We start from the raw sequence: 288358 nt of genomic DNA on the forward strand, positions 1-288358 counted from the left end.
GGTGGCAGAGAGGAACCAAAGGAGGTGAGCAAGAAGCGCTCAAATAATATCGGTACATGATAAAAGTTTGCCAGTATATTTTGTGGATTACACAGCAGGGTGGCGACAAAGTTAACATGGAAGCCATGAAAACAACCCAAAATTCTGCCTGACACAGCTCGTTTGATAAGGGGACCATGTATGCTTACAGTTCATGCCAGTCGCTGCACTGGCTGCCAGTCTCCTTTCGAATACAGTTTAAAATAATAATAACCCTCATCCATAAAGCTCTGTATAATGCTGCACCCCCCTACCTCTCCTCTCTTATCTCAGTCTATCGCCCAACCCGTGCTCTTAGATCCGCCAGTGATCTTAGATTAACCTCTACCCTAGTGCGGACCTCCCACTCGCGTCTCCAAGACTTCTCTAGAGCTGCACCAATTCTATGGAATGCTCTGCCCCGGACTATCAGACTAATACCTAACCTCCAAAGTTTCAAACGTGCTCTTAAAACCCATTTCTTTAGGCAAGCCTATAACACTCATTAACTGCATGAAGTTTTAACTCTTCTACTAACCCGTCCTGTGTCGTCCTCCCATCTGTTATCCAGCAACCAACAGGCACCAGACTTCTCTGCAGTCCCATTCACCCTGGACCTGGTATATAAGATGACGGCTGAGTGGTTCAAGCGACAGCAATTCCATTTATTATATTTTGTTCTATTCCCTAAGAAGAATGGCTTGACCATTAAATATTCTTTTACCTCGTGTTACCCCATCATCTTCATAAACCGTAAGCTCTGGCGAGCAGGGACCTCACTCCTGTTGTTCCATACAAATGTTGTGCTCTGTTACATTACATTTGTATTTGTTTCCTATGATTTGTAAAGCGCTACAGAATATGATGACGCTATATAAATAAAGATTATTATTATTATTATTATGGAGGCAGTGAACTAGTAGTAGATTAAAGGTGCTGCAACTATGTTAGTTGGATCTTGGGATGGAGCTGGCGCTCTGCAGCCAGGCGAGCTTTCGCCAATCCAAGCCCCTGTCTCTAGGCTACTCCCGAAACAGCACTTCTAAGAACCTTTTGTATAAGATCAAGTGTAGTAGCGTTCTTATAAGTTTAGGATATGGCGGGTGAGGGGAATGTAAACAGATGCGCAAGAAGCTCTGAAATAATATCCCTAAATGGTAAAAGTTTGCAAGTATATTTTGTGGATTACACAGCAGGGTGGCGACAAATTTAACAACTTTGATGTGGAATGCCCTGTAATAGCTCTTGGGCGGTGTGCCTTTTATCGCCTAGGCTCAGCAGTTTCAGCACCGCCTGCTGTCGCTTAGCGACGGCACTGCTGCTGTGCTTAGAGCTACCGACTGATGGCGCCATGCCCACGGATGGTAATTCGGAGGAGGAGGAGGTGGAGGAGGGGTGGGAGGAGGTATAGTAGGCCTTTGAGACCTGGACCGAGGTAGGCCCCGCAATTCTCTGCGTCGGCAGTATATGACCAGCCCCAGGGTCAGACTCGGTCCCAGCCTGCACCAAGTTAAGTGTAGTAGCGTTCTTATAAGTTTGGGATATGGCGGGTGAGGGGAATGTAAACAGATGCGCAAGAAGCGCATGATGCGCATGGAGCTGGCGCTCCGCTGCCAGGCGAGCTTTCGCCAATCCAAGCCCCTGTCTCTAGGCTACTCCCCAAACAGCACTTCTAAGAACCTTTTGTATAAGATCAAGTGTAGTAGCGTTCTTATAAGTTTAGGATATGCCGGGTGAGGGGAATGTAAACAGATGCGCAAGAAGCGCTGAAATAATATCCCTAAATGGTAAAAGTTTGCCAGTATATTTTGTGGATAACACAGCAGGGTGGCGACAAAGTTAACAACTTTGATGTGGAATCCATGAAAACAACCCAAATTTCTGCCTGACACACCTCGTTTGATAAAGGGACGATGTATGGAGGCAGCTATATGGACGACTTTTGGAGGTAGCAATGGAGACAACGTGTGGAGGCTGCTATGGAGACAATTTAATTTGGATAGTGCCTGTACGTGGCAGTCCCAAACATTTTTCAAACCAGAGGAGCAGGTAGGTGGCCCTCCAGTAAAATGGAATAGATTGAGTGCCTGTATGTGGCAGTCCCAAAAATGTTTCAAACCAGAGGAGCAGGTAGGTGGCCCTGCAGTAAAATGGAATAGATTGAGTGCCTGTATGTGGCAGTCCCAAAAATTTTTCAAACCAGAGGAGCAGGTAGGTGGCCCTCCAGTAAAATGGAATAGATTGAGTGCCTGTATGTGGCAGTCCCAAAAATGTTTCAAACCAGAGGAGCAGGTAGGTGGCCCTGCAGTAAAATGGAATAGATTGAGTGCCTGTATGTGGCAGTCCCAAAAATTTTTCAAACCAGAGGAGCAGGTAGGTGGCCCTCCAGTAAAATGGAATAGATTGAGTGCCTGTATGTGGCACTCACAAAAATTGTTTCAAACAGAGGACCGGGTAGGTGGCCCTCCAGAAAAATTAAATGCATGAAGTACTATAGCAAGAGCCAGTGGGCCCTGTCAAAAAATAGCCATTTTCCTCTGCTTTACTGTACAAAGAGGAGGAGAAGGAGGAAAATGAGGAGGAGGAGGAGTGGATCAATTATTCAGGTTGAGCTTCCTTCACCTGGTGGAGATTGGAAATTCTGAGAAATCCAGCCTTTATTCATTTTAATAAGCGTCAGCCTGTCAGCGCTGTCAGTCGACAGGCGTGTACGCTTATCGGTGATGATGCCACCAGCTGCACTGAAAACCCGCTCGGACAAGACGCTAGCGGCAGGGCAGGCAAGAACCTCCAAGGCGTACAGCGCCAGTTCGTGCCACATGTCCAGCTTTGAAACCCAGTAGTTGTAGGGAGCTGTGTGATCATTTAGGACGATGGTATGGTCAGCTACGTACTCCCTCACCATCTTTCTGTAAAGATCAGCCCTACTCTGCCGAGACTGGGGACAGGTGACAGTGTCTTGCTGGGGTGACATAAAGCTGGCAAAAGCCTTGTAAAGCGTACCCTTGCCAGTGCTGGACAAGCTGCCTGCTCGCCTACTCTCCCTCGCTACTTGTCCCGCAGAACTACGCACTCTGCCGCTAGCGCTGTCAGAAGGGAAATACTGTTTCAGCTTGTGCACCAGGGCCTGCTGGTATTCATGCATTCTCACACTCCTTTCCTCTGCAGGGATGAGAGTGGGAAGATTTTGCTTGTACCGTGGGTCCAGGAGAGTGAACACCCAGTAATCGGTGCTGGAATAAATTCTTTGAACGCGAGGGTCATGGGATAGGCAGCCTAGCATGAAATCTGCCATATGCGCCAGAGTACCAACGCGTAAGAATTCACTCCCCTCACTGGCCTGACTGTCCATTTCCTCCTCCTCCAACTCCTCCAACTCCTCTTCTTCTGCCCATACACGCTGAACAGTGAAGGACTCAACAATGGTCCCCTCTTGTGTCTCGCCAACATTCTCCTCCTCTTCCTCCTCCACCTCCACCTCCTCCGATATGCGCTGAGAAACAGACCTAAGGGTGCTTTGGCTATCAACAAGGGAATATTCTTCCCCTGTCTCTTGTGACGAGCGCAAAGCTTCCGACTTCATGCTGACCAGAGAGTTTTTCAACAGGCCAAGCAGCGGGATGGTGAGGCTGATGATGGCGGCATCGCCACTGACCATCTGTGTTGACTCCTCAAAGTTACTCAGCACCTGACAGATATCAGACATCCACGTCCACTCCTCATTGTAGACTTGAGGAAGCTGACTGACCTGACTACCAGTTCTGGTGGAAGTTGACATCTGGCAGTCTACAATCGCTCTGCGCTGCTGGTAAACTCTGGATAACATGGTCAGTGTTGAATTCCACCTCGTGGGCACGTCGCACAACAGTCGGTGAGCGGGCAGTTGGAGGCGGCGCTGCGCTGCCCTGAGAGTGGCAGCATCTGGGCTGGACTTCCTGAAATGCGCACAGATGCGGCGCACCTTCGTGAGCAAATCAGACAGATTGGGGTATGTCTTGAGGAAACGCTGAACTATCAGATTTAACACATGGGCCAGGCATGGCACATGTGTCAGTCTGCCGAGTTGCAGAGCCGCCACCAGGTTACGGCCGTTGTCACACACAACCATTCCCGGCTTGAGGTTCAGCGGTGCCAGCCACAGATCAGTCTGCGCCGTGATGCCCTGTAATAGCTCTTGGGCGGTGTGCCTTTTGTCGCCTAGGCTCAGCAGTTTGAGCACCGCCTGCTGTCGCTTAGCGACGGCACTGCTGCTGTGCCTAGAGCTACCGACTGATGGCGCCGTGCCCACGGATGGTAGTTCGGAGGAGGAGGTGGAGGAGGGGTGGGAGGAGGAGGAGGCATAGTAGGCCTGAAACACCTGGACCGAGGTAGGCCCCGCAATCCTCGGCGTCGGCAGTATATGAGCAGCCCCAGGGTCAGACTCGGTCCCAGCCTCCACCAAGTTAACCCAATGTGCCGTCAGCGATATATAGTGGCCCTGCCCGGCAGCACTCGTCCACGTGTCCGTGGTCAGGTGGACCTTGTCAGAAACGGCGTTGGTCAGGGCACGGATGATGTTGTCTGACACGTGCTGGTGCAGGGCTGGGACGGCACATCGGGAAAAGTAGTGGCGGCTGGGGACCGAATACCGAGGGGCGGCCGCCGCCATGAGGTTGCGAAAGGCCTCGGTCTCTACTAGCCTATAGGGCAGCATCTCCAGGCTAAGCAATCTGGAGATGTGCACATTAAGGGCTTGGGCGTGCGGGTGGGTTGCACTATATTTGCGTTTCCGCTCCAGCGTCTGGGGTATGGAGAGCTGAACGCTGGTGGATGCTGTGGAGGATCGTGGAGGCGACGATGGGGTTTTTGTGGCAGGGTCCTGGGCAGGGGGCTGACTAGCAGCTGACACAGGGGAAGGAGCAGTGGTGTGCACGGCCGGAGGTGAACGGGCTTGTTGCCACTGAGTGGGGTGTTTAGCATTCATATGCCTGCGCATACTGGTGGTAGTTAAGCTAGTAGTGGTGGAACCCCTGCTGAGCCTGGTTTGGCAAATGTTGCACACCACAGTCCGTCGGTCATCCGGTGTTTCCTTAAAGAACCTCCAGACTTCTGAAGATCTAGCCCTCGCCGCAAGAGCCCTCGCCACGGGAGCTTCACTAGTTGACACATTTGGCGCTGATGCACCAGCTCTGGCCCTGCCTCTCCGTCTGGCCCCACCACTGCCTCTTCCAACCTGTTCTGGTCGAGGACTCTCCTCCGTCTCAGAAGCACTGTGTTCACCCGGCCTCTCAACCCAGCTTGGGTCTGTCACCTCATCATCCTCCGATCCCTCAGTCTGCTCCCCCCTCGGACTTCCTGCCCTGACAACAACTTCCCCACTGTCTGACAACCGTGTCTCCTCATCGTCGGACACCTCTTTACACACTTCCACTACGTCAAGAAGGTCATCATCACCCACAGACTGTGACTGGTGGAAAACCTGGGCATCGGAAAATTGCTCAGCAGCAACCGGACAAGTGGTTTGTGACTGTGGGAAGGGTCCAGAAAACAGTTCCTCAGAGTATGCCGGTTCAAATGCCAAATTTTGCTGGGAGGGGGCAGACTGGGGGGGAGGAGGCTGAGGTGCAGGAGCTGGAGGAGTGGCGATTTCGGTGACATGGGTGGACTGCGTGGAAGACTGACTGGTGGTGGACAAATTGCTCGAAGCATTGTCAGCAATCCACGACATCACCTGTTCGCACTGTTCTGGCCTCAACAGTGCTCTACCACGAGTCCCAGTAACTTCAGACATGAACCTAGGGAGTGTAGCTCTGCGGCGTTCCCCTGCTCCCTCATCAGCAGGTGGTGTCTCACCCCGCCCAGGACCACGGCCTCTGACCCCTGCAGTAGTTGGACGCCCACGTCCCCGCCCTCGTCCTCTACCCCTAGCCCTCGGGTTAAACATTTTTAAAATGAGAGTTATAACTTTATTTTTTTTTTAACTTTTTTTTGTTTTTTTTTGTGTTTTTTGTTTTTTTTTGTGTTTTTTGTTTTTTTTTTAGTTTTTAAAACCAAACAATGCTATCCTATTGCTATGGCTATTTTCTAGCCAAGTATCAAAGCACACTACTATGCCAGATGAGATGACACTGAGTTAGTGCCTAATTGAAATCCAACCCCTACTAAATTTTCCCACTTCGGTCTTTGCTATGGATATGTGCGTCACTAAGCGCAGAACACAGCGGTCGCAAGTCTCACTACAAATTGCTCAGAATTGGCTAGTACATGCACTGCAGAAAGTACAGCCACCAGCAGATCAACCAGAAATCAAATATATAGAACGCTACTGTAGGCGTAAGTAAGCTCTTTGTATTCTCCTATGGCTATTTTCTAGCCAAGTATCAAAGCACACTACTATGCCAGATGAGATGACACTGAGTTAGTGCCTAATTGAAATCCAACCCCTACTAAATTTTCCCACTTCGGTCTTTACTATGGATATGTGCGTCACTAAGCGCAGAACACAGCGGTCGCAAGTCTCACTACAAATTGCTCAGAATTGGCTAGTACATGCACTGCAGAAAGTACAGCCACCAGCAGATCAACCAGAAATCAAATATATAGAACGCTACTGTAGGCGTAAGTAAGCTCTTTGTATTCTCCTATGGCTATTTTCTAGCCAAGTATCAAAGCACACTACTATGCCAGATGAGATGACACTGAGTTAGTGCCTAATTGAAATCCAACCCCTACTAAATTTTCCCACTTCGGTCTTTGCTATGGATATGTGCGTCACTAAGCGCAGAACACAGCGGTCGCAAGTCTCACTACAAATTGCTCAGAATTGGCTAGTACATGCACTGCAGAAAGTACAGCCACCAGCAGATCAACCAGAAATCAAATATATAGAACGCTACTGTAGGCGTAAGTAAGCTCTTTGTATTCTCCTATGGCTATTTTCTAGCCAAGTATCAAAGCACACTACTATGCCAGATGAGATGACACTGAGTTAGTGCCTAATTGAAATCCAACCCCTACTAAATTTTCCCACTTCGGTCTTTGCTATGGATATGTGCGTCACTAAGCGCAGAACACAGCGGTCGCAAGTCTCACTACAAATTGCTCAGAATTGGCTAGTACATGCACTGCAGAAAGTACAGCCACCAGCAGATCAACCAGAAATCAAATATATAGAACGCTACTGTAGGCGTAAGTAAGCTCTTTGTATTCTCCTATGGCTATTTTCTAGCCAAGTATCAAAGCACACTACTATGCCAGATGAGATGACACTGAGTTAGTGCCTAATTGAAATCCAACCCCTACTAAATTTTCCCACTTCGGTCTTTGCTATGGATATGTGTGCCACTAAGAGCTAAACACAACGGTAGCAAGTCCCCCTGCTAATTCCTCACAAAATGGTACTAGATGCAAATTAAAATAAAAAAAGTAGAACGTTATTGTAGCCCTAAGAAGGGCTGTTGGGTTCTTTGAGAATCACTCCTGCATAACAGTAAGCTAATAGAACACCCTAACGCTTTCCCTGACCAGCAGCAGCTCTCTCCCTAGCGGCATCCAGACACAGAATGATCCGAGCAGCGCGGGCAGCGGCTAGTCTATCCCAGGGTCACCTGATCTGGCCAGCCAACCACTGCTATCGACGTGTAAGGGTACCACGTCATGCTGGGTGGAGTGCAGAGTCTCCTGGCTTGTGATTGGCTCTGTTTCTGGCCGCCAAAAAGCAAAACGGCGGGAGCTGCCATTTTCTCGAGCGGGCGAAGTATTCGTCCGAGCAACGAGCAGTTTCGAGTACCCTAATGCTCGACCGAGCATCAAGCTCGGACGAGCATGTTCGCTCATCTCTAATAGGTATACATCTGAACCTGCCTGCTTTGCTTTTCACATTAGTCATTTAACTGTTTTTGCAGCTGATTCTTTCCCATAAATTTGGGGATATCCTGGAGATTATGTCTGATGGTCAAATTCCCATGTCGTGCCAAATCTTTTAAACTCTTCTGATGTAAATTGAGCAGCATTGTCAGAGAACACAGTCTCAGGAATGCCATACCTGGAAAAATCGGCCTTGAGTTTTTTAATCACTGTGTTTACCCTTGTATCCTACAGATAGTCCACTTCCCAGAAGCTGTAGAAATAGTGTACTGTATTCTTTGTCATTCCATGTGAAGAGGTCCGTGCCTATCTTTGACCATGGCCTTACATGTGGTTGCAATGTCTTCTTCAGTTGATGCACATACTGCACATTGTGCTATGTAATTTTTAATGTGGTCATTTATACCTGTCCAATAGACAGATTCTATGCACGTAGAGTGCAAGTTTTTTAATATGTCTCTTCTGAGAGATTCAGGTATCGCAGCTCTATCTCCCTTAAAGATGATTCCTTGATGTACTGAAAGCTCATCTCTGGTGTGAAAGAATGGGGAGACTTCCTTTGGAGCATGCTGCTTCCTTTGGCCAGCCTTGAACAATGACGTTTTGAGTATCTGGACTGTTTTATCTTTCTCTGTAAATGTCTGAATTTGTTTCAGTTTTTCCTTTGATACTGCTAGGTAGTCAGCCATATTGATGCTTTCCATTTCTTTTTCTTCATCCTTTGTCATAGGTAGGTACCTGCAATCAGTAAGTCTTTCCCAGGACAGAAGCAAATGTCAAAGTCATATTTTTGAAGTCGTAAGAGCATGCGCTGCAGTCTCTTTGGGTATTTAGTAACGTTTTCTTGGTAATACTCTCCAAAGGCTTGTGATTAGACTGCACGTCGACCATAAGCATACTGGTGGAACCTCTCCAGCCCAAATACCATGGCCAGTAATTCCTTTGCAATCTGTACATAACCCTATTCAGTTGGTGTTAGTGCCCTGCTTGCAAATGTAACTGGCTATTGAGCCTGTATCAATGTTACTCCCAGGCCTTTTTCTGAAGCATAACATTGTACCACCACCTCTTGATCTAGCTCAAAATACCTTAAGATTGTTGCATCTGCAATCGCCTTCTTCGCTGCCTGGAAAGCACTTTCCTGGGATTTTGTCCATTGCTAGAGCACATCTTTGTGTGTTAGCTGTCTCAGTGTCTCACACATGTCTGCTAGATTCTTGCAAAACTTTGATAGGTAGGCATGTCTTGTACTGCCCTTGCCTTTTCCGGGTCAAGTTTTACACCATTTGAGGTAAGAAAATGTCCAATATATGAGACTTCTGTAATTTTCAGTTTCAATTTCTCCTTGTTTAGCTTTATTTGCTTGACTCTACATCTCTACAGAAATTGTATCATTTTCTGGCCATGATCCTTGATGTCAGATTCCATGTCTTCCCCTTCTCCCACTATAAGTATATCATCTGCTATTGTTTTGACTCCAGGCAGTCCTTCCAAGGCATGCATCAATTTCTGCTGGAACACCTCTGGAGCAGGAATTAGTCCTTTGGGCATTCTTAGCCATTTTGGTTTTGGATTTTGTATATTCTGGGACACTTCAACAGCCATAATGTTAAGGGTCTGCATCTTTATTAAGTTCATAGCCTGAAGTGCTTTTACACTCAGTAATGGTATATGATCACAACCAGGCAGCACTGTAAATTCCACTTTGTAACTCTTTTTGTTAGATGGGTTCCTTAATTTAAGGTTGCAGGTCCTCATAGGTTTCAAAACACTTTTGTTGTACATCACCAGTCCATGGGCTCAATGGAAACCTGTTTTTTCAGCAGAGCACATGGAATTACATCGCAGCTTGCTCCGCAATCCAGCTGAAATCTAATGGGCTGCTCATCCAACAAAAAAGTTGCAAAATACTGCTTCACCTCATTTGCTCCTGGCTGCTTGACCACATGGACATTCTCTGTTTCAGGCTGCAGCTGTAGCCATGTAATGGCTCCTCTTCCCACATGTCCTGCAGGTCTCACCATATGCAGTAAACTTCTCTTTGTCTCTCTCATGTCTTTCTCCACAATATCTGCACTGGGTGGTGCTTTCAGTGAGCCTGGGCCTTGTTTTTGCTCTCCCCTATACAGCATGTACTGCCTCATCACAGGTGCCTTCCATCCTTTAGGCCAGTGATGGGCAACCTTTTAAGCTTGGTGTGTCAAAATTCGCCAAAAAAACAAGCATAACTCGGGTGCTGTGTCACCTTTAGGAAAAACCTAATTTTGTAATAACATGTCCAGCAGCGGCCTCCCCTTATTAATAACATGTCCAGCAGCGGCCTCCCCTTATTAATAACATGTCCAGCAGCGGCCTCCCCTTATTAATAACATGTCCAGTAGCGGCCTCCCTTTACTACTAAAATACCCCTAGCGGCCTCCCTTTACTACTAAAATACCCCTAGCGCCCTCCCTTTACTACTAAAATACCCCTAGCAGCCTCCCTTTACTACTAAAATACCCCTAGCGGCTTCCCTTTACTACTAAAATACCCCTAGCGGCCTCCCTTTACTACTAAAATACCCCTAGCGCCCTCCCTTTACTACTAAAATACCCCTAGCAGCCTCCCTTTACTACTAAAATACCCCTAGCAGCCTCCCTTTACTACTAAAATACCCCTAGCGGCCTCCCTTTACTATTAAAATACCCCTAGCGGCCTCCCTTTACTACTAAAATACCCCTAGCGGCCTCCCTTTACTACTAAAATACCCCTAGCGCCCTCCCTTTACTACAAAAATACCCCTAGCGGCCTCCCTTTACTACTAAAATACCCCTAGCGGCCTCCCTTTACTACTAAAATACCCCTAGCGGCCTCCCTTTACTACTAAAATACCCCTAGCGCCCTCCCTTTACTACTAAAATACCCCTAGCGGCCTCCCTTTACTACTAAAATACCCCTAGCACCCTCCCTTTACTACTAAATTACCCCTAGCACCCTCCCTTTACTACTAAAATACCCCTAGCGCCCTCCCTTTAAATATAATATAATAATAAACTTACATACTTACCCAGTGATGTCTTCTTCCCTGTAGCTTTACTGCAGGCGGCTCGGCTCCTAGAGGTTGCACCGCGCGCCTCGGGTCACGTGACTGACGTGACCTGACGTCAGGTTGCCTCAGTCACGTGACGAGCAGTGCGCATTGCAGCCTGGAGGAGCCGGAGGAGTTGCAGAAGGTGGGCGGACCAACGCGGCGCCGGACAGGTAAGCAGGGGGCAGAAACACAGGGACGGGGGCGGGACATTACCACAGGGGCAGCACATTACACAGGGACATTAACACAGGGGGAGCACATTGCACAGGGATAGAAACACAAGGACAGGGGCGGGACATTAACATAGGGGTAGCACATTACACTGGGGCAGCACATTACACAGGGAGGGGGGCGGACAGCAGGCGCGTGTCAGCAAAAATGACTACGCGTGTCAGTGCTGACACGCATGTCATAGGTTCGCCATCACTGCTTTAGGCTGTCCTTTGTCAGCTCAGCAGCCCTGCAGATCTGCAGGCATCTCACTAAGGTCAGCTCTTCCTCCCTCAGTAGTCTTTCTCTGAGGTGAGAGTCTCTGATGCCACACACTATCCTGTCTCTGAGGTGAGAGTCTCCGATGCCACACACCATCCTGTGGCTGATGAGAGAGTCTCTTATTTCTCTAAAGCCACATGTTGCAGCCAGTCTCCTCAGCTCTGTCACATATCTGTCCACATTCTCACCAACCTCCTGATCCCTTGAGAAGAACTTGTATCTCATTACAGTCTCATTATTTTTGGGAACACAGTGTTTGTCAAATGCCCACACAATATCCTCTTGCACAAAACTGTCAGAGATTTCTGGGATTAGGGTCTTGGCTATTTCTCTCCCATTTTCGCCAATAAGGTAATAAAAGAGCTTTACTTTCCTTTTCTCATCACTTCGGGCCACTGTCATATCCACATACAGGGTGAACTCTTCCTTCCAGTCCTGTGTTTCACACAAGATCTCAGGAGATGCTCACTTGTCCAGCTCCCACCATGTTCTGTTAGTTGTCTCTCCTGTATTGGCTCCACACGCAGAGGTCGGTCTCAGGCTCTATATTCACCAAGCTGCCATTACACATGTCACATTCCTAGTGTCCATCTACCAACGAGTTGCTACGTACTTTACTGTGTTCACACAGAAGTAGTGAGACCCCTACAGGCAGGACAACATATAACATATTGCCACACTCTCCATCAGTGGTTTCTGAGGTAAAAATGTTCTAGTTGCCCTTGGAAACCAATCAGATCTCAGCTTTTATTCTTATAAACAGCTGTGGGAAAATGAAAGCTGAGCTTTAATTGGTTGCCATGAGTAACTAGAACATTTCTGTTCCCAGACACTTCTGATAGATCTATATGCTGTATGCGTGTGTATATGATGTATGTTTGTTTATGTTGTGTATATGCTGTATGTATTTGTATATGTACTGCTGCATGTGGGTGTATATGTTGCATGAGTGTTCATATGAGTGTAGAATTGTTTAAAATAACTATATACTTTTTAAGGGGAAGGGGGGGGGGGCTTATGCAGAAGTCTTGTATGGGGTCCAGCCTCTCCTATTTATGCCATTGCTGCAAAGCACTGTCCTTTTAATAACCTTGTAGCCAATATTAGCCTTATACTATGGCTACTAATCCCTACACTTCCTTTTGGAGAAAAGTTCCTTGAGTTGGGTAATAGGGGTCAAATGTCACACACATTACTGGAGCTTTTTCCTGTTCTCATTAAAAAGGTAAAATTTTCACAACAAGACACATGCTGTTAGAATAAAAGCATATGTGCTGCAGGCATACATTTTTGTACGTTCATCGCTATATGGATCTAGTATATGCACATTTGTGACACATTTCATGTCCACTTAAATCTTATAAAAGCTCTGTACTTAATAAATAGTTTGTTACCTCTTCCTGGAATAAGCTATACTGCTGTGCTTCCATTGACAGGAAAACCATCAACTTGAAACACTTTGAAAAACCATCAACTTTGAACAAATTGGAAAAATCTCACATAAAATGATTAACAAGTTATGTGCTTGGGAGCTACAGTCACCCCTAGCATGGGATCAGAGTTATCTCCAGATCAGCAGTGGCTTCTCTCCCCACCAACAGAAAGGCGCCTGCAAGGTGATAAGCACCACAGTCAACAAGCCAGTACTTACAACCTTGTTATAGTATGTAAGTGTGTTGAGGAATTTACTATTTTATTTTAATCTAGCATCTTCTCATCATCAGCCAAATATTGCAATAATGAGTTTTGGTTGCTGGTAAATAAATAGATGACCTTCATTTTAACATTTCAGAGATACACATGCCTGAATAACTTGCTCTACAGCACTTGAACCATGACCATGTAATTTCTAGTCCAAAGATATAAAGTGTTGACCCGGTAAATTTTACAACTCCTCTGGTATTCATTGAAGTCTTCACCTCTTCTAGTGGTTTTTAAAGGAGATCCACCATCAAAATCAAACATGATAAACCAGGGACACTTAGTCATAGATCCAGGCACTGTGACTGTGGTAATCTTCTTATATTCATTATACATGGCCTCCTTCCCTCTAAAATGTGCTGCAGATTCACAGGGTGTTACAATGCGCAGAATATGTCTCACCCAACCCCTTGCTCTCTCCCTCCTTTTTCTGCCTGTGTGATCTAGCAGCAGGAAGTGCTTTATAAAAGTTGATTGTAGAAAAAGAGGGCCTTGTATAACAAATATATTACCAAAGTCATGGGGTCTGGATCGGAGAGTAAGTGTCCCAGGTTTGTCATGATTGATTTTGATGGTAGATTTCCTTTAAGATGAGGGATACTGGGAGCTACCAGCCTTGATCAATCCCAGGTTTGTCATGATTGATTTTGGTGGTAGATTTCCTTTAAGATGAGGGATACTGGGAGCTACCAGCCTTGATCATTGCTGTGCCATAGTGAACATGCTACCAATTTAATACGAAAAATATGAAATGTGTGTAACTCCTCTGCCAGAAACATAAAGGTTTGGCAGCTAGAAGATGGAATAGATGTGCAACATCCCCCACCGGGGCCTAGCCCTTTGAGGTGAGGCCTGGTGACAGCCGGGGCCCGCGGTACCGGAGTGGCTGGCGGTTGCGGCCTGAGCACGCTTGTGTCACGGTGCTTGGTATGGGGAACCGGAGGGCTGTCCTACAGCCGGGCAGGTCTCCAGCAGGGTGGTGTTGGCAAGAAATGATGAGGGAGCGGCTGCTATAGCGGATCTCCCTGGGGCAACCCTTTGGTGTCTAGAGTGTAAGTCTCTGTGTGGTGGACAGGGTGCCGGTGATGATGGTAGTTGTAGTAGCAGGGACCAGACGGAGGCAGAGGTTGAACAAAACAACTTACAGTTCTTTATTGGAACCGCAGGAACTTCAGCAACATGCCGTGAACAAAGTGGTGGAGTGCTGGAGAGGTACTTGGAGGGAGCCGCAGGAGTAGAGCACCAGCCTGGATGCAGATGGCAGGCTGGGCGGTAGCTGTGTCCTAGTAGGATGCTTCAGCTTGTTCTCAGGGGCTTCAGGTATCACCCTTAAAGGTAGAATGATACCCCTTTTCCTCACTACACTAACTCATAGTTCCACTCTTCAGAGGCAGGGGCTAGGCTCTTCCTGCTCTGGTCTGGTGTGCTAAGGGTACAGACTCCTAAGAGCCTGTACTGGAGAGACTCCAGTCTCCCCCTGAGCTACAGCTCAGCTAACAACTAACTCCTCACATTCCTAAGTCCTAAGACTCAAGTCTCTAGAACATTCTGGGCCAGGGGTTTTATCGTCTCCCCTTGGTCAGATGGTGGCTGCTCCTCCAATTACCTCTCAGCTTACAGAGACAGGATGCAATACATGTGATTGGTTACTAGACTCTTACATCACACAGAACAATTAACTTCTGCCTTGCCAGGCAGGATTAACCACTGCAATGTCCCCTGTGTTACGTGATGACATGCTGTGGGGCTTATTCGCAAGCACTCCTTCGCCATTGCATCGGCGAGGGTGTTGCATACCCCGGGGGCAATTGAAAGAGCCGCCCTCGGCTCGACTATAGATGGTTTGGGGCACAGAGGGGGCTAAGGGCACTTCGGGGAAGTGCAGGCTATGTGAGGTGTAGGGACAAACCGCCCATGGTCCTGGAGACAGGCACCTGGGTTGGTGTCGGACTAAGACACATATATGTAGATGCGAAGTAAGACAGTTGGTCGCTAACGCCATTAAACCGAACTGTACAGTAGGAAAGGTGTGGTGTCATGTCCTGTAATCCACTCCTTGCACCAAGGCCTGTATATTTGTTATGTAAACACTTCTTCCCTGGCGACAATTATATAATGTGTATATATGCATTGCGTTAGCATATGCGACACGAGTACCTCCTGACTGGCATCCTTACCCATGTATGGGTGGCATCCAGGTGCTAACTCTGTAACACCCCCGGTCCCCGTAGGACCCGCAGTTTACGGACTACCCCCACGTGCAAACCTCGGTTTGAGGGATCAGGTAGCGGTCAGTGTTTTACATAAAGACGGTCCGACACAGCCACACTACAACCTGTAAAGCCTATGAAAGGGTTAGTGCAGACTACTGGCATATATGACAGTGTGCAAACAGGTGATACATTCACATTGGCTTAGGAGCCCAATGGGTACACATCTTGAACGTTACAAACGTTACATAGATAGTTAGGCTACTCAGGATAGCAGGATCAAATGTCTCTTTACCTGGAAAGGAAAAGGCATAAAAGTGCAAGCAGAATGTCCATACCTAGAAAGGAAGGCATTAAGTGCAAAATAGTAATAAATTACATGGCAACTTTTCCTCAAGATTGGCAACAGTCTCTCAGAAGGTCTCCAATAGGAAAGTCCATCTTCCGGGCACAGCCCTTGATGTGGGGAAAAGTGCAATAAAGTTGCAAAGGGTCTCCTCTATTTGGAGAGGGACAGAGTCCTTTGAAGAAATCTTCTGCTGTGGCAGAGGAAGGGGGGCTATCATAGCACATAATAGTGGAAAACCTCTTGACTGAGATAAATAAGGGTAAGAGTCTCAGGAAAGTCTCTGGCTCTATAGGGTAGGGAAAAGCAAATATACAATATGTACACTGGACAAAGTACCTGAAGAGGGCTTTCAGCCCATCAGGGGTTACTCGGCATCGCTGAGTTCAGCAAAGACAGGATTCGGCTCCAGCAGGGAATCCTGTACATCCTCAGCAGGAGTGGGTTCCGGCTGGGGACACCCGGTGGCAGTAGCGGGTACTGCAGGTGCAACAACATCCTCCTGACTTTCAGGGGGAGGAGCGCTGTCGCCCGGGGTGTCGGCTGTTCCAGCCGGGGGCTCAACTGAGCCAGGGACCACGGAGGGGTCCAGAAAGAAATAAACTGGGACCTGCGGCCGCGCCGCAGCTCCTTCCAGCTCCGGTTCTTCCGGGGCCGGGTCATCACCCCATTGGTAACCGGCAAGGGGAGATGTGGGCCTAGACGGAACCTCCGGACAAGGTTCGCTAGCCGGGATGTCTTCTCCCACAGAAGAGCCGCGGGACCTGGCAATACTCCCGGCAGGGGAGACGGTGGGGGTGGCACCCTGGATCATGCCCGGCCCATGGATGGCAATGGGACCCGTACTCACGATTACCGTGGATGGGGCATTCACGTGGGTCACCGCCCGGGGACTCGCAGCCGAGGAAGAAGAGGTGTTCGGGGATTCCGGCCACTCGTCGTCCTCATACCAGTCGTCGTGCGGGAAGTAGCGGTCCTCATCGGAGTCGGGGATCCGGATCACACCAGCCGCCCAGGGTCCTCGGGGCCCCTCTTGCAGGGAGAATTCAATGCACTCGCCTGGCTTCAGGTTGTGCTGGCTCTCCGGCAGATCAGGCCTCTTGACAGACCGGCGGGGTATAAATACTTCCCGTCCGGTGTAGTCCTGGGTGGCGAAGCCATAGCCACGTTGCTTATCGAAGAACCGGACCATGCCGGTGGTGCGGTTCTTTTCCACCCAGGCTCCAGCTGTAGACCGGCCGGCCATGTAGCGTTGGGCCTCCTTCTCACGGCGTCGCTGCTCCGAGACAGCGTCCCGGAGTCGCTGGCGGGCGGCCTCACCTCGGCCTCGAGGCTGCGGAGGTGCTGGTGCTGGGGCTCGTGGTTCCGGTGCAGGCTCGGATCTCCGTGATGGTCGTGCAGGTGCCGGAACAGGAGCAGGAGCAGCCGGAGGATCAGGAACCGTCACAGCAGGGCTAGTAGGCCGAACAGCAGGGACAGTAGGCCTTGGAGCAGGTGGCACAGCAGCAGTAGGCCCAGGCGCTGGCTCGACAGGAGTCGGGGCCTCCCCACGTGGCGCCTCCACGTGGGCCTGCGGTACCGGTATGGTAACCGGGAGAGGCACGAGGAACCGCCCGGGATGTAGTGGGTACTCCGTCACCGTCTGGACATACCTCCGGGTGACGAATGCTCGGGTCAGTCCTCGATGCAGCCGGTGCCCAGCAAAGGGCCTCCGGACCGGCTGCGCAGAGACCACCACCATGGTCTCCAGTACTTCATAGAACTCAGGACGCTCCACAGGAGGGAAGGGCGGAGGACCCCACATGATGCTGTCCTCACTGTCCAAAATCCACTCGAGTTCTGGCGTTTCTCTGAGGCGGGGCAGGAAGTCCGCCTCTAGCCAGTAGGAGGAGTCCAAGTCCTTCCCGCCAAGAGCTGTGGCGGGCTCTAATTTTTCCTGCGCCACAGGAGGCGGGGTTCGCGCCCTTCGCGCGTGGGTGGAGCTTGGTGTGTCGTCTGGGTTTCCCGCCAGTGAAGATTTTGGCGGGCTGGAATTACTTGCTGCGCCACAGTTTCTGAGGTAAAATCTTTAGGCGCGGCAGCGCCGGATGTAGCAGAGCTGGTACAGTTCTTGCAGGGATTAACCTCTTAAGTGCTGGAGCGGCGCTCGACAGCACGTGGCAGCAGTATAACACAGTTCAGTCCAGAAACACACAATTACTTGGGCCTAAACCCGGATGGCAGCAGGGTTAGGCAGCACAGTCTTTTTAATAAAGGAAAGTCTTTAATGCCGTAATAAGGCACAGAAGTATCAATCCTGTTCGTGACGCCACTTGCAACATCCCCCACCGGGGCCTAGCCCTTTGAGGTGAGGCCTGGTGACAGCCGGGGCCCGCGGTACCGGAGTGGCTGGCGGTTGCGGCCTGAGCACGCTTGTGTCACGGTGCTTGGTATGGGGAACCGGAGGGCTGTCCTACAGCCGGGCAGGTCTCCAGCAGGGTGGTGTTGGCAAGAAATGATGAGGGAGCGGCTGCTATAGGGGATCTCCCTGGGGCAACCCTTTGGTGTCTAGAGTGTAAGTCTCTGTGTGGTGGACAGGGTGCCGGTGATGATGGTAGTTGTAGTAGCAGGGACCAGACGGAGGCAGAGGTTGAACAAAACAACTTACAGTTCTTTATTGGAACCGCAGGAACTTCAGCAACATGCCGTGAACAAAGTGGTGGAGTGCTGGAGAGGTACTTGGAGGGAGCCGCAGGAGTAGAGCACCAGCCTGGATGCAGATGGCAGGCTGGGCGGTAGCTGTGTCCTAGTAGGATGCTTCAGCTTGTTCTCAGGGGCTTCAGGTATCACCCTTAAAGGTAGAATGATACCCCTTTTCCTCACTACACTAACTCCTAGTTCCACTCTTCAGAGGCAGGGGCTAGGCTCTTCCTGCTCTGGTCTGGTGTGCTAAGGGTACAGACTCCTAAGAGCCTGTACTGGAGAGACTCCAGTCTCCCCCTGAGCTACAGCTCAGCTAACAACTAACTCCTCACATTCCTAAGTCCTAAGACTCAAGTCTCTAGAACATTCTGGGCCAGGGGTTTTATCGTCTCCCCTTGGTCAGATGGTGGCTGCTCCTCCAATTACCTCTCAACTTACAGAGACAGGATGCAATACATGTGATTGGTTACTAGACTCTTACATCACACAGAACAATTAACTTCTGCCTTGCCAGGCAGGATTAACCACTGCAATGTCCCCTGTGTTACGTGATGACATGCTGTGGGGCTTATTCGCAAGCACTCCTTCGCCATTGCATCGGCGAGGGTGTTGCAGATGTAAGATATAATTTATGCCAGGGGCAACAATGACAGCATATGCACTGTGCCCTGTGTCTTAAAGGACACCTGTCATCAGGTCTGTGTCACTAGTCTTGTCACTACTACCTGTTGGAGCAGCTCACAAGGATCCCATCCCAGCCTTTATCTAGTTATTTCATACATTATTCATTGTAAAATCATCTATTTTTTATCATGTAAATGAGGCTGGTCACATGGTCAGAGGCAGTGATGTCACCCCTGTTCCCCCTCCCCTCTCCTCCCCCTGCTCATGTCTGTGTGTAATGTATAGTAAAGCACAGTTAGTGTCTGTATCTGCTGACATGCTGCATCCTCCTAATATACAGGTGAGAGACACAGACATCAGCTACACATGAATCTGACATGTTCTGCTGTAACATGGCTGCAGCCTGGAGCTGCTGTATCTCTCCTAAACACACACATGCACACACAGGCTGCAGGGGGCGTGGCCACCAGCACCAGGAAGCACATCATTATACAGCCTCACATCATTATACAGGCTGTCAGTCAAGCACTGGGGGTGTGGCTGTGCCTCCCACTCATGAATAGAGTGGACAGCTTGAATATGCTAATGCTTCATTGGACATTTCACAGGTCATTTGCATACAGCTTTAGGACCTCATTGCTTAGGTTTACAGACATGTAGAGAGACAATGAAGGGATAGAGGCAATGCTCTCTAATGGCAGTTTATGAAAATATATTTAGTTTAGGGGGTTATTTTGCATGACGGGTTCTCTTTAAATATTGCCCTTCCTTGAATTTAATTTTACCTTTATTAGTGAGAAAGGTATCTAACTGAAAATGCAGTCAGGTTAGTACTTCTAGGTGCATGGGATTCTTAATAAGATTCTTGTCTCTTATGCAGATGATAATAATGAGTGGCATAAACTCATCCTTGTTCATGGAAAAATAAGACATCCCCTGAAAATAAGACCGCGTGCCTCTTAAGGAGTAAAAATTAATATAAGACACTGTCTTATTTCCGGTGAAACAGGGTACCTCTTTAATGGGATTTTCAATGTCTATCACTCCCATACCACATCTTCACCTCACATACTTTTTTGTTGGAATCCCTCAAGGTTCCCCTACTCCTACTCTTCACCATCTACACCTCTGACTTAGGGCAGCTAATTAAGTCCCATGGCTTTCATTATCACTCTTATGATGGCCCTGATTGTCACAGGTGTCCCTGCGATCAATGCCTCGGATAGCAGGCACACACCATGACACTCTCCGTGGTGGCACCCCCGGCCTTCACTCACCTCTCCATTCTCCTGCTCTTTTCCAGCCTAGGCCACGTGGGCCTCAGCTCCCTAGGGCGGGTCGGCACTCAAAGATTTAAAAGGCCAGCGCACCACTGTCGGCTTCCATCACCCCCCTGTCAGATCTTTGAGCTATTGTGATTAGAGAAAGCTTCCTTGTGTTGTTTCTTGCTCCTTGTTCCCGTTCCCTGTCTCTGCATTGATATCCTGTTGTGACCCTGGACCTGACCGCTTACCTCTGCATCTCTGCCGCCTGCCCGGACTGCCCGCTTTTGCCTGACTCCAAGACTGTCTGCTGAATCTGTACCTCGACCTTGGCTGCCCCCATGGACTCTGGTGAAGACTGGGTGCCACTTAGATTCCGGTCACAGGTGTCGGCTAGTACCATCTCCCACGGTGGTCCAGGGGGTCAACTGACCCCGAGCCCTGCCACTGATGACACACAGATCTATATTGTTAGTCCAGATATCACCTCTCTTCTAGCAAGAATTCCAGAGTCAACAATTCCAGCCATGTCCACTTAATAATAAATAATAATCTTTATTTATATAGCACCATCATATTCTGCAGTGCTTTACACCTCATAGGTGACATATACAAATAAGATAAAACATTACTGAGTATGAGCAGTCATATGGAACAATAGGAGTGAGGGCCCTGCTCACAAGAGCTTATAGTCTATGAAGATGAGGAGGTGACACAAGAGATTTAAGAGCTTGTATAATGGTCTAGCCATTCTTTATAAGGGAACGGAGTAAAATAATGTAATTTATAAAGATGCTGCAGCTTGAACCAGCCATTAGTTGCCATCTTATATACAGAGTCCAAGGTCAATGTGACTGCAAAAAAGCCTGGAGCGTGGCATCTATCTGGTGTTAGTTAAATAACAGACTGGATGAGGACACAGGATGGGTTAGTAATGATAGCGTTGAAATTTCATGCAGTTAACGAGTGTGAAAGGCTTGCCTAAAGAGATGGGATTTAAGAGCACTTTTGAACGTTTTGAGGTTGTGTATTAGTCTGAAAGGCCAAGATAGGCATTCCTGAGAATTGGTGCAGCTCGGAGACATGAATGAGAGATTCAGATTAACCCCTTTCCGCACCTTGACGGGATTCTACGTCAAAGGATGCGGGCGTTCCCGCACCTTGACGTAGAATCACGTCATGGCGCCTTGCAATCGCCGTGGGATCCCAGCGGTACGCGGTAGCTGGGATCCCGCAGTAACAGACTGTTTAACCCTATAGACGCCGCGGTCATAGTGACCGCGGTGTGTATGTTGCCGATCGTTACCATGGCAACCCTGAGTTCTGAACAGGACCCCAGGGCTGTCTATAGTAGCTGCCTGCAATGATCATGCACTGTGCACGATCTAACAGTGCAGCTGTCAGCCTATGCAGAATACATAGGCTGACTATGTAATATGCTGCAATACATTAGTATTGCAGCATATTATAATGAACAAGTGATCAAATGATCAATTGTTCATGTCCAACCCTGGGACAAAATAAAACAGTAAAAAAAACGTTAAAAAAAAAGGTGCAACTAAAAAAAAAATATTTAAAAAGAATAAAAGTCCCCTTAAGTCCCGTCCCATGCAGTAATCATATAAAACATAAAAAAAAGGGAAAATCACCAAAGAAACACAACATATTGGGTTTCACAATATCCGTAACAACCCGTCCAATAAAATAAAATGGTCACTGAACCCGTACAGTGAACGCCGTTAAAAAAACACACAAAAAAACCTCAAAAAATTATAAAATTTTCACATCTGACAGTAAAATGTACCCCAACATGATACCAAGAAAAAGTACAGCTTGTCCCGCAAAAAATCAGCTCTAAACCAGCGCTCTAAACAAAAAAATATAAATGTTCTGCCCATTGTTACATGGCGATACAAAAACAAGTAAATTTCTCACAAAATGAGTTCTATATTCTGCAAAACAAGTTAACCATAAAAAAGCCATATAAATGGGGTATCGCCGTAATCATGATAACCCATAGAATAAAGAGAACACATTATTTTTATGGAACGGTAAACGTCTGAGGAAAAAAATGCTAAAAACCATAAACAAGAATTAATGATTTTTTTAACCACCACCAAGAAAGAGTTAATAAAATCTGATTATTAGCTATTGAGCTCCCCTGTAAATGATGTACCTGAAAAGTGGATCTCATCCACAGAAAAATAATCTCCCATATGTCCAAATTACAAAAGAATAAACATTTTATAGCCTGTAAGATGTGACATTGCAGATCTTCTCTGAATGGGGCTGCTTCCCTTCTATGCCCGGCCATGTGCCCATACAGCAGTTTACTACCACATATGGGGCATCCTCTGACTTGGGAGATATTGGGTATCAAACTTTGTGGAGTGTTTATGTCATTAAATACTTTGTGACGGTTTAATTTTTGGCCAAAATCAATATATTATATATAAAAAAAAGACAGCTTGTAAATTATACCTCCATTTTGTTTTAACCACTTTGAAGCATCTAAAGGGTTAACATACTTCTTAAAGTTGATTTTTTACACATTGAGGGGTGTAGTTTCTAAAATGGCATAATTTATGGGGGTTTACTGCTGTTTAGGCCTCTCAAAGTCAGTTAAAGCTGAGCAGGTGCCTCTAAATAAGGGTTTTGGCGTTTTTCATAAAAATGAGAAAAATTTCTCCCAAAATTCAGAGCCGCCTAACAACCTAGAAAAGAGAGAGGATGCATAAAGCCCTATGCCGATATAAAGCAGACATTCCGGAAATGTTAGTTATAAAGTTACTTGGCTGCTATCACTATCTGTCTGAAAAGCAGAACATTTTGAACTATGAAAATGAAGAATTTTTAGAAATTTTTTTTTAAACACAGAAGATATCATCAAAATTTTAATATTACTTTGAAGTACAATGTGTGACGGTAAAACAATCTCAAAATCTCCTGGATATGTTGAAGCGTCAAAAAAATAATAACCTCCTATAATGACACAGGACAAATTTTAAAAATCAGCCCTGGTCCTAAAGGTCTAAAATGGCTTAGACACAAAGGGGTTAAGCTGGAGATTAATCTGCCTGGTTGCTGCATTAAGAATAGATTGTAGAGGAGCGAGTTTAGTGAGTGGAAGACTGAATAGTAGGGAGTTACAGTAGTCTAGGCGAGAGTGAATCAGAGTGACAGGTAGCATTTTAGAGGTTTCAATTAAAATAATAATATTTTTTTAATAACAGCATCATATTCTGTAGCGCTTTACAAATCATTGAAGACATATACAAATAAAATAAAACATGATAGACCACAAACATTCATATGAAACAAATGGAGTGAGGGCCCTGCTCGCAAGAGCTTACAGTCTATGAGGAAGAATGGGGCGACACAAGAGGTAAAAAGCTTATATAATGCTCCAGCCATTCTTCATAAGGCAATAGAACAAAATAAAATATAATATAATAAATAGAGGTGCTGCTGCTTGAGCCAAACATCATCTGTCATCTTATCAAAACATACTGGTAGGTTGTTTAGATTGTGAGCCCCATGGGGACAGGGACCAATTTGATATGCTTGTGCAGCGCTGCGTAATCTGTGTGCGCTATATAAATAAAGAATTATTATTATTATTATTATTATTATATACCAAAGTCCAAGGTGAATGGGACTGCAGAGAAGCCTGAAGCTTTGTGTCTAGTGGTTGCTGGATAGCAGATGGGAGGAGGACACTAGATGGGTTAGTAAAGAGAGTTGAAACGAGTCTGATAGGCTTGCCTAAAGAGATGGGTTTTAAGAGCATATTTGAAACTTTAGAGGTTGGGTATTAGTCTGATTAGTCAGGGAGGGACAGAGCATTCCATGGTATATGTGAAGCTCTGGAGAAGTCTTGGAGACGTGTGTGACTGTTTGAGTTAAGGTAGATATTAATCTAAGATCACTGGCAGATCAAAGATCACAGGTTGGGAGATAGATTGAGAAGAGAGAGGAGAGGTTGAAAGGTGCAGCATTATGCAGTGAATCAGAGCAATAGTTAGCATTTTACAGATTTCGATTGAGAGAAACAGGCAGGTTCTAGGGATGTTTCTGGGATTCATGTGGCAAGAGCAAGTAAGTGATTGAATATGCGATGCAAAAGAAGGGTCAGAGTCCAGCACAACCGTAAGACAGCTGGCCTGCTTCAGGGTTATGGTGGCCCCACAGACAGAGATGGAGAGGTTAAATAGTTAGTAGATGGTGAAAAGACCAGTAGTTCAGTCTTAGAAAGATACATTTTCAAAAAGAAAGAGGACATGATGGTACAGCAGAGACAATCACTAGTGTTCTGAATCTGGCCATGGGTGATGTTATGTATATAGTTGGGTATCATCAGCGTAAAGATGATAGTGGAAATCAAATCTGCTGATGGTTTGTCCAGTGGGTCAGTATAGAGGGAAAATAGAAGAATTGTAAGAAAAGGGGGGATTCTGGAGATATTTCTGAGATACAGGTGGCAAGAGCGAGCAAGCGATTGAATATACGGTGCAAAGAAGAGGTCAGAGTCCAGCACGACCCCAAGACAGAGGGGCTGCTGCCTCGGTGTCATAGTAATCCCCCAGACCAAGATGGGGAGGCCAGAATAGACTTGGTTAGTAGATGGTGGAAAGACAACAAGTTTAGTCTTAGCAAGATTAAGTGTCAAGAAGAGAGAGGACATGATGTTAGAGATGGCAAAGAGACAATCACTGGTATTCTGCAGTTAGGCAGGGGTTATGTTACGTGCATAAGTATAAAGTTATCCTATGCATAGAGATGATACTGGGAACCAAATCTGATGATGGTTTGAGAACATGATTACAATGGTTAGCAACCAGGTTTGTACAGGAGAGAGCAGAGATGGGGGACAGTGATGAGCTCATAGTTTCTGCGAGATGGTGAGTACTAATGGCACATGAGTTCAGGTAAGTGTGATAAATGAGCATATTCCATGAAGGAGAAAAACATTTTTTTAAAGTTTTTATTTTTTCAATTTTTCAAAAAGTGTTTTAAAAATAAAAGTACAATAAACAAATCTGAATAACAAGACCGCCGGCAGATTCGTAAGGGCTTTATAAGAACCCACTAGTGCTTTAAAACGGGGGCCTACAGCCAGTGTAGGCATAAGGGCCCACAAATAGGGCCATTCGACAGAGTCAGAGACCTTGCAATTATCTAAGTACAGTATGAATTCAGGATCCCTCTGTAATGCTTAAGTGCAAGCTTTTTATGTTTATGTCAGTTCCCCTTTCAGGCATAAAGCCCTGATTTGGGTAAACCAAGGACAGTATTACCTAATTGAATCTTGTGGCTAGTATTTTTGCAAATATTTTAAAGGAGAAAAACTTTGACAGTTAATGAGAGAGGGTTATGGTCTGAAAGTGGAAAGGCAGTATTAGTGAAGTTATAGACTGACCAAGACCAAAAAAGACCAAGTCAAGGATGTTTTCCTCCTGGAGAGTAGGAGAATCAGAGAGTTGTAAAAGTCCTAACGAGGTAGTTAGTGATAAGAGCTGAGAGGCAGAAGGGGAGATGGGGGTATTTATAGGAATGTTAAAGTCTTTCATAATGAGTATTGGAATATCACAGGATAGAAAGTGAGGAAGCCAAGAAGCAAAGTGGTCGAGGAACTGGTAACATGAGCTGGGAGGACGATATACTAAAGTCACTTCAACATGGACAAAACAGAATTCATAATCTTTACTTCACCTAACACATCCCTCCCACCCGACCTAACCATCACAATTCATGGCTCCACATTCTCCTAGATCCCTATATATAGCTGTCTTGCAGTAATTTTTTACTCTGCCTTAAACTCTGACATCCATGCCCTTACTACATCAATTAATGTTATTATTCACATCACAGCACATCAGGGTGAACGTGGTTTTAATAGGAACATGGTTACTTGGGAGGATTCTGAAGGGAATGAAGGTGCTCAGCTAACCACAATGGCTGGTCATAAAAGCATAGAAGAAACAAAGCACTGCACTAACTAATGTTTCTTCAAGATGTCAAATGAGGCCTCTGGCAAATGAGGTTTAATGTGGATAAATGTAAGGTTATGTACCAGGGGGCTAATAATCCAAAGGCAAAATATGTCCTTGGGGGAGTAAATCTAGGAGAGTCCCTTGTTGAGAAGGACCTGGGGGTACTAGTTGATCATTAATTAAATAACAGCATGCAATGTCAATCAGCTGCCTCTAAAGCCAGTGGGATCTTGTCATGTATCAAAAGTGGTATGGACTCTCGTGATCATGATGTAATATTACCACTGTACTAGGCATTGGTTCGGCCTCACCTGGAATATGCTGTTCAGTTCTGGGCACCAGTCCATAAAAAGGATGCACTGGAGCTGTAGAGGGTTCAACGTAGAGCCACAAAAATGATAAGGGGTATGGAGGGTCTCAGTTATGAGGAAAGATTAAAACAACTAGATTTATTTAGTCTGGAAAAGAGACAACTACGAGGGGACATGATTAATCTATTTAAATATACGAATGGTCCATACAAAAAATATGGTGTAAGTTGCTTTAGATTAAATCAAATCAAAAGACGAGAGGGCACTGTCTCAGTTTGGAGAAATCAAGGTTTAATCACCAGAGGCGACAGGGCTTTTTACTATGAGAACTGTCAATCTGTGGAATAGCCTGCCTCAGGCTCTGGTCACAGCAGGGACAGCAGAGAGGTTCAAGAAGGGTCTAGATGCCTTTTTACACCTAAATAACATTGATGGCTATGTTATATAGAATTGTATCCCCTAAATCCCTTCCTCATCAAATCCCTTCCTTGGTTGAACTTGATGGACAATTGTCTTTTTTCAACTGTATAAACTATAAACTATGAAACTTTGTCTATAGTGAAAAGGTAAAGAGTAGAGATGGGTGAAATCAGAAGTTTACGGTGATTTGTGGGAACAAAGTTTTTGTTTTCTCCTTTATTACCAAAATGGGTGCAAGCACAACATGTTACATGGGGCAGAGAACTCTGTGCAGACTTGTAAGCCAATCAACGACCAGCAGGCTTATGTGATGTCACACAGCACTATAAAAACAGGCAGCCATTTCCAATCGCAGCATTTCACACTGCATGTGCTGTCTCCAGCATCTAGCTGCTTGTACTGTACTGTGCTGTAGCGATTTCTGCTCCAATCCCAGGGTGTCCATTTTGGGGGATCTGTATACCCCAAATAGCAATTCTTTTTTGTTGATAAAGTGAATAGGAAGAAATCTGTGTAAAATCCACATAGTTTCTGGAGTGATTTCTGCTCCTATTTCAGGGTGTCAGTTCTTGTGCTTCTGTATACCCCAAGTCTACATAGTTGATTAACCAATATGTAAGACAGGCAGGCACAGGTTGCAGCACAGCAAGGGGACGTCGTGGCAGGGGTGACTCTGTGAGGCCAGAATTGCCGGTGTCATCTAGCGGCAGTGTTTTGATAAACAACCCAAAGGTTGTCGATTGGTTGACTAGGTCATCTACTTCCTCCAAAATGACATCGGACAACCCCAGCCAAGAGTCCGTGGGTTCGTCAGATACAACCCTCAGTTGGCATGGCCCAGGAGCAGGTCAGCGGCGCTCACCTGTACTCAACCTGCCTCTGTCCTGTTCATTTCCCTCAGCCAGAGATCTACTAGGTGGTCTGGGCTCAGCGCCATTATACAGCAAGGATGAATTCTTTGAGGACAGTTGGCAGTGAAGAGGTGGGGCAGAAAGAAGAGATGTGGAGAGTGGCACTGGAGGTTATGTTGCACTTGCAAGTAGTCAGGGTGTGCATACTGAGACCGTTGAGGAGGATAACAGTGACAGGGAAACACAAATCGATGATGATGTAGCCGATTGCACTTGCGAGATGGGTGAAGCCAGGGCTTCATCATCATCATCGGGAGAAGAGGCTGGCAGCTTGCGTGTCAGGCAGCGAAGCAGGCAGCAAGTCACTACTGTGGCCGTGAGTCAGCAGGGTGGCAGCAGTGCGAGGATGGGAACCAAACAGCCACGGGGTACAGACCCCACTTTGCAGGTCCAAGTAAGCAGTGGCACAGGGGCTCAGCGAGGCAGCGGCGTTAGTAGTCACTCAGTGCAGAGTGTTGGAAGTAAAGTCACCACCTCAACGTTGTGGTAGTTTTTTGTTAAGACACCAGAGGAGCCGAGCTTGTGTATATGTAGAAAGTGCAGCATGGCCATGGAGCTAACGGCACTACGGCCCTGCGTCAACACATGCAGCGTCACCATCCAATGGCCTGGGAGAAACGTGGCACAGATGTGGAGGTCCATCTTGCCAGAAGGTGACAAGAGAGGAGGAGCAGGAAGAGGCAGAAGACGAGGCAGATGACCCAGACCCACCGTGGCAGTATACAGTGGAGATGGAGGCCGAAAGTCCCGCAGAGTCACTTGCGCAGATGGCCCGCAGCATGCTGCTTTGCCTAACTAGTGACAGCCAAATAGTGAATTCTACACCCTCTTGGACCCTCCCTACCAGTCAAAAATAGGTGACTTATTTCCAGCTTCCAAGAGGGAGGAAAAACTGGCGTAATATAGAGAAAAGTTGGCCACTGAGGGGGTAGGAGCAGTAGCAGCTCCATCAGCAGCAGCTTAAGTCTGGAGTCCTTAATGAGCAACTGCCTTCACCCACCTAGTGAGGAGGGTAGCCGCCACCAGCAGCAGCAGGACATGGACCAGACCCTGCCCCAGCAGGTGGTGGCCTACTGGGACAGCACTTTACCACCTAACGTAGAGGATCCCCTGGACTACTTGGCACCTAACCTTGCGTGGCCGCAACTTGCAGAGTTTGCAGTAGAGAAGCTGTCCTGCCCAGCCAGTAGTGTGGCATCAGAGCGGGTATTCAGTGCGGTGGGGGCCATCGTTACCCCAAGGAGAACCCGCTAGTCCACACGTAATGTGGAGACACTGATCTTTGTCAAGATGAATCAGGCTTGGATCGGCCAGGATTTCAACACACCAATGCCTTATGCATCAGATTAGATCAGTCATGACGCCTCAACCAAATGTTGAGAAATGAGTCTGCATTCTAACTACCTTCTTCAGCCACTATTCTGATGCTGCCACTCACCTGATGCCACACAATTGCTGCCAGTTGCTGCATCTGCCTCCCACCATCTTTACCAGGGACTGGATTCTCACCCACCTCCACACTCTGTCATTGCGCGACTCTGTGGCCTACTATGTTCCTGCCACCTAAGGAATTTGTCATCGTGCCACTCACTAACCTCATGCTGCTGCTTTCACCTCCATGCCTTGTCATTGTGCCACTCTGTGGCCTACCAGGTTTCTTCCACCTCCACACTCTGTCATTGTGCCACACTGTGAGCCCCTGCTGCCCCCACCTCCACACTTTATCATTGTGCCACTCTGTGGCTTACCAAGTTGCTGCCACCTCCACACTCTGTCATTGTGCCACTCTGTGGCCTCCTGCTTCTGCCGCCACCTCCACACTTTTGTCATTGTGCCACTCTGCGGCCTACTCATGCTGCTACCAACTGACTGCTGTCTCCCTGGAACACCTTGTGATTTTCATAATGGTGTTTTCACCCTCCACCACTCTATAATTTTGCCACTATGTTTGGTTTTCCCATTCATTTCATCTGTCGGGATGATAGCCAAAAGCGGGAGTGGATACATAACACAGAGGACAAGCAAATATCCCATTTACTGGTCATCTCTATTTTGGATCCACTCCTGTTTGTATTTGGCTTTAACAATACTGATGGATTATTGACCGATTGAAAGCGGGCACTGACGGATGAAATAAAGGGCAAAATGATCAGTGATGTCAATACAAAATTATTGCCGACACCTTCTCCACTCTTTTGGGGGGGTTGTACATGTATCCATGTTTAACAGAACAGGTTCTGTCGTATTCTATGGTATCATCTGATGTCAGTGTAAAAAGAGTGAACTCTTTGATGTTATAGTGGGATCTTGGCCCTCAGCTCACTCCTTTCGAGCTGGCACAGATGTTACTTTGTCAGGCTGAGTTCCCGCTTGACTTATTTGGTGAAGTTGGCCTCTGTAAGTGCCCATGGAAATAAAACACATACTAAAACACAGCATTGTTTTAAGACCAAACCATGTTCCCTATGCATATTTGCGTATGGCACAACGTTCTACAACACCCTCTCTGCAGCCAGGAAGTACCTGTATTTTAACGTGATTCGTCATGATTTGATTCGGGTCGAATCCAAGTTTTGTCGAAAAATTTGGCGAATCCGAACTGTATATATTGGCGAATATAATTTTGCCAATATATTCGCCCATCTCTGGTAAAAAGTAACTGGATGCAAAGCAGTTGATACCATGGGTTGTACTTGAAGCCTGTAGGCTCTATGCTTGTTGGTGTCCTGTTGGTGTTATTTAAGCTTTAAGACACAACGGTAAGTGTTGTGCTTCGTTTCTCCCATACAGAAGGAATTTCAGTTGCCTTTAAATCCGGGAAACAGCAAATTTATTCTTCTTTTTACAAATGCAATGTAACTTCTGAAGTCACATTTAGGCTAAAAACACATCATGAACTGTGCAATTGCTGGATTCCATTGACCAAATTGTGTCTCAAAGGATGAGAGACAGAATCATATTGATACATCATGATTTCAGGTCATCCCTGCTGTTTAACAGGAAATAAGGGACTCCTTATATCATATACACTGTACACTTTGAGTACAAGCAACACATTGCACTGGGCACCTTGACCCATGGTGTAGATTTTGGGTATAGTACCTATATCTACAGGAGCAAATCACAAAAAGGCCATAATATTAAATAAGTGGTGTTGCATAAGTACCACACACTGATTAACTCATATGAGGAGGGGTGGATGCCTTAATAAGATATTATTTACACTGCTCTGTGGATCGTGCTAGCTAGCAACCTATCCTGAACATCACAAGGCAAGTCTGCATCTTACAAAGAGGTAAACAAAAAATATTGGCCCACATTTATTTAAGCGTTTGTGCCAGTTTTCTGTCTGACTTTTCACTAGAAAGAATATCTTTGCACCTTGCACGTGTATTTGCATGTGTCTGCACCAGTTAAGTGTTACAGTTGCATTGTGTCCAAAAGGACAAATAAAATGTGCACCTAAAGGGGCGTGTAAGTGCTTAGTCAGAGTTTGTGCCACATTAATTACTGACGTGTGCCACAATACCGCAGCATGAAGTAAGTGAACCACAAAATTGTGCACACTTCCAGAGCAGGGGCACCAGATTAATGAATAACGGACACCAGTTTTTAATGATTTAGTGTTTAAACTGCCACATTCTGCACACTCCACAGGCAAACTGCACATCTTACAGACTGCACTAGTTTTGATAAATGGGGGCCATTGTGATAAATTTGGTATTCTTTACAGGGATTTATTTTACATTTTGGTGCAGCGACTCTTAAGAACATGGAGACCCTTGACGTGGGGGGCATGCTTTCATATTTCGGTCAATGTATCAATCTATAATACTAGTTAATCTTTGTATTAAAATACAACAGAAAATATACAAAGGAGATGGAAACCAAAATGTTCAAGACAAAACTGCAAGATGTTAGCTAATTCTTCTTCAGTCTCCAGGGGAGGATCTGCTTTAAATTATCACTGAGCATATGTATTTATTATGAGTTTCTACCATATGGGCTTAGAACAGTTATCTATCTGGATGCTTTCATATGTCCTTACCATGAGGAATCAACATAAAAAGAAAAACTGCATGCGGATAAAGCACATGCCTGGCGGATTTTTACTGCCTTATAGAGAATGTGCAGTTCCAAAACAAGAAAGGTGTTGTAGAGGTACTCAGCTCAGTAACGCTCGATTTTTGTTGTGTTGCACTTTGGCTGTCAATATACATTACACTTGAAATGAGCCAGATAATCTATCTCTTCCTTCTTAAAGCAATTGGCCAAAGCGCCCTCAGGGCAAACTATTTTACATATGCCAGATTGCCTATATGTCCCTGTAATGCATGATGCTTGAGAGATATAGAGCAATTTCCTTAATTTGCTTCCTGATTGCTTTTCAAAATGAAGAAATCCAAATTTTCTCATTCATAGTATAAACACAACAAATGTCTTGTGTGCTTATCATTTGCTCTATTATCAGCAGGTGGCACTGCTCAGTTTCCAATGTCTTCAGTGGGTGTCTTGATTTAACAGGCAGCACGTGCACGGAGAGGAGCATGGTTTAAAAAGCTGGCATCTTTCTTTTCTTCACAGTTTTCTCAGCAGAATCACTAACCTCACGCTCGCCAGAGGAAAAGGTCGCCTGGAAATCAGAAGGTGATGGATAGGGTAGAGTGGACAACAAACAAATGTTAGCCAACCAGTGGATTCTGGATTCATCTATCTACCTGCTTCAAGTTGGTAAGCCTAAGAATATACTGAGATAATTCTGTATACTTTGCCGAATAGTAAAATGCATGGTATATAGAATATATAGTAACCATATGATGACAGCTGTATTATACATTACTTCTAGTAAAAGGGTATGTATTATCCCTAGTGTAGTCTTATTGAACCAAAAACTTTATGACTTTAATGATTGCTTCTTGTTTTATTTCTGTGTTTTTTGTAGAAAAGGAAGATCATTTTCACAAGAATCTCGGGAGTGATACTGTATTTTAAGGTGCCATATACTCCTTATAGACAGGAAGTATTTGCCCACATCCAGTTTTTCAATGTTAACATCCAAAATGTTCGGTTCCAAACCGGGTCAGTCTGACCATAAACTATCATCGGTGGTTCCCATCAAAGAGACTGTCCCAGAAAAGAAAGATGTCGAACTGATTCTTGTCAAAGAACAGAATGGAGTCCAATACACGAATAACACCATCATTGCCCCTGACACCTCTCTGAAATATGAGACTCCTGTCCAGGAAGAGCAAGAACGAGAGCACTGGGGCAAGAAAATAGACTTTCTTCTATCAGTAGTTGGGTTTTCTGTGGATCTGGCAAATGTCTGGAGATTCCCCTACCTTTGCTATAAAAATGGAGGAGGTAAGAGTGAGACTTTTTGTTGTATTTTACACTTTTATTGAAAAGGAGATGAAATATACAAATATTGTAAATACTATTACTGTACATAAAAATATATAAGTCTGCAAAGAAATATTCATTCACTTGTTACCATCTTTGTTATTATGTGCTATTCCGCCTAATGAAAATACAATATATAAAACACAATATAGATTATTTATCAGATTTCTTGGAACATGACATAATCATTACAATACAAATTTATATACCTGTATTGGAGGTGAAATTTACCAGTTATGTTTATTCACCAGGTCGCTCACAGTTCCGATAAATCAAACATAAATTATAATAACTCAGTATAGGTCCCCACATCTGAATCATGTAAATGTTCAGGAATCTATATCTCTAGAGACTATGAATATTATGTAATATCAACTGGATAATTTTGTGCTCACTGTGATATTAGTATTTTTTGTACATAAGCTTGTGTATTGTATCATGACCACCAATGCATCTGAATGTAGCTCTGCTATAAGTTTATCACCAGAAATTCCTTCTCTACTGTTTGTCACAGCAGATGCTTCAGATCTGCTTCTAGTTCTGTCCCCTGGTATTTGGAAACCTCTAGTCACAAAACTAAAATCTGAAAATATTTCTTTCCTAGCAACCTACTGTACATTTATAAAAAAATCACTCAAGAAATATTTGACTTCCACTTCACATACTTGGCATAGTATATTCTAATCCAGAGGTCACACTCTATTTTGCTTCAGCAAAGGAATCCATTGTAGGGCTTCATGCACACTAATGTCTCTCGATGGTCCTTATCCATCACTGTTTTCTAACCTGTGGCTCTCCAGCTGTTACAAAACTAGTACTCCCTGCATCTGCTGAAAGCGACATATTTCCAGTACATGGCAATATTTAAGATTCACCATATTTTGATGTTTGTAGATGACAATCTTATTAATGTATTTCTACACATGGATACATTTAGGAGTATGAGAACTCATATACGTGTAACCAAACTGTTTTCATTCTTAAAATGTTTATGGCTGGGTCAATTTCTTTTTCTTTACTACATATTTTGCATTCTATTTTTTTGTAATTGTGGTAAAAACATGACTAAAGCAAAAAATAACCACATCATAGAAATCATACAAAATTACTCCTTAAACAACCAAACAAAATACATTGAGAATTTAATTTCTAAGATAATTTTATAAAAGAGTTTTTCTGTGGCTTCCTCCATTAGCGATTATGTACATGCCAACAGTGACAAATGGGGAGATTTATCAAACTGTCTGAGACAAAGTTCTGCCCCAAAAGACTATTTGAAATGCATTGCCCATTTATCAAGGGTTTTAGACTTTTTGTAAAAAAAGGTCTGTAACAAAAATTCTGCAAATACGCCAAAGTTGTGGCAAAGTTTTTTGGCGTAAACCCACTAATAGATGGTGCAAAGCATGACTCCACAGTCTTAAACTACACCTGATTTATCATCCAGGATGAGACTGTCTGGTCTTTGCACTGCTTTCCATTTCAACACATTTGATAATCTCCCCCAAAGACTGTATAATTGCTTCAATACACATTATCCTACCGGACCTAAAAATAAGATCTAGGCCCTAGTTTGGATACCCCAATACACCTGCAATATAGGCTTCTCAAAGTGACCCATGGAGGAAATTCAAGTAACTTTATGATTATGTGCCTAGTTTATCTCCGTAAGGTGTAACATGCATACTGTTACTCAATAGAGTTGAAGACTTTGGGGGGCATTTATTATTTTTTATTGTGGCCGTTTCTTAATGTATTTGTTGCATCAAAAGATGAACAATTGAGCTTCAGAAATGAAGGGGTTAAGAAGTTGGTATAATTGTTTTTCATAGGTTTTATTTTGAGCCAAAAATAGTGCCAAAAAAGTGCCGGGAAATTACAGGAAAAGTGTATTCAAAAGTATTTAAAAGTTTGTCATTGAGTGACAAAAAAAAAAAAAGATGTGAGTGTCAGAAAATAAGCTAATTTGTGACACCTATTTATAAAAAATATGTTGTACATTGGGCAGCAAAAAAGAAAATAAAACGGCCACAAAAAACTGGTGCAAAGCCTATAATAAATGCCTCCCTTTGTTTTCCCAAAACTCAGCTAGCAATGGATCCTATCATACCACATTGACCCATTATGGGCTAGCTTTCTCTTTTACACAATGTAATTGCTCACAATGTTTAATGGTCTTATTTACTAAGATTTTGCAGAGAATAGAAAACACAGACAATAAACTTTATGTTTTATAACTATAGCTAAATATGAAGACAAAATGTAGAAGAAAGGATAATGACAAGGTTGCACTTTTTCAGAGCATTGATGAATAGAGGGAACATCCAAGTCAGAACATCCGTGTTTTGTAAATCCAGGTTCACATCTGTGTTCACATTTCCGTATTTCTGTTCTGTAATAGAAACAGAAAACTGAAAATGAGGGCTATGTTGGACCACATAGCTCCAATGGCACACAACAGAAGCCACTGACTTATAATGGAGTCCATTACTTTCCTGTCATGGTGTTTGTCATAGACTTGCATGTTTTTTTTCCAGCTTTTATGGTGGAATCCTAAAGGAACCTCAAATGCAGTCATGAAATTAGCTTAAAAGGGATCGACTTATAATACGCTGGTTAGAGTAGTGAAATAGCTGGGAATTGGAACATAACCTTATGAAGGGTAAAAGAGTGTGAATAGAAAAGTCAAGAAAAGACAAGATGGAACATTAAACAGTGTAAAACTTGTGTGTAGTATTTTAGTATTTTTTTGGGAACACATGGATGGATATTAAATAAAGTAAGGTATTAACTCTCGCCTTAGGGGGTTTTGTTGTTCGTATATTGCTATGAAGCGCTTAGAATGAATGGAATAGGGAGTAAAAACAGAAGGGAAAGGATATCTGAAAATGAACCCAATGGTTTGTACAAGAATTGACAAGTAATGCCACCGTAAGATCACCAGATGAAATGATTTTGAATAAAAGGCATCATTTTCTCTACTGTTTAGCTGTACAAAGCTTTGGCTTGGAACCCAAGCCTTCTTCAACTACGATTCTGGAGGACACCTGATGAAGGCTTGAGTTGGAAGCCAAAACATGTATTATAGACAAATAAAGAAAATTATGCTTTTTATTCTAATTATCTTATTTGATTAAAGGTACCCATAAGACCTTAGAAGCGGAATGGGTGCCCATTAGAACCTTATACTGCTGTTCAGTAGATATACCTAGCATTGATAAACTGTTCTGAAAAAAGGTAGCCAGAAAATGAATCATAGAATATTCGTTATTGACTATTTCTTTGGCAAAAATTGGCAGCAACTGCGACAAGTAAATTGTAACTGTATAGGTAACTTTAGTTTAGTATAGTTCACTCTTTTCAAGGGGATGCCAGAAAATCTTGTTTATTCCAGTAGGATATACCTTGATGGTGAAATCTTCGATCATAATTTATCATATATTATATTTATCTGAAGGAAAAGGAAGAGGGTCCATTTCTGAAGATGCTAGAGGGCACAGGCTATTGATTCTGGGTAGAGCTGTCCCCCAGCACCACCAAGGACATATCATCGTACTTACCAACTCATTGTTTTTGGGCTAGTAAAGTATTATTACTATTGTTAAAATTATCAATAATACTAAAAAATACTTGAAAACAGGGGCATAACTTGAGGGGGTGCATAGATTGCGGTCACACCAGGGCCCATTAACATAATTGCTGAAGATTATGAAAAAAACAACAGCCTCATTTTGAAGAACACCTTCAAATTGGATATCCATGACTTTCACATAACCCTGCAAGGGATAAAAAGAGTAAAGTTAAAGGGGTATTCCAGGATTTAGCATAATTCATATACAAATGGGTACTCAAAATATAAGCTAATGTGTAATTAGTTGTTATTTAAAATTTTGCTCCATTTAGCAGAAAAATGCTGCTGGCATAGACTGTAATGAAGAATTAAAATGCTACTGGCCCTTTATTCAGTCTGTCAATTTCCTCTGCGGGGTCCGTTGCGGAGCAGACACAGGACAGAAGATGGCCGCTGGTCACATGTCCACATCAAATGTCCTGCACCTGTCTGGGCAAGTCATGTGACCACCACTAAGTTTGGCTGTAGTCGGTTGGCTGCAGTGCATCCTGTATAGCCAGTCTTGTGGTGATGGCAGTTACACATCATTACTATGGTAACAGAGCAAGAAAGTCTGTTAGATCATCACTGGGGGAAGAGCATAAGAGCTAGGAGGAGTTACTAAGAACTAAAGGATCTTGGGACTTGTAGTTTCCAGTGGCGCCCATCTTATTGATAAATCCACCTACTTAAGAGAGGCCATACATTTTATAAATCATAAAATCAAACTATTTATGCTCCGTTTTGTGACTAATGACATTGAGTATTGTTGTATTCATTTATTTATATCATCATGGGTTTTTGTGTAAGACTTTCATATTCCCGGAATACCCCTTTAAATACTTCCTAAGCCTATATATAATTTCTTATTGCTATCCTGTAGTACTAAACACCTTATCATTTTACTGCTGAAACAGAATAAGAAGACTATGATGATACTCTGAAATGTTTCACCACTGGTTGTGGATGCCCTTTGACCAATGGAAAGGTTATGAACTAAAATAGTAGGAAGACTGTAATTCAAACTGATGGAAAATGGAAGAAATATGAAGTAGATTTGGCAAAAAAAGAATAGGTGCAACAAGTAGGAATGAAGGAAATAGCTGAAATCACAAATGAAAAGCTTTGGATAGATTGTTATGACAACTAACAGACTCAGAGCAAGCATACACTAACCCTAATGTCCCTAAGGCTTAATAGTTCATAAGCAGCAAACTAGGAAGATTTAGAGAGAGCAAGTAAATAGTGACATGAGACTCAAAGTGATCCAAGAGCCCTCTGGAGATTACCATCATTCATACAGAATTGCTTAATTTTCATGTGCATAAATTATATAATTTATACATATATCTTGTTTGTAGTACCTGTAGCCCTATTAGTGACATCAGATGTAATACTAGTAATCCTTGCTCCTACTGGAGAATAGAATATATAATTAATAAGGGAACATAACTCATTTACGAATGAACACATACACAATTTCCCAAAAGTGCACTTTTTGGGATTACCCAAGATGATTTTGGTTGGCCAACATGGATTCAAACTCCTTATATTTCTTCTGTCTGATTTGTAGTTTATGCTTATTTGTTATAATTATTAATTAGATATAGAAACCACAGTTTAAAATAAGATAATCAGTTCTGTATCTTGCTTGTTACATACCTGCATGCCTGACCATTTCTTACATGGAATCTACAGATCCCAAAATAAAAGACTCAGATTCACCCACAGATGAACAGGTGAATTCGCTGGTGGACTCTTGAGCCGGGCCTTAAAGGGGTTGTCCACTTTCAGCAAATCATTGATATTGTTTGTGTATTGAGAAGGTGTACACATTTCCAATACACTTTCTGTATCATTTCCTCATGGTTTCCAAGATCTCTGCTTACTGTCCTTGCTGTAGAAAGCTTTTGTGTTTACTTCCAGTGCATAGAAATCTGTCCATGGTCTTGTGATGGACATGCAGGTGCATGAGCCGTTACTGTCATAGAAAGCAATTAGAGCCATGTTAAAATTACAGTTTGTGCCCCTACCTGTCCACGGCAAGACCATTGACAGATTTCTATCCACTGGAAGTAAACATAGAAGCTTTCTATAGAACGACAGCAAGCAGAGATATAGAAAACCATAATGAATTTACACAGAAACTATACTGGAAACTTGTATAAGGTTTCCAGCCTGCTGCTGTTTGAGCATGTATTCTTGGCTCTCAGAAATAAAAGGACAGACATTCAAAGCAAGAGTAAGTCAGAAGGTTGTAAGGAATTTGTGAATAGGTGCCATATAATATTTGCATGTAGCTGTGTGGTTGAAGGCCCCAATAATGGAATGTACAGGCGGTCCCCTACTTAAGAACACTCGACTTACATACGACCCCTAGTTACAAACGGACCTCTGGATACTGGTAATTTATTGTACTTTAGTCCTAGGCTACAATAAACAGCTGTAACAGTTATCAAATGTGTCTATAATGAAGCTTTAGTGTTAATGCTGGTTCTTATGACAACCCAAAATTTTTTAAATCCAATTGTCACAGATACTAAAAAGGTTCTGGCTGGCATTACAATGATAAAATATACAGTTCCGACTTACATACAAATTCAACTTAAGAACAAACTTACAGACCCTATCTTGTATGTAACCCGGGGACTGCCTTTATAGGTGAGCTTTAGGTATCACAGTCCAAAACTTCAAATGTTCCCACTAGTTTAAATAGCATTGTGTATCAGATATCTTTACTGTTTCCCTGCAATTTATCTGTATATACCCAGGGAGTGGCCATGCCTTCAAATGGACCTAGTTTCTTTGTTGTACGTATACCATATAATTGCTCTATGAGGTTGGACGGCATTTGTAGATTTGAAGTTCATTTGTAGATATATATTTATAAAAAAAACTTGAAAATCACAGTTTTGTCTGGCAACAGGAAAGGTATGCCTGGTACCATAAACAATGACGTCTTTACATGCAGGGCAATTCGTAGCTTGTAAACTCACTTAATACCTTAGCAAATGCGAAAATACCATATGAAGTATACCATATGTATGCCAAATTCCTTTAGCAAGTGAGAAGCAGAAAATTCTCATAAGAGAGAAGAATGCAGTTATGCTGAAAATATAGTACCTTGTAAATGACAGTTTATATGGAAAGTTCATAGAGAAAATCAATCAAAGAATACAGCATGTAAAAAAATGTATACACATAAAAATGCAATGTTCAGCTAGTTTTATGCTACACATTAAAGGGGGGTTCCATATTTATAGGGATCTAATTGTGTTATGACTACAACCCTTCTCCATCTTCTCTATTAGAATGTACAGACATCATAGAGGAGGGTCCCCTCTGATGTGTTTTGGGTGTTTCATATTCACCTATTCAGTGCTAAAGAGAAAAAGCAGGAAATATTTTTTGATCCAACCTCTTCACAGTTGTGCAACCATACCATGCAGCCTATGGACATCCTCCATAGACTGTGTTACACTACACAGCTTGTTGTCAACTGCAAAAATAGACACAGTGCTATTAATTCCTACCTCTATATCATTACAAAATATATTAAATAATAGTGGGCCAAGCACAGAACCCTGGGGTACACCACTCATAACAGGTGGCCATTCTGAGTAGCAATCATTGACCCCAACTCTCTGGATTCGATCCTTCAGCCAGTTTTCAATAAAATTGCAAATGATTCCTGCCAAACCAATAGACTGTAAGATAGGTGATTTACATAACACAGAATTCGGGAATTGTATGGTGAGGATCCTCTTCCTGGTCAGTAATTTCAAAGAACCTACTTTGATGTTTTTTTCAGTAGGATGTTCTCTGCCAGATTCAAAATTGAATCTGGCAAAGAACAGGGACCAACAAGCTTGATGAGGATTCAGATTATGTGTGGATCAATATACATCACCAGGGTAATGAGTTTATTTAAGAAGGTTGGCACACACAAAGTTCATCTTTGACACCAGAAGCTAGACCTTTTATCTCACATACTTTCTCTATTTGCCACATATATTGCCAACGAGCAGCTGCTCCCTGTTCCCTTTGGAGGTCATGTAATTGTGCTCTCTGTGTTTAGCTAGCCTTATGCCTGCAGCTCTGTAGATGAAGAAGTCCCCATTCCCTATCAGTTCTTCCATCCCAGCCTGTCATTCTGCAGAACTTTCCCTATCTCTCTCTGCACCGACACTGGGTAACATTTAATTACCCGTCCCTAGCGATCCCCGATCCGGAATATCCAACGATAATGAACTCCTCTGCATTTCACTTAGAAAGTGCACCTGATTTCCTGCATGTGTTGCATCCCCGCTAAGGTCCGCCTGAGTTCACCTTCTTCTTCCCGGTGTATGTAAGTGCATGTCTTGCGATACAATTTCATAGTTTAATCCCGCGTTCAGTCTGAATCCTTCGGGTCGTCTGACGGCCCACCCCCTGATTTCTGACACGCCAAAATCCATTCGCGTGCGACACACTCTCCTTTTAAATACCTCGACCAGCCTTGCAAAACCTTGAAAACGTCAGAATATCTGACGAACGTGCTGTAGGCGGACCCTTACTAAATAAGCCCCACTATCTTCACAGCAGGGAAGCTTTTAACCCTTAGTGCTCACACAGCACAAACTATACCCTTCATGAAATCATTAAACTCCTGGCTCTTACTACTTTTTCCATGCTCATCCATTTGATTAAAACTGCCAGTATAGTTAATATTTAGTCCTGTATTAACACACTATGCAAAGCTCAGTGGATTAACTTGTTGAAATCTCAATGTATTTGCTGCTAAGTTATTTTTATAAGAGAACACAGAGCATTATGAGAAGTGAGGGCAGCTTATAATTGATTCAACTTTAGGGCAAAGACAGGAAGAGGTTAGTCTCCATTTACTTTGCTGTTGATGAGGAAGATTTCTGACAGAGAAATGCAATAACTCTGGAATATGAGCATCTCTCTGTTTGTTTTGAAAGGGGGAATCACATAAAACAATTGGTAAAAATCACGAAATTGTAATTGTACTTTTATTGTCGCTCTCTGTTTCACAGATTCTGGTTGTATATTTCTCTATAGTCCCTACTGTTTCTAAGTAATCAATTTGATTATTTTCAGATTGCCAGATGGTAGGTCTCGGACTGAAGAAGACAGTCTGCTGTGCCAATCTTACAGTATATATACAAAAAAAAATAAATGGGTTGATTGCTCAGGAACAGTGTAAGCTAAAGAGAAAATTCCAAGTATACCAGGGTCAGCGGAAGAATGGCTATGAAAGGATTTAAACAGTTTCTTATATTGTTCTATAGAAGATTTGGCACACTCTTCTGATTTGTTAATGTGCAGCTTTCCTAGGGTCCTGCCACAACATTTGGCTTGAATGTTGGACTTTTGCTGGACCAGTGCAACCAAATTATTTTCTATGTCAAAAATGTACTGGTGTGCTTTAGCATGAAAGAAGTTTATGGTTTACTCATGACCTGCGGCTGAAAAAAAAAGCCCAATTCATCACCCCGCCACCACTATGTTTGAAGTTGGCTTGATGGGTTTGTGCTTTTGTTTTGGATATGACCATACATGTCAAATTAGTCTAGTCTGTCCACATGATAAACAAAAGGTGCCACCAAGAAACTGGCAAGAAAGATTTCTAGAATGTTTTCAACTTTGGGGATATTTATGACTAATAAAATAGGATTGTGCCTTTGAGAGGAATTTATTGGGGAAAACCAGTATAAAGAATAATTTACAATTCATATGTCCCCAAAGGTCTATTGTAATAATAATAATACACACTTCTAAAACCCATTACCTTTTTTTCTATACTCCTAACAGCTACCTTTCACTAAATCAGGAGAAAACAGTTTCTGCCTTTGGTGAGACTTAAATCCATGGCCCCACTTTTGCAAAGTCCAAATAAATGAACTAATTCATAGACTTGACCTTTTATAAAATAGAATGCTAGAAATATTTAAGTCAGGAAAATTTGAAACTGTGTGAAAACAGAATACCCCGCTGTGCTCTGGAACATGAAAGATTTAAACAAACAAAATGGTCTATTTGGAATGTTATACTGGAAATGTAAACTCCTACAGGGGCAATATACCGTGCATTCAGAAATCTTTAGTCTGTTTCCTTTTTGTTCCTGTTTTATTATGACACGGTCTTGTGCTAATATTAAAAAAATACAAGTGCTTCTGAATAAATTAGCATATCAGCAAAAAGTAACACTTTTTTAAGTGTTTATGTTAATGTTGATGATTATGGCTTAAAGCCAAGGAAAACCCAAATGTCATTATAACTGAAAATTAGAATATCATATGACCAACTGTAAAAAGTTTTTAAAACACAGAACGGTTGGCCAAATGAAAAGTGTCTACAGCAGTGGTTCTCAACCTTTGTAATGCTGTGACCCCGCAATACAGTTACTCATGTTGCGGTGACCCCAAACCATGCGATTTGCAGTAAAAACACAATAAAATCACAGCTCCGAAGGCTTTAGGCGACCCCTGTGTTTTGGTCATTCGACCCCTGCTGGGGTCACGACCCACAGGTTGAGAACCACTGGTCTACAGTAAATGCACTATGTCATTTGCATGAATGACTGCATCAATGGGGCGTGGCATGGAAGCGATCAGCTGATGGCACTGCAGAGGTGTTATGGAAGCACAGGTTGATAGCAGCCTTCAGTTCATCTGCAATGTTGGAGCTGGTGTCTCTCATCTTCCTCTTGACTATACCCCAAATATTCTCTATGGGGTTCAGGTCAGTTTGCTGTCCAATCAAGCACAGTGATACGGTGCCAAAAGCCAAAAGTACCAATACCTGGTTAATGACCAGTGTTTACAGGTGCAAAGTCCTGCTGGAAAATTAAAATGCCATCTCCAAAAAGCTTGTCGGCAGAGGGAAGCCTGAAGTGCTCTAAAATTTCCTTGTAGATGGTTGTGCTGACTTTGATCTTGTTAAAATACAGTGGACCTACACCAGCAGATGACAAGGCTCCCCAAACCATCACTGATTGTGGAACTCCACACTAGATCTCACATAGCTTGGATTGTGCCCCTCCACTCCCTCCAGACTCTGGAACCTTGATTTGTAAATGAAATGTAAAATTTACTTTCATCTGAAAACAAGACCTTGGACCACTGAGCAACAGTCCAGTTCTTTTTCTCCTTGGTTATACCTATTGCTTATACACCTTTTTATACCACACTTTTTCCTTTCACTCAACTTTCTATTAATATACTTTAATACAACACTCTGAACATCCAAGTTTTTTAGCAATTACTTTTTGTGGCTTAGCCTCCTTGTTGTGTATGCCAATGACTGCCTTCTCGACATCTGTCAAGTCAGCAGTCTTCCACATGATTTGGTAACTACTGAACCAGACTAAAGGAACTTTTTATGAAACTATTCAAATTTTCTGAGGCTTTTCAGGTTTTATTGGCTATAAGCATATCGAGGTCCTGGAGTAGACTAGCCAGTCTGAAGGTGGGAACCGAATTGAAAATCTTTGGATGGAGCTTAAACTCTGTTTCTTATTAAAAAAAAACTGAAACCTGAAAGATCTGGACAAGATCTGTATGGAAAAGTGGGCCAAAATCCCTCCTCAGTGTGCAAACTTCAGGAACTGGTTACAGAACTACAGGAAATGTCTTAACTGCAAATTAATAACTTAAAAATCATTAAATGTGATTTTCTGAGTTTTTTAGATTCTGTTCCTGCCTATGATAAAAATGACAGACCTCTCCACTCTTTGTAGGTGGGAAATCTTATACATATTTTCCCCACCATCTAAGATGATAATTACATTTTACATTACAATTTTTATCTATGAACTTAGAAATTACCAAAATATTGGTTAACCCCTTCACGACTGATATATTCATCCTAATAACCTACCTATATTGCCTGCAGATGTGTGTAGATGTCATAGCAGGGGACACACTTCAAACATCAATGTCTTCGGAAAACAGGAAAATCTACCTTTAACCCCTTAAGGACGCAGCCATTTTACAGCTTAAGGCTCAGCCCGATTTTTTGGATTCTGACTTGCGTCTCTTTATACGGTTATAACTTTTGAACACTGTTACTTATCAAAGCGATTCTGAGATTGTTTTTTCCCCACATGTTGTACTTCATTTTAGTGGTAAATTTTGGCTGATAAGTTTTGCGTTTATTTACAAAAAAAAAGAAAATATGATAAATTTTTTGAAAAATTTGCCATTTTCGAAATTCTAAATCATTGCGTTTTCAGGCAGATAGATTTACCACCTAAATAAGTTGCTGAATAACATTTCCCATTTGTCTACTTTACATTTTCATAATTTTTGAAATGTTTGGATAATTTATTTTGATGTCACGCGGCTTACAAATAGAATATCGCTTTTCCGGATTTTCAGAATTGACTATTTTGGGGATAAATACAGTTTTGAATGAAATTTTACATATTTAGCATCAAAACCCCCTATATAATCTACCCATTTTCAAATCTGCACCCCTCAAACTATCAGAAACAGCTTTTACGAAGATTGTTAACCCCTTGAGATCTTCATAGTAATTGAATCAAAATGGAGGTGAAATTTAGAATGGTCATATTGTTCCCTTATACGTTCATTTAGCACTAAAATTTACACATTTCCAAAATATAAAAAGAGAAAACCCACCATACAATTTGTTCTGCAATTTCTCCTGAGTACAAAGACCCCCCACATGTGGCTGTGACTTGTGTTATGGGGGCACAGCGAGGTGCAGAAGGGAAGGAGGGCGCTGCAGCTGCCAGGATTTTAGTTTCCTCATTGGCCCCTTTTGAAGGCTATAAAATTTTCGCTTTTTCGTTATTGGGGCCATGTGATGCCATTTTTTTTGCGGGACGAGATGCTTTTTCCAGTGTTACCATTTTGGGGTTGGTATCACCTATTGTTGAAAATTTAGGAACTTTTTTTGAGGGCAGGAGTAGAAAAGCATCAATTCTGTACTGGATTTTTTACTTTTTTTTTTTTTGGTGTTCACCGTATAGACTAATAATCATGTTATCTTTATTCTATGGGTTGATACGATTACGGGGATACCAGACATGAATATATTTTCTTACGTTTTACTAAATTTGTCAAACAAAACCCTAATGTGGGGAAAAATCTATCATTTATGTATTGCCGTCTTCCAAGTGGCATAACATTGTTACTTTTTTGGCTACGGAGCTGGTTGATGGCTTGTTTTTTGCGGGACATGTTGTACTTTGCACCAGTATCATGTCTGAGTACATATGGTTTTTTGATCGCATTTTATAGCATTTTTTGTGGGATTGAAAAGGTAAAAATCATAATTTTTGGAAGGTTTATAGCAGTTTTTTTTTACGGCGTTTATCGTGGGGGTTCAATAATGATTTACTTTTATTCTACGGGTTGTTACGGACGCGGTGATACTATATATGTGGGGTTTGTGTTATGATTTAGACTTTTTTTTGAGTTATATGTCTCTTTATATGTTTTGGGGGTTTGGGGCATTTTTAGTGATTTATGACTTTATTTTTTTATTGAATAACTTTTTTTTTTTAACTTTTTCACTTTTATACCATGGGACATGAAGAAGCAATCATCTGATTGCTTCTTCATGATAATATTCTGCAATACTCATGTATTGCAGAGTATTATCAGTGTCAGCCTATGCACTTGCATAGGCTGGCACTGTGCCAGTAAGATGACGTCACAGACGCCATCTTACTGGCAGTTCTTGCAGGTAACTCTGGGGTCCAGATCGGACCCCAGAGTTACTATAGCAACGATCGGCGCCCCCCGAAAACGGTTCGGGGGGGCCGATCGTGGGGGAAAGATCCCCCAGATGCCTGTTAGATGCCGCGGTCGCGCTGACCGCGGCATTTAACGGGTTAAGCACCCGCGATCGGAGACAACTCCGATCGCGGGTGTTACACTGGGGTGCCGGCTATTAGTTACAGCCGGCACCCCGTTTCTCCCGATGCCGGCTCGGCTCTGATCCAGAGCCGAGCCGGCATAAGCGCCGTGGCGGATATATCCGCCACTGAGCGCTAAGTCACTGCGCTCCGTGGCGGATATATCCGCCACGGAGCGTGAAGGGGTTAATACTGCACTTGAATTATGTTTGCAGTTGCCACAGAACCTGAGATTTCCACCAAAGTTACAATCAGCAGTGCAATATACACAGCTCCCAGTTTACATCTACAAACACAATCCTGGTGCTAAAATAGCAATATTATTAAATAGACTTTGTATAAGATTGTCGGTTGGATTCAATAGCTTTATTGAATTGTAAAAGGTGTTTCAGATCAAGTGCAAGTAAATAATGTCTATATTAAAAGGGAAAATTCTCCTCTTTAAAATGAAACTGAAATTGTGTGCCATGGTTTAGAAGTTATAGCTGCCCCTCTAGCATGTGATCTGAAGGCAGCATGGGGAAAGGCAGAGATGATCACTGCAGGAAAGACAGAACTGACAGTTTGCTGAAGTACAGGCAGTCCCCGGTTATGTACAAAATAGGTTCTGCAGGTTTGTTCTTAAGTTGAATTTGTATGTAAGTCGGAACTGTATATTTTATTATTGGAAAGGCGAAGAGGGAGATACCAAAAAGCGCTCATAGAGTAGTAGTTTGTACAACAATGGACAAATTCAGATGGGGGAGGGAAGAATGAGGCTCACCAGATAGAGTTGTGCAAGTTCCAGGCACAACACTAGTGGAAGGCTTGAGCTGAGTACCACTCAGGTGCTGCCTGTTGACGGGATCATCAGAGCGCAGTAGCCACACCGGTCTGGATCAGATGCATGGGATGATGGGGTGCTTGTCACTATGGCGCACACTGGTAGTCAAAAGTGATTCGGAGAGTACTTCATAACAAAACTGTTTATTGGTGTCTCGGTAACACAACGCGTTTCGGAATCAGCGGCGATTCCTTTTTCAAGTGAGGAGAGACTAAAAAAATATATAGGTACAATGTGTGTCGATAAAGGACAAGAAATTAAAAATAAAAAAACGTACATAACAAGTATTAATAGGTAAGCCAACATAAAATTGCATAAAAAGCATCAACTAAGTTTGATACAGAGTCCAATACAATGGATTAAGCATATATTGAAATTGAGCAGAAATATAAATAAATATAGATATAAAATAAATAAATATGAATGTAAATATAACTATAGATTCAAATAAATAAATGTGAATATAGATACAACAATAGATATATCAATGAATATATAAAAATGAATATATACAAATGACAGGATAAAAAGAATGTGGAAAGTGGAGTGTCCATGATGAATCCCAATAAAGAAGTGGGCAGATAACAAAGGAATACTTATAGCTCATGGAATTTGGTGGTCATATAGACAAAAAGTAAATGATGTAATGCAGAGAAACATGAGGCAAATAGATAAATGAGGGACTGGGGTTCTTACCTAGAAGCTCAGGTCTTAGGTTTCTTCCCAGAGCTGTAAAGGTGTGGTGGGAGTGTGGTCACTTTAAACAGACTGATGGGGGAGTGGCTAGCGCCAAAAATGGGGGTGTGGCTTACTAGATTTTTTTTTTTTTTTTCCCCTCCTTCCCCCTTTTCCTTTTATTCTAAAAATTACTTTCTAAGGACTCATTGAGACCATTCGGGACCAGACAATTAATTTTAAAGATCCAAAACATTTCTCTCTGGCGGAGTATATTAAGTCGTTCGCTCCCCTCAGGGATTGCTTCTACTGGGGTTATTGAAAAAGCTAGAAAGTCTTTTTGGTGATGCGTGAGAGCGTGTCTGGAAACACTATGCTTAGTGAAACCATTGGTAGTGTTGCTGCGATGGTTGTTTATACGGGTTCTTAGGTGCTGTGATGTTCGACCTATGTATTGGAGACCGCATGTGCATTCCATAAGGTAGATCACGAATTCAGAGGAACAGTTCATAAATGATTTGATGTGAAATACCTCATTTGTGGTGTTGCTTCTAAAGGTCTTGACTTTGTTTGAGATGTTGAGGCAACATTTGCAGCTGGTTTGGCCGCATCTGTAGCTCCCGGTCAATTTGGGGAGTAAAGAATTTCTTGTGCTTTGGGGGACTTTGCTTCGTAGTTTACTGGGGGCCAGACTGTTTTTTAGAGTTTTGGCTCTTCTGTAGATGATTCCTGGTTTTTTAGGGAGGTCATTGGACAGGAACGGGTCGTTGAGTAGGATTGGCCAATGTTTGCCGAGGATCTCGTGGATCTGGCGGTGTTCGCTATTGTAGGTGGTTATGAAGTTTACCTTCATAGACTTCTTTTCTGCCAGAGTTTCATTTGCCCTGGGTTTCAGACAGTCGGATTGTTCCAGTTGCATAGACCGTTCATAAGCTGAGTTGACAAGTGATTTCGGAAAGCCTTTGTTTAAAAACCTCTTCTTTAGGATTTGGCTTTGTTCCATGAAAGTGGTGGTTTCGGAACAGTTTTTTCTTATCCGGCGGAACTGGCTGAATGGTATGTTTTCTTTCCATTTTTTGTGGTGATTGCTTTTGAAATGTAGAAAACTGTTTGTGTCGACTTTTTTGAAAAATGTTTTTGTCGTGATCGTACCTTTATCTGCCTGGAGGTGAAGGTCGAGAAATTCTATTTCCGTGGTCGAGGAACTGAGGGTAAATTTTAGACCCCAATCATTAGAGTTGATGGAAGATACAAAGGTGGGGATTAGATTTTCAGGGCCGTCCCAGATGATAAGGAGATCATCTATGTATCTCTTATAAAAGATGATGTTGTTGCGCCAATCAGGGTTGGTTTGAATAAACTGTCTCTCAAACTCGCCCATATAAATATTGGCGAAACTCGGGGCAAATTTCGTCCCCATGGCTGTGCCCCGGGTTTGTTTGTAAATAGTGTTCTGAAATGTGAACACATTGTGTGTTAGGATGAATTTGATGGCTTTAAGGATAAAGATTTTCTGTTTGAGGGGCATCAGGTTGTCACGGCTGAGACACAGGTCGATCATACTGATGCCCCTATCATGGGGAATATTTGAATATAGGGCTGAGACATCTAGGGTGACCCAATGGTACGTTGGTTTCCAGATGATGTCTTTAAGAGCTATGAGTACACTTGTAGAGTCTCTAAGATATGAATCAAGTTTGACGACATATCTTTGGAGGTGAATATCCACATAATGAGATAAATTACATGAGATGGAGGAAATGCCTGAAATTATCGGTCGTCCGGGGGGATTTTGCAGATCTTTATGTACCTTTGGAAGGTGGTAGAAGATGGGAGTGTTCGGGGTTTTTACCCATATATAATCTCTCTCGGTCTTGGTGATGGTTTTGTTATTGAATGCTTCTGTGAGCAGATCCTTAAGTTCCTGTGTATGAGTTGGAAGTGGGTTTTTGGGTAGAACTTCATAGTATGTTTTATCGGATAAGATATTGAGCGCTTCTGTGATATAGACTGATCTATCTTGGATGACGATTCCGCCTCCTTTGTCGGCGTTCCTTATAACTATGTCCTGGTTGTTCATCAGGGTTTTGATGGCCTCTCTCTCGAATCTGGAGAGGTTATGTGAAAGGTATAGATCCCGGTTGATGGATCTGAAATCTTTTTCGACTAATGTCATAAAGGTCTCTATATTGCTACCTCTGTGGTGGAGTGGATAAAAGGAGGATTTAGGTTTGAGACCACTGTTTATGATTGGGGGTTCTGATGGGGTGGCATCCGTATGCTCAGACGGAAAGGGTGGTAGGGTCAGACTATTCATTGTGGCCGTAGTCAAACTTGTCGCATCTGTCCTGGTGTCCTTTTTTGGCAGATTGAAGTGGCGTGTCAGGGTTAGTTTGCGGATGAAGGACTGTAAATCAGCAAAAAGCTGGAATTCATTGAATTTAGATGTAGGGCAGTACGATAGCCCTTTATTTAGTAGACCCATTTCGTGTTTCTGAAGTGGGTAGGAGGATAAATTGAATATTTTTACATCATTTTCTTGTTTTTCTTGGGATGTTGAAGGAGTATCAGTGGCTCCAGGGGAATGTGTTGGTGGGTCACAGTTTCTATTTCTGTTCCTTTTGTTGGTACCGCCTCTGGTGCCTCGTCGAGGTTTTTTCTTTTTTGGCTCTTGATGGAGCCCCATTGAAAAAAACTTTGCTTCTTAGTAGTGGTTTTTGAGATAGATAGAGGTGGGGGGGCCGCAATTGAACCAGCTCCAAAACCTCATACACCTGCTAAAGTGGCCCCCCCACCTCTATCTATCTCAAAAACCACTACTAAGAAGCAAAGTTTTTTTCAATGGGGCTCCATCAAGAGCCAAAAAAGAAAAAACCTCGACGAGGCACCACAGGCGGTACCAACAAAAGGAACAGAAATAGAAACTGTGACCCACCAACACATTCCCCTGGAGCCACTGATACTCCTTCAACATCCCAAGAAAAACAAGAAAATGATGTAAAAATATTCAATTTATCCTCCTACCCACTTCAGAAACACGAAATGGGTCTACTAAATAAAGGGCTATCGTACTACCCTACATCTAAATTCAATGAATTCCAGCTTTTTGCTGATTTACAGTCCTTCATCCGCAAACTAATCCTGACACGCCACTTCAATCTGCCAAAAAAGGACACCAGGACAGATGCGACAAGTTTGACTACGGCCACAATGAATAGTCTGACCCTACCACCCTTTCCGTCTGAGCATACGGATGCCACCCCATCAGAACCCCCAATCATAAACAGTGGTCTCAAACCTAAATCCTCCTTTTATCCACTCCACCACAGAGGTAGCAATATAGAGACCTTTATGACATTAGTCGAAAAAGATTTCAGATCCATCTACCCGGGATCTACACCTTTCACATAACCTCTCCAGATTCGAGAGAGAGGCCATCAAAACCCTGATGAACAACCAGGACATAGTTATAAGGAACGCCGACAAAGGAGGCGGAATCGTCATCCAAGATAGATCAGTCTATATCACAGAAGCGCTCAATATCTTATCCGATAAAACATACTATGAAGTTCTACCCAAAAACCCACTTCCAACTCATACACAGGAACTTAAGGATCTGCTCACAGAAGCATTCAATAACAAAACCATCACCAAGACCGAGAGAGATTATATATGGGTAAAAACCCCGAACACTCCCATCTTCTACCACCTTCCAAAGGTACATAAAGATCTGCAAAATCCCCCCGGACGACCGATAATTTCAGGCATTTCCTCCATCTCATGTAATTTATCTCATTATGTGGATATTCACCTCCAAAGATATGTCGTCAAACTTGATTCATATCTTAGAGACTCTACAAGTGTACTCATAGCTCTTAAAGACATCATCTGGAAACCAACGTACCATTGGGTCACCCTAGATGTCTCAGCCCTATATTCAAATATTCCCCATGATAGGGGCATCAGTATGATCGACCTGTGTCTCAGCCGTGACAACCTGATGCCCCTCAAACAGAAAATCTTTATCCTTAAAGCCATCAAATTCATCCTAACACACAATGTGTTCACATTTCAGAACACTATTTACAAACAAACCCGGGGCACAGCCATGGGGACGAAATTTGCCCCGAGTTTCGCCAATATTTATATGGGCGAGTTTGAGAGACAGTTTATTCAAACCAACCCTGATTGGCGCAACAACATCATCTTTTATAAGAGATACATAGATGATCTCCTTATCATCTGGGACGGCCCTGAAAATCTAATCCCCACCTTTGTATCTTCCATCAACTCTAATGATTGGGGTCTAAAATTTACCCTCAGTTCCTCGACCACGGAAATAGAATTTCTCGACCTTCACCTCCAGGCAGATAAAGGTACGATCAAGACAAAAACATTTTTCAAAAAAGTCGACACAAACAGTTTTCTACATTTCAAAAGCAATCACCACAAAAAATGGAAAGAAAACATACCATTCAGCCAGTTCCGCCGGATAAGAAAAAACTGTTCCGAAACCACCACTTTCATGGAACAAAGCCAAATCCTAAAGAAGAGGTTTTTAAACAAAGGCTTTCCGAAATCACTTGTCAACTCAGCTTATGAACGGTCTATGCAACTGGAACAATCCGACTGTCTGAAACCCAGGGCAAATGAAACTCTGGCAGAAAAGAAGTCTATGAAGGTAAACTTCATAACCACCTACAATAGCGGACACCGCCAGATCCACGAGATCCTCGGCAAACATTGGCCAATCCTACTCAACGACCCGTTCCTGTCCAATGACCTCCCTAAAAAACCAGGAATCATCTACAGAAGAGCCAAAACTCTAAAAAACAGTCTGGCCCCCAGTAAACTACGAAGCAAAGTCCCCCAAAGCACAAGAAATTCTTTACTCCCCAAATTGACCGGGAGCTACAGATGCGGCCAAACCAGCTGCAAATGTTGCCTCAACATCTCAAACAAAGTCAAGACCTTTAGAAGCAACACCACAAATGAGGTATTTCACATCAAATCATTTATGAACTGTTCCTCTGAATTCGTGATCTACCTTATGGAATGCACATGCGGTCTCCAATACATAGGTCGAACATCACAGCACCTAAGAACCCGTATAAACAACCATCGCAGCAACACTACCAATGGTTTCACTAAGCATAGTGTTTCCAGACACGCTCTCACGCATCACCAAAAAGACTTTCTAGCTTTTTCAATAACCCCAGTAGAAGCAATCCCTGAGGGGAGCGAACGACTTAATATACTCCACCAGAGAGAAATGTTTTGGATCTTTAAAATTAATTGTCTGGTCCCGAATGGTCTCAATGAGTCCTTAGAAAGTAATTTTTAGAATAAAAGGAAAAGGGGGAAGGAGGGGAAAAAAAAAAAGAAAAAAAAAAAAAAAAAAAAATCTAGTAAGCCACACCCCCATTTTTGGCGCTAGCCACTCCCCCATCAGTCTGTTTAAAGTGACCACACTCCCACCACACCTTTACAGCTCTGGGAAGAAACCTAAGACCTGAGCTTCTAGGTAAGAACCCCAGTCCCTCATTTATCTATTTGCCTCATGTTTCTCTGCATTGCATCATTTACTTTTTGTCTATATGACCACCAAATTCCATGAGCTATAAGTATTCCTTTGTTATCTGCCCACTTCTTTATTGGGATTCATCATGGACACTCCACTTTCCACATTCTTTTTATCCTGTCATTTGTATATATTCATTGATATATCTATTGTTGTATCTATATTCACATTTATTTATTTGAATCTATAGTTATATTTACATTCATATTTATTTATTTTATATCTATATTTATTTATATTTCTGCTCAATTTCAATATATGCTTAATCCATTGTATTGGACTCTGTATCAAACTTAGTTGATGCTTTTTATGCAATTTTATGTTGGCTTACCTATTAATACTTGTTATGTACGTTTTTTGTCAGTTTATACCATGCTATGATATCATGCAATGTTGTATCTACATCGCCCTAACACTCTATGGGCATTTTTATAAGGATTGCTTTTATTTTTTATTTTTAATTTCTTGTCCTTTATCGACACACATTGTACCTATATATTTTTTTTAGTCTCTCCTCACTTGAAAAAGGAATCGCCGCTGATTCCGAAACGCGTTGTGTTACCGAGACACCAATAAACAGTTTTGTTATGAAGTACTCTCCGAATCACTTTTGACTACCAGTGTGCGCCATAGTGACAATCACCCCATCATCCCATATATTTTATTATTGTAAGCCCTGCCAAATTTTTTTTGGTCTCTGTGACAATTGGATTTTTAAAATGTTGGGTTGTCATCAGTACCAGGATTAACAATAAAGCTTCATTGCAGACACCTGTGATAACTGTTATCACAGTTTTTTGTAGCTTAAGGCTGAAGTACAGTAAATTACCAACATCCACACGTTCATTTGTAACTAGAGCTTGTCTGTAAGTCAGGTGACTGCCTGTACATGCACTCTCTGCATCAATAGCTGAAACTGGGGAATTGTGCGGACTGATAATGTACATATTTTTAACATAGTTTGGTAAAAGGTTTTTCAACTTCACTGATTTTTTAAAAATGTAAATAAAAATTTAATTTTTAGTAATTTGTAAATACAAAACATATTTAAACATTAAACATTCATTAAAACATAATTAATACAACTATCCCATGAAGTTAACGTCTCACCTGTAATGAATAAGACAAAGTAAAAATGTTATATCGTAATTTAATGAACAGCATAAGAGAACAGCAAAATACGACCTAGCAGTCTGGTGTCAACGACCCTTGGTCTTGAAAGGAGTCCTTTGGTTAATTTTCTCCATACACAACAGCACATTAGAAATTCATACCAATTTGCTTAAAAGGAAAAACTAAAATTCCACATTTGAAATTAGATCCCTTGGTATGAAACTTTAACTCAGAGGACGTCTTATTTCCCTTGATCATCTCTGAGATGTTTCTACACCTTGATTGCAGTTCACTTGTAAATTGGGTTGATTGGGCCTCTATTTTACCTTCTGTCAAGACAATTAACCTAAGCAAGCAGTTGAGACAACAAAGGGGTATTGTGAATGTTCTTGATTGGTGCAGTTGAAGCATTGATCTCAATTGAGCATCTCTGGAGAGACATGTAAATGGATTTTCATCAACTTTGCCCATGCAACCTGACAGCACAGAACAGGACAGATCTGCAAAGAAGAATAAAGGAAATTCCCTAAATCCAGGTAATGCAAGCCTGGTGCCATCGTGCACCAATATTGAATGGAAAGGGCTGAATACTTAAGCCAATGCAATATTTAGATATTTCAAGAAATTTGCAAACATTTCTGCTATTGCTTTCTCATTACGGGGTATTAAGTGTAGATTCATAGGGGGAAAATCTGCTGTAGGTACTGCAAAGAAACACTCCATGTACAAGCAACAACTTCAAGGCATGTATAAAACCAAATTTCTATGAGAAGATAATAAATATTTCTGAGGCTGTAAAACTTTAGCAGAATATTACTAACAGCTGTTGTCTTGACAACTATTTGAACAATTTTCGTGAATGTGTCATGTATGTGCCTCATTCAGTTATGTGTGTAAAATACATTCCTACGCCTGGGAAATATAGTGAAACATGCCAGGTTTCACACAGTGATATAGTGTATGTGTATATATATATATATATATATATATATATATATATATATATATACATACTGCAATAGTTAAAGAATAACATTTTTCCAATATACATTCATTACCTTATTGCAGCAGTCTGTCTCCTAATACTCTTCTTTCTACCTGTCTCAGACCCACTCTCCTCAGCCCTGCATTATGGTTATCAAGAAAAATACTTAGAGTTAAACAGGAAGCAACAGGAGGTGCAGGCTATAGTTTGTAGGGTGAGTGGGAGGTGAAAGAGCTGGGTTATGCACTGTGCTCACTCTCGTCTCTGCTGAGTAAATACAGGAAGCAGCTTCTTCATGTCTGCACTCTCCTGTCTATAATCTATCCCAGGGGCGTAACAACAGGGGTAGCAGCCATAGCAATTGCTATGGGGCCTGCCGTGTCAGGGGGACCAGCATCCAAAAGGCCACAATAAAGAATGGAGAATGTGCACCATTATACATATCATGTGGCACATTGGACAGCATAATATGAAATTAAACAGTTCACATCTTTCACAGCAGAGCCGGGAGCACAGAGAGACAGCAGAAAAGCAGGACTATAGATCTGTCTCTACTTCCCGATTGTGGTCTGCAGCATTGTGGGCTCTGACACACCTGGATAAGACTGCCAAACAGTGGATGTGTGTGTATATGCTGTGTATATTGTATGTATGTATATGCTGTATGGTATGTATATATTGTATGTATGCGTATATATGTGCAACATCCCCCACCGGGGCTAGCCTTTTCTCGGGGTCTGGAGTCAGCCGGGGCCCGCAGTACCTGGGCACGCTAGTGTCACGGTGCTTGGTATGGGAAACCGGAGGGCTGTCCTACAGCCTGGCAGGTCTCCAGCAGGGTGGTGTTGGCAAGAAATGATGAGGGAGAGGCTGCTATAGCGGATCTCCCTGGGGCAACCCTTTGGTGTCTAGAGTATGGGTCTCTGTGTGATGGACAGGGTGCCCGTGATGGTGACAGCCGTAGTAGCAGGGACCAGACGGAGGCAGACGTTGAACAAAAACAACTTACAGTTCTTTATTGGAACCGACAGGAAACGCAGCAACGTGCCTTAACAGAATGGTAGATTGCTGAGATGCAGTTGGAGGGAGCCACAGGATGTAGATCATCAGCCTGGATGCAAAGGCAGGCTGGGAGGTAGCTGTGTCCTAGAAGGATGCTTCAGCTTGTCCTGGGTTGCTTCAGATATCACCCTTGAAGGTAGGATGATATCCCTTTCCTAACTAACTGTCTCACTACAGTCTTCAGCAGGGAGCTGGGCTCACCTGCTCTGGTCTGATGTGCAAACTGCACTGACTCCTCAGAGTCTCTAATCTGAGAGTGTGAACTCTCTCCTCACACTGCACTCTCTTCTTCAGACTCCTGGGTCTGACTGAACTCTAGAAGTTTCCTGACCAGGGTTTTGTTACTCCCACTGGTCAGGTGGTGGCTACTCCTCCAATTACATCTCAGCTCACAGACATACAGTATAACACATGTGATTGGTTGCTGGAATTACATCACATAAAACAATTAACTCCTGCCTTACCAGGCAGGCTCTACCTCTGCAGTGCTCATTTGTGTTATGTAGTGACTATGTAGTGACATGCTGTGGGGCTGATCAGACCCTACACAGGCTTCAAGCTACATGGTGGGACGTATTCACAACAACCACTCTGCCTTGCATCTGCGAGGGTGTTGCATATGTATGTATTTTGTCTATATTTTGTACATATGTGTATATATTCTATATCTATTTATATTCAGTGTTTATATACGTATAGTGTGTATATACTGTATGTGTATAAATTTATGAGAATATAAATGTATATATGAGTGTATGAATTTATGTGATTGTTTTAATATTTGTGTACAAATTGTAAGGACCCAGTGAACCATCGCGGATGATGACATAAGCTGACACCTAGGAGCGGAGTCTAAGTGGTACCTCGTTTTCACCAGAGCCCACAGCAAAGTGGGTTGGACTTGCTGCGGCTTGGTACCACCAGGTCGCTCCACAGGCACCACTTTGTCCGCGGTGGTGGCCAAGGGGAGGTGCAGAATCGTGAGGCAGAGATGGAGTCGGGGACAGGCAGGAGGTTGAGACAGGCAGCACAGGATCAGAGTCAGGGACATAGCGGAATGTCAGAAAAGGCAGCACAGGAGCGAAGTCAGGAATCTAAGGCAGATTTATCTAAGGCATGAGGCTCAAAGATCTGGTGGGGCATGAGGGAAGAGGCTGGCTACTTATTAGATTGGCAGGTGGCCAGCACCAATTAGCGGCATGTTGGCCCTTTAAATCCTAAGAATCCTGTGCGCGTGCGCCCTGGGAGGTGGGGACGCGCACTCTGAATCGCGGGTGACAGAGCGTGATTGCGTACAGGTGAGTGAGCCCGCCACACAGCTGAGGGGGCATACGGAGGCACATGGGTGCACCTGCCACCTGAGAGGAGGGTTGCAGGAGCACCCGTGACACAAATATGTATATAGATTTTTTTAAGGGGAAGGGGGGTCCCATGCAGAAGTCTACTATGGGGCCCAACCTCTCCGAATAATGCCACGGGTCTGCCGTCATGTTCCCCCACTGTTGTAGGAAGAGGGGATAGCAGTGATAGCAACTCCTAAATTGATGGTATCCATCTTAGCAGGTAATGTGCAAAGTAGTCATAAGGCTGTATTAGATTATAAGTCTGTGTAAAAGTGCATAGGTGTATATGTGTGTGTAATAGAGTACTGTAACTGTAATGCCTGTTAGTATGGATATTATTATGTAAAACAGACAGAAAAAAATCAATCAGGTTAGGGTCACATCTGTGTTACAGGGGTAAAAATGAGGAGCGTCTGCAGCTTGTGTCATGATTGGCTGGGCTGCTTGTGCTAGTAGATATGAAAGCACTCTCAAAAACCAGATGATTACTTAGTGACCCCATAACTGATTGTAAGTGGCATATACTATCTCACAGGTGAAAAGTCTTTTATATTGGGTACAGAACTTTATGAGGACTTCTCTTAGATATATTTTGCTGTAGAATTTAGCACAGGAATGTCTTCAGCTTTTACAGTACATCTTAGGGACCAAAATATATTTTTATTAATAACAATTAGAGAATGTAGTATTTTGTAATTTAAGAATCTTGTCTTTGTGGGAATACCCCTTTAACATCTAGTTTTCTGCATAACAAATTTTACTTCCTATTGAAGTATTTAATTTTCACTCAGAGGTTTACTGCTGGAAATAAACATCTTTATATTGATAGATAAGGACTTTTGGGACGTGGCGACACCTAACAGGTTTATGATTCTTATTGTTTATTTTTATATCAGTATGGAGCTTTGAGTTGAACTTGATTTTTTAAAAAAGTCTTTAATTTTTTTACAATACTTTTAACCTTCTAGGGTTCTTTAACCCTGGGGGTCTGATCAATCCTTCCACATACTGCTATACTACAATATAGCAGTGAAAGGCATTTTTGCACTGGATCTGTTAAAAATTTTGCAGATTTTTTTCTGACAAACATGTGGTTAATTAAAAATTTACAAATTTTGAAGGACTTTTTAAATTCACTTTTGTTTTATTTAGGTTTCATGTTACAGAAAGTAGAAAAAATGCTCATTTTGTAATGTATTCACTGAAAATGAACATTATAGATGAATTCCCTATTTATGACATAGGGATTTTTTGATATGTCATTTTGATATATAATATGTATATTCTTAGGGAAACTGGGTGATTCGAGCAACACTTTTTAGAGTCAGAAGGGGGGTGTTTAGTTGAATGTGTTATTCCAAAAATGTATTAACATTTTGTTTGTGTGTTGACTTACTTATTATGTCCCTCGTGAGGTCATAAATGACCCGTGCGGGACATTTTCACATTTAAAAATTTTTTTTCTTACAAGTTTTCCACTGTGACTGGGGCAGCTATAAGAGAAAAGACTCCCTGTGGGGCAGACATCTGGGGCAAAGCTGCAGACTCAAAATCTGCACCACCTGCCATCAAAAGATAGTGGGTGGTTGTCAGCGAGTTAATATACGGCAAGTTGCATATATAAATAACTAAGTTTTACTTCCAACTGTTGGCCCCAGCTCAAAAGCTCCAATTATCTTTGTGGTTGGCCAATATAAATCTACATTGTTATTCTGTTATGGTCAAAGACAACAAGTATTCTGCTGTATTATATAGTAGACACCTGACATTTACTGCTGCCATAAGATGGTGCTGATCAGTGGTGCACTATTTTCATTTTTCTTTCGGTGTTAGGACTATCTTCCTCCACAACCACTTAATCAGACTAAACAGAAGAGTGTCCAAAAAGAAAAAGTCGAAAAACCCTAACAAATGTGGCGCAAGACATCATTTGATGCAAATCATGCCAGAACGTTGGCAAGAATGGATTAATACATTCCCTTCCTTACGCCAGTTGCACACATAGCCCTCATGCACAAACCTATATTTGTAACTAGCTGATTCAACGCCCTGTGTACGAGCCCAGTGCCTCTCAAAAAAACTTAGAGTAGGTTCTATGCTTGGCTGTGTTTGTGGCTATGTCCTCCCATAGAGGTCTATGTGACCATGAAAAATGCCAATATAACACAGGTATCATCTGTGTGACCTCTGTATTTACAGATCAGTTTTTGTGGATCAGCAAGAATGGATGAAACATGGCCCATATGTGCAAACTTACATCTCAGAAACCATAAAAAATACTAAAGACACACAGACCACAAAAATGGACACCAGAAACGTAGTTTGAGGCCAGAGGTGAAAAATGTTTGTGTTTAGGTAGCCCTACACTGACCAAACTCTGATCAAACACAAGCGATTTTCACTGACCAAAATTGTTAAAGTGTGATTATAGTTTGGTCCTAGTGCTATCCAGCCAATGTCAGATTTTCATAGCTCTGAGATATTACTTTGAAACTCGTGCCATCCTAGTGCAGTCAGATTTTTCAAGGTAGCCATTGCCTTCAATGAGTCAGGACTAGGATCAGAGTAGTGGGTGTTACATTTTTCACTGATAGGTTCAGATCAATGGACTATCAGAAACATCTGAAGTGTACATAACGCAATAGCCCATCAATAAGTTCTGTCCAAATGCATGTGTGAAATTGGTCATAAAAGCTTTGTACACTTAAATGGTCATTCTCATTGAGGCACTGACCTTTGGTTTAATTCCCTTATACATACATTTCTTAAATTGGATGTTATTAAAGGGGTGTTCCAGGAATATGAACGTCTGATACAAAAACCCATAGATATAAATCAACATAAGAAAACTCAACGCCCTTTTTTTTTAACAAGTCCATAAGAGCCAGTGCAATCACAAATACATAAACCAACCAAAACAGAAAAATAAAGGCACCAAAAGGCTTCTCAAAGTCGTAGAAAATATAAGTAATTATCTTTATTGAAGACAGACAACAAACAATGACTCACATTTAACCCCTTCACGCTCCGTGACGGATATATCCGCCATGGAGCTGTGAAGGTTGTATGAAGAAGGCTCACGGGCTGAGCCTTCTTCATACAGAGATGGGCTTTGCTGCATATCGCAGCAAAGACCCATCGCTATCACCCGCGGTCGGTGCTTGCACCGATCGCGGGTGCTAACCTTTTCTTTGCCGCCGGCAAAGTCGCCGGCGGCACTTTAAATTTGGCGGCGCATGGGCGGCGGGGCGGCGATCGGTTTCCATGGTAGCCTCAGGTCTACGTTTGACCCGAGGATACATGGCTTCTGCACATGCATTACAATGAGCCTGTGGCTCATTGTAATGTATAGTGAGCAGAAATGCCATATACTGCTATACAGTAGTATTGCAGTATATGGCAGGAGCGATCAGACCATCTAGGGTTAATGTACCCTAGAGGGTCTAAGAAATAAAAAAAATAAAAAAAAAAAGTTTAAAAAATGTAACAAAATAATAAAATATTAAAAGTTCAAATCACCCCCCTTTCCCTAGAACTGATATAAAATATAATAAATAGTAAAAATCACAGACACATTAGGTATCGCCGCGTCCCAAAATGCCCGATATATCAAAATATAAAAACGGTTATTGACGGCGGTGACCTCCGGAACGGCAAATGGCGTCCAAATGTCCAAAACGCGACTTTTACACCTTTTTAGATGACATAAAAAATTTAATAATAAATGAACAAAATGTTACACAGTCCTCAAAATGGTAGCAATGAGAACGTCGGCTCATTTTGCAAAAAATGACACCTCACACAGCTCCATGCGCTAAAGTATGAAAAAGTTATTCGCGTCAGAAGATGGAAAAAAAAATTTTTTTGTACACATTCGTTTCATTTTTGAAAATGTATTAAAACGCAATAAAACCTGTATAAATTTGGTATCACCGCGATCGTACCGAACCAAAGAATAAAGTAGAGGTATTATTTGGAGCGCAGAGTGAAAGTCGTAAAAACTGAGCCCACAAGAACATGACGCACATGCAGTTTTTTTCAATTTTTCCACATTTGGAATTTTTTTGCGGCTTCCCACTACATGGCAGGGAATAATAAATAACATCATGGGAAAGCAAAATTTGTTACGCACAAAATAAGCCCTCACACAGCTCTATACACGGAAAAATGTAAAAGTTATGGATTTTTGAAGATGGAGAGCGAGAAATTAGCAAAAATACCCTGCATCCTTAAGGGGTTAAAAACGTTTTAAAAATGTAATATGCATAGAGTACACATGGAGACCAAGGTATAGGTCAACAATGAAAAACCTATTGTTCAATCACTTGATAATGATCGTAAACCCTCCTATAAATGTATGCCTAGAATGAGAAGCATATGAAAAGATCAAGCGATATATTTATGATCCAACACAAAATGACCAACAAGAGTAATGGACCGGCAGGAGTGATGTACTGTCAACACATAATATTGCATAATGACCAATATCAATATCAAGGGCAATACAGGAGAACTGTTATTGTCACCACAAATAGCCACTGTCTGAGTGGGTATCCAGTGTTAAATCTGTGCGTCCTATATAACTCTCCTAGCGGACCAGCATACAAGCTGGAGGGTGAACAATAACAGAGGTGGAAGGCTTTCCACGCATATCGTCGTACAAGATGACTTCCTCAGGGGTAAGTAGCCTCAATCAAACAAGACTCACCTAAAATATAGTCCCCATATAGTCCGGTATACAGGAAATAGCGGCGTCATATTGGGCATGCGCAACCCTGGCCATGGTCAATTTTTTCGGTATCTACACGACCTGGTGAGGTCACCAAGGTGGTGTGAAAGATCCGGACTAAATGCCCATAGCAGCGATAATGAGTGTACTGCTTAAATGATGGGAATTAGTACACATAAAGATATACGAGCCGCATGCGCAAATGAAGCCTCCTTAGTTGTACTAATAAGCTCATGAGGTGCTGAGCTGTTAATCAATCTAAGACCATTATCATGCCACCAGGCACCATGTGGGCGTGGAGGGTATGTGAAGGGGCATGGCCACTGGCGGAGTTTGCAGGTTTTTAGGCAAAACAACACCATGTCAGACATGACAAAGTTTTGTCCGGCAGCGCAGCATAGCCGGCATATACATGATGAGGTTTAAGCCTCATGGTGCATCTGTTGTGAAAGCAGGGGGTGAGGCTTTATCATACATATGTGCCCTGAGCTCCAGCGTATGGTAAATCTCCCCCTATGAGTTTATTACATGAGCCCCCTCTAGTAATAGTTGTGAATTACCAATGCTCTGTACCTATATAGGTTTATAGGGGATTTTTAATTAAGTATTAGAAAAACCAAGCTAAAGAATATATTAAGCTTACATCATTTGTACTCATTTAGCTTTTTAAAAATCTGTAGGATAGTATTCAAGGGTGGGAATTTCCTTTAAGAAGCGTGAGTAAGAGTGAGTAGCGCTCCTGCCTTGCAGCGCTGGGGTCCTGGGTTCGATTCCCACCCAGGTCAACATCTGTAAAGAGTTTGTATGTTCTCTCCGTGTTTGCGTAGGGTTTTCTTCATGTACTCCGGTTTCCTCCCACACTCCAAAACATACTGTTAGGTTGTTTAGATTGTGAGCCCCATGGGGTCAGGGACCAATGTGACATGCTTTGTGCAGCTCTGCATAATCTGTGTGCGCGATATAAAGAATTATTATTATTTCATTGCGAAATGTTTGCATATTTCAATTATACTGTCAGTAACACAGACATAATGGGAAGCAATATAGAGTTAAACCTGTTACGTTGTGACAATTATATTAGAAGCCATTTCGATAAGCTGCCACAGTTCATAACTATAATTTCTGATATGTTCATTACAAATATCACTTGATACAATTGAGCAGATGTGTCCAATAGATAATCCTAGGAAATGTTATAGGCATTAAAGTGTAATTGGTTTTATCACCTGTCATGTCCATGTATAAAATAACTGTAGACCAGAACCACGTCCTTCAATTCCGCTAGTGAACTTTCTAGTGAATCTGCAACTGTGGATACTTTATAAATAATGTATGTATAGAGTTTATGAGTCAGTGGGGAATGAAAAATTTCTACAAGTAACAGAAATGTTGTTATTTTATCAGAAAAGTTATGGCTATTTTATGCATGTTAATTGTGTAGCTGTGCCAAATGGTAATATGAGCTCTGAAGACAAACATGTCATGTATGCGTCATACATAGGCAACAGTCAAAGACTTTTTTCAAAGACCTCTTCCACTTTTACAATTCCTAGACACACTTTCTGTAGTTTATCAATGTATGTTAGTTTCAAACCATGAATTTCAGTCACAGTGTTGTGTATTCATTGCTCATGCGTGAGCCTCTTTTACTGCAACCCCCAATTTTTGCCAAACTTTCTCTAGCCTCGTCTTATACAGACTTTCTGTAACACCTTACAACTCCCTTTCTGTGGTCCCCATCTTGTGCTCTTCTTGCTATAGCCTCCTTCTTAGGTCTCTTTTTCTGTAGCCCTTTCCCCCACATTATGTCCTGATATAGCTGCCCATTTTACTGTAGTCTTCTCCCTTCCTGCCCCCTTCCCATTCATTTGCAGTCAAATTGGGAAAAAAAATATTGAGGCACATATACTAAGGGCTATGCGACAGTTTTCTGGCAGCTTTTGCACATTCTTTTAGGTGCAAATGCTTGCACACATATTTAAGATGTGTCTGCACCACAATTTTGTTGCACGCAACCATTTTTTGACGCAGATGCACAAGGCCTTAAAGGAAACCTACCATTTCAAATGGTAGGTTTAAGCTGTAAACACCGAGCACCAGCTCAGGGTGAGCTGGTGCCGGTGCTTAGTTTCGTTAGTGTTAAAACCGCGGTATCGCGGTTTTAACACTTTTTAAACCTTATAGCATAAACTGCTTCGGCGCTGCGTGCACACCTACATAGGAAATGCCGCAGGCGTTGCACGCGCACGGTCGCGCGCAGCGCCGAAGCGGCTTCTGCTATAAAGTTTAAAAAGTGTTAAAACCGCGATACCGCGGTTTTAGCACTAACGAAACTAAGCACCGGCACCAGCTCACCCTGAGCTGGTGCTCGGTGTTTACAGCTTAAACCTACCATTTGAAATGGTAGGTTTCCTTTAAGCGACACAAATTAGGGGGCATCAGACCGTGCGCCAGATTTATCATGCAAAGTGTGTCACAACCCCTATGTTAAAGGTGCACCACAAAAAAGTTGGTAAACTCTGTTGGGGCAGTGCAGGGAAGCGCCAGATTAATGAAGACAAGCGCCAGAAATCATGCATCTGTCACAGGCAAGCCACACTTAGTGCAGTTTGCATTCTCTCAGTAAATGTGCCCCAATGCTGACTTGTCTCTGTTCCTAAGCAGCAGAGCTTCTTTCTCTGCACTTCTCTTTCTCTGCTGTGGCTGCATATGGCTAGGAAGCAAGCAGGTAGGGTGATATAATCACATCAGGTTTGCCTCTGCCGTACACAGCAGTAGCAATGATCATTGATGTGGAATAGAGTCTATGGCTCACTTCTCCACCACTGAAGTCAACTCCCCCAGTGACTATTGTAGATGTTCACCATTGTGTTGATATCACCATTGTATTGCACAGGATCTTCCCCTCCTTGCTTCCCCTCTGCTAGCAATCTGAAATTATGCCAGGTTCAATGATTCATATCTGGTGGGAATATCCTTGCCTAAAAGGGCTTTAGGTTCAGCCATCTCCAAAGATACTGTATGCCTTCTTTCACTTGTGTAGGGATTATTATCTGCAGTTGAGAAGGGCAACATTATTGGCGGAAAGTTGTGACCTCTACAATTTACATCATGCAAATTAAGGACAAAGTGACATTTGAGTATTTGAGATAAATGGTTCTGAAGGCCATACAGGGCAGTGATCTGCCATATTTGCCTTCATTATCCTCCCCAGCTTTTTTCCCAAGGGTATTGGTTTTGATATCCATAAGGTGGTCCCCGATTTACTGACACATAACTAACAGATGACCCCTAACTGATGACCCCCTAGTTGCAGATGGACCTCTCTACCCACTGTGATCTCTGGTGAAGTCTCTGGATGCTTTCCTTTAGTCCCAGGCTGCAAAGATCACCTGTTCTGACTTACATACAAATTTAACTTACAGAATAACTGTAAAGTTATAATGAGTTTCCAAATTATTATATGTGATTCCCCCTTTGAAAACAAACAGAATGATGCCTACTTTGTGCTGCTCACCCTTTTCTTTTCGAATTTATGGCTTTTTATGTTCTGAAAGTGTTTGACAAAATTCTTTCTCAGCAAAGGCGAATTGGGCGGAGACTGATGTCTGTCTGTCTTTGCCCTCAAGCTGAGACCAATTAGCTTGCCCACAGATCTCATGATGTCTTGTGTTCTCTCTCAAAGTAATTTAGCATTAAATCCATTTAGTTCCCAAAAGTGAATTGTGTCGGGACGTGATGTATTAAATAGCTGAGAGTCCTCAGTTGTTGATACCTTTTATTGGCTTTCAGGACTATTCTGGTCTCTTCATCAGGCATGGTATAATATGTAAATGTAGGACTTTTATTTTATAAATTACCTTAGAGTTCACTTAAACACTATAACAAAATGTGAATAATGACCTTATATTTTATTGCATCTTTGAACAAAAGTAAGGTTTTATCACATTTTTACTGGGAGCACAGTGTATAGATTTCCTCATTGCAGGAGGTACCGTATTTTGCTATATTCATTGAAGGGGGCTCAGTGTATAGCTATAGTCATTACAATGGCACAGTTTATAGCTATATTCATTACAGGGGGCACGGCATATGAACAGGCAATCCCTGACTTATGCACATCTTACCTTTACTTACAGATGATTTCTAGTCAGACCTTTCTGCCAATTGTGACCTCTGTTGAAGCTCTGTGGATGCTGGTAAATTAATGAACCTAAGCCTCAGGCTGTAATGAACAACTGATTGTCATGACACTTGGAAGAGTAAGAAATAAAGTCATTCATTGTAAACTTAAGAGGTGGACATCCAATCAAAATATTGGAGTCAACAAGTCAGCTCCATCATTTCTGGCATGGCAAACACAGAACTGATGCTTTAGATCAGTGAGATAACAGACATCCATGCAAGCATTTGGTGAACCAAAACAAGGTGATGCCTCAACTTGTCATGAGAAGTGTTGGTTCAGTATGAAAAGTGCACAGTAGAGGATTGTAAACAGGTGATTGGAGCAAGGAGTTGAAAGTCAGAAGACTGGGCTGAAGGGAGAAAATTGGTCTGGAAGGGATAAGGGAACTAACAGATTGATATATTAATGGAAATCTCACAATCAAAGCCATGGGATACTTAAACAGGATAGATAGTGTTCTCAATGCTGACTTGTATGTGAATATCCTACATGTGGAGCTTCTTCATACACTTGAGAACTATGGGTATGAAAAGGATGTGAATATTACCAAAGAAATGGTTAAATGGAAATGAAATACAGTTGCTGGATTGGCCCCCACAATTCCCAGCCATCCTAATCTGGGAAGGATTGCAGACAAAATTGTATTCTATAACAATGCATTTATACAACAAAATCTGTATAACTGAGCATTTGCTACATAGTTGCAAGTTAAATTAATATATATGAGAGGATTTTCTATAAATGAAAGTCATATTTAAAACATTGCTACCCTTTTTCTTGTCGCTGTATGTGTTTACTACAATGGTGTACTAATGGGACTATGAAAGGAGTTTTTCTTTAGGCAGTCTATGGTAGCATTCTTTTCTATAGGAACACTGCCCTAGCTAGCTGATTAGTAGTGGATAAGACCAGAAAGACACTCAGTTCTATACTGGACATGATGGGTGAGAAAGACCCCATAAAGGGAATCCATCCTTCCTAAATTTCCCCACCAGGTAACAAACTTTCTCAGCATTTTAGGAAAACTGCAATGCTTACTTTTGTGCAAATGAACATCATGGGGAATTAGACACATTCCTTTTGGTTTCACTGATTTCCTTTTTATTACTTTCTATGGGGGTTGTACTGGGTGGATGGGGGTGGATCTACCAAGGTAGCAGCCATAACTCTCCTGGTTATGGCGCTGTTGTGGAATTGGCATTGTAGAAAGAAAAATAAAACAAGTGCACCAGCAAGAATGACCCTGCCTATTGTGCTCTATCCTATCTTATCTTAAAATCTTATTTACACAAAAATAAAATCGAGATTTTTTTCTCAAACAATTGTTCACTGGGAAACAGGAAATGTTGTTCTTGAAAGATTATCAATAGGCATAGAAAATGTTTCTTTAGTGGTAACACTTTTTAACCTTTACCTGAATCAGGTAAATAAATCTTTGCACAGCTACAGTTTTATATTTTGCAACAAATACAATAGTTACATTTTGTAATTGATTGTTGTTGTTTTTGTGAATTATTTAGTGGTTTAGTATTTGTACCACTTTATCTACAAATTATTAATTAGGTTTTCATACCATAAATTCCATAATTGTCTTTTATGTTCCTTTGGACACTTTCCTATTTCATGACATTGACTGAACTGGACACTGATGATTTAAATTAATTTTCACAGTTGCTAAAAGCCGTGCCAAAGGACTCAATAAGCCGTGCTATGTCATGTTATTCTTATCTTAGAGCTAATTTATCTAATCAACTTCAAGTATATAATCTATAGGAATATAGTATAAAAAAGTCACCTTTAGAAATACATTTTCCTAACAGATTTTTTTTTGTAGACACAGTGATACAGATTTTTCTACCAAAACAAATAACTTTGCATACTGGGACACTTTGCAACAGTATGGAAACCCATTATTTTGTAAATCATCTCTAGTTTTGTCTGGTTAAGTAATTGTTTTTAATAATATCTTTGAGTTAAATAGAAATATACAACAAAGGTACTGTATATTTTGTTGCTTCACATAGACTCAGATTTTACAATTTTTTGTCATAACTAAATATATACAGCGTTGATACAAACATCTCCTTACACACGCATTTGTAGGTACTTTCAGGAAAAAAGGGGGAAAATACAGTATGTCTAGGATAGAATTATATATTGTGAAGGATTATATGTTAAAGCTAGATTTCTCCCAGGGAGAATTAGGGGTGAGTTTAATCCAAGGATCCCATATTTTCAAGAAAGCCTCCGCTGCCTAATGGCGAATATCTTTTTGTAAATACAGTAATAGTTAATCATCTCCTTAAGATCCTTTATGGAAGGGGCTTTCCAGTTCTTGGTATTAGTAACTTAGTGGCTAATAGTACATGGGCTGTCGGCCTACGACATTTTATGGGAACCTTCCAAATCAAGTAATAGCAAGGTCCTATATGGTTCTCTGAAATAGTGAAAATAGCAGTAAGAATACTTCATTCCAAAGGGATTTTATCCTCGTTAAGTCAATTATGTTTGAAAGGGAATGAGGGAAAACCTATGTGCATTTATACATAAAGCATGTGTTATGATAACTGAAAAGACTTCTGAAGGTACTATGATTTATATAAGACTGAGCCACCAAAGTGCAAGAGGATTCTCCAAAGGATCAGGTTAGGATTCAGTATCAGATCTTAGCAGGTCAGCAATTTGAAAGTTACTGGGTTCTATTCCCCAGGAGTTCATGGAAGGTGGGACCTAGATTCAGTTTCTCCAGAGCCCAAGTCAAACGCACCTTGGGGCAACTTTTTAGGATAAACTGTCATGTGTGATCAGAGAAATGACTCTATTTCTGGCCATTATATGACATGAGCTCCAGTTAACAGTTGTCCCTGAGCGAATGGATAGATGATGTCTCCAGTTGCTCCACAGCGTCCTAAGAGTAGTAGTAGCAACATAGAATAGAATAGAGACTTAGTACAAGGAATTTATGTAAATAAACCATTAAGATCTAAGATATCTCTGCTTGTGTATTTGGTTGTACTGTTGATTTTACACATGAGACATTTTAGATTTTTGACTAACACATTTTGAGATTTTTCAGCCAATGTCCTAAGCACTTTGGAGAAAGGCATCTTCTTACACTCTTCAAAGTCACAGAAATTCTGTGATGGACACTCATTTCAGGTTGCAGTTGCATTTTTTTGCAGATTGTTGTTTTAAAAACAATAACATTCAACTTTGGATATTGTTCAACATGTTTGGTGATGATTCTCCCATCATCCCCCACACCTATCATTAACATCATTGCCAATGCCTTAATAGTATATTAAGTGGATGTTTAGATTTGTGGAATAAATTACATTTCCAGAAAGAATCAATGAGAGAACCTTAATCTCTAAGTAGGGCATTACAGAGCAACCCTTGCAGGCAACAACATAACTAGATCAAATAATCAGTATGTAGCGCTATTACTTACGATGGCCAAACGTAACCAAAATGAAATTTATTCTGCATCTGCCAGTCCTAACTGTGTCTAATTAAATTAGATAGAGTAATGTTTTGACATTCATGCACTGGAGGAATGCATTCATTTATTCATTCTGTACTATGTCTTCCTACTGATATTTTTTTAATATAAATACTTTGAAAGTAATTTCTATGACTTTCTATGTGGTTTAGGAAGCATCTTTATGCAATGTACTCGTATTGTTTATTTGAAGTAAGTAGAATATTACTTATGTAGAGTTTCATAGAGAAAACATAAAGGCAACTTAACTTAACATCTGTAGTTATTTCTTTTTTTTCAGGAATCAATAGTGTAGGTGATAATATGCAAATTTGTAATAAACCTAATTACAGAAAAATGCTTTTTTAGTCCTATAAATTCCTTCCAATCTTCTTTGCATTGAGCAGTGTTGGAAAGCCATACTAAGCACAATAAATGAATAAGGAAAGGGAACTCCTTATGCATCCATTTCACATGGCAATTCAGCTCCGTGAGGAGATAAGCAAATCTTTTATGAGTTAAAGGAAATCTGCCATTAGAATCCATCACGATAAACAAGGGGCACTTACTCACAGGTCCATATTGTAATATTCTTATATTAGTTATCTATGGCCTCCTTCCTTCGTAAATAAACTTTTAAAATTATGTTATACCACCAGAGGGGCTCTGAGAGGGCTCTGATTTAGCTTTACATGCTGTAACACTGTGGAGGGCAATTCCATCCCCCCACTGTGTGCAGAAACTTCCTCTGCTGCTGTGAAATTAGATGTATCAGATGTATTAGACGTATGAGATGTATATAGTGGCAGAGAAATTAGATGGCCAGGGGGAAAAGCTAATAGTGTAATAATGTATGGGATTTGTTAATGAAAAAAGAGGTGAAAATGTGCTCACCGTTTTGTGTTGTGCTGTCAATAGGCATAACACCATTCAAAACATCAATATGTAGAAGTAGGATACAGGAACTAACCGAATGGTGCACAGAATGTATTGCCAGACACGCTCTGGGCTAGACCTTTTGATACCTACTACATCAGTTTGATTTTTGTACTTGAGAAAGGAGTAGAATACCCTGAAACGCGTTGTGACGTAAAGATTATATATGATAATAAAAATATTACTATAAACTTCATTCTGATTGTGCCATTTGGTTAGTTCCTGTATCCTACTTCCTATTGTGAAATTACAACAGGCAAAGGTAGGGGAAGTGCAGAGGGAGAATAGAGGAAGAGCACTAAGGGGCTCTGGTAACACCCTCAAGAAACCTTAAAGACTTATTAGCATAATTAAGTTGAAAAGAGGAAGGAGGCCAAGGATAACACATATAAAAAGATTATTAGAGTCCCCTGGTTTATCATGTTTGATTTTGATGGTAAATTTCCTTTAATACCTTGGTTATTTTGTAGTTACATTAAAGTGATTTTAATCTGAGGACATGTCTTTAATGAATGGGTGAATGAATGGATGAGAATGAATGGGTCGTGTTTAACATGGATGGGCTTTAGAAGTAGAATTAATAAGAGCAACTGCCATATTTGCAGAACCATGGGGGGAGTGTATTAAAAATGGTGATTAATATTCTCTCGGCCAGCTCAATGCACTCTAAATTTAGTCTACAGCCTCTTTGTAAATCAAACAGTCAGTGAGTGCAGCAGAAAGAAATCTCTGCCAGGTCAAAAAGTGGTGAATAGCGAAAAACGGACAAAAAAAAAATGTTGGAAAAGGTGCCTTTTACATGCAAGCATGAGAGAAAGCTGGTTGACAAGGTAAAGTAAATGTCCGTCTATGTGAGTGAATAATAAAGCACTCATGATGACTTTTGTATGGTGTTTTCAATCTTAGAATGGATGAAAAAAAAGTAATAGTTAGAGATGAGCGAGTATACTCGTCCGAGCTTGATGCTCGTTCGAGTATTAAGGTACTCGAAACGGCTCGTTGCTCGGACGAGTATTTCCCCTGCTCGAGATCGAGCATTTAATTAAACAAACACAGTGAAGAACAATGAAGAATAGAATAAAAACAGTGAACACAGTGAACACAGGATCATTTAAGTGAAGAACACAGTGAAGAATAGATTACAGATGTTCTGCACATCTGCTTACTTGTCGGAAGATACACGCGGAACGGCAGCAGGGAGACATCGCACAGCAGGGAGACATCTGGCGCAGCAGAGACACATCTGGCGCAGCAGAGACACATCTGGCGCAGCAGAGACACATCGGGCGCAGCAGGGAGACATCGCGCGCAGCAGGGAGACATCGCGCGCAGCAGGGAGACATCGCGCGCAGCAGGGAGACATCGCGCGCAGCAGGGAGACATCGCGCGCAGCAGGGAGACATCGTGCACCAGGGAGACATCGTGCACCAGGGAGACATCGGGAAGCAGGCAGACATCGGGCACCAGGGAGACATCGGGCACCAGGGAGACATCGGGGAGACTTCAGTGGAAGAAGAGGAGCGGATCCCGGGACAGCGTATCTCCTCTCCCGACAAGTAAGCAGATGTGCCGAACATCTGTAATCTATTCTTCACTGTGTTCTTCACTGTGTTTTTCACTTAAATGATCCTGTGTTCACTGTTTTTATTCTATTCTTCACTGTTCTTCACATCTGCTAACTTGTCGGGAGATAATATACGCGCGGAACAGTGAAGAATAGATTGCAGATGTTTGCATACATCTGATAACTTATCAGAAGACATTCTTTTTCAATTAAATAACACATTTTATTCCCGAACCATGGTCCCTTTGAAAAATGCTCGAGTCTCCCATTGACTTCAATGGGGCTCGTTATTCGAGACGAGCACTCGAGCATCTGGAAAAGTTTGTCTCGAATAACGAGCACCCGAGCATTTTAGTGCTCGCTCATCTCTAGTAATAGTATATAAAGTATCTGCTATGCTTTTAGAGCGAGGGCTGGATCACATCCATTGTTCTTCCTTGGTATAATGTGGAGATAGATTTGAAGAAAAAATATTTTGACACCTTAGGTCACATGTGCATAGGTTTTGTTGGACAGAGCTATAATACAGCAGCAGCGGGCTATAGGGCCCTTACCTTGGCATGAGTATCAGTTGAGTATTAAGATGTACAATGTAGTTATACATTAATTATCTTGACGAGGTACACTATGGCCTTGACAAAGACTCTTGGAGTCACAATATTGAAGTTTTTATGTCCGGGTGAATAAAGGAAACCAAATCACTTTTTGCTCCATAAACCATGGAGTGCTGTGGAGTATTTCTACGGAGTATTTCCGTGGAGTATTTCTATGCAATCCCTGGTGCCAGAATCAACAGGTGGCATGCACCTGCTCAAATAATATTTCATTACTCCTAGTTCTGTGATTTTGCTTGGATTGGATATGTGTGAGAAGACTTGTTTTTTAAAACAATAAACCATTTCAATGTTATAATCTGTAGAAGCTATGAATGATTATACATTGTTAGAATTAATTTCCTAAAATTCTTCCTGCTATATGTTAAATGCCAGGACTGTGTTTTGCCCTGTCTGTGGATTGTATCTGTGACATGGGATATTTGTTAGACTAATTGCTCATTTTGTTGTCCCAGGTGCCTTTCTAATCCCATACACACTATTCTTAATCATTGCTGGAATGCCATTATTCTATATGGAATTAGCTCTTGGACAATATAACAGAGAGGGTGCTGCCACGGTATGGAAAATCTGCCCCTGTTTCAAAGGCAAGTATTCTGCTTTATTCCTTTTTATCAATTACATTTTCTAACTAGATTAATCTTAAATTGTGCAAATGTAGCTATATTTTGATATTGTATGATTGAAACTATTGAGCTCTATGATCACTAGTGGTAGAGGCAAGTCTTTGAACCTCACATCAACTATAGATAGCAGATCTTCAGAAATGCAAACATTTTGGAGCCAAAAGTCATTGAAGTAAGTCACTCCTAAGAAGATCAGTGCCTCTTCATTCCTAGATCAAGGACCAAACAACTGAAAATATTGAATATACTTATAAACATCAAAAGTTTTCTGAAAATAGAAGTTAATTTATTCTATACTATAACATTTCAATCAGGCACACAGTACACAAAATTAATAATGGTTTCTTAACTTTTTGTAATAATAAAGTTAGAAGGGCTCCAGGTGAATATAAGATACTTTGTAATATATAGAAGAAAATGTCTCTTTTCAATCTTATCTCCTGACTACTAAACTTCTTACTTAATTGCTCAGATCTGTCTTCAGTAAGGAGAAGGGAAGTGAGGAGTGTACAGACAAAAACACAGAGGTCTTGGATCAAATAATGGTAATACATACAGTATGTATAATTATAGCATTAGTCTTCTATTTAGCTCCTCACCCTTTCCTCTGTAAAATTGACGCTTACCAAAGACAAATCAGGGAACTTAGCAGGCAGAGAAGGCAGCACAAAGATAAAAACTGGGGAAATGTTCTCCTGATGAGATATATCATAAAATTACTTATATTCACCTATGTATTAAAGTGGTTTTCCCACAAAATCAAGTTAGGCCCTATCCACAAGATCACAAAGACCCCCAAAGATCAAGAAAATGAGGGGTTGGATGGGGTCCCACGTACTTCAGTCAGACCCTACCGTCGCTCCATGAGAGCAAGTTAGGCCTTATTCTGTGGATAGGGCCTAACTTGAATTTGTGCAAAAGTCCCTTTAAGAATTGCAAGGACTTGGTCTCTGTTCACTAACCCCCCTATAGTATCACTGCATATAGACTCTTCCAAAGATATAAAATTATAAAATTACACTCAAATATAAAATAACTCATCTTTATAAAATTTTCATTAAAATGTTTTCTCGTTTTTCTCATGTATGCAATAGAATAAAGTAGAGAAAGGATCCCAAGGTGCGTAGCCAAACAAATGCTGGTTTAACAACTGAAATCTGAAAGGGAGGATGACTTCATATCTTAATGACAAAAAGTGTCTATCCATTCCAAAAATCCCTCGTCCCTTGATATATCAAACAACAATGTCAGATTATCTATATCTCATGACTGCTATAATAGCCTTAACTGACCTATGTAACATCTAACCAAAAGGACCATACTTTTATAGGGTGTTGGAAAGTAAGGGCAATTTACCCATGTTCTCACATGTGGTAGTTGAATCTCAGTTATCAGGTATTTAATGTAGAAATGTTTTACAAACACAGTGTGGAGCATTTATCAATTTGTGCACAGGGTGGCACTGGAAATGTGCTATATTTTTCAGTGGGATGTAAGTTTGTAGCACATGGGATTAATGATGTGACGGACAAACCAAAAAGTTTAGAACTGTCTCCACATTCAAGGTGAAATAGAAATCTGTAGCCTTTAGCTGCTCTAATTGTGCACCAGAAGCTCCGCCACAAAACAAGTTGGAAAAATAGAGTCGCCAGGAAAGTGATGGATTCACAGGTCGCGCCACAAATTTGCGGCGGAAACTCTGAAACCCACCAAAATTGTGGCGCCGACACTTCACAAATCAGGTACAGCAAGGGAAGAAAAAAAATTCAGACAGCTTTCGTTTGAAAGGCGATAATAAATGACCTCCCCAGGGATTTAAGTATCTATATACAGACAGGTTTATCTGTATACTGTTTATAATTATAGTAATTTCAGTCTCTGCATTGCTTCAGTATAATCCCTCAGCATAATTTAATATTTTTGATAAACTGCCATGAAGTCTGTGGCTTCTTACCTGGAGGATGTCCTGTGGAAACTTAATTTTAGGGTATGGCTATAAGAAAATCCCTCTTTTATATTTTCTATTCCTTTTGGTTTTAATCCAAAAGCTTCGGGATAAAATGCAGGAAAAAATATCTACTGCTAAAACTATATGTTTGATTTGGGTCCTGCAGCCTCAAGAATGGGACTTCCTGTGATTCAGCAGTAACAAACTCAGTTTTCAATGAAACCCTATGATGATCCAAGTTGGATGAATTTTTTGGAGGTCAAAGTATTCTGCCTAACTGATACATAGGGTACTGGTTATGCATGTTCATGTTTTTCCTGAGTTGTTAGTTGATATTTTCATCATCTGGTTTTTAATAATGAGTAACAGTACATTTTTTGTGCAACATTTTATGTATTCACATAAGTTCTAGGTCAACAAATGCATGATTTAAAGCATCAGTTTTACTTTTTAGTACATTCCAAACAGATCTTACAGATGTCCTTTTTTCCTGTCCAGGTGTGGGCTACACTGTCATATTGATAGCTCTCTATGTGGGATTCTACTACAATGTCATCATTGCATGGTCATTATATTACCTTGTATCTTCCTTCACCTCTGAGCTTCCATGGACCAAATGTGGCAACAAATGGAATACAGATAATTGTACAGACCCAAATCATCTCAACTTCTCTCTGAGTAATGGGACCACTTATGCCGAGTATAAACTAACACCAGCTGCTCAATTTTATGAGTAAGTTTCTCTTTTAAGAGTGGAGCTGTGCTTTATTTCTTTTTGGTCTATTGATGTATTATTGAACATAAAACATGCCTTCTTTTATCTCTTTAATTTTATTTTGCTTTCTTCTTTCCAAACAAGAAGAATACAACAAAAATGGACATCTTGAGATTCTTAAATGCAATAATAATGTGCTTGATATTTGTAGACACTTAAAGGGAACCTGTCACCAGAGAACTCATGACTTAGCGCTCGGCATCAATATCTGATAGCTTAACCTGTTAAATTCCGCAGTCAGCACGACCGCGGCTTCTAACATGCCTCTGGTGGGGTCTTTCCCCCATGATCAGCCCCTCCGAACCGATCAGCACCCCCGCCGATCGTTGCTGTGGCATCACTGGGGTCCGATCTGGATCCCAGTGTTGCCTGCAAGAACTGCCGGTAAGATGGCGTCTACGATGTCATCTTACTGGTACAGTGCCAGCCTATGCAAGTGCATAGGCTGACACTGCTAATACCCTGCAATACATCAGTATTGCAGAGTATTATCATGAACAAGCAAAAAAGTGAAAAAGTAAAAAAAAAAAAGTTATTTAATAAAAAGTAAAGAAAGAAATCAATAAAAATGTCCAAAAGCCCCAAAACATATAAAGAGACATATAACGGAAAAAAAGTCTTAATCATAACCCAAACCCCACATATATAGTATCACTGCGTCCGTAACAACCCGTAGAATAACAGTAAATAATTATTGAACCCGCACAATAAACATCGTAAAAAAACTGTTATAAACCCTCCAAAAATTATGATTTTTACCTATTCAATCCCACAAAAAAAATCAAAAAATGCTATAAAAAGTGACACTGACACTGGTGCAAAGTACAACATGTCCCGCAAAAAACAAGCCATCAACCAGCTCTGTAGCCAAAAAAGTAACAATGTTATGCCACTTGGAAGAAATCAATACAAAAATGATAGATTTTTCCCCACATTAGGGTTTTATTTGACAAATTTAGTAAAACGTAAGAAAAAATATTCATGTATGGTATCCTCGTAATCGTATCGACCCATAAAATAAATAACATGATTATTAGGCTAAACGTTGAACACCAAAAAAAAAAAAAGGAAAAAATCCAGTACAGAATTGATGTTTTTCTACTCCTGCCCTCAAAAAAAAGTTCCTAAATTTTCATCAATAGGGGATACCAACCCCAAAATTGTAACAATAGAGCATCTCCTCCCACAAAAGAAATGCCATCACATGGCCCCAATAACGCAAAAGCTAAAATTTTATAGCCTACAAAAGGGGAAAATGAAAAAACTAAAATCCTGGCAGCTGCAGGGTGCTCCTTCCCTTCTGCACCTCGCCGTGCCTCCATAAAACAAGTCACGACCACAGGTCACAGAGCCAATCACAATCACTCTGCACTTGGGAGAAATTGTAGAACAAATTGTATGGTGGGTTTTCTCTTTTTATGTTTTGCAAATGTGTAAGTTTTAGGGCTAAATGAATGTATAACCGGCACAATTTGACCATTCTAAATTTCACCTCTATTGGATTCAATTGCTATGAAGATCTCAAGGGGTTTACAATCTTGGTAAAAGCTGTTTCTGATTTGAGGGGAGCAGATTTGAAAATGGGTTGCTTATATAGGGTGTTTTGATGCTAAATATGTAACATTTAATTCAAAACTGTATTTATCCCCCAAATTGTCAATTCTGAAAATTCGATTTGTAATCTGCGTGACGTCAAAACAAATTATCCAGACATTTCAAAAATTATAAAAATGTAAAGTAGACAAATGGGAAATGCTATTCAGCAATTTATTAAGGTGGTAAATCTATCTGTCTGAAAACACAATGATTTCGAATTTCAAAAATGGCAAATTTTTCATAAAATTCATAGTTTTTTCTTATTTTTGTAAATAAACGCAAAACTTATCAGCCAAAATTTACCACTAAAATGAATTACAACATGTGGGGAAAAAAACTATCTCAGAATCGTTTAAGTAACAGTGTTCAAAAGTTATAACCATATAAAGCGACGCAGGTCAGAATCCAAAAAAATCAGGGTCTTAAGCTACAAAAGGGGTTAAGAGTTTTCCACACTTCAATTCTTAAATAAATGACATGTCATACTCCTGCAAGTGTTATTTTTATGAAACAGTCTATTTTAAAGAATATATAGAGAGCAACATCCAGCTCAGATGTCCCACAGGTGGATATTATTGGCCAGTAGTGCAGCCTATGAAGGGTGTTCATATTAGAATTAGTAGAGTATGGTGGACAGCAGAATGAAAATGATAGATCCAGTCCTCAAAGATGGGCACATGCCTCAAGCAGACTTGACTCCAAGCCTTGTTCAACTCCAGAAAGACACATAGAAGCAGCACTCTGGAGTAACTTCAACCGTGTATTCACCTATGATGCAATTTATCAAGTACAGGCGCAACATTTTAGTGATTTTCAAGCTAAAACATTGCACTTGCACTTCATATTTTGAACTGTGGACAAATAAACATCTGAAACTACTTGGGAGTGAGTCTTCTTCGTGTTTGTAAAGGTGTTCATTAGAGATGAGCAAACATACTCGTCCGAGCTTGATTCTCGTTCGAGCATTAGCGTACTCGAAACTGCTCGAGTATTTCGCCTACTCGAGAAAATGGCATCTCGCGGCGTTTAGATTTTTGGCGGCTAGAAACAGAGCCAATCACAAGCCAGGAGATTCTGCACTATACCAAGCATCACATGGTACACTTACATGTCGATAGCAGTGGTTGGCTGGTCTGATCAGGTGACCCTGGAATATACTAGCCCCTGCCCACACTTGGATCATTCTCTGTCTGGATGCCGTTAGGGAGAGAGCTGCTGCTGGTCAGGGATAACGTTAGGGTGATCTATTAGATTACTGTTAGGCAGGAGTGATTCTACAAGAACCCAACAGCCCTTCTTAGGGCTACCATACTGTTATATATATATATATTTTTTTACTTGCTTGTGGCTGGGCTTGCTGGCACTAGTAGTGCAGTTAGTATCATATTGTGACGAATTTGCAGGGAGACTTGCGAACGTTATATTTAGCTCTTAGTGACACACATATCCATCTCAAACACCTAAGTGGGGCAATTTATTAGGGTTTTGATTGAATTACGCACAGCACTGTGTGCTGTCAGTGTAGGTTAGAAACTAGCCATAGCAATCATCTTCTGTGGTTGCTGTATGATTTCTTCTGCATGTTTTGGTCTATAAAAAAAATTGAAACATTAAAAAATTAAAGAACAAAAAAACACAAAAAAACAAAAAAATGTACGGTTTATATTTCTGTTTTATCTATATAATAGACTTTATTTTTGAAAAAGTTGAACCAGAGGGCTAGGGTTAGAGGACGAGGGCATCCATTTACTGCAGGGGTCAGAGGCCGTAGTCCTGGGCGGGGTGAGACACCACCTGCTGATGAGCAGGGAAACGCCGCAGAGCTGCACTCCCTAGCTTCATGTCTCAAGTTACTGGGACTCATGGTAGAGCACTCTTGAGGCCAGAACAGTGCAAACAGGTGATGTTGTGGATTGTGGACAATGCTTCTAGCCATTTGTCCACCAGTCAGTCTTCAACGCAGTCCACCCATGTTACCCGAGTCTGACCCTGGGGCCGCTGATATACTGCCGACGCCGAGGATTGCGGGGCCTATCTCAGTCACGGTCTCTCAGGCCTACTATGCCTCCTCCTCCCACCCCTCCTCCACCTCATCCTCCGTATTACCATCTGTAGGCATGGCGCCATCAGTCGGTAGCTCCTTTTGGGTCACTCATTTTGATAATGGATGCAAAGCTGTATGACTGAGTGCGTGTCCCCCCCCCCCACATGCCTCCACACGTTGTCTCCATAGCAGCCTCCACACGTCGTCTCGATAGCTGCCTCCACATGTTGTCTCCATAGCAGCCTCCAGATGCCGTCTCCACAGGTGCCTCCACATGTCTTTCTGTCTTTCCCTTAGCAAACGAGCTGTGTCACGCTATAGTGTCAGGGTCAATTATTGGGTGTTTTAGATGCTATCTTGCCTCACTCGGTCACTCTATCATCGCCATGCTTTTGCACATAATTTTGGCATAATGGTGCGTTTAGGCAGTCTCAGAGGCATCCATGCATGCTGCCCCTGCTGTTTCCTGTCAATTTCCGTGGTGTTTTCATCATTTTCCGAGGTTTCCAGGTGTTTGGCCATGCTTCCCTGTGCAGACCCTTGGTCCCCTTGAAAAATGCTTGAGTCTCCCATTGACTTTAATGGGGTTTGTTATTCGAAATGAGCACTCGAGCATCGGAAAAAGTTCGACTCGAATAACGAGCACTCAAGCATTTTAGTGCTCGCTCATCTCTAGTGTTCATATGCTTGGACAGGTAGTTGCTATGGGCTCATGAGTAGACTTAATTTAGGCTTGGTCCGTATAATACACTCTTGAATGGCAAACAATATTACCATGATGCCTGGACTTAGGCTACTGAAACACGTGTCTGGGTGTCATCATCCTGAAGTCTCTTCTGTGACAGCATGCTCTTTTGTAAGATGTGTAATTCACCCATATGTATATTGTTTGTTTTAAAATACATTCAGTAGTGTATGTAATAGACTTTACTGATATTTATATCTGCCCTATATTTATTACAGTGGTAGTTGCAGCATTTCTGATGCCATTTCTGTATATTACATACTGAATTGTGCTCAGTATAGTATAGAAACTGTACTTCTTGGCCCGGGATGACTCCCATATTGTTGTCCTATCCTCAGTCAATATTCTATTATAGTGTATTTTTAAGGTGAATAATAAAGCTTTACCTTATTTATAAAACAATGTATGTGGCTAGTATTTATTTGATAGGTTTGTTTTAAAGGAAATCTACTATTTAAATAAACTAAAGAATACCTACACATAATTCACTATGCTCCTGTTGATGTTGATGCCAGCAGTGTTTTTTCCGCTAAGGAAACTTATAATTAGTAGCATGGAGCACGGGGATGAGATGTCCAGCGCCTTGTGCAGCTAATTATGCATGCCCCCACACCTCACTCTCCCAGCATGGTGGCAAGTGATGTCACGCAAGTAGCATGAATTCATGCCTCCTACGTGATAGATGCCTCCCTGTAACGTCACAAAAGTGGAGTGCATAGTTAGCACTCCTAAGCGTCAGACATCTTGTCCCCACATAAACCACCTGTCGTCTCCTTGCAAAACTCCTTACAATGCCAACATCTCTTTACAGACCAGGACTCATAATAGTCTTAAAAAATTGAATATAATATGGTAGTGTATGATAGAAATCTAAAGCATGGGGGAATCCCAAAATATGGCAGTCAGGGATATGTACATGAGTGACTCGTGTGACATTTGTGACTGCCAGCAGGTTATTTTGAGCAACCTCATTGAAGTGACTTTTGGTCCCTCTAGTGATGTGCAGATGCATTACTATAGAGAACGTCACCGTTTATAATCCATTAAATTTAAGGATAGAATTTATCCCTGATATTGGACTCCCAGTGGTCAGATTATCATTATGAGTATCCCAGCAACGACTATATTATTAATTTATATGCAGTTTTAACACGCTTCTTTGAAATGGTCTCTTTAACTCTCTGGAAGATCTATTCATCAACGAGCAACAACTAAAAATTGAAATATTTCCAAATGTTATGTTGAATTGTCTTTATATAACAGTTGACATTTTTCAGAATGGGAATATCTATGGAATATCATAAAGCAGTATAGATGAAAGTATGTGAACAAATTAATAAATCATTCTAATGAATATTCAGTACAAATCTGTGCAGAAACAATGATTTGTGTCATAGAGAAACACATGTGTATATGTTTCCTATATCTGATGTAAATACTTTTGTGTAAAAACTACATAAGTGCTTAAGGAATGATACCTTTATTGGCTAACCAGAAAAATCATATTTGGTGTAAGCTTTCAGGGCACACAGGCCCCTTCTTCAGGCATGGATACAAATGAAGCACTGAGAGAAATACACAAGATTTGAGGGATGTTACAATAAGATAATTAGTACATATGGGGTAATAAAACTGGAGGTTATGTTACACACTGAAGGCTGATGGGGAGGGGGTGGGGTGGCTAAGGATGGCAGGGGTCTGGAGTTAGTCTCTTGTGAGGATTCTTCAGGCATTTGTATCCATGCCTGAAGAAGGGGCCTGTGTGCCTTGAAAGCTTGCACAAAAAGTAATTTTTCAGGTTAGCCAATAAAGGTATCATTCCCTAAACAATTTTTATAATTTTTACACAAAAATATTTACATCAGATTTTTTATTTCACCTGGCTAACACGGGACGTCTACAATTTTCTCAACAAAGGAGATATGTCAGTAACCCTCAGGTAACAATCTACTTAAATCCTGTGTATGTGTTTCCACAGACGTGCAGTGCTGCATCTAGATGGAAGTACTGGAATCGATGACCTTGGACAACCACGTTGGCAGCTATCTATTTGCCTCTTTGCTGTACTCATAGTACTCTTTTTCAGCCTCTGGAAAGGAGTGAAGACGTCAGGCAAAGTATGTAAACAGAAAAAGATCTGCAAAGGGGTAATACTGTCACATAACAGATGCTGGGGCTGAAGTATGCTCACAGACGAGGCTGCCACTAGGAATTTCAGGGCCCCTAACTGGCAAATATTGTCGCCCCCACCATGCACTTTTATACTACTACAAAAGATCGCATACATACAGTGGAAGAGATTTATCAGGGCTTGTACACCAGTTTTCTGGCATATTAGCGCTGAAATAATTGTAATTACAGTTTGCTAAAAGCTCCCAGTTTATGAAACGCTGGTAAAATCTCCCCAGTAAGTTAAAGGCAATTACAGGCCCGTTGTTTTAAACATTTTCTGACCTGCCTAATGATCTACCAGTATTATAACAAAACTTAGAAATTATAAGATAACTAAACATTAAATCAGAAAAGTACATCGATTTAGTAACAGAACCAAGATTTATTTCTACAAAGATATGGCATCAGAATTAAGCTTAATACTTGTTGCATTATCAGAATTCTCATGGGTGTCCCTGCGATCCATGCCTCTGATTACAGGCACACCCGTGCCCCTTTCTGTGGCGACGCTGCCCCAGTCCCGAGCCCGCACTCACCTCTCCCGTCCTGGCTATGCCGTGCGTGTGTCGGCACTCGGAAATTTAAAAGGCCAGCGCACCACTGATTGACGCTGGCCACTTCCGGGTTTTCTATTTAATCCAGCGGCTCCCATCACCCGCTGGATCTTTGAGCGTAAGCTATAGAGAAAGCTACCCCGTATTGCTTTTGTGTTCCATTCCTGTTGCCTTGCCCGTTACTGTTCCTGCTGTATTTCTGTTGTGACCTCGGATCTGACTTTTTACCTCTGCATTTCTGCTGCCTGCCCTGACTGTCTCCCTGTGCCTAACCACAAGTCTGGACTCTGATTCTGTACCGCTACCTTGGCTGCAACCGCGGGCTAATCACACCTGTGGAACAACCTGGTGGCACCCGCCGCAGCAAGACCATCCCGCTTTGCGGCGGGCTCTGGTGAAGACCAGGTGCCACTTAGATTCCGGTCCCATCTGTTGGCTAGTACCATCTCCTGCAGTGGTCCAGAGGATCCACTGACCCCAAACCCTGACAGTAAAATCTGGCCATGGAGCCCGCCATGGTGTAGTGTCTGTTACTGGTTAATCTTTCCAGGGTTTTCGCCTAGAAGTCCCAATAGATTGCTTCTCAAGGAGAACTGCTTGGTGTAGATACCGCCACGCTGCAACAGCTGCTTGCCTTTACGCACCTGCATCAGGCTCCAGCAACACCTCCTGCGGCAGTTCCTGTGACTTCTCCAGTCACTCCAGCCTGTCTAACAGTGGCAGAACCAAGTCTCAGACTCTCCATGCCTGATAAGTATGATGGGGATCCCAAGCTCTACAGAGGCTTTATTACCCAGTGTTCATTGCATATTGAACTTATGCCCTCCCAGTTTGTCTCAAAGGTGGCATTCATCCTCAGCCTTCTCTCTGGGAAAGCCCTGGCCTGGGCTACCCCTTTAAGGGACAGAGGCGATCTAGTCCCGGCTACCCATACTGCATTCCTGGCTGAATTACGGTTCGTGTTGGAGGGACCCACTTGAGTCTCCTTAGCTGAAACAGCGCTGCTGAACTAACGCCAAGGGGATTCGTCCATAGGAGAGTATGCTATCAAGATCCGTACCCTGGCTTCCAAGCTCTATTGCAATGACGTGGTCCTGTCTAAAACATTTAAAAAAGGACTGTCATCTCAGGTCAAAGAAGCATTGGCTGCCCGTGACCTGCTGGCTACTCTGAGTGGTCTCATCACCCTGGCCACTCAGATAGACATGCGGCTCATGGAGTGTTCTGAAGAGCTGCATCACGAGCAACCACAGCCCTGGCTTCCACACCTACCTCGTTTGGCTCCAGTTTTCCAAGGCCCCTTAAGCCTCCATCCGCACAGTTTGCAGAGGAGCCTATGCAAGTCGACAAGGTCCGTCTCTCCTCGCCAAACATTGCAAGGAGAATCTGTGCCTGTACTGTGCCAGTCCTAAGCACTTCATTGGGGCTTGTCTTGTCTGCCCCCAGTGTCTGGGAAATGCCAGCACCTAGGATTTCAACGTCTTATGGTTCCCGTGCTCCTCAGTGTCGGTATCCGCACTCCTGTGCAAGTCTTAGCTTTCTTGGACTCTGGTTCTGCGCTGAACTTTGTGGATGCTGCTCTGGTCTCCCAGCATCACATTCCTCTCGAGAAGCCTCTATCCATTTCTTCAGTCAGTGGACAAATCTTGTCCACTCCCGCTTTGCAGTGGGCTCTGGTTAAGTGCATCTGCCACTTAGATTCCGGTCCCAGGTGACGGCTAGTACCATCTCCTGCGGTGGTCCAGAGGGTCCACTGACCCCCGAACCCTGACAAGAATGAAAATGTAACACCACATGACGTGTCATTTTCATCAGCAGAAAAATGGGAATAATGGTTAACACCTGAAACAGTATAGGTACCAGCTACAAGGTATATCCCAGTCCTTAATAAGTATACAACAACTTTTCACCAAACATTCCCAGACCATTACACATTTATTTACGCAATACACAGACCCCTATCCCTCCAAGTTATGCAGTAAAGTACCCTCCCATCCTTCAATATATGAGATAACCCCTCTCAATACAGCTACTCATTTTATAGAATCACAGTATATAGTCATCCCCTAAAGATATCTGCTCCCACAGGAGTTATTTCCACATGTAACTCTTATAGATGCACAAATTACAGTGAAAAACTTGTAAAAACAAATAAATACAACTCTCACACTAACTTTTAGGAGGTCTATGACAAATACAATAAAAACATACAATCAAACATAATTAACATATATATATATATATATATATATATATATATATATATATCATTGTGTGTATGCATATACATACAAAGTACATATTATTGTTCACACGGCAGAATATCCTATATTTGGCATTACATGTTGCACTTCACACACACACACGTTACACCTATATACACACACACACACACACACACACACTTCATGTCACACCAATATATACACCAGAATTACATGTAACTATACATAAATATACAATATATAAATAGGGGTTCAACTCAAATGATAGCCTTGAGAGAAGGCAGCAGTCTTTCAAGTGAACGAAAACAGGTGTCTTTTTTTTGGACATAAAAATAACAGGAAAAAGGGCTTGCTCCAGCCGGAAAAACAAAATGCTTAGTCCATATGATAAATCTCAGTCCATATAATTAAGCACAGTTCACATTCACAGACACAGTACCGTACTTTGCCCTCCTGGGTTAGGAGCACCTTTTCAGTCCTCAGACTTCCCCACACAGCAAGGCCCAGCTCTGGTTCTGACATCCACTGTGTTCCACTCAGCTACACACACAGGTAGGGAACCACCCACACTTTCACCTAACACCCCCTCCCGCCTTCACCTGACAAAGCTGCCTTTACATAGGGCTGTAAGCCCTGGCCTGGAACGTGGGAGCAGCCATCCCACCCAGCACTGTGACTGCTCCAGAAAAAACCCATCCGGGATCAGCTAAAAATAACAAAATTGTGTCAGCAATACTGATTCTTACTTCACTGAGGCCAGAGACCATGGTGACACGTATCTACCATCAACATCCAAGACACCTTGTGTCTCTCTATAATATATATATATATATATATATATATATATATATATATATATATATATATATATAAAAATAGAAACCGGCAGCACTCCAATTTAGTGAAAAAAAGGGTGTTTATTTCACCTCTTGCAACGTTTCAGCTGTATCCCAGCCTTTTTCAAGCCTTGAAAAAGACCTGAAAAAGGCTGGGATACAGCTGAAACGTTGCAAGAGGTGAAATAAACACCCTTTTTTTCACTAAATTGGAGTGCTGCCGGTTTCTATTTTTTACATATCTCTGGACTCTATATGGTGAGAGTGTAGGATAGCACCCTTTACAACTTCTTCGGAGGACTGTGCTGCTAAACTTTTTTATTTATATATACAGACAGTCCTATATATAGTTCTATTTGTGCAAAAATCCTAATAACAATGTAATTTTAGATTACACTGAATATATTGGTCACCTGCTATAAGCTTATTTATTTATGCAACTTGTTTGACAAAACTGAAAATTCCATTTTAATTCCTTTCTATATTTTTTTTTAGGTAGTATGGATAACGGCAACACTGCCATATGTGGTGCTATTTGTACTCCTCATACGTGGAGTAACACTGCCTGGCTCTTCCAAAGGCATTAGTTCCTACCTACATATAGACCTTGAAAAACTACAGGAGGCTACGGTGAGTGTCTTACTACACAATATGTATTTCAGCATCTTCCATGATATTTGACGAAGAATATCAAAGAATTTTGTTACAAAAAAAATCTTTTAAAAATAACTATAAGGAACAATCCAGCTAGCTATGTCTCTATTCTCTCCTTTGTGCTGATTTCTATAAAACTACATACATTTATAGAAAAACTTTAAACTTTGCAATCTATTTTAAGAAGTAAGTGCTATTTTCAGCACTTGCCCTGCCCTTCTTAGGCTGCTTCCCTTCCTAATTTTAATATGAAATAAATGTCGAGAGCAACAAATTACATCTGAAACTGCAGAGGGGAAAACAAAGATTACAAGTCACTTAAAGGGGTTATCCGGGTCTAAAAAATTTCTTATGGCCGGGCTGGGGAGGGCTATTTAAACACAATAAACATGTACTTACCTCGTCCGGCGCTGCCGATGTCCCGCGCCGCGGCCGGTCTTCTCTGTGCGCCGGTTTCATTACAAGTGCGCACAGGAAGCTTCCGGCCGGCCGGAAGCTCCCATGCGCACCATCTCCCAGCGCTTACAACGTTGAGAGATAGGGACGGATGGGAGGAGCCGTCCACATCGTGGACCGGAATCTCCCTGTGCGCGGCTTCCGTGCCCCTGTAAACAAAGAGGGGCACGGATCGAAGGGACCGCGGTGCGGGACATCAGCGGTGCCGGACGAGGTAAGTACATGTTTATTATGTTTAACTAGCCCCCCCCAGCCCGGCCATAAGAAATTTTTTAAACCCGGATAACCCCTTTAATGTCCAGTAATATAGATAATTTTTATATGTATATGCACTTTGTTCTGTTTGCTAGGGATTCTCTCAATTGATTTAGCTTCCAATTAGCTTTGTATATTTCCATGAAGAATGTAAGAGAAACGTTGAAAAGAAAATGTCCTTTAGAATTTTAAGGAAAATCAAGTACAATAGGCATTTCCAGACGGCAGAACGTTACATTGCAAACATGGTTTCAGAGTCTGTTTGTAAGTAGATAAAATATTTATTTTATGTATTTTATTTAGGTATGGATAGATGCCGCAACACAAATATTTTACTCGCTCGGAGCAGGATTTGGAGTTCTCATTGCATTTGCCAGCTATAACAAATTTGATAACAATTGTTACAGGTAGGTTCAATTGCCTTTCTTCACAATATACACATAAAGAATGTGTCTTCTTAAAAATCTAGTTTTTTTTAAGATACCCTGTTAGGAATCCTGAATTAAAAGAAAAGGGGCCTTGGAAGATAGGGAATATCATCAACATTTAGCGGCTTTCCTATTAGCTGATGAGAGAATGGCCAAAAATAGTGTGTGTGGGCCATGTCATACTTTCCAGAACTTCTTGTTCCTCTTTCTGAAGAAAATTATAGTTAACCCCTTAATGACACAAAACATAACACCTAAATCTGTTGTTAACTACCACCCTTGACACAGGGCATATTTGTACCTGTGGAGGCCCCCTGTTGCATCAACGCTGTTGATGATTGCTTACCATTAAACACTCATCACGTCATTTTTCATTATCTATTAAGCCATACCTGTTTGCAGGCCACAAACAATGGGGCAGATTTATCAAGCAGTCTGATAGAATATTTCTAGTTGCCCATGGAAACCAATCACAGCTCTCCTTTAAAATATTCATGAGCACTGGTAAAATGAAAGCTGAGCTGTGATTGGTTGCCATGGGCAACTGGAAATATTCTGACTTTCAGCCAGATTGATAAATCTGCCCCACTGAGTCCACTCACGCACCAATGACAGTAGAATAAGACTCATGCAGTCAGCTCATGCACAAGTCTATGTAATCTACAGCTGAGCATGACCCCATAGAATTAAATAGGGAAGTGTGCTAGCCAATGTAACAATGGCTCACTGCCCCAAACGACAGTCCATGAGTCATTACAGTCTGCCAATAAATAACTCTATATTCACAAACACTGGGATTGTAAAGATCCAAAGAATAAAATGTCATTTTGACTACATTATGAAATCCATTAATAAATAAGAATTATAATTCCTTTATTTATATAGCGCACACAGGTTACACAGCGCTGCACAGAGCTTGACACCTCAGAACGTGTTAAAACTAATCCCACAATTAAGTAACACAACAGCATTTTTTTCAGTTTGGCCACATTTTCCTCTTTGCCAGTATACATATTTTGAATGGTGCACCTAGAAATTACAATTTATTCTGCAGAAAACAAACATTCATAGGGTTCGGTTATGGCAAAAATAATAGAGATATGGGTTTGGAAGTAAAAACATTAATACAAGGGGGTTAATGATATTGGCTTCCTGTTTTGTTCTACTGCAGAAAAAGTTTAATTTAAAGGAAACCTACCACTTGTAGTGGCAGGTTTCCGATGGCAATATCGGGCACCAGCTCAGGGTGAGCTGGTGCCGGAGCTTATTTTAGTTAGTGTTTTAAACCGCGGTATCGCGGTTTAAAACACTTTTTAAACGTTGTAGCCGGCGCAGGCAGGTACGCGCTCGGCGCTTACCGTGCACGCGGCTACATAAGAAGTGAATGAGAGCCGCGTGCACGGTAAGCGCCGAGCGCGTACCTGCCTGCGCCGGCTACAACGTTTAAAAAGTGTTTTAAACCGCGATACCGCGGTTTAAAACACTAACTAAAATAAGCTCCGGCACCAGCTCACCCTGAGCTGGTGCCCGATATTGCCATCGGAAACCTGCCACTACAAGTGGTAGGTTTCCTTTAACACTTCTATAAACAATTTTTAAGCATTCTTACTTTGCAGCATCTGCCTTAAGCTTTTTTTTGTATGACATGTATATGTCAGGAAAATAACATGCCCTGAATTTACAGTAAATGTACAGTTTAGATGGTTGAGAAGTTCCAACGGTCACCATCAGGTTTTATCCCTCTAAGATCTGGACCTCCCTTAGCAGTGTGTATCATCACAAAACCTTCTATTTCACAAATCTCCTTTCCGGGACCTAAATTCAGCATGATATCTTGGATGCATATCAAGGAGTCAAGGTAGGACCTTGCCACCCTTTCCTAACTGCATGTTGGCAGACAAACAGTCCTTCCATGCAATTACAAGAGGAGGGGGCAGCCTTTCACTTTCTCCTCAGGCAACTGTGAGGCTGGGAGCATTTGTGACTGAATGAATTAAGCTATATCTTGTCAATTAGGACTTCAGGCAAGTAGCTACTGGGGATACAGAGGTAGCAGTCACTTCCGTGCTCTTTGCCTAAGGTTTAAAGATCACTCTACATAAGAAGACACTAGTATTATAATTGGCACATGGGAGGGGGGAGGTTGTTTTAATTTTTTTTCCTTTAAGTCACAGGAGCTTCAAGATTACATATTACAAATAGCACTTACAGATGACAAACATAATATGTAATATATACAATTTAAGAAAAAAACATTATGGGGGAGACTTATCATATGCCACCACTCCGCAGTTGGCCGTATCCTTCAATATCCCTTCTATGCCCACATGGCATGGAGTGGCATTGTTATAAAATAATCACAAATTCTTGCTGTGCGCAAGAATTTGCAATTTGTTTTACTGGAAAAACTGGAAAGCAGAAGGAATAACCACATTACCAGGTAGTTTAAGGGAAATCAACTACAACCCGTCCCCCCCCCCAAAAAAAAAACCTAAGAAATGCCCGCACTCATCTTCATCTTGATCCTCACCTACAAAAGAAAGTTATAGCTAGCAGCATGGAGTGTGGGGACAGGATGTCCGGCGATCCGGGCCTCTAGTTATGCACGCACATACCACCTCCCTCTCCTATGCTGTGATGCAAAAGGCCTGAATTCATGCTTATCGTGTGACATTACCTCCCTTTCCCAGCATGGGATCAAGGTGAAGAGGAGCGGGGGTTAGTATGTGTGGCCTTTTTTTGTTTTTTAGGTGGTTGATTTCCTTTACGAGCAAATTCTGGTCTTAGCTAACTTATGTTAGTTTTTGTAAAAGCATTACAAAAACTTTCAATATACTTTGTATATCAGTCCCTTGGGGTTTTCAGGCTCTTTATTGTTAAACCTCTGATAACTGTATGGCAGTTTTATGTTGTAATGTATCAAACCTGTGATTCTATCAAGTGATTAAGACTAGAGATGAGCGAACATACTCGTCCGAGCTTGATGCTCGATCGAGCATTAGCGTACTCGTAACTGCTCGTTGCTCGGACGAGTATTTCGCCCGCTCGAGAAAATGGCAGCTCCCGCCGTTTTGCTTTTTGGCGGCCAGAAACAGAGCCAATCACAAGCCAGGAGACTCTGCACTCCACCCAGCATGACGTGGTACCCTTACACGTCGATAGCAGTGGTTGGCTGGCCAGATCAGGTGACCCTGGGATAGACTAGCCGCTGCCCGCGCTGCTCGGATCATTCTCTGTCTGGATGCCGCTATGGAGAGAGCTGCTGCTGGTCAGGGAAAGCGTTAGGGTGTTCTATTAGCTTACTGTTAGGCAGGAGTGATTCTACAACAACCCAACAGCCCTTCTTAGGGCTACAATAACGTTATACTTTTTTTTTTTATTTGCTTGTGGCTGGGCTTGCTGGCACTAGTAGTGCAGCTAGTACCATATTGTGAGGAATTTGCAGGGGGACTTGCTACCGTTGTGTTTAGCTCTTAGTGACACACATATCCACCTCAAACACCAAAGTGGGAAAATTTATTAGGGGTTTGATTTCAATTAGGCACAGTCTGCCAGTTTCTTTTTATTTTACGTTTATTTTTTTAATAACTCAGTGTCATCTCATCTTGCATAGTAGTGTGCTTTAATACTTGGCTAGAAAATAGCCATAGGAGAATCCAAACGGCTTACTTACGCCTACAGTAGCGTTATGTATATTTGATTTCTGGTTGATCTGCTGGTGGCTGTAGTTGCTGCAGTGCATCTACTAGCAAATTGTGAGCAATTTGGAGTGAGACTTGCGACCACTGTGTTTTGCGCTTAGTGACGCACATATCCATCGCAAAGACCGAAGTGGGAAAATTTATTAGGGCCCGGGGTTGTATTTCAATTAGGCACAGTCTGCCATTTCCTTTTTTATTTTACGTTTATTTTTTTCATAACTCAGCGTCATCTCATCTGGCATAGTAGTGTGCTTTAATACTTGGCTAGAAAATAGCCATAGGAGAATCCAAACGGCTTACTTACGCCTACAGTAGCGTTATATATATTTGATTTCTGGTTGATCTGCTGGTGGCTGTAGTTGCTGCAGTGCATCTACTAGCAAATTGTGAGCAATTTGGAGTGAGACTTGCGACCACTGTGTTTTGCGCTTAGTGACGCACATATCCATCGCAAAGACCGAAGTGGGAAAATTTATTAGGGCCCGGGGTTGGATTTCAATTAGGCACAGTCTGCCATTTCCTTTTTTAATTTACGTTTATTTTTTTAATAACTCAGTGTCATCTCATCTGGCATAGCAGTGTGCTTTCATACTTGGCTAGAAAATAGCCATAGCAATAGGATAGCATCGTTTGGTTTTAAAAACTAAAAAACACACAAAAAAAAAAAAACACAAAAAAAGTTAAAAAAAAAATTAAAGTTATAACTCTCATTTTCAAAATGTTTAACCCGAGGGCTAGGGGTAGAGGACGAGGGCGGGGACGTGGGCGTCCAACTACTGCAGGGGTCAGAGGCCGTGGTCCTGGGCGGGGTGAGACACCACCTGCTGATGAGGGAGCAGGGGAACGCCGCAGAGCTACACTCCCTAGGTTCATGTCTGAAGTTACTGGGACTCGTGGTAGAGCACTGTTGAGGCCAGAACAGTGCGAACAGGTGATGTCGTGGATTGCCGACAATGCTTCGAGCAATTTGTCCACCAGTCAGTCTTCCATGCAGTCCACCCATGTCACCGAAATCGGCACTCCTCCAGCTCCTGCACCTCAGCCTCCTCCCCCCCAGTCTGCCCCCTCCCAGCAAAATTTGCCATTAGAACCGGCATACTCTGAGGAACTGTTTTCTGGACCCTTCCCACAGTCACAAACCACTTGTCCGGTTGCTGATGAGCAATTTTCCGATGCCCAGGTTTTCCACCAGTCGCAGTCTGTGGGTGATGATGACCTTGTTGACGTACTGGAAGAAGTGTGTAAAGAGGTATCCGACGATGAGGAGACACGGTTGTCAGACAGTGGGGAAGTTGTTGTCAGGGCAGGAAGTCCGAGGGGGGAGCAGACTGAGGGATCGGAGGATGATGAGGTGACAGACCCAAGCTGGGTTGAGAGGCCGGGTGAACACAGTGCTTCTGAGACGGAGGAGAGTCCTCGACCAGAACAGGTTGGAAGAGGCAGTGGTGGGGCCAGACGGAGAGGCAGGGCCAGAGCTGGTGCATCAGCGCCAAATGTGTCAACTAGTGAAGCTCCCGTGGCGAGGGCTCCTGCGGCGAGGGCTAGATTTTCAGAAGTCTGGAGTTTCTTTAAGGAAACACCGGATGACCGACGGACTGTGGTGTGCCACATTTGCCAAACCAGGATCAGCAGGGGTTCCACCACTAATAGCTTAACTACCACCAGTATGCGCAGGCATATGAATGCTAAACACCCCACTCAGTGGCAACAAGCGCGTTCACCTCCGGCCGTGCACACCACTGCTCCTTCCCCTGTGTCAGCTGATAGTCAGCCCCCTGCCCAGGACCCTGCCACAAAAACCCCATCGTCGCCTCCACGATCCTCCACAGCATCCACCAGCGTTCAGCTCTCCATACCCCAGACGCTGGAGCGGAAACGCAAATATAGTGCAACCCACCCACACGCCCAAGCCCTTAATGTGCACATCTCCAGATTGCTAAGCCTGGAGATGCTGCCCTATAGGCTAGTAGAGACCGAGGCCTTTCGCAGCCTCATGGCGGCGGCCGCCCCTCGGTATTCGGTCCCCAGCCGCCACTACTTTTCCCGATGTGCCGTCCCAGCCCTGCACCAGCACGTGTCAGACAACATAATCCGTGCCCTGACCAACGCCGTTTCTGACAAGGTCCACCTGACCACGGACACGTGGACGAGTGCTGCCGGGCAGGGCCACTATATATCGCTGACGGCACATTGGGTTAACTTGGTGGAGGCTGGGACCGAGTCTGACCCTGCGGCTGGTCATATACTGCCGACGCCGAGGATTGCGGGGCCTACCTCGGTCTAGGTGTTTCAGGCCTACTATGCCTCCTCCTCCTCCCACCCCTCCTCCACCTCCTCCTCCGAACGACCATCCGTGGGCATGGCGCCATCAGTCGGTAGCTCTAGGCACAGCAGCAGTGCCGTCGCTAAGCGACAGCAGGCGGTGCTCAAACTGCTGAGCCTAGGCGATAAAAGGCACACCGCCCAAGAACTATTACAGGGCATCACGGCGCAGACTGATCTGTGGCTGGCACCGCTGAACCTGAAGCCAGGCATGGTTGTGTGTGACAACGGCCGTAACCTGGTGGCGGCTCTGCAACTCGGCAGACTGACACATGTGCCATGCCTGGCCCATGTGTTAAATCTGATAGTTCAGCGTTTCCTCAAGACATACCCCAATCTGTCTGATTTGCTCACGAAGGTGCGCCGCATCTGTGCACATTTCAGGAAGTCCAGCACAGATGCTGCCACTCTCAGGGCAGCGCAGCGCCGCCTCCAACTGCCCGCTCACCGACTGTTGTGCGACGTGCCCACGAGGTGGAATTCAACACTGACCATGTTATCCAGAGTTTACCAGCAGCGCCGAGCGATTGTAGACTGCCAGATGTCAACTTCCACCAGAACTGGTAGTCAGGTCAGTCAGCTTCCTCAAGTCTACAATGAGGAGTGGACGTGGATGTCTGATATCTGTCAGGTGCTGAGTAACTTTGAGGAGTCAACACAGATGGTCAGTGGCGATGCCGCCATCATCAGCCTCACCATCCCGCTGCTTGGCCTGTTGAAAAACTCTCTGGTCAGCATGAAGTCGGAAGCTTTGCGCTCCTCACAAGAGACGGGGGAAGAAGATTCCCTTGTTGATAGCCAAAGCACCCTTAGGTCTGTTTCTCAGCGCATATCGGAGGAGGTGGAGGTGGAGGAGGATGAGGAGGAAGAGGAGGAGAATGTTGGCGAGACACAAGAGGGGACCATTGTTGAGTCCTTCACTGTTGAGCGTGTATGGGCAGAAGAAGAGGAGTTGGAGGAGTTGGAGGAGGAGGAAATGGACAGTCAGGCCAGTGAGGGGAGTGAATTCTTACGCGTTGGTACTCGCATGAATTTCATGCTAGGCTGCCTATCCCGTGACCCTCGCGTTCAAAGAATTTATTCCAGCACCGATTACTGGGTGTTCACTCTCCTGGACCCACGGTACAAGCAAAATCTTTCCACTCTCATCCCTGGAGAGGAAAGGAGTGTGAGAATGCATGAATACCAGCAGGCCCTGGTGCACAAGCTGAAACAGTATTTCCCTTCTGACAGCGCTAGCGGCAGAGTGCGTAGTTCTGCGGGACAAGTAGCGAGGGAGAGTAGGCGAGCAGGCAGCTTGTCCAGCACTGGCAAGGGTACGCTTTACAAGGCTTTTGCCAGCTTTATGTCACCCCAGCAAGACACTGTCACCTGTCCCCAGTCTCGGCAGAGTAGGACTGATCTTTACAGAAAGATGGTGAGGGAGTACGTAGCTGACCATACCATCGTCCTAAATGATCACACAGCTCCCTACAACTACTGGGTTTCAAAGCTGGACATGTGGCACGAACTGGCGCTGTACGCCTTGGAGGTTCTTGCCTGCCCTGCCGCTAGCGTCTTGTCCGAGCGGGTTTTCAGTGCAGCTGGTGGCAAACCTCACCGATAAGCGTACACGCCTGTCGACTGACAGCGCTGACAGGCTGACGCTTATCAAGATGAATAAAGCCTGGATTTCTCCTAATTTCCAATCTCCACCAGGTGAAGGAAGCTCAATCTGAATAATTTATCCACTCCTCCTCCTCCTCATTTTCCTCCTTCTCCTCCTCTTTGTACAGTAAAGCAGAGGAAACTGGCTATTTTTTGACAGGGCCCACTGGCTCTAGCTATAGTACTTTATGCATTTAATTTTTCTGGAGGGCCACCGACCCGGTCCTCTGTTTTAAACAATTTTTGGGAGTGCCACATACAGACACTCAATCTATTCAATTTTTCTGGAGGGCCACCTACCTGCTCCTCTGGTTTGAAAACTTTTTTGGACTGCCACATACAGGCACTCAATCTATTCCATTTTTCTGGAGGGCCACCTACCTGCTCCTCTGGTTTGAAAACTTTTTTGGACTGCCACATACAGGCACTCAATCTATTCCATTTTTATGGAGGGTCACCTACCTGCTCCTCTGGTTTGAAAACTTTTTTGGACTGCCACATACAGGCACTATCCAAATTGAATTGTCTCCATAGCAGCCTCCACACGTTGTCTCCATTGCTACCTCCAAAAGTCGTCCATATAGCTGCCTCCATACATCGTCCCTTTATCAAACGAGGTGTGTCAGGCCGAAATTTGGGTTGTTTTCATGGATTCCACATCAAAGTTGTTAACTTTGTCGCCACCCTGCTGTGTTATCCACAAAATACACTGGCAAACTTTTATCATTTACGGATATTATTTCAGCGCTTCTTGCGCAGATGTTTACATTCCCCTCACCCGCCATATCCTAAACTTATAAGAACGCTACTACACTTGATCTTATACAAAAGGTTCTTAGAAGTGCTGTTTGGGGAGTAGCCTAGAGACAGGGGCTTGGATTGGCGAAAGCTCGTCTGGCAGCGGAGCGCCAGCTCCATGCCAAGAACCAACTAACATAGTTTTAACTGCAGCACCTTTAATCTACTACTAGTTCACTGCCTCCATACATGGCCGCCTTATCAAACGTGCTGTGTCAGGCAGAATTTTGGGTTGTTTTCATGGCTTCCACAACAAACTTGTTAACTTTGTCGCCACCCTGCTGTGTAATCCTCAAAATATACTGGCAAACTTTTACCATTTACGGATATTATTTCAGCGCTTCTTGCGCATCTGTTTACATTCCCCTCACCCGCCATATTCCAAACTTATAAGAACGCTACTACACTTAACTTGGTGCAGGCTGGGACCGAGTCTGACCCTGGGGCTGGTCATATACTGCCGACGCAGAGGATTGCGGGGCCTACCTCGGTCCAGGTGTTTCAGGCCTACTATGCCTCCTCCTCCTCCCACCCCTCCTCCACCTCCTCCTCCTCCGAATTACCATCCGTGGGCATGGCGCCATCAGTCGGTAGCTCTAGGCACAGCAGCAGTGCCGTCGCTAAGCGACAGCAGGCGGTGCTCAAACTGCTGAGCCTAGGTGATAAAAGGCACACCGCCCAAGAGCTATTACAGGGCATTCCACATCAAACTTGTTAACTTTGTCGCCACCGTGCTGTGTAAGCCACAAAATATACTGGAAAACTTTTTTCATTTACGGATATTATTTCAGCGCTTCTTGCGCAGATGTTTACATTCCCCTCACCCGCCATATCCCAAACTTATAAGAACGCTACTACACTTGATCTTATACAAAAGGTTCTTAGAAGTGCTGTTTGGGGAGTAGCCTAGAGACAGGGGCTTGGATTGGCGAAAGCTCGCCTGGCAGCGGAGCGCCAGCTCCATGCCAAGATCCAACTAACATAGTTTGAACTGCAGCACCTTTAATCTACTACTAGTTCACTGCCTCCATACATGGTCCCCTTATCAAACGAGCTGTGTCAGGCAGAATTTTGGGTTGTTTTCATGGCTTCCATGTTAACTTTGTCGCCACCCTGCTGTGTAATCCACAAAATATACTGGCAAACTTTTATCATGTACCGATATTATTTGAGCGCTTCTTGCTCACCTCCTTTGGTTCCTCTCTGCCACCCATTGGTTTGAAGCCTGAGTCCATTTAGGGTATGTCGCCATGCCACTCTCTAGCCTGCCGCTGCTGCCGCTGCCTCTGAATGCCGTCCCCTATAGTGTCAGGGTCAATTATTGGATGTTTTAGATGCTATCTAGCTTCATTCTGTCACTCTGTCATGGCCATGCTGTTGCCCATAATTGTGGCATAATGGTGCGATTAAGCAGCCTCAGAGGCATCCATGCATGCTGCCCCTGCTGTTTCCTGTCCATTTCCGTGGTGTTTCCATCCTTTTCTGAGGTTCCCAGGTGTTTGGCCAAGCTTCCCTGTGCAGAGCCTTGGTCCCCTTGAAAAATGCTCGAGTCTCCCATTGACTTCAATGGGGCTCGTTACTCGAAACGAGCACTCGAGCATCGGGAAAAGTTCGTCTCGAATAACGAGTACCCGAGCATTTTAGTGCTCGCTCATCTCTAATTAAGACATATTTTTATTTATACCAGTAGCAAGCTAAAAATTCTGAAAAAAAAGGCAAATGCTGTGGCTGATAGGATTTAACTTCTTATAAAGAACAGCTGTAGACTGAAAGGTATTTGAAGTTCAGCAGGACTGTAATTGGTAATATTAAAAACGTTTGTCCACTTCATTTCTCATCTAATAGTTATTTGGATGGATTTTCTCATTGTATTCAAACCTCCTGGGGGGTATCGTGTTGCCTTTTAGTCTTTCGTCTATTTGGATACTTTAAATTCCACCTAGGAATTAGAAGAAAAGCCTCAATGTTTTAATATACAGAGAAAACCATGAAATCAGTTGTTCAAAGCAGTACTTCTAATTAGTCCAGAGGCTCAAAAGTTTCCTACGATCCCTGGACAATGTCTTCATAATGTTAGAATACCCTGTTTGTCCCTTCTCAAGCTTAAAGTCAAATGGTTTGCTAAATACAAGATAAAGGACAGAGGAATTAGATGTAAATAACGTATTAGCTGCTAATTCATAGGTTTGATTGTAAAATTCTAGATTTATAGCACACAAGTGTCTGTAAAATGCCTGCTTTAGCAAGACTTGTAGACTCATTGGGGCATATTTATTAATGATTTTGTGCCTGTTTTATTATCCCAGGGTTCATGTGCTGGTTATGACAGATTTATAGCCTGACGGCGTCACAAAACCTTTAGTTTTACAACACTCACAACTTTTTTTTTGTTGCTCAATTTGATTACAGTTTTTTAAAATGCATTTTATTGTTTTATTTTCATACAAGATAATAACATTCACAGTCACAGATAAGATTAGTAAAAACATACAATTAAATCATGAATCATTTAGCAACTTTCAAATTCTGGTTCCTCGTTAATGTTTGTGTGTTAATGTTTCTTGGCTCAATTTGCGTATCGTGTAATATTCCCATTTTCCTATCAGATCTGACTTTTCAAAGAATTGTGACCTCTCAGGCTTTACCTCTTGTCTCTCTGGTGTTGTCTCATGTGACGTATAGCCTACCCAAGGTACCTTGTACTTGGGTTAAATGCGGTTGAATTTTCTCCATTTCCGGAAAAAAGATTTGGTTCTTGTGTTCCTACTCCTTGCTGCAATATTATACATATACCATGTAATGGCACACTTTATTTTCTTAATACACGTCTGATTTACATTGACATCACACAAAGGCTTCATACAGTAGAGGAGTAGAGTAGATATAATTTCTGTCTCTATCAGTCCTTGTGTACACAATACTGTTGTGCATTTTGCAGATATAATTTGTCTCTATCAGTCCTCGTGTACACAATATTGTTGTAGTAAAGGTAGTAATTAAAAATATTAGGTACTAAGTGTCCTGAGAGGAAAAAAGAATTTAGGGATATGTATTGGGATTGTTCTGAAAGGGTGAATAACTCTTTGAAGGATGCTCATTTTGTATGCGTCAATTTTGCCAAACCATGACTGCATAGCTTTAGAGTATTTCAAAAGTTCATTATCTATACTGGTAAGAAGGGGAAGAAATTTACATTAAAATTATTTATTAGTTGGGGTGGTTAATTAAATGCCTAAGTATGTGATGAAGGTTTTCCAACTGAAAAGAGTTTTGCAACTGCTGCAATTGAGTCTTAGGGACCGCTATGGAAAGAATTCGCGATTTTATAGTAGGAAACAGATCAGTAATCTTGTTTGCTGGCGAATATTGCTAGAAGTGAGGTATTTTAGTCGGAACTCATTACTATTAGATAGTCGGCAAATAATGTGATTTTGGGCTTCTTGGAGTCTATTTTAATGCCAGAGATCAGGGGATCTGTTCTGATTAATTTGGCTAAGGGTTCTATGGATGTGGTAAAGGATATTTGGGATAAAGGACATCCATGCCTTGTGACAGAGCAAACTTATTTGAAAGTAGACTGTTAGTATAGACTCTAGCTGTAGGGTGGAAGTAGAGTGATTTGATAGCTCAAAGGATGTTACCGGAAAAGCCAAATTTGTTGAGAGCCGAGAAAGCATAGGACCAATTAATGCGGTCAAAAGCCTTCTCGGTGTCAACCGTTAGGAAGGTTAATGGAATATTGCGAAGTTCACAAATTTGCATAAGAGTGATTAACCTGTGGGTATTATCAGTGGCTGGTCATTTGGCTAATATTTTAGCAAATATTTTTACATCACAGTTAACAATCGATAATGGCCGAAACTTAATAGGAGAAGTGGAGGGTTTGCCCGGTTTAGGGATAGTGACAATAAGAGCAGACAACATGTCTTTAGGGAATTATCCCCTGGATATGGACAAGGTAAGCTTTAGATAAGGTATATAAATGTCAATTATTTTTTTTAAATAATCTGAAGGGAGACCATCAGGTCCAGTTGCTTTTCCTGAGGGTAAGGAGAAAATAGCTTCCTTAATTTCTTCTGTATTTATGGGTTGATTAAGCGGTTCCAATGGTTGCATTTATATTTTAGGGAGGTTAACTTTTTGGAGGAAAGTATTAATCATTGGCTGAGTAGGTTGCGTTATTTGTGTGTCGTTGGCAAAATTACAAAGTTTGTCATAATAGGACCTAAAGTGAGGTGAATTCTACTTTTCTGTACCCTTTGTTTGAGGGCTCACACTAACAAACCCCCAGTTTTTTGGCCTTGGGAGAATTTCATTTTAAGGAGTTTGTGATTATAGGCATGTTTTTGTAACAGTAGATAGCAAAGGCAATTCATGGTTGAGTGCTGCCAGTTATAGACAGTCTTGCTTTGAGTTCCAAGTTTATGTATCTTGTGATTAATAGAAGCTATCTCACTTTCTTTCTCTTTTGTAGACATGATATGGAGTTTGGAAAGCTTGCCCCCATAAAGGCTTTATGAGCAATTCTTATCGAGAAGGGACTCAATTTCTCGATAGTATTAAATTTAAAGTATTCAGTAAGGGCCCTTCTTAATCTCGCCTCATACTTGTCATAGGCAATATTCGGTGTCTTGGTTCTCCAAACATAATCACTATGAGAGGATAGATCATCAGATTGCACTAAAGATATGGGGGAGTGGTGGGACGACCTGATATCTCCGATATGAGTGTTAGTTACTCTATCTAGTAATGATATATGTACTAATAGGTGAACTATATGGGAGTACCTCTTGTTCCTATTTGAGAAAAAGGAGTAGTCCCTCTCATTACTGTGTTGCAGTCACCATATGTCAAATAATTTATATAATCATTTGTCACGGCAAGGACGCCGCCTCATCACGTGACGTGGGGTGCAACTGTACGGGTTAATTTAGCCTACTCAAACTTGCACTCACCTTTCTCTCAGGACTCAAGTTAAGCATAAATCACGCCTCATACAGCTCCAGCACCCCCAGACCCGCTGCCACCACTTATTGCATTTATACTGGGACCAATAAGTATCCCATTCTACATCAACTTTTCCTTCTCAGGCAGTCACCTTGTCACACCACTATACATGCATAGTCAGCTCTCTAGCAGTCACATAGCTAACCACACTTCACAAGGCTATGAGTTCGTAGAGCATACAGGGACCAAAATTAAAGTGAAAAGCTTTAATTACAAAAAGTTGGTCAGTGCATAAAAAGGATATTAAAAACAAAAGAATTACAAAATAAAATGACACACAACATGGCAAAACAGTTATAAAATAAAAAGGGAGAAAAATAGCAGAAACTTACAACTTAAAGTAAATTCCATGGAGGTGGGAGAAATAAGGAACACACTCAGCTTGTCAAGCAGACCCCAAAATGTGAACACCAATTCCTGTATTTCATATTGTTTTATTTCTTCTCAGTTTGGTTCAGGTTTCAGAACCTCCCATTCATTAATTAGTCCAGAGGGTCATTCAGGATTGGGCAAAGTGTTAATGAGGGGGAGAGTCCAGGAATATTTAAACTGTCTTTTGTTTCAAAATCCTGATGCAGACCCTTTGGGGTCTGAACAGACCAGTCTTCAGTTCAGAGGTTATCAGGCTGTAAAAGCTCCAGGATGTCATAAAAGCTGCCTTCAATAGATGCCAATTGTCATGTATTTCAACAAAGTTTGTAATTACCCTATAGTTAAACCAATCTTATACAATTACGATTAATATCTCCTTGACACCATTTAATTTAATTAATTTGCCACATGTAAACATTTCTACAATTGGATGTTATAAGAAAAATATTCCTGTGTCAAGATAATCTCTCATAAATGTAGCCATGTTGTCCCTTAGAAACCAGATAGCTTCCTTGGATATGACCACCCCACACTCTAGCAGTGGCCAGACATATACTATTCAGTACTGCCTGGCCACCTGGATTCAGCAATCATTACCACAGGATGGCTGTGGGACATGTAGTAACTCCTGGAAATTTCATGTACAAAAAACCTTTGGTTTCTTTGTGCAATCGCTCCAGCAGAAGTGGCCATATCAAAAGACACAGTCTTGTTTCTAAGGACCATATGACTACATTTATGAGACATTGGGGCAAATTTACTTACCTGGTCCTGACGCAATCCCCGATTCGTTCCGACGAGGATGAAGTCCTTTGCGAGTTCCTGCATCTGTCGCTTCCACGCCGAGGTCTGCCGGAGTTCACCATCTTCGTCCCGGTGCTTGTAAGTCCAACACAATTCTAAAATCTTGCGCATTGTCCTAACCCTCCCCACCCCCCCGGTGGCACAAAACGAAAATCGTCGGGAAAATCGCCAGGGAAAATGCGCTCTGCGGACATTTACTAAATGAGCCCCAATAGGAATTTTTCTCATATATTCTGAAAAAGTCCTGTGAGAAACACATACCTTATGGGAAAAAGCATAAGAGGAACAAGAAACAGCCAATGTGGCTAACTAGTCTTGTAAGGAAAGCAATAAGCGAGAAAGATAAGGCGTTTAAGGTGCTAAAACGTGAAGGTAGCGATGAGGCATTACAGGATTATAGAGAGAAAAATAAATCCTGTAAAAAGCAGATAAAGGCTGCAAAAATAGAGACCGAGAGAAAAATTGCCAGAGAGAGCAAAAATAATCCCAAATTATTTTTCAAGTATATAAATGATAAGAAACTAAAAACAGAGAGTGTGGGTCCCCTTAGAAATAACATGGGGGTCATGGTGGAAGGAGATGAGGAAAGGGCCAGTCTACTGAATGTCGCCTTCTCAACTGTCTTTACCCAGGAAAATCCCCTGGTGGAAGACACAATGAGGAATAATGTAAATTCTTTTTGGAATGTCAACAGTTTAACCCAGGAAGAGGTACGGCGCCACCTCGCAAGCACTAAGATAGATAAATCACCGGGGCCAGGTGGCATACACCCCCGGGTTCTGCATGAATTATGTACCGTGATAGACAGACCGTTATTTTTAATATTTGAAGATTCACTGAGGACTGGTTATGTTCCACAGGACTGGTGCATAGAAAATGTGGTACCAATATACAAAAAAGGATCAAAAAGTGATCCTGGAAACTACAGACCCGTGAGTCTAACTGCTGTGGTGGGGAAATATTTGAGGGGTTTGTCAGAGATGCTATCCTGCAGTATCTCACTGTGCAGAACCTTATAACCCAGCGTCAGCATGGGTTTATGAGAGATCGGTCCTGTCAGACTAATCTGATTGGTTTCTACAAGGAGGTAAGTTCAAGACTGGATCTGGGGGACGCTGTGGATGTTGTATATCTGGACTTTTCAAAGGCATTTGACACCGTGCCACATAAAAGGTTGGTATATAAAATGAGACTGCTGGGAATTGAAGAAAATCTGTGTATTTGGGTAAGTAATTGGCCTAGTGATAGAAAACAGAGGGTCGTCATTAATGGCACATTCTCAGATTGGGTTGAGGTTACTAGTGGAGTGCCACAGGGGTCAGTATTGGGGCCACTTCTTTTTAATATTTTTATTAATGACCTTGTAGTGGGTTTGCACAGTCAAGTTTCAATATTTGCAGATGATACTAAGCTGTGTAAAGTAATAAATACTGAGGTCGATAGTTTAGCATTACAGAGGGATTTGTGGAAGCTTGAGGAGTGGGCAGAGAAATGGTTGATGAGATTTAATGTAGATAAATGTAAAGTTATGCACTTGGGCCATGGAAACAAAAAGTATAATTATGTTCTAAACGGTCAATTACTTGGTAAAACTGGAGCTGAAAAGGACTTGGGGGTATTGGTAGATGGTAAACTTAATTTTAGTGACCAGAGCCAGGCAGCTGCTGCCAATATGGCAAGATATGGAAGTAGATGCAGTATTTAAGGAGGGGTCACAGACTGCATTAAAATCCCCTGTAATCAGAAGAGACCCTTTTTTTCCTTTATCAAAGAGTTAAAATTTTCCTCATGAAGGTCTCCTGGATAGTTGCAACGGTATACACTCACCGGCCACTTTATTAGGTACACCTGTCCAACTGCTCGTTAACACTTAATTTCTAATCAGCCAATCACATGGCGGCAACTCAGTGCATTTAGGCATGAAGACATGGTCAAGACAATCTCCTGCAGTTTAAACCGAGCATCAGTATGGGGAAGAAAGGTGATTTGAGTGCCTTTGAACGTGGCATGGTTGTTGGTGCCAGAAGGGCTGGTCTGAGTATTTCAGAAACTGCTGATCTACTGGGATTTTCATGCACAACCATCTCTAGGGTTTACAGAGAATGGTCTGAAGAAGAAAAAACATCCAGTGAGCGTCAGTTGGGCGGAAATGCCTTGTTGATGCCAGAGGTCAGAGGAGAATGGGCAGACTGGTTTGAGCTGATAGAAAGGCAACAGTGACTCAAATCGCCACCCGTTACAACCAAGGTAGGCAGAAGAGCATCTCTGAACGCACAGTACGTCGAACTTTGAGGCAGATGGGCTACAGCAGCAGAAGACCACACCGGGAGCCACTCCTTTCAAATAAGAACAGGAAACTGAGGCTACAATTTGCACAAGCTCATCGAAATTGGACAGTAGAAGATTGGAAAAACGTTGCCTGGTCTGATGGGTTTCGATTTCTGCTGCGACAATCGGATGGTAGGGTCAGAATTTGGCATCAACAACATGAAAGCATGGATCCATCCTGCCTTGTATCAACGTTTCAGGCTGGTGGTGGTGGTGTCATGGTGTGGGGAATATTTTCTTGGCACTCTTTGGGCCCCTTGGTACCAATTGAGCATCGTTGCAACGCCACAGCCTACTTGAGTATTGCTGCTGACCATGTCCATCCCTTTATGACCACAATGTACCCAACATCTGATGGCTACTTTCAGCAGGATAAGTCACCAGATCTCAAGCCAATAGAGCATCTTTGGGATGTGGTGGAACGGGAGATTCGCATCATGGATGTGCAGCCGACAAATCTGCGGCAACTGTGTGATGCCATCATGTCAATATGGACCAAAATCTCTGAGGAATGCTTCCAGCAGCTTGTTGAATCTATGCCACGAAGAATTGAGGCAGTTCTGAAGGCAAAAGGGAGTCCAACCTGTTACTAGCATGGTGTACCTAATAAAGTGGCCGGTGAGTGTAGATTACTAATTGTACATATCAAAACAATATACCGCCACTCCGGATCAATAATCTTTTTATCTATATGAACTGCTAATGAGGAGTTGAATACAAGTAGAACTCCTCACTCTTTCTTGATGAAAGAAGAGAATATAATCATGGGCTATTTGTTGTGGGATATATTCGGGAGATGCGTGCCCAACAAGTGGGTCTCTCGGTTACAGAGAATATCTGCTTTTTGTTGGCCATCGTCCTTCCCCAACATTGACCTCTTAGGACTATTAAGCTCTTTAACATTTATTGAAACCACTTTAAATTAATTCCCATTTGGAAAGTGTAAGATGCTCCGAAGTCCCCATTGGGCTCTATAGGAGTTAGATTATCACAAAAGTAAATTGATTTGAGATTGTGTGTTGGGCTACATGTGCAATCATGCATCCCCTTATTACCACAGTAACATTTAAAACAATGTATAAGAACATAACCACATTTAGAGTGACAAGTGGGTGCCACTCTGACAAAAAATAACCAGAACACTAAAGGAGCAAGAACCATTAGGTGCATTTTTAGGGAGGTAAAGTCCATATGTGGACACAGAGAGGATAACCTGCCTACAGTCTCATCTCAAAACATAAACCTGGGTAGAAATACATAACCACACAACCATCTCACTGTAAGGACTGCCAACCACTTGCCACTCCCGGTTCAGATGCTGTGGGGTCCCCTTGCTTGTTAAAGGGAACCTACCACCACGAAACTACCTATAAAGGTAGATCAGGTGGTAGGTGGATTGATAGGGCGTGAGGATAGCCCTTTTAAGGGCTAATCCTCACGTCCCACTTTTTTGGTAACTTTTATTATCCCTATATGTAAATTTTGTTATGCGGCTACTGGGGCGTGGAGTAGCCGTAGCCGGCTACTCCACACCCCTGTAGCTTCTTTACTCCTCCTACCCACACTCTTTGGCTCGCAGCTCCTTGTAGCTGCGCGCCCTCGTCCGACAAACCTGCCATCTGCGAATGCGCAGAACAGCAGGCCCGTGCCTGTGCTGCTCCGGCTTTGGAGCAGTTAGGTTTGCTGTGGTTCCCGGAGTTCCTGTACTCCGGTAGACTGGGAGGGATTCTGCTTAGAGATGGAGCACCTCTCTCATGTGGCCGTTAAGTTCCGCGGCCAGAACACGCCAACCTAGGTATTTTTTTTTAGTGTAGCCATTAATTATTTCCTGGAGTGAATCGTTTGGAACAGCCAGTGATTGCTATGATGATACTATGAAAACTGTAAGGAAATACAACGATTCATACAAACCAAGAGTAATGACCTTTTACCATTGAACCCACTGTCAGCGATATTTCTTGTACCCTCTTCTGTCCTATTATGTTAAGTTTGTGTAATTCATTACGGTAAGAGTTTTACACATAATATTGCAGTTCCAAGTGGCGTTTCTTGTGTTTTTAGCTTCTGTGTACATGTTAAAGGTGATTATTTGTAAATGGAGTAAAATAAAACATCAGTGGGATGTACTGAGAGAATGGAAACTTATTAGACGTATTTAAAGATATACATTTTGTATTAAGTAACACAAAAAGTTACAAATGTAGTTAGTTAAAGGTTAGATGGAACATGTTTGTACAGTTTCAATTCTTGAACACAAGTCTGAGTGGGGAATGCTACTCATTCTATCATAAGCCTTTGAAGATGGTTTGATTACCAAAGAGGATTATCCGGTGTTGGAAACCATTTATACACTACCCAAAGTGCCCAAGGGTACCAATCACCTGAAAGGAAGGCAGATTGTATCAGGGGTGTGTTCACTGTGTCAACACTTTGGAATAGACAAAATATTGGCCCTTTATACATTTGTTTGTACACTCCCCGTCCTATTATAGGTACACAAAAGACAGTGCTGGTTTTAGATAAAGTGGGGGCCCTGGCAAACTTAATACTGGGGCCCCAAAATAAAACTATTTTATGAACAGTCACTTTCAGTAAGAGGCTCCTTAAGCCCTGCACAATACTAACACTTTGTAGTTTACTAACAGTAGTATTGTAAGGCAATCAGTAACACAGGACTGTGAGAGAATTTTATAGGAGAGAGACAGATGATAGGTAAATTAATGATAGAAGATAAATATACAAGATGATATAGATTTATAGATTGACAATAGATAGATTAATGGAAGCATAAACTTAAATTAAATTATATGTAGATAGATAGATATCTAACAAAAATTAAAGATCAAGTGATAGGTAGATAGGTGATAGATAGGAGATAGATATGTAAATAAAACATATATAGATAAATAGATATAAAAAAGCTAGATAGATAAATGGTCAGATAGATAGATATATACATAGGAAATAAGATAGATAGATAGATAGATAGATAGATAACTAGGCAGATAGATTATATACAGGAGATACTGTATATACTATTAGCTGAGGTATCTAATTTTACCTGGGTGGCAAATGCTGTTTCTACTCTCTAATAAAATGTCCAGTAGTCTCCTCTCATGAATGATATGTCCACGGCAGCCCCTCCGGTTAATAAAATGTCCAGCAGAGTGCCCGCATTAATATAATTTTCAGCAGAGAGCCCCAATTTATGAAACTTGCAGCATGCTGCCCCCATTGATAAAACATGCAGCACAGTTCCTCCAACAATAAAGTCTGTGCCGGCAGATCACCCAAAAATGCTGACGGCCCAAATAGGTGCTGTTGGGAGAAGGGTATGCCGGGGTCAGGGCCAGAAGGTGAGTACTAAGTTTATTTTATTTAATGCTTTTTCAGCACAAAAAGTGTACTAAAAGTCTTGGTTTATACTCGAGTATATGCAGTACATGATAAGCATATTCACCCGTGCATTCAACCGAGGCATTTTAAAAGAAGAATCAATCCTCTGGCCACAAAAGTCTACATGCAGGGCACTCCTTAAGGACATAAATGCCCAGTTTGCTGCCCCCTAACGCCTTCCATGACAACATACCTGCTGAAATGGCTACATGGTCTTACAATTGGACTCAATAGTTATTCAGCCAACATAGATGTTGAGGCCTCATACTCATCCATCCACCACAATTTAGGCCTAAGCAGTAGAGCAGTAGAATCTTTTTTTAGGGACAAGAGGCACGCGGTCACCATGACTGTGACATTTATAGGGTTAAACAAATATTGCAATCCCAGCTGTTAGTGTGGGAGCCCGGCTGTAACACACAGGGCGACCGCTAAGAGTACTGTACATGTATGTTGGGATGCGGCAATAGATTGCATTTCCTGATGTACATGTACATCTTATTGCGTTATGGGGTTGGTGAACCACCACCACTAGTTTGGTTCTCCATTTTGTCATCAAGAACATGGCAAGTAAGGCATTTTAAGCCTTCCATATAGTTCCATATATTTCTAATGCCTTACTCACATTTTGAGCTGCATTTTTTATATTATTATTTAGGTAGACATGCACATTCCTCTCCCCTGATGAGTCAACAAGGGTGAAACAAGCCATACTGTCACTTCTACCTAAACATTCAGACTGGGACCACCCTTCACCAGTAGGTTGTATCAAGGTTAATTGACTTCTAGGGACAGGCTCTTGTCAGGGTGGCAGTCAGTTAGGCCTGGAGCCCTGAGTTAAGGTTACCAGAGAATTCACGGTCCACTCTGAATAGGGTTGTCCCCTGGGGTCCCTTGACTCATGCCCCAGAGTCATACTTTAACCTCATACTATTCATAACTTCACCCATTCCATCACCTTTTCCACGAGGGTAAGCACCCACCTTGCCTTATAGATTAAGAGGTTCTGTTACTGATTCAATATCTATCACTTTGTTGCAGAATCATTAATATCTGTTTTAACTGCCAGAGAGTAATCAGTCAACCTTACCATTGCAAACACAATTTTGTTTAACTATTGGTTTCAGTAAGAGTTACTTTTTATTTCACTTGATTCACCACTTGGATTTCATATAAGCATATTGAGGCGATCAGATTTGGGGGACAATTCCACCCAATCACTGTTGTACTTAATGTCTCACACAATTCTGACAAATATGCCGTAGGTATGCCACTGCCATGTGTGCAGTACTAAGTATTTGACACAGAACTTAACTTAAAATTAAAAATGTCTTCATCAAAAGTATGGCGTGAAGAGCGGACATTCATTTGCTAGGTTTCTGAAAAACAAGAGAGATACACAGATTTCCAGGACTACTATAAAACACTGTCTATAGCCTTGTGTGGTCAAAACTGCTGGCAGGCTCTCTTTATGGAGATAGTCATACGTCAATCATCTTTATATCTACTTTTATCTTTGATTTCTAGCATCTGAAAATGCTTTCTGACTTATCTTTGAAAACACAGGGTATGTTCTCCACGTAGTATCTTGAAGTCTGCACTTCATTTGGTGCTGGCACATTAGAAGTTCAAGATCTGCTTCAGGCCATGTCTTTATTAAAATGAGGCTCTTTAAGTGCATATCATAGAAAATGTAGTCAATAGGATTTGAGTGAACCCCATCTGGTGATACTCAGGTATAAAGAAATGATTTTGGTTGCTTGAGGGATGTATTGGAAATACAACATTGTATTCCAAGAAACTGATTAGATTTTATGCATCATTTTTGGTTTGAAGACTGTATTTTATTGCCTGCAGACCAGATTTGACATTATGCTTTTATTCTTCTTTATAAGTTCCATAAATGTATATGACTGTCGAACATTCACAGAATTACATCCATACACGGCGCCATCAGTACTTTGAGGAATCTCTCACTTTTTTCAATGCCTCTGGTACTACAAGTACATCAACAATCTTTTTGGTTTATGTATTATGGCCTCCTTTCCCACAGTTTTCACAGTATAAATTGATGTCTGTGTAGTTGAGTCTTTTGATGTTATTTGCAGTCATTGTTCTATATTACTCATGCCTACTACATAGTATAGTATGCTGTAACAATAGCTCAGCTACTCCTTCAAAACATGCAAACCTCGTTGCCTTCAAAGATACAACATCACTAAGGGGAAAAAGTTGTAAAATAATAAGAAAAAGTTACATTGAGTTAGATTTGCAGAGAATTTGAAATGACTATTACTTAAACTCCTAAAAATGTCAAAACCCCGGAGGTTTTAATAAGCTTGAAACTTTTGGTATGGTTCTTACAGTCTGGATATAAACCTCTATTAATTTAGAGGGTGCCAGATTCATGCAGAAAATGCACCATGAATCATAAATCTGGCACCCATTGCACTATACACAGGCTGTTTTTAGTAAATGTGGGCCAAAAAGTGTGCACCAAAAGGGGAGTGTTAGTGCTTACACAATTCTGGCCAAAGTAAGCTACTATTCTGTCCGATGTGCACCAAAATTCTACAGCATGAACAAAGTGCACCAGAAAAAAATGGTGCACACTTCCCGAGAAGTGCAGGGGGTGCCAGATTCATAAAGACCCCGCAACACATATGAATCTGGTGCACACTGCACATAGGCCAATATGTATATAATAGTCCACATCCTCCTCTGTCAGGTAGGGCGGCTGTGCCCCGTTGCTATCAGTTAAGTTACTCCCTTGAACCCAACCATGACCAGTTGTATGAAGTCTCAGTCTCCATGCCCATGGTACAACAGCTGTGACCTTGCTAGGAGTCTGACTTTTTCAACTCTTGTCAGAACACTTTGACATTCTGTCTTGCTGTTAAAGAACTTCCAATCAAGACGTCTTTTGTTCTACATGTACAAATACTGTAATATTATAATACTCCTATGGTATCAAATAATACCACGTTAATAAAGCTCACTTACAGTCAATACAGTCAATGAATATCTCTCAGTGGAGTAATATAACACCTATACATTGATTGAATAATTCCTCCATACAGAATAATACAACTATACATTGGCCAGGCAGATCAAATGAACTGCCCGCAGCCAATTTAAGCAGGATATCCAAGTACCTCCAGCTATTGATGCCAAGGGTACTAGCTGCATCAATAAGTCATATACTTGTAAAAACATGGTCCTTGAGAGTTTGTCTAGGAACCAAGTGATTAAAATTAAGATTGGTGAAATATAGAGCATAAAATAATCTTTACATATGTTTTCCTTTCTTATTTTAGGGATGCTCTGCTGACAAGCACCATCAACTGTGTGACAAGTTTCATTTCAGGTTTTGCCATCTTCTCAATCCTGGGCTATATGGCTCAAAAAAATAATGTGGATATCAAGGATGTAGCAACAGAAGGTGAGTTTTCAATAAGCCAACAGTTGTTGGGAGGAGTCCCTAGCACATGCACGCTCATGCTGAGTAAAAGCTCCTGGGAACTTCAGGACCTGCCATGATGTCATAAGCATGTGACTAATCATATGCTTCAGGACATAAAATTACATACCAGGAATAGTATGTAGCAGAGGTGTCTGTGTTTGAACGTTTGGATATAGTAAAAATGTGTATGTATGAGAGTTTGAGGGCAAAAATAATGCCATGGCTCAGGCTCCCCCTTAGTTCTAATGAATCAGATCCCACACAGTATATATACAGGGAAACCTCTTTGCACAGGAAAGTGGTGGTCTGCAGATAGGGGGCAGCTACCATAGAGTATAATGGCAGTAAAATACAAAACACACTGTGATGCTGCCGTTGCCATTTTTCCATCTTTTTATTCCTATGTAGGTTTTTTATAGCATAGGTGGACACGTTTTATGGTGTTTTCACACCTGGCAATATATATATATATATATATATATATATATATATATATATATATACACTCACCAGCCACTTTATTAGGTACACCTGTCCAACTGCTCGTTAACACTTAATTTCTAATTAGCCAATCACATGGCGGCAACTCAGTGCATTTAGGCATGTAGACATGGCCAAGACAATCTCCTGCAGTTCAAACCGAGCATCAGTATGGGGAAGAAAGGTGATTTGAGTGCCTTTGAATGTGGCATGGTTGTTGGTGCCAGAAGGGCTGGTCTGAGTATTTCAGAAACTGCTGATCTACTGGGATTTTCACGCACAACCATCTCTAGGGTTTACAGAGAATGGTCCGAAAAAGAAAAAACATCCAGTGAGCGGCAGTTCTGTGGGCGGAAATGCCTTGTTGATGCCAGAGGTCAGTGGAGAATGGGCAGACTGGTTCGAGCTGATAGAAAGGCAACAGTGACTCAAATCGCCACCCGTTACAACCAAGGTAGGCAGAAGAGCATCTCTGAACGCACAGTACGTCGAACTTTGAGGCAGATGGGCTACAGCAGCAGAAGACCACACCGGGTGCCACTCCTTTCAGCTAAGAACAGGAAACTGAGGCTACAATTTGCACAAGCTCATCAAAATTGGACAGTAGAAGATTGGAAAAATGTTGCCTGGTCTGATGGGTCTCGATTTCTCGATTGCATTCGGATGGTAGGGTCAGAATTTGGCGTCAACAACATGAAAGCATGGATCCATCCTGCCTTGTATCAACGGTTCAGGCTGGTGGTGGTGGTGTCATGGTGTGGGGAATATTTTCTTGGCACTCTTTGGGCCCCTTGGTACCAATTGAGCATCGTTGCAACGCCACAGCCTACCTGAGTATTATTGCTGACCATATCCATCCCTTTATGACCACAATGTACCCAACATCTGATGGCTACTTTCAGCAGGATAATGCGCCATGTCATAAAGCTGGAATCATCTCAGACTGGTTTCTTGAACATGACAAGGAGTTCACTGTACTCAAATGGCCTCCACAGTCACCAGATCTCAGTCCAATAGAGCATCTTTGGGATGTGGTGGAACGGGAGATTCGCATCATGGATGTGCAGCCGACAAATCTGCGGCAACTGTGTGATGCCATCATGTCAATATGGACCAAAATCTCTGAGGAATGCTTCCAGCACCTTGTTGAATCTATGCCACGAAGAATTGAGGCAGTTCTGAAGGCAAAAGCGGGTCCAACCCGTTACTAGCATGGTGTACCTAATAAAGTGGCCGGTGAGTGTATATATACATATACTGGATATCTCAGGATAGGAGAAAGCTAGAAGCATGTTACAGGTATTGCTGGAAATGTTGTCAAAGGCTCTCTCCAGCTGTGCTTAAACTATTTTTTGTCAAGTAAATTTACAGTTACTCTTTAAGTTACAGTCAGTGGAAATCAGGAATCAGTAATTTGTAGCTAGGTTTGACTGGATAGTAGTTCTTAAATATACGGTTATAAAAGAAAGCAGGTCTAGATTTTATGTTGTACAGGTAACTGTTCTTTACTGCCCTCTGGTGGCTTCAATGCAGAACTACTAATAGTGTATAGGTCAATGTATACAACTGTTGACTGCATGATGTGTTATATGATAGTGGGGTGATCCCTAGACTGCATGTTTTAATGAAGGTTTTATAAGCATTTCCTTTTTCACAACAAAAAATTATTCAGAATTTCTGCAGTGTAATAAATGTAAGGATGACCACTAGCCCCTTTATGTTGTAAGCAATGACACCTACGCTGGGCCCCACTATCCTTTCTGCTAGCTTCACCTCAGGGTGGGCAGTCTGAGAGGTAGACGTCCTTTAAATTGTTTTTTTTAAGGATTTTGTTTGTCTTTTTTAAAGGAAATCTATTTTCAACATCAAGCATTATAAACCAGTTTGTAAAGGGCAGTTCCCCCCTTCCACTATTTCTGCTGCTGGGAGATTACATCAGGAAGAGGATGGGGGGAGGCAGAGACAGTGTAACAGACTGTGAAGCTGCAGCATGAAGGGGCTCTACTAATTTCCCCAAAACCCTTCTGGTTCATAATTATAAAGGTTATTTATAGAAGGAAGGAGGCAATGGATAACAAATATAAGAATATTATCACAGTCACAGTGCCTGGATCTATCATGGTGCCTGGTTTATCATGGGGTTCATATACTATATTTGTTTAGGCATGTGAAATGAAATTTTAAAAAACATGATTTTGAAATTGTTCCCTTTTTTTACAGGACCTGGACTTGTATTTATTATATATCCAGAGGCTATTTCTACCCTCCGAGGATCAACAGTTTGGGCTATAGTATTTTTCATTATGTTAATAACACTTGGCATCGACAGTGCCGTGAGTATGTTTTTGAAACTTATTGTTCTTATATATTAATAATATAATAAGATATATAATAATAATAAGATATATTAATAATCTCGAGACTAAATAATACAATTGATGGAAATATGATGGAATGCAACTACAGTGTACAGATTTTATAAAGCAATTTTATATTTTTTGGATATGCTGAATAAACAATACTTTCCTGTATTGACAATTTTTTTGTTTTGCAGATGGGTGGGATGGAGGCGGTGATCACTGGCTTGGCAGATGACATCGCTATTTTCAAAAAACATCGGAAACTCTTTACTTTCCTGGTTGCAGTTATTACATTCCTCTTCGCTTTGCTGTGTATAACTAACGTGAGTAATAAAGCTCTTTACTAGAGATGAGCGAGTATACTCGTCCGAGTATACTGCTCGGTCGAGTATTAGCATACTCGGACCGGCTCGTTACTCGGACGAGTATCTCGCCGGCTCGAGATCGAGCAGTAAATTAATAAAATAAATTGAATAAAAGTATTTTTATTGTAAAAATAAAATATTACACATGTTTCCATATGTTTTACTTGTAAGAACACATTGAAATAACACTATTCTTTACTTTCCAGGTGTTTGCGCGTGTCTCCCGCTAATTTAGGAGATGTTCGGAACATCTGGAATGTGAAGAATAGTGTTCTTTCAATGTGTTCTGCACTTAAATGGTCCTGTATTCACTGTTTTTAATGTTTTAATTCTATTCTTCACTTTGCAGCTGTGCGCGCGTATCTCCGAACCTATCGGGAGACACGCGCGCACACCTGCAATGTGAAGAATAGAATTAAAACATTAAAAACAGTGAACACAGGAGCATTTAAGTGCAGAACACATTGAAAGAACAATATTCTTCACATTCCAGATGTTCGTGCACATCTCCTAACTTAGCGGGAGACACGCGCGAACACCTGCAAAGTGAAGAATAGTGTTATTTCAATGTGTTCTTACAAGTAAAACATCTGCAAACATCTGGAATTTTTTTTTTGCACTGTTCTTTTACTGTTTAGTTTTATAAAAAAAATGCTCGGGTCTCCCATTGACTTCAATGGGGCTCGTTATTCGAGACGAGCACTCGAGCATCTGGAAAAGTTCGTCTCGAATAACGAGCACCCGAGCATTTTAGTGCTCGCTCGCTCATCTCTACTCTTTACATTTTCATTATATAGAATAATGGAACTGAAATACAAATACCTATTGCTGTGTACTAAATGATAATACTATCCATTATAAACTCATGAAGTGGCTGGTGTGGAAAATCATGTGAATTTTCTTCTGTGAATTAAAAAACCTGAATATAGAGAGCCACTCCTCATCTGACATGATATGTTAAACTGGGTGGTAATATCTACAGTATCTACTCCACGCACTTTCATTATTTCCCTTTTTAAAGGGAACCTGTCACCAGATTTTACCCCATTCAAATACTAGTCCCCTCAAGTAGGGTAATGTCCTTAATTTCCTCTTTTATGTGAAATCGCATACTTTTACCTGTATAAATATCTTCACCAAAGTCAAGTGAATATGATTACTTGTTGAGAATGTGGAACAGAGATGTGACAAGAGGTCAAAAATTAGCAAAGTAAATAGGATTATGCTTATTAAAACTCCTGCCTTTTTAGAATGATTGGCATACAATCGCTTCATTTGGGGTCAGGGCAGTTTCTAGATAATATGTTATATATGGCAAATCTCAAAAAATGCCCCACCCGTGGCTATTAAATATATATAATGCACCCAAATATTTTAGCATAAACCCCCCCCAAACAAATTAAAAATATTTGAGTTATACATTTATGTTTGGATTATAGTGTATGCAGCATTATTCCACCATGTGAGCTTAGACATTGCTCCCCCCACATTAATTCTAACATATAAAGTATCCCCCCCTTTAATTAAAATGCACAGTTTCTTTCAAATGAGAATATAATAATAGTAATTTACATATATACTTCTTCAGAACAAAGCTTAGTAAATAAATACAGCACCAGTATGGAGTTCAATACATAATGCAGTACTAGAACCCAGCCTCGTACATCATGTATAATAGCCCTAGCACAATGCAGCCTTCCCCCCAGTATATGAGTAGCCACAGCACAATGTATGCTTCCCCAGTATGCAGGTAGTCCCAGCACAATGCAGCCTTCCCCACCCAGTATATAGGAAAGAATGCAAATAAGTTTTCCAAGGTGTTAAATGGAAATCAATACCTCCTTTTGCTACCTTGAAAGGCAGCCCCCTTAACATCAAGTATGACCTACAAGAAGTCTAAAAACATGATGTGGGATTAAGCCAAACCAGTATATCTATCCCAGAAGGAACAGACTCCCAACTGTAGACAGCACTATTTTGACCTGGTTGGGTCTCCTCAGTACAGTGTAGGGAACTGATTTGGCTATGTGAGAGGCTATTGACTAGGGTCAGACAGTAGGTGTAGGTGGAATAGATATACTAGTTTGGCTTAATCCCACATCATGTTTTTAGACTTCTTGAAGGTCATACTTGATGTTAAGGGGGCTGCCTTTCAAGGTAGCAAAAGGAGGTATTGTTTTCCACCTTGGAAAACTTATTTGCATTCTTCCCAGAATTCCCTAGTGGAGCATCTATGGCTTTAAGTCTCCACACGTCTTTAAGGTGGCCTTAATTGGCAATGTCTCCTTAAGGAGAACACCTACTGTCTGCCCTAGTCAATAGCCTCTCACATAGCCAAATCAGTTCCCTACGCTGTACTGAAGAGACCTAACCAGGTCGGAACAGTGCTGTCTACAGTTGGGAGTCTGTTCCTTATGGAATAGATATACTGGTTAAGCTTAATCCCACATCATGTTTTTAGACTTCTTGTAGGTCATACTTGATGTTAAGGGGGCTGCCTTTCAAGGTAGCAAAAGGAGGTATTGTTTTCCGTGTAACACCTTTGAAAACTTATTTGCATTCTTCCCAGAATTCCCTAGTGGAGCATCTTTGGCTTTAAATCTCCACACGCCTTTAAGGTGGCCTTAATTGGCAATATCTCCTTAAGGAGAACACCTACTGTCTGACCCCACCCAGTATATATGCAGCCCCAGTACATTGTAGTCATTGCCCTTCAGTATATAGGTATTCCCAGCACAATGCAGCCACCTTCCCCCCACAGTATATAGGTGGCCTCAGCACACTGTAGTCACCCGCCCCCAACAGTATATAGGTACTTCATTTATTATACAGCAGCGGATTGTGCACTGGAGAATGCTGAAAGCTTTGTCCCTCGGCACGCTGGATACCTCCCTCTATTCTGCCCCCTTCAAACCATGGTGAACGTCCCTACCAGAGTTTCTATATCCTTAATATGTATGTGTGTTTATAAAAAGCCAATTTTACAGAGTATAAAAAAAAATATACATGATAAGAATATTCTGTATCTGTTGTATAGTAACTATATATAAGTATATTTGTACAATTCCTTACCTTATAATTACAGGGAGGAATCTATGTAGTCACTCTGCTGGATACATTTGCTGCAGGGACATCTATTTTATTTGCTGTTTTAATAGAGGCCATTGGAGTGTCATGGTTTTACGGTATAGTATATTCTTTTATGCTTATAAAAGTAACAAATCTTCCCCAAATGTTCCCCAGTTCAAATTTAGTCTAGAGACTGATGTACATTCTATTGGTATTTTCTGCAGCAGTTCAAACATTTGCCATATTTGCTGTATTTACCATTTGATTTGATTGCATTATGAAGCAAACAAACCTTGAGAATGCTGTAGCTACACATGATGCAGGATCATATCTTGGTTAATCCCTGTGCTGAGTGGTTTTGCTTGTATTACACACAGGGCTTAGTCCAGACAGGACTAATCAACCTGAGCTGGATCACTAATACACAGCAGCTGGAGGATGGTGCAGCAATTGATTGTTCTTCCTTCAGGCACAACCCAGGGATTACGTAATCCTCTGGTGCAGTGGAATAACTAATGTTAGAGGAAAAGCATGGAGCCCAGCCACAGAAGTGAGACAGCTTCAATATCAAAATTTTATAATTGTTTTATCAGCAAAACCGCTCAGCACAAGGAATAACCAAGATATGATCCTACATCATGGTAGCTACAGCATTCTCAAGGTATGTTTGCTTCATAATGCATCAATGCATGTTAGGTTTCCTTTAGGTTATTGACCCTTAAAAATTCGAGAAACATAGATGTTTGCCCCTGCGGAACAGAGCCTTTGTGGTCAACATAATCAAATTGTTATCAGTGAAAAACTGATAATTTGACATCAGTTTCAAATTAGTTCTCTTTCAGATTTTAACACTCATTCGGGGAAATTTAACGTTAGGCGGCTCTTTGCGATAGTTCTATATTTGCCTGTGGAGCACCGCTGATTTTCAGATTTATTTTAGTGGTATTGGCCCTTTAATAAATCTTTTTGGGATTTTTAAAAAACCAATGCAAAAATAATCGCAAGTAGAGTAAAATAATCAGCACATATGCTAGGAGGGGAGTGGAGTGACTTTGCCACTGTTTTGGAATTATTTTAAAAAAATTGCAAATCATGAATCTCAATGATTGTTAGAATAGAATAGGGTTTTTTTTTTTACGCTAGTCTCTCGCAAAAGTAGAACATGCAATATTCTCACATATTGACAGTGTTCCTCGCCCAGGCATGGAATACTTTCATGTGACAAAAGCCTCATAAGTGACTAGAGTTCTCTTCCTTTTCTACATCATCTGGTCGATACCTTAATGATGAGTCCTCACTTTTCCAGCACATGCTGTACCCACTCAATAAAATTATGCCCCTGAATAGAAAAATACCTTCCAAAATGTCCTGTGAACAAACATTCAATTTCATGTGCCTATGAAGGAAAGTAAACTACTACTTTGCCTATAGTTTGGCCTAAGCCAGGATAGTAAATAACTGCTCTTTAAATCACAAACCATCAAATTCCCTTTCTTACAGGGCATTATTGTCTTTATTTGACAGTATATAAAACCTGCAGTATACACTTAAGGTCATATGAGTTATATCAGCTTCTATAACAACGTTCTATAACAAAGTGTTGTAATGGCAGTCATACTTATTCACACATAAGCTGTCTTATACTAAGAATATCCTTTATTGCCTGTAGCACCCAATCAGAGATCAGAGCTCATGTTAATGACCTGTAGCACAATAGAAGCTGAGCTGTGATGCCTCCTGAAGACTATCCAGGCTATCTGCCACAACAGCCAAGAGACAATGGCTCCTGTAGTATGGTTGTTAGGTTACTTAGCATATTTTGTGGCAAATAATTGAAATGCGTGGGGTGAAAATTTTCACTCCAAGCAGTGTTCTATGACATTCCCTGAGTCACAGGACAAAACTGTGCAAATGCAAGGGTGCGCATTCCTTTAGCACACACACATACATACACTCATACATGCATTCATACATACTCTGAGCATTATATAAGGAGGAAGAGGTGCAGGTGAACAAAAGGATCCAATGGACATGGTGTTGCTAAGAACATTATTATATTCAATAAATATTCACAACATATTTTTTCTTTGTTAAGAAGTCTTTGTCAGCTAAGTTGCAGAAATGCGTTGGACATTTTTTTACCTTGGACATGTCCATAGCAGCCTTTTCTTCACCTGCACCTCTTCCTCCATGTTCACATAGATACTTATGATGGTGTTGTGTTCCTTGCATTCAGGACATCATGGGCGACTCTGTCACACTATAATATTAAACAAGGTGAACCCCCATATGCTTTATCTAGACCTATGTATATACAGATTATATCCCACCTACACTTGAATCTTGTGCTGTTCTTTCTATCCCCTCAGCTCTACCCTTCTCTAAATAATTTAGCCTTAGACCTACAGGTTCCATCGCACTGCTCAGGCTATTATATCAGATATGGGACAGTTCTAGTCTATTGAAACACCACATTCATCTGTTCTGTTTGTAGGAAAATCATGACAAATATTATTGGATATTGTCATGATCCAATACTATACTGGATCCATTTTTGAATACATAACTATAAAGCTTGTTAGATGTAATTTTCAAATATGAATGTGGTCTGTAGATTTCCTTTTGTGTTTTTTGATGTTCAGAACATCGCTGAAGACTGTAATTTATGTTGTCAAAAATAACACAATGCCAAATGACCCTACAAGTATAAACAAAGCCATCACCATAGAATTCATTAATTTGTTTTATTGCACATTAATGTTCTTCTTCCATGGTGCTTTCCTTTAGGTGTGGATCGATTCAGTGATGACATTTACAGAATGCTTGGTTTTAAGCCTGGTCTTTACTGGAGGCTATGCTGGAAATTTGTCAGTCCTGCTTTTCTTCTGGTTAGTGAAAAAAACACATTTTAAATCAACATTATATACATACATACTTTTTAATTGTTCATATAGTCAGCACAGCTACTTAGGTTTCAATGAAGAGGGGAGGGGTGAGAAGCGCTCACTCCTCTTCCCTTTTCCCCCAGCCATGTGCATAAAGCCTTCCTATATTTTTTATTCATGGTATCTTTTTAATATTACGGTATTGGCCAATGTTTAACATAATGAGCCTGAAGGGCTCCTGGTTGTGTTACCAGAGCACCACCATACTGCAGCTTCACATGCTGTTAGATTGTCTCCCCCTCTGCCACTTCCGCTGCCTGAAGTAATCTCACTGCAGAAGAGGAAGCTTCAGCACATAGTAGGAGGGGAGATATGCTCCTTGCACACTTTAACAGCCCCTTAAGCTACAGCATGGAGGGACTCTAATAACAACACCGGAGCCCTTCAGGCTCATTAGCAATGGCGGATCTTCATATAGTGGGCCCACTTATGCCCATACCCGGGCCCTATATGAAGATCCGCCATCAGACTTAAAAAAAAATAAGTCTATACTCAACTTCCAGCTTCTTCTCCTCGAACCTGCGGCTCCATCTTCTGCTCTTCCGGCCCTGGCCCTTCACTTTGACGCGGCAGTATCGTGGCCGTGTGAAGTTATAGTTTATGCACCACGTGGGCCCTTACACTGTGACATCACGCGACTGTGATACCGCCACGTCATAGTGATGGGCCTGGGCCGGAAGACATAGAAGACAGAGCCGTGGGGCAAGAAGAAGATGAAGCTGTGGGAACGGAGAGTAGAGGCGGAAGGTGAGTATAGCTTTTTTACATTTTTTTTGAAGAGAACCAGGATGTGAACATAACAGTAATGATGGAGGGAGCATCTGGAGCGGACATTTCATTAATAGGGGGCATCTGGGGGGGGGCATTTCATTAAAGGGGCATCTGGGGTGGACATTTCATTAAAGGGGGCATCTGGAGTGGATATTTCATTAAAGGAGGCATCTGGAGTGAATAGTTAATTAAAGGGGGACACTGCTGGTGGACATTTCAGTAAAGGGGGGGGGGGGCGTGCCGGTAGACATTTCAGTAAAGGGGGACCCTGCGGGTGGACATTTCATTTAATGGGGACTCTACTGTGGACATTTCAGTAAAGGCAGGCTCTGCTGTGGACATTTCAGTAAAGGGTGGCTCTGCCGTGGACATTTCAGTAATGAGTAGTGGCTGCATTACCCTAGGGGTTGTCCTCCAGTCAATAACTTTTCCCTGTTTTTTTTTCTTTTGGGGAGGGGGCGGTAAATTTCAAAGCCTGGGTTACACGTGATTATTTAGAGTATGAGGGGGAGTTCAGCTGCAGGACGCACAGAGGTCGGGCAGCCAGGGGTAGCATGCACATCTCTGACACTGTCTGGAAGATCTGGGATGGACGGCAATAGGGGTGGAGAGTTTCATGCAGTCTGGGAATGTTCAGTATTCTAAATAGATGGGTTATAAGAGCATGATTGTAGTTCATTATTTAATTACTTTTATAAACCATACAAGATTAAGGATACAGAGTAGTACTTTAGTCCTAACATCTGGACACATGATGGTTTGGATCCTTGTCGTGTGAATAGCCTGGGCACATGGGACACTTAATCCCTAACTTCTCATTAGCATAATTTTAAAAGTTGAATTTAAAAAGAAGGAGGATATAGATAACAAATATAAAGACAATTACCACAGTCATCAGTGAGTGAGTGAGTAAGTGTCCCTGGTATATCATGCTTGATTTTGATGGTAAATTTCTTTAATATCTAATTTACTAAACAATGAAATACTCTTAAAATGTAAATTTACATGCAGAAGGCTGCTATAGATAGAATTACATGCTTAAGTTGGAATGTATTTCAAAAAATAAAGATAATCTAGATTCTTTGCAGATTCGCAGAAAATAATGGTAAAAATCTAGTAACCGTTCTAACCTCATCAGGGAATTGCCCTCAAATACTACACTAAATGGTCATCTGCCAGAACAGATTTAGCACTTGTGATATTTGAGGATTTCTTATCACTTCTTGCAGGGTAACCTTTGACATTTATTTTCATAATGCAGATATTTTGCTCCATAACAGTGCAAGGCAGAGATAGCCTAAAGCTAAATAAATATTCTACCATGAGCTCAGTATTGTAACTTTTAACCTAGTGGCCTTCCGCAAGTAATAGACATAGGTTAAAAAATATATACATATTTCATATGCTAAATATACACAAAGTTGCCACTATAGAATTTTTTCATGACATTTTGTTCCATTGGATTTGTGGTTAAGTTTTAGTCAACGGTATTTGTCTGGTTTATGTCTGTATAGTATAAATGTGGAAAGTACATAAAGCTTTGTAAACCAGTAAACAAGTAACAAGATTACTGATAATTATCCAGTTTAATTTAGATTTCTTTTCTTTTAAATATAATTTTGCCAGATAAGTGCCACTTTTGCATTGCACATGTGACATTTAAGTTGCTTACAGTTTTCAGCTTTAGCTTGTTTTCATAAAATCCAAAAAATATTCTTGTTTTAATGTAATAGCTAAAAATGTTTCAGTGGAAAGTATGTGTGTCTTCTCTACAGGGACAGAAGTCACAAAACTGATTAAAAGGCCAGTAACACTTTTTAATTCTTCATTAAAGTGTGTGACCACAACATTTTTCTGCTAAGGGGGGCAAAAATTTAAATAACAACAAATTACATATTAGCTTATATTTTAATGGCCCATTTGAACATGTAGTAGGGTTATTCCTGGAATACCTCTTTAAGCATTCAGACAAAGGCATACATTTGTTACTTATGGATATTTGGATGCTAAGGATGCTTTAACATAACCCCAGATCAGAAATGAAAATAGTTACAGCGAGTGGTGGTAACTGAGGACAGGAACACACTAAACCCAAAAGTCAGCCTGTGTCTCAGATGTACAATGCGCAATTGCTGCTCTGGTGAACAGTTCCAGAGCTTAAAGAGAAAGGACACTGGGAACGCAAACAGCATTGAAGGGACACGTGAAGATCTGACGACAATAGTGATGTCTAGATTTTTAAATGTTAGGGACGGTGCGTTGTCCTGGTTCACTAAATGCAGACCATAGTGGCTAGTATATCTAAGGGGATATGACTAGAGATGAGCGAACACACTCATAATTGCTCGTTGCTCGGACGAATACTTCGCCTGATCGAGAAAATGGCATCTCCCGCCGTTTTGATTTTTGGCGGCCAGAAACAGGGCCAATCACAAGCCAAGAGCCTCTGCACTCCACCCACCATGACGTGGTACTCTTGCACATCGATAGCAGTGGTTGGCTGGCCTGTTAGGCAGGAGTGAGTCTACAAGAACCCAACAGCTCTTCTTAGGGCTAGAATAGCGTTATATTTTATTTTTTTATTTGCTTGTGGCTGGGCTTGCTGGCACTAGTAGTGCAGCTAGTACCATATTGTGAGGAATTTGCTGGGAGACTTGGGAACGTTCTATTTAGCTCTTAGTGACACACATATCCATCTCAAACACCTAAGTGGGACAATTTATTAGGGGTTTGATTGAATTAGACACAGTCTGCGGAATTTTTTTTTACTTGAATTTTTTTTTCAAAACTAAAAGTCATCACAGGCAAAGCACAAAATCCAGTTGTGTGCTGTCAGTGTAGGTTAGAAACTACTAGCCATACAAGAATCCAACAGGCCTTCTTAAGGCTGCAATAGCGTTATATATTTTATTTTTTTTTATTTGCTTGTGGCTGGCCTTGCTGGCACTAGTAGTGCAGCTAGTACCATATTGTGACGAATTTGCAAAGAGACTTGGGAACGTTCTATTTAGCTCTTAGTGACGCACATATCCATCTCAAACACCTAAGTGGGACAATTTATCAGGGGTTTGATTGAATTAGGCACAGTCTGCCGCTTTTTTTTTTTACTTTAATTTTTTTTTTCAAAACTAAAAGTCATCACAGGCTAAGCACAAAATCCAGTTGTGTGCTGTCAGTGTAGGTTACAAACTAGCCATAGCAATCATCTTCATCTTCTTTGGTGGCTGTGTGATTTATTCTGATCGTTTTGTTAAAAAAAAAAAAAAAAACATTAAAAAAACACTAAAAAAGAAAACACAAAAAAATTTGAGAGTTTACACTTTAATTTTGAAAATGTTGAACCCGAGGGCTAGGGGTAGAGGACGAGGGCAATGCTTCTAGCCATTTGTCCACCAGTCAGTCTTCCACGCAGTCCACCCATGTCACCGAAATCAGCACTCCTCCAGCTCCTCCACCTCAGTCTCCTTCCCCCCAGTCTGCCCCCTCCCAGGAAAATTTGGCAATTGAACCGGCATACTCTGAGGAACTGTTTTCTGGACCTTTCCCAGAGTCACAAACCACTTTGCTGCTGAGCTCTTTCCCGATGCCCAGGTTTTCCACCGGTCGCAGTTTGTTGGTTATGATGACATTGTTGACGTAGTGGAAGAAGTGTGTAAAGAGGTGTCGGACGATGAGGAGACACGGTTGTCAGACAGTGGTGAAGTTGTTGTCAGGGCAGGAAGTCCGAGGGGGGAGCAGACTGAGGGATCGGAGGATGATGAGGTGACAGAACCAAGCTGGGTTGATAGGCTGGGTGAACACAGTGCTTCTGAGACGGAGGCGAGTCCTCGACGAGAACAGGTTGGAAGAGTCAGTGGTGGGGCCAGACGGAGAGGCAGGGCAAGAGCTGGTGCATCCTCGCCAAATGTTTCACATAGTCAAGCTCTCGTGGCAAGGGCTAGATTTTCAAAAGTCTGGAGGTTCTTTAAAGAAACACCAGAGGACCGACGGACTGTGGTGTGCAACCTGTGCCACATCAGGATCAGCAGGGGTTCCACCACTACCAGCTTAACCACCACCAGTATGCGCAGGCATATGAATGCTAAACACCCCACCCAATGGAACCAAGGCCGTTCACCTCCGGCCGGGCACACCACTGCTCCTTCCCCTGTGTCATCTGCTGCCTCTGCTAGTCAGCCCCCTGCCCAGGACCCCAGCCCAAACACCTCCCATGTGAAAACCACACCTTCGCCTACACAATCCTCCACAGCATCCACCAATGTCTCCATGCGCAACGTGCAGCTCTCTATACCCCAGATGCTGGAGCGCAAGAGGAAATACAGTGCAACTCACCCACACGCCCAAGCCCTCAACGTCCACATCTCCAAATTACTCAGCCTGGAGATGCTGCCCTATAGGCTGGTAGAGACTGAGGTCTTTTGCAACCTCATGGCGGCGGCCGCCCCTCGGTATTCGGTCCCCAGCCGCCACTACTTTTTCCGATGTGCCGTCCAAGCCCTGCACCAGCACGTGTCAGACAACATCATCCGTGCCCTGACCAACGCCGTTTCTGACAAGGTCCACCTGACCATGGACACGTGGACGAGTGCTGCCGGGCAGGGCCACTGTATGTCGCTGACGGCACATTGGGTTAACTTGTTGGAGGCTGGGACCCAGTCTCATCCTAGGGCTGGTCATATAGTGCCGACGCAGAGGACTGCGGGGCCTACCTTGGTCCAGGTCTCTCAGACCTACTATGCCTCCTCCACCTCCTCCTCCGAATTATCATCCGTGGGCATGGCGCCATCAGTCGGTAGCTCTAGGCACAGCAGCAGTGCCGTCGCTAAGCGACAGCAGGTGGTGCTCAAACTGCTGAGCATAGGCGATAAAAGGCACACCGCCCAAGAGCTATTACAGGGCATCACGGCACAGACTGATCTGTGCCTGGCACCGCTGAACCTGAAGTCAGGCATGGTTGTGTGTGACAACGGCCATAACCTGGTGGCGGCTCTGCAACTCGGCAGACTGACACATGTGCCATGTCTGGCCCATGTGTTAAATCTCATAGTTCAGCGGAACTATTTCAGCAGAAGAATTTATTCAAGCACCGATTACTGGGTATTCACTCTCCTGGACCCACGGTACAAGTAAAATCTTTCCACTCTCATCCCTGGAGGCTGACAGGCTGGCGCTTATCAAGATGAATAAAGCCTGGATTTCTCAGGATTTCCATTCTCCACCAGGTGAAAGAAGCTAAACCTGAATAATGTATGCACTCCTCCTCCTCATTTTCCTCCTTCTCCTCCTCTTTGTACACTAAAGCAGAGGAAACTGGCTATTTTTTGCCAGGGCCAACTGGCTCTAGCTATAGTACTCTATGTATTTAATTTTTCTGGAGGGCCACCTACCCGGTCCTCTGTTTTAAACAATTTTTGGGAGTGCCACATACAGGTACTCTATGTATTTAATTTTTCTGGAAGGCCACCCACCCGGTCCTCTGGTTTAAAAACTTTTTTGGACTGCCACATACAGGCACTATCCAAATTTAATTGTCTCCATAGCAGCCTCCACACGTCGTCTTTATAGCTGCCTCCACATGTTGTCTCCATTGCTACCTCCACACATTATCTACATAGCTGCCTCCCAAAGTCGTCCATATAGCTGCCTCCATACATCGTCCCCTTAGCAAACGAGCTGTGTCAGGCAGAATTTTGGGTTGTTTTCATGGCTTCCACATCAAACTTGTTAACTTTGTCGCCACCCTGCTGTGTTATCCACAAAATATACTGGCAAACTTTTATCATTTACCAATATTATTTCAGCGCTTCTTGCGCATTTGTTTACATTCCCCTCACCCACCATAACCAAGCCAATTACTTATAAGAACAGTACTACACTTGATCTTATACAAAAGGTTCTTAGAAGTGCTGTTTGTAGCCCCCGCCTGCTTTGAAAATGATACTTTTTTCAAAGTAAACACTTCTGACCCCCATGCCCATTTTGGGTGGGAAGGAGCAGAGAGACAGGGGCTTGGACAGGCGAAAGCTCGCCTGGCAGCGGACCGCCAGCTCCATACCAAGATTAGGCAGCCTCAGAGGCATCCATGCATACTGCCCCTGCTGTTTCCTGTCCATTTCGCCTCCACTATCCTCCACAGCGTCCACCAATGTCTCCATGCGCAACTTTAAACTGTCTATACCCCAGACTCTGGAGCACGAGAGGATAGACAGCACATCATCCCCTTATCAAACGAGCTGTGTCAGGCAGAATTTTCAGGTGTTTCACCAGATACATAATGGAACTCGGCGCATCTGTCACCGCCATGCTGGAGACCTGAAGTTGCAATCATAGCAGCGCAATATGGATGTCTCATACTGTCGCTCTTTATCATGGAAGTCGTCTCCATGGCTGCCTTCACATGTCGTCCCCTTATCAAACGAGCTGTCAGGCTCATTTTCCGGGTGTTTCACCAGATACGTTATGGAACTTGGTCATTATGTTGCCACCATGCTGTGTTATCGACTAAATATACCGTAGGAAATCATTTCAACGCTTCTTGCTCACCTCCTTTGGTTCCTCTCTGCCGCCTTAACCAGGCAAAATACTGATACATACAGTGCTACACGTTATCCTCGCCAAAAGGAATTTTTTAAATTGGTTTGAAGCCTGAGTCCATTTGGGGTATGTCGCCATGCCACTCTCTAGCCTGCCGCTGCTGCCACTACCTCTGCATGCTGTCTTCTATAGTGTCAGGGTCAATTATTGGATGTTTTAGATGCTATCTAGCCTCATTCAGTCACTCTGTCATCGCCATGCTGTTGCCCATAATTTTGGCATAATGGTGCGATTAAGCAGCCACAGAGGCATCCATGCATGCTGCCCCTGCTGTTTCCTGTCCATTTCCATGGTGTTTCCATCATTTTCTGAGGTTTCCAGGTGTTTGGCCAAGCTTCCCTGTGCAGACCCCTGGTCCCCTTGAAAAATGCTCGAGTCTCCCATTGACTTCAATGGGGTTCGTTATTCGAGACGAGCACTCGAGCATCGGGAAAAGTTTGTCTCGAATAACGAGCACCCGAGCATTTTAGTGCTCGCTCATCTCTAGATATGACTAACTCCCCTGATGAGTGACATACAAGTGATGAAATGTGTAGGGTTGAGCATGAAATACAGAGCAGTTCAGATAAGGACAGGAGTCAAAGAGGGCTTAAGAGTCAGAATTATTGTCGGGTATCACAGTCTTTACTGTTTTAAATTTCCTTACATTATATGCATGAACGCTAACCATACTGAAATTAAAGAAACATCTACTGATTAAGACACCTGGACACAAAGACATGACTAGTATAAAGTCTGTGATTACTATACAAATGTATTCCAAATTTCTGAACAACCCATGTGATAATCCTACTTCCGAGATACCCAACATTTTCCACTGCTGTTCAGGAGCACAAGAAACATGGCAGGTAGCATAGGAAGCAGTGCAACTATTAAGCTACAATCATGGCCCGAAGTTTTGAGAATGACACAAATATTATATTTTCACATGATCTGTTGCCCTCTAGTTTTTATGTGTGTTTGTCAGATGTTTTTATCACATACAGAAATACAAGTGCAATCATATTATGAGTAACATAACAGCTTTTATTGACAGTTAGAATGAGTTACTGCAGCAAGTCAATATTTGCAGTGTTGACCCTTCTTCAGGACCTCTGCAATTCTCCCTGGCAGCTCTCAATCAACTTCTGGACCAAATCCTGACTGATAGCAGTCCATTCTTGAATAATCAATGCTTGCATTTTGTCATAATTTGTTGTTTTTTGTTTGTCCACCCATCTCTTTATGATTGACCACAAGTTCTCAATGAGATTAAGATCTGGGGAGTTTCCAGGTAATGGAATGTTTTGTTCCCTGAGCCATTTAGTTATCACCTTTATGGTAAGGTGCTCTATCATGCTGGAAAAGGCATTGTTGTTCACCAAACTGCTCTTGGATGGTTGGGAGAAGTTGCTCTTGGAGGACATCCTGGTCCCATTCTTTATTCATGGATGTATTTTTAGGCAAGACTGTGAGAGACCTGATTCCCTTGGCTGAGAAGCAACCCCACACATGAATGGTTGCCGGATGCTTTACAGTTGGCATGAGACAAGACTGGTGGTATCACTCACCTCACAGTGCGTTGAGATGCACTCATACCTGCCTGCTGCCATTCCTGAGCAAGCTCTGCACTGCTCCCGAAGCTGAAGAGTCAGGGATGTAGCAGAAGGTCAGGACAGGCAGCACGGTATCAAAGTCAACAGCAGAATTGGGGTCATAACAGTATTTCAGAAGGGCAGGGCATCAAACGAGCTTCCTCTAAGGCTGTGAAGCACAAAAATCAGGGAGAGGTTGGGTTAAAAAGGATTCTGGGAATGGCTAGAACGTTGTGCTGGCCCTTTAAATCTTCATGAGCCTTGCGCCCTGGGAGACTGGGGCATGTGTGCATGACCACCAGAGCAGGAACTGGGATAGGTAAGTGAAGCTGCAGAGCCACTGGAACACGAAAAGGGGCAGGAGAGAAGCACTGCGGAGACTAGTTGGAGATGAGGACAGGAGTGTTTCTTCATTCAATGAAATCTATATCATATTATACAGTTCATGATGTTACAAGGGAATGGGCAATTTACCTTTTCTCAATAATGTATAACATTTTTTAATTAATTGATATATTATCTTTCTATTAAATACTTTACATGTGTATACAAATTAAAATGTATGTTTCCTCTCTCCTCAAAGTTTGTGGTGATTGCTAGCATTGTGAAGTACAAACCCTTGGTATATGATGATTACCCCTTTCCAGCATGGGCTAATCACACTGGATGGGCTGTTGCTCTGTCATCTATGATGTTGGTGCCTCTCTATTTTATCTACAAATTTATGACAGTGCGGGGATCTTTTAAAAAGGTAAATCTTTTAAATAAAATTGTAAATGAATTATATGTGTAGAATAAATTATTACAATCTAAAGAAGGTACTTACTAGGGCTTTGTTCACACCATGTGAGTCTAGTAATCTGAGTAAGGGGTAAGTTCTACCCATATTTCTCCATATGTTTTAATAATAAATGTAAACTTTTAACATACCAACCTAAATAGGTGTTCTGTGTAATGTTCTCTTGTTCGTCTTCTTCTATGAAATGGAAAATAAATGCTAATGGTTCAATAAACCATGCCGTAAAGGCTGAGGCCACATCCTGCTGTAACCAGTCATTACACAGTCGAATATAAATATGGGAAATGCTTGGAGAGACAGACCCTGGGAGAATCAGCTCATCAAATTAATTAGAATCCACTTCCTTACTCACATTAAGTAGGTTGGACATGATATGATGTTGTATCTGAGCATACTGAAGCCCCTTTCTCTGGCCAAAATCATATTTATCTACGCGTTCCTGCAGTGTCAACCATCTTGGTGTTGTGTCATGTAACAGATGGCACACCTGTGTTATTCTCCTTCTACGCCATTTATGGAAAAACTTATTTTCCCTACCCTGACGAAAAGTAGGAGAAGCCACAGTGGGAGATGTTTAGATATTCTGAAGGATACTTGGTACCTGTGCCAATCTGTACCTTTAATCTCCCGGGAACCATGGACAAAGATGTGTGGAGTATTGCTGCAGGGTCGTATGGATGGCAAAAGGCCGCCTCTAACCCACAATACAAATTACAACTAGATTTACATATTCAATCTAAGATGTGTTTAGATAAACATCCTAAATTATTGAGTCTAAGATTTGGGTGTCCTATACCTCCCTTTGTCTTAAATCGCTGCTCTCCTATTGAATGGTATTCATATATATTCCCCTTCCCTAAAAAGTGAGAAAAAGCTTAATTCAACCATATGCCATCATATGCCGTGCTAGAAGGGGCACAGTCTGAAGTGGATATAGCATTTTGGATAAACACATAATTTTCAGTAAATGGTTTCTCCCCAGTAAAGACAGCGGCAAGTCATGCCTTCTCTGTAAGTCATTTATTATTTTTGTTATGGTTGGAAGGGTGGGGGGATGTTAAGGCGGTATATGAACTCCTGACCCCAGGGGTAGTATTGTACTTTTCTGGATTTAAATCCCGAGAACCCCCTGAATTCAATGATATCGGTAACCACTTTTAGCAGATCTTCCTGCATATTTTCTAAGAACAGCACGATATTGTCTGTGAATAATCCTGTCCCCAATTTGATGCCTTTTAAGACCTCCCCAGATTCCAGGCCACAGGACAGCTCTGTCTCATACCATTTTGAAGCACAAATGGTTGCGATAGATGACCAGAGGTCTTGATCCTTGCCTGAGGATTAGTGTAGCCTGGATCGTCCCCTGTAAGCACATGCTCCAGCCACCCCTAGTGCAGACTATCAAAGACCTTTTCTGCATCAAGTGTGACAAGAGCAGGCCCCGTGACTGTGGCAGGTGACCCCGTTGTGGTTCCCACCGCCAACAGGACTCTTCTGACATTCGTTACTGCTGCCCTGCCTTTCACGAAGCCCACCTGGTAGGAAGCTATTGTCTGTGGCATAATAACCATCAGGCAATTTGCCATGACCTTAGAGAAGATCTTTTAATCTTGGTTAAGTAATGAAATGGGCCTAAAAGAGCTTAGGTCCATGTGGTCCCTCCCCTCCTTTAGGATTAGCATGATGTTCATCATATTGGAGTCCCTAGTAAAGTGCCCCCCCTGCAGTATTGAGTTAGATTCAACAGAAGCAGGGTATTCTGCTGATGTAAGGCCTTATAAAATTTCCCAATATAGCCACACGGGCTTGGGGCCTTCCCATTTGGCAAATTTTTTATTACCACTTATAGTTCCTCCTCCAATACCATTAAAGAGAACCCGTCATGCAAAATAACCCCCCTAAACTAAATATATTTTCATAAACTGCCATTAGAGAGCATTGCCTCTATCCCTTCATTGTCCCTCTACATGCCTGTAAACCTAAGCAATGAGGTCCTAAAGCTGTATGCAAATGGCCTGTGAAATGTCCAATGAAGCATTAGCATATTCAAGCTGTCCACCTTATTCATGAGTGGGAGGTACCGCCACACCCCCAGTGCATGACTGACAGCCTGTATAATGATGTGAGGCTGTATAATGATGTGCTTCCTGGTTCTGGTGGCCACACCCCCTGCAGCCTCTGTGTGCATGTGTGTGTGTGTGTGTGTATAGGAGAGATACAGCAGCTCCAGGCAGCCATGTTACAGCAGAACATGTGAGATTCATGTGTATCTGATGTCTGTGTCTCTCACCTGTATATTAGGAGGATGCAGCATGTCAGCAGATGCAGCACACACACTAGCCATGCTTTACTATACATTACACACAGACATGAGCAGGGGGAGGAGAGGGGAGGGGTTACAGGGGTGACATCACTGCCTCTGACCATGTGACCAGCCTCATTTACATGATAAAAAATAGATGATTTTACAATGAATAATGTATGAAATAACTAGATAAAGGCTGGGATGGGATCCTTGTGAGCTGCTCCAACAGGTAGTAGTGACAAGACTAGTGACACAGACCTGATGACAGGTGTCCTTTAAGTGGGGGCAACTGTTCCGCTGTCAAACAGGGGAGTGTTACTTTATCCAGGGGCATAATCACATTGGGTATCTGTGTACAAGTGTTTGTAACAATCTCCTAACAATTTGTTTATGAGCGACGGGTCTTTCGTAGTTTTCATATACGGACATCTAATATTACTGATATGACTTTTTGGGACCTTTTTCTTTGCCAAATTGGCCAACATATGACCAGATTTTTTTTTTACCAAATCTCATGAGTTCTCATGAGTGAATTGTTCCTTTCTATAGGCTCAGGCCTCAAATTCTGATATTGCTGCCAGCCATGCCGTTTTATAATCAGTCTGGTTAGAAAGGTATGTCGTATAGGTTGATCGTAAAACAGACACTGTCTGTGCATATTTTTTCCTGGCGTGTCGTTTCACAATTCCCGTATGTGCCATTATTTTATTCTAAACAACTGTTTTGCCCAAAACAAATTTGGGTCAGTCACGTGATCTCCATTTTATGCTAAGAGCTCCATCCAACAAACCCCGCATCAGCTCCACAAACAAAGCATCCAAACATATTCCTGATGCACATGTTTGGTGATATAACCATGTTCGCAATGGAGATGTCTTGCGGCTATGATAGCAGCATATTATTGCCTCTTTATCATGAAAGTCAAGGTGCTTTACTATGACTTGTCCAGGTCGGCTGTCTCGAGGAGCCTTACGATTTTGAATGTCCCACCCAGTGAGCCTGTTCTACCCTGCACAGGAAAGCTAAACCCAAGGCCTTGGGTAACTCCACTTCGCTGATGCGTTGCAGGTCTTATGGGGGGATGGAGTCAGCCCCATCAAATGGTGTTTTTTTTTACCCATTTTCCGTTTCCATGTTCACAGCCTCCATTTTCTGCAGGCAGTTGTGCATCTCACTATCCTGGTCTTCCACCCAATTCATTGTTCCGGCTTCATAAGCCTGGAGTCATGATTTGATTTGTCATCTTGTAGTTGTTTCAATGTAGCCTGTATTGTGGCTAATAAAGATGATGTGAGTTCTGGGACACCACTTCTGCTGCAAAGTGGCTATAATGAATGTCCTGTGAGTCAGGGAGCAGTAATTCAGCAGCGGGTTGCAGTGCATTGGTCTCCAACATGATGTTGTCTAGTTGTGGGGAACGTAATTCCTCCGTGCCAGAATCTACTGCTGGCAGCGCCATTGTCTGGCAAAGTGATTGTTTGTGCTCGCTCTGGAGCAGGTATAGTTCTATAAGCCCATATACAGCAGCTGCTCTTAGGTGAGTTCTGATGGGTTTTGGGTCAGGTATATGCTAGTCAAAGTGTCTGAGGAGAGAGGACCAGGGCACACCTCCTCACATGTAAGCGCCGGCCAGATTTATCAAGCCTCAGGATAAATCAAACTGGCCCACTTACCAAAAAAAAAAAAAAAATAGTTGCAAAGTTCCAGACTAAAGGTAAATGACTCCAATAATGTTCAGACTATATACATAAACATTATTGATATAATATACTATTACATTCTAATATACAATACAATACAATATTATATAATGTTTATATTCTAGAGACTTGCATACTGTATCACCCCAGAAAATGAATATCATCTTGTTGCCCAAGGAGACATCAGGCAATTTAAGGTAAGTTCATTTATTTTTTCTAATTTATCTCATACCCATACAATATGGGTATATTTTATTTTAAAATGTTGATCTTAAAAGAGATTTTGCTTTAGAAAAAAGCATGTATGTTAGGCCATACATGGCCCCTGTGTAAAAGTAGCAGGCCAAAGGTTGTGCCCCTGTATATTTGACTGGCTTGGTTATGATTCTTATATAGAGGGAAGGTTAGTTTTGTCAAGGTTAAAAATTTTCGATCAGCGTTTACATTGCCCTTTCTTGGAACTGATAGAGGGCAAAGGGCTGCAATTAATTATTGTTTATAAACTAAAAAGTTTACAGGTTCAACCTTGAAGCTTCTCAGAGAAATATAGAAATCTGTGTGGAATTGATACAGAAAATATTTTGAGAAAATTGTATAACTTTTCATCATACAAATAATAACATTTATTTGCTGATAACCCCTTTAACCCCTTGCCGACATGTGACGTAATAGTACATCATATGCCGGGTGCGGGTGCATAGAGAGGGCTCACAGGCTGAGCCCTCTCCATAGCCGGTAGATCTTTGCTGCATATTGTCAACAAAGCTGCCGCCGCCTTAAGAGGGGTGGTGGCGCATGGACGTCATCGGGGAGCGGCCATCCGTCGACATGACTCGATTTATCCCTTCATTACAATGTGCGATCAGCACATTGTAATGAATGATGAGTAAAGTCCACATATGCTGCCATACTGTAGTATGGCAGTATATGATAGAGTCGATCAGACAACCTAGGGTTAAAGTGCCCTAGGGAGTCTGAAAAATAGTAAAAATTTGGATAAAATTAAAAAAAAAAAATCATAATAAAAAAACCCAAAAATTCAGATCACCTCCCTAGAACTGATATAAATATAAATAAACAGTAAAAATCATATCGCCGCATCTGAAAATGCCCAATCTAACAAAATTTAATAACGGTTTTTCACTACGTTTAACCCTGTAACAGAAAATAGCGGCAAAAGTTAAAAATGGCACTTTTTTGCCATTTTAAATGTATGAAAACATTATAAAACCTATACAAATTTGGTATCCCCGTAATTGTACCAACCCAAAGAATAAATTTCATATGTCATTTGGCATATGGCGTACAGTGAAATCCATAAAACCCGAGCCAACAAAACGCAAATACGTTTTTTCACCATTTTCACTGCATTTGGAATTGTTTTCCCGCTTCCCAGTACATGGCATGGAAGAATAAATACCATCATTATGAAGTGCAATTTGTTAGGCAGAAAGCAAGCTGTCACACAGCTCTGTGCATAAACGAAAAAGGGCTGAAGCGGGAAGGGGTTTATAGTCATGTCAAATTGTATATTCGGTGACACATAGTTAGAGGTTCAGATTATTATTAAGTATATAAGTAAACTATAAATCAACTTCACAACTGTATTGAAATTTTGCTTGTTAGATAATGAAAATGAGTAAATATTGTTGATTGCATTCTATAAAATGAAAAATTAATGGGACAGAAACTTCGCAGTAAATATAAAATTGTTGTAACATAGATGAAATGCAAGAGAAATTATGTCTGTTATAGAGCAGGTAAAGTACTCTGTACAGACTAATGCTTTATACTGGTGTCACTCATATAAAATATTTGGTACATACTGCCTTTAGGCTCACTTTTAACTCTTCCAGGCTAACCTGCATTTTCTTCTTTATCATAGCTCCGACATTGGTTGACTATAGGTTAGAAAACCGAGGATGGAGAACAATGCTACTCTGGAACAACCTCCGTTTGGCTATCCAAATTTCAACCCAAACAGCCTAAGAAAAGCAGACTACTTCCCGAGTGTCTCCAATGCCAACTTTTATTACTTTTTTTATTGCAAAATGTTTCTTCAAATATTTTCAAGAGTTATATGTTACTGGTATGGTAACGTGTTTGCTGGAATGGGTGAAAAAGTGTTCTAAAATAAAATGTGCAGGTGTTTCATAACAATTCACATATAAAGACAGAAAAACTACCTCTGTGTGTTGTCTGAGTGGAAATGGTTGATGCAAGGTAGATATCCCAAAGTTCATTAAAACAATGAAATTATGAATCGGTGACTACAATAAGGATAGGTCAGGCAAAAATATTGTGCACTTTTCCTAATACCACCTAGGAAGTATTACATCCCATTTATAGATTTAAGGTGAATTCTTGTGGGAAGCATCCCTCTTCCTCTAACCAGGGACTGATGGCTATAGTAAATCTCTATATCTCCTAGTGGTCTTCTTACTACAAGTTATCTGTTTTTATTTTTAAGGGTTATTAGCAAAGCCATTTGATCAGTCTCTATCATATCATGTAGTTATATTGGGTGGCGTATTCTACTAACCGATACACTGTAATTCATTGCCTCTTTATCCACTTATATTGCTGTGTAATGGTCTCTAATAGAAGAAGTTTATTTTTATAAGTTTGGAAATAAGCTTGCAAGTGCACCAGGTGCTGGTTTATTTGCCTACAGCATGTGCCTTGGGTGTCCTGTCGAATTATTTAGTGATTGACATTTGTGTGAAGGCTGTCTAGGCACATCTGACCCTTTGAGTTTCCTTGAGACTGCTTCCTCACTTTGTGCACACAAATGTATGTTTCTGCTTCATTGCAGACCTTTTATCAGCACTGTTAGAGGTTTTGGAGACATTTTGTACCAGGCAGATTTCTTTTGAGAGGTTATCTAAGACTACAATAGTGATGGCTTTTGCTTAGGATAGGACTTCAATGTCAGATCTGACTTTTCAGCACTTTACATCCCGATTATTAGTACACAGAGTAAAGCTAGACAAGAAACTCTTTTACCATGCCAAATGGGAGATGCTAAATAGAAAATCTGTCATAGTTTAAAGAGGACCTGCCACCCAATTTATCAGCACTAGGAGCTGTTTACTAAAGTAAGCAGCTCCTAGTGCTTGATCAAACGCCGCAGTGTTAGAGTGATAGCGTTACCGGAAACCTCCGGTAACGCTATCAAACTCTGCAGCGGGGTACAATGTAATTGTCGGACAGCTCGCAAAGCTGTCCGATGTATTCATGAGGGGGCGGGGTTGGGGCGTGGCTAGGGGCATTGACTGCCGCCTAGCGCGCGGCAGTCACTGCCGGCCTATGGAGCGAGCAGGGCAGTCTGGGGAAGAGGCAGTGCCTCGGACCGCCCCCTCATGAATACATCGGACAGCTTTGCAAGCTGTCCGATGATTACACTGTACCCCGCCACAGTGTTTGATAGCCTTACCGGAGGTTTCCGGTAACGCTATCACTCTAACACTGTGGTGTTTGATCAAGCACTAGGAGCTGCTTACTTTAGTAAGGTGACAGGTCCTCTTTAAGACTGTCTAATCTAACCTTGAATCTCTAATTAATTGCCTGGGTTTGCTCACTTTGGCACAATTTTTGCCACAAGGCAGCACATTTTAGGCAATCTGCAGTGGCCACAGCTGTCTAAAGCACTTGCTACATAGATACTTAGTTTTTTTATTCAAATTATGCCAAATGCTAAATTCCTTAAAATTAAACCTACCGTGAGGAATCTACCATCATAAGTAGATCTTAAGGTAGATTCCTCTTTATTGAATCTGCCCTTATCTGCAATTTAAAAAATCCTGGAACCTAACGTAACTTCTCACAAACGTTATTTTTAGTAATATGTAAATTAACTGTAGAGACTACTGGGGCATGAAGTAGGCTAAGCTCCTAGTGCCTGGCCAGTTCAGTACATGCCTTAGTAGCGTGTACTGACCTTCTGCAGTTAATTTACATATTGGTAAAATACAGTTTTTTAACAAGTTAAGTTGGGTTCTAGGATCATTAAATTACAGATTAAGGCTACATTCCCACTGCCGTGAGCCCGCCGCACCGTTGCACGGCAGGCACACGGCAGCGCAGGGAGAGGAGGAGGAGGTGAGCGCACGTCCCCCATACTGTTGTGTGAATGCAGCCTAAGCCCCAGGGATGCAGGAGGAATCTACCATCAGGTCTACTTCTGATAGGTTCCTTTAACATGAATGGGATAAGCAGCGGTGGAGATGAAGCCCACTGATGGATAGACCATTATTATTGTAATGGAACAAAGTTAAACACATTCCATTTAATAAAAGTTTTTAAAAAATGCTTTTGATCTCCACAGTAACCAATTACAGGAAATCTTTAATTTGTCAATCACAGAAGATCAATTGAAATCAAAAGCCTGGAAGTGGAAGCCGCAACCTGAGTGGTTACTGCTGACCACTACATCAATATTTCTTTGCATCAATTTTGACATATTTGGGGGAAAATTATTATACTCCAACTCTCCTGATTGCAGCCTCCCCCCCCCCCCCCTTTCCTTGTTGCACCAAATAGACCAAGAGGCTCAGGCCAGCGGGAAAAACAAAGCCAGGTCTGACATGACGTAGTTTTGCCTAAAAACTAGCGAGCGTTTTTCAAAAGAACGCTGGTTATTCAGAGAACACAAGCATGGACTGGAAAGCCCCGTGCCCGCCCACTCCACTGGCTGCTGCAGCCCTCATGCCCATGCCACATCCAGATTTGGGATTATTTCATTACTTCTACACTTTTTAACTGCTTCTACACCAGAAAACTGGTGTAGGAGCAGTGATAAACCTCCCCCCTTGTATTGAGCACACTTTTCACACTACTTATGTCCTGCCCATTGTAGCTATATAAAGCTTTATTTGTGTAAAACTTCCTTTATGTGATTTGTTTTGTACCACATGTTGTATACAATAGTCATGCTTTCTGAACTAACATAGTACAAGCCAATGATCTATATTGCTAAATGGCAAATGTTAAATTATCTATATGTATTTAATTGGCTACTGTGGTTAAACTGTATAGCAACAACCTATTTTGAATTACCATTCAATAAGCAAAACTGAGCATTCAGTATAACTGAACACGCAATAAGATAAACATGAGAAGCTTACAAATTAAAGGACAATATTTGGCAGGTAATGTTACCTGCACACTCAATAAGGTTAGGGAGATGTAGTAAAACTAGCATAAACTAAAAGTGGAATTGTGTCAGATTGATTCTTACATTTGCCAAGGAGCCTCTGCGAAATGAGAGCTGTCATGTGATTGGATGCAACTGCTCCACTTTTCTTTTGTTTCGCTTTTCTTGAATCTCTTGAGCAATATCTTTTTTTTTACAGTTTCAAATGAAATGTTGGGCATAAACACAAGATTTCTTTAGTGCATACACCACAAAAAGGCAAATTGTGTGAACAAATCCCAAAGTGATATGTGAAATTTCGACTGAAACTGTATTTTCTACATTATGATGTGCTTGTCCAATAAATTTGTGCCTTTTTTTCTGTCATAACTTATTGGTTGAAAATATTTTAGTTTTGCCTTAATTCCACTCACCTGAAAGTGCACCTATACCATAATTTTCTATATACATTTGCTATGCAACATAACAATAATGTTCCTTTGCTGACAGCTACTAGTAAGTCTTTTGCAGGAATGATGATTACATCTGATTCCTAGCCTAAACAAAGAACAGTTTTTTAACAAATATCTTGAGTTCCCATATATTTTAGTCTTATATCTTTTTTCATACAGTAATTGTAATTGTCTGTAGCCAATTTATAAATCCTGCATTCAATAAATATGATAAACTGACATATGTTACATTGGTCCTCAGTGGATGTATTATTATGTATTTCTAATGGGCTGATAACACCTCTTCGACAGTCACTTCTCTGTACCTTACAAGTAGAATAATAATTGACTTGAAGACATCAAGGAATTCTTATGTATCAAAGTCATCATGGTTTCATAAACATCAGAGGATTCATGATACCTGAAAAGTACCTGCTGGCATCTCCACATCTGGATAAGCTGGATGGACACATTTTCCCTATATGCAAATTAATTCAGCCTATTTCTACAGATGATAATTGCTCAGCCGTCCGCGTCCCCATTCACGTCCGTTCACGAACCACTGGCACGAAGGTGGCGGATTGGGGTAAAACATCGCAAGCGCAATTATTTGAGGGCTTCTACGCCACTGATATGGTGCTGAGGCCCTGATAAATATCTCCTATGTGTGTAACAACACAATGTTATCCTGCTAGTTTGACTTTGGGCCACCATTAATCGTCTCTGTTTCTCACCCATATAAAAAGGTTTGGTCTTTGCTACAGAGAAATTCCAACGTTATTGGCTCTTATGGTGATCCCTTTAAAGACAGCAGCTGGCCCAGCAGTGAGACACTGTGGGACCAGACGATAGAATAGTCAGAAACAATACAATGTCAGCTCCAGGAGCATACAAGCAAAGTCTGTTAACATGCAAAGGGTCAAGGCAGGCAGCAGAGTATCAGAAACTAGCCAGCGTAAAACACAGAGGGGCAGATTTATCAAGCAGTCTGAATGTCAGAATATTTCCAGTTGCCCATGGCAACCAATCACAGCTCAGCTTTCATTTGACCAGTGCTCATGAATATTTTAAAGGGGAGCTGTGATTGGTTGCCATGGGCAATTGGAAATATTCTGACTTTCAGACACTTGATAAATCTGCCCCAGAGGGTTATAGATTGGGAATGTACTCAAGGGTCAATTAGTCATCAGGACTAGTAGAATTAGGAACCTTTGATCAGGTGATGGGGAACAGGGCATTCTGGGCTTTATATCCCCAGGTGAGAGTTGATAGGCTGGTACACAAATGCTAATGCACACATGGGGCAATTTACCCGGTCTGAGGAGTTCACAGAAAGTGCATTGTCCAACGATCATGCTGCGATTCACTAAGATTGTGTGCCTGATATCCTGCATGTGTCGTTTCCCCGCTCTGGTCCGACATAGTTCACCTTCTTCTTCCCGGTGTATATAAATGCATTGTCTTGCAACACAATTTTAAAGTTAAATCTCGCGCTCATTACGAATCAGTCGGATCGTCCGACAGCCCTCCCCCAATTTCTGTCGCAAGAAAGCCGGCGCAGCTGCACCACAATCTGATTGTGTTCAACACAATCCCAGCACAAATCCCTGTTTAATACCTGTCAAAGCTGCGGAATTCACAAAAACAGTGAACAAACTGACAAAAGTGTGAAACCCTTATTAAATAAGCCCCATTGGCTTTATAGAAAGCTGAGAGATGGAAACTGCACCCTATGGTAACTGTAAGAGGAGGAGTCCGACTGCAGACAAAGAAGGGGAAGTGTGAGGATGCGACAGGCAGTTGTAAAGATATTGTTGAACAAGGTTCAAGTTTCATGAACTTTAAAATACCCCCTTGTTGGCAAAAAATAATGCATCCCATTTTCTTCTTTCAATGTGGTATTTATAAGCCAACCCAAGTATAACTGAGGCACCCTAATTTTAGCCTAAAAAACTGGGAAAACCTATTGATGCAAGTATAGGCCTAGAGTGGGAAAGACATTGGTCACTGCCTCCCCCCAGCATATAGCCTACAAGCCAGCCATCCTCAAGTAGTATAAAGCCAGCCAGCCCCCAGTAATATTTAGCAAGCCCCCAGTAGTATATGGCCAACCAGCCCCAGTATATAGCCAGCCAGCCCCCTTTCCCAAGTATGCCCAGCACATAAAAATAATAAAGTCAGTACGCTCGACGTCCCCTGCAGGTCCTCTTCTTGCTTCCCTTGCGCTGCCAGCAACAGCTGCTTGTGTGCTGGATGCACAAACACATGTCACCTGCTTGCTGACATCACAGTGTGTGCGCGGCCAGCATGCACTGACCTCTCGCTGCCGGCACACAGGAAGCAAGAAGAGGATGTGCAGATACTGTGGCTTTGTTGCAAGTCAGGGGCCCTGTAATTCATAGTGGCACTGTCACATGTGTTCAAACTGTCACGGGTGGTCCCGCGATCCATATCGCGGATCGTGGGGTCACCCTTGCCTCTCGCCCCTCGCCTGTGCGCCGCAAGTACAACTTACGGGTCCCGGCTCCTGCCCCGGCCTCTTCAGTTCCGGCTGCTGCTGCTCCTTCGTCCTCAGCTGTGCGCACGCGTCCCCGGCTCCTAGGGCACGCACGCACCAACTTCTGCAGATTTAAAGGCCCAGCGCGCCACTAATTGGCGCTGGCCATTTCAGATAATCTATTTATTCCTGCCTCTTCCTGTGATCCCTGCCGGATCTTTGTGCCCTGTGCCCTAGAGAAAGCTTTGTTTATGCTGTGTGCTGTTTATGTGAATTCCCGTTGTGACCCTGGTTCTGCTTTTGACTTCGCTCCTTTGCCGCCTGCCTTGACCTATTGCTACGTCTCTGACTCCGATCCTGTGCTGCCCGTCCTGACCTCCTGCCTGTCCCCGACTACGAGATTGCCTGCCGTTTCTGTACGTCGACCTTGGCTGCCATTGCGGACAAGTCACGCCTGTGGAACGACCTGGTGGTACCACGCCGCAGCAAGACCAACCTGCTTTGCGGCGGGCTCTGTTGAAAATCGGGTACCACTTAGACTCCGGTCCCAGGTTGTGGCTTGTGTCATCATCCGCAATGGTCCAGAGGATCCACAACCTTGAAGCTTGACACAAACCTGCAGGACACAAAGCCATAGAAAAAAAAAGACATTCCCTTGCTAATATTTTACTAAATAAATTAATTTATATATTTACATTTATACATGGTGTGTACATCTAGTTTTTTTTTTACCAGTGAACAATCTTACTATAGCATTTATCATAATTTAAACAATATTTGCACCAAAAATTGCAGGTGCCTAAGTAACTTGTGTTGCCCTTTTTCACCTTAAACCACAAGTCCATTTTCTAATGCCGTGAAGTAAAGAGGAAGTAAATTCCAGCTGCTATACTACACACAGCAGTCCACACATAACGCATATTATTTCAATTCAGAAAATCTGTAGTGTAATAAAGTAGTAGTAAAGTGAATGGGATTTATCCAAAGCCCATAAACAGGCTGGGGGAAAAAAGGATAGCAAATTCATGTTCTGCAGCATGTCATTTTTCTGCAGTGGATCCTCATGTATAATTCAATCTTTGCAATATAACTGTTCAGCTCCGCCCCCCCCCCCCATTGCATTAAAATCACTGCATTCACCCTAAATAATTATTATGCATTATTATTTATTATGGACCAGCCATTAAAGGGTTTTTCCAGGAAAAAAGTATTTCATACAAAAACAAGTATGTCCTAAAAATGTATCAAAGTGGTCAGAAGGTCCAACCCCCTTTGTTGTTTAGATTGATTTCCTTTTTTTTCCAGAAAGTGCTTTACTGCGAGTAACCCCAAGTGTTGTTAAATGTTACCATGCAATGATTCTAAGTCAGGACTGGGTAAGTATACAGTATTTGGTCACTATGATATTATGCAATTTATTAATCACCTTTGTGTCACATACATACATAGGCAGTGTTAAAATAAAGGATCTGTGTGAGATTATCCACACCAGGTACAATAGGCCTTCCAGGTGTAGGGTCCACTTGACTTTTGGTAATGCGTAAATGCGTAAAACATAGCAATTGAAGATTTTTATTTAAAAGACATTTAAATTCCAATTTTGAGATTAAATTCTCTTTCAGAGCTCCAGTAAAAATGTCAGTAAGTTGTTCAACATATCTTGCTATTGACAGAATGCAAAGAACGCTATGATGGATGCAGATGCTATCCTAAGAAAACTTTAAACCAAGCAATATTTACCAATAAAGATGATCTAATCTCAACAACAAGAGAAACACAAGAAAAACTATTAGTAAGATGCAATGGTAGGTACATATTATCTATGGTGCTGTTGGTGCACCAGCGCCGGGCCCTGCAATACGGGTTATTTCAAGGGAAACCCCCACACTGGGGCACCAATAATACCAATGATCAGTGATTCGACCAACCAATGGACCGGCAGTTAAGCCTTCGTCTGGACAGAATTCTCCTGCCCGTGAATGTATAGATCTTGATGTGACGGAAATGCTAAAGTACTATTACTGGAGTGAGATGGGGCAGAAGACCAACCCCGGTGCACATCGCACTATGACCCAGGATATGAGGCGGCGGGATGACCCGTACACCACCACGCGCGCCATTTCCTGTCCAGCACCATGACAGAAGATGCGGGAGCAGAGGTGAGTACAGGCTTTTAAAAAAAAACATCTGAATAGCAGCATGAAGTGGGTGGGGGCCCAGTATATGAAATAATTGATGGGGAGGGGGAATTGTAGCATATTAAATAATTCATTGAGCAGGATACAGTATGTTTATTCATGACCTATATTAGATAGCTAATTGAGAGGGGCAAGTATATAAAATAGTTCATGGTGGGATGGGGGGAAGGGGGCAGTCTATTAAATGATTCATTGAGAAGGGCCAGTATGTAAAGAAGTTTGGGGGGGCAGTATATCAAATAGGTCATTGAGAGGGGACAATATATAAAATTGTTCAAGGAAGGGGACCATATATTAAATAATTAATTGAGATGGGCCAGTTTATAAAATAGTTCATTCAGAAGGTATAGTATATAAAGAAGTTCAAAGGGAGGGGCAGTATATTAAATAATTAGTCAGTCCCTGTCACAGCCTGTCTGTCAGTCAATCCCTGTCACAGCCTGTATGCCAGTCAGTCCCTGTCACATCCTGTGAGTTAGTCCCTGTCAAAGACTGTCTGTCAGTCAGTCCCTGTAACAGCCTGTCTCAGTCCCTGTCAGAGCCAGTCTGATAGTAAGTCCCTGCCACAGCCTGTCAGTCAGTCCCTGTCACAGCCTGTCTGTCAGTCAGACTCTGTCACAGCCAGTCCGTCAGTCCCTGTCACAGTCTGTCTGTCGGTCAGTCCCTGTCACAGCCTGTCTGCCAGTCAGTCCCTGTCACATTCTGTCTGTCAGTCAGTCCCTGTCGAAGCCTGTCTGTCAGTCATTCCCTGTCACAGCCTGTCTGTCAGTCAGTCCCTGTCACAGCCAGTCTGTCAGTCAGTCCCTGTCACAGCCTGTCTGTCTGTCAATCCCTGTCAGAACCTGTCTGTCAGTCAGTCCCTGTCATAGCCTATCAGTCCCTAGCACAGCCTCTCTGTCACTTCCTGTCACAGCCTGTCTGTAAGTTAGTCCCTGTCATAGTTAGCCTGTCTCTTTGTCTCTCTCCACATAAGCATCTTATAGTTATTGCCTATGGTAACCAATCAAAGCTTAAAGCTCATATTAATGACCTGTGGCAGAAAAGCAACCAAACACGGATCAGCTTCCAACTGTCACAGCAGCAGCAGAAGCAGCAAGAGACAATTTCAGTCTATGAGTCAAAACCGAGTCTATGACGTTCCCTGAGTCACAGAGAGCGGCTGCTATGCTCCCACACATATCACCACAGAAACCACTGCCACCAATGTATTTTATGGCATTATGCATATATGTCCCCCACCTCCACCCTTTGGCAATGAGTATGTCCACCACATTCCGTTGGCAATGAGAATGTCCCCCATCCCCCTTGGCAACAAACCCTTGTTTATGTATTTTGTTTGATTGTCTTCCAGAACCATACCTGCTGTGGACTACTTCAAATTTGATGGACTCTGTTGATGACCAGGCATTTCAATAATTTTTTTTTTTTTGCAAAGTGTGTATTTTTGTGTCACTTTGTACAATTTGCCATAGTAGTGCTGCAGGAAGAGCTGTTAACTGGGGTGGCTGCAAGGTGTTATCATAGCGCTGGAATAGACCCCTAACAGTGGGCTATATTGACTCAGTAATGGCAGGCTGCTGCTCCTGTTTTTTTGTATTGGGCTGATTTTCTTTCCATTATTTGGCCAGAAATTTTAAAAAATGATGCGGGGTACCCCCTTTTTTCAAAATCATCCTAATCTAAAAAAAAAACAGCAGCAGCCTGCCATTACTGATCTAGGATAGCCCACTGTTAGGGGGCTATTCCAACACTATAATAACAGCCTGCAGCCGCCCCAGTACCTAACCAGTACCTGACCATCTATAGATGGATACACGGGCAATGGTATCGTCGTTAGTGTGTGCCTTCTCTTTTTGGCAATTATACACTAGGCCAGCCCTTAGCAATGAGCACAACTAGACAGCACCACTACTGTGGCAAATTATACAAAGTGACACAAGAAAAACACACTTTTAAATTATTTTTTTAATTGAAATAAAAATGCAGACCTGTTAACCATTTTAATTGTAAAAAAAAAAAAATGCTGGTCCATCGAATCCAAAGTAGTCCACAGCAGGCACAGTCCAGGAATAAAGAAAAAACAAATGCACATACAGAATCAAGGGCTCGTTGTCAAGGCAGGTGGTGACATGGTCGTTGCCAATCAGATGTGGGGGACAAGCTTGTTGCCAAGGAGATGTAGAGGACATGCTTGTTGTCAAGGGAATTTGGGGGACATGCTCATTGTCATGGGATGTGGGGGACATGTTTGTTACCAATGGGGGTTGGGGGAAATATATGAATAATCCCCTAAAATACATTGGTGGCAGTGGTTTCATTGGAGGCATCCACAGCATGGTCACTCTGCACCCAGGGGCGGTTCTAGACAAAGTGAGGCCCTGGGCAAAACTAAAAATGGGGCCCCAAAATAAAACTATTTTATGACCAGTCACAGTCAGTAAGGGGCTCCCTTTAGTATGGTAACACAAACTGTAAAATGGGAGAATTTTATAAGAGATTTCAAAATGCAGAACATGTAGATGATATATACAGTAGATAGATGATACATATCTAGATAGGATATAAATGAGAAGCGTCTTCACCCGGGAATTTAACCAAAGGCTTTATTGGCCAGGGCAATTTTTACAATTTTGACACTTACAAATAAAATCGAACAAATGGAAATGAAAAAACAAGAAAGGGCCTGGCATGGAAAAGTAAACTCCTGATAAAAACTAAGTATATTGACACGCGCGGCTCCTTTTTTCGCAAGCATGGATGAGGCTACAATATAACGTCATGGATACCAAATGTAAGAAGATTACCACAGTCACTGTGCCTGCATCTATGAGTAAGTGTCCCTGGTTTATCATGATGGATTTTGAGGGTAGATTTGCTTTAGAATAGTTTTTAAATTCACCTTTTCACTACTTGTAATGTGTTGCATTGTATAGAATAATTTATATGCAGCAAAGAAAGTTGCTATTTATGTCAGCTTACTCTTATACAAATGAATCTTGTCTAACCTTTATCCCATATCTGGAACGGAGATCTCTTCTTCCTGTTCCATTCTGTACACATCATCTATTGAAGACGGCTGATCTCTGGGGGAGCTGTACGTTGGATCTCTGTTAGTCAGATATTGATTAATTATTCTATGAATATATTATTAATTTTCTTATCGTCCATTCGGAAGGACATAATGGGTAAACTCCCTTGGGTGCAAACCAGAAGAGAACAGGTTAATAAGCAGTATTCAAACAATTAAACAATTAGCCAATAGCTATCTACATCTATATAGAGGCAAGAAGGCACATACACCCTTGCATTTACATTTCTACATAGGTCTGTGTACCTATGTGGAAAGCAGTTGGCATACATTTTGCCATTTTTGTGACCAATCTGGGTTGAAATCACCCAAAGGGCCAATACAACTGCCTTGGCTCCCTTAGTTAGCATGGTGTGGTTATTTATTTGTCTGTGGGTCGCATCTTCCATCCCATGACATGTTGTAAGTTCACATAGGTCTTCTTGCAGTATGTGGCATATGGGGAGGGCAGGCCCCTGGGGGGCCTGGCGCACCTCCCAAATTCCCTGGGTAAGTGTCGATTCACATACCTTGTTGTTATACACTTATACCATATGTATTATCATACGTTTGTTGGTGTGGTTCCTGCATGTTCGACTTCGGATGTTCCGGGTATGGGTTCCGAGCATGCACAAAGTCTCAAAGTTATCGCAAGATTTCATGTCTTCAATACTCCAAGTGCTTGAGCGCCGATACCCATGGAGCATGCGTGAGGATCTTCTGATCCCTTGATAACATGCGTCTGTGGGGAAAAAGGCTTCTGGCCTTCTGAGTGTGCTCGCAAGTTCTCAGAGGTTTAAAACTAAAGGTGCAAAATCACTCACTGCCAGCTTGCCAGGCAGCAGAACTCCTCTGTGTCTTGAGGTTAGCTGCTCTCTCAGCGCTGGGGATATACCTATGGCTATTTTTTTGCATGCTGTTCTGTTGTCATGAGGCCTCCTTCAAAAGTGGAAAGAGAAAGAGGAAAGCCAAACACATATTGTGTAATAACTACAAGCAACCACAACCAGATAATGCCGTTACTAATGTGTGTGTGTCCTGCTCAGCCTCTACAGAACCTAACCCATTGAGGGCTGAGGCTCACTCCTTTATGACATGGTTAAAAGATCAAATGTCTGAGATATTTCAGAATGCTAAAAGTCAGTATAATGGAAAAAAGCTTAAAAAAAACACCTTTATTAGTTCCCTCATCCTCTTCATCCTTCAATGAGTCTCTGTGTGAGGGGGTAAAGTATTTCCTCAGGCGAAGAATCATATGGTTTTGAGAATCTCTGTACCTCCTCAAGAAAGAAGACCTTAAGCAGCTCTTAAAGGCAGTTCATAATAAAGCTCCTAGAGAATAGTTGTTCTATTTTCCAATAACAAAAGAACAATCTGTTAAAAAAGGAATTCTCCAATTCTTGCCTTTGCTCAAAAATGCTTCAGAATACCTCTGTGATGCACCTTTAGACATTGTCAAAAATTATTCCAGATCAATGGTGATGTCTAATTCAGTGAGGAGAGCAGTTTGGATCAAATTCTGGAAAGGAATCTTCCATTCCAGTAAGAAAGCTGGAATGCTCAAAACAGAAAAAAGTCAAACCAAACAAGGAGGCAACTTCTACAAAAAGAAACCAGCCAATCCTAAACCCTTAGTGTTTTGAAGCCAGAATCCAGTAACAGCACGGCTTTGTCACTTTGTCGCCGATGAGAAAGCTGTTCCCTGTCTGTGTTTCGATTTCCTGTTGTGACCCTGGACCTGTTCTTGACTTCGCTCCGCCACTGCCAGCCTTGACCTCTTGCTCTGTCCCTGACCTCACATCATTGCCGCCTGCCCTGAACATCTGCCTGTTCCCAACTACAAGATTGCCTTCTGATTCTGTACCTCGACCTTGGCAGCCACCGCGGACAAGTCGTGCCTGTGGAACGACATGGTGATACCACGCCGCAGCAAGACCAACCTGCTTTGCTGCGGGCCTTGTTAAAGACCCAGTGCCACTTAGATTCCTGGTCTTAGGTGTCGGCTTGTGTCATTGTCCGTGGTGGTCCAGCAGGTTCACTAACTCTGAGCCTTGACAGTACATAGCCACTGGATAATTGTTTAATTGTTTGAATACTCCTTATTAAGCTCTACTCTGTTGGTTTGTACCTAGGGGAGTTAACCCATTATGTGCTGCCTCACGGACTCAAGGAAAAGGAAATTTTGGTATGCAAATTTCGGCCATTATTATTATCAACATTTCTCTGATACATGGACTGAATAAGGCCTACATCAGATTTCTACTTTTTATAACTTTATCCTTTTTTGGTTCTGGGTTAAAAAAGCTTTGCTCTGCAAAAAAGAAGGGAGGTATTTTTGGGTCTTAATCTGATGATTTCCTAAATATAATAATATCCATGTGCAACATCCCCCACCGGGGCCTAGCCCTTGAGGTGAGGCCTGGTGACAGCCAGGGCCCGCGGTACCGGAGTGGCTGGCGGCTGCGGCCTAAGCACGCTATTGTCACGGTGCTTGGTATGGGGGGAACCGGAGGGCTGTCCTACAGCCTGGCAGGTCTCCAGCAGGGTGGTGTTGGCAAGAAATGATGAGGGAGAGGCTGCTATAGCGGATCTCCCTGGGCCAACCCCTTAATGTCCCGAGTGTGAGTCTCTGGGTGATGGACAGGGTGCCGGTGATGAAGGCAGCCGTATTAGCAGGGACCAGACGGAGACAGGAGTTGAAGAAAACAACTTACAGTTCTTTATTTGAACCGGCAGGAACCGCAGCAACGAGCCTCAGGAGATAGTTCACCAGCCTGGATGTAGAGGGCAGGCTGGGAGGCAGCTGTGTCCTGGTAGGAAGCTTCAGCTTTATCCTGTAGGGCTTCAGGTATCACCTTTAAAGGTAAGATGATACCCCTTTTCCTCACTACACTAACTCTAGTCTAATGCTCCACTCTTCAGAGGCAGGGGCTAGGCTCTTCCTGCTCTGGTATGGGCCAGACTGAGATTACTCACTCACTCACTCACTCTAAGTCTACAAGATCTTCTCCTCTTCTCATCTGGGAGAGACTTCTCTCACTAACTCCTTTCTCTTAGATCTCTAGAACATTCCTGGCCAGGGGGTTTTATTACCTCCCTTTGGTCAGGTGGTGGCTGCTCCTCCAATCACATCTCAGCTTACAGAGCACAGGATGTAACACAAATCATTGGACAACAGCATCTTGCATCATACAAAATACTTAACCTCTGCCTTGCCAGGCAGGATTCACCACTGCAATATCCCCTATGTCCTATCAGGACCATGTAGTTTGATGTGATTACATGCAGGTGGGACGTATTCGCAAACACTACCTCGCCATTGCATCGGCGAGGGTGTTGCACATGCAAAGCGGTTCCAAAGACATTTGAGGAATAAGGAATGAAGAATGAGAGAAAAATCATGCAAATCTATTCTTTCATTTACTCTATAACTGATTCTTAATTGTTAAATTAAAACCTTTTTGTTCAGTAACCTACAGTCAATGCTGTAAAATGTTGTTTTCACAAAAAGTAGGTATATGTTGTATTATGAAAACTGTCCACTAGATGGTAACATAATACAAGATATTTCCAGCAGATCTCCTTCCAGGGCCTGTGATACCCATGACACTCACTAGATGGTGGTCGTTTATGATTGTAGATGTTCAATGCAAAAAGTGAGAATTGAAAATCTGAATAATTTAATCTATTATTAATTTTCCGCTGAAATGACATGATAGCAGATGGGTAACTTTAAGCTCTTGTGCCTTACAACATTTGGAATATGAAACCACACCTCTTTTTTACTTCTTACATTACCAATGTCAACTCATTTTGGCATGGTAGGTACTCTTTGTGCCCTATGTTGTACCCCTGGTCCTATATCATTTAACTGAATTGACCACTATGTACAGAAAACTGTACTATCAGTGTTAGGCGAACTGGTAGTTAAGAGTAGGAAACTGCATTTGGCAGGGCAAAGTTTTATCACCATCACTATAACAGTGAGGGGGGTGCTCATTTTAATTGGTAGATCAAGACATGAGCATTTTTGGGCCATGGCATCTACTGTCCTTTTTCAAATGATGTGTGCTGATGACTTGGGCTCACTACTTCCTACATGGAAGAACATATACATGCATAGACAATATGGGGTGCATAACAGGGCTTTATACTTTGTTTGAGTCTAAAATGGGAGGGCATTACATTGTAGGAAAGCACTAGTTGAGGAAGCATTATACTATATGTATATATATTAATTTTAATATACTTTTTCACAACAGTATTCCCCTGTTTGCTTCCATTTCATTAGAGATCTGCAAGCTAGCTGTAAAAATTGTACAGGTAACTCAATAAAAGGCCAATACAAATTGAATAACTTGCAGTCCTCAGTCTAGTATAATTACTGACATCAGTCAGTCCTCAGTCTAGTGTAACCACTGTTAAGAGGAACTATAGTAGAATAAAAGAATCCTATGGAAAAGATGATGACTTGACTAAGCGATTTAGCAGACTCTGGGGTACTTGTATAAAGCTTTTGGCTTGCCTTTTTCTTTAATTTTTGAGACTTTTCATAGTTCCTGTGCTCATTTGCTACTTTTTTAGTCTAAAATAGTCTCCTTTCAAAGTTCACCATTGTCTTATATCCTGCAGTGTTCCCTGAGTTATCACCATAATCCAGATGTGAAAATTGTGATTTTTTTAAAGTCACAAAAAAGTCACAAATTTTTATGCAAATCTACAGCTGCCCCTGACCAGGCATAGAAGTTAGATGGGTAACTGTTTGCGACTTTTTGAGACTTTTTGCAACTTTTGTATTTAAAAGTTGTAAATTCACCACAAACCAAACGCTAGATGTACCAATAAAGAAAAAACATTAAGATAGATCTGACCAACAGGAAAGCCAAGAAAAGTCTCAAAAAATAGAGATAAAACATCAAACTTATGATACATGTGCCACTCTGTGTCCTGGAAGCATCCCAAAGAAATTATACAGAAATTCCAAACACAGAGATAGGCCTACTCTCCTTACCCTAAAAGAATAACAGGTGGAGACCTGAATCAAAGGCACATATGACCAGATTAGAAAGATCATCACAAACCACTGGAATATCTTGCTGGCAGATAAGAGATAAGATATCGGGAAATTTTCTGACACGGTCGCAAAGGGGTCAAGTACACTCGGTGTAACCATTTTACTTGTATCAACTGGTCTAGGGCACTAATAACTGTTGAGCGCCAGTTACATGTAATTTCTTGAAGATGATGGTCCTCTAAATCTCTTTGCCATACATGGAAGCTTCTCTCAGAGGGAGAGGGCTGGGAATCCATCAGTTGTTTATCTAAGTGTGGGCTTTAACTTCCAAATTGTGTTGCAAGACAATGCACTTACATGCACCACAAAGAAGAAGGTGAACTCCGGCGGAGCAGGGGCGACACATCCTGATATCAGGCGCATGATCTTAGTGAATCGCAGCAGAATGCATTATCGTCGGACAATGCACTTTCAGGGGAACTTGGTCGGACAGGTAAGTAAATGTGCCCCATAGTGTTTTCCAAAGGTACTGCCCTCTTCCTGATTTCTTAATCTTTTGAATGTTTGTCTCGTTTACATGTATCAAATCATCAAATTTGAATATTGGAAAAAGATAATACAAGTAAATATAAATGCAGTTCTTTAATTAAGGTCTGTATATTTGATTTATATTTGAGGTAAAAAGTAACCAAAATCTGCAAGACCCAAGTGAAAAAGTCATTGTCCCTTTAAAACATAAATGTATTATATATTTTTACATCTTTGAGAAGCTAAGTTCAACTAGCCTGAACCAAGCCTAAATAATGCCCCAACTGTTTTTAAGCAAGGAAGCACTTAAATAAAACCAACCTAACAAAAAATAGGACATCATGGGGAAATTCAAAGAAATTCAGGATCAAGTGAGAAACAAAGTAATTGAATTTTATCAATCTGGAAAAGGTTGCAAAGCCATCTTTAAAGCTTACTGACTGCGATCTGTTATCCACACATGGAGAAAACATGGAACTGTGATGAACCTTTCCAAGAGTGGCTGGGAAGTGAGTACACGCCTCACTTGCCTCAGTTAAGGTAATTGTTAAAGGCAACCTATTGTCCCTTTCCGTGCCCTTATGTTAAAACTTAAATATTCCATCTTTAAAGTCTAAAGTCTGATCAGTGTCTTGCCTGAAGTTATGTGTAGCTTATTCATGAATCATCTCCCAGTGCCTGAGTCTCTGCAGTTACTAGCTGGCCTACCCCATGGAACACTTGCAAGAAGCAGAGATTCTTGCTCTTCGAGTTTTCACCTGGACCCAAACAGATTTTTCTAGTTTTTCGTGGGTTCTGCTTGTCAGGCTTCAGGGATAGTGGAGCCACTGGACCATCGCAGACAATGACAAAAGCCAACACCTGGGACTGGAGTCTAAGTGTCATTCAGTCTTCACCAGAACCCGCCGCAAAGCGGGTTGGATTTGCTGCAACATAGTACCACCAGGTCGTTCCACAGATGCGACTTTGTCTGCTGTGGCAGCCCAGGTGAGGTACAGTCGGAAGGCAAGTTCGTGGTCCGTGACAGGCAGGAGGTCAAGACAGATAGGAGAGGTTTGAGCAGAATCCTGTAGCAAGTCTGCTACCAAATGAACTTTAGATCCTGTACCAATTCTTCAACTGCAGGGACGTCTGAGAACACAGGTAGAGGAAGAGGAGGGGGTGGACGCAGTCCATAGTTTTTAAAAAAAGGTGCTGAGCTGGCAGAAGCAGAGTCTAGGGAGCTATGGGAAAACTCTTCCAATGACAACAGAGTGGACTAGTTGTCCTGATGGACCAAAACAAAATGGCGGAGATAGCAGCCCAGAGTCTGGTTCACTCTTTCCACCTGACCATTAGACTGTGGGTGATAGGCGGAAGAAAAGTCCAACTTTACCTGTAGCTGGTTACACAGAGAATGCCAGAGTTTGGAGACGAACTCAGATCAGAAACAATGTGCTGGGGAAGTGCAGGAGCCGGAAGATGTGATGGAAGAAGAGACTGGCCAGATGTGGAGCAGACACCAGACCTGGAAGGGCATATGCAGACCGGAAAACAAGCTCCCTCCAGGAGGTAATGGCACTCTTCTAAGGCAAGTTTAATCACCAGCAGTTCCACCGCTCCAGCCCCTACTGAGGAGGCATCGACTTCCAGATGGAAAGGCTTCTCTGTGTCGGGACGTACAATAACTGGGGCAGGATCAAACACAGACTTTAAGTTAGTGAAGGCCTCTTCAGTTGCCGGAGGGCATAGTCTTGGGTTGGCACCCTTCTTAGTGAGCGGCACAATAGGAGACACCAGAGACGAGAAGTGCGGGATGAACTGCCGGTTGTAATTTGCAAAACCCAGAAACCGCTGTATAGTGCGTAGTCCTAAAGTATGAAGCCATTGAAGAACAGCAGATAGCTTGGCAGGATCCATCTGGACTCCTCTGGTGAAACTGGCACACAGGTCTTGCATAGAGACGATTGGTCCTTAGGCGACTGAGAACCTGCCGTACGTGGGACTGGTGGGACTCAAGATCTGGAGAGAACACCAGAATGTCGTCAAGATAGACCACTGCACAGGTATATAGTAGATCCCGGAAGATGTCGTTGACGAATTCCTGGAAAATGAAGAACCACGAGGAGTCGCCCGTTCTAGAGGCGCTGTCACACTCAGAGAATAGACTGGGATGGTGTATCCATAAAACCAGTTTTAATAAAAAGTAAAAGGTAAAACACTACGCGTTTCAGCCCCGGGCTGGAGCCTTTGTCAGGTGGATAATTACAGGTATAATTACAGGTATGTAATTATCCACCTGACGAAGGCTCCAGGCCGGGGCCGAAACGCGTAGTGTTTTACTTTTTATTAAAACTGGTTTTATGGATACACCATCCCAGTCTATTCTCTGAGTGTGACAGCGCCTCTAGAACAGGACGACTCCTTGTGGTTCTTCAGTACACAGCCAAGTCCGTCAACTCTGGTTTGCCCGGACCTGAGTCCCGTCGGCAGCAGTCCCTCCATCTATTTTACGCTCTTTCACTGAACCAGGTGAGAGACATTCTATTATATATTTTCCTTATCAAACAATACACTTGAATCCTTTGCGCTTTTTGTCTCCCCCTCCTATTGGCCACGTTGATGCATACCTGTGGATCCCCACATTAACGCATCTAACACCAGCCCTCCATTTGAATTCCTGGAAAATGGCAGGTCCATTGCAAAGTCCGAGTGGCATCACCAAATACTGTCCATTGCAGTTGTTAAAGGTGGTCTTCCACTTGTCACTCTTGCAAATGTGGATAAGGTTGTAGGCCCCACAAAGCTCTGGTTTGGAAAAGACCTTGGCTCCACACAGGCAGTCAAACAGCTCCGTGATCAAAGGAAAGGATAGCGGTTCTTAACAGTGACCTTGTTAAGACCGCGGTAGTCAATTCATGGACGGAGTAACCCATCCTTTGTGGGCACAAAGAAGAAACCTGCACCAGCTGGGGCAGAGGATTTACGTGTGAACCTCCTCTGCGGGTTTTCTTTAATGTAGTCTGACATTGCAGCGGTTTCAGATACAGAGAGTGGCTACACCCGACCCCGAGGAGGAGAAGTACCCGGTAGGAGATCAACAGGGCAGTGTCAGGGGCGGTTAGACGGCAAAATCTCGGCTTGCTTCTTAGAAAAGACATCAGCAAAATCCTGATATCAGGCTGGGAGACCCTCCTTGGGAACCACAGAAGAGACCATGATGGGTACTGGATGAGGAACCACTATGCACTGGGACTAGCAATCTGGCCCCCAACGAAGAATCTCCCCCATCTTCCAATTAAGCACAGGAGCATGGAGCTGGAACCACAGGAGACCCAGTGAAAGGGGCGAGGTGGAGCGAGGCAGTACATAGAAGGATAGTTTCTCTTTATGTAGGGCTCCAACTTGCAGGTACAAGGGCTGTGTGATATTGTCATCAGCAAGGTCAATTTTACATGATGACAGCTTCCAATAGCCTCTGGCATGTTGATATAAAAAATGCCATTGTCATGCATCAGAATAAATGTATGGCTTTTTAATTGGTTCTGTATAATTACCTGACTCCCTGCCAGCAGATTGTGGTTAGTACTGGGGGAGACAGGTAAAATGAGAATTTCTTGTGGTGTTGAGCTAATGTAAGCGGGGGGAGAACAGGGGAGAGGGTAGTTCAATGAGTAAGGAGGAGGATAGGAGGCATTGAGGAGAAGACGACCTGTTTCATTTGAACTGCCCCCCCCCCTCCACTCAGACAAAAAGTTATTAAAAATCTGTGGAATTATTTAGATGCACGGCAAAGGCATTTTTAAAGATAAACATGCAAGAGGCTATTAGAATCTTTCATCATGTAAAAATTACCTTCCTGATGCATAGGTTCCCAATATCAACAATTAATGTATGGATCAACAAGAGCAATGCTGAAATACATGTGAGCATCCATGTGAAATCCAAGAAGCGCCGTGTTGCGCGAAATGGCCGTTGCCACATTCTGTCTCCACTCACACCCTTGCACGCTTCTATGTGAGTATGTCATGTTTCTCACCTGAATAAAGAGAAAAAGAACTTTACTGAAGATTGTTGAGTGCCGTCCATTTCTTACTTCATACTTCTTCGATAATAACTTTTTCATAGCTCAGCGTATGGAGCTGTATAAGGTGTTGTTTCTTGTGGGACATGATGATGTTTTCATTGGTACCATTTTAGGGACTGTACAACCTTTTGATCACTTTTTATTCAATTTTTTATGTTGCTAAATATTAAAAATGCCATTTTAGGCATTTGGGTGCTATTTTCAGGTTCAATGCTGGGGATAACTCTCTAAATTTTTACTTTTCAAACATATGCAGGGAGCTTGCAAAGCTGCTCATGTGGTAGGCCTAGTGTAGATAGCAACTGGCCCAGTTAAAGCAGAGACACAAATAAGTCCCTTCTCGGATTAGGCTAGGGAATTCTGAGGAACATAGTCCATAGTCAAGGCAGACAGCAAAATGGCAGAATTATGTAACAGACAGAAATTCAAAGCAGTCATCACGGGTTCAGGTACAAGCTGTGGTCACACACAGAGGATAACTCATAAGGATCATGGCTAGAAAACAGATCCAGGGTCAAACACTAGAAATCTAAAGCACATCTTCATTAGGAACATACAAGAACCTTGACCTTCCATATGGATTCTTCTGGATTTATCTGTCAATTTTAGTGGAGATATTAGATATAGGGAGAGCCCAAAATGAACTGAGCCTTTAACTAGACTCCTTGTATAGTCCATGATAACCAGGGGTGGGATCCAACTTGTTCGCCCCCAATCATGACCACCTTGCGGAATCAGGATTAGCTTTTAGGTACTGTTGGCATCACTGTGACTACTGGCTACAGAGAACATCACTGTGACTAATGGCTACTGTGGGCATCATTGTTTGTGATGGCTACTTGGGACATTTCTATGACTACTGGCAACTGGGGACATCATTGTGCTGTGACTGTTGGCTACTGTGGGTCAGGGACTGTTTCTTTTTGCTAGTGGGGACTGGCATTGGGGCTGCTGGTGTGACTATTGGCTATAATAGGGTTGTCTAATGACTACTGTGGATGGCTGTGACTATTGGCTACTGTGTAAAGGCATTGTAACTATTGGCTTTTTCTGTGGGGGCAATGTGACTATTGGCTACTGTATGGGGTCCTGTGAACCATTTGCAGGTACTGTGACTAGATTAGCTACTGTGAGTGGGCACTATTACTATTTTGGCGACTGTGGGGGAACTTTTACTATAATGGCTACTTCAGGGGGCACCATTAATATTTTAATGACTGGTAGCACGATTACTATATTAGCTACTTTGCTTTGACACCATTACTATATTGGCTACTATGTGGGGTATCATCACTGTATTAGTAACCTAAAATTATTGTGTTGCTATTTCTGCAGTAGTGGCTGGAAGCTGAAATGGTAGCCACCTAGAAGAAGATGCCTACTCTGTTCATATGTCATGAAAATTACAGTAGGTGCGGGAATTATCCATGAGCTCACAATTATGCCCTTAACACACAATATTTTTATACTAAGCTTGGTTCTGGTGCTTCATTTATTTACTAATCTCGGTTCTGGTGCTGTAAATATATGCTAACTTGGTTTTAGTGCTATATTTACTATAAGAATTGGTCTTGGTTCTGCTATATATGTATGGAACTTGATTCTGGGGTTGTTGTGTTCTACCATCTGGATCTATGCAGTTAACACAGCATTTTTGTATTTAGTCAAGGGTCTGTATATATATATATATATATATATATATATATATATATAGAGAGAGAGAGAGAGAGAGAGAGAGAGAGAGAGAGAGAGAGAGTTAATACATCAATTTAATAATGTTAAATACAAAAGGTTGATTTAAATAGTATTTTAAGTATTCAGTGCATTTTTTATATAGGAATTGTTAATTACAGTAGGTAACAATTCTTTCTTGCAAGACGGAGTTGAATACGTTGTTAAAAACTTGAATCTCACCCCTGATGACACAGCTTCATGGCAACAGTATTCTCTCAAATAATATTCCTTCTTGAGCAGAATGCAGAACTCTCTCACAAGGCAAAACTTATTCAGAAAGGACATGTAATGTTTAATTTCTTCTTCATCATATTCATAATTATTAAAATATTAATGACATAGCAAACATTTCATTTGAAATTTGGCATATTACATTGCAGATGAGTCACAGCATCCTCTATGACATGAACAATTACTGTATGCCATGAATGACATTGATCACATTAGTGACAACATTAATATTTCAGTAACATATAGTGCACGCACAGCTGCTGCACCACTGGGTATCACACATAGTGCTCTCTCCTAATTAGAAAAGCTAATGAATAGCTTTTATGTGCTTCTTTGTTGTAAGACAAGTAAAGAAACATCTGATTTGCTTCTTTATTTTATAGCAGATTTTATCCTTTCGGCAATAAAATTAACATGTATGTTCTTAAACCAAAGCTACATAACGCCTTAAGGACTGAGCCTAATTTGCCTTAATGATTAAACATTATTAAACATTGCAATCTAAGATTTTTAATTTTGTTGACGTGTGCTTGCTTTTTGCAATATTATTTGTATTTTAATAGCACATTTTCAGGATAAAAATAACTTAAAACATTCTTTTTGGGGGTTAATGGAGTAAAACAGCAATTGCAGGGTTGATTTTTTTCACTATACTTTTGACTCTCTTTGTACCGTAATAATCACATTTGAAATGTGTTCTGTAGCTCAGCATGGCTATGGTGATACCAACTAAATAAAGAATACTAGTTTTGCACAAAAAACACTAATAATTTTCCGAGATCCACACACAGGGAGGCAACAGGACTGGCCCCACACTTCCCCATGGTAAGGGCTCCGAACCAGTAACGGCAGTATGTGTGAACTGGCGTCAAAACAGCTGTTCCATGGAGGTGCACATGTGATGACAGCGTCAGTCAATCAATACTATGAAGAGCGAAGACACGGCACTTACCAACTTACCGATGTTGGTAAAGTAGACAACTTTATTAGGACGGACACAGGACAGGGCCGCTTCGCGCAAAAGCGCTTCATCAAGCCTCAGACATCGCGAGACCTCCGGGTGCGGGTTAAAATACCTGCCCCTGGCTCGCGTAGTCTTGGCAACAGTAAACAATGCAAATTTAACACATAAAAACCTGTGTCTAAAGTGCATCTGAATTGTATTGCACTAGGACACATACATAGAGTTCTATATTAAAATGATTTCTCATATCAGTCACATATATAGCAAATGCCACAGCAAAGCATAATATTGGACATATTAGATAAAAACATGAGGGGCATGGCTGCAAATCATTTTTTAACATTAACAGCAGAATTAAGACTCAAGAAAAGATACTAAAGAGGAGGCATACATCAACCACGGGGAACATATAACGCAATACAAGCACAGCGGGGGCACCGAACCTCATAAACTATATGAAGCAGTCGTTGCTTTAATATAGCGTATCACAGGAAGACACTCTTGTCATTCCTGTCATTCAATCCCATTGGGCCCAACGCGTTGTATTTCAGAATAAGTCTCCCTTCTTGCTGTAGCAAACTCTTTTGGCGATCACCTCCCCGGGGGTCAGCCTCCACCTTCTCAAGGCCCATAAACCTAAGTACATCGGGGTTCCCTCCGTGTTTTTCTCTGACATGGTTGATCAAGCGAGGGCAACCTTTTCCAGTACCTATTGAGTTAACATGTTCACGTAAGCTAACAAACAAATTTCTAATGGTCTTCCAACATAGAAAAACTCACATGGACATAAAATAGCGTATAACATGAAGGTAGACCTACAATTAATGAAGGATCGAACCCTATGGTATAGGCCTTCCAGCCTAATAGTACTTACTTGTAGGTTAAACCAACAGAAATTACAGGTACCGCACTTAAAATTGCTGATGGGAATACATTTGTCCAGCCACGGGTGACTAGATGTAGAAAAGTGGCTGGACACCAATTCAGTTCTAAGAGAGGGACTGCGTCTAAAAGTAACCAAAGGTTTAGATTTTGTGACCCCGGAAAGCTGCTCATCTAACTCTAAGATCCTCGCCTATCACCCTTCCTTCTGCTCCCACGGTTGCTTTCAGAATTGCGCATGACTAAATCAACTGGAGAGTTTCTGGCTTTTTCAAGGACCCTATCTAACACGGGGATAGGGTATCCGCGGCTCATCTGTCTCTGTCTCAATTCGGCTGCTTGTTTTTCAAAACCATCCACATCACTATTGATTCTTTTTAAGCGAAGAAACTGACTGAAGGGTAAACCCTCTTTTGTGTGATGGGGATGGAAGCTCCCGAAGTGAAGCAGAGAGTTGGTGGCCGTGGGTTTCCTGAATGCTGTGGTGGTTAACATACCATCTTTAACCTGTACTTTAACATCCAAAAATTCTAATGTGTCCCCTGCAAAGACAGCGGTGAACCGCATGTTCATTGCGTTGTTATTGTTAAGGAATGACACAAAATTAAGGAAGTCTGTCTCTGTTCCATCCCATATCAGAAAGATGTCGCCCACATATCAGAAATAGGTCACAATGCATTTAGCAAACGGGTTCTGTAGGGAAAAAATATAGTTGCTCTCAAAGACTGCCAAAAAAATATTCGCAAAGGTGTACGTCACGGGGGTACCCATGGCTGTGCCGGTCTTTTGAAAACACCATCTCCCATTGAGCAGGAATGCATTGTGAGCTAAAACAAAATTAAGCCCCTCACAAACAAACTGGATGTAATCCTCACTCTGTTGTGCTTTCTGGAGGGTGAGTCGGATGCTCTCCACACCCAGATCTTGGGGGATCCAGGTGTAGAGGCTCTCGACATCCACCGAAGCCAGATGGTAGTTATCCTGCCAAATCACAGATTTCAACGCTGTAAGGAATGAATTGGTATCCTTGAGATAAGATGGAATGCTCTTGAGGAGGGGGCGTAGCAACCAGTCTAGGTATTTGGACAATGGTTCAGATACTGACCCAATCCCTGCTACTATAGGGTGGCCAGGGGGATTTATGAGGGTCTTGTGGACCTTGGGAAGGAAATACCATGTTGGGTACCTGGGATGTAAAGGAAGGGGCTTTTGGCAGTGTTTTCTCTAATGATTTTCCTCTCAACGCTTTGTCTTAGGAAGGTACGCAGAAGATACTTCTGCGTTGGGTTACTGGAAAGCCTACCGTATTAGAGATGAGCAAGCACTAAAATGCTCAGGTACTCGTTATTCAAGACGAACTTTTCCCGATGCTCGTCTCGATTAACGAGCCCCATTGAAGTCAATGGGAGACTCGAGCATTTTTCAAGAGGACCAAGGCTCTGCACAGGGAAGCTTGGCCAAACACCTGGGAACCTCAGAAAAGGATGGAAACACCACGGAAATAGACAGGAAACAGCGGGGGCAGCATGCATGGATGCCTATGAGGCTGCTTAATCGTACCATTATGCCAAAATTATGGGCAACAGCATGGCCATGACAGAGTGACCGAATGAGGCTAGATAGCATCTAAAACATGCAATAATTGACCCTGACACTATAGGGGACGGCATGCAGAGGCAGCGGCAGCAGGGCAAGCTAGAGAGTGTCATGGCGACATACCCTAAATGGACTCAGGCTTCAAACCAATGGGTGGCAGAGAGGAACCAAAGGAGGTGAGCAAGAAGCGCTGAAAAGATTTCCTATGTGAACAAAAGGTTGACGGTATATTTAGTCGATAACACAGCATGGTGGCGACATAGTGACCAAGTTCCATAACGTATCTGGTGAAACACCCGAAAAATGAGCCTGACACAGCTCTTTTGATAAGGGGACGACATGTGGAGGCAGCCATGGAGACGACTTCCATGATTAAGAGCAACAGTATGGGGCATTCAAATTGCGCTGCTATGATTGCAACTTCAGGTCTCCAGCATGGCGGCGACAGATGGGCCGAGTTCCACTATGTATCTGGTGAAACACCTGAAAATTCGGCCTGACACAGCTCGTTTGATAAGGGGATGATGTGCTGCATATCCTCTCGTGCTCCAGCGTCTGGGGTATAGAGAGTTGAAAGTTGCGCATGGAGACATTGGTGGACGCTGAGGAGGATCGTGGAGGCAAAATGGACAGGAAACAGCAGGGGCAGCATGCATGGATGCCTCTGAGGCTGCCTAATCTTGGGATGGAGCTGGTGGTCCACTGCCAGGCGAGCTTTCGCCTGTCCAAGCCCCTGTCTCTTGGCTCCTCCCCACCCAAAATGGGCCTGGGGGCCAGAAGCGTTTACTTTGAAAAAATTATAATTTTCAAAGCAGGCCGGGTTGTTTGAATATTTCACCTAGGAATAATGGAATAGCATAGTGGTTCTATTTTTAATTGTTTTTACGGAAATGGTTCCATGATTAAGAGCGACAGTATGGGGCATCCATATTGCGCTGCTATGATTGCAACTTCAGGTCTCCAGCATGGCGGCGACAGATGGGCCGAGTTCCACTATGTATCTGGTGAAACACCTGAAAATTCTGCCTGACACAGCTCGTTTGATAAGGGGACGATGTATGGAGGCAGTGAACTAGTAGTAGATTAAAGGTGCTGCAGTTAAAACTATGTTAGTTGGATCTTGGGATGGAGCTGGCGCTCCGCTGCCAGGCGAGCTTTCGCCAATCCAAGCCCCTGTCTCTAGGCTACTCCCCAAACAGCACTTCTAAGAACCTTTTGTATAGGATCAAGTGTAATAGCGTTCTTATAAGTTTGGGTTATAGCGGGTGAGGGGAATGTAAACAGATGTGCAAGAAGCGCTGAAATAATATCGGTAAATGATAAAAGTTTGCCAGTATATTTTGTGGATTACACAGCAGGGTGGCGACAAAGTTAACAAGTTTGATGTGGAAGCCATGAAAACAACCCAAAATTCTGCCTGACACAGCTCGTTTGATAAGGGGACCATGTATGGAGGCAGTGAACTAGTAGTAGATTAAAGGTGCTGCAGTTAAAACTATGTTAGTTGGATCTTGGGATGGAGCTGGCGCTCTGCTGCCAGGCGAGCTTTCGCCAATCTAAGCCCCTGTCTCTAGGCTACTCCCCAAACAGCACTTCTAAGAACCTTTTGTATAAGATCAAGTGTAGAAGCGTTCTTATAAGTTTGGGTTATGGCGGGTGAGGGGAATGTAAACAGATGCGCAAGAAGCGCTGAAATAATATCGGTAAATGATAAAAGTTTGCCAGTATATTTTGTGGATTACACAGCAGGGTGGCGACAAAGTTAACAAGTTTGATGTGAAAGCCATGAATACAACCCAAAATTCTGCCTGACACAGTTCGTTTGATAAGGAGACCATGTATGGAGGCAGCTATATGGACGACTTTTGGAGGCAGCTATGGCGATGACGTGTGGAGATAGCAATGGAGACAACGTGTGGAGGCAGCTAAAAAGACGACATGTGGAGGCTGCTATGGAGACAATTTAATTTGGATAGTGCCTGTATGTGGCAGTCCAAAAAAGTTTGCGAACCAGAGGAGCAGGTAGGTGGTCCTCCAGAAAAATGTAATAAATTGAGTGACTGTATGTGGCAGTCCAAAAAAGTTTTCAAACCAGAGGAGCAGGTAGCTGGTCCTCCAGAAAAATTAAATAGATTGAGTGCCTGTATGTGGCACTCGCAAAAATTGTTTAAAACAGAGGACCGGGTAGGTGGCCCTCCAGAAAAATTAAATACATAGAGTACTATAGCTAGAGCCAGTTGGCCCTGGCAAAAAATAGCCAGTTTCCTCTGCTTTAGTGTACAAAGAGGAGGAGAAGGAGGACAATGAAGAGGAGGAGTGCATACATTATTCAGGTTTAGCTTCTTTCACCTGGTGGAGATTGGAAATTCTGAGAAATCCAGCCTTTATTCATTTTAATAAGCGTCAGCCTGTCAGCGCTGTCAGTCGACAGGCGTGTACGCTTATCGGTGATGATGCCACCAGCTGCACTGAAAACCCGCTCGGACAAGACGCTAGCGGCAGGGCAGGCAAGAACCTCCAAGGCGTACAGCGCCAGTTCGTGCCACATGTCCAGCTTTGAAACCCAGTAGTAGTAGGGAGCTGTGTGATCATTTAGGACGATGGTATGGTCAGCTACGTACTCCCTCACCATCTTTCTGTAAAGATCAGCCCTACTTTGCCGAGACTGGGGACAGGTGACAGTGTCTTGCTGGGGTGACATAAAACTGGCAAAGGCCTTGTAAAGCGTAGCCCTGCCAGTGCTGGACAAGCTGCCTGCTCGCCAATTCTCCCTCGCTACTTGTCCTGCAGAAATACGCCCTCTGCCGCTAGCGCTGTCAGAAGGGAAATACTGTTTCAGCTTGTGCACCAGGGCCTGCTGGTATTCATGCATTGTCACACTCCTTTCCTCTCCAGGGATGAGAGTGGAAAGATTTTGCTTGTACCGTGGGTCCAGGAGAGTGAATACCCAGTAATCGGTGCTGGAATAAATTCTTTGAACGCGAGGGTCACGGGATAGGCAGCCTAGCATGAAATCTGCCATATGCGCCAGAGTCCCAACTCACAAGAATTCAATCCCCTCACTGGCCTGACTGTCCATTTCCTCCTCCTCCAACTCCTCCAACTCCTCTTCTTCTGCTTATACACGCTGAACAGTGAAGGACTGAACAATGGTCCCCTCTTCTGTCTCGCCAACATTCTCCTCCTCTTCCTCCTCATCCTCCTCCACCTCCTCCGATATGCGCTGAGAAACAGACCTAAGGGTGCTTTGGCTATCTTCTTCCCCGTCTCTTGTGACGAGCGCAAAGCTTCCGACTTCATGCTGACCAGAGAGTTTTTCAACAGGCCAAGCAGCGGGATGGTGAGGCTGATGATGGCGGCATCGCCACTGATCATCTGTGTTGACTCCTCAAAGTTACTCAGCACCTGACAGATATCAGACATCCACGTCCACTCCTTATTGTAGACTTGAGGAAGCTGACTGACCTGACTACCAGTTCTGGTGGAAGTTGACATCTGGCAGTCTACAATCGCTCTGCGCTGTTGGTAAACTCTGGATAACATGGTTAATGTTGAATTCCACCTCGTGGGCACGTCGCACAACAGTCGGTGAGCGGGCAGTTGGAGGCGGCGCTGCGCTGCCCTGAGAGTGGCAGCATCTGTGCTGGACTTCCTGAAATGCGCACAGATGCAGCGCACCTTCGTGAGCAAATCAGACAGATTGGGGTATGTCTTGAGGAAACGCTGAACTATGAGATTTAACACATGGGCCAGGCATGGCCCATGTGTCAGTCTGCCGAGTTGCAGAGCCGCCACCAGGTTACGGCCATTGTCACACACAACCATGTCTTGCTTCAGGTTCAGCGGTGCCAGCCACAGATCAGTCTGCGCCGTGATGCCCTGTAATAGCTCTTGGGCGGTGTGCCTTTTATCGCCTAGGCTCAGCAGTTTGAGCACCGCCTGCTGTCGCTTAGCAACGGCACTGCTGCTGTGCCTAGAGCTACCGACTGATGGCGCCATGCACACGGATGGTAATTCGGAGGAGGTGGAGGAGGGGTGGGAGGAGGAGGAGGCATAGTAGGCTTTTGAGACCTGGACCGAGGTAGGCCCCGCAATCCTCGGCGTCGGCAGTATATGACCAGCCCCAGGGTCCGACTCGGTCCCAGCCTCCACCAAGTTAATCCAATGTGCCATCAGCGATATATAGTGGCCCTGCCTGGCAGCACTCGTCCACGTGTACGTGGTCAGGTGGACCTTGTCAGAAACGGCGTTGGTCAGGGCACGGAGGATGTTCTCTGACACGTGCTTGTGCAGGGCTGGGACGGCACATCGGGAAAAGTAGTGGCGGCTGGGGACCGAATACCGAGGGGCGGCCGCCGCCATGAGGTTTCGAAAGGCCTCGGTCTCTACCAGTCTATAGGGCAGCATCTCCAGGCTAAGCAGTTTGGTGAAGTGGATGTTGAGGGCTTGGGCGTGTGGGTGGGTTGCACTATACTTCCTTTTGCGCTCCAGCATCTGGGGTATGGTGAGCTGAACTCTGGTGGATGCTGTGGAGGATCGTGGAGGCGATGATGTGGTTTTCGCACGGGAGGTGTTTGGGCCGGGGTCCTGGGCAGGGGGCTGACTAGCAGATGACACAGGGGAAGGAGCAGTGGTGTGCATGGCCGGAGGTGAACGGGCTTGGTGCCATTGAGTGGGGTGTTTAGCATTCATATGCCTGCGCATACTGGTGGTAGTTAAGCTAGCACTGCTGATCCTGGTTTGGCACAGGTCATCCGTTGTTTCTTTAAAGAACCTCCAGACTTCTGAAAATCTAGCCCTCGCCACGGGAGCTTGACTACGGGAAACATTTGGCGCTGATGCACCAGCTCTGGCCCTGCCTCTCCGTCTGGCCCCACCACTGCCTCTTCCAACCTGTTCTACTATAGGACTCGCCTCCGTCTCAGAAGCACTGTGTTCACCCGGCCTATCAACCCAGCTTGGGTCTGTCACCTCATCATCCTCCGATCCCTCAGTCTGCTCCCCCCTCGGACTTCCTGCCCTGACAACAACTTCACCACTGTCTGACAACCATGTCTCCTCATCGTCCGACACCTCTTTACACACTTCTTCCACTACGTCAATAATGTCATCATCACCCACAGACTGCGACCGGTGGAAAACCTGGGCATCGGAAAATAGCTCAGCAGCAACTGGACAAGTGGTTTGGGACTGTGGGAAGGGTCCAGAAAACAGTTCCTCAGAGTATGCCGGTTCAAATGCCAAATTTTGCTGGGAGGGGGCAGACTGGGGGGAAGGAGGCTGAGGTGGAGGAGCTGGAGGAGTGCCGATTTCGGTGACATGGGTGGACTGCGTGGAAGACTGACTGGTGGACAAATGGCTAGAAGCATTGTCCGCAATCCACGACATCACCTCTTCGCACTGTTCTGGCCTCAACAGTGCTCTACCACGAGTCCCAGTAACTTGAGACATGATGAACCTAGGGAGTGTAGCTCTGCGGCGTTCCCCTGCTCCCTCATCAGCAGGTGGTGTTTCACCCCGCCCAGGACCACGGCCTCTGACCCCTGCAGTAGTTGGACGCCCACGTCCACGCCCTCGTCCTCTACCCCTAGCCCTCAGGTTAAACATTTTCCAAATTAAAGTGTAAACTTTAAATTTTTTATTTTTTGTGTTTATTTTTTTATTTTAATTTTTTTTTAAACAAAACGATGCTATCCTATTGCTATGGCTAGTTTCTAACCTACACTGACAGCACACAACCGGATTTTGTGCTGTGCCTGATGACTTTGAGTTATAAAAAGAAATAAACGTAAAAAAAAAAAAAATCAGAAGACTCTGCCTAATTCAAATCAAACTCCTAATAAATTGTCCCACTTCGGTGTTTAAGGTGGATATGTGTGTCACTAAGAGCCAAACACAACGGTAGCAAGTCTCCCTGCAAATTACTCACAATATGGTACTAGCTGCACTACTAATGGCAGCAAGCCCAGCCACAGGCAAACCAAAAAAAAGTAAAATAAAACGTTGGCCAACCGCACACGGGGTTTCCCCAATTACATCAGAGCTAGTACTGGCCACCTTGCCATGGAAAAACTTCCTTAAATTCCCGCCATTCATAAGAATTGGAAGATCTTAGAGTTAGATGAGCAGCTTTCTGGGGTCACAAAATCTAAACCTTAGCTTACTTTTACACGCAGTCCCTCTCTTAGAACTGAATTGGTGTCCAGCCACTTTTCTACTCACACGTGGCTGGACAAATGTATCCCCATCGGCAATTTTAAGTATGGTACCTGTAATTTCTGTTGGTTTAACCTACAAGTAAGTACTATTAGGCTGGCAGGCCTATACCATAGGGTTCGATCCTTCATTAATTGTAGGTCCACCTTCGTGGTATACGCTATCTTATGTTCATGTGAGTTTTTCTATGTTGGGAAGACCATTAGAAATTTGTTTGTTAGGTTCCGTGAACATGTTAACTCAATAGGTACTGGAAAAGGTTGCCCTCGCTTGATCAACCATGTCAGAGAAAAACACGGAGGGAACCCCGATGTACTTAGGTTTATGGGCCTTGAGAAGATGGAGGCTGACCCCCGGGGAGCTGATCACCAAAAGAGTTTGCTACAGCGAGAAGGGAGACTTATTCTAAAGTACAACGCGTTGGGCCCAATGGGATTGAATGACAGGAATGACATGAGTGTCTTCCTGTGATACGCTATATTAAAGCAACGACTCAGAGTATCGGTCTGCTTCATATAGTTTATGAGGTTCGGTGCCCCCGCTGTACTTGTATTGCGTTATATGTTCCCCGTGGTTGATGTATGCCTCCTCTTTAGTATCTTTTCTTGAGTCTTAATTCTGCTGTTAATGTTAAAAAATGATTTGCAACCATGCCCCTCATGTTTTGATCTAATATGTCCAATATTATGCTTTGCTGTGGCATTTGCTATATATGTGTCTGATATGAGATATCATTTTAATATAGAACTCTATTATGTATGTGTCCTAGTGCAATACAATTCAGATGCACTTTAGACACAGGTTTTTATGTGTTAAGTTTGCATTGTTTACTGTTGCCAAGACTATGCTAGCCGGGGGTGGATATTTTAACCCAACCCGGAGGTCTCGCGATGTCTGAGGCTTGAGGAAGTGCTTTTGTGCGAAGCGGCCCGTCGCCTAATCGTGGCGTGCATCGCCCCTGTCCTGTGTCCGTCCTAATAAAGTTGTCTACGTTACCAACATCAGTGAGTGCCGTGTCTTCGCTCTTCTTAGTACTAATAATTTTCCATTGTTTTTTCTGGAAAGAAAGTTTCATTCTAAAATAAAGCTACTTTTTGATTGTTTTATTCTGTAAAATTATGATTAAAAACATATTTTATATTATTATGTTTTTTTAATAAAACATTGAAATAATTTTATTTATTTAAGTATTTTAACATGTTCTCGGAGGAGAACTTAAAGTGGTATTCTCACGAAGACAAGTTTCCTAAATGTACTCAGGATAACAAAATAACACATTCTCTAATTCAATGTTATTAACAAGAATACAGCATTTCTCTAGCAGTCCTGTTGGTTGCCCCTGGACCCGACCAAGGATCGTTTGAGTTTAGGGTTTGGAGGACATATTGTTCTCCTGTCTGACACTGCATTGAGCTGCTCTCTGCCTATAGCTCCCACCCTTGCATTTCAAGATGAACTTACACAGACACACAGAGACTTCCTTCCTAAAAACATTGTTAAGCTACAGGCAGATAAGTTCTTTATTCAGGGACGGGGGAGGTAGGCATATAGTAGAGTCAAGGAGTTAAGGAGGGGTCTAGGACAGACTCAACTATTTGTTTTTTTTTAAAATAATTTTCATTATTAAAATATACGGTACAAAAATATTCATAAATACATATATACACTTTTCCACTAGATACCAATACAACTTGGAATGTATCAAATAATACCTTTACTCCCACTACCACCCACCCTCGACAAATAATTTCACAGTTACACTTGTTAAACCTTAATAAGTCGACAACCTTGACAAAAAAAAGGAAGGAAACACAAACAAAAACAGACTAGACAAACAAAACTCTCTCCCTCCCCACTAGCCCATGCCCAGGGTTTTGGTGGAGGGTTGTGGAAACAGTGGAAGGGGTTTAAAATCTAAAACAGGGTTTTTGAAGTTATGGTCTAAATGGCTGGAGCTGTTTTTCTCACCAGAAGAGAAAAGGGTGTACCCAGCTGAATTGGTGTAGGTGGGGCATGGGCAAGTGGGGAGGGAGAGTCAACTATTTTACCTTCCAAAACTTTTGTAGGAATACTTGACACCAAATGATCAAAGATGTATATCAGAATGATTAATTTCTCAATCACCCTTCTTAGCATGTGAATCTTTCCTTCAAAGAGGGGTTCTGGAAGCAGGACAACAGACTATATATCCCTGAATCTGTTTAACTAGAGGTCTTAAAGCCAATCCACGATTCAAAACTTGCAGGGCATCTAGGAGTCATGAAAACTTATGAGCTTCTGCTTTGTTCATTTTGGTGGCCCAATTGTAAAAAGGATTTTAAGAAATATGTTTCATCCTGTTTGACATGTGCACGAAACTAGACTCCACGTTCTCCGCCTCTTGGTCTTTTTGCAAATTCAATCGCAAAAAGGAGGGGTCCAACAGAGGGCTCTTCGCCGCTCCATCAGACTAATGGAGCAGACAGCCACGCATGAATGTTCTGCTTCATTATTCTCGATGGAGCTGACAGAAATTGCTGAGTGCCATGCTCGGCGATCTCAGTCAGCTCCATAAAGATTATGGAGCAGAACAGTCATGCGGGGCCTTCTCCTCAATTATTCTGAGGAAGCGGGAGAGGTCCAAAGGACCCTTCATTTTTGGTATCTGTGGGGGTCTCAGCCTAACTTTAGTAAGTGGGAAAGCCCCTTTACATAAACTTTAAGGTAAATGTACCATCAAAATTAGAGCATGATACATCAGAGACACTTATCCATGGTCTGTCCTTCTAAAATCAACTTTTATAATTATTACAATGAGCCTGAAACCTAGGGTTTCCAGAGCCTCTCAGTGCTGTAGATTCACAGGCTGTGACAGTGAGCGAAACACACCTCCACCAATCCCCTGTTCTCTTTCTCTTCCCTCTGCCTGTGTAATATAGCAGAAGCAGAAAGTGCAGAAGGAGAGGAGAACGGTTCTGCTTATTTTGTAATGTGACCTAATTGTAACAGCCTGTGAAGATACAACACTGAGGGTCTCTGGAAACCCATTAGAATCATTATAAAAATTGATTTTAGGAGAAAAGAGACAATGGATAACAAATATAAGATGATTACCACAGTCACAATGCCTGGAAATATGAGTAAGTGTCCCTGGTTTATCATGATGGATTTTGATGGTAGATTTTCTTTAATGGCATAACTTAAAGCTGATGGGCCCTAGTGCAAAGTCTTTGTCAGGCCCCTGACTATGATCTGGTATTCTGATATGGGTAAAAAAACATTTAATGGGCCCTCTAAGCCTCTTGGGCCCAGTTGCGATCGTACCCTCTGCACCCCCTCATTTACACCTCTGTAAATGGCCCCCAAATTAATTATCAAATGGTGCCTCCACTAAATAGATACAGTGCTTCATAAATTCATTATACTATAGAATATTTTACATATTTATTATTGGTATGTCCCTAGCCTTACATAACCAACTTTAAACTATGATGAAGTAGTAGCTCTCAACTCTTCTGACGTATCTTTTTAATGATTAGACCTCCCTACTTGGTATGAATGAATTGACAACTGGGTGTTACAAGTCCTTGTGTTAATGTTTCTTACGTTCTAAAACTGTCTAAAAAGTCCTGTTACTGTGTAGCGACTCATACATCCATTTTCAGGGGGAATAACAAAAAATGTCATAATGAGACATGTTCTTAAATAATACCTTTAATCCCACTACCACCCACCCTCCACCCTCGACAAATAATTTCACAGTTACACTTGTTAAACCTTAATAAGTCAACAACCTTGACAAAAAAAAAAGGAAGGAAACACAAACAAAAACAGACAAGACAAACAAAACTCTCTCCCTCCCCACTAGCCCATGCCCAGGGTTTTGGTGGAGGGTTGTGGAAACAGTGGAAGGGGTTTAAAATCTAAAACAGGGTTTTTGAAGTTATGGTCTAAATGGCTGGAGCTGTTTTTCTCACCAGAAGAGAAAAGGGTGTACCCAGCTGAATTGGTGTAGGTGGGGCATGGGCAAGTGGGGAGGGAGAGTCAACTATTTTACCTTCCAAAACTTTTGTAGGAATACTTGACACCAAATGATCAAAGATGGATATCAGAATGAATAATTTCTCAATCACCCTTCTTAGCATGTGAATCTTTCCTTCAAAGAGGGGTTCTGGAAGCAGGACAACAGACTATATATCCCTGAATCTGTTTAACTAGAGGTCTTAAAGCCAATTGTTATTTTTTGAAGAATGAGAATTACTCTATCCAAGGTGTTACCACTCATTTTAATACACAGATACTGCAAAACATTGATTTTCATATTCATTAAAACTAATTCCTATACATGGGTTAATAAGGTAATGAATTGTTAACTTTAGTATTTATATTTGTATCCTTCTAAAACATAATTTGTAACCACCGGCCTTTGCCATCTGTGTTTGCCCAAGACAACATTAGTGAAACACAAAGATTACATTCATATTTAATATAGACACATATCTGTTTGTTCCTTGCAGATTATTTTTCAGAAATGATTAAAGCAATGCTTAAACTCCTTGGTGTATTTTTAAGGATAGAAGCATATTAAGGTGACCTGCTGTGCCTCTTTTAAGGATGGCATTTTCCTCCCCTTTATTAAAGGTCAACTGACTTTAGATTATCCCGGCAGCTCAAGTGCGAATGCAATCTGTCATACAGACCAGATATGTATTGCAAATCTAGCAAAATATAATCTTTAGGAATCATATTCTGAATACTATTTTGATTAAAAATAGGAGCTTGGATTGATTCTAAACTAATATGTTAAGAAATGGTTCTAGGAGATTGAATTAACCCCATCAAGTCTGAGTATGTCCAGCAAATTTCCAAAAACTTACAACCAGCACATAATAATGAAAAGCTATTATTTAAACATGAATATATAGCTGTCACAAAGTTAAGTATTGTAATTTTCCATAAAGTATGTGAAAGATTGGCTTGGCTTTGTGGATGAAATATACTTATACCAAATGTGTAGCAATTCATTAGGTATTTCTATTATAAATGATCTCACAGAAATAGATTCCCAATAAATTCTGATTAAATGACATTGGTTAGAAAAGTCTACCTGCCCAAAAATTACAAAAACTTACTAAGATGTTCTTCATCATTCCACCAAACAGATTTCCAAATTACTGATTTATGATTTCATAAAGGAATGTAGGTCATTGGGGCAAGCCCTAATCATCCAGCTGCCAACAAGAGTGCACTGAGATATCTGATGGCACCAGTAAATGGGTCAGTCAAAGGGCACATTGTGAATTTGGAAAGATTTGGTAGTCTTTGTGCTATGCACAATGCCATCTCTTCATGTTCTTGCTATACAACTCAAAATTGTCATTGTCAAAAGTAATTAACAAAACATTAATGGTCCAGAAATTCCTTAGATTTGTAAAATACATGATGCTGAATAATGAAACTACGTCCTTTAATTAGATGTAATGAAGTGTGTATGCTGCCTTCCCATTAACATTTGAACTCTACTCGACCGCCATCCAAAGTTTGTTTTCCCACCACGTAATGAGATGACTTAATCAGTAGTACACAGCTTATCATTTCTCATAGAGGGAGACAGTATAAGGGAAATATAGTGTTTACATAAGAAGACAATAAAATAACCCACCACTGCCTCTAATAGACTGCCCAAGGCTTTGATGTATATACTATATGGGATTTAATTGTCCTACAAAGTATAGGCAATACTGTATGATTAGCTGACCCCCTTATAGAGTTTTCTCTGAACCCAAAAATAACTCGGAACAGGCCATTGTGTTTGCTCTCCTAATGTACAATGGGTACTTAAAGCAATCCTATAGGTAGTCCCTACTCAACTCTTAGCACTGTGTGTAAATAGACTGTGTGTAAAAGTTTGTTCTTTTTACCGAATAGGAAAGAAAGATACTGGGGGTCATTTACTAAGGGCCCGAATCGCGTTTTCCCGACGTGTTACCCGAATATTTCCGATTTGCGCCGATTGTACCTGAATTGCCCCGGGATTGTGTCGGAAATCGGGGGGCGTGGCCGAACGAAAACCCGACGTATTCGGAAAAAACGCCGCATTTAAAAACCGAAAAAGTGTCGCTTGGGGACCGCTTACCTTCACCTGGTCCGAGGTGGTGCATTCCGGCGCGTGGAGATGATTTTCAGCGCAGCAGCGCCACCTGGTGGACGGCGGAGGAACTGCCTTCATGAATCCCGGCCGGACCCGAATCCAGAGCAGAGAACGCGCCGCTGGATCGCGAATGGGCCGGGTAAGTAAATTTGCCCCACTGGGATAAGATGATACCAAATATATCGAAGTAAGGACGACATTGATCCAAATTTATTAAAGTTTTTGTCAGACTTTGCATGTTCTTTTTAGTGCAAACTGCTTGCACGTGTATTTAAGAAGTTTCCAAAACACAAATGTGTCACTTGGCAGGCACATTTGGAAATGGTTAGAAACACAATTTGCAGATTTTGTCACACACATATCTATCTATCTATCTATCTATCTAGATTATACATCACTTTGAAACACTTCTGCACCTATCTGCACTATGAACCACTTGCACTAGAATATACTTGTCTACAACATATGGACCCCTCCTGACAAAAGTCCTTTCTGTATTAACGTGATTTATCTTGTTCCGTAACTTAACCATCTCTAAATTACATGTCATGGTGTTATCATCTGAGCATATTAGACCTTTTTATTCTGAGTCCTCTCAGGCGCAGTGTCACTGGTTGGCAAGTCACATTTAGATTCTAGGTAGCCACTAGGGATTTTTGATAGGGTTCCGCTATTGAGGAGAGGTCTGTCCCTCGCGATCAGTCGGTATTCCCTTCTGACTGCGGGGTGACTTACCCCACACTTGTGTCACACCCACGTCTGTGGGTCTGACTCATTGTGACTCATCTTTTTGCGGTCTCCTATTCTTCTTTTCACTCATATACCTAGCCCATATTTTGTGACTACCTGGTTTTCTTTTTAGGTGTCATATTTGACACCGTCTTAGGCCATAGACACCAGTGTTAACATGTAACTCTACGCTTTTGTTTGGTATATCAGTCTTCCAATCTTTTCTCCCAATTTCAGTCCATTATCTTTAGGTCTTATCTCATCCATTTTTGACCTCATCTAAGATGGTTGCTTTGTTCTGAATTTAACTTGTGCGCATGCGCCATATATGTGTCGCAGCCTGGACACAAGATGGCGCACCCTCATTTACATCTTTTGGTGTGCATGCGCCATTTATTTGTGCGCACGCGCCGTGTATTTTGGCGCACGTGTCTATTGTTTACATGGCTCTTCACGATAACACTGACATGTGCTAGTCGCGTTTTTCTGACGCTAATCGCTTTTGCGACTCTTGGTTGGTCAGGAGGGTATCCTACATCCGTTATCACACAGGTGATTGCATACATTAATTAGTATCTAGACAAGTCTTTGCACTATTTATGTCTTTTGATGTACATACAACTGTTATTATGTAACTTTGATGTGCTTGGATATCTGTATGTATATATTTCTCTAAGTGATTCTTGATATTTCTGCACGAATATGTTAATGACCCACTGATGATGTCACTGGCCTGTGCCTTTATATGCTTGTTTGTAACACCACACATGATGCTTGACAAAGGCTGGGATACAGCTGAAATGTTGCATAGGATGGAATAAACACCCTTTTTTTCACATAAATGGAGTGCTGCCATTTTCTGTTGTCTACATTTGGACTCGATTGGTAAGAGTACAAGGATAGCACCCGCATCTCTACCTCTGCATTTTGGACAGACTGTGCTGCTGTTTTTTTTGTTTTTTTGTATCTATCTATCTATATATAATTTCTATTTACAATGTAATGAATTGTAAATAGAAATACTTAGAGTTTGAGATTAGAATGGTGGGGAACACTTTCCACAAACCAGTTGTCATCTACCACTTCAGTCATTTACTTCAGTCATTACCAGAGAATAAGAAGACATTGCACTAGGGTAGAAAGTACTAAAGTCCAATTTAGAGAAAAACGATACTCCAAGCAAAAATTATTAAAGTCTTAGAATAGGGCAACATTATTAGAAAGAGAAGAATTATTCACATAAAACTTGTAATAGAATTTTCAGGCAAAGAAAAACTTCTAATGAAGTTGAATTTGGTCGAATTTCAGGGAAAATTTGATTAGTCAAGAATCCGAAGTATATGGTGATTCGTGGGAACAAAGTTTTTTTCTTTCTCCTTTATTACAAAAATGGGCGCAAGCACAACGTGTTACATTGGGCAGAGAACTCTGGGAAGGAGAAAGGAACACCCTCGATCAAAGGTGCAGACCTGTAAGCCAATCAGTGACCGGCAGGCTTAAGTGATGTAACACAGCCCTATAAATACAGGCAGACATTTACAATCGCGGCATTTCACACTGCATGTGCTGTCTGTAGCGTCCAGCTGCTTGTACTGTTCTGTAGTGATTTTTGCTCCAAGGGTGTCTGTTTTGGGGGATCTATATTCCCCAAATAGCAGTTCTTTTTTGTTGCTGAAGTGAATAGGAAGAAATCTGTGTAAAATCCACATACTTTCTGTAGTGATTTCTGCTCCCATCCCAGGGTGTCCATTTTGGGGGATCTGTATTCCCCAAATAGCAGTTCTATTTTGTTGCTGAAGTGAATAGGAAGAAATCTGTGTAAAATCCACATACTCTCTGTAGTGATCTCTGGTCTAATCCCAGGGTGTACGTTTTGGGGGATCTGTATACCCCAAATTGCAGTTATTTTCTGTTGCTGAAGTGAATAGGAATATGAAGTGATTTAGTATAAAATCCACATACATTCTATAGCAATGTTTGCTCCAAGGGTGTCTGTTTTGGGACATCTGTATACCCAAAATAGGAGTTCTTTTTTGTTGCTGAAGTGAATAGGAAGAATTCTGTGTAAAATCCACATAGTTTCTGTAGTGTTTTTTGGTCCAATCCCATGGTGTACGTTTTGGGGATCTGTATACCCCAAATTGCAGTTATTTTCTGTTGCTGAAGTGAATAGGAAGAAATCTGTAAAATCCACATACTTTCTGTAGCGATTTTGTCCAAGGGTGTCCATTTTGGGGGATATTTATACCTCAAATTGCAGCTCTTTTTTGTTGCTGAAGTTAATAGCAAGAAATTGGTGTAAAATCCACATAATTGCTGGAGTGATTCTTGTTCCAAGTCCAGGTTGTCGCCAAAGAGTGTAGACCTTTGACATTGAGTATCATTCTAACTTTTATTGCAACACAAGTATCATTCATCTTATAAACTGGGACTCTGACCCGGACAGATAATATAGAGTTTTTGGATAAAAGCTAAGACTATTTGGATGTGGTAGTGACCTACTTATATTTTAAAGTATTCCTTTTGACAGTGAGGGCCCCACAATCACACATGGGAATGATTACGGTACAAATTTTTAGTTCCATAAGTTAATTTTTTAAGTTGCACTTTTATTTCTTCATTTATAGGATTTTAGAAGCAATAAAGATTTCTAAATCACTAGTAAAGTGGTTACAGATTTAACATATCTTAGTTTGCTACAAAACATATACTTGGGGGAAAGGTCTACCAACCACTCCTTTTTGTTCCATATTTTACTACTATTGCACTACACACTTTGTCTGCAAGCTAAATTCCTACTTTTAACTACTCCTAAAGGTACTCATGAAGTATACTACTGTGTAAACTACACTTCTACATCATTTGTAAACAGGTTAAACAATACTGATCCCAGAACAGATCCCTTTCTATATTAAACATTATATAATATTCTCTGAATGCATCATTTACAGGAGAAGCATACTTTATTTTTACATGAATTATATACTGTAAGTGCTAGACAAATATATATAATTGTTAATATTTTACAGTATTTCAAGATTTTTGTTTACTTGCAATAATTCCCACATGACATCATGGCTTTTTATGTAGTAAAATAATTGACTATAAACCATTGCACTGCTGTATGTACAAACCAAATAATCTCAAATAATCTCACCAGGCTTGGTTATTGCTATTAAAGTCCCTTAACTGAATAATAATGTCTGATGAAGGAGCTTTCTAATGCGGCCACACTAAGCTTCTTAGACTTACAACTTCAGTTTGATGTTCAACTAATGTCTCAATTTCTCATGCCTGAGTCAAATCCAATACTCCTTTATGCGCCTGTGACACTGCTTTAGTTTCTGACATAAAATTTTGCCTTTAATTACAATGTATGATGTAATTGCTGTATATCCTGTATTGCAGGACATCTACAGTTCCTCTAGATGATGTAAAGAAGTTGGTCACATATTAGCAGGTGAGAACTGGAAAGTTCTAGAAGTAAGGGACAAAAGTGCTAAGAGGGAATCTGGGACTTACCCCAATTATAAATTAACATCAACAACACCCCATATACCATTTGGGCAATGGGATTATTACATTCAAGCTGATGGTGGTGCAGTTGCAGAGGGATGGCTGGGTCTTGTGGTGCAGCCTTACTCATTGACTTTTCACAGTCTCAGGTGGATATGAGGGCTTCCACAGGAACTGACTACTCTCTGGGACTTCCCTCTAATAACTCTCTCTTCTAGGGGCTCCTATAGAGTTTTTAGGGGGGTTGTGCAATGTCCAGAACCGCTGTGTGATGTACAGAAAATTGATTACAGAAAGATGACAGAAGATAGATATGAAGTAGATAGACAGATCGATAGATAAATAGAGATGGATATATAAAGAGAAAGATAAATATATTGATCGATATATAGCTTGGCAATAAAGAAATAGATAATAGGAGATCTATAGATACATTGTGGGACATCGATCATAGGCTGGCATTAAGTGCGGCACTCTGAGGCTGCGGGCACCACCCACTTCTTGACCAACTGGGGCAGAAGCCGGGAACTGATACTAAATCACAGCTTGTTGATCTGTTTTCAAAATACATACATAGACAAAAATATATATACATAGGAGATTATAGGAGAAAGATAGATAAGTATGATGATAGATTAAAGGGGTTGTCCGAGTTAAAAAAAAAGAAAATATATGTGGCCGGGAGCGGGTTGCCTAAAACAATAAAGCTGTATTTACCTTCTGGTGCCCTCCGGTATCCAGCGCTGCTGTCGCTCCGGTCCGGGCGCCATGTAAACAAACATGGCCGCCGGAGCAGCGCTGCATTCAGCTTCCGGCCGGCCGTGGCCGGGTACGCCTATCCGTCCCTATACTTAAAATACATATGCGATTGGGATGAGCCCTGCACCTGGGAGCCCTAACACCAGCCCTGGTGACAGGATCCCCAGCATACCAGCATTTGTAGTGTTAGATCCCTGCACATATGGTGAAGGGGAGATCAAAGTGTTAGCAGCAGCAGGCCAGAAATCAAACGTGGAGACAGGGATCTTGAACAAAAACTCAGTCCTTAATGCCAGACAATCCAACAAAACTGCAGGTAACAGGCTGTAAGGGCTGGGTAGTAGGAGCCAAGAGCTCAGCTGTGTCAGCAATGTTGATGCAGTCTTTATGGAATTTGGCATGCAGAGTTGCTGGTCTGGGAGAGGGGTATCCCTGAAGGGAGACAGCAGCAAACTGGCTGACTATATATTTTGTAGGGGTTCAAGTCACTGGTGGGAGCCAATACAGTTCACAGAGACGCCGAGTCCAACTTTTAGTTCCAAACACTGGTTTGACTTCCAGTCTTTATTGTCAGTTGTGTTCACAAGTCCAACTTGTACAGGCTCATAACTGACAGAAATAAAATACAAAACAAAAAGACCTGCCCGTCTAGGCGCTAGCTAATACAATAGCTTTTTCCCTCTCTAGCTAGGGATACAAAACAAACGCATTGGCAGTCTTTACCTCCAGGCTTGTTGCACTCACAGCATCGCCTCTAGCTCTGGTCAGAGAGACAGCTCTCATGGTGCAGCTCGGGTTTCTAAAGCCCTGGACCAGGTGCAGGCTAACGAGCTCCATTAACACTTAAGAGCAAGGCATTTCCTTCTATTATGGCATAATTTTTTTCAGCAGATGTTAGTTTTCTGCTGAGGTACATTATAGGGTTGGAATATAAATACCATTGATGACCTTTACAGCCACTGCCTTACTATATATATATATATATATATATATATATATATATATATATATATACACTCACCGGCCACTTTATTAGGTACACCTGTCCAACTGCTCGTTAACACTTAATTTCTAATCAGCCAATCACATGGCGGCAACTCAGTGCATTTAGGCATGTAGACATGGTCAAGACAATCTCCTGCAGTTCCAACCGAGCATCAGTATGGGGAAGAAAGGTGATTTGAGTGCCTTTGAACATGGCATGGTTGTTGGTGCCAGAAGGGCTGAGTATTTCAGAAACTGCTGATCTACTGGGATTTTCACGCACAACCATCTCTAGGGTTTACAAAGAATGGTCCAAAAAAGAAAAAACATCCAGTGAGCGGCAGTTCTGTGGGCAGAAATGCCTTGTTGATGCCAGAGGTCAGCGGAGAATGGGCAGACTGGTTAGAGCTGATAGAAAGGCAACAGTGACTCAAATCGCCACCCGTTACAACCAAGGTAGGCAGAAGAGCATCTCTGAACGCACAGTACGTCGAACTTTGAGGCAGATGGGCTACAGCAGCAGAAGACCACACCGGGTGCCACTCCTTTTAGCTAAGAACAGGAAACTGAGGCTACAATTTGCACAAGCTCATCGAAATTGGACAGTAGAAGATTGGAAAAACGTTGCCTGGTCTGATGAGTCTCGATTTCTGCTGCAACATTCGGATGGTAGGGTCAGAATTTGGCGTCAACAACACGAAAGCATGGATCCATCCTGCCTTGTATCAACGGTTCAGGCTGGTGGTGTCATGATGTGGGGAATATTTTCTTGGCACTCTTTGGGCCCCTTGGTACTAATTTAGCATGATTGCAACGCCACAACCTACCTGAGTATTGTTGCTGACCATGTCCATCCCTTTATGACCACAATGTACCCAACATCTGATGGCTACTTTCAGCAGGATAATGCGCCATGTCATAGAGCTGGAATCATCTCAGACTGGTTTCTTGAACATGACAATGAGTTCACTGTACTCAAATGGCCTCTACAGTCACCAGATCTCAATCCAATAGAGCATCTTTGGGATGTGGTGGAACTGTGTGATGCCATCATGTCAATATGGACCAAAATCTCCAAATATATATTATATTATATTATAGATCTCTTCCAGATCTAAGGATTTCCAAGGAATCCAAAAAAATTACTGGCCACAAATTGCAAAAAGATTAACAGATTGAAACATTTCATGCAAACAATACATACATTAACCTCACTGTTCACAGGTATAGGATCTGGTCACTGTGAATAAGGAGGATTTCCAGTGGAAATCGGTAAAATTCATAGTTGTGCTGATATTTTTTGTGGTCAGCAGTACGGACCTGTAGTTTCCCTGGGACCAACCCCTGATGATGATGAGGTGCAGATGGAAGTCAATAGGGAGACAAGGCGGGAGGAGGTGTAGCAATACCTCCTTTACTGATAACTTTAAAGGCACCTGCACAGTCCAATTGCATAAAGTTCTTAATACTGGTGACTTTGAGTGAGTTACTTTGTGTGTGGAAAAATAGATGGCTTTCTGAGACCTCAGTTTATCACTATGAGTGGGATACTGGTGGGCACTGTGATCCTGGCTTTCCTAAAGATGTTTAAGTCTTTTTCCTCCCTGTAAACTAGGGAGCTTTATGCTTAAAGAGTAACTGTATAGGTTTTTTGTTTTCCACAAATCAGTAGCTCATGGGATGTAAAACAACTTTGCCTACTATCTTCATTACCTATATGCAGTAGCTCCTTGCTATAGCCCTCAGATTACCTTAGTGCTGCAATGGCTGCCTCATCTCCATGTGCTGATACTCCCTGGAATCCCCCAGAGAAACAAAGTGCAAACAAACTCCGGATTCATCGGAGGGGAATGGTTGCTGCTCTCAGAGGAGGAGGTTATGTTACAGTGAATACAGCAGGGCTGGAAGTCTACAGAACAGTGAATGCAGATGTCTCTTGCACAGAATAATCATAGTATCATAGTTTATACGGTTGAAAAAAGACACTTGTCCATCAAGTTCAACCAAGGAAGGGAATGGATTGGATGAGGAAGGGATTTAAGGGAAACAATTCTATATAACATAACCATCAATGTTATTTAGGTGTAAAAAGGCATCTAGACCCTTCTTGAAGCTCTAATGAGGTACAAGATCTCCCTGTTCCCTATCAGTCCCTCCATCCGAGTCAGTAATTCTACAGAAGTTTATCTGTCTGTATCTGCTCTTCTTGCTGATCACTTCCTTCACCTTGTCATCAGCAGTGTCATCACTATAGCTGTATAGTTACATTTTATGTATGTAGGCTGAGTGAAAAGCTACTACTTATGGTTCCTAAAATAATCCAAAGTCCTTGTACACCTTTCTCTTTGAATCCCAGAAAGATATGGTGCAGATGACTAAGTTTACTTTGCTACAAAATATACTCAGGTCCACCTGCTTTGGGTTTCTAGATTGAGGTACAGTTGAGGTACTTTTCATTTCTGTGGAAAGTACACCTGATAAATTCTCACACTCTCATTTTCAGCTCTCCTCCTTGGTCTCTTCTCCTCTTGTGCGCAGCAGACAGACTTGTCTCGCCAAAACCGGTTTTAACCAAACTACCAACTGAACAACCACTCCTCCCCCCCTGTGTAACAATTAAACTCATTCTCTGCCTGCCAGCCACTCTGGCACAGAGAAGCATATAAAAAAAAACACTTTTGAATATGTTCCATCCGCAGGAATTTTGCTCTGGTACACTACAATTGTGCACAATCATATACACCCTCTTTACTGTAGTTAGGTCCAAGCAAACTGCTAGTAGCTTTTACCTGAGAGTGTGCTGCTTTCCACAAGTCCACTGCTCAAGGGGTCCTCTCGATCACTTCTACCAACTGTAACTTATTGCTGCAGAATTTGTCCTGGTGTCTTCTGTACCTTATTCCACACTGTGCCCCTAAAAATAAAAGTCACTTAAATATAACGTCTCCTAGTTAGCCATTATATCCTATTTCCTGATAACTTTATTTTCAGCACAAGCACTGTTACAAAAGTCCAGGTCTAGCTCCAGATTGAAGTGTTGCAGGCGTTATTGATTCATTATACTTTCATCTTCCTCTGGTTATTCCTCCATGTGAGTATTTGTATCAAGGATGGAATGAAGCCGGCCCCCAGGTTAGAGTTGCTCACGCAAAATTACATAAATAATTAGGGACATCAACCCACATATAAGGAACACCTCACTGAAGGCAAATATTTCATAAGGGTACAGAAACTCATTTCCATAATTTAAAGGGTAACTGTCGTTCTGAGCAAAAAAAAACCAAACAAAACATAATCCTGCTCCAGGTGTCCCTGGGAATCATTCCTCAAAGTATTTTACCTCTCAGTGTAAATCTTTTTGTCCGTAGCAACCATGTTTTTCACCTCTGCAAAAACCTACAGTCAGCAAGGTGGAGAGGAACTCTGAATTTGTCTCTATGTCTGACTGTCTATCCTGAACCATAGCACAGCACATGGTGCAGATTGGAGAAGAGCATATTATCACTGCTGTCTCCCTACCTCCTCTGGTCGAGGGAAAGTGTGTAGGTGTTTTATAACTACGGTAGTCAGGGCTTCTGGCTGCACTTTACTGAGTGCTGGGAGCAGCATGAGGAGAATCAACAGCAGTGCAGGGAGAGAGGGGGTGGGGCTAACATGTAAATGTACAATGTATCTTCAGCACGGTGAGTACAGAGAGAGTGCAGCAACAGCCATCTGGGGGATCACTGACAGAGGCTGATAGCAAGGGAAATTTTGCTGTAGAAGGGCAAGGAGCAAGATTCAGGTAATTAATCCAATTGCAGGATGTCTATAAATTGCATGCCTTCCAACATATCAAAAGTATGGTTACTTTTTTTTTTACTTTTTCTATCGCATATGATTTTGAGGCCACTCATATAGCCCTTATGTTCCTGCAAAAACCGCTTGGAAACTCCAGAGAGATTCCTGCCTTCTAGGTTGTCCATGTCATTGATGTGCTCCAGGTTTCAGTAGGTCCCTTGGCAACAGAGCCTCAGTGGGTATCTTTGCAGTGAACTCACATGGAGGCATTAAAAATTCAGGACACTCTCCTGTTCCTTAAAATATTCCATAGTTTATCATACCAAACAGCCCCCTCATGATTATTTATGTACAGCCCCCTCATGATTATTTATGTACAGCCCCCTCATGGTTATTTGTACCCCCCCCCCCATGGACATGTTAGTGCTTGTCAGAGTTTGCAACACATTTATTATAGTGACTCAACAGAATTGTGTTGTCTGCTGTGTATTACAGGTGCAATTAAAAATGGCGCACACTTCTCAAGCAGGGTACACCATATTAATGAAGACTGTGCACCAGTATTCAATTATCTGCCACACCCTGCACATTTGTGAGGCCTCAATTTTGATATATCTGGCCCAATATGACAAACTGGGTGGTATGTTCAGAAGAAGAAAGCAAGTTCAGCAAAAAATAAAAACTTCAGCTCACCATGCCCACAGCACAAGCACCCCTAATTAATTTATCTACAGCACAAGCGCTCTTTAATTTATATGTTGCAGAGCAATACCCACACCTCATTAATTAATATGTATCACATCACCACATCCTTAGTTAAAGTAGCATGCTTGAAATAGACTTCTATGTCAAACCATATTTTTCACTACAACCAAAGGAGTGCTGCGGATTTTATCTTCTAGAGAAATCGGTATGGATCCTGGCAACTATGATTGACAGCTGCAGGCACCCTGATACAATATACAAGCCCACTTGTATCCATGACTTACTGTTCATAGACTTACTGTATACATATGATGAGGGGAAGAAAAAGTATAATAGACTATGGTTTTGCATTTTGATTCCTGTTGTTTAACCCCTTAACGCCACAGCCCTTTTTCGTTTTGCTTTTTCACTCTCCACCTTCAAAAATCTATAACTTTTTTATGTTTCCATGTACAGAGCTGTGCGATGGCATATTTTCTGCGTAACAAATTACACTTAAAAATTGTGGTATTTAATATTCCATGCCGTGTACTGGGAAGCGGGAAAAAATTCCAAATGCAGTGAAATTGGTAAAAAAACGCATTTGTGCCGTATTCTTGTGGGCTTCGATTTCACGGACATCACGGTATGCCCCAAATGACATGTTTACTTTATTCTTTGGGTCAGTACGATTACAGGGATAAAAAATTTGCATAGGTTTTATAATGTTTTGATATATTTAAAAAAATTAAAACCTCCTGTACAAATTTTTTTGGGGATTTTGCCATCTTTGGCGCTAACAACTTTTTTATACTTTGGTGTAGAGAGCTGTGGGTGGTGTCGTTGATTTTGATGACGTTTATAATGTTATAATTTTTAGGACTGTGCAACCTTTTTTTTAAAATGGCAAAAAAGTGCCATTTTTTACTTTGGGCGCGATTTTCCATTACAGGGTTAAACGCAGTGAAAAAACGTTATCGTATTTTGATAGATCTGGCATTTTCAGATGCGGCAATACCCAATATGTTTATGATTTTTACCGTTTATTTATATCAGTTCTAGGGAAAGGGTTGTGATTTGAGTTTTTAGGTATTTTTATTATATTTTTTTATTTTTATTTTTACTATTTTTCAGACTCCCTAGGGTACTTTAACCCTAAGTTGTCTGTACGATCCTATAATATACTGCAATACTACAGTATGGAAGCATATGGGGATTTTACTCCTCATACATTACAATGTGCTGATAGCACATTGTAATGCATGGATTAAGCCGACTGTAGCCTCGGGCATTCGGAAGACCCGAGGCTACCATGATGACGGATCCCCGCTCCCTGATGACATCACGGGGAGCGGCGATCCTCAGAAAGATGCCGGCACCCATGCGATCAGCGGGAAAACACCCGCGATCGGTGCTGGCAATATGCAGCAAAGACTTACCGGCTATGGAGAAGGCTCAACCCCTGAGCCCTCTCCATGCACCCGTACCTGGCATGTGACGTAATACTACGTCACATGTCGGTAAGGGGTAGGTCCAATGATATCCTAGGGAAGACAGATGTGACTGTAAAGGGGGAGATTCTAATAATAGAAAATAATAGAGGCCAGACTATGTGGGGGGAGATGAGGGGAAATGATATGAGGATGAAAAAAAGAGAGGGACCATACAATGAGGTTAAAGATAAGATGGGCCAGACTATGCCACAGTAAGCAGGGATGAGAGCGGCCACAATATGAGGGGAAGATGAGAGGGAACAGAATATAAGGGGAGATGAGTGGTCAAAAATATGAAAGCGAGGGGTAACAATATAAGGGGGCGGAAGGGCCTTTATATAATAGGGAGATATGGCACTACAATATGAGGGGAGATGAGGAGACACAATATGAAGGTGGGATGAAAGACCACAATATGAGGGTAGATAAATGGTCCAAAATATGAGGGGGGGGGTGAGAGGGACCACAATCTGAGGGGGAGATGATAGGACCACAATATGAAGGGGAAATGAGAGGCCCCAAGATGTGGAGGAGATTATAGGCCAAAACATGTGGGAGGATGAAGGGTCCAAAGTATGAAAGGGAGATGTAAGGGGACACAGTATGAGGGGCAGATGAGGGCCCACAATATAAGAGGAGATGAGGGGTTCAAAATATGAAAGGGATATTAGAGGCCACTATATGAGGCAGAGATAAGAGGGACCAAATATGAGGGGGGTGGGGTGGTGGGACCACAATATGAGTGGAGATAAGAGGTCCAAAATATGAAAAGGAGTAGAGAGGAAACAAAATGAAAGGGAGCTGAGGGGGAACAATATGAGGGGAGATGAGGGGGCCAAAATATAAGGGGAGATGAGCGGCAACAATATGGGGGGGGGGGATAAGAGGAACCAAATATGAGGGGGTGATGATGGAACCACAATATGAAGGGAGATGAGGTGCCCAAAATATGATAGGTAGTTACGAGGCCATAATATAAAATGGAGATGAGGGGTAACTATATGAGGGGGATAAGGGGTCACTAGATAAGGGGAGATGAGAGAGACCACAATATGGGAGGAGATGCTGGGACCACAATTTGAGGGGGTGTTGATGGGACCAAAATATGAGGGGAAGATGAGAGGCCAGAACATGTGGGAAGATGAGGGGTCCAAAGTATGAGAGGGAGATGAGAGGGGACAAAATATGAGGGGAGATGAGGGCCCACAATATGAGAAGAGATGAGGGATTCAAAACATGAAAGGGAGATGAGGGGGTCACAATTTAAGGGGGGATGAAAGGGACCACAATATGGGGGGGAATGATGGGACCACAATTTAAGAGGGAGGTGATGGGACCACAATATGAGGGGGAGATGAGAGGGACTAAATATGAGGGGAATATGATGGGAACACAATTGAGGGGGAGATGAGAGGAGCCACAATATTAAGGGGGATGAGAACGGCCACAATAAGAGGGGAAGATGAGGCCACAATAAGAGGGATAAGATGAGAGACCGCATAATAAGATGAGACCACAATATGGGGTGCGATGAGGGGGCCCACAATACAAAAGGGATATGATGGGCCACAATATGAGGGAAGATGAGAGGAGGCATAATAAGATGGGAGATGGAAAGGAGCCACAATATGAGAGGAGATAAGAGGCCACAATATAAGGAGAGATGAGGGGCCACAATATGAGACTGAGATGAGAGGCCAGTGTAAGGGGGAGGTGAGGGGCCACAATATGCAAGGGAGATGAGGGGTCACAATGCGAAAAGAAAATGAGGGGCACAATATGAGGGACAGTTGAAAGGAGGCCACAATAAGAGGGATGAGATAAGAGGGCATGCAATATGAGTGGGGCCACAATATGAGGGGGGGGGGGGAGTGGAGGGTTCACAATATGAGGTGGAGCTGAGAAACACCATTTGAGGAGTCCAAAATATGAGGGGCACATGGGGAGGCACAGGTTGCTCTTAATAGGTCCTGATATGTGGGGCATGGCCAGGAATTGCCCCTATGTCCCCACTTCTGCCTCCGCCATGTTAAGTGGGCATGAATGGACATGAAGCCGTGTATCCAGTGGTTGAGTAGGCTGGTGGTTCTTTCCTCTGCAGTTGCTATATCCAGGTGCAGACTATAACAAAAACAGGTGTATGACTCAAAATACTGAATGAAATATCCTCTTTACTGTAAAATAATAAATATAGAATAAACTGTCAGAGGTGGATTAATATTTATTGTATTACTCTATTACTGTAAAACATATCCACAAACATTTGTGGGGTATTTATGAAAACAGTGCAAAATTAAAAGCAAATTTGTTCAAATTCTGAAACAAACCCAAATGCATGAATTGATGAGAAGCAAAAAGTGGATGATAACCAAATAAATATATAAATAAATTAAACACAAACTCAAACATATCTAGTACAAATAAGCAGGGCATATGCTCATCAAAAATGTAATTCCCAAGTAATATCAGTGCACAAATTAAATAATTCATAATAAAAAGTGTTTTTACAGTATCTGTATTATTTTAGAATGTATAATATAGGCAGAACCTAGTACAATATACCAAAGGACCAAAAAGAAGCATTGCATTGTATAATATGCATGTAAATTTTCATTGTAACAATTATAGCTGGAGCCCCTTTTACAAATCGTAAGTTACCTAGGGATACTGTCTAGGTCAAAGTCTATTGACATAAAGAAGGAACTTGATTTACTAGACTTTGCATTGGAGTATTCTTAAGTGCAGTGGTGGTCAACAAGCGGTTTCACTTCACTCCAACGAAGTGGCACACCAGACCATCCAGGGCCAGGACAGGCACACTTTTTCTATTCTACATGGTCTATTTGTGTAGAATATTTATGACCATATACTGTATACTGATAATTCATATGCAGAAATTAAGATATCACCGTTTACCTAGGATATCTATTAATGGTAGGAGAAAGCATTTGCAGTATATGAAATTGTCTTCTCATGGGTGTCCTAGATCTGGAACAAATATGGCTCGTGCCCGAAAGTTCAGCATCACTGGTATAAAACTAGACAACAATGTTTTAGGGTTCATATAAACCAATGTAAGCATAAACTACTACAGTGAAAAGTACAGTGCAGTGATCTTGAATGGATAGTCTGATGAATCGTACAAAAATATTTTGACATGCGTTGAACCTTTTCAGGCACAAGACAAGAGTTTCTCAGTTTGACACAAGTTTCCTTCTTTCTTTAGTTCTGATGAATGAATCTAAAAACAAAACAAAACGCCCAGTTAAATTCCAGTTTTACAGTTGTCTATTTTAACCTACTTTAAAGGGAACCTGTCATCAGCAATTGGCATATTAAGCCTCGACCAGTATATTGTGAAGCTTTCTGGGGAAGAGATTGCTTGACTTCAGTGTTAAATTCACCAGCTCTTTGACTTTATACAACCAGTTTACATCTCACTTCAAAGTTGATCATGAAAGAAACATGATCTGGAAGGTGTTCAGGTGCTTGCCTACATACTGGTGTCAGTTTATTAGGCCAGTTACTGCTGACAGGTTCCCTTTAACCTTAAAGTTCTTTAATAGAGATGAGCGAACACTAAAATGCTCGGGTACTCGTTATTCGAGACGAACTTTTCCCGATGCTCGAGTGCTCGTCTCGAATAACGAACCCCATTGAAGTCAATGGGAGACTCGAGCATTTTTCAAGGGGACCAAGGCTCTGCACAGGGAAGCTTGGCCAAACACCTGGGAACCTCAGAAAAGGATGGAAACACCACGGAAATGGACAGGAAACAGCAGGGGCAGCATGCATGGATGCCTCTGAGGCTGCCTAATCGCACCATTATGCCAAAATTATGGGCAACAGCATGGCCATGACAGAGTGACAGAATGAAGCTAGATAGCATCTAAAACATCCAATAATTGACCCTGACACTATAGGGGACGGCATGCAGAGGCAGCGGCAGCAGCGGCAGGCTAGAGAGTGGCATGGCGACATACCCTAAATGGACTCAGGCTTCAAACCAATGGGTGGCAGAGAGGAACCAAAGGAGGTGAGCAAGAAGCGCTCAAATAATATCGCTACATGATAAAAGTTTGCCAGTATATTTTGTGGATTACACAGCAGGGTGGCGACAAAGTTAACATGGAAGCCATGAAAACAACCCCAAATTCTGCCTGACACAGCTCGTTTGATAAGGGGACCATGTATGCTTACAGTTCATGCCAGTCGCTGCACTTGCTGCCAGTCTCCTTTCGAATAGTTTAAAATAATAATAACCCTCATCCATAAAGCTCTGTATAATGCTGCACCCCCCTACCTCTCCTCTCTTATCTCAGTCTATCGCCCAACCCGTGCTCTTAGATCCGCCAGTGATCTTAGATTAACCTCTACCCTAGTGCGGACCTCCCACTCGCGTCTCCAAGACTTCTCTAGAGCTGCACCAATTCTATGGAATGCTCTGCCCCGGACTATCAGACTAATACCTAACCTCCAAAGTTTCAAACGTGCTCTTAAAACCCATTTCTTTAGGCAAGCCTATAACACTCATTAACTGCATGAAGTTTTAACTCTTCTACTAACCCGTCCTGTGTCGTCCTCCCATCTGTTATCCAGCAACCAACAGGCACCAGACTTCTCTGCAGTCCCATTCACCCTGGACCTGGTATATAAGATGACGGCTGAGTGTTTCAAGCGACAGCAATTCCATTTATTATATTTTTTTCTATTCCCTAAGAAGAATGGCTTGACCATTAAATATTCTTTTACCTCGTGTTACCCCATCATCTTCATAAACCGTAAGCTCTGGCGAGCAGGGACCTCACTCCTGTTGTTCCATACAAATGTTGTGCTCTGTTACATTACATTTGTATTTGTTTCCTATGATTTGTAAAGCGCTGCAGAATATGATGACGCTATATAAATAAAGATTATTATTATTATGGAGGCAGTGAACTAGTAGTAGATTAACCCCTTAAGGACGCAGCCATTTTGTAGCTTAAGGCTCAGCCCGATTTTTTGGATTCTGACTTGCGTCTCTTTATACGGTTATAACTTTTGAACACTGTTACTTATCAAAACGATTCTGAGATTGTTTTTTCCCCACATGTTGTACTTCATTTTAGTGGTAAATTTTGGCTGATAAGTTTTGCGTTTATTTACAAAAAAAAAGAAAATATGATAAATTTTTTGAAAAATTTGCCATTTTCGAAATTCTAAATCATTGCGTTTTCAGGCAGATAGATTTACCACCTAAATAAGTTGCTGAATAACATTTCCCATTTGTCTACTTTACATTTTCATAATTTTTGAAATGTTTGGATAATTTATTTTGATGTCACGCGGCTTACAAATAGAATATCGCTTTTCCGGATTTTCAGAATTGACTATTTTGGGGATAAATACAGTTTTGAATGAAATTTTACATATTTAGCATCAAAACCCCCTATATAATCTACCCATTTTCAAATCTGCACCCCTCAAACTATCAGAAACAGCTTTTACGAAGATTGTTAACCCCTTGAGATCTTCATAGTAATTGAATCAAAATGGAGGTGAAATTTAGAATGGTCATATTGTTCCCTTATACGTTCATTTAGCACTAAAATTTACACATTTCCAAAATATAAAAAGAGAAAACCCACCATACAATTTGTTCTGCAATTTCTCCTGAGTACAAAGACCCCCCACATGTGGCTGTGACTTGTGTTATGGGGGCACAGCGAGGCGCAGAAGGGAAGGAGGGCGCTGCAGCTGCCAGGATTTTAGTTTCCTCATTGGCCCCTTTTGAAGGCTATAAAATTTTCGCTTTTTCGTTATTGGGGCCATGTGATGCCATTTTTTTTGCGGGACGAGATGCTTTTTCCAGTGTTACCATTTTGGGGTTGGTATCACCTATTGTTGAAAATTTAGGAACTTTTTTTGAGGGCAGGAGTAGAAAAGCATCAATTCTGTACTGGATTTTTTACTTTTTATTTTTTTGGTGTTCACCGTATAGACTAATAATCATGTTATCTTTATTCTATGGGTTGATACGATTACGGGGATACCAGACATGAATATATTTTCTTACGTTTTACTAAATTTGTCAAACAAAACCCTAATGTGGGGAAAAATCTATCATTTATGTATTGCCGTCTTCCAAGTGGCATAACATTGTTACTTTTTTGGCTACGGAGCTGGTTGATGGCTTGTTTTTTGCGGGACATGTTGTACTTTGCACCAGTATCATGTCTGAGTACATATGGTTTTTTGATCGCATTTTATAGCATTTTTTGTGGGATTGAAAAGGTAAAAATCATAATTTTTGGAAGGTTTATAGCAGTTTTTTTTTACGGCGTTTATCTTGGGGGTTCAATAATGATTTACTTTTATTCTACGGGTTGTTACGGACGCGGTGATACTATATATGTGGGGTTTGTGTTATGATTTAGACTTTTTTTTGAGTTATATGTCTCTTTATATGTTTTGGGGGTTTGGGGCATTTTTAGTGATTTATGACTTTATTTTTTTATTGAATAACTTTTTTTTTTTAACTTTTTCACTTTTATACCATGGGACATGAAGAAGCAATCATCTGATTGCTTCTTCATGATAATATTCTGCAATACTCATGTATTGCAGAGTATTATCAGTGTCAGCCTATGCACTTGCATAGGCTGGCACTGTGCCAGTAAGATGACGTCACAGACGCCATCTTACTGGCAGTTCTTGCAGGTAACTCTGGGGTCCAGATCGGACCCCAGAGTTACTATAGCAACGATCGGCGCCCCCCGAAAACGGTTCGGGGGGGCCGATCGTGGGGGAAAGATCCCCCAGATGCCTGTTAGATGCCGCGGTCGCGCTGACCGCGGCATTTAACGGGTTAAGCACCCGCGATCGGAGACAACTCCGATCGCGGGTGTTACACTGGGGTGCCGGCTATTAGTTACAGCCGGCACCCCGTTTCTCCCGATGCCGGCTCGGCTCTGATCCAGAGCCGAGCCGGCATAAGCGCCGTGGCGGATATATCCGCCACTGAGCGCTAAGTCACTGCGCTCCGTGGCGGATATATCCGCCACGGAGCGTGAAGGGGTTAAAGGTGCTGCAACTATGTTAGTTGGATCTTGTGATGGAGCTGGCGCTCTGCAGCCAGGCGAGCTTTCGCCAATCCAAGCCCCTGTTTCTAGGCTACTCCCCAAACAGCACTTCTAAGAACCTTTTGTATAAGATCAAGTGTAGTAGCGTTCTTATAAGTTTAGGATATGCCGGGTGAGGGGAATGTAAACAGATGCGCAAGAAGCGCTGAAATAATATCCCTAAATGGTAAAAGTTTGCCAGTATATTTTGTGGATAACACAGCAGGGTGGCGACAAAGTTAACAACTTTGATGTGGAATCCATGAAAACAACCCAAATTTCTGCCTGACACACCTCGTTTGATAAAGGGACGATGTATGGAGGCAGCTATATGGACGACTTTTGGAGGTAGCAATGGAGACAACGTGTGGAGGCTGCTATGGAGACAATTTAATTTGGATAGTGCCTGTATGTGGCAGTCCCAAACATTTTTCAAACCAGAGGAGCAGGTAGGTGGCCCTCCAGTAAAATGGAATAGATTGAGTGCCTGTATGTGGCAGTCCCAAAAATGTTTCAAACAAGAGGAGCAGGTAGGTGGCCCTCCAGTAAAATGGAATAGATTGAGTGCCTGTATGTGGCAGTCCCAAAAATTCTTCAAACCAGAGGAGCAGGTAGGTGGCCCTCCAGTAAAATGGAATAGATTGAGTGCCTGTATGTGGCAGTCCCAAAAATGTTTCAAACCAGAGGAGCAGGTAGGTGGCCCTCCAGTAAAATGGAATAGATTGAGTGCCTGTATGTGGCAGTCCCAAAAATGTTTCAAACCAGAGGAGCAGGTAGGTGGCCCTCCAGTAAAATGGAATAGATTGAGTGCCTGTATGTGGCAGTCCCAAAAATTCTTCAAACCAGAGGAGCAGGTAGGTGGCCCTCCAGTAAAATGGAATAGATTGAGTGCCTGTATGTGGCAGTCCCAAAAATTGTTCAAACCAGAGGAGCAGGTAGGTGGCCCTGCAGTAAAATGGAATAGATTGAGTGCCTGTATGTGGCAGTCCCAAAAATGTTTCAAACCAGAGGAGCAGGTAGGTGGCCCTCCAGTAAAATGGAATAGATTGAGTGCCTGTATGTGGCAGTCCCAAAAATTGTTCAAACCAGAGGAGCAGGTAGGTGGCCCTGCAGTAAAATGGAATAGATTGAGTGCCTGTATGTGGCAGTCCCAAAAATGTTTCAAACCAGAGGAGCAGGTAGGTGGCCCTCCAGTAAAATGGAATAGATTGAGTGCCTGTATGTGGCAGTCCCAAAAATTGTTCAAACCAGAGGAGCAGGTAGGTGGCCCTGCAGTAAAATGGAATAGATTGAGTGCCTGTATGTGGCAGTCCCAAAAATGTTTCAAACCAGAGGAGCAGGTAGGTGGCCCTCCAGTAAAATGGAATAGATTGAGTGCCTGTATGTGGCAGTCCCAAAAATTTTTTAAAACAGAGGACCGGGTAGGTGGCCCTCCAGAAAAATGGAATAGATTGAGTGCCTGTATGTGGCACTCACAAAAATTGTTTCAAACAGAGGACCGGGTAGGTGGCCCTCCAGAAAAATTAAATGCATGAAGTACTATAGCAAGAGCCAGTGGGCCCTGTCAAAAAATAGCCATTTTCCTCTGCTTTACTGTACAAAGAGGAGGAGAAGGAGGAAAATGAGGAGGAGGAGGAGGAGGAGTGGATCAATTATTCAGGTTGAGCTTCCTTCACCTGGTGGAGATTGGAAATTCTGAGAAATCCAGCCTTTATTCATTTTAATAAGCGTCAGCCTGTCAGCGCTGTCAGTCGACAGGCGTGTACGCTTATCGGTGATGATGCCACCAGCTGCACTGAAAACCCGCTCGGACAAGACGCTAGCGGCAGGGCAGGCAAGAACCTCCAAGGCGTACAGCGCCAGTTCGTGCCACATGTCCAGCTTTGAAACCCAGTAGTTGTAGGGAGCTGTGTGATCATTTAGGACGATGGTATGGTCAGCTACGTACTCCCTCACCATCTTTCTGTAAAGATCAGCCCTACTCTGCCGAGACTGGGGACAGGTGACAGTGTCTTGCTGGGGTGACATAAAGCTGGCAAAAGCCTTGTAAAGCGTACCCTTGCCAGTGCTGGACAAGCTGCCTGCTCGCCTACTCTCCCTCGCTACTTGTCCCGCAGAACTACGCACTCTGCCGCTAGCGCTGTCAGAAGGGAAATACTGTTTCAGCTTGTGCACCAGGGCCTGCTGGTATTCATGCATTCTCACACTCCTTTCCTCTGCAGGGATGAGAGTGGAAAGATTTTGCTTGTACCGTGGGTCCAGGAGAGTGAACACCCAGTAATCGGTGCTGGAATAAATTCTTTGAACGCGAGGGTCACGGGATAGGCAGCCTAGCATGAAATCTGCCATATGCGCCAGAGTACCAACGCGTAAGAATTCACTCCCCTCACTGGCCTGACTGTCCATTTCCTCCTCCTCCAACTCCTCCAACTCCTCTTCTTCTGCCCATACACGCTGAACAGTGAAGGACTCAACAATGGTCCCCTCTTGTGTCTCGCCAACATTCTCCTCCTCTTCCTCCTCATCCTCCTCCACCTCCACCTCCTCCGATATGCGCTGAGAAACAGACCTCAGGGTGCTTTGGCTATCAACAAGGGAATATTCTTCCCCCGTCTCTTGTGACGAGCGCAAAGCTTCCGACTTCATGCTGACCAGAGAGTTTTTCAACAGGCCAAGCAGCGGGATGGTGAGGCTGATGATGGCGGCATCGCCACTGACCATCTGTGTTGACTCCTCAAAGTTACTCAGCACCTGACAGATATCAGACATCCACGTCCACTCCTCATTGTAGACTTGAGGAAGCTGACTGACCTGACTACCAGTTCTGGTGGAAGTTGACATCTGGCAGTCTACAATCGCTCTGCGCTGCTGGTAAACTCTGGATAACATGGTCAGTGTTGAATTCCACCTCGTGGGCACGTCGCACAACAGTCGGTGAGCGAGCAGTTGGAGGCGGCGCTGCGCTGCCCTGAGAGTGGCAGCATCTGGGCTGGACTTCCTGAAATGCGCACAGATGCGGCGCACCTTCGTGAGCAAATCAGACAGATTGGGGTATGTCTTGAGGAAACGCTGCACTATCAGATTTAACACATGGGCCAGGCATGGCACATGTGTCAGTCTGCCGAGTTGCAGAGCCGCCACCAGGTTACGGCCGTTGTCACACACAACCATTCCCGGCTTGAGGTTCAGCGGTGCCAGCCACAGATCAGTCTGCGCCGTGATGCCCTGTAATAGCTCTTGGGCGGTGTGCCTTTTGTCGCCTAGGCTCAGCAGTTTGAGCACCGCCTGCTGTCGCTTAGCGACGGCACTGCTGCTGTGCCTAGAGCTACCGACTGATGGCGCCGTGCCCACGGATGGTAGTTCGGAGGAGGAGGTGGAGGAGGGGTGGGAGGAGGAGGAGGCATAGTAGGCCTGAAACACCTGGACCGAGGTAGGCCCCGCAATCCTCGGCGTCGGCAGTATATGAGCAGCCCCAGGGTCAGACTCGGTCCCAGCCTCCACCAAGTTAACCCAATGTGCCGTCAGCGATATATAGTGGCCCTGCCCGGCAGCACTCGTCCACGTGTCCGTGGTCAGGTGGACCTTGTCAGAAACGGCGTTGGTCAGGGCACGGATGATGTTGTCTGACACGTGCTGGTGCAGGGCTGGGACGGCACATCGGGAAAAGTAGTGGCGGCTGGGGACCGAATACCGAGGGGCGGCCGCCGCCATGAGGTTGCGAAAGGCCTCGGTCTCTACTAGCCTATAGGGCAGCATCTCCAGGCTAAGCAATCTGGAGATGTGCACATTAAGGGCTTGGGCGTGCGGGTGGGTTGCACTATATTTGCGTTTCCGCTCCAGCGTCTGGGGTATGGAGAGCTGAACGCTGGTGGATGCTGTGGAGGATCGTGGAGGCGACGATGGGGTTTTTGTGCCAGGGTCCTGGGCAGGGGGCTGACTAGCAGCTGACACAGGGGAAGGAGCAGTGGTGTGCACGGCCGGAGGTGAACGGGCTTGTTGCCACTGAGTGGGGTGCTTAGCATTCATATGCCTGCGCATACTGGTGGTAGTTAAGCTAGTAGTGGTGGAACCCCTGCTGAGCCTGGTTTGGCAAATGTTGCACACCACAGTCCGTCGGTCATCCGGTGTTTCCTTAAAGAACCTCCACACTTCTGAAGATCTAGCCCTCGCCGCAAGAGCCCTCACCACGGGAGCTTCACTAGTTGACAGTGGCGCTGATGCACCAGCTCTGGCCCTGCCTCTCCGTCTGGCCCCACCACTGCCTCTTCCAACCTGTTCAGGTCGAGGACTCTCCTCCGTCTCAGAAGCACTGTGTTCACCCGGCCTCTCAACCCAGCTTGGGTCTGTCACCTCATCATCCTCCGATCCCTCAGTCTGCTCCCCCCTCGGACTTCCTGCCCTGACAACAACTTCCCCACTGTCTGACAACCGTGTCTCCTCATCGTCGGACACCTCTTTACACACTTCCACTACGTCAAGAAGGTCATCATCACCCACAGACTGTGACTGGTGGAAAACCTGGGCATCGGAAAATTGCTCAGCAGCAACCGGACAAGTGGTTTGTGACTGTGGGAAGGGTCCAGAAAACAGTTCCTCAGAGTATGCCGGTTCAAATGGCAAATTTTCCTGGGAGGGGGCAGACTGGGGGGGAGGAGGCTGAGGTGCAGGAGCTGGAGGAGTGGGGATTTCGGTGACATGGGTGGACTGCGTGGAAGACTGACTGGTGGACAAATTGCTCGAAGCATTGTCAGCAATCCACGACATCACCTGTTCGCACTGTTCTGGCCTCAACAGTGCTCTACCACGAGTCCCAGTAACTTCAGACATGAACCTAGGGAGTGTAGCTCTGCGGCGTTCCCCTGCTCCCTCATCAGCAGGTGGTGTCTCACCCCGCCCAGGACCACGGCCTCTGACCCCTGCAGTAGTTGGACGCCCACGTCCCCGCCCTCGTCCTCTACCCCTAGCCCTCGGGTTAAACATTTTTAAAATGAGAGTTATAACTTTTTTTTTTTTTTTACTTCTTTTTGTTTTTTTTTGTGTTTTTTTGTGTTTTTTTTTTTTTGTGTTTTTTGTTTTTTTTTGAGTTTTTAAAACCAAACAATCCTATCCTATTGCTATGGCTATTTTCTAGCCAAGTATCAAAGGAAGCACACTACTATGCCAGATGAGATGACACTGAGTTATTGCCTAATAGAAATCCAACCCCTACTGAATTTTCCCACTTCGGCCTTTGCTATGGATATGTGCGCCACTAAGCGCAGAACACAGCGGTCGCAAGTCTCACTACAAATTGCTCAGAATTGGCAAGTACATGCACTGCAGAAACTACAGCCACCAGCAGATCAACCAGAAATCAAATATATAGAACGCTACTGTAGGCTTCAAGAAGCTGTTTGTATTCTCCTATGGCTATTTTCTAGCCAAGTATCAAAGGAAGCACACTACTATGCCAGATGAGATGACACTGAGTTATTGCCTAATAGAAATCCAACCCCTACTGAATTTTGCCACTTCGGCCTTTGCTATGGATATGTGCGCCACTAAGCGCAGAACACAGCGGTCGCAAGTCTCACTACAAATTGCTCAGAATTGGCAAGTACATGCACTGCAGAAACTACAGCCACCAGCAGATCAACCAGAAATCAAATATATAGAACGCTACTGTAGGCTTCAAGAAGCTGTTTGTATTCTCCTATGGCTATTTTCTAGCCAAGTATCAAAGGAAGCACACTACTATGCCAGATGAGATGACACTGAGTTATTGCCTAATAGAAATCCAACCCCTACTGAATTTTCCCACTTCGGCCTTTGCTATGGATATGTGCGCCACTAAGCGCAGAACACAGCGGTCGCAAGTCTCACTACAAATTGCTCAGAATTGGCAAGTACATGCACTGCAGAAACTACAGCCACCAGCAGATCAACCAGAAATCAAATATATAGAACGCTACTGTAGGCTTCAAGAAGCTGTTTGTATTCTCCTATGGCTATTTTCTAGCCAAGTATCAAAGGAAGCACACTACTATGCCAGATGAGATGACACTGAGTTATTGCCTAATAGAAATCCAACCCCTACTGAATTTTCCCACTTCGGCCTTTGCTATGGATATGTGCGCCACTAAGCGCAGAACACAGCGGTCGCAAGTCTCACTACAAATTGCTCAGAATTGGCAAGTACATGCACTGCAGAAACTACAGCCACCAGCAGATCAACCAGAAATCAAATATATAGAACGCTACTGTAGGCTTCAAGAAGCTGTTTGTATTCTCCTATGGCTATTTTCTAGCCAAGTATCAAAGGAAGCACACTACTATGCCAGATGAGATGACACTGAGTTATTGCCTAATAGAAATCCAACCCCTACTGAATTTTCCCACTTCGGCCTTTGCTATGGATATGTGCGCCACTAAGCGCAGAACACAGCGGTCGCAAGTCTCACTACAAATTGCTCAGAATTGGCAAGTACATGCACTGCAGAAACTACAGCCACCAGCAGATCAACCAGAAATCAAATATATAGAACGCTACTGTAGGCTTCAAGAAGCTGTTTGTATTCTCCTATGGCTATTTTCTAGCCAAGTATCAAAGGAAGCACACTACTATGCCAGATGAGATGACACTGAGTTATTGCCTAATAGAAATCCAACCCCTACTGAATTTTCCCACTTCGGCCTTTGCTATGGATATGTGCGCCACTAAGCGCAGAACACAGCGGTCGCAAGTCTCACTACAAATTGCTCAGAATTGGCAAGTACATGCACTGCAGAAACTACAGCCACCAGCAGATCAACCAGAAATCAAATATATAGAACGCTACTGTAGGCTTCAAGAAGCTGTTTGTATTCTCCTATGGCTATTTTCTAGCCAAGTATCAAAGGAAGCACACTACTATGCCAGATGAGATGACACTGAGTTATTGCCTAATAGAAATCCAACCCCTACTGAATTTTCCCACTTCGGCCTTTGCTATGGATATGTGCGCCACTAAGCGCAGAACACAGCGGTCGCAAGTCTCACTACAAATTGCTCAGAATTGGCAAGTACATGCACTGCAGAAACTACAGCCACCAGCAGATCAACCAGAAATCAAATATATAGAACGCTACTGTAGGCTTCAAGAAGCTGTTTGTATTCTCCTATGGCTATTTTCTAGCCAAGTATCAAAGGAAGCACACTACTATGCCAGATGAGATGACACTGAGTTAGTGCCTAATAGAAATCCAACCCCTACTGAATTTTCCCACTTCGGTCTTTGCTATGGATATGTGTGCCACTAAGAGCTAAACACAACGGTAGCAAGTCCCCCTGCTAATTCCTCACAAAATGGTAATAGATGCAAATTAAAATAAAAAAAGTAGAACGTTATTGTAGCCCTAAGAAGGGCTGTTGGGTTCTTTGAGAATCACTCCTGCCTAACAGTAAGCTAATAGAACACCCTAACGCTTTCCCTGACCAGCAGCAGCTCTCTCCCTAGCGGCATCCAGAGACAGAATGATCCGAGCAGCGCGGCCAGCGGCTAGTCTATCCCAGGGTCACCTGATCTGGCCAGCCAACCACTGCTATCGACGTGTAAGGGTACCACGTCATGCTGGGTGGAGTGCAGAGTCTCCTGGCTTGTGATTGGCTCTGTTTCTGGCCGCCAAAAAGCAAAACGGCGGGAGCTGCCATTTTCTCGAGCGGGCGAAGTATTCGTCCGAGTAACGAGCAGTTTCGAGTACCCTAATGCTCGACCGAGCATCAAGCTCGGACGAGCATGTTCGCTCATCTCTATTCTTTAATCAATTTTCTGATAAAGAGCAGCAAATGTGTAGCATGGCATAAAATTAAATTATAAACAAAACGCTTTCTATGGCTCCCACAATAGAGGACTCATCAGTGGAATTCTCCTGTCCTATCTGAGACCAAAATATGGTTGACAGAGGGAAGCTGAGTTCTATGATATATGAGGTTTATATAAAGTTACGGACAGGATTCATTGCAAAGGCATCGAGAGTCTTCTTCCATATGCAGATATCCTTGTATCATTGCATCTACGCAGAATGTCAAGCAATGTCAATGAATTCAGGGCTCATTTTTTCAGTGCTTGTTTAAATTTTGAATATGACATGTAGTTATCTTTTTCTATAAAATTGTTTACATTTTCTCCACCTAGAATTATAGAAGATTTGGCAATTCTTCCAGAAAACAGCATTGCAGGTTTATGGGTCTCAAACACAACCCTAGAACCCAAATGCACATTTAGGAGGCTTTGCAGATCAATGTAATCTGAAATAAATTACTCTCCTGTCTCCCTGGATGTCTGACAAATGTTTGCAAGTATGCTTTTCACTCAGAAGTCCTGTCCCAGATCATATAAACCGACATATTGCATAGCTTTTTACAAATAAATAAACCTGTACTCTCCTCCGTCGCTGCCAATGTCCCGCGCCACGGTCCGTCTGATCCATGCCCCTGTAGAAAAATCAGGGGCATGGATCGGACGTGCTGCACTCAGAGAACTTCTGGCCACTCCCATCCATTACCATATCCCAGCGCCTACAATGCTGAGAGATAAGGAAGGATGGGATTGGCCGGCCACCTCTGCCGGCCATAAGCTCCATTAACGCGGCACGATTTGTTTACAGGGGCACAAATCAGACGGACCACAGTGCGAGACATAAGCAGCAACGGAGGAGGTGAGTACACATTTATTAAAAAAAAAACGCTCCAGCCCATCCCCAATTTATTGATAATCTAGGATAACCCCTTTAATTACATGCCTACTTTTCGACGTGGGCACTCTAAAAGGGGCATGGCCGCCATCAAAAATGCCCTTGTCTCTAAGAAATGGGCACTAGGTTTTCAACAATTTTTTCAAGAATCAACACAACAAGAAAACTTTTTTCTTCCTCCCATCTATACCTAGCATTTACAGGAATCTTGGACAACCTCTTAAATGATATTTTGTTGAAGGATCAGGCTTAGCTATAGTCTATAAACACTTAGAGGGGCATTTATTATTTTTGGTTCAGGGTGGCGCTAGAACTGTGCTATATTTTTCTTATATATAAGTTTGTGGTGCAGGGGCTTAAAGGGGTATTCCCCTTGGATATTGCTTGAATAATGAAAAGTTGTACAAATTTCCAAAATACTTTCTGTATCAAATCCACACGGTTTTCTACATCTCTGCTTGCTGTTGTTCTATAGAAAGTTTCTATGTTTATTTCCAGTGGACAGAAATCTGACCATGGTCACACAGGTGCATGGCTCGTTATCACACAGCTCTGATTACTCTCTATGATAATAACGAGTCACACACCTGTGTGACCGTGGTCAGATTTCTGTCCATCGGAAATAAAATCAGAAGCTTTCTATAATACAACAGCAAGCAGAGATCTAGAAAACTGCAGGGAATTGATATAGAAAGTATATTGGAATATTGTAAAATTTTTTCATCATACAAACAATGGCATTCATTTGTGGAAACACCCCTTTAATGAATTGGTGCATTAACTGAAAGGTTTAGAACTCCCTAAATCAGATTTAGCTGGGCTATTTCATAAATTTAGGTGCAAGAGGCGCAGAAAGGGAGAAAAAACACTGCCAGTTATCCGCTTGAAAGGCCATAATAAATGACCCCTTAGACCCTTCATTTTTTACATGCATTGGAAAACTAAAATGAAATATTGTACATTCAACAATGCAACACTTCACCTCCTCATAACTGGTCTGAATGCTGTCCTTAGCAAGTCATTTTCTTCCATAAAACTGGATTGTCTGCATTCTGAAATATCTTTACTTGTCTTCATTGACCTTTCAGTTCCTAAGGAAAAAGGGAATTTTGTTTTTGTGAGAAATAACATGTAAACACGACAAACACATTAAATCCGAAGCATCGTAAAAAGTAAATTCAACAAATATAATAACTAATAACTTTTTCATACTTCTGTGTACAAAGCTTTTTGTGGTGTAATTTTTCGCAGGATTAGATAATGTTTTCATTGCAACCATTTTGAGGACTGTACAGCCTTTTGATCACTTTTAATTAGATTTATTATGTTTAAAAATGGCATTTAAGACATTTAGGCTCTATTTTCTGCTGCGAGGTAAAACACTGGGAATAACTGTTATTTCGTTTTCATAGATCAGACATTTTGGGATGTCACAGTGCCCTTCACATATGCCACAGTGCCCCCATAGCTGCCACAGTGCCCCCAAAGCTTTTAGAGTGCCTCCCATAGTAGTCCCAGTGTCCTCTAGTGCAGCCACAGTACCCCCCCATTGTACCTGCAGTGTCCCCAATAGTAACTACACTGTCTCCACCCTACTGCAGCTGCTACAGTGCCCCCACAGCTGTTACTTTGCACCCTATAGTAGTCACAGTGCCCCCCATAGTAGCCACAGTGCCCTCCTACAACTGCCACAGTGTCCCCACAGCTGTTAGACTGCACCCCATAGTAGTCACAGTGTCCCCCAGTGTATCCACAGTGAAAATAAAAATTAGTTTCACCCTTCCCCTGAAGCAGCGGCTGTCAGTTCTTAACTGCTGTGAACGACTCCTGTCTAAACCCCTACCATCTTCAGAGCTGGCGTTTACTGCGGTTGTTCAGAGAGGGAAAAGATGAGTCGCCCATGTGACAGCTGTGATCAGTGCTAGGGTGCACCTTATTGAATCTTGCTTGCAATAAGGTTGCCTCCCTACATGTAAGGGATTAAAAGGTTGTCTTATACGCCAGAAAATATGGTCAGTTTTAAATGAATTTAATGGACTGTAATAAACTGAATTTATTGTTTAAGAGAAGGTTGGGATGCAAACCTAGTTATAATACATGAGCGACCAAAGACTTTTTTCCCCCTAATCCTGGACAATCCCTTTATCTCTACATGTTTCATGAAGATAGAATATAAACATATGTTCAAGTCATATGTAATGGCACATGATATTCTATAGTAGCAGCCATTTCATCCCGAAGCAGCAAATAGCTGAAATGAGCAGTTCCCAGACACAGAAAATTGTACATACATTTGGGGAGATTCTATAACTGCACAAACAAAAACTATCATTGTCATCCAAAGCTACCAATCACAGACCTGTTTCCTCTGCTTTCATAAACTTCATACATGTGTCTGATGTTAGCAAAGACAATTTTCCGCCCATTACTTTTCTTATACATACCAAGGTTCTTAGACAGTATACAAAATTGTGGAGCATAGTGTGAATTTTATTTTTACTCTCAGTCAATAAATAAAGGAAGAAGGGAAACTTGTGATTTGACAGCACATTTCATATTACAAATTGCTTAGTTTTGGTAAATCTGATTTTCACCAGTGGTTTCTATGGAGAAGAGTAACTTACTGTTGGCTGCTAGACACAAATGAAAAATTTGAAAAAGTCAAATATAAAATAATGGTCTCTTTAAATACAGACATGATGGTCCACTCAAGTGTAACCCACATCCTGCACCCCTCTATTTATGTCTGGCTGCTATGTATAAACACTCCAATAAAGGGGATAGTGTAGACCACATTGGCAAAAACTGCCTGTTAAGTACAGTATTGTATGTGGTATTTACAAACATTTTGTTGCAATTCTATAAAACACATCTATAGAGGATAACATTGCAAATCCTCATGTTTTCCTTCAAGCCACCATCACAAATAACAGCACATCTGCAGTCCTATAAGGAAGGCTAAGGAAGACTCAGATTCTGAGTGCAGGTATCAAAGGTTGAACTCTGTTGCTAGGGGTTCAGCAATGATGAGGGGGCAAAACTCCCCATATCGTGGTAGATACTGGTTCTCATCAGGCCTCCTTATTAATAATCATAGTATATAACAACATAGTGACTTGTAGGAGACATCTCTGTACTCATGTCCTGTCTCTTCCGTATGACCAGTGCCACTCTGACTTATAACGGCCGGATCTTGCAATTGTTAAAGAGAATGTGTTGGGAGGATTTGGGAGACTAAACTGCCCACAGGTCCTCATTGGGGGGTTATACTTATCCAGATGTGAGTCCGATGAGGCTCAAAGGACTTACATCAGGGCTCTTGCACCTCCTCTCTCAATGCTTCAATGAAGCTGGAACACTCTGGCTTCATAGTACAAGCTGCATATCAACAGCACTTGTGCAGTGAAGCCAAGATGTACTACTCTGACTTCATAGTACATGTTGTATACCTACAGCACTTGTGCAGTGAAGCAATGGATACTACTCCAGCTTCATAGTACATGCTGTGTATCTACAGCACTTGTGCAGTGAAGTCAGGGTGTACTACTCCGGCATCACTTGCAGCATCACACAGGCGCTGAGATTCTGCACCGAGGAATTGTTTTTTTTATGTAGTTACGAGCAGTAATCATACAGGTCGATTTGGAACACTTAACCACAAGTCTGTGGGTGGTTAAGTGTCACAAATCCACCTGACAGGCTAGATTTAACCTTATGACAATTTATGTTTATTGAAAGCCATCACTTTCATGTTACAGATCTGTGCATGATGCCAGATATGAAAGGAAAATCTTCACTTTATATCCATCAACTGTGATTTATCATCGCTAGTACCTTGCCCATATATACAGGATAGGAGTAGTAGTACTGTACTGTGCCTATGTATAAAGGATAGGAGTAGTAGTACTGATCTGTGCCCATATATACAGGATAGAAGTAGTAGTACTGTGCTGTGCCCATAAATACAGGATACGAGTAGTAGTACTGTGTTGTGGCCATATATACAAGATAGGAGTAGTAGTACTGATCTGTGCCCATATATACAGGATAGAAGTAGTGCTACTGTGCTGTACCCATATATACAGGATATGAGTAGTAGTACTGTATTGTGCCCATATACACAGGATAGGAGTAGTAGTACTGATCTATGCCCATATATACAGGATAGGAGTAGTAGTATGGTGCTGTGCCCAGCATTTGTGCAGTGCCCAGCATTTGTGCAGTGCAGTGATAAAATTGCGTTAAAGATGGTGTGGTGTCTGGTGGCTGCCTGACCTGCAGCTCCCTATTATATTTTTAATAGGGAGCTGTTCAGGAGCCAAAAGAGCCAGCTCACTAAGAAAAGCCGTAATTCCCATTACTAATGGGAGTAGTAGTGCAGTGCTATGCCCATATAGAGAGGATGGTAGTAGTAGTACAGTGCTGTGCCCATACATATCCAGGATGGGTATATTAATGTAACGCGGTGCCTGTGTATATACAGAGGATGGGAGTTGAAGTGTAACGCTGTGCCCATATATATATATATATATATATATATATATATAGAGAGAGAGAGAGAGAGAGAGAGAGAGAGAGAGAAAGAGAGAGAGAGAGAGAGGGGGGGGGGGATGGGAGTAGTAGGGTAATGCTGTGCCCGTATATATAGAGCATGGGAGTAGTAGTACAGTGCTGTACCCATATAAATGCAGAGTACTAGTGGATGACGTCATCTCGCAGGTGCTGAAAGGTCAACAGCAATACATGTATGTCGGAAGCTGCGCTAGTCCCTGGATACAGCTCTATCTGTGTTCCTCCTAGGGAAACGGATAGAGATGAAAGCTCCTCAGCTGGCCCCTCAAAGTCTGGGGCATCAGAGCAACTGCTCCCCCTGCCCCCGGTAGCTACACCTCTGACTCTGCTCCTCGCCTCAAAGTACAGCGGAATACAGCTTTTATTATCTGGTTTATGCTACTCTGAAATCACAGTGGAATATTTGCTGCTGTAAAGTCGCAGTGCTAAAGTCCCTAGTATCCCGGCCATACACATATTATGGGGAACAAAAACACTGAAAACAATGCAAAAAATCCACAAACCTAGTGTACACTTCAATTTAGGACTAGTGTATAAAATGGCCGTCATAGTAAATTTTCCCCATTTTACATTTCAATCTTTTAAAAAAATCACAAATTACATGAAGCAAGTAAAAGCACCACAACATATATCAAAGCAACTGCAGATTTAAAGGGGGTCTACCAAAAGTATTGACCATAAAATGCTGCAGACAATATTGCAGACCTAGAGTTTCGTGTTGGCATTTTTTTGTGAGTGTTGTTAGTAGCAACAGGATGGTAAACAATGCATTTTTATTCCAGGATTGTAACTGGGTTTTTGATCAAGCAGCAGTGTTCTTGGATTTATGCATTCAAACTGCTTCTCGGCATCACAGGGACTGTGTTGTGCAGGATTGAACCCTGATGCATCAAGTCCAGCTACTATTCTGGAATAAAAGTGCAGTACCTTTAAAGAAAGTTCTACAGGATTATTTTCGACTTTGTCCAGATCAGATCATTATACTATAAGTCAAATGTTATTTTATATTTTTTGCCCATTATCTTAGTTCTCACATCTTCCTCTTGGCTGTACAAAGCCCTATGTAAGATGTATATTATATTTTATGTATATTTATATTTCTCTCTTTTCCTACTTGGAACACAGACTGTGCCCCCAATTTTCTCCATGTAATAGTGCCTTGTGTAAAATAAATCAGCAACTTGGCACTACCATACCTCTGTGTCAGACTGATAAAAGGACGATAGCACACAGTTGCCAATTTGTGTAAATTCAACTCTTCCATGAAGAAAAATAGAGGAGCAGCTTTACAAGTTCTTAAAAATTGTGTCCTATAGTTCATATTTTCTAGATGAGGTCAGGCATAAATAAATTAAAGCTCACATATCAGATGAGATTGAAATAGAAATATTACTCTAATTATGCAAATATAGTAAAAAATAATCATTTGTCACAGCTTCTAGCATGGTTCACTCTGTGTCCTCAGAGAGAGTCTGAATAACTTTTAAAGTAAGACGGAAGAGTAGATACCTTCCACTCCAGAGGAATATTCACATGATTCTCCCAACACAGGGTAAGGACAGCTGAGTTGAAATGACTGTAAGTTGAAGGTTGAAGTTCTATAAACCTTAGCGGATTGGGACATTTCTTCAATAGAACATTCGGTGTGAGTCTTTATACTATGCAAGGACCTTGTCTCACTGCACAAGCCATGGGTAGAGTGTCTTCTTCTCAAAAAGAGACAGTCTGGGCTCACTGACCTGCTATCCCCACTTTCACTGTCCACAGTAATAGTGGCACCTGCTGTGTGAGCTAAAGACCATATTCTAGGTTTTTCAGTATTCTCACAACTTACTATGTGTTCACTGTATCCTTGGAAGCTTTTTTTTTCCACCATTAGTCCCAAAAAGTCTTCAGCATTATTTTTATGACAAAGGTTGCTGGTTGTGTTGTAATTTGGGGTTGAATTGTTTTCACTGGTTCCTGAAGAAAGCAGGTTGGACCTGGGTAGGTCGTGAGGGCAATCCATGTCACTGTCTTCAATCTGTAAGGTATTAGGCTCATCCTCAGTGTCATCCAAGTCACTCTGCTTCAAATCACTCTCACTTTTGCGTATTTTGTTATCTGAAACATAGAGTGTCACAACTTTATGCATTATGGGTAACTGTATGTGGTTGAAATTAAAAGATCAGGGAGGTCCTGAATTGGAAATGGGGAACAAAATGACTTTCTATATTATGCCACTTACATATTGTGTTATCATGGTCCATTTACTGAAGATCCCCATTTTCTTTGCAGTATAGAACAGTGCGGCTTGATGTTTAATGCTTTGCAGTGACTTCCAGTAGGAAGTTCTGTACTGTGTCGTATACACAGGGCACAACAAAGCGCGGGAATGAACGAAATGGCCCGTCACTGATATTCCGCTATATCATCCCTTACGTGTGGATGATGTCTCAATAAAAGGAGATTTTTATGGTGCGCCACTTGATGTTGCTTGATGTTTGTATGATATATGCTTGATGTTTGTATGCTATAGTTATGCCTCAACGGAGCACCACCATGAATCTCAGAGCAAGTCCCTTATTATCCTGCAATACTATCCTCACCACTTGTAAGTCCATGGTAGTACCAACCCACAGTGGGTCTAGGTAGTCCTCTTCCCTGGTGTCTATAGACTATGTTGTATATGTATATCTTAGGAGCTTTCACATTTCATAGACTTAAAGGAGTATTCCCATGAAGACAAGTTTCTTAAATGTACACGGGATAACAAAATCACATATTCTCTAATTCACTGTTATTAAAATAAAAATATATAAAAAAATACAGCATTTCACAGATGTCTCTATCAGTCCTGGTGTACACAATTTTAGTAGCCCCTAGTTCCTAACCCAGTATCTTATGACTTTAGGGTTGGCAGCCATCTTGGGTTTCTTATTGAAGGCCCAGGAGCTGAGATTTCTCTCTCTCTCTCTCTCTCTCTCTCTCTGTCTGGTCTCTGCCTCTAGCCCCTCCCCTTGCATTCTAGGACAGATCTCACACACTGATGCACAGACATTGGGGCAGATTTATCAAGCTGTCTGAAAGTCAGAATATTTCTAGCTGCCCATGGCAACCAATCACAGCTCCCCTTTAAAATATTCATGAGCACTGATAAAATGAAAGCTGAGCTGTGATTGGTTGCCATGGGCAACTAGAAATATTCTGACTTTCAGACACTTGATAAATCTGCCCCATTGAGTTCCTGCCGGCATTAGTGTGTGGAGAGCTACAAGCTACAGGCAATACGTTCTTCATCTGAGGAGGGGGGACAGCAGATCTAGCAATGTGTTGTAGAATAGCTGAGATGCAGGATAGCTGACTGTGTTATTGTGTGCAATAGGCATCTTATGGATCTCATCATCTCTGATCTGTCTCATCTTTCTTTATATGTGTCATATATGTGACTAGAATGGGGCCTGCCAATGCCCCCTAACTGTGAATAGCTCATCAACCAACATTCAGGTCACTTTAATGGGACTGGGAGTCCCCTAGTATTTGTATATAGCAGTGGCATGTGCACCAGGATTAGATTCATAATCAGATCTCTATCAATCCACCACTTTTCCCTATCCTTTGGTTAGGAAAAAAGGGTTATTAGTAGTACAATAGGAAGAAAAACAAAAGAAGGTAGATCGGCACTCACCTTTACTTTGTACCTGCCGTCATGTGTATTGTCCTCATCTTGGATCAATAAAACTACTGAAGAATTTTAAACGGACCCAGTGAGTGCCGATCTACCTTCTTTTGTTTTTCTTCCTATTGCCTGCTACAAGAGTGGAGACTCTCTTTGGATTGAGCACCTGGTGGTGAGCGAGCCTGAAATTTTCCTCTGTTCCCGTTATTAGTAGTACAATCCACTAAAATATTGACCATTCACTAAAAATGCCTATGTGGGGAACCTTTCACAATAAAGATAGAGTCTCATCTGCAAATAGCATAATACAAAGCACTAGAAGCTGAGCAGCTTGACATATAGATTTGTGAAAAAAGATTCAATGTAATGATTAGATATAACTTGTCATTTAGATTTTTGTTCTTAATATTCTCAGAATTCAATAGGGGTAGTTTATCATTAGGTCAGATCCTCATTATCCTGCAATACTATTCACACCACTTGTAAGTCCGTGGTTGTACCAATCCACAGCTGTGGGTCTAGGAAGCCCTCTTTCCTGGTGTCTATAGACTGTGTTGTAGATTTTGCAAATTAAAGTGGTATTCCCATGAAGACAAGTTTCTTAAATGTACTCAGGACAAGACTGAAAAGTATGTCTGGACAGAAAAAATGCACCTAAGGGGGCATGTTAGTACTTAGTCGGAGTTTGCGCCACATTTATTTCTGACATGTGCCACAATTCTGCAGCAGGAACAAAGGGGGTAATTTATTACGGCCTTTAAAATAGAAAACTGACTGTGTTTTTTTCCCCCTTTGCTCCTCTTGAGCATGAATTTACAAAGTTTCGGTGCCACAATATTGGTGTTTTCCAATACTCTCTACTTGTTCTATATTTTGGTGCAAAATTTTGGCGCCGCTTGGGAATTCACCAGTTTTCTGGCGCTTCTATTTTTCTGACACATTTTTTGGCACAATATGTGGCGCAAAAAGAGAGCAGCTAAAAGCTGGTCTAGGGAGTTCTACACCTAGTCCATGCACCAATTCATTTATCCCTTGCACACCCAAACTTATACCCCACTGAAAAATATAGCACTGTTCCAGCTTCAACCTGCGCTAAAAATAATAAATGCCCCTTAAAGTGCGGCAAAAAAAAAGGTGCATATTTCCTGTGCAGTGCACGGTGCACCAGATTCATGAAGACAGTGCCACAGGCAGATTGCACATAGTGCAGTTTGCACTAGTTTGGTTAAATGAGGGTCTATGCTCCTCCTGCTCTATAACATTCTGTCTGCAGATAGTATACTGTGTACAGCATGACTAGCTCTTTCTGCCCTATAACATGCTGCCTGCAGATAGAACACTATGTACTATCTATTCAGCTCCTCCTGCCCTATAACATACTTCCTGAAGGTAGAGCACTGTACTATCTGTCCTGCTCCATAACATGCTGCCTGGAGTTAGGAGACTTCATTTCCCATTTTACACACCTGTTAAATGCTTCAACCTACTTTCATATGAAATTGTACTTCATGTTTGTGTATGTTAAAATTACCTGGACTGTCACTCCTTGGACTGTATTCATCTGTATGAGTTTTTTCTTCTTTACTTTCATCTCCAGGCTTATTTTTTGGTGACCAGGTCATCTTATTCTCCTTTTTTAACCTTCTTCTGGCATTAGCAAACCAGGTAGAAACTTGTGTGAGTGTCATCTTTGTTATTATTGCCAACATAATTTTTTCACCTTTTGTTGGATATGGATTTTTCCTATGTTCATACAGCCAGGTCTTAAGGGTGCTTGTGGTCTCCCTAGTTGCATTTTTCCTCCGTGTCGAAACAGTAAAATCCAGTGCCCCAAACCTTTCAAGAGATAAATATAAGAAATCTTATAAGATCTATTCTCATTGAACTGTCAGAAGATTCCATCTTCTGGATAATTATTAACACTAATCAGATATTCATTTACAGTGATTTACAGTATGTGTATATACTCTTCCTTCTACAAAAAATTACCATTATAGGGGTATTATAGTCTGGGCACTGACATTTAATTTAATTCATCTGCCTTATTCAAACGTTTCTTCAATTGGATGTTAAACAAATGTACCTGTGTGATAATAATTTCCCATAAATTTAGTCATATGGTCCCTTAGAAATGGAGGAAAGCTGTCCTTGGATATGACCAATGCATATGACATGGCCAGGAGTTATTGCAGCCATCGGTGCCAGGATACAGGGGTGGTTGTATCCTAAGAGAGCTATCTTGTTTCTAAGGAGCAACATGGCTACATTTATGGGTAATTATTAGAGATGAGCGAACATGCTCGTCCGAGCTTGATGCTCGGTCGAGCATTAGGGTACTCGAAACTGCTCGTTGCTCGGACGAATACTTCGCCCGCTCGAGAAAATGGCAGCTCCCGCCGTTTTGCTTTTTGGCGGCCAGAAACAGAGCCAATCACAAGCCAGGAGACTCTGCACTCCACCCAGCATGACGTGGTACCCTTACACGTCGATAGCAGTGGTTGGCTGGCCAGATCAGGTGACCCTGGGATAGACTAGCCGCTGGCCGCGCTGCTCGGATCATTCTGTCTCTGGATGCCGCTAGGGAGAGAGCTGCTGCTGGTCAGGGAAAGCGTTAGGGTGTTCTATTAGCTTACTGTTAGGCAGGAGTGATTCTCAAAGAACCCAACAGCCCTTCTTAGGGCTACAATAACGTTCTACTTTTTTTATTTTAATTTGCATCTTTTACCATTTTGTGAGGAATTAGCAGGGGGACTTGCTACCGTTGTGTTTAGCTCTTAGTGGCACACATATCCATAGCAAAGACCGAAGTGGCAAAATTCAGTAGGGGTTGGATTTCTATTAGGCAATAACTCAGTGTCATCTCATCTGGCATAGTAGTGTGCTTCCTTTGATACTTGGCTAGAAAATAGCCATAGGAGAATACAAACAGCTTCTTGAAGCCTACAGTAGCGTTCTATATATTTGATTTCTGGTTGATCTGCTGGTGGCTTTAGTTTCTGCAGTGCATGTACTTGCCAATTCTGAGCAATTTGTAGTGAGACTTGCGACCGCTGTGTTCTGCGCTTAGTGGCGCACATATCCATAGCAAAGGCTGAAGTGGGAAAATTCAGTAGGGGTTGGATTTCTATTAGGCACTAACTCAGTGTCATCTCATCTGGCATAGTAGTGTGCTTCCTTTGATACTTGGCTAGAAAATAGCCATAGGAGAATACAAATAGCTTCTTGAAGCCTACAGTAGCGTTCTATATATTTGATTTCTGGTTGATCTGCTGGTGGCTGTAGTTTCTGCAGTGCATGTACTTGCCAATTCTGAGCAATTTGTAGTGAGACTTGCGACCGCTGTGTTCTGCGCTTAGTGGCGCACATATCCATAGCAAAGGCTGAAGTGGGAAAATTCAGTAGGGGTTGGATTTCTATTAGGCACTAACTCAGTGTCATCTCATCTGGCATAGTAGTGTGCTTCCTTTGATACTTGGCTAGAAAATAGCCATAGGAGAATACAAATAGCTTCTTGAAGCCTACAGTAGCGTTCTATATATTTGATTTCTGGTTGATCTGCTGGTGGCTGTAGTTTCTGCAGTGCATGTACTTGCCAATTCTGAGCAATTTGTAGTGAGACTTGCGACCGCTGTGTTCTGCGCTTAGTGGCGCACATATCCATAGCAAAGGCTGAAGTGGGAAAATTCAGTAGGGGTTGGATTTCTATTAGGCACTAACTCAGTGTCATCTCATCTGGCATAGTAGTGTGCTTCCTTTGATACTTGGCTAGAAAATAGCCATAGGAGAATACAAATAGCTTCTTGAAGCCTACAGTAGCGTTCTATATATTTGATTTCTGGTTGATCTGCTGGTGGCTGTAGTTTCTGCAGTGCATGTACTTGCCAATTCTGAGCAATTTGTAGTGAGACTTGCGACCGCTGTGTTCTGCGCTTAGTGGCGCACATATCCATAGCAAAGGCTGAAGTGGGAAAATTCAGTAGGGGTTGGATTTCTATTAGGCACTAACTCAGTGTCATCTCATCTGGCATAGTAGTGTGATTCCTTTGATACTTGGCTAGAAAATAGCCATAGGAGAATACAAATAGCTTCTTGAAGCCTACAGTAGCGTTCTATATATTTGATTTCTGGTTGATCTGCTGGTGGCTGTAGTTTCTGCAGTGCATGTACTTGCCAATTCTGAGCAATTTGTAGTGAGACTTGCGACCGCTGTGTTCTGCGCTTAGTGGCGCACATATCCATAGCAAAGGCTGAAGTGGGAAAATTCAGTAGGGGTTGGATTTCTATTAGGCACTAACTCAGTGTCATCTCATCTGGCATAGTAGTGTGCTTCCTTTGATACTTGGCTAGAAAATAGCCATAGGAGAATACAAATAGCTTCTTGAAGCCTACAGTAGCGTTCTATATATTTGATTTCTGGTTGATCTGCTGGTGGCTGTAGTTTCTGCAGTGCATGTACTTGCCAATTCTGAGCAATTTGTAGTGAGACTTGCGACCGCTGTGTTCTGCGCTTAGTGGCGCACATATCCATAGCAAAGGCCGAAGTGGGAAAATTCAGTAGGGGTTGGATTTCTATTAGGTACTAACTCAGTGTCATCTCATCTGGCATAGTAGTGTGCTTCCTTTGATACTTGGCTAGAAAATAGCCATAGGAGAATACAAATAGCTTCTTGAAGCCTACAGTAGCGTTCTATATATTTGATTTCTGGTTGATCTGCTGGTGGCTGTAGTTTCTGCAGTGCATGTACTTGCCAATTCTGAGCAATTTGTAGTGAGACTTGCGACCGCTGTGTTCTGCGCTTAGTGGCGCACATATCCATAGCAAAGGCTGAAGTGGGAAAATTCAGTAGGGGTTGGATTTCTATTAGGCACTAACTCAGTGTCATCTCATCTGGCATAGTAGTGTGCTTCCTTTGATACTTGGCTAGAAAATAGCCATAGCAATAGGATAGGATTGTTTGGTTCTAAAAACTCAAAAAAAAACAAAAAACACAAAAAAAAACAAAAAACACAAAAAAACACAAAAAAAAACAAAAAAAAGTAAAAAAAAAAAAAAAGTTATAACTCTCATTTTAAAAATGTTTAACCCCAGGGCTAGGGGTAGAGGACGAGGGCGGGGACGTGGGCGTCCAACTACTGCAGGGGTCAGAGGCCGTGGTCCTGGGCGGGGTGAGACACCACCTGCTGATGAGGGAGCAGGGGAACGCCGCAGAGCTACACTCCCTAGGTTCATGTCTGAAGTTACTGGGACTCGTGGTAGAGCACTGTTGAGGCCAGAACAGTGCGAACAGGTGATGTCGTGGATTGCTGACAATGCTTCGAGCAATTTGTCCACCACCAGTCAGTCTTCCACGCAGTCCACCCATGTCACCGAAATCCCCACTCCTCCAGCTCCTGCACCTCAGCCTCCTCCCCCCCAGTCTGCCCCCTCCCAGGAAAATTTGCCATTTGAACCGGCATACTCTGAGGAACTGTTTTCTGGACCCTTCCCACAGTCACAAACCACTTGTCCGGTTGCTGCTGAGCAATTTTCCGATGCCCAGGTTTTCCACCAGTCACAGTCTGTGGGTGATGATGACCTTCTTGACGTAGTGGAAGTGTGTAAAGAGGTGTCCGACGATGAGGAGACACGGTTGTCAGACAGTGGGGAAGTTGTTGTCAGGGCAGGAAGTCCGAGGGGGGAGCAGACTGAGGGATCGGAGGATGATGAGGTGACAGACCCAAGCTGGGTTGAGAGGCCGGGTGAACACAGTGCTTCTGAGACGGAGGAGAGTCCTCGACCTGAACAGGTTGGAAGAGGCAGTGGTGGGGCCAGACGGAGAGGCAGGGCCAGAGCTGGTGCATCAGCGCCACTGTCAACTAGTGAAGCTCCCGTGGTGAGGGCTCTTGCGGCGAGGGCTAGATCTTCAGAAGTGTGGAGGTTCTTTAAGGAAACACCGGATGACCGACGGACTGTGGTGTGCAACATTTGCCAAACCAGGCTCAGCAGGGGTTCCACCACTACTAGCTTAACTACCACCAGTATGCGCAGGCATATGAATGCTAAGCACCCCACTCAGTGGCAACAAGCCCGTTCACCTCCGGCCGTGCACACCACTGCTCCTTCCCCTGTGTCAGCTGCTAGTCAGCCCCCTGCCCAGGACCCTGCCACAAAAACCCCATCGTCGCCTCCACGATCCTCCACAGCATCCACCAGCGTTCAGCTCTCCATACCCCAGACGCTGGAGCGGAAACGCAAATATAGTGCAACCCACCCGCACGCCCAAGCCCTTAATGTGCACATCTCCAGATTGCTTAGCCTGGAGATGCTGCCCTATAGGCTAGTAGAGACCGAGGCCTTTCGCAACCTCATGGCGGCGGCCGCCCCTCGGTATTCGGTCCCCAGCCGCCACTACTTTTCCCGATGTGCCGTCCCAGCCCTGCACCAGCACGTGTCTGCCGGGCAGGGCCACTATATATCGCTGACGGCACATTGGGTTAACTTGGTGGAGGCTGGGACCGAGTCTGACCCTGGGGCTGCTCATATACTGCCGACGCCGAGGATTGCGGGGCCTACCTCGGTCCAGGTGTTTCAGGCCTACTATGCCTCCTCCTCCTCCCACCCCTCCTCCACCTCCTCCTCCGAACTACCATCCGTGGGCACGGCGCCATCAGTCGGTAGCTCTAGGCACAGCAGCAGTGCCGTCGCTAAGCGACAGCAGGCGGTGCTCAAACTGCTGAGCCTAGGCGACAAAAGGCACACCGCCCAAGAGCTATTACAGGGCATCACGGCGCAGACTGATCTGTGGCTGGCACCGCTGAACCTCAAGCCGGGAATGGTTGTGTGTGACAACGGCCGTAACCTGGTGGCGGCTCTGCAACTCGGCAGACTGACACATGTGCCATGCCTGGCCCATGTGTTAAATCTGATAGTGCAGCGTTTCCTCAAGACATACCCCAATCTGTCTGATTTGCTCACGAAGGTGCGCCGCATCTGTGCGCATTTCAGGAAGTCCAGCCCAGATGCTGCCACTCTCAGGGCAGCGCAGCGCCGCCTCCAACTGCCCGCTCACCGACTGTTGTGCGACGTGCCCACGAGGTGGAATTCAACACTGACCATGTTATCCAGAGTTTACCAGCAGCGCAGAGCGATTGTAGACTGCCAGATGTCAACTTCCACCAGAACTGGTAGTCAGGTCAGTCAGCTTCCTCAAGTCTACAATGAGGAGTGGACGTGGATGTCTGATATCTGTCAGGTGCTGAGTAACTTTGAGGAGTCAACACAGATGGTCAGTGGCGATGCCGCCATCATCAGCCTCACCATCCCGCTGCTTGGCCTGTTGAAAAACTCTCTGGTCAGCATGAAGTCGGAAGCTTTGCGCTCGTCACAAGAGACGGGGGAAGAATATTCCCTTGTTGATAGCCAAAGCACCCTGAGGTCTGTTTCTCAGCGCATATCGGAGGAGGTGGAGGTGGAGGAGGATGAGGAGGAAGAGGAGGAGAATGTTGGCGAGACACAAGAGGGGACCATTGTTGAGTCCTTCACTGTTCAGCGTGTATGGGCAGAAGAAGAGGAGTTGGAGGAGTTGGAGGAGGAGGAAATGGACAGTCAGGCCAGTGAGGGGAGTGAATTCTTACGCGTTGGTACTCTGGCGCATATGGCAGATTTCATGCTAGGCTGCCTATCCCGTGACCCTCGCGTTCAAAGAATTTATTCCAGCACCGATTACTGGGTGTTCACTCTCCTGGACCCACGGTACAAGCAAAATCTTTCCACTCTCATCCCTGCAGAGGAAAGGAGTGTGAGAATGCATGAATACCAGCAGGCCCTGGTGCACAAGCTGAAACAGTATTTCCCTTCTGACAGCGCTAGCGGCAGAGTGCGTAGTTCTGCGGGACAAGTAGCGAGGGAGAGTAGGCGAGCAGGCAGCTTGTCCAGCACTGGCAAGGGTACGCTTTACAAGGCTTTTGCCAGCTTTATGTCACCCCAGCAAGACACTGTCACCTGTCCCCAGTCTCGGCAGAGTAGGGCTGATCTTTACAGAAAGATGGTGAGGGAGTACGTAGCTGACCATACCATCGTCCTAAATGATCACACAGCTCCCTACAACTACTGGGTTTCAAAGCTGGACATGTGGCACGAACTGGCGCTGTACGCCTTGGAGGTTCTTGCCTGCCCTGCCGCTAGCGTCTTGTCCGAGCGGGTTTTCAGTGCAGCTGGTGGCATCATCACCGATAAGCGTACACGCCTGTCGACTGACAGCGCTGACAGGCTGACGCTTATTAAAATGAATAAAGGCTGGATTTCTCAGAATTTCCAATCTCCACCAGGTGAAGGAAGCTCAACCTGAATAATTGATCCACTCCTCCTCCTCCTCCTCATTTTCCTCCTTCTCCTCCTCTTTGTACAGTAAAGCAGAGGAAAATGGCTATTTTTTGACAGGGCCCACTGGCTCTTGCTATAGTACTTCATGCATTTAATTTTTCTGGAGGGCCACCTACCCGGTCCTCTGTTTGAAACAATTTTTGTGAGTGCCACATACAGGCACTCAATCTATTCCATTTTTCTGGAGGGCCACCTACCCGGTCCTCTGGTTTGAACAATTTTTGGGACTGCCACATACAGGCACTCAATCTATTCCATTTTACTGGAGGGCCACCTACCTGCTCCTCTGGTTTGAAGAATTTTTGGGACTGCCACATACAGGCACTCAATCTATTCCATTTTACTGGAGGACCACCTACCTGCTCCTCTGGTTTGAACAATTTTTGGGACTGCCACATACAGGCACTCAATCTATTCCATTTTACTGGAGGGCCACCTACCTGCTCCTCTGGTTTGAAACATTTTTGGGACTGCCACATACAGGCACTCAATCTATTCCATTTTACTGCAGGGCCACCTACCTGCTCCTCTGGTTTGAACAATTTTTGGGACTGCCACATACAGGCACTCAATCTATTCCATTTTACTGGAGGGCCACCTACCTGCTCCTCTGGTTTGAAGAATTTTTGGGACTGCCACATACAGGCACTCAATCTATCCCATTTTACTGGAGGGCCACCTACCTGCTCCTCTGGTTTGAAAAATGTTTGGGACTGCCACATACAGGCACTATCCAAATTAAATTGTCTCCATAGCAGCCTCCACACGTTGTCTCCATTGCTACCTCCAAAAGTCGTCCATATAGCTGCCTCCATACATCGTCCCTTTATCAAACGAGGTGTGTCAGGCAGAAATTTGGGTTGTTTTCATGGATTCCACATCAAAGTTGTTAACTTTGTCGCCACCCTGCTGTGTTATCCACAAAATATACTGGCAAACTTTTACCATTTAGGGATATTATTTCAGCGCTTCTTGCGCATCTGTTTACATTCCCCTCACCCGGCATATCCTAAACTTATAAGAACGCTACTACACTTGATCTTATACAAAAGGTTCTTAGAAGTGCTGTTTGGGGAGTAGCCTAGAGACAGGGGCTTGGATTGGCGAAAGCTCGCCTGGCAGCGGAACGCCAGCTCCATGCGCATCATGCGCTTCTTGCGCATCTGTTTACATTCCCCTAACCCGCCATATCCCAAACTTATAAGAACGCTACTACACTTAACTTGGTGCAGGCTGGGACCGAGTCTGACCCTGGGGCTGGTCATATACTGCCGACGCAGAGAATTGCGGGGCCTACCTCGGTCCAGGTCTCAAAGGCCTACTATACCTCCTCCCACCCCTCCTCCACCTCCTCCTCCTCCGAATTACCATCCGTGGGCATGGCGCCATCAGTCGGTAGCTCTAGGCACAGCAGCAGTGCCGTCGCTAAGCGACAGCAGGCGGTGCTGAAACTGCTGAGCCTAGGCGATAAAAGGCACACCGCCCAAGAGCTATTACAGGGCATTCCACATCAAAGTTGTTAACTTTGTCGCCACCCTGCTGTGTAATCCACAAAATATACTTGCAAACTTTTACCATTTAGGGATATTATTTCAGCGCTTCTTGCGCATCTGTTTACATTCCCCTCACCCGCCATATCCTAAACTTATAAGAACGCTACTACACTTGATCTTATACAAAAGTGCTGTTTGGGGAGTAGCCTAGAGACAGGGGCTTGGATTTGCGAAAGCTCGCCTGGCAGCGGAGCGCCAGCTCCATGCGCATCATGCGCTTCTTGCGCATCTGTTTACATTCCCCTCACCCGGCATATCCTTAACTTATAAGAACGCTACTACACTTGATCTTATACAAAAGTGCTGTTTGGGGAGTAGCCTAGAGACAGGGGCTTGGATTGGCGAAAGCTCGCCTGGCAGCGGAGCGCCAGCTCCATGCGCATCATGCGCTTCTTGCGTATCTGTTTACATTCCCCTCACCCGGCATATCCTAAACTTATAAGAACGCTACTACACTTGATCTTATACAAAAGTGCTGTTTGGGGAGTAGCCTAGAGACAGGGGCTTGGATTGGCGAAAGCTCGCCTGGCAGCGGAGCGCCAGCTCCATGCCAAGATCCAACTAACATAGTTTTAACTGCAGCACCTTTAATCTACTACTAGTTCACTGCCTCCATACATGGTCCCCTTATCAAACGAGCTGTGTCAGGCAGAATTTTGGGTTGTTTTCATGGCTTCCATGTTAACTTTGTCGCCACCCTGCTGTGTAATCCACAAAATATACTGGCAAACTTTTATCATGTACCGATATTATTTGAGCACTTCTTGCTCACCTCCTTTGGTTCCTCTCTGCCACCCATTGGTTTGAAGCCTGAGTCCATTTAGGGTATGTCGCCATGACACTCTCTAGCCTGCTGCCGCTGCCTCTGCATGCCGTCCCCTATAGTGTCAGGGTCAATTATTGCATGTTTTAGATGCTATCTAGCTTCATTCTGTCACTCTGTCATGGCCATGCTGTTGCCCATAATTTTGGCATAATGGTGCGTTTAAGCAGCCTCAGAGGCATCCATGCATGCTGCCCCTGCTGTTTCCTGTCCATTTCCGTGGTGTTTCCATCCTTTTCTGAGGTTCCCAGGTGTTTGGCCAAGCTTCCCTGTGCAGAGCCTTGGTCCCCTTGAAAAATGCTCGAGTCTCCCATTGACTTCAATGGGGTTCGTTATTCGAGACGAGCACTCGAGCATCGGGAAAAGTTCGTCTCGAATAACGAGTACCCGAGCATTTTAGTGTTCGCTCATCTCTAGTAATTATCTTCACACAGGTAATTTTTTTTAAATAAATGATATATATATATATATATATATATATATATATATGAGATAAATTGGCCATTCCAAGTGCCAAGTACAGGCTTGCCAAAGCTAGTGGCAGGAGAAGGTGCTGGGAGGGACACCTCTCCCTGCATCCTCTTTAGGGCAAATATTGCAAATATTACTCATTAATCATGCAGTCTGTGTCCTCCTCACACTATAGCTGGAGTAGAAGTGCCTTCTTGGACATATTACTGACAGGGCTGCAGTGGATCGCTGGGAAGTAAGTTTATTTACTTCAAATATTTATTGTGGACAGCATTAAATGAGCCATTATAGATGGGGATATATATATATATATATATATATATATATATATATATATATATATATATAAAAGATGGGAGGAATGGGACATGTATCGCTATATACATAAAGAAGGGGGGAAGAGAGGGCTATTCATATAAAGGAGGGGTAATTTCTAAGCTCACCATGTTCAAAGTTAAGAATCAAATGGAGAGATGTCAAGCACTAGACTGGAGAAATTACATTTTTTGAAGTGATTAATTTTGTTTTACTATCTTGCGGTCTAATGGATGATGTTAACTTACTTTTCCAGAGAATGCTACCGAATGGACTGCGCAGTAGTTTTTGTTATGGGGTTGTTGTTAGGGTTTTGGTCTTTATTTTCAGTAAGAATAGCACTAATAGCTACAGACAACAATTGTTCTTAACAACTCGGATCAGTAAAAGGGAATAAATAAACTGTTGCAAACATCATGACTGCTACTCACATAATAAAATGCGGACAATAAAGATTGATTAGAATCTTGTGTCGCTCTTTTATTCCCCCTTGAAAAGAATATTGTGACAACTGAGCATTGTCATTCCTGTTCATAAAGGGGTTTTTTTCTCCTCTGGGAATTAACATTTAATTTAATTCATTTGCTATATGTAAACATTTCTTCAATCGGATGTTATTAAAAAAAAATGTTCCTGTGTTAAAGGAAACCTACCAGTTAGAAAGGCAGGGGTAAGCAGTAAGCTCAGGGTGAGCTGGTGCCGGTGCTTAATTCCGTTAGTGTTAATAACCGCTGTATTGCGGTTTTAACACTGTTTAAACTTTAGAGCAGAAGAGGCTTCGGCGCTGCGTGTGCACGATCGTGCGCGCGCCTACATAAGAAATGCCGGAGACGTTGCGCGCGCACAGCGCCGAAGCCTCTTCTGCTCTAAAGTTTAAACAGTGTTAAAACCGCGATACAGCGGTTATTAACACTAACGAAACTAAGCACCGGCACCAGCTCACCCTGAGCTGATGCTCGGTACTTACTGTTTACCCCTACCATTCTAACTGGTAGGTTTCCTTTAAGATAATTTCTCATAAATGTAGCCATGTTGTCCCTTAGAAACAAGATAGCTTCCTCGGATACGATCACCTCACATTTTGGCAGCAATGGCCAGACATGGGCTATTGAGCCCTGCCTGACCACCTGGCTTCAGCAATCATAACCACAGGATGGGTGTGGGATCTGCATTATCTCTCAGAAATTTCATATACCAAAAATTTTTGTTTCTTTATGCCATCACTCCAGCAGAGGTGGTCGTATCCAAGGACACAGTCTTGTTTCTAAGTTACGATATCACTACATGTATGGGAAATTATCTTCACACAGGTAAATACATTTTAATAACATCAAGTTTAAGAAATGTATATACATGGCAGATTAATGAAACTGATTGTGAATGCTCAGACGAGAATTTACATATAGGTTTCCAAGAGGAACATCAGAGGAATGACACAGCGCAGAGTTCTAAGAAAAGTTACACAATGCGTATATGCAGCAGAACAGACACATGATAGGCAGGCAGTGCAGCTGACAGGTCTCCATTAACTAGTGGAGAGAGATCAGGTAACTTCTGGTGTTCCTTACTTATGGTAATATACAGAAGCACAGCAGCATATCTGACTGACAGCAAATTCACATTACAAATCAGTATGTCCCCTGCTGCTGAATGAGAGGAGGAGAATTTACTGGGGGCCTGCTGGATCTTCTGGCACATCTGTTGTATTGCTGTGTAATGATAAAGATTTTACTAGCTGGCTGCTTGGCTTTACTTCATTCTTCTTGATTCATTATTTCCAGACATATCATATTTATTACACACAACTCATAAAGGTGTATATTTTTGCTTCAGCTATAAACAATTGCAGTCTTTGTGCACCATCTAGTGGACACATCAGGGCATGAAGAATTGTAGAATTAGATACCCCACTCCTATGTATCTTTCTACTACCCATTTCCCTTGACTTTTCTTTTGCTAAATGTGTATACCATTCAGTCTACATACTGCCAATGGTTTATAACTTTGCCATGCCGTGGAATTTTAACCGGCCAGAATATATTATATTCAAGTTTCCATTAGAGAGCCTTATTACAATGTATTTCCAATCAGTCCATACTATTTAATTGAACATATTTTTATCATACAGCAAATGAAAAATATTGAAATCATGTGTATATGTCACGCATCATCATAAAACATCTGATGAATCTGTAATACCATTTTACATTATACGGATGTATTCATCCATACAGTGCACTATAATAGCACACAAAAAGCCCTCAAATCAAAGGAAAATCAAAGAAAAAAATGGCTGTGACTGTTTCATTAACTTAATATCTTTAAGTTTAATGGCTACATATTTGTATATTTATTTCGATAAATTGAGGATAGATCATAGATAGATAACAAAAAGGTGATAGATAAATGATAGATGAATGAATAGATAATAAGATGGTAGACAAATCAAAATAGACACATTTCTAGACAAATGAAATAGATAATTGAAAGATAATCCTATACATTATAGAAAATCTAACTAAAATTTTAAAATTCTAGTAGTGCTCTGTAAGAGTTAAAAAATGAAGCCAAATATACTAGATAATGCGGTAGGAAGCTGCACAATTCTACATTAGCATTCTGCCATGTAAAAGGTCTTGCCTGGTTGATAAGAGTACAAACATTTTCTCTGTTATAAGCTTGCTTTGGGATTCATCGTATGTAGCGATAGTCCCTTGGAAATGGTTGGGTTTGAAGTCTGTTGCAGCATCACAGACAGAACATTAGTTATTCTTATTGATCAAAGAGAATGTTACCTGTCGTACTGGTACTGCCCCAAGGAGTGATCATATGGATAGTATGCAGCAGGCTGAGCTATCCCTGGATGCAGAGCGTTGGTGCCATCCTTCACTTCATACTGTGAGGTCTAGAATATACATGGAAAAAAGAAAGGGAATTAACTATAACATGAGTATTCCCTGCTTACAATAGCTGAAATAGTACATCCCATGGCTCATAGTCAATGCATTTCAGAGAACAATCTTTTCTTACAGTAGATTAATTAAAATAATTAGCATTTTTTACTCATGTATGCAAATAAAAGTTCCAACCTTAATTAAATGAAAACTTTTATAATTACATTAAAACTTAATTTTACAATTTAATTCTACATGTTTCTATCTATTATATCTATCTGTCTATCTATCTATCTATATATCTATGTATCCATCTATCTGTTCTCTGACACTTTGACTGATGAAATACTCCAAGCTATGTTTTCTAAATTACTTACCAAAGTAGAATATAACGTTGATGTTGGGTCAGAACTGCAAGGGATGTAGCTAGTGTAGCCTGAGCTGGCTGTGGTGTACTGAGGGTTATACACTCCAAGAGCTGCACCGAGGTCAGTCCTTGTGCTGACCAGCAACCGGTTCTCATAAGAAGGGCAGCAGATGGTGGGGGTCTGGGCAGAAGTAGCAGAGACCTCAGGCAGAGATCTGGATACTGAGGCATCATAACACATTGTACTTGGACTTGCAGAAACCAAGAACTGCAAAATGAAAAAAAAAAATGAAATAACGAAGATAGTTAACAAAACACTATAAATATAGAAGTAAAACATATATACATAATCACATATCATCTATACATAGATGCAATACACTAGGTTAACACCAGGATATCATGAGGCAAATACATTGCAATGTATTTTTAGGTCTATTAACATTATAATTTAGAAACAGAAATTCTGTTCATTCTTGTTTATGCAAAACTGCTGTTCAATAGAAGTAATGAATGAGAGTGGACGGCTGTCACTTACCTGAGAGTTGCCGTTGTATGGATATCCAAACTGAGAAAATGACATCTCGACTTCTGATTTTTTTTATTACCATAGACAATAGTTTACCGGCAGATGAGTCGTAACCAAGGCGGAATCAGATGCACATCCCGAGCCCAGGCTTTTTACTTAATTATATATGATTGCACTTAACAGGAACAGCATCTTCAGCGCACAGGACAATGCTACAAAGAGCTTAGGCTTCCTGTCAGAATAATAAATCAGGAAAGATGGCTTTTGCAGACAAGAGTTAAAAAAAGATGAATAAATCTTGCTAGATATGAAGACAGCTTGTTGTATTATTTGCTTATCTATGGTTCTTTAGCATTCATCCATGGAAGAGGAGGAAAATGACGTCACAGTAATCCCAAAACCCTGAACAGGATAGGATCCCAATCATATTCTGCATCTTTCAAGACACACTGCAAAAATTGTTTCATGTGTCTTTAACCCATTAGGCAGCAAAAAGGTACCTGATGTACATTGTAGAAAAAAACATAGATGTCCACCTTTTTTTCCGTTTTTTTGACCATTTCTAGTCTGCCTTTTAGTGATTACATCAATATTCCTATACAATTTGTAGGGCAGGTATTAAAACAGCTTTAATATCTAAAATAAACTAAATCCGGGTTTGGTATTTAATTTATTTTCTAGTGAAACATCGAAATTGACATTGTACTTGTACAGATGCAGGTGGAAATGTTTTATTTGACCCATTTGACTTTTTCACATCTTCACATCAGCAATGCGGCTATATTCTCTATAATTAATTTGTCCTGGGAATGGCATTGTCTGGAAACAATGCTAAGATTTTGCTTTATACTTTATTCATCTATGTTCATTTAAAAAAGATGAAGCACATAGAAACAAAAAACAAGACACACAAAAAGCCATTTCATAAGGGCACGCTTTCTGTTACATTGAACAGTACATAACATAATTGCACAAAAGAAAATTCTTGTACACTAAATTAAAAGAATTAAAAATCACTGGGCCTTTCTTTGGGTGCAACTACGCGGAGCAGCCATGGAGTTGCTGGTATGTGGCCAGTCGCCGGTTTGATGTGGGCAACTGCATCCAATTAAGGATTTTTACTAATAATTCTTTACTAAATTATTATTTAATGACTGTGTCATTCTAAAGAATTATTGGCAAAATGTTTTAATTGAATGCGAGCAGCCATAACTGTCATTGGCCGCCTCAGGCCACTCCACAGCTGCCATGTAGTTGTACCCCTAGAGTTAGTTCGCATTTGAGTAATTCCAGCAGTTTATTGCAACTGTTCTAAACAATGCAACTTTTGCTTCTGTGAGTTTGAGCACTTTTGGTTTTGGCTTACAATAAATGATGCAGAAAACTGATTAAATAAATGAGATATGAACTGACCCTTGAACTGTATTTTAAAAGGGGTCTTAGACTCCTCTTTGACTGATATTACCTCCATACAAGTAGTTAAGACCTGTATTGCACATGGCTAAAAGCGATGCATAGAACTACACTCCATACATGTAGGGAGCAGAGCAGTTTTAATTAGCAGTCAGTGCTCATCACTGGAGCTGAACTGGAATGGGGAAACCAACCCTGTGAAACAGCCACAGTCAGTGAGCTTCAATCATGGGAACTTCACACCTGTTCCCCCCACATGATCATCCACCACAGCGTTCCCTCTTTAGGGTGAGTTCCTATAGTTGACATGACGACCCTGGGGTCTTATCAGGGGCTGTCCATAGTCACAGCCTGTAACATTCCATCACATAGCAATAGCAAATTTTAAGATGGGTTTTCTCCTTTTATCTTTTTGGAAAGTATACATTTTAATGCTAAATGAATGTATTACTGACATAATTAAACAATTTTAATTTTTATCTCCATTTCATTTTAACTATGAAGCTCTCAAAGGGTTATCAAGCTTTGTAAAAGCAGTTTTTAATAGTCTGCAGTTTTGAAAATGGTGAGAATTATAGAAAGTTTCTAATATTATATATTTCTAAACTCATCAAAAACAAAAAATGGTCCTCAAAAAATTCAGTACTGAAATTTCAATGAAAATCTGAAAAATTGTTGTTCGATTTGTAAGCCATGTGACAGTGTAATAAAATATTAAGACATTTTAAAAATTATGAAAAAATAAAACAGACATATGCAAAATTTTTCTAAATGTTCATTATTTTTAATAAATAAATGTAAACATATCAACCAAAATTTACCACTACCATGAAGTACAATGTGTCATCTCAAAATCAGCTTGGCAAGTTAAAGTGTTCTAAAATTATAACCATATAAACAGGTCAGATTATAGAAAATAGGACTGAGTCTTAACTGACTGTGTCTTGAAGGGGTTAATAACCAAGAGCAGAAAAATCTCTAATCCTCACAGATTAACCCTTTATAAGCAGTTCTCATAATAATAATGATAATAAAAATAATAATCAATTTATTGTCTTTATAATCAATTTATTGTCTTTGAGAAGATACAGATGTTACCTACTGTTCCATATTTAAAACATGAAAAAACAAACTATATATATAACTATAAATATAACTAAATTACACAACATGACACACTACAACTCCACATAACCATAATTAATACTCCACGTGTACAAAACATTGATAGGATACAAATAAAAACAATAATGTGCTGCAAACATTGAGACCTACTCACTCTGTCCTCAGTGTAAGATCTAATTGTGTTAGGAATAAAACTTCTCTTTCGCGGAAGCATCACAGTAACAATATACAAACAGTGGCTACTAATCATATAAGTATTAGAGGACTTACCTGTGATATAATTCTTGCCTATGTAGATAGAATAGATGGTCAGTTGAAGCACCCTAGCACAGTCGTTAATTCATTGTATTTAAAAATACAAAATAAAATGAGTAAAGTTAAAAGTACAGGTATAAAATTGTGTGAAATTAATTTGAAAGTTAGTGATAATCTAGAAATATTTCGTACAAACATTACAGAACACTTTGTCTGCCTGCACATGAATGTTACAAAAATCAGCCGTGGAAAACTATAGACTATGAGTGATCCAGGAAAAATGGTTCTGACATGCTTTACCCCTTAGTGGATCAGTTACATGGTCCTTTAAATAGTGTATTTAGTGCAGACGAGATGTGTGTTCTCTTACACAACAAACACCAAACCTTTTAGAATTCTGAAGAGGTTAAATCCTCTGTTCTTTTCTGCAGTTGTAAAGATTGCAGATTGTAAAGATTGCTATGTTTAACCATTGAATATGTTAAAACAGTTGTTTCAAGATTGAAGGTTTCTTAAAGTTATTTGTAGAATATCCACAGAGCATTTAGGAGATCACCTTAAAACAATAAGTTCTTTCCTAATTAATTAAGAAAAGTTATTTGCTTCCCCTATAAAACCTAAAGTTGCCCTAGGTGACATTTTGCCTCAGTTTTGACAGGTCAGTTGTAGAGTGATTGATGACTGCCAAGAGACCAATCTGCCTAATACCACTGCTAGGTAATTGCCTCAATTAAGTAATGAAAGTGTCCTTGTTTTTTACGCACTGTACAGAATAAAAGGGGCACTCTGAAGGCAGGAGAAAGATATACACTACTTGTGAGGATTTTTGTGACTGGTTTCACCATTATGATTTTGTTTGCCACAAAAAATTATCACTGATACAGTTTAACTAACATAAAATGACAATTGTATGTATTATATTAGTTTATCTAAGGAAGTGAATGTTACATTGAAAGACTTAGGCTACCTGCACATGAAACAACTGGTTGTGAAAGATGGATGTTTAAAGAAATCTACCATCAATATCAGATTCTAATAGTTAAATGTTTGCCTCATCCAGTGTAGTCCACGCTAGTATCTTCCTTGCACAGTGCAAGAAAGAAAGAAAGATACTATCATGCACGTCGTGTGACGTCACCCGCTCTCTGCTAGGAGTACTGGCTGGATTCTGATGAAAGATTTTCAGGTCGGATTGTCATCAGTCTGGCATCTAATTTTCTTAATAGTGTATGTGTGATCTTGTTAATACAATTCTGACTAGAACATGCTCCACTATCTAATGGATGGGTCACGTGGTTTGTTAAAAGAAACATAATTTTTTTACATTTAAATTAAGTAAAAAAAAAATTAATAACAATCACATATCCAAATAAATTCAACCCCTAAACCAAATAATTTTGGACTCCATAACAAAAATAATACTGACCTCAGATTACTTACATTTCTCCACTCCCCTGGCTACTAATTATTCCAATTCCCACTGCACTAGGACTTTCTGGGTGTTTCCTTGTGCGAACGCGCGGAACGGTGCGAACAAAATAGTATGTGAAGAACAATGTATATGTGTGAAGAAGACATTGCAGATGTATGGAAACATCTGCAATGTGTTCTTTACACACATATATATTGTTCTTCACACCGTTCTGCGCGTATCTCCCGACAAGTAAGCAGATGTGCCGAACATCTGTAATCTATTCTTCACTGTGTTCTTTACTGTGTTTTTCACTTAAATGATCCTGTGTTCACTGTGTTCACTGTTTTTATTCTATTCTTCACTGTGTTTTTTTAATTAAATGCTCAATCTCGAGCAGGGGAATTATCCATGTCACCTAGCAACCCATCCATTTAAAACGCATTGCACTCGCATTGCATTTGCAATGCTTGCGAGTGCAATGCATTTTTGATGCGTCTCCATAGACTTGAATGGGGCGGGAAAAACGCATGTGAAACGCAAAAGTAGAGCATGCTGCGATTTTGACGCGCGTCAAAACAAACGCAAGCACGCGCGTGAAAAACAATGCAAATGAGGAAAAGCCCATTGGAAACAATGGGACAGAGTGCAATGCAAGTTCTGCGCGTCAAAAGCATGCGCAGAACTTGCGCGTGAAAAACGCTAGTGTGGAAGGGGCCTAAGAGTTGTTAGCAGAGAAGGATAGGGAAAGTGGCCTAACCATAGAGGTTACAGTGGCACCGTTGTAACTGGGCCCATAGAGCAGGTATATTTCCTTTAAGCACAGTAAAGTAATTCAATCTTTCTCTTCCCCCACCTCGTCACCTTAGGAGATGTATTGATGTCAGAAGTAGAAGTAGATCATTCAAGAAACTGAATCAACAAAATATGCAACCACAAGACTTACATTCACAGTTAATGATCACTAAATAGAAATTTACTTCACCAGTAATCCAAAAAATAAATGGGGGTTGTCTAGTACTGTGATAAAAGTTTTCAAGCTTTATTCTTCAATTAATAAAACCATTTTGATACAGGTAAGTGGATATGGATGACGTGTTTCAAGCCTACTTGACTACCACTAAGGGTTATGGAAAGGCTCAAAACACGTCAGACATATGCACTTGCCTGTATCAAATTGCTTTTAATAATTGAAGAATAAAGCTTCACAGCTTTTATCCCATTTTTGGATGACCCCTGTTAAGGAGCCATTTATTTTTTGGATTATCGGTGGATACTCTGGAGCCAACAATCATCCGTGTTCAGTGACTGCGTTCATTTCCAGTGGGCATGGCGGCAATACTAGGAGGAGGTGAAGAGCTGTAATGGTGTTCTATTTACTGTTGGATAATCATCAAATTTACTTCACTTTTGCGTACAACTGGAATCTATACAACTTTATAGATGTATCTATCATACTGTAGGCTGAGCTTCAGTTTCCAAATAAATATAGATTTTGTGATGAAGGGGGAAGGAAAAGCTGTCTAGCTATGCAAGGCCTTGGCAATGTACCTGCCATATAGTGTTGCATCAATGCTTTATGTAGGTTACTGAAAGCTATTGGTGGACTATTACCCTGGGGCGTGTAAATGTTTAGTTAAAGGCGCTAAAGCAGAGATTAATAACCATTTATTATTTTATTGGCTCACTAAAAATGTCAACCCCAGATACTGAAGAGGATTAAAGTCTATTGTGCTATCATATTGGACATTGATTCTATTGTCAATTTGCTCTGAAAATAAAAGTATGCTTTTATATTGTTATACAGATATTGACAGAGTTCAATCTCATGAAGCAACATTAAAAAAGTTTGGTATTTATTGCTGGAGATAGAAGGAATATTTCCTCAATGCTTTGAAGGCAATTGACAACTAGATGAAATCACTTAGTTCAGCTATGACTCACCAGTAAAAACATGTTGATTTTATTTCCGAGGCTGCCAACTGAAGGCTAAGAAAAATGTATTTTACTTTTGCAATTATTTTCTATTTTTGCATTCCTGTGTTCACCAGTTGGTGTGTTTTGTCTATGGTATGTTCTGTATACTTGTAAGACTTCAGAGAACAAACTATCATCTGCTAAAAAATGGAGGAGTGCAACTTGGAGGAGTGCAACTATCTAGCTGTCCTCTACACCCTTCCTCTGTTAATCACAGGGAGAGAATTATTTCTTAGTTTTCTCAGTCACTCTTTGAATGTAGGTCTGATTAATTGCTTGGCTGTCAATCTACAAGTTTGCAAATATTTGTAATGTGTTGAATGTGGAGTGCTGTGTAATGTAACAATGATAATGTAATAAGATGGATCAACAAGTTGATTTTTAATATAGCTGGCCAATCAAATAAGAAATGTCACACCAGAACTTCCCCTTTAACAAGAGAAATCAGTGAACAGTTATAAGGATACTGAATTAATTTGGCTTTATCTCTGTTCTTGTTCACATTCTCCAGACTATGTTTCTGATAACTTTATGCTCACTCTCCTTCTTCCATTGAAAATATAAATGGTATACACTTGGTGGGGGAGTCCTATGGGAACATGAGCTTTATGTTTAGGAAGAACATCAGGGACATCAGTCAGTAGAGGAGTCCTCTCCTAAAAACAAGCCCATCTCCGGGGTTCCCTTTTTTCCCCATCCTATATATTCCTGATGAAATATATGATTAAAACACAATGGGGCAGATTTACCAATGAGGATTCGGGTCCGGCGCGATTCACTAAGATCGTCCGCCTGAGCTCCTGCATCCGTCGCTTCTGCGCCGAAGTCCACCGGAGTTCACCTTCTTCTTCCCGGTGCATGTGCTTGATCGTGCGACACAATTCCTTTCTTAAATTCTGCGGTTTGTCCGAATCCGTCGGGTTGTCCGACGGCCACGCCCCCAATTTCTGTTGCACGCAAGCTGGAACCGAAGCGCCATAATCTGATCGCATGTGCCAAAAACCCGGGGCAATTCGGCGCAAAATGGATATAATCGCGAAACCAGACGAACGTAAATGTGCCCCAATAAGTTGGTTACATTCCCTTATTGTAAATATACATTTTAAAAGCTAGAAAACCCTCTAATGTATTGGTAGCTAAAGTTTGGATCTATGTCTTTGTTCATTTGAACTTTTTTTAATATTTCATTCATCTTCTAGTTGTAAAAATCCTAAAATATCCAGAATTCACACATTACTTTTAATTATCCTCTTAAATCAGAAGTCTACATTTCAGCATTCTGTGTACCTTTAGCAGAGCTGGATTGAATCATTATACGGTAAGAACTGTTTCCTTTGAAGTGCTAATCATTGGCTCTACAATTGTTTCATACTAGTGAAATGAGTTCAGCTGCAGTTGGTTGGATTTTCTGAAGAGGGTGGTAGAGAACTGCAAGTAAACGTTCTGTGTGTATTATAGTGGGTGAATGAGGAAATACAGCTGAGAAGCCAAACAGCCGATGAAGTTGTTCAGTGGTATTTGAAGGAAGGGAATAAAATATGAAAGAAACATTGGAGGCTGAATTTCACATCATTCATGTGGCTCTCTTAGCAGGTCTGTAAAATATAGCTTTATACATTGCTCTCAAAATCAAGCTACCTATAGTTATCACACCATGAGTTTCTATATTTCTTTTTCTTATTTGGAATTTCTTAATTTTATCTTAAGAATATGCACCAATAGGCATTAGTTAATTTACTTAATTTGCACTATATTTATATAATTCAAGAGTTCTAATTTAGTAACAGTATTGTATAAATATTATAGTAGCTTTACTGTAATATTAATAGTACTGACATTTTACACACATTTAAATTAAAATTAATTAATGTGCCATATTTTCCGGTCTATAAGCAAAAATCTTTCTAAAAAGTGCCTGCGCCTTATAGTACGAAAGTCAGGAGGATGCAGCAATGCCAGACCCTCCAGACCACTTTAATGGTGATCTTCTAGAGAGCAGAGCCTCTACACTGCTCTCTCCCTCTCCTAGCTGTGTCCCAGTTGTTACACTTAGGACCTGGAATGATGTCAGAAGCATGTGACTGATCACATGCTTCCTACATCACTCAAGACCCTCATCTGCCAGGGATGGAGCAGAGAAGCAGCTAAGGGCTGGGACATGGTAAGAAGAAGAGGTGTGTGTATGTTTCTGTTTATAGCAGTGCCCAGTCAGTGTGCCTGTGTGTGCATTACAAAGACCAGAGTGTCTAGCAGAGCCCAGTGTGTGTGAATTTGTGTGTTAATAGCAGTGCCAACGGTATATAGCAGTTCCCCGTGTATATAGCAGTACCCAGTGTATATAACAGTGCCCAAATTGGTATAAAATGAATGTTCCCTATTTTGGATGAGTAAATCTTGACTGCGTCAAATAGTAAGGAGAGTCTGAAAAACACGGTATTTTATAATTTAATTCTTTGCACTACATTTTGTGGCTTGAACCAAGCCAACTTTTAGTGCATTAAACTAGACAGTCTTAAGCTTAGCCAAGTTTATCATTCAACCACTGATGTAATTAGGAAAGGCTGAGCCCCACAGCAGAATTGTAATTGGGTCCTGCTCCACATACTTATTGTGAGCATCACATCACTTTTGAAGGCCCTACCCACTCAAGAATGGTCCAGCACTTCCAGGGAAGATAATATGAAGTTCTGTTCTTTTTACCTTCATAAAAAGTCCAATACAAAGTAGTGTCAATGCACCTGGTCACAGTGGCTAAAATCAATGCTGTGGGAAGCTGCGGAGTCACTGGAGCAGCCGTGGAAAGCTGTGGAGTCACCGGAGCGGCTTCTGGAAAAGCCGGAGCAGCTCTGGCAAGCTGAGGAGGCTGGGGAGACTTCTGGAGAGCTACTGGAGCAGCACTGGCAAGCTGCAGAGGCTGGGGTGCCACTGGAACAGCACTGGCAAGCTGCGGAGTAACTGGAGCAGCTGTGGGAAGCTGCAAAGTCACTGGAGCAGCTGTGGGAAGCTACAGAGTCACTGGAGCAGCTGTGGGAAGCTGCAGAGTAACTGGAGCAGCTGTGGGAAGCTGCAGAGTCACTGGAGCAGCTGTGGGAAGCTGCGGATACACTAGAGCAGCTCTGGAAGTCTGCAGAGATACTGGAGCAGCTTGTGGGGAAGCTGGAGCAGCTCTGGGAAGCTGCAGAGGCTGAGGCCCGACTGGAGCAGCTCTGGGAAGCCGTGGGAGGCTGAGGCGCCACTGAAGCAGCTCTGGGAAGCTGCGGAGGCTGAGGCGCCGCTGGAGCAGCTCTGGGAAGCTGCGGAGGCTGAGGCGCCACTGCAGCAGCTCTGGGAAGCTGCGGAGGCTGAGGCGCAGCTGGAGCAGCTCTGGGAAGCTGCAGAGGCTGAGGCACCACTGGAGCAGCTCTGGAAAGCTGAGGAGGCTGAGGCACCGCTGGATCAGCTCTGGGAAGCTGCAGAGGCTGAGGCGCTGCTGGACCAGCTCTGGAAGGCTGAAACGCCGCTGCAGCAGCTCTGGGAAGCTACGGAGGCTGAGGCGCCGCTGAAGCGGCTCTGGGAAGCTGTGGAGGCTGAGGCGCCGCTGAAGCAGCTCTGGGAAGCTGCGGTGGCTGTGGCGCCACTGGAGCAGCTCTGGGAGGCTGTGGAGGCTTAGGCGCCTTTGGAGCAGCTCTGGGAGGCTGTGGAGGCTGAGGCGCTGCTGGAGCAGCTCTGGGAGGCTGAGGCGCCACTGGAGCGGCTCTGGGAAGCTGCGGAGGCTGAGGCGCCGCTGGAGCAGCTCTGGGAAGCTATGGATGCTGATGCGCCACTGGAGCAGCTCTGGGAAGCTGCGGAGGCTTGGGCGCCGTTGGAGCAGCTCTGGGAAGCTGCGGAGGCTTGGGCGCCATTGGAGCAGTTCTGGAAAGCTGAGGAGGCTTGGGCGCTGCTGGAGCAGCTCTGGGAAGCTGCGGAGGCTTGGGCGCTGATGGAGCAGCTCTGGGAAGCTGTGGAGATACTGGGAACACCAGAACCAAGCAGGACAGGCGAGGTAGCCGAACTTGAGGTGGTTCAAACCTGGACCGGAATTTTGCCAGAATCTTGGTATGGTAACCATGTCTGGGTCACCAATATACCATAGAGGAGTAGCCCAGGCTAGGGCCTCTCCAGAGAGACAAATGCCTCCTTAGAACGTTCGGTGGAGAACTGAGGACATCAGTTCAAGGTGCTGCGAGCACTGGGAAATTAATCTCGCCATCAAATTTGTCTGGCAAACAATTTTCGGGTCCCTACTGCCGGAAAACATAGCGGGGTGACTGGAGCAACAGGAAGTAGAGTCGCGGGAGCCTGTTGCTGGGAGGCAATCATCCGAAGAGTGGCAGTGAGTTTGTTCCTTTTTGGGAAGCAATCTCTTGGGACTGCTGTGCGATAGTGCTGGGAAGGTCACCTAGTAGCAGGTACAGATCCTTGACACTGTCCATGGCTTTTACAGAGATCACGACCTTGGCGGAGTCCATGTCCGGATCTTACTGTCACAGTCTATGTGAATAGTCCCTTGGGACTGAAGTCAGTGGACTCCCTGGACCACTGCGGGAGATAATGATGCCATCCGCAACCCGGGAGCGGAGTCTAAGTGGACTCCTGGTCTTGCTACGGTGGGGAGCCACCAGATCGCTCCACGAGTGCGACTAAGCCTGCAGTGGCAGCCAAGGTAGGGACAAAGGGCAGGCAGGACCACTGGAAGGCAGAACCATGGGAAGGCAGGACCATGGGAAGGCAGGAGCATGGGAAGGCCGGACAACGGGAAGGCAGGACCTCGGGATGACAGGACCTCAGGAAGGCAGGACCTCGGGAAGGCAGGACCTAGGGATGACAGGACCTCAGAATGGACGGCTAGCAGGACCTCGGATGGACCGCCACAGGATAACCGGACTGCCACAGGAATACAGGACCAACACAGGAATACAGGACCGCCACAGGATTAAAGGACAGCCACTGGATTACAGGACCGCCACAGGATTACAGGACCGCCACAGGATTGGAACACGGGAACACCACAGGAACACGGGAATACCACAGGAACATGGGAACAGGGAGGTGTCTGGAAACGCTCAGGAAACTCAGAGGCGTCTGGAAATGCTCAGGAATCACGGAGGCGTCTGGAAACGCTCAGGGAGGCTTTATCTTCAGTAGAATGACCTGAAGATCTGGCAGGGGATGCTGGGAGTCGCCAGGCTATATAGCAGTGCCGGGATGCCAGAGCCAATAAGGAGGATGCTGGCCCTTTAAATTCTTGGAGAGCCTGGCGTGCGGGACCCAAGCGGAGCCAGGAGCCTTGGAGAGGTGAGTATCGTCCTGGGGGAGCGGGGGCAGCACGTAGTGGCGCACATGGATCGTGGGGTCACCCGTGACACTACTGATACCTTAAAAAAACCTATACAAATCTGGTGTCTTCATAATTGTAGTGACTCAAAAAAATAAAGTTGAGATGTCACTTGGAACGGACAGTGCAAGTTGCAAAAACAAAGCCCACAAGAAAATGGCACAAATGTGTTTTTTTATCGCATTGGGAATATTTTTCCAGCTTTCCAGTGCAAGGCATGTAATATAAAATGCTGCAACTAGGAAGTACAATCTGTTATGCAGAAAATAAGCCCTCATACATCTCTGTACATGAAAAATAATATATATATATATATATATATATATATATATATATATATATATATATATTTTTTAAGTTGGGGAGCGTACAACAGAAACAAAAAAATGGAAAAAGTCTATTGGCTGGAAGATTTTAAGGACCCAAATCTTTTAAACCCATGTTCTTCATGTAAGTGGGAAATCTTGGTTGATAAATTTTGCATGTATTTATGAAAAAATGGAAAATTTTAAAAATGCTATTTTCAGAATTTTATTGTTTTGCTTTTCAGACAGATAATCCAACCATCTAATTAGTAACTGAATTCAACCTATTGTCTGCTTTATGTTGGCTTCACTTTTTATGTTATTCTATTTTATATGGAAGTTTCAGAAAAATTTCTGAATAAATCATTTTGGAAAGCAATTTATTTATATAGGCGGTTTTTGAGAGTCCTATTTATTAGAACCCCCCAAAGCACCAAATTTTTAAAACCATACCCCTCAGATTATTCAAAATAGACTTTGGGAAGCTTTAACCCCTCCCTATACCGGATCCAATGCCGGTTCAACTCAAAATCTGAGCCGAACCGGCATCGGCAAACACGGGTTGCCGGCTGTAACATATAGCTGACACCCTAGTGTAACACTCGTTTTCGGGGTGGGGGGGGGTCTATCGTTACTATAGTAACCCTTGAGTTGCCTGTAAGAACTGCCTGTAAGATGGCGTCAGCAGAGTGTCAGCCTATGCACTGCCAATACCCTGCAATACATGATTATTGCAGAGTATTATCATAAAACAAGCAATCAGATGATTGCTTGTTCATGTCCCATGGTGGAAACTGTAAAAAAGTAAAAAAAATGTTATTCAATAAAAAATAAAGTAAGAAATCAATAAAAATGCCCATAAGCCCCATTACATATAAAGAGACATATAAACAAAAAAAGTCTGTCATAACACAAACCCCACATATATAGTATCACCGCGTCTGTAACAACCCGTAGAATAAAAGTAAATAATTATGTTACAAACCCTCCAAAAATCATGATTTTTACCTATTTAATCCTACAAATAATGCTATAAAAAGCGATCAAAAAAACATATGTACTCCAGGATGATACTGGTGCAAAGTACAACATGTCCCTCAAAAAACAAGCTATCAACCAGCTCATTAGCCAAAAAAGTAAAAATGTTATGCCACTTGGAAGACGGCAATGCAAAAATTATAGATTTTTCCCACATTAGGGTTTTATTTGACAAATTTAGTAAAACGTAAGAAAAAATATTCATGTATGGTATCCCCGTAATCAAACTGACCCATAGAATAAAGATAACATGATTATTAGGCTTTACGGTGAAGACCAAAAAAAAAATTTTCAACAATAGGGGATACCAGTCCCAAAATGGTAACACTGGAAAAAGCATCACTTCCCCCCCAAAAAATGCCACATGGCCCCAATAACGAAAAAGCTAAAATTTTATAGCCTGCAAAAGGGGCCAATGAGGAAACTAAAATCCTGGAAGCTGCAGGGCGTTCCTTCCCTACTGTGCCTCGCTGTGCGCCCATAAAACATGTACTCGGGAGAAATTGTAGAACAAAATGTTTGGTGGGTTTTCTCTTTTTATCTTTTGGAAATGTGTAAATTTTCGGGCTAAATGAACGTATAACCGACAAAATTTGACCATTCTAAATTTCACCTCCATTTTGATGTAATTACTATGAAGATCTCAAGGGGTTAACAATCTTCCTAAAAGCTGTTTCTGATAGTTTGAGGGGTGCAGATTTGAAAATGGGTTGATTATATAGGAGGTTTTGGATGCTAAATATGTAAAATTTCATTCAAAACTGTATTTATCCCCAAAATAGTCAATTCTGAAAATCCGCAAAAGCGATATTTGATTTGTAAGCCGCGTGACGTCAAAATAAATTATCCCAACATTTCAAAAATTATGAAAATGTAAAGTAGAAACATGGGAAATGTTATTCAGAAATGTATTTAGGTGGTAAACCTATCTGTCTGAAAATGCAATGATTTCGAATTTCGAAAATGGCAAATTTTTAAAAAAATTCATAATATTTTCTTTTTTTTGTAAATAAACGCAAAACTTATCAGCCAAAATTTACTACTAAAATAAAGTACAACATGAGGGGAAAAAGCAGTCTCAGAATCGTTTAGATAGGTAACAATGTTCAAAAGGTATAACCATATACACTCACCGGCCACTTTATTAGGTACACCTGTCCAACTGCTCGTTAACACTTAATTTCTAATCAGCTAATCACATACCAGCAAGTGCATTTAGGCATGTAGACATGGTCAAGACAATCTCCTGCAGTTCCAACCGAGCATCAGTATGGGGAAGAAAGGTGATTTGAGTGCCTTTGAACGTGGCATGGTTGTTGGTGCCAGAAGGGCTGGTCTGAGTATTTCAGAAACTGCTGATCTACTGGGATTTTCACGCGCAACCATCTCTAGGGTTTACAGAGAATGGTCCGAACAAGAAAAAAACATCCAGTGAGCGGCAGTTCTGTGGGCGGAAATGCCTTGTTGATGCCAGAGGTCAGAGGAGAATGGGCAGACTGGTTCGAGCTGATAGAAAGGCAACAGTGACTCAAATCGCCACCCGTTACAACCAAGGTAGGCAGAAGAGCATCTCTGAACGCACAGTACATCGAACTTTGAGGCAGATGGGCTACAGCAGCAGAAGACCACACCGGGTGCCACTCCTTTCAGCTAAGAACAGGAAACAGAGGCTACAATTTGCACCAGCTCTTCGAAATTGGACAGTAGAAGATTGGAAAAACGTTGCCTGGTCTGATGAGTCTCGATTTTTGCTGTGACATTCGGATGGTAGGGTCAGAATTTGGTGTCAATAGAGATGAGCGAGCACTAAAATGCTCGGGTACTCGTTATTCGAGACTAACTTTTCCCGATGCTCGAGTGCTCGTTTCGAGTAACGAGCCCCATTGAAGTCAATGGGAGACTCGAGCATTTTTCAAGGGGACCAAGGCTCTGCACAGGGAAGCTTGGCCAAACACCTGGGAACCTCAGAAAAGGATGGAAACACCACGGAAATGGACAGGAAACAGCAGGGGCAGCATGCATGGATGCCTCTGAGGCTGCTTAATCGCACCATTATGCCAAAATTATGGGCAACAGCATGGCCATGACAGAGTGACCGAATGAGGCTAGATAGCATCTAAAACATCCAATAATTGACCCTGACACTATAGGGGACGGCATGCAGAGGCAGCGGCAGCGGCAGCAGCGGCAGGCTAGAGAGTGTCATGGCAACATACCCTAAATGGACTCAGGCTTCAAACCAATGGGTGGCAGAGAGGAACCAAAGGAGGTGAGCAAGAAGCGCTCAAATAATATCGGTACATGATAAAAGTTTGCCAGTATATTTTGTGGATTACACAGCAGGGTGGCGACAAAGTTAACATGGAAGCCATGAAAACAATCCAAAATTCTGCCTGACACAGCTCGTTTGATAAGGGGACCATGTATGGAGGCAGTGAACTAGTAGTAGATTAAAGGTGCTGCAGTTAAAACTATGTTAGTTGGATCTTGGCATGGAGCTGGCGCTCCGCTGCCAGGCGAGCTTTCGCCAATCCAAGCCCCTGTCTCTAGGCTACTCCCCAAACAGCACTTCTAAGAACCTTTTGTATAAGATCAAGTGTAGTAGCGTTCTTATAAGTTTGGGATATGGCGGGTGAGGGGAATGTAAACATCTGCGCAAGAAGCGCTGAAATAATATCCGTAAATGAAAAAAGTTTTCCAGTATATTTTGTGGCTTACACAGCACGGTGGCGACAAAGTTAACAAGTTTGATGTGGAATGCCCTGTAATAGCTCTTGGGCGGTGTGCCTTTTATCACCTAGGCTCAGCAGTTTGAGCACCGCCTGCTGTCGCTTAGCGACGTCACTGCTGCTGTGCCTAGAGCTACCGACTGATGGCGCCATGCCCACGGATGGTAATTCGGAGGAGGTGGAGGAGGGGTGGGAGGAGGAGGAGGCATAGTAGGCCTGAAACACCTGGACCGAGGTAGGCCCCGCAATCCTCTGCGTCGGCAGTATATGACCAGCCCCAGGGTCAGACTCGGTCCCAGCCTGCACCAAGTTAAGTGTAGTAGCGTTCTTATAAGTTTGGAATATGGCGGGTGAGGGGAATGTAAACAGATGCGAAAGAAGCGCTGAAATAATATCCGTAAATGGTAAAAGTTTGCCAGTATATTTTGAGGATTACACAGCAGGGTGGCGACAAAGTTAACGAGTTTGTTGTGGAAGCCATGAAAACAACCCAAAATTCTGCCTGACACAGCACGTTTGATAAGGCGGCCATGTATGGAGGCAGTGAACTAGTAGTAGATTAAAGGTGCTGCAGTTAAAACTATGTTAGTTGGTTCTTGGCATGGAGCTGGCGCTCCGCTGCCAGGCGAGCTTTCGCCAATCCAAGCCCCTGTCTCTAGGCTACTCCCCAAACAGCACTTCTAAGAACCTTTTGTATAAGATCAAGTGTAGTAGCGTTCTTATAAGTTTAGGATATGGCGGGTGAGGGGAATGTAAACAGATGCGCAAGAAGTGCTGAAATAATATCCGTAAATGGTAAAAGTTTGCCAGTGTATTTTGTGGATAACACAGCAGGGTGGCGACAAAGTTAACAACTTTGATGTGGAATCCATGAAAACAACCCAAATTTCGGCCTGACACACCTCGTTTGATAAAGGGACGATGTATGGAGGCAGCTATATGGACGACTTTTGGAGGTAGCAATGGAGACAACGTGTGGAGGCTGCTATGGAGACAATTCAATTTGGATAGTGCCTGTATGTGGCAGTCCAAAAAAGTTTTCAAACCAGAGGAGCAGGTAGGTGGCCCTCCATAAAAATGGAATAGATTGAGTGCCTGTATGTGGCAGTCCAAAAAAGTTTTCAAACCAGAGGAGCAGGTAGGTGGCCCTCCAGAAAAATGGAATAGATTGAGTGCCTGTATGTGGCAGTCCAAAAAAGTTTTCAAACCAGAGGAGCAGGTAGATGGCCCTCCAGAAAAATTGAATAGATTGAGTGCCTGTATGTGGCAGTCCAAAAAAGTTTTCAAACCAGAGGAGCAGGTAGGTGGCCCTCCAGAAAAATTGAATAGATTGAGTGCCTGTATGTGGCACTCCCAAAAATTGTTTAAAACAGAGGACCGGGTCGGTGGCCCTCCATAAAAATTAAATGCATAAAGTACTATAGCTAGAGCCAGTGGGCCCTGTCAAAAAATAGCCAGTTTCCTCTGCTTTACTGTACAAAGAGGAGGAGAAGGAGGAAAATGAGGAGGAGGAGGAGTGGATAAATTATTCAGGTTGAGCTTCCTTCACCTGGTGGAGATTGGAAATTAGGAGAAATCCAGGCTTTATTCATCTTGATAAGCGTCAGCCTGTCAGCGCTGTCAGTCGACAGGCGTGTACGCTTATCGGTGATGATGCCACCAGCTGCACTGAAAACCCGCTCGGACAAGACGCTAGCGGCAGGGCAGGCAAGAACCTCCAAGGCGTACAGCGCCAGTTCGTGCCACATGTCCAGCTTTGAAACCCAGTAGTTGTAGGGAGCTGTGTGATCATTTAGGACGATGGTATGGTCAGCTACGTACTCCCTCACCATCTTTCTGTAAAGATCAGCCCTACTCTGCCGAGACTGGGGACAGCTGACAGTGTCTTGCTGGGGTGACATAAAGCTGGCAAAAGCCTTGTAAAGCGTACCCTTGCCAGTGCTGGACAAGCTGCCTGCTCGCCTACTCTCCCTCGCTACTTGTCCCGCAGAACTACGCACTCTGCCGCTAGCGCTGTCAGAAGGGAAATACTGTTTCAGCTTGTGCACCAGGGCCTGCTGGTATTCATGCATTCTCACACTCCTTTCCTCTCCAGGGATGAGAGTGGAAAGATTTTGCTTGTACCGTGGGTCCAGGAGAGTGAACACCCAGTAATCGGTGCTGGAATAAATTCTTTGAACGCGAGGGTCACGGGATAGGCAGCCTAGCATGAAATCTGCCATATGCGCCAGAGTACCAACGCGTTAGAATTCACTCCCCTCACTGGCCTGACTGTCCATTTCCTCCTCCTCCAACTCCTCTTCTTCTGCCCATACACGCTCAACAGTGAAGGACTCAACAATGGTCCCCTCTTGTGTCTCGCCAACATTCTCCTCCTCTTCCTCCTCATCCTCCTCCACCTCCACCTCCTCCGATATGCGCTGAGAAACAGACCTAAGGGTGCTTTGGCTATCAACAAGGGAATCTTCTTCCCCCGTCTCTTGTGAGGAGCGCAAAGCTTCCGACTTCATGCTGACCAGAGAGTTTTTCAACAGGCCAAGCAGCGGGATGGTGAGGCTGATGATGGCGGCATCGCCACTGACCATCTGTGTTGACTCCTCAAAGTTACTCAGCACCTGACAGATATCAGACATCCACGTCCACTCCTCATTGTAGACTTGAGGAAGCTGACTGACCTGACTACCAGTTCTGGTGGAAGTTGACATCTGGCAGTCTACAATCGCTCGGCGCTGCTGGTAAACTCTGGATAACATGGTCAGTGTTGAATTCCACCTCGTGGGCACGTCGCACAACAGTCGGTGAGCGGGCAGTTGGAGGCGGCGCTGCGCTGCCCTGAGAGTGGCAGCATCTGTGCTGGACTTCCTGAAATGCGTACAGATGCGGCGCACCTTCGTGAGCAAATCAGCCAGATTGGGGTATGTCTTGAGGAAACGCTGAACTATCAGATTTAACACATGGGCCAGGCATGGCACATGTGTCAGTCTGCCGAGTTGCAGAGCCGCCACCAGGTTACGGCCGTTGTCACACACAACCATGCCTGGCTTCAGGTTCAGCGGTGCCAGCCACAGATCAGTCTGCGCCGTGATGCCCTGTAATAGTTCTTGGGCGGTGTGCCTTTTATCGCCTAGGCTCAGCAGTTTGAGCACCGCCTGCTGTCGCTTAGCGACGGCACTGCTGCTGTGCCTAGAGCTACCGACTGATGGCGCCATGCCCACGGATGGTCGTTCAGAGGAGGAGGTGGAGGAGGGGTGGGAGGAGGAGGAGGCATAGTAGGCCTGAAACACCTGGACCGAGGTAGGCCCCGCAATCCTCGGCGTCGGCAGTATATGACCAGCCGCAGGGTCAGACACGGTCCCAGCCTCCACCAAGTTAACCCAATGTGCCGTCAGCGATATATAGTGGCGCTGCCCGGCAGCACTCGTCCACGTGTCCGTGGTCAGGTGGACCTTGTCAGAAACGGCGTTGGTCAGGGCACTGATTATGTTGTCTGACACGTGCTGGTGCAGGGCTGGGACGGCACATCGGGAAAAGTAGTGGCGGCTGGGGACCGAATACCGAGGGGCGGCCGCCGCCATGAGGCTGCGAAAGGCCTCGGTCTCTACTAGCCTATAGGGCAGCATCTCCAGGCTTAGCAATCTGGAGATGTGCACATTAAGGGCTTGGGCGTGCGGGTGGGTTGCACTATATTTGCGTTTCCGCTCCAGCGTCTGGGGTATGGAGAGCTGAACGCTGGTGGATGCTGTGGAGGATCGTGGAGGCGACGATGGGGTTTTTGTGGCAGGGTCCTGGGCAGGGGGCTGACTATCAGCTGACACAGGGGAAGGAGCAGTGGTGTGCACGGCCGTAGGTGAACGCGCTTGTTGCCACTGAGTGGGGTGTTTAGCATTCATATGCCTGCGCATACTGGTGGTAGTTAAGCTATTAGTGGTGGAACCCCTGCTGATCCTGGTTTGGCAAATGTGGCACACCACAGTCCGTCGGTCATCCGGTGTTTCCTTAAAGAACCTCCAGACTTCTGAAAATCTAGCCCTCGCCGCAGGAGCCCTCGCCACGGGAGCTTCACTAGTTGACACATTTGGCGCTGATGCACCAGCTCTGGCCCTGCCTCTCCGTCTGGCCCCACCACTGCCTCTTCCAACCTGTTCTGGTCGAGGACTCTCCTCCGTCTCAGAAGCACTGTGTTCACCCGGCCTCTCAACCCAGCTTGGGTCTGTCACCTCATCATCCTCCGATCCCTCAGTCTGCTCCCCCCTCGGACTTCCTGCCCTGACAACAACTTCCCCACTGTCTGACAACCGTGTCTCCTCATCGTCGGACACCTCTTTACACACTTCTTCCAGTACGTCAACAAGGTCATCATCACCCACAGACTGCGACTGGTGGAAAACCTGGGCATCGGAAAATTGCTCATCAGCAACCGGACAAGTGGTTTGTGACTGTGGGAAGGGTCCAGAAAACAGTTCCTCAGAGTATGCCGGTTCAAATGGCAAATTTTGCTGGGAGGGGGCAGACTGGGAGGGAGGAGGCTGAGGTGCAGGAGCTGGAGGAGTGGCGATTTCGGTGACATGGGTGGACTGCGTGGAAGACTGACTGGTGGACAAATTGCTCGAAGCATTGTCGGCAATCCACGACATCACCTGTTCGCACTGTTCTGGCCTCAACAGTGCTCTACCACGAGTCCCAGTAACTTCAGACATGAACCTAGGGAGTGTAGCTCTGCGGGGTTCCCCTGCTCCCTCATAAGCAGGGGTCAGAGGCCGTGGTCCTGGGCGGGGTGAGACACTCACCCCGCCCAGGACCACGGCCTCTGACCCCTGCAGTAGTTGGACGCCCACGTCCCCGCCCTCGTCCTCTACCCCTAGCCCTCGGGTTAAACATTTTGAAAATGAGAGTTATAACTTTAATTTTTTTTTAACTTTTTTTTGTGTTTTTTTTTTTTTTGTGTGTTTTTTAGTTTTTAAAACCAAACGATGCTATCCTATTGCTATGGCTATTTTCTAGCCAAGTATGAAAGCACACTGCTATGCCAGATGAGATGACACTGAGTTATTAAAAAAATAAACGTAAAATAAAAAAGGAAATGGCAGACTGTGCCTAATTGAAATCCAACCCCGGGCCCTAATAAATTTTCCCACTTCGGTCTTTGCGATGGATATGTGCGTCACTAAGCGCAAAACACAGTGGTCGCAAGTCTCACTACAAATTGCTCACAATTTGCTAGTAGATGCACTGCAGCAACTACAGCCACCAGCAGATCAACCAGAAATCAAATATATATAACGCTACTGTAGGCGTAAGTAAGCCGTTTGGATTCTCCTATGGCTATTTTCTAGCCAAGTATTAAAGCACACTACTATGCCAGATGAGATGACGCTGAGTTATGAAAAAAATAAACGTAAAATAAAAAAGGAAATGGCAGACTGTGCCTAATTGAAATCCAACCCCGGGCCCTAATAAATTTTCCCACTTCGGTCTTTGCGATGGATATGTGCGTCACTAAGCGCAAAACACAGTGGTCGCAAGTCTCACTCCAAATTGCTCACAATTTGCTAGTAGATGCACTGCAGCAACTACAGCCACCAGCAGATCAACCAGATATCAAATATATATAACGCTACTGTAGGCGTAAGTAAGCCGTTTGGATTCTCCTATGGCTATTTTCTAGCCAAGTATTAAAGCACACTACTATGCCAGATGAGATGACGCTGAGTTATGAAAAAAATAAACGTAAAATAAAAAAGGAAATGGCAGACTGTGCCTAATTGAAATCCAACCCCGGGCCCTAATAAATTTTCCCACTTCGGTCTTTGCGATGGATATGTGCGTCACTAAGCGCAAAACACAGTGGTCGCAAGTCTCACTCCAAATTGCTCACAATTTGCTAGTAGATGCACTGCAGCAACTACAGCCACCAGCAGATCAACCAGAAATCAAATATATATAACGCTACTGTAGGCGTAAGTAAGCCGTTTGGATTCTCCTATGGCTATTTTCTAGCCAAGTATTAAAGCACACTACTATGCCAGATGAGATGACGCTGAGTTATGAAAAAAATAAACGTAAAATAAAAAAGGAAATGGCAGACTGTGCCTAATTGAAATCCAACCCCGGGCCCTAATAAATTTTCCCACTTCGGTCTTTGCGATGGATATGTGCGTCACTAAGCGCAAAACACAGTGGTCGCAAGTCTCACTCCAAATTGCTCACAATTTGCTAGTAGATGCACTGCAGCAACTACAGCCACCAGCAGATCAACCAGAAATCAAATATATATAACGCTACTGTAGGCGTAAGTAAGCCGTTTGGATTCTCCTATGGCTATTTTCTAGCCAAGTATTAAAGCACACTACTATGCCAGATGAGATGACGCTGAGTTATGAAAAAAATAAACGTAAAATAAAAAAGGAAATGGCAGACTGTGCCTAATTGAAATCCAACCCCGGGCCCTAATAAATTTTCCCACTTCGGTCTTTGCGATGGATATGTGCGTCACTAAGCGCAAAACACAGTGGTCGCAAGTCTCACTCCAAATTGCTCACAATTTGCTAGTAGATGCACTGCAGCAACTACAGCCACCAGCAGATCAACCAGAAATCAAATATATATAACGCTACTGTAGGCGTAAGTGAGCCGTTTGGATTCTCCTATGGCTATTTTCTAGCCAAGTATTAAAGCACACTACTATGCCAGATGAGATGACGCTGAGTTATGAAAAAAATAAACGTAAAATAAAAAAGGAAATGGCAGACTGTGCCTAATTGAAATCCAACCCCGGGCCCTAATAAATTTTCCCACTTCGGTCTTTGCGATGGATATGTGCGTCACTAAGCGCAAAACACAGTGGTCGCAAGTCTCACTCCAAATTGCTCACAATTTGCTAGTAGATGCACTGCAGCAACTACAGCCACCAGCAGATCAACCAGAAATCAAATATATATAACGCTACTGTAGGCGTAAGTAAGCCGTTTGGATTCTCCTATGGCTATTTTCTAGCCAAGTATTAAAGCACACTACTATGCCAGATGAGATGACACTGAGTTATGAAAAAAATAAACGTAAAATAAAAAAGGAAATGGCAGACTGTGCCTAATTGAAATCCAACCCCGGGCCCTAATAAATTTTCCCACTTCGGTCTTTGCGATGGATATGTGCGTCACTAAGCGCAAAACACAGTGGTCGCAAGTCTCACTCCAAATTGCTCACAATTTGCTAGTAGATGCACTGCAGCAACTACAGCCACCAGCAGATCAACCAGAAATCAAATATATATAACGCTACTGTAGGCGTAAGTAAGCCGTTTGGATTCTCCTATGGCTATTTTCTAGCCAAGTATTAAAGCACACTACTATGCAAGATGAGATGACACTGAGTTATTAAAAAAATAAACGTAAAATAAAAAGAAACTGGCAGACTGTGCCTAATTGAAATCAAACCCCTAATAAATTTTCCCACTTTGGTGTTTGAGGTGGATATGTGTGTCACTAAGAGCTAAACACAACGGTAGCAAGTCCCCCTGCTAATTCCTCACAATATGGTACTAGCTGCACTACTAGTGCCAGCAAGCCCAGCCACAAGCAAATAAAAAAAAAAAGTATAACGTTATTGTAGCCCTAAGAAGGGCTGTTGGGTTGTTGTAGAATCACTCCTGCCTAACAGTAAGCTAATAGAACACCCTAACGCTTTCCCTGACCAGCAGCAGCTCTCTCCCTAGCGGCATCCAGACAGAGAATGATCCGAGCAGCGCGGGCAGCGGCTAGTCTATCCCAGGGTCACCTGATCTGGCCAGCCAACCACTGCTATCGACGTGTAAGGGTACCACGTCATGCTGGGTGGAGTGCAGAGTCTCCTGGCTTGTGATTGGCTCTGTTTCTGGCCGCCAAAAAGCAAAACGGCGGGAGCTGCCATTTTCTCGAGCGGGCGAAATACTCGTCCGAGCAACGAGCAGTTACGAGTACGCTAATGCTCGATCGAGCATCAAGCTCGGACGAGTATGTTCGCTCATCTCTAGGTGTCAACAACATGAAAGCATGGATCCATCCTGCCTTGTATCAACGGTTCAGGCTGGTGGTGGTGGTGTCATGGTGAGGGGAATATTTTCTTGGCACTCTTTGGGCCCCTTGGTACCAATTGAGCATCGTTGCAACGCCACAGCCTACCTGAGTATTGTTGCTGACCATGTCCATCCCTTTATGACCACAATGTACCCAACATCTGATGGCTACTTTCAGCAGGATAATGCGCCATGTCATAAAGCTGGAATCATCTCAGACTGGTTTCTTGAACATGACAATGAGTTCACTGTACTCAAATGGCCTCCACAGTCACCAGATCTCAATCCAATAGAGCATCTTTGGGATGTGGTGGAAGGGGAGATTCGCATCATGGATGTGCAGCCGACAAATCTGCGGCAACTGTGTGATGCCATCATGTCAATATGGACCAAAATCTCTGAGGAATGCTTTCAGCACCTTGTTGAATCTATGCCACGAAGAATTGAGGCAGTTCTGAAGGCAAAAGGGGGTCCAACCCGTTACTAGCATGGTGTACCTAATAAATTGGCCAGTGAGTGTAAAGCAACGCAAGTCAGAATCCAAATAATGGGGCTGAGTCTTAAGCTACTAAATGCCTGCGTCATTAAGGGGTTAAGAATCTCATGGAGGTTCTAGTTAGAATTTTGTACATTTGACAAGAAAATGTTTATTTAGCCCTAAAACTTACACATGTATGCTAAATAAAAAGAGAAAACAAATCTCTAAATTTGTTATTCTCTCTACTGACCTCTAAGTTGCCATGTACATTTTTCAGAAGGTCAATCTTGTGTTTTTAGCCCTGCTGGACTGGGCTAGAAGAATCTACATATAATATGTTAAAGGGGCCATATTTGCACTTGGATCCTAATTTCTTAGTGGTGAAATCTCCCATTTTGACACATGTATTTCACAGCTATAAAATTAAATACACATTGTCCCCTTACTCTTCCCTTTTTAACTCCCCAAATTCTTCTACATCTACTAGACTGGTCCTACTCCTCTGCCTGTTGTAATTCCTCTAAATGTAGTAGCCTTTAACTTAGTCTCACATGCAGTGCTCATTGTATAATATATATTAGGTATACTAGTAGACAAAGAAGAAACACTGTAAATACCAAAAATCCATCAATGCAAAAAACAACTGTATTGAGTATAAATAATAAAATCACAATTCATCATAAAAAGGTGAATTGGGGATGCTTCCCTCTAAACAGTGATAGCGTTGCTTGAATTGTAATCCAAGATGGAAAAATTGTGTTATTAAAGATTACACGGTACAATTAGTGAAAAATATATGACGTTTTGGCCCCAGTCCAGGCTTTTGTCAAACACTATAACACAAGGTAAAAATATTATAAATTAAGAATCATAGAAAGGTAAGTACACGACATTCTAGAGTTGAAGGCCAAGTACAGCGTATGGCAATACCAAATGAATGAAGGAGCATGAATATGCAAACTAATATTAACAACAGAAGTAACAATTAGGTCCCTGGTTATCTTATGCAATATTAATATGCATGTATAAGGATAATACATGATGGTAGAAATGGTATCTGTATATAGATATATCTTACTGTAAAGCTATAACATATGTAAAGTCAACAGTATTCTCTGAGGTTCTTGGTAGCAAACAGGCCAACTCAAGCCATCTATAGGATAAGATAACAAGAAATAAGTAGACATATTACCAGGCCGTTTAGAAGGAGGTTTTAGGAATATATGGACTGCAGTGAAATAAAGCCCAGGCTATTTCAACTAGATGTTTCTCCCAGAGGTAGAAACATATGGACTGATGACTAAGTCCAGCTAGTGGCAGTTCGGACTACAAAGAGAACTGCTCATGGGGATAGTTCTAGGACCTATAGGAATTGGTGGGTTATGGGAAAGTTGAGCTGATGATGATAGAGTTATATAACTGATATCACCCTAAAAAGTAGCAGATTGAAAATCCATAACACATGATACATTAGTCTTTAAATTGTGCCTGGGTTGTAAAGGAATATTAAGACTTAATATAAAGACTTAATAAATTATATATTTATAAACCACTTAATGACAAGGCCTGAAAAGGTTTTAACGACCGGACATTTATAGCAAATTTGCAGACGTAGCAGTTTAAGGGCCATAACTTAATTTTTGTCTGCTGCCTTAATAAAAATTTAAGGAATATAAGAACTAGTTTAAATGTAAAAGATTATTTTTTTTCGGATTTTTTTAAATTTTTTGTTTTATTCAGGGTAAAAGTTGCAAAATGTGGGAAAAGTGTAGTGAATAGTATAATGTATAGGATTTTTTGCAAATTTTTTGTATAGGAAATATTTATGTGTATTTTTACATATTTTATGCGTGCATAGTTCTTAACTGTGTACAGTATGTACAAAAGGTATTCAGACTCCTTTAAACTTTCACTATTTGCTTCATTGCAGCCAATAGGTAAGATCAAAAAAGGGTTTTTTGCTCATTAACCACAGCCAAACTATTTTGTGTATTTCCGTCCTGACTAAAGCTTTATGACAATACAAAGATGTTATCATTGCTTCAGGACTACTCAGTGTAAAATTACAGTGAGATATTTGAGGAAGGTTATGGCATGTGTCTGTATCCTATGTGGTAAGTGCAGCTTTTGTGGTGCAGCAGAAAACCACTAAAATCAGACATGTAATAAAGTAAAACAAGGGCATCATTTTTTCACTGTAGTATGTAAATAATCAAAGTCCTTTATTGGAGTAAATATATGGTGTAAGAGAAAGTAAACTCAAATACTAAAAAAGTTAATTATCCTCCTTTGTCACTGTACATATAAGAAAAAAAAAAAATATATATATATATATATACTCACCGGCCACTTTATTAGGTACACCATGCTAGTAACGGGTTGGACCCCCTTTTGCCTTCAGAACTGCCTCAATTCTTCGTGGCATAGATTCAACAAGGTGCTAGAAGCATTCCTCAGAGATTTTGGTCCATATTGACATGATGGCATCACAAAGTTGCCGCAGATTTGTCGGCTGCACATCCATGATGCGAATCTCCTGTTCCACCACATCCCAAAGATGCTCTATTGGATTGAGATCTGGTGACTGTGGAGGCCATTTGAGTACAGTGAACTCATTGTCATGTTCAAGAAACCAGCCTGAGATGATTCCAGCTTTATGACATGGCGCATTATCCTGCTGAAAGTAGCCATCAGATGTTGGGTACATTGTGGTCATAAAGGGATGGACATGGTCAGCAACAATACTCAGGTAGGCTGTGGCGTTGCAACGATGCTCAATTGGTACCAAGGGGCCCAAAGAGTGCCAAGAAAATATTCCCCACCATGACACCACCACCACCAGCCTGAACCGTTGATACAAGGCAGGATGGATCCATGCTTTCATGTTGTTGACGCCAAATTCTGACCCTACAATCCGAATGTCGCAGTAGAAATCGAGACTCATCAGACCAAGCAATGTTTTTCCAATCTTCTACTGTCCAATTTCGATGAGCTTGTGCAAATTGTAGCCTCAGTTTCCTGTTCTTAGCTGAAAGGAGTGGCACCCGGTGTGGTCTTCTGCTGCTGTAGCCAATCTGCCTCAAAGTTCGACGTACTGTGCGTTCAGAGATGCTCTTCTGCCTACCTTGGTTGTAACGGGGGGGATTTGAGTCACTGTTGCCTTTCAGCTCGAACCAGTCTGCCCATTCTCCTCTGACCTCTGGCATCAACAAGGCATTTCTGCCCACAGAACTGCCGCTCACTGGATGTTTTTTCTTTTTCGGACCATTCTCTGTAAACCCTAGAGATGGTTGTGCGTGAAAATCCCAGTAGATCAGCAGTTTCTGAAATACTCAGACCAGCCCTTCTGGCACCAACAACCATGCCACGTTCAAAGGCACTCAAATCACCTTTCTTCCTCATACTGATGCTCGGTTTGAACTGCAGAAGATTGTCTTGACCATGTCTACATGCCTAAATGCACTGAGTTGCCGCCATGTGATTGGCTGATTAGAAATTAAGTGTTAACGAGCAGTTGGACCTAATAAAGTGGCCGGTGAGTGTATATATACATATATATTAAATAAAGTGAACTTTGTTTTGGTAATTGAACCCGACATTGCGAAATACAGCGTTGCAAAATAAAACATAGCTATGTTGATGGGAACAATATAAAAGTTCCAGAGCAGCACAAAAACATGGGTGCAAATCCTTGAGACTATTGGCAATGTAGTCCCCAGTATATACTTCAGGAAATAGGCAGCACTCCAAACTTCAGGTAAAAAACAGTGCACATTTTCCAAGCATAGTGTTTGCAATCAACAACCCAACCAAACCTTCATTTCATTGGTCCATGGTTGGGGTGTGTAATACATCCAAAAAATACAAATATTCAATAATTCATTACATCAAATCATGTAATATCTTCAAAAAATATTGCAACCTATAATTTCTGTGTATATTATATGTATTGTGCAAAAATCCTGTTAAAAACATATGCATGTCCCACCTATCGGATTAAAGACATCACCCCCATCTCTACAACTCATTCATAAAATCAAAAACAACAATAACTTAAGTGGGTCACCTGTGTGTAGCCTCTGATGCCTGTATTGTTTGGCCGGAAGCCACATGTATTCCCGCTAATTGTATTATTTTGGTGTTGGGAGTGAAGTTCACCTTCCAGTTATGGCTCCCATCAGCTGGCTGTAACTCCAGTCAGCTGACTAGACCAGCCAGCACATGCGCACTAGGCTTATAACGTTGCGGAACACCATCTTGAAATGGGGCATAATGCCCCCAAGCTCCTGAGAAACCTGTGTTGGACCTTGTAAAGTTCAAATACTTACAAAACCCATACCCATATAATCAGAATCGGATGCACATTTGTGTGACTCAATACTCAGAAGAATACTGGTCCCACATTGCACAAGGTTCCCTGGTCACCCACAGGAATGGTTAACAGAGTTAATCCTCTCGGGGCACCTGGGATACCAACCCAGGTACTTGTATGTATTGTTGGGAAGGGGTAATAACCCCTAACTTGGGCCATCTAGGTTACTTTTATACTTGAAATCACAATTAAATAAAGTGTAAATATTAAGGTGCTCATATTAAGGTAGAACAAAAATGATAGTTGTATATATCTTGAGACATACTGGGGTTCCGTCCAACCAGAAATTTATTGGGGGCTTATATACCAGTTTTCTGGTGTACAAGCCATGAAATGTCAACTCCTTGCGCAATGCAAGTGTCACGGGTACTCCCTTGACCCCTGTCTCGGATCGCAGGTGCACCCGTGATTCCCCGGGGTCCTTTGGACGGCATCTCTCACCTTCCCCGGCTCACACGGCGTCCTCTGCTGCTCCCGCGGCTTGGCGAGCGTGTCCCCGTCTCCTAGGGTGTGCGCGCGCCGGCTCGCTAAGATGTAAAGAGCCAGTGCGTCATTAATTGGCGCTGGCCATTTAGCTAATTCTATATAAGCCTGCCTCTTTGTGCCTCACAGCCTGAGAGAAAGCTATTCTGCGATTTGCCTGTGATTCCTGCGTTCCTGTGTCTTCTGCGTTCCTTTGTCTCCTGTGTACCTGACCTCCTCCATGTTCCAGTGTTACCTGACCTCCTCCGTGTTCCTGTGTTACCTGACCTCCTCCGTGTTCCTGTGTTACCTGACCTCCTCCGTGTTCCTGTGTTACCTGAGATCCTCCGTGTTCCCGTATACCAGTGTTCCTCCGTGCTGCTGTCCTGTGTGCTGTGTTCCCGTACCCTCCTGCTTGGACCTCCTGTTGCTGACTCTGGACTGGACACCACCTCCATGCCAAGGGGGTGGGGAGCAAGATGGGCTTGTGAGGGGATACCAGGATCCTGGCATGGGCTATAGCAGAATTGTATGTCAGGGCTGGACCTGGTTTAGAATCCTTCTCAGTATTTTTGCCACATCATGCATTGGTGATGTCAGATGTAAGAGCACCCTGTCATGATAAATCCCCCCAATGAGTATCACCCACTTTAGTATCGCTTGCCTGTAGATAGGGGCTAAGACTGAGATTTAGCAATTTTGAGGTTTAGATTTGAAGCTATTCATCATATAGTTTAGATTTTTATCTTATGTTATCTTAGTTGAGTTGTACGACTATAGAAATGAAGCCTCTACAATATAGGGAATAAGTATCAGCGGGACCTGACACTACGAGGAGAGTACAAGGAGAGTACTACGAGCCAACTGTGCGCTGATACCATCACACTCGTGAGTACTCTCCTCATGCATTATTATTTTATTGATTGTTGTATGAGCCAATCTATTGTTGCTATTCAGCAAACTCCACCCTCCGATCCAACGATTGGTACTATCCTGGTATAGATATAAGATCAGCAGCAACATCATACTGCATTCAGTCCATATTTTGAAAAAGGGTCTATGACCCGAAATGCATTAATAGGACACTGTTATGATTTTTCTTTTGTATTTTAAGCTTTTGTATGCATTATGTCATTGATGAGTAATGAAATCATCTCTGAGACACAATCTTTGCTTTCTCTTGATTTCTCTTGATTGCGCTCCATAAGTGCTCCATTTTTTCTGTGTATAATATCAATCATTTTGGGGGTCAATACACCCTGTTTGTTGGCTTCTAAGATCCAAACACACAGGTGCTAAATTTTCTTTCTATACTAGACACTGCCCAGAAATGCAATTGGACCAAAAAGATTGAGACAGAGACTCCAAAACCTCAACAGACAGGTGCTGCATTTTATCTGAATAACACATAGTCCAAAAGTGTATTTGAATCAAAACCATTGGGAAAGTGACCCCAAAACATCAACAGATATAAGGGATATAGTTCATTAGTATTATCAGTTCAATAGATTAGATCATTTCATAAGGCAAACCTGGTCACATTGTTATGAGCAAGAAAAGCAAGAACCTAAAAGCTACTCTGATATAAATCTTCAAAAATCAATAGAAATCGGGGTCATATATTGCTTTAAAAGACAGAAAAAACTATTAGTTGCAGCTATTAAGGTACGACCTCTCCTAATACCTGTGTGAGGTTAGATCCTATAAATCTACAATGCAGTCACCTTAAATGCTTTTAACTTTCTGAAAGTTAAGTTCACTATTCCAAAATGTGCCAATATATTTGCATTGAAATTTACAGGCCCTATAAATAAATAAAACAATTAATCAATTTCTATTTCTTTCTTCTTCTTTATGAGACATTATAGGAACACCAATACTTTCAAAAGACAAAAATTGAATTGCCCCTAAATATAGATTTCAAAGATGATGTTTTATGGCAAGAAATTATATTGATCATCCATTAAAATGCAGAATGACTCTGAGATGGGGATGATTCATAGAGGCTGTAAAGATCATTCTTGTGAAGGCTTTGAAGTAAAGTTGTCCATTATGATTTTTTTTCTAATTAACCAATTAAATTTTAGATTAAATTTAAAAATTTGAGGTACAGTGATTTGGAGAAAGACTAAAGGCTATGAAGCCTGTGTACTGAAACAGATCCATTCCCAAATGAGTTGAGTGCAACTAGGTTTTTTAGAACTTTTAACTGAAAAAAAGTTGTGAGCATACAGCTCATGAAAAATAAAAAATATCTGGTGACTGATGACGAACCTGGTTCGGGTTACGAAACGCGTCTCCTAATATAATTACATTTTATTGTGATTTTAAATACAATTTTTATATCGGCTTTTAAAAAAATAAAGCTTTAAACCCTACCCACTGGCACCAAATGGGATTTTTTAAATCTTTTATGAGCTATACGCTCACAACGTTTAAAGTCCCCTTGTCTGCTGGTTTCATAGTAAAATCCTCATGAGACCTGTGCCAGGCCAGGGCTCAACGTTCCCAAGTGGTGACATTATCACTCGTTTTAGGATACAATTATGCCTTTACGTCTTTCATTACTTTACGATGGGTGAACAGACGGCCAAGAGAGTGACAAAGTGTTGATCTCACGTCACCCTTACAATCCTCAATCTCCAAGATCTGATTTGCTGCCTCATTATACAGTAGTAGAAAGTGTTCTCACTTTTGATGCTCAATAACACATTTGTATCTGTACTCTCTATTTGTACATGTTGAGTAGGTGGCATAAAGCCCATAAGAATCTATTCCTCTCTTGATACATCCCATTTGTCTCATTAATTTTATAGTATGAGATTTTACTAAATTGTGTTATTGCTTGCAAGGCGTAGGTCAAGGAGTTAATTGGATCATATAGGGGAAAAGGGGCAGCCCTGACGTGTGCCGTTCGTTAATATGAATGGGATAAAAAACCATTAGTGAAAACTTGTGCTAGAGGATTGGAATATAATGCCTTTATGGCATAGTGTATATTACAGATAATGCCAAATTTGTCTAGTACTGAAAAATACTCCCAGTTTTCTCTGTCAATCGCCTTTCGACAGTTAGGAACATACTTGTGTTTTTTTTTTATCTAGCGATGTTGGAGGATGTTAATAGTCCTTCTAGAATTGTCTGGTACTTGTCTACCTTGTGTGAAGCCAGCCTGATCGGGATGAATTAGGGATGGAATGATTGGTTCAAGCCTATTTTCTATTATCTTGGCATTAATTTTTATGTAATGGTTTAGGATCGATATTGATGTGTAATGTTTAGACACATCAGTCAGTTTATCTGGTTTCTGTATGTGACTATAAGTTCTGATAACAATTCACTAGAGAACTCTCCTTTTCCATAGCTAGGGGAAATAGGTTAGTGAGGTGTAGGATTAATGAGGGAGCAATTTTTTTATAATATTCACCCTGGAGACCATCTGGAGCCATTGCCTTGGAAACTATTCGATAATGGTGCATTAATGGCTTCCCTGGTAGCTATATTGTTGTTGGGGTTGTCCTTTAAGTTATAAAGTTCTTTATAGTATGTAGCAAAAGCTTCCGCTATGCCTCGAGGTGACATCATTTTTTCTTTTGTGTGAGGATGGGATATTAAGGGAATTTTAGATTTCAATGCTCTTTTTTCAAGTTTTTTGGCTAGTAAAGCCTCCATTTTCTGGTCTTGAGAGTAATATTTTGTTTTCATTTTTTTTAAATGTATAGGTGTTTAAATATAGATTGCATACATGGTCCCTGGCCATCATTACTTATAAGTTTTGTATTTGTGGTTAATTTTGAGTTGGCCTTCTAAGATTTCTATCTTTTTGATAGTGTTGTAGATTTCTCTACTTCTTTATTTATTTGCTCTTATCCCTATCTTAATCAGTTCTCCATGTATAAACTCTTTGTGTGTCATCCATACTGAAAATCTTCTCTGGTATTAAATGCAAGAAATTCTGTGGAGGCTGCCTCCAAGAATTTTGAATGTCAACTACTAGAGAAAACACATGTATTTGCTATCCACACAAAGTCATTTATACTAGACAGTTGGTCAGATAGCGTTAAGGTGATTGGTGCTTAATCTGACCAATGTATCGAACCAGTAGTTGTTTGTTCAGCCCTATCTAACATATCTTTACTGACTAAAAACATGTTGATTCTTGAATATGTGCTACGTCTATGGGAAAAGAAAGTATAGTCTTTCTCTGAGGCGTGCTGTATCGCCACAAATCGTATTATTCTTCATTCCATAGCCATGGGTGTAATAAGAATTCCCTTGTAGGAGATTTAGCAGTAGTGTCCAGTTCGAATGGGTTAATAGTATTGAAATCTCCGCACAATACCAATTCTCCTTCTATGTATTTATTTACTTGTTTCAGTAGTTTTTCCTAGAAATGTGCCTTGACCTGTGTTTGGAGAGTACACATTCACTAAGGTGTATGGAAGGTTGTTTATTAAACATACTACAATAATAAAATGACTCTGGGGATCAATAGCTTGTTTATGAACCGTTACTGCTAAGGTGGAGCGAAATTAGCACACCTCTTTTCTTTTGGAAGTACCATATATACTGGAGTATAAGCCTAGTTTTTCAGCACAAAAAAAATGTGCTGAAAACCCAAACTTGGCTCGAGAAAAAAAAATATATATCAAAACTCACCTTTCTGGCTTCTCCCGCTGCTGGATATATACTGTGACAGGGGGCTGGCTATAAACTGGGGCAGGGGGCAGGCTATATGCTGGGGGATATGGGCTGGCAGGCTATATACTGGGGGGCAGGTGCTTGCTATATACTATGGGGCAGGGTCCGGCTATATACTGGGGAGGCTGTGACCAATGTATTTTCCACTCTCGACTTATACTCGAGTCAATAGGTTTTCCCAGGTTTTTGTGGTAAAATTAGGGGCCCCGGCTTATACTTGGGTCAGCTTATACTCGAGTATATACGGTAAGTAGATTCTATTAACATAGAAAATTGGGGATGGGATGTTGTGGGTGGGGTTTTTTTACTTGTATGTGTCTCCTGAATGTAGAATATGTCTGATTTTTGTTTTTGAACTTCCCTTCAGAACAACAATCTTTTGTAGGGACTGTTCAATCCTTTTACATTAAGGGACATTATATTTATACCCATTTATATTGTGAAAAGTAGTGCTTTTGATTGGCTGCCCTTAAGTGGAAGATTAATGAAGAGGACCTCTAATGTCTGAAATGTGAGTGCAAAAGTGCATTAACCATTGTTATAATGTAATAAACATCATATTTATAAACATATTATCTCTAATAGTAGAGAAAAAAATTAAGGAATAAAAACAGAGAAACTAAAGATGTACAGATTATGAAGCACTTGCAATGGTGGAAACGTGACAAGGAGACTCCATTGTCAGTCCATCAGCTTGTATATATCAGTTATTGATGCTTGTAATTTGTGACTAGTTTGCTATTTGCTGCTCCGGATACAATCTTCTGGGTTCTTGTTTTTCTTTTGGAGGTAGTGTTTCCTTATAAGGTATATCCCACAATTTTTTTAATATGGAGTAGCCTTCCATGAGATTTTTTTATTGCAATCAGGGTGTTTTGATGTCTTACTAAAATCTTTGTTGGGAAGCCCTGTCTGTATGGGATGTTATTCTTCCTAAGTGCCGATTTTATTAGGGCTAATACTCTTCTTGAGTTGCTGCTGAGAGATCTGTGTACAGCTTTATAGAATCATATGGTGCTGGTAGAGTTTGCAGGTTTATCGATTTTGCCATCAATTGCTCTTTTACATGAAAAAATCTGGCAAGAACATCACGTGGTATTGAATCAGGGAGAGAACCTGGCTTAGGAACTCTGTGAGCTTGACCTATGCTCTACCTACGACAGGACTGGCAGGATTGTTTTAGTAAGCTTTTACACATAACTGTGTAAATGGATTCCTGGGACTGTTTCTGGTATACCCCTTAGCATTGTTCCTCCTATCTCTGTCCTCAGAATCTACCAGTTTGACCAAGTATAAGCCGAGATCCCTTATTTCAACACAAAAAACTGGTAAAACCTATTGACTCGAGTATAAGCCGAGGGTGGGAAATGCATTGGTTACAGCCTCCCAGTATATGGTCTGCAAGCCCCTGTAGCATACAGCCTGCCCAGCCCCTGTAGCATACAGCCTGCCCAGCCCCTGTAGCATACAGCCTGCCCAGCCCCTGTAGCATACAGCCTGCCCAGCCCCTGTAGCATACAGCCTGCCCAGCCCCTGTAGTAGGAAAAAAAATAACACTGTACTCATCTTTCCAATGTCCCCTGTAGGTCCTCGACTGTCTCAGACAGAAGAGGACCTACGGGTGACGTCAGAAAGGTGAGTTTTGTCTTTATGTTTTAGTTGACTCGAGTATAAGCCGAGTTAGGGTTTTTTAGCACAAATTTTGTGCTGAAAAACTAGGCTTATACTCGAGTATATAAGGTAACTTTTTCTTCTATGTCGTTGTAGAAGTTTACTAACTCATTGTGACCGTTTGTCAGAGACCCAATCATTTCTTACACATGTGACACTCTGCAGCTCGCGGTTGTTTCACCACTTACTTGTTGTGCCCCTTGTACTCCCCGGCATGTCTGCTATCTTGGGTGACCTTTAAGATTGTTTAGCCGCTGGTCTGGGTGCTGTAATGGGATGGTGTTGGATGGAGCTCCTTGTTCACATGGCCATCTTGGTCGGTAGCCAGGCCACGACCCCATTATTATTTTTTTTATTTTATTTACTGATGGCCTTAAAGAAGTATTCCCACAAAGACAATATTCTTTAATATACTCAGGATAACAAAATAACACATTTTCTAAAGCTACAGGGAGCAGAGCTAAGAGTATCATTGTGTTTTATATCCATCTCATGGATCTCCTCTGACTTTGGAAATGTCAACCTTCTTCCACTGTTGGCCCCTTTGAATCCTCCTTCTTAAGATAGCATTGACAGCAAAGATTGGGTGTTTTAGTGTGCACGACCTTTGTCGTGTCTTGCATTCTGTAGTACCTGGGTTGGCGTCATCCATGCTGCTGGAGTCTGATTCCGTTATCCAGAACTATGTAAGCTTATTATTTTGCCTTTGTTGTTTCCTTGTTATTTTGTCTCTTCAGTGAATAACATTCAAATACTAAATCTGACTCAAAGTCACATTTATCCCATTTTTTCTGCTTCACATTCATCTGTCTCAATGGCAACTTCTTTTTTAGTCTTTTTAAAAAATGGTGGTATTGTCCCCCATTTTTGTAGGGCTTTCCACTCTGAGGACTCTGCTGATTTCCTCGTACAACCTCAGTTAGTGATTCACCTTAAACAAACAGATTTTTTTGTCGGCTAACACCATCACTCGATGCTCAAGAGGTTTGGTACTTCGAATTTGAAGTGCACCCCCTTTGCCACACAGTTCAAAAAGCACAGCTGGATTTTCTCTGTCCATATTAAATGCTGCATCTGCAGTTTCGATATGCATGCTTGAATATTATTCAATATAAAACAGCATGTATGCTCAGGTATGCTCAGGATTTTAAATTAATAACATTATGCCTAAATGCCTCAAAAGATATGAGCTTAGGGCTCATAATATGTGCCAACAGCCCAAAATAATGCAGCAGATTTAATTCAAATAATGCAACATCCAGTTGTTCTCTGTGCCTCAAGGGTTGTTTATTGCTGTTGTTCCTCTTTTTGCCTACTTCTTTTACTGTAGAAGGTGTGGTTGGTAGAGGTGGTTATTTTCATTTTGCATTTTGCTATTTTTGTAAGTGAAATACTCTTGGCAAATACGAAAAGTAAAAAGGAGCAATCCATGATAACTAGCTTTTTAAACAGTTTTTTAACAGTTTTTTTTTTTGCTCAGTCCCTGAAAAGCTTGTCATCCAATATAATAGTGTACATGTAAGAATATATTAAGCAAATAGGAAAGGCTTATATTTTTGTGACAACTTATGTACTGGCATCATAATGCAGTGGTTGTGTTGTGTGGAGTGGTGGAATAAGCTAAAAAGTAATGCACTTGCATCCAGAACATTACTAACTGGCCGTCCAGACATTTGGTGAATGATGTCTATCATTAGGGGGTATCATAAGTTAGTAAGAGCTTGACTGTAGTACAAAACTCTCCACCTCAGTGGCTTTATAAATAAACAGTAAAAGTTCCCTAATACTTAAAGTCACCTTGATTAGATTGTAAAAAGAGAAAATTGTCCGCTAGTCTTGATATTCCTCCCCACTGGTGCACAACATGATTGTGCACCTTGATGAATTCAACCGCAGGTCCTGTCTAGAACTAAGTTATTACCTGTGACATGAACATGACTTCAGCCCGCTTTATGCCTGGTGAAGGTGGCAAGGGGAAAAGAAAATACTTGTCTGTTCAGCAGCAGCAAACTGGCATAAAAGGCATGAAAAATGACTATTTTAAGTGTTTTAAAGTGTTTTTTTTTTTACTATTACTTTTCTGTGTCAAAGCAACATTTTGCATTTCCTTGCATGACTTTTTGTTGAACTTGTTTGATTACATGTTTTTTTTTTATTTAATGCTCTTCCCTGCACTGGCCCTACAGAGTTCACCAACATTTTTGTGGTGCACGTGTAGCATAGGGCTTTCCCAGACTTTGCTTGTTAAATCAGGTGCACGGTCTGACTGAGCACTGGAACTCCCCATAATTTGTGTTGCATGGTGCCTAGTGCAGCTGTGCCATAAAACGGCCGCATGCGACACATTTGTGGTGCAGACACTTCTTGAATAACTGTGCAAGCAGTTTACACTAGAAAGAACGTGCAAAGTCTGACAGAAAACTGTCGCAAAAGCACGTAGTAAATGTAAAAGCATTAGAGATTTATTACCCTTAAAGATACACTGCAATAGAAGAAAAAACCTTGGGCAGCAGCAGTGCTGTTTTTTGAAAAAGTCTATAATTCTTACATTATTTATTTTTTTTAATTGTTGGATACTTCTAGATAATTCTTTTGGCAAAGTAAATAGATGACTAGTGGAGAATGTTTTTTTCAGATTTTTTCCACACTATATTGTGTTCTCAAACCAAAATCATGTTTAGTAATATAAATAAAACATTGAGGACATTCTTGCTTTTAAATTAATAATCACGAAAAGCACATTTTTTAATTTAAATTATTACAGAGGCATTTTTCTTTTGCCATCAGTATAACATCTCTAAGGATCTTCTAAGTCTAAATCTCTGAATGCTGGTATCTGGGGAAAGTTAAAACCCAACGATGGAGATGTTAAATGACTTGAAGTAATCATTTTGGCTTCCCAGGTCTCTAATGACGGGAGTGGATCTTCTCCAAATGAAGCTGCTCGCCTTAAACATAGGTTGAATTGATCAGACTGAGACAGAGATTGCTCTCTTAAGTATGTGAAGAATATGGAGGTAGGCTATATTACACATATGCAGCTATATTATTTTTGGTTTTACTTTATCTTTCACACAAAATGATCTATTGCATTTATATGTTTGAAGGGGTAATTAACTAAAAAATAAAAGTATCTTCTGATATTTTGTTACTTTGACATGCTAGAAAAATCACATCAAGCCAATGTTTCAAATAGTTTTTTTTAAAAGCTTAAAAACATACTTTAAACCTCACAATAACTTATATCATAAAAGATCCGGATATTGAAAGCTAGCAGCTACTGTCTTAGATTAAATTCACCACACTATTTTGCAATTGCAGTTGGAGCTTCACCCATAAGGTTCATATGTCTAAGATGAAAAGTTTTCTTAATTTTATTACTGTCTAAGGCTACATTCACACTGCCGTATGGGGGACGTGTATATGGCCGATGTATATGCGGCCGATATACGTCCCCAATAGACGGCAATGGGCGCACAGTGCCCAACGGGAGGGGCACCGTACCGCTCTGTACAACATAGAAAGATAGGAAATGTCCTATCTTTCTCAGGAATACAGCGCCATGCGATATATATTCCTATGTAGAGTGGCGGGGGTGAGTGGCCTCCTCCTCTCCCCGCCACCTCCTCTCCCTGTATGATGTCCACTTGACTTTGACTTCAAATACTCCACAAAAGCTGGAGTAGAAACATACCTAAAAGTGGCAGTACCTTCCACTTTTAGATAGACAAGGTGACTAGGAAAAGGGGGACACATTTTTTAGCAATGTAAATGAAAAAAAATATTTTTTATACATTTGGAGCTGAAAAATCTTTGCAAACAAATAAAGATTCTCATTTAACTTAGAATAACTGGCATTATTCCATATAAAGAGAATGGAGTTTGGTAACACAAGAATAAATGCAATTAATTATTTCAACATCCTGAATATCCAAACATTTCTCTAATCTAGTAATGCTGAAAAAGCATTTTATTTGACTAAGTGACGGTTTATTGTGATCACCAAAATATGGATTAAATTCATGTTTTTAACTAAGAAAATTTGACAGATTGCTAGTGCTCAGCAAGCAGGGACGTAGCTACAGTGGTAGCAGCCATAGCAGCTGCTATGGGGCCTGCAGTGCCAGGGGCCCCCATCATCCTACCTGACATACTAAAGAATGGAGGATGTGCACCATTATATACATTTTATGCTGCCCATTGTACAGCATAACATGTATACAACATATATGTGATGTATATATGCTGTATCTGTGATGTGTATATGCTCTATACTGTATGTGTGCAAATGAGTGTATAAATGTTTGATTATAACTTGCATGTATGAGTATACAAATATGTATATTTCTTAAGTGGTAAGGGGGACCCCATGCAGAAGCCTGCCATGGGGCCCTGCTTCACCTAGTTATGCCACTGTCAGCAATATTAAAATTAAATGGGAACATCCAAATTTCATATTAAAACATGTTTGTTTTTCTTAAAATTGTCCTATTGTTGTTCTTTGAAGACTTATATGTCTTTTGTTGCAACAGATTATACACAAACCTTATACTCTTTTCCAACTGTCCCCATTGTAGCTGCCTGGTGACTTACAGCGCAAAATATAGTGGAGAGCTGGAAAATCTCAAAATTACCTGCCACTTGTATAAAACCAGAACACCCTAATGTAAAGTACTGACACAGAAGAAAAGTAATTGGTGAAATGTACACATCTCCAAACAGATGTTTGTTGACCTACCTCAAGGAAGTCACACTGCCTAGGTAGGATGAAAAGGGGAGACTTGATCTTTATCAGTTATACTAAGGACAATGGGAATGGGAGAAGCAGTGGATTACAGTATGTCTCATCTCTGCTGTGTATCTCCACTATATGTATCCTCTTGGGTATATGTATGAAATGTTGATAACTACAGATCTAAAGAATATATAGGTAGAAGAACCCCCAAAAGGCGGCTTGGACACTTTAATTTTTTACAAAAAAAAGAACTACCACAGTAGTCTAGGTGCAGGCTGACATAACAGAGTGGGCGAACTAACCAGTGATGATCTACAGACTAGACCCTACCAAGGCAGAAACCCCCTATCCTACCAAGGCAGGAACCTCCTATCTACCCTGAAAGACCCTCGGAGGTGAGAGGAATTCAAATAGGTCTGTCAGCCGCTGTGAGGTGATACGGACAGAAAAACTGCAGTGTGGGTGTTAGGACAGTATTCAGACAGAGGGTAAAAACAGGACGAACAATGATGAAACAAATGGGATTTAAGACAGCATAAGAAACTAAAGCAGACGCAAGAAAAGAGAACTAAAGATGAACAGACACAGAACAGTCAAAACCCCTAGTCAAGGAAAAGTAAACTTTCAGCACCTGTCCAGCAAAAGAGCAACCACAAGCAGGCTTTCGCTAGCTGTCAGACTAGGAAAGTGATGGCGAACTCACCCTGCGACATCCCTGCGGGCTAAGTCCCTGCCTAAAGCAGATAAACCGCCCTGATAAGGGCGAACCCACTATCAGCAACCTAACTGACGGTCCCTGAGTGACCCTACAAGAAGACAGGGAAAATTTACTTCATCTGACAGCTTCTGGATGCTGGAGCAGACAGGTAATCAGAATAAAGGAATAATCAGAATACAGGAATAGACCAGTGTTCACAGCATAAGAAACTAAAGCAGACGCAAGAAAAGAGAACTAAAGACGAACAGACACAGAACATAGAAAAGTGAGCAGAACCGTCGGGTCACACTAGAGTGTACGTCAAGGTCAAAACCGCTAGTCAAGGAAAAGTAAACTGTCAACACCTGTCCAGCAAACGTGCAACCACTACCAGGCTTGGCGCTAGCTATCAGACTAGGAAAGTGATGGTGAACTCACCCTGCGATGTCCCTGCGGGCTAAGGCCCTGTCTATAGCAGATAAACCGCCCTGATAAGGGGGTACCCACTATCAGGAACCTAACTGACGGTCCCTGAGCGGCCACACAAGATGACAGGGAAAACTTACTTAGTCTGACAGCTGCTGGATGGTGGGGCGGACAGTTAATCAGAATACAGGAATAATCGGAATACAGCAATAGACCAGTGTTCACATTGTTGCACAGAATATGCGGACAAGTAACCGGAATACAGGAATAGACCAGTGTTCACACTGGTGCACCGAATACTAACACAGGTCTGAGACAGGGAAAGTGGGATAACACTAGGAGGTAAACAATACTGAGGGACAAACAACATTATATACAGGTCTTCAGGCGGGATAAACAGGTCAGGTCAAGATCAAGCGGGTTATATACAGGTCAGATCCAGATACAGGCAGACAAGCGGAGACAAACCGGGTGAAAACCAAGATGGCTGCAAAGGTACAGAATTGGATACAAAACACAGAATACCAAACAAGATAGCAAGAGCACTAGATGCACAGGTAAGACTTGAAATAACCAGCAAAGTATGATGGGAATAGGCAGGTATATAAGGCCGTTCCCAGACATGCCTCCAGCAGAACACTGGGGGAACTGTCCATCAGGCTAGTAACCCTTGCTGGGCAGGGCTGAAATGCAAGGAGCAGGGTGATGCTCAGTTAATCCAAACACAAGCACTAAGCCACAGTTAACACACAAATAAACGCCATCTATTCTGCCAACTGCGGATCGAGCGACGTTTAGGCACGGACGTTAAATAAACTAATTGGCAAAATACAATACCAGGAAAGAGCAAACAATGCTAACGGAGAACAGGAGACCAGGAATCCAGCTAGATGGACAAACACTGGCACAGGTGGAAGGTCCAGATCCAATTTATGCAGCCTGCGATCTGCCCCCAGAATCCCTTAGGAGCAGGAACCCAGGCTGATTCAGAAGACAGACAGCATTAACTTCCCTACAGTGCACACGCCCTCGATGCCCACTGCCCCGAGCTTTCATCCCCATAGCAACAACAACTAATGGCATGGCAGTGATTGGCCATATGGGAAGTGTGACCCTGCTGTATAAGAGGCAGGAGAGAGGTTGCAGCTGCAGGAACAGTGACTGAAAGAACTTTAATAATTTCACAATTGCCTTTCTCAGGGTAGTGTAAAGAAATGTGAAAGTGAATTTTGGTTCAATTTAGCACACTTCCTGCTTGAGTTGTGTTGTACTTTAAGTGTGCAGACCTTCTGCCCCCTTTCCATGGATTTCTTCCATCAAGCATAACTATGAGGCTTCAAGACATTCTCCCCAGGAGAATGATTGGTCAGTGAAATTTGGTCACCTCATAGCTCTTGATTCCCGACCACTCAAGTTTGCGCATTTTAGTCCTAGCATGTACAGTATACCAATGTGACACTAAAGACACAGGAGAGTTTGACTTCTACTTAGGTGTTAGTATAGACCATAGGTTTGTTCATTGCAATGGGGAGAGGGGAAAGTTGAAGCGCCTCCATAATAGAAAAAAAGGCCATAAACTAAGTCGGGCCTCTTAGTGCTGAGGGACTCATAGAAAACGTTGCTCCAGCACTGGGAAAGTTGTGTTATATTACTTCTTTGCTTCTGGCAGCAGATAGGCTTGGTGAACCTCTGAATGTAAAACAAGTTGGTTTAGTAATTTTCCTTCTGTCTATCCTAAAATACTAGAAAACAAAAGGTTAACTCAAATAGTTTTTTTTCTTTGCTTAAAGGGCATTTGCATCAAAGCATCCATGAATGCAATTCACTTGTTTAATGAATTTTTTATGCTTATTTAATGAATTTCACCGAAGCTAGATATTTTTTTTAGAAAATGGAAAGGACTTCCAGCTTTATTAAATGATAAAAATGGCATCGAATTTATGAAGAATGCACACTCATTAGGTGTGATACACGCTTATGAAAGTCCTCATATTGCTCTAAATATGCTGTCAGTAAGATATCAAGAAATAACTGAGCTGAATTGCTATATGGAGAGATTAATTTTCACCCAATGTAGCAATATTACCAGAACATTCATTTATAAATATCCGAAATAAAAGTAACCAATGTTTAGACTAAACAATTAAATATTCTATAGAAATTAACTTAATGCAAATAAGTTCATTTCTAAAGAATATTTAATTGTTTAATCTAAACATTGGTTACTTTTATTTCAGATGTTTATAAATGACTATAATTGTTCTTAACATAATGGATAGAGAATTTTCCTAATGTTTTCATTTCATTGCTCAGATTTGTGTGTCAAGTAATGACCAGCTCTCGTGATGTTGAATAGTCTTTGGTGGTTATATGTCATTAGGCAGGCTCCTTGCAAAAGTTTAAAAGGTGGCTTTTGGTCTGTGATAAATCTGTTGTCAGTTTTCCTATGCTAAGTGGATTGTTAGCAACAGTTGCATAAAATGTTGCAGATACCCATCAAAAGTCACAGCATATAGACCAGGAGGAGGGGGGGGGGGGGACTGGAATCACTTTACACCCAGACTTGCACCTAAACATTAAGTCACATTAATTCAGTCCTATTGTTAAAACTTGGTTATGCAAGTTTAATGATTTTGGTAAAGAAGATTCTATGTTAAAGTGACTTTGCATTGTTCTATATTAATTTTTTGAAATGGAAAGTCACAAAACAGATATATATATATGCTGTTAATCACAACCTGGTTCAATAATGTATTAAATTGGTGAAAAATTGGAGTTCTTAACCTTGGTCCTCAAGATAACGGTAGACACATCTGTGCACATTGTATATATCTATGATTTATTAGGCAAGGGATTCTATAAAGCCAAATATATGGTCTACTTCTTTGGAGTTTTGTTTGGCATGTTAACTACATTGAAGTGGATGGCAAATTAGGTATGTGTTACACCCGAGTGCTGTGCTGTCTATATAAAAAGAGAGAAGGCAGGAGAGGTCAAATCCACATAGTGGACCCCTTCTTTGCCGACATGTTATACATTCATACCCCAAGTTATGGTTTGCTATAAGATGCCATGGAGTTTAGTTCTACATTATTTTATTGTTGAACATTTCATGATCAACATTACAAAGTTCTAACAGAAAAATACTTCCACGTGAAGACTACATCATGAAAAATGGGTGGGGAAAGGTAGATAGCCCAGAGACTAATGAATACGTTTTAGGGGGCATTTTGTTCAATTAATATACAAAGCAGAGCCAATACAAGCAACATCAATTAGTGGAGAGTGAACTAAATATTTAATACTCCTTGAGCTGTGTCACATTTAATATTTCATGTGCATTAAGGAATCCTGTTTAAAATATTTACATATAATTCAGATTGTCTTCTCATTGTGGACGTGATGTTTCTTTTACTTAAACATATTAAAAGAAATCCATAATTTCTTTCAAGATTTGCCCAGAGGGACAGATTATTTAGTGATCTGCAATATTGCAAATTTTGGCAATTATATAAGGGGATTTTAGACATGGTTTGTGGCTATATCAATGGAAGTCAATGTTTAACTAATATATACACTAGAGGTCAGGGGTACACCATGCCACTACAACAGTGTTTTCCAAAATTACTAAAGAATATCAACATAAAACCTCTATTTTACCAAAACATGATGATGATAATAATTAGAGAACAGCAAAAACTGTGGAGCAGAGAAAGATTATAATTAGAGATGAGCGAACACTAAAATGCTCGGGTACTCGTTATTCGAGACGAACTTTTCCCGATGCTCGAGTGCTCGTCTCGAATAACGAACCCCATTGAAGTCAATGGGAGACTCGAGCATTTTTCAAGGGGACCAAGGCTCTGCACAGGGAAGCTTGGCCAAACACCTGGGAACCTCAGAAAAGGATGGAAACACCACGGAAATGGACAGGAAACAGCAGGGGCAGCATGCATGGATGCCTCTGAGGCTGCCTAATCGCACCATTATGCCAAAATTATGGGCAACAGCATGGCCATGACAGAGTGACAGAATGAAGCTAGATAGCATCTAAAACATCCAATAATTGACCCTGACACTATAGGGGACGGCATGCAGAGGCAGCGGCAGCAGGCTAGAGAGTGGCATGGCGACATACCCTAATTGGACTCAGGCTTCAAACCAATGGGTGTCAGAGAGGAACCAAAGGAGGTGAGCAAGAAGCCCTCAAATAATATCGGTACATGATAAAAGTTTGCCAGTATATTTTGTGGATTACACAGCAGGGTGGCGACAAAGTTAACATGGAAGCCATGAAAACAACCCAAAATTCTGCCTGACACAGCTCGTTTGATAAGGGGACCATGTATGCTTACAGTTCATGCCAGTCGCTGCACTGGCTGCCAGTCTCCTTTCGAATACAGTTTAAAATAATAATAACCCTCATCCATAAAGCTCTGTATAATGCTGCACCCCCCTACCTCTCCTCTCTTATCTCAGTCTATCGCCCAACCCGTGCTCTTAGATCCGCCAGTGATCTTAGATTAACCTCTACCCTAGTGCGGACCTCCCACTCGCGTCTCCAAGACTTCTCTAGAGCTGCACCAATTCTATGGAATGCTCTGCCCCGGACTATCAGACTAATACCTAACCTCCAAAGTTTCAAACGTGCTCTTAAAACCCATTTCATTAGGCAAGCCAATAACACTCATTAACTGCATGAAGTTTTAACTCTTCTACTAACCCGTCCTGTGTCGTCCTCCCATCTGTTATCCAGCAACCAACAGGCACCAGACTTCTCTGCAGTCCCATTCACCCTGGACCTGGTATATAAGATGACGGCTGAGTGGTTCAAGCGACAGCAATTCCATTTATTATATTTTTTTCTATTCCCTAAGAAGAATGGCTTGACCATTAAATATTCTTTTACCTCGTGTTACCCCATCATCTTCATAAACCGTAAGCTCTGGCGAGCAGGGACCTCACTCCTGTTGTTCCATACAAATGTTGTGCTCTGTTACATTACATTTGTATTTGTTTCCTATGATTTGTAAAGCGCTACAGAATATGATGACGCTATATAAATAAAGATTATTATTATTATTATTATGGAGGCAGTGAACTAGTAGTAGATTAAAGGTGCTGCAACTATGTTAGTTGGATCTTGGGATGGAGCTGGCGCTCTGCAGCCAGGCGAGCTTTCGCCAATCCAAGCCCCTGTCTCTAGGCTACTCCCCAAACAGCACTTCTAAGAACCTTTTGTATAAGATCAAGTGTAGTAGCGTTCTTATAAGTTTAGGATATGCCGGGTGAGGGGAATGTAAACAGATGCGCAAGAAGCGCTGAAATAATATCCCTAAATGGTAAAAGTTTGCCAGTATATTTTGTGGATAACACAGCAGGGTGGCGACAAAGTTAACAACTTTGATGTGGAATCCATGAAAACAACCCAAATTTCTGCCTGACACACCTCGTTTGATAAAGGGACGATGTATGGAGGCAGCTATATGGACGACTTTTGGAGGTAGCAATGGAGACAACGTGTGGAGGCTGCTATGGAGACAATTTAATTTGGATAGTGCCTGTATGTGGCAGTCCCAAACATTTTTCAAACCAGAGGAGCAGGTAGGTGGCCCTCCAGTAAAATGGAATAGATTGAGTGCCTGTATGTGGCAGTCCCAAAAATTTTTCAAACCAGAGGAGCAGGTAGGTGGCCCTCCAGTAAAATGGAATAGATTGAGTGCCTGTATGTGGCAGTCCCAAAAATGTTTCAAACCAGAGGAGCAGGTAGGTGGCCCTCCAGTAAAATGGAATAGATTGAGTGCCTGTATGTGGCACTCACAAAAATTGTTTCAAACAGAGGACCGGGTAGGTGGCCCTCCAGAAAAATTAAATGCATGAAGTACTATAGCAAGAGCCAGTGGGCCCTGTCAAAAAATAGCCATTTTCCTCTGCTTTACTGTACAAAGAGGAGGAGAAGGAGGAAAATGAGGAGGAGGAGGAGGAGTGGATCAATTATTCAGGTTGAGCTTCCTTCACCTGGTGGAGATTGGAAATTCTGAGAAATCCAGCCTTTATTCATTTTAATAAGCGTCAGCCTGTCAGCGCTGTCAGTCGACAGGCGTGTACGCTTATCGGTGATGATGCCACCAGCTGCACTGAAAACCCGCTCGGACAAGACGCTAGCGGCAGGGCAGGCAAGAACCTCCAAGGCGTACAGCGCTAGTTCGTGCCACATGTCCAGCTTTGAAACCCAGTAGTTGTAGGGAGCTGTGTGATCATTTAGGACGATGGTATGGTCAGCTACGTACTCCCTCACCATCTTTCTGTAAAGATCAGCCCTACTCTGCCGAGACTGGGGACAGGTGACAGTGTCTTGCTGGGGTGACATAAAGCTGGCAAAAGCCTTGTAAAGCGTACCCTTGCCAGTGCTGGACAAGCTGCCTGCTCGCCTACTCTCCCTCGCTACTTGTCCCGCAGAACTACGCACTCTGCCGCTAGCGCTGTCAGAAGGGAAATACTGTTTCAGCTTGTGCACCAGGGCCTGCTGGTATTCATGCATTCTCACACTCCTTTCCTCTGCAGGGATGAGAGTGGGAAGATTTTGCTTGTACCGTGGGTCCAGGAGAGTGAACACCCAGTAATCGGTGCTGGAATAAATTCTTTGAACGCGAGGATCACGGGATAGGCAGCCTAGCATGAAATCTGCCATATGCGCCAGAGTACCAACGCGTAAGAATTCACTCCCCTCACTGGCCTGACTGTCCATTTCCTCCTCCTCCAACTCCTCCAACTCCTCTTCTTCTGCCCATACACGCTGAACAGTGAAGGACTCAACAATGGTCCCCTCTTCTGTCTCGCCAACATTCTCCTCCTCTTCCTCCTCATCCTCCTCCACCTCCACCTCCTCCGATATGCGCTGAGAAACAGACCTGAGGGTGCTTTGGCTATCAACAAGGGAATATTCTTCCCCTGTCTCTTGTGACGAGCGCAAAGCTTCCGACTTCATGCTGACCAGAGAGTTTTTCAACAGGCCAAGCAGCGGGATGGTGAGGCTGATGATGGCGGCATCGCCACTGACCATCTGTGTTGACTCCTCAAAGTTACTCAGCACCTGACAGATATCAGACATCCACGTCCACTCCTCATTGTAGACTTGAGGAAGCTGACTGACCTGACTACCAGTTCTGGTGGAAGTTGACATCTGGCAGTCTACAATCGCTCTGCGCTGCTGGTAAACTCTGGATAACATGGTCAGTGTTGAATTCCACCTCGTGGGCACGTCGCACAACAGTCGGTGAGCGGGCAGTTGGAGGCGGCGCTGCGCTGCCCTGAGAGTGGCAGCATCTGGGCTGGACTTCCTGAAATGCGCACAGATGCGGCGCACCTTCGTGAGCAAATCAGACAGATTGGGGTATGTCTTGAGGAAACTCTGAACTATCAGATTTAACACATGGGCCAGGCATGGCACATGTGTCAGTCTGCCGAGTTGCAGAGCCGCCACCAGGTTACGGCCGTTGTCACACACAACCATTCCCGGCTTGAGGTTCAGCGGTGCCAGCCACAGATCAGTCTGCGCCGTGATGCCCTGTAATAGCTCTTGGGCGGTGTGCCTTTTGTCGCCTAGGCTCAGCAGTTTGAGCACCGCCTGCTGTCGCTTAGCGACGGCACTGCTGCTGTGCCTAGAGCTACCGACTGATGGCGCCGTGCCCACGGATGGTAGTTCGGAGGAGGAGGTGGAGGAGGGGTGGGAGGAGGAGGAGGCATAGTAGGCCTGAAACACCTGGACCGAGGTAGGCCCCGCAATCCTCGGCGTCGGCAGTATATGAGCAGCCCCAGGGTCAGACTCGGTCCCAGCCTCCACCAAGTTAACCCAATGTGCCGTCAGCGATATATAGTGGCCCTGCCCGGCAGCACTCGTCCACGTGTCCGTGGTCAGGTGGACCTTGTCAGAAACGGCGTTGGTCAGGGCACGGATGATGTTGTCTGACACGTGCTGGTGCAGGGCTGGGACGGCACATCGGGAAAAGTAGTGGCGGCTGGGGACCGAATACCGAGGGGAGGCCGCCGCCATGAGGTTGCGAAAGGCCTCGGTCTCTACTAGCCTATAGGGCAGCATCTCCAGGCTAAGCAATCTGGAGATGTGCACATTAAGGGCTTGGGCGTGCGGGTGGGTTGCACTATATTTGCGTTTCCGCTCCAGCGTCTGGGGTATGGAGAGCTGAACGCTGGTGGATGCTGTGGAGGATCGTGGAGGCGACGATGGGGTTTTTGTGGCAGGGTCCTGGGCAGGGGGCTTACTAGCAGCTGACACAGGGGAAGGAGCAGTGGTGTGCACGGCCGGAGGTGAACGGGCTTGTTGCCACTGAGTGGGGTGTTTAGCATTCATATGCCTGCGCATACTGGTGGTAGTTAAGCTAGTAGTGGTGGAACCCCTGCTGAGCCTGGTTTGGCAAATGTTGCACACCACAGTCCGTCGGTCATCCGGTGTTTCCTTAAAGAACCTCCAGACTTCTGAAGATCTAGCCCTCGCCGCAAGAGCCCACGCCACGGGAGCTTCACTAGTTGACACATTTGGCGCTGATGCACCAGCTCTGGCCCTGCCTCTCCGTCTGGCCCCACCACTGCCTCTTCCAACCTGTTCTGGTCGAGGACTCTCCTCCGTCTCAGAAGCACTGTGTTCACCCGGCCTCTCAACCCAGCTTGGGTCTGTCACCTCATCATCCTCCGATCCCTCAGTCTGCTCCCCCCTCGGACTTCCTGCCCTGACAACAACTTCACCACTGTCTGACAACCGTGTCTCCTCATCGTCCGACACCTCTTTACACACTTCCACTACGTCAAGAAGGTCATCATCACCCACAGACTGTGACTGGTGGAAAACCTGGGCATCGGAAAATTGCTCAGCAGCAACCGGACAAGTGGTTTGTGACTGTGGGAAGGGTCCAGAAAACAGTTCCTCAGAGTATGCCGGTTCAAATGCCAAATTTTCCTGGGAGGGGGCAGACTGGGGGGGAGGAGGCTGAGGTGCAGGAGCTGGAGGAGTGGCGATTTCGGTGACATGGGTGGACTGCGTGGAAGACTGACTGGTGGTGGACAAATTGCTCGAAGCATTGTCAGCAATCCACGACATCACCTGTTCGCACTGTTCTGGCCTCAACAGTGCTCTACCACGAGTCCCAGTAACTTCAGACATGAACCTAGGGAGTGTAGCTCTGCGGCGTTCCCCTGCTCCCTCATCAGCAGCAGGTGTCTCACCCCGCCCAGGACCACGGCCTCTGACCCCTGCAGTAGTTGGACGCCCACGTCCCCGCCCTCGTCCTCTACCCCTAGCCCTCGGGTTAAACATTTTTAAAATGAGAGTTATAACTTTATTTTTTTTTTAACTTTTTTTTGTTTTTTTTTGTGTTTTTTGTTTTTTTTTGTTTTTTTTGTGTTTTTTGTTTTTTTTTGAGTTTTTAAAACCAAACAATGCTATCCTATTGCTATGGCTATTTTCTAGCCAAGTATCAAAGCACACTACTATGCCAGATGAGATGACACTGAGTTAGTGCCTAATTGAAATCCAACCCCTACTAAATTTTCCCACTTCGGTCTTTGCTATGGATATGTGCGTCACTAAGCGCAGAACACAGCGGTCGCAAGTCTCACTACAAATTGCTCAGAATTGGCTAGTACATGCACTGCAGAAAGTACAGCCACCAGCAGATCAACCAGAAATCAAATATATAGAACGCTACTGTAGGCGTAAGTAAGCTCTTTGTATTCTCCTATGGCTATTTTCTAGCCAAGTATCAAAGCACACTACTATGCCAGATGAGATGACACTGAGTTAGTGCCTAATTGAAATCCAACCCCTACTAAATTTTCCCACTTCGGTCTTTGCTATGGATATGTGCGTCACTAAGCGCAGAACACAGCGGTCGCAAGTCTCACTACAAATTGCTCAGAATTGGCTAGTACATGCACTGCAGAAAGTACAGCCACCAGCAGATCAACCAGAAATCAAATATATAGAACGCTACTGTAGGCGTAAGTAAGCTCTTTGTATTCTCCTATGGCTATTTTCTAGCCAAGTATCAAAGCACACTACTATGCCAGATGAGATGACACTGAGTTAGTGCCTAATTGAAATCCAACCCCTACTAAATTTTCCCACTTCGGTCTTTGCTATGGATATGTGCGTCACTAAGCGCAGAACACAGCGGTCGCAAGTCTCACTACAAATTGCTCAGAATTGGCTAGTACATGCACTGCAGAAAGTACAGCCACCAGCAGATCAACCAGAAATCAAATATATAGAACGCTACTGTAGGCGTAAGTAAGCTCTTTGTATTCTCCTATGGCTATTTTCTAGCCAAGTATCAAAGCACACTACTATGCCAGATGAGATGACACTGAGTTAGTGCCTAATTGAAATCCAACCCCTACTAAATTTTCCCACTTCGGTCTTTGCTATGGATATGTGCGTCACTAAGCGCAGAACACAGCGGTCGCAAGTCTCACTACAAATTGCTCAGAATTGGCTAGTACATGCACTGCAGAAAGTACAGCCACCAGCAGATCAACCAGAAATCAAATATATAGAACGCTACTGTAGGCGTAAGTAAGCTCTTTGTATTCTCCTATGGCTATTTTCTAGCCAAGTATCAAAGCACACTACTATGCCAGATGAGATGACACTGAGTTAGTGCCTAATTGAAATCCAACCCCTACTAAATTTTCCCACTTCGGTCTTTGCTATGGATATGTGCGTCACTAAGCGCAGAACACAGCGGTCGCAAGTCTCACTACAAATTGCTCAGAATTGGCTAGTACATGCACTGCAGAAAGTACAGCCACCAGCAGATCAACCAGAAATCAAATATATAGAACGCTACTGTAGGCGTAAGTAAGCTCTTTGTATTCTCCTATGGCTATTTTCTAGCCAAGTATCAAAGCACACTACTATGCCAGATGAGATGACACTGAGTTAGTGCCTAATTGAAATCCAACCCCTACTAAATTTTCCCACTTCGGTCTTTGCTATGGATATGTGCGTCACTAAGCGCAGAACACAGCGGTCGCAAGTCTCACTACAAATTGCTCAGAATTGGCTAGTACATGCACTGCAGAAAGTACAGCCACCAGCAGATCAACCAGAAATCAAATATATAGAACGCTACTGTAGGCGTAAGTAAGCTCTTTGTATTCTCCTATGGCTATTTTCTAGCCAAGTATCAAAGCACACTACTATGCCAGATGAGATGACACTGAGTTAGTGCCTAATTGAAATCCAACCCCTACTAAATTTTCCCACTTCGGTCTTTGCTATGGATATGTGCGTCACTAAGCGCAGAACACAGCGGTCGCAAGTCTCACTACAAATTGCTCAGAATTGGCTAGTACATGCACTGCAGAAAGTACAGCCACCAGCAGATCAACCAGAAATCAAATATATAGAATGCTACTGTAGGCGTAAGTAAGCTCTTTGTATTCTCCTATGGCTATTTTCTAGCCAAGTATCAAAGCACACTACTATGCCAGATGAGATGACACTGAGTTAGTGCCTAATTGAAATCCAACCCCTACTAAATTTTCCCACTTCGGTCTTTGCTATGGATATGTGCGTCACTAAGCGCAGAACACAGCGGTCGCAAGTCTCACTACAAATTGCTCAGAATTGGCTAGTACATGCACTGCAGAAAGTACAGCCACCAGCAGATCAACCAGAAATCAAATATATAGAACGCTACTGTAGGCGTAAGTAAGCTCTTTGTATTCTCCTATGGCTATTTTCTAGCCAAGTATCAAAGCACACTACTATGCCAGATGAGATGACACTGAGTTAGTGCCTAATTGAAATCCAACCCCTACTAAATTTTCCCACTTCGGTCTTTGCTATGGATATGTGCGTCACTAAGCGCAGAACACAGCGGTCGCAAGTCTCACTACAAATTGCTCAGAATTGGCTAGTACATGCACTGCAGAAAGTACAGCCACCAGCAGATCAACCAGAAATCAAATATATAGAACGCTACTGTAGGCGTAAGTAAGCTCTTTGTATTCTCCTATGGCTATTTTCTAGCCAAGTATCAAAGCACACTACTATGCCAGATGAGATGACACTGAGTTAGTGCCTAATTGAAATCCAACCCCTACTAAATTTTCCCACTTCGGTCTTTGCTATGGATATGTGTGCCACTAAGAGCTAAACACAACGGTAGCAAGTCCCCCTGCTAATTCCTCACAAAATGGTACTAGATGCAAATTAAAATAAAAAAAGTAGAACGTTATTGTAGCCCTAAGAAGGGCTGTTGGGTTCTTTGAGAATCACTCCTGCCTAACAGTAAGCTAATAGAACACCCTAACGCTTTCCCTGACCAGCAGCAGCTCTCTCCCTAGCGGCATCCAGACACAGAATGATCCGAGCAGCGCGGGCAGCGGCTAGTCTATCCCAGGGTCACCTGATCTGGCCAGCCAACCACTGCTATCGACGTGTAAGGGTACCACGTCATGCTGGGTGGAGTGCAGAGTCTCCTGGCTTGTGATTGGCTCTGTTTCTGGCCGCCAAAAAGCAAAACGGCGGGAGCTGCCATTTTCTCGAGCGGGCGAAGTATTCGTCCGAGCAACGAGCAGTTTCGAGTACCCTAATGCTCGACCGAGCATCAAGCTCGGACGAGCATGTTCGCTCATCTCTAATTATAATAACATTTTCTGAATGTTATAATAGTCAACAGTTAGTAAGAAGTGTACAGGTCTTCAGCATATGACTTCAGCATATGTGTGGCCACAGGACTTCCCTAGCCTATCATACTGCTCTGGTTGGATTTTTTTTTTTTTTTCAAATACTTTTTATTAGTTTTATTACATAAACAACATACAGTACTTCCTGTTGCATATTAAATACAATTACAGTGTCAATATTAACCTATTTCTATTCTTTTCCTGGGTGGTAGATGCATCATTATATCTCTAATAAAGCATGCTTTTATACATAGGTCTTTTGTGTTTTCGTCCTGTCTACATATGTTACAGGTTAGAATCTTATTCTGTAATTGCACAATCTGGATAGACCATGCTCTGGTGGGATTTTATTCCACTCTTCTTTCAGTCCCGTCAGCCCCACTGTTCCTTGAGTGTTGCAAGTTTCTTGTCCATAATTTTGTCATCAATGTGCCACATGCAGTAGAGTCAGTGTTGTGTTTGTACAAGAAGACACTTACTCCAGATTCAAGGAAAATCTAATGATTCAATACAAATAGGAAGATATTGTCCACACTAGCTATAAGTGATTAAAATATTCAATTTTGTTAAATCCAAAACATGGATAAAAATAGTGATATCACTTCCGATAAGGAAATGGTGGTATGAGTAATGACAGTCTATTTTTATCGATGTTTTGGATTAAATAAACTTAAATATTTTAATCACTTATAGCTAGTGCGGACGATTTCTTCTTTTGTTTGACAGAGGGCATTTCCCTGCAAGAAAATACTGGCTGATGGAGTGAAGAATGCTAAAAATGAACCACATGTTGTTGAAGGTTTTGTTACACACTTCCATTTACTCTGCCATATAGCTGTATGAGAGGTCCAACTCGAGCTTCAGAAAATATTCCCCAAACTATGAAACTTCATACACCACCTTTCACTGAATTATTCACACACTTTGGGTTCAGTCTTTCCTCAGTTTGTCGAGGAAATAATTTTTTCACCGTTCCTCAGTTTGTCAACCAAATAAATTAAACTTGCTTTTATCACTAAAATCAACTTTGGACCACTTCTTGTCTGTTCACTCAACATGCTCCTCAGAAAAGGTGAGTTTAGAGAGATTTTCTATGTTCTATGACATTAGGCTCTTGGCAAAATTTGTAACAATTGCTAGAAATCCTTTACATCTGCTTAATCTGGAAATAGACAGTTTACATAGTGAGTTTAGTGAAAGGTATCGTCTTCCAAGAATTAAGAGTGAAAGATTTAAACAGTCATTTGTACCAATCTGCCATAAGCTTGTTCAACAAGGTACAAGCTTTCAGATAACTATGTCTTTTATGGATAATGTTTGTTGTTGTATTTGTAAGTATTGTATTTCTGTGTGTACTTTTTTGCTTTATATTTAGGCTGTACTTTTAATAATTTGTACTACAGTGGTACGTATAAATTTCCCTTTTCTTTATTTATATTTATTTATCTATCTATCTACAGTTATCTAATTTACTGTCCATACTATTCCGTGCATAATAATATATAACATTTATGAAATACGCTTTAAATACTGCTATTTTACTTTTCATCGCTGTTGTATTTCCAGAAATAAAAGGTAGAAAGGGATCCAAGAATACATGTAAATTCATCCACAATTAGAATGTAAAGTTTAAGTTGAGTGTTTCAAGGGAATAAATGCCTTGCCTAGTTTCTACGTACCTCTAGTGTGTATTTCATAGTCAAGACATTGTTGAAGTAGCATATTTATTTCACTCAGTTACTCATATAATTACTAGATTGAGCCTAATTGTCTAGAAAATGAATGATTTGCTTATGCAGCATGAACAAATAGTGCATTAGGGGTTAAGAAAAAAAAGAAAAAAAAGCTTCCACTTAAAGGGATCATAATAAATAGTTTCATCTTAGAATTTAGCTGTTCTCTCTAATGCAGACATGGATGTTACAGTGGTTCTCCTTGTGATAGGGTTACGGGGTAATGAAATGTATTTTTCTGTTGATTATTTTGCTCTCTTCTGCGCTGAGTGATAAGTAGCTAACCAACGAAGCTTGTAATTACAGTCTTACAGAAATGGCTCTGATCTGTATATAAATCTCACCATCCAATTACAAGATGTAATAATTTTGCACTCAAGCTGGTAATGAGGTCTAATACGCAAGCATTTGATAATCCTCTCTGGATGCTGCCTTGATCAGATGTTGGCTTTGTAATTATACTGGCAGAAAATCATTATTTCATGTTCAGAAAAAAAAATTAGGTTGGTGGGAAGTTAATTTTCTCTGTGGTCTCTGAAGCGTATACACCAATTTAATGATTTTAATCGTGATTGTTAGCTCTTTTGCAATCGATTTGTAATGATGGCGTATGGGGAGCTCCGTCAGCACGTGTGCAAATAATTGTGTATGATGGATGGTTGAATGTTGTCATGTGATTAGAGAAATGATTAGCATAATTTTCAGGTAATTAGAAGGTACAACTTTTTTTTTTAAACGTGTATAACCCTTGGGGCATAAGATGCCACATCCCCTTAACAATTTGCTGAACTTTCATTGGTCTTCACTGTAGCTCACCAAATTATTCCACAGTATCTATATTCATGTTTAGTCACTACCTTCAAGCACCCTAGTCCACTGACATGAGGTTATTCATTCCAATTCCTCTTTTTGAAGCTTCCCAATTTAAAATGTGGGACATGACTAATTTGTTGGATACACTTAAATATTGATTTAATGCCCTTGACAAATCTTAAAAAATATAATTGATAGTTATGACCAGTATATTACTCTGTAGTGTGACTGATATAGTCAATTAATCTATATGCTAACTGGCAACTGTTTCCCAAGTGGTTTGTTATGCCTTCTTCAGGATCAAGTCATGTAGAATTTATACAGGCTTGAACTCAGCTCTTTTAACTTTTCTATTCATATTTTTAAACATAGAAAAAAATGTGGCACATTAGTTGTATAAACTTTATTACTTCCATACGATTACAAATTATACCGTCAAGTTTAACTTTTAGCATCATTGGTTGTATTCCCCCAATCTATCTAAAATTAATATTCAGATTGTATTGCATCTTAAAAAACATTTTTATAATTTGTTTATATAGCTCTTATGCAGAACGATGTACTTATCTTCATGTTAACTGAGAGATAATGTTTGTATGACCTGACAAATGGCTACATACTGTATATACTCGAGTATAAGCCGACCCGAGTTTAAGCCGAGACCCCTAATTTTACCACCAAAAACTGGGAAAAACTACTGACTCGAGTATAAGCGAGGGTGGGAATACAGCAAGCCCCTAGTAGTATACAGCAAGCCCCTAGTAGTATACCGCAAGCCCCTAGTAGTATACCGCAAGCCCCTAGTAGTATACAGCAAGCCCCTAGTAGTATACAGCAAGCCCCTAGTAGTATACAGCAGCCCCTAGTAGTATAAAGCAGCCTGCCCCCACGGCCCTTAAAAAATAATGTCAGCGCAGCTTACCGATGTCCCCAATGTCAGCACGTCCCGTCTTCTTTCTTCTCCGCGGCTCCTCTTCTCTCTTCCGGCATGGACGCGGCCATGTTTTCTTCTAGCATGCGCATACTATGACGCGGCCGCTGCTGACGTCACAGTATGCGCGGCCACAAAGAAAACATGGTCGCGTCCATGCCAGAAGAAAGAAGAAAGAAGAAGAGCCGTGGAGAAGAAAGAAGACGGAACACGCTGACATCGGGGACATCGGTAAGCTGCGCTGACATCGGTGGGTGAGTATTTAAGTTTATTTTTTTAAGTGGTCATTTTTTTTTTGTAGTAGACTCGTGTATAAGCCGAGGGGACGTTTTTCAGCACATTTTTACACGAGTATATACGGTAAATCAATAGCCAAATAACGAAGACACTTATATAATACATGAAATACAAAATGCTGTAATCAATACATAGCTGTATGTATAATGTTCAAACAACTAAAAAAACATCAAGAAGATTGAACAGTGTGTACTGCATATAGGCTCTGATGTATGTTTTAACCTATCACAGTAACATGTGAATAGTGTAATTTAGTGTAATGAATAAACAACAAATGAGTAAAAAATACATTCACCAAATACTTAATCTAATAGTTCAAATAGGAATAGAGAATTGGATGCAAAGTCTTTTTAGGACACCTTCAATATCGAAAAGACAAAAATTAAGACATAGATGCAGACCACCCAGTAGAAGACATTATGGCCCACATTTATCAAAATTAGTGCACTATGAGGTACATTTACTTAGAATGTAATTCTGTGTTTCGTAGTTTCCATGTATAATGCTGGGTGTGACCGATTCATTAAGAACGTGCACCAGAAATCATGAATCTGGCGCTTCCCAGCGCTGGGCCGACAGAGTTTACCAACTTTTTTGGACCTTTAACATAGGGCGTGTCTAACAATTTGCATGTTAAGTATGGCTCAATCCGATTCAGTCACAAAAGGGTGCCCTGCGACACAATAGCAGTGCATACACTTTTTAAATACCTGTGCAAGCCGTTTCAGCCTACAAGAACATGCTAAGTCTGACAAAAGTGCAGCGCAAAGCCCTTAGTAAATGTGTCCCTGTGTGCAGTTTTCCTCACTAATGTGTAAAGTGTGCCAGATTATTTAATAATGGTGCCTGGTCTTCACTAATCTGCAGCACCATTCACTGCTCAGGAAGTGTGCAACAACTTTGTATGGTGCACCTTTAACATAGAGCATGTGACACAGTTTTGCCGCAGTAATAAATGTGGCATATGGCCTGCATTGGCACCAGAACACCCCTTTAGGTGCAGAATTTTGTGGCTTGGTGGACATAGTGTAGCTTTGACACAAAACTTGTGCAAACCCTTCTTAAATACATGTGCATGTTCTTTTCAGTACAAGGCAGACAGATAACTGCCGCAAACACTTTAATAAAGTCTTAAGTGTGACTTAGGTTTAAGGAAAGGAGTACTTTTTGGATCCAGCAACAAATAGATAAGTGCATCTACATTTTTATTTGCTGATATTCATTGTGTGATTTTTATTGCAACCAAGTAGATCTGAAGTTATTTTACTTGCATAATCTGTATATTGGGTGGGGGGTATAGGGAGGCATTCATCATGCTTATCTAGACAGTATAGTCACAGGTGCTGCCTAATTAATAGTGGGGTGTGGCTATCTAATTAGCAGCCTTTATATACTTCTGTGGTCAGTTTGTTTGGTGGTTTGCAGCCAGATCTTGTTGCTGAGCTCTGCAGATTTTTGTGGCAGATAACCTTTAAAAGAAGCATCAGAAAAGCGAGTGTGGGAGCTTGGTGGCGAGTGTGCATTGATCCTCAGTGTGTGCAGTGTCTTAAGTGTGACTTAGGTTTAAGGGACTTAAGTTTGAGGGACTTTAGCAGGTAACTGCTGTGTTTTGTGTTACTTCGACTGTAAATTCTTCTTTCTGTGCATATTTCTATTGTAATCCCCATTACAATAATGGACTCCATAAGTGGCATTGCTACACGGTGTACATCCTGTGCCATGTATGCTTTCCTTGAACAGCCGTTCGAGGGGGAATACTGCTTTGTGGGGTGTGTGAAAATTGCTCACCTGGAAGCCCAGATTCTGGATCTAAATGAGCAAGTTTCAAGGCTGCGGGCAATTGATAATATGGAACGAAGTTTGCTGCTCCTGGAGCACAAACTCTCTGGGGAAGATGGGTGTGGGGAGGGAAGTATGGAGGTGCAGAGTGAGGGGGCAGCTAGTTGGGTAACATGTAGAAGGCGGGGTAGAGGGAACAGTTGTAGGGAGTCTAGTCCTGATCTGGTGCACCCCAATAAGTTTGCCAGGCTGGCGGATGAGGGGGATATCAGCTCTGGGGTAGCAATGCTGCAGAAAGACGTGGCCGCTAGCAACCAGGGGAATGTCTGCTCCAGTAAGAAGGGTAATGGGAGCACAGGCAAGGTCAGACAGGTGCTGGTAGTGGGAGATTCCATTATTAGGGGAACACACAGGGCAATCTGTCACAAAGACCGTGCATACCGAACAGTGTGTTGTTTGCCGGGTGCTCGGGTGCCACAGGGGTCAGTATTGGGGCCACTTCTTTTTAATATTTTTATTAATGACCTGGTAGTGGGTTTACACAGTCAAGTTTCAATATTTGCAGATGATACTAAGCTCTGTAAAGTAATAAATACTGAGGTCGATAGTTTAGCATTACAGAGGGATTTGTGGAAGCTTGAGGGTTGGGCAGAGAAATGGTTGATGAGGTTTAATGTAGATAAATGTAAAGTTATGCACTTGGGCCATGGAAACAAAAAGTATAATTATGTTCTAAACGGTCAATTACTTAGTAAAACTGAAGCTGAAAAGGACTTGGGGGTATTGGTGGATGGTAAACTTAATTTTAGTGACCAGAGCCAGGCGGCTGCTGCTAAAGCAAATACAATAATGGGATGTATCAAGAGAGGAATAGATTCTCATGATAAAGACATAGT

The 288358-nt window shown here is 42.5% G+C and overlaps 2 protein-coding genes and 1 long non-coding RNA gene across 4 annotated transcripts; 1 reads left to right on the forward strand and 2 right to left on the reverse strand.

Moving 5' to 3' along the window:
* The first annotated feature begins 12881 nt into the window (after positions 1-12881).
* SLC6A2 (solute carrier family 6 member 2) lies at positions 12882-139117 on the forward strand. Its single transcript, XM_072117653.1, has 16 exons — positions 12882-13092; positions 32470-32616; positions 32828-33249; positions 74338-74469; positions 76955-77189; positions 83595-83733; positions 87899-88033; positions 89072-89175; positions 112889-113013; positions 115735-115847; positions 116069-116197; positions 119325-119424; positions 122096-122196; positions 131776-131943; positions 136122-136193; positions 137882-139117. Exons 3-16 carry the CDS (start codon positions 32931-32933, stop codon positions 137906-137908), a joined length of 1899 nt encoding a protein of 632 aa, XP_071973754.1. The 5' UTR covers positions 12882-13092; positions 32470-32616; positions 32828-32930; the 3' UTR covers positions 137909-139117.
* On the reverse strand, positions 122081-186116 carry LOC140070768 (uncharacterized). The gene is made up of 3 exons (XR_011848981.1): positions 186034-186116; positions 185483-185607; positions 122081-122193 (listed from the first exon to the last, which is right to left on the reverse strand). It is a non-coding gene; the product is annotated as an uncharacterized lncRNA (long non-coding RNA).
* Positions 186117-190888: 4772 nt separating this feature from the next.
* IRX6 (iroquois homeobox 6) lies at positions 190889-228328 on the reverse strand. Of its 2 annotated transcripts, XM_072114291.1 has the most exons (7): positions 228016-228328; positions 227488-227745; positions 227012-227121; positions 214224-214528; positions 210544-211137; positions 205445-205553; positions 190889-191891 (listed from the first exon to the last, which is right to left on the reverse strand). In XM_072114291.1, exons 1-7 carry the CDS (start codon positions 228058-228060, stop codon positions 191873-191875), a joined length of 1440 nt encoding a protein of 479 aa, XP_071970392.1. In that variant the 5' UTR covers positions 228061-228328; the 3' UTR covers positions 190889-191872. The 2 variants fall into 2 exon arrangements, with proteins under 2 accessions (XP_071970392.1, XP_071970394.1); XM_072114293.1 differs by lacking the exon at positions 190889-191891 and having other exon boundaries at positions 205451-205553; positions 210869-211137.
* Between the last annotated feature and the right edge of the window lie 60030 nt (positions 228329-288358).

Source organism: Engystomops pustulosus, chromosome 7, assembly GCF_040894005.1.
Source record: "Engystomops pustulosus chromosome 7, aEngPut4.maternal, whole genome shotgun sequence".
Lineage (NCBI taxonomy): Eukaryota > Metazoa > Chordata > Amphibia > Anura > Leptodactylidae > Engystomops > Engystomops pustulosus.

Excerpts from the sequence above, each read along its gene's own strand:
- SLC6A2 (XM_072117653.1), top strand. The coding sequence starts at position 32,931 with ATGTTAACATCCAAAATGTTCGGTTCCAAACCGGGTCAGTCTGACCAT. Across the intron at positions 74,470-76,954 it reads AATCTGCCCCTGTTTCAAAG|GTGTGGGCTACACTGTCATA; the intron begins GCAAGTATTCTG and ends TTTCCTGTCCAG. Across the intron at positions 122,197-131,775 it reads TCAGTCCTGCTTTTCTTCTG|TTTGTGGTGATTGCTAGCAT; the intron begins GTTAGTGAAAAA and ends CTCTCCTCAAAG.
- IRX6 (XM_072114291.1), bottom strand. The coding sequence starts at position 228,060 with ATGTCATTTTCTCAGTTTGGATATCCATACAACGGCAACTCTCAG. Across the intron at positions 227,746-228,015 it reads CATACAACGGCAACTCTCAG|TTCTTGGTTTCTGCAAGTCC; the intron begins GTAAGTGACAGC and ends TTCATTTTGCAG. Across the intron at positions 227,122-227,487 it reads CAACGTTATATTCTACTTTG|ACCTCACAGTATGAAGTGAA; the intron begins GTAAGTAATTTA and ends TGTATATTCTAG.